The sequence below is a fragment of the Bufo bufo genome, chromosome 4, assembly GCF_905171765.1.
Source record: "Bufo bufo chromosome 4, aBufBuf1.1, whole genome shotgun sequence".
In the NCBI taxonomy this organism is placed as follows: domain Eukaryota; kingdom Metazoa; phylum Chordata; class Amphibia; order Anura; family Bufonidae; genus Bufo; species Bufo bufo.
Window position 1 is genome coordinate 394832873 of NC_053392.1, and position 288358 is coordinate 395121230.

The 288358-nt window shown below is 42.7% G+C and overlaps 1 protein-coding gene across 6 annotated transcripts; it reads left to right on the top strand.

Annotated features, from left to right (window-relative positions):
- The first annotated feature begins 25023 nt into the window (after window positions 1-25023).
- Window positions 25024-241254, top strand: HIVEP2 (HIVEP zinc finger 2). Of its 6 annotated transcripts, none has more exons than XM_040429257.1 (11): window positions 25024-25710; window positions 26888-26965; window positions 88301-88427; window positions 148910-148995; window positions 203885-203928; window positions 209536-214905; window positions 219093-219244; window positions 220860-221035; window positions 230838-230939; window positions 233918-234801; window positions 239302-241254. In XM_040429257.1, exons 6-11 carry the CDS (start codon window positions 209842-209844, stop codon window positions 240103-240105), a joined length of 7182 nt encoding a protein of 2393 aa, XP_040285191.1. In that variant the 5' UTR covers window positions 25024-25710; window positions 26888-26965; window positions 88301-88427; window positions 148910-148995; window positions 203885-203928; window positions 209536-209841; the 3' UTR covers window positions 240106-241254. The 6 variants fall into 6 exon arrangements, with proteins under 6 accessions (XP_040285191.1, XP_040285186.1, XP_040285187.1 ...); XM_040429254.1 differs by lacking the exon at window positions 25024-25710 and adding an exon at window positions 25778-25826 and having other exon boundaries at window positions 239302-240105; XM_040429252.1 differs by lacking the exon at window positions 26888-26965 and having other exon boundaries at window positions 239302-240105.
- The last annotated feature ends 47104 nt before the right edge of the window (window positions 241255-288358 follow it).

Sequence of the window (288358 nt, forward strand, 5' to 3'; positions counted from 1 at the left end):
TAGTAAGCAGACCCATTAGAAACACAGCTCTAAGTTGAAATCGCAATTCGATTATTATAACTTGAAGTAATCGCATTGCGATTTCAACTTAGTCCTGGTTTACTATGGTTGGCTTGGTAGAATTATCGAAGATGACAAATATGACGAATGTATTCGTCATATTCCTCAAAACGAAGATAACAAAGTATTCTCCATCTTCGTTTTAGCTCTATATTCGTCAACTTTGCTAATTCTAGCAATCAAATAGGAAAGTTGACTATAGAGACAGCTGTGTTTAATTCGCTATGCGATTATATTACTTAGCTTTTTTAAAAAAATAAATAAAATAATTATAATAATTATCAAGTATTATAATTATTTTATTTATTTTTAAAAAAAGCAAAGTAATATTATCGCATAGCGAATTAAAAACTTAGCTGTCTCTAGTCAACTTTCCTATTTGATTGATATAATTAGCGAAGTTGACGAATATGGAGCTAAAACGAAGATGTAGAATACTTCGTTATCTTCGTTTTGAGGAATATGACGAATACATTCGTCATATTCGTCATCTTCGCTAATTCTAGATATCAAACCAATAGGAAAGTTACCCTAAGTTAAAATCGCAATACGCGATTTTTAAATCGCATATTAATCGCGATAACTAGAATAATGACGAATATTTGATTTCGACGAATATGAGACGAATATTTAAGCGAATATTCACGAATTTCGTCAAAATCGAATATTGCACCTCCCGCTCATCACTATGTCCAATAAGTGTAGGTATGGAACCCACACCTATATGTATAATAGGGCACTGTCTCGCATCTACAGTGAATGGAGAGATGGCCATGCTTTCTCTATTCACTTTTATAGGAGTTATATAGTAACCACACTCGAGCCATAAATATCCAGACATGAATACTCCTTTAAAAGGGTTATCCACTTTTTACTATTGATGACCTATCCTCAGAATAGGTCATCAATATCAGATCTTCGGGGGTCTGTATGAGCGCTGCCTTCTCTTCAAACAGCTGACTCCCGGAACCCCCTGTTGATCTGATATTGATGATCTATCATGACGATATGTCATCATTAGTAAAAAGCGGACAACCCTTTTAAGTTAACCTTTGCAATACCCTTTGTTCCTTGCATTTGCTTATTTAGGGGATATATCCAAGTTCTTCCTAATTATAAAAAAAAAAAAACTAATTGGTAGAGGCTGTTTCTGGTAAGACTTATGGCTAGAAAGCGGAAATCCTCTGAATACCTTGTCCGGCATGGCGTAAGTTGAAGAAACAAACGTATAATTTTAAATGTACATTCATTTCATCTAGACTCCACATGCCTCAGAAGAGTTATTGATGTTATTTTTTACATAAAGTCTATACACTAATAAGCATTACTTTCTGTACTTTTTCATTTTTATTTCCTCTCTGTTTCCCCCTCTTGACTCTTGGGTGGGTTAGGGATACTGAAGGTTATAAATCTGGTGATTGAATGTATATGTATAAATGTGTTATTTATACACTGATTACAATTGATGCCATCAAATCTGAGAATGAGGGTGGGAATAATTTAGGTAACAGATTTTACCCTGTTACATAAATTAACTGTTTACTTTCCCTGAAAGGGCCATTTGGGAATAGAACCCCATCCTGAAACATTAGCCCCATTACTATGACTTGGTGGAGACAAGCAGATCCGTTTGACAATTGAAACTGTAGTAATTTGATCATTGGTTTTACACTAACAGCTTTTTATGTCAGTTTTTTGATCATGGTATATTAAAAAGTTGACCTGGTATGTACTGAAATATTGGGATGTATCCTAGCATTTACATTACATACAGTGTACAGTCTAAATTATTCCCTCATAGAGCAAAAGAAAATATTTTATCATTTTATGGACTATCTCAAGATATAGGAATCATAGTAATATAGTTAAGTTGTGACATAGGGACATCTCCTGAGTGTGTTTCCTTCTTGAAGATCATTAACTAGTGTTAATCGAGCACCAAAGTGCTCGGGTGTTCGGGTGCTCGGGTCGAACACCTCGGGATGCTCGGGTGCTCTACCAAGCACCCGAGCACAATGGAAGTCAATGGAAGAACCAGAGCATTAAACCAGGCACCCCCTGCTCTGAAGAGGGGAGGGTGTCTGGTTCACAGGAAAAGGTCAGAAATTAATGGAAACACCACTGAAATGGTTCGGGAACAGCATGGGGAGGATGTCTGGATGCATCTTGGACTCCCAGGTTGCTGCTGGGATCGATGTTGTCCGAGTAGTAGGCCACTTTTACAGACTGACAATAATACGCACAAAACAGAAGATAAAATCTTTAGGAATCATTCTTTCCTATATATTTACTTGTATATAATATGCAAGTGCTGCCAAAAATTACAAGAAAGAGGCACTCCGATACAACCTGTATATCACATAAAGGAGGTCCTCATTCACATTGTGGTACAATTGTTCATGTAGTGGGACTCCTACACTCATAAAGCCTATGCACTAGTTGAAAGGGCTGCCAAAAATTACAAGGAAGAGGCCCTCCGATACAACCTGTACAGTTGTGTTCAAAATAATAGCAGTGTGTTTAAAAAAATGAATAAAGCTCAAAATCCTTCTAATAGCTTTTATTTCCATACACACAAATGTATTGGGAACCCTACACATTCTATTCCAAATCAAAACAGGAAGAAAAATATATCAAATTTGTGTTGTTCCTCTAAAACAATTGAAGAAAAGTGAAAAATTTAAGAAAAGTGGGATAATGGACTGATACCTGAGCCTGCAGCCTGTTAATTTACATGCTGGGTATGATGGCACTGCTCAAAAAAATAGCAGTGTTTGTATTCTTTACAAACTCAAACATTCACTATATAAACTGAAAAATGTTTGAAGATTTTGCTTTCTTCTTTGAATCGCTTAACTAATTTTTGGTTGTATAACCACTGTTTCTGAGAACTGCTGTACATCTGTGTTACATGGAGTCAACCAACTTTTGGCACCTGTGAACAGGTATTCCAGCCCAGGATGATTGGACTACATTCCACAGTTCTTTTCTATTTCTTGGTTTTGCCTCAGAAACTGCATTTTTTATGTCACCCCACACGTTTTCTATTGGATTAAAATGCCCACTCCATAACGTCAATCTTGTTGGTCTGGAACCAAGATGTTGCACGTTTACTGGTGTGTTTGGGGTCGTTGTGTTGTTGGAACACCCATTTCAAGGGCATTTCCTCTTCAGCTTAAGGCAGCATGACCTCTTTAAGTATTGATATATTCAAATTGATCCCTGATATGCGATAAATAGGCCCAACACCTTAGTATGAGAAACATTCCCATATCATGATGCTTGAACCACCATGCTTCACTGTCTTCACAGTGTACTGTGGCTTGAATTCAGTGTTTGGGGGTCATCTGACAAACTGTCTCCAGCCACTAGACCCAAAAAGAACATTCTTACTTTCATCAGTTTCTTTAGGCCAGTCAATGTGCTCCTTGGCAAATTGTAACCTCATCAGCCCATGTCTTTTTTTCAATAGTGGGACTTTGCGGGGACTTCTTGCAGATGGCTTGGCTTCACATAGGTGTCTTCTAATTGTAACAGTACTCACAGGTAACTTTAGACCTTCTTTGATCTTCTTGGAGCTGATTGTTGGCTGAGTCCTTGCCATTTTGACTATTCTTCTATCCATTCCGATGGTAGTTTTTCGCTTTCTTCCACGTCTTTCAGGTTTTGGTTGCCATTTTAAAGCATAGTTAAGTTGTGACATAGGGACATCTCCTGAGTGTGTTTTCTTCTTGAAGATCATTAACTAGTGTTGTTCGAGCACCAAAGTGCTCGGGTGTTCAGGTCAAACATTTTAGCTGAGCAGCCTATCATTTTCTGCACTTCTTTATATGTTTTCCCCTCTCCAATCAACTTTTCAATCAAGGTACACTGTTATTCTGAACAATGTCTGGAACAACCCATTTTCCTCAGAATTTCAGAGAGAAATACACTGTAACCAGCATGCACAACAATTGCTGCCTTCCTTCCTTAAATAAGGGCAATAATTGCAACCTGTTTTTCAAAGAATGAATGACCTCACTCATTGAACTCCACACTGCTATTATTTTGAACATGACCCTTTCAATAAGTGATTAAATTACAGAGAATCAGCAGCATGCATGTCATGACTGTTGGGTCTATTGGGTTTCTATTACTCTACTACTCCTGCTTGTAAATTATTTGCCATGTAGAAATATAATTTCTACCAAAAACAGTGATTGATCAGGTTAGTGATGTCTGACTGCTATTATTTTGAACACAACTGTATGTCACATAATGGAGGGTCTTATTCACATTGTGGTAAAATTGTTCAGGTAGTGGGACTCCTACACTCATAAAGCCTATGTACTAGGTGAAAGGGTTTCCAAAAATTAAAAGGAACCGGCACCCCAATACACCCTTTATTACACATAAAGGAGGGCATCATACACCCTTGAAAAATTATGATTAATGGCCTGCTGGTGACCCTCTAAAACATTAGGAGCAAGGGCCTGCTGGTGACCCTCTAAAACATTACGGGCAAAGGCCTGCTGGTGAGCTGACCATCTAAAACATTAGGGGTGAGGGTCTGCTGCAGAGCTGACTCTCTAAAATATTAGGGGCCTGCTGGGGAGGTGACCATCTAAAACGTTATGGGCGAGTTCCTGCTGCTGAGCTGACCATTGAAAAAAGGATGGGCGAGTGCCTGCTGCTTAGCTAACCATTAATAAAATTATGGGTGAGGGCCTGCTTGTGAGCTGACCCTGTAAAAGATTATGGTTGAGGACCTGCTGGTGAGCTGAACCTCAAAAAAATTATGTGCGAGGTCCTGCTGGTGAGATGACTCTCTAAAAGATTGTAGGTGAGGGCCTGCTGGTGAGCTGACCCTGTAAAACATTATGGTTGAGGGCCTACTGGCGAGCTGACCCTCAAAAACATTATATGCGAGGGCCTGCAGGAGAGCTGACCCCCTAAAATATTGTAAGTGAGGGCCTGCTGGTGAGCTGACCCTCTAAAACTTTACATGCGAGGGCCTGCAGATGAGCTGACCCTCTAAAAGATTTAAGGTGAAGGCCTGCTGGTGAGCTGACCCTCTAAAACATTATATGCGACAGCCTGCAGGAGAGCTAACCCTCTAAAAGATTGTAGGTGAGGGCCTGCTGGTGAGCTGATCCTCTAAAACATTACATGCGAGGGCCTGCAGGTGAGCTGACCCTCTAAAACATTAGGAGCGAGGGCAGACTAATAAGCATGTTGATATGATGGAAGAGGAGGAGGAGGACAAGAAATGGAAGATTGAACCATATACCCTTTTTTATGGTGGAAGGTGTGCATGGGAATACAGTGTATTCAGTACATTACAAAAAACACATTTAAAGTGCCTTGATGTTCATTCGCTTTCCTCTGGTGGAGTAGAGAAGTCAGGGGCAATCCAGGCCTTGTTCATTTTTATAAGATTCAACCTGTCAGCTTATCAGTTATTATGCCCCCAGCAGCACTAAATACCCGCTCTGACAAAATGCTGGTGGCAGGGTAGGCCAGCACCTCCAAGGCGTAAGTTCGTGACACGTGTCCAGCTTGAAAACCCAGTAGTTGTAAGGCACAGAGGGATCATTGAGGACACTGACACGGTCTGTTATGTACTCCTTCACCATCTTCCAAAATATTTCCCTCCTTGTGACACTAGGCCGTGCATCAGGGTGAGGGTGCTGGCGGGGTGTCAGGAAACTGTCCCAGGCTTTGAAGAGTGTTGCCCTGCCTCTGTTGGAACTGCTGTGTGTTCCCCTCCTCTCCCCTCCTCGGTTCCCCAAGAAATTACGTACTCTCCCGCCAGCGTTGTCAGCTGGTAATGTTTGGAGCAATTTTTCCACAAGGACCTTTTGGTATTGCACCATTTGCTCGTCCTTTCCACCACAGGGATGAGAAGTTCTCTTTGTAGCGGGGGTCGAGAAGGGTGAACAACCAGTAATCAGTGTTGTCCAAAATGCGTAAAACGCGTAGGTCTGTCAGTATAAATATATATTGCTGCTGCCACACACAATAATAGTCCTTAGGCCTCTTTCACACGGGCGTTTTTTTTTTTTCGTTTTGCGGGCTGTTTTTTACGGTCCGTATACGGAACCATTGATTTCAATGGTTCCGCAAAAAAAACGGAATGTACTCCGTATGCATTCCGTTTCCGTATTTCCGTTTTTCCGTTCCGTTTTAACATAGAACATGTCCTTTATTTGGCCGCAAATCACGTTCCGTGGCTCCATTAAAGTCTATGGGTCCGCAAAAAAACGGAATGCATACGGAAGTGCATCCGTATGTTTTCCGTATCCGTTCCGTTTTTTGCGGATCCATCTATTGAAAATGTTATGCCCAGCCCAATTTTTTCTATGAAATTACTGTATACTGTATTTGCCATACGGAAAAACGGAACGGAAAAACGGAACGGAAACGGAAACACAACGGAAACAAAAAACGGAACAACGGATCCGTTTAAAACGGACCGCAAAACACTGAAAAAGACATACTGTCGTGTGAAAGAGGCCTTAAAAGGACTTTTCGGTCTCTGACAAGTTTTTCAACGTAAAAAAAAGAAATTCACTCCCTACACTATCTTTCCCTTCTTCAGCACAGCTCTCCCTGACTAACACTGAGCCGAACACGTGTCATCGGGTTCCGACGTGTTCCGGCCATCCAATCACTGTAATGCCAGTAACCAACATGGCTACGGCATTACAATGAGGGCAGCACTTACCTGCACGTTTATTGGCTGCGTAGCAGCCAACAAACGTGCAGGGAGGAGACTCGAGCATTGCGCTCAAGCACATGCTGTATTCGGCTGAATACCGCCATGTGCCGAGCATCGAGATGCTCGTCCGAGCATGCTCGATCAACACTATCATTAACGTAATCAATTTCTATGGACTCAGACAAGGATTCACACGTCTTACCTGTGGACTTTGATGTGGATTTGCTGTGAACTTGCATTATAACATGTGTGAATCCACCTTCACACCAATGTTTCAGCATGCTCTAATAAGACAAATGTTGCACTTTATTGACTGTCTCATGGCAAAAGCTTTGCTTTCCACAGTTTTTGCTGCATTGTTTGATCAATGTAAAAAAAAGCTTTGCGTTAAAAAGGCATGGAGTTATAAAAAAGAACAAACATGTGTGTCTCTTGACAAAAAACGCTTTTCATAATCCTTGTTAGGGCGGATTGATTTCATAGAGGGCCCTGATCAGCTCTTGTTCTGATGAACATGGCCCAGGCATGTATTACTTGGTTAGCCTTTCATAGGAATAGTCATGGTGTTGTCGTGGCTAACACAATGGTCAGTCACGTAGGGGTTCGAACCACGTGTTGCAGGTGAATGAGTCACGATTTAGAATAACGGAGTTCAGCATTAGACATAATTACGCAATATCGCAACACCACGAGGCAAACTCAGCGTCTCCATATTGCAAAGAGACATGCACAGCAAACCATAGCGCAGCTAACTATAGTGTCGACACTTACGCTAAGGAGACTAACTGAATTCATCTAGCGGGACATTACCAACTAAACCCGACCAGCGAGACGTGACATGAAGCTTCAACCCACACGTATGGGTCGGTAAGAGCAGTCATCTGCATCTTTGGATATAAAGTGTTTTAAATCACTACTACTGTCACTTGGTGTAAAAGTGAAATTAATTGCTATATACAAAAACTGTCCACTCACGGAACACTCCAGGGTATGTTAGATCTGTGATTATTCAATATACAAAAATCACACGGAGCAACTTACATTTAAAGGCATACGAGACATTTATTACCCTCACTATCAGTGCGTGAGCTCCGCACCAGTGAGGAATAGAGGGACTGTGTTATATATATTTGCAACATTAATGAGTTGATTTTATGTTTTTTATAATCGTATATGTTGTATTAAATAGTTATTGTATTTTTATATAGCAGCTGGCCGTTGTGTTTTATATATTTCATTGTAATCTATGATGATGTGTACTCCCGTGCGCACGATATATGCCGCTCTGGGACATATGGCCCACTCACGGACCGTATGTCTCTGGGGGCATACGGTCGTGTGCAAGGGCCCTAACACTCATAATGGTTAACCCTGAAGCAATACTTTGCATAATTCATTATGGCTAATTGACCTATTGCTAGCACAAACACAGCTTATCTTATCTTAGCATACGACCACTAACTTTTAATTTTTTTAGCAAATCACTGCAATTTGCAGATGGCCATCTTCTTATTGCGCACTAAGAAATTAAACACAAAATTCTGTCTTGAACCAGAGTCTAAAAAGGCTGCCAGAGGAAAGCTGAAAACATCTTTAGCATTTTAATACTATCTTTACCATAAAACGGCTGCTGTATGGTTTGCTGAAGCTTTCTCCGATCCAAGTTCGTCTGGCAGTTAGTGGTAAATCGTGACTTCCACCAACAGCCTCTGATGCCCGTAAGTTGTAGCACTCTAAGCACAACCACTGGACTTTTGTATGTATAATTAAGAAAAGGAGTATGTTGCAGATTTTATTCTTTTAAATATTTGGTATTGCTGGTTGTTAAATATTATGCAATATTTTATGTACAGTGTATGCCTGTCAATAATTTAGTTTACACATCACTATATATTCAGCAAAATTGTGGCTTATTGAAACAATCCAGATAATAGCCATTTTGACACATCTAGCTCTGAAACAACTGCAGACAATAATTTACAATTAACAAGCCATTTTATTAAAGTTATTGAAAGACCTAAGGTTGTCTCCTGTAGCTTTCCTGCAATGACAGTGAGACTATAAATATCAGCACTTGTAAAGCGGATTCATCAGTCATGATGAGGCACATTTTTTAAGAATAATTAGCCAAAAATCATATTCCTGGGTGCAGTTCCCCTTTATACTAGCAATTTCATAATTCTCTGGAGGGCTCTTTTCCATTTTGCTAACGTTATAACACAATTTGCCCTACATATGGGGCTAGAATTGATATGGTTTAAGTACATTATTGCACATTTCTTTGGCATTAAAGTGAAGTTTATTACACACGCTGGTGCACTATACACGGCCTCTCATTCATTTATCATTACTTAACACTGTTCTGCTGACTTTAATGCAATTCTTTTTATGAATTTAATATTATATGTCCTTGCCCTGCCGAAAGGAAAAATAGTATTGTACCTTTAATGATCTATAGCTATTGTGTTCCCTTTTGATCCCCTTCCCCTCTCCAGTAGTTTGGATTCTCAAGATTATTTTCTTTGCTGAGAATAATGAGGACTACTCTATCAGAAGATGCAAGCTTTCTCCTTTTCCCTAAAACTTGTACAGTTCCCATCTGATCTTGCATCATAATTTCAAACCTTAGACAACGAATACCATCCGTGCCTGATGAACCCTGACATAATAGGGTCCATCCGTTTCAATTGGAATTTCTATTGTTTTGGCTGGAGGAACTGCATTGCATATATCATTATTCCTATTAAGTATGCCAAAATTTGTCAAAGGCTAAAAATAGAGCTACTAATGCAAATGTGAACAGAGCTATAAATATCTTAAGCGGTTTTCCACTTTGAACAACCTTTACTTCTGAGAAAGGTCCCTTGGCCCAAAGTGTCACACTGCTGGAACCACCAGTAATCTCAGCTGTTATCTGTGAACATCAGAGAAATGCTGTTACATTCTGCCTACAGAGAAGAGCTTTGGTTGCCATCTCTATGGCAGACCAAACTGTGAAAACCTTATGACAGCTTCTCGTTAAAGTGACTGCCAAGTCATCACTATAGCTAATGTCTCCTCACTGCTTGTTTGCCTCAGCTCAGCTTCAGTAGGGTACAGTTGTCATCTCTGACTATGGCTTAGCAATAGCATCTGCAGGGAGTCTGATGTTGTTAGGATCTCCTGTTTCATCACTAGTTCAGGCTTCTGCTCTGTCCCTCCACCATCTTTTGCGCAGGGCAAGGGCTTTTTCTGCAGATCTGGTGACGTATCAGGTCTCTGCCAGGCTGAGGCTTCCACCTAGCAGTGTTCCCGGTGACACCGGCACTAATAGGCGGGCTTTAGCGTTGCCTGAGCCTGTAAAACAGGCTAGAGCAGCGCTAAAGCCTTCCCATTTGTGCTTCCCAGAAACAATGCAGCAGCACTGTGATCCCTCATCCTCATACTGCGGAGGAGATCGCTGCATGTAAAAACAGCACTTCACCGCCACTTAATGAGCTGTGAAATGTCACTTTTCCAGCCTTTACACAGACCTATGAAATAAATATATAAATGTTCCTTTAGGTGAATTTTCAGATGTCAGGTGTTTAAATATGACGCTGGCTCTGGAGCTGAGCCGGCGCTATAGCCAGCTGTGTTATGCATGGTGACCAAAAGCCCGCAACCAGATTGTGGGAGCAGTTTGGTTACTCTGGCAGATGGCAGCCTTGAAGAATACCAGGCCTATGACTGTAATGCGCCTATAAAGCCCTGACCCTGCCTTAATATACAGATACTGTTTTTGCCATGGACTGCAATACCATTTTGAAGCAGTCTATGGTATAGGCCAGGGATGGCCAACCTTCAGCCTACAGCAGGGCATGGTGGGAGTTGTAGTTTTACAACAGCTGGAGAGCTGCAGGTTGACCAGCCCTGGTATAGGCGATCCAATTATTGCATGTTCAAGAGATTTTTAAAATTAAAATAACCTCTTTACCCCATTTTACAAATATAAATAAACAAAGCAAGCAAAATAACCACAAGCAAAATTGGTATCACCACATCCAAAAACAAATATTGGAATATGGCGATGAAAAAAATTTTGTTTCAAGTTCGCTGTCATTAAAGCCTTTAGATGCCGTGATCAAGGCTTCTTAGGCTACTTTCACACCTGCGTTTAGGTCGGATCCGTCTGGTATGTGCCCAGACGGATCCGCACCTATAATGCAAACGTTTAGATCCGTTCAGAACGGATCCGTTTGCATTACCATGAACAAAACAAAAAAAAAAAATTATTATTTTTTTTTTTTTTTGTTCATGATAATGCAAACGGATCCGTTTTGACTTTACATTGAAAGTCAATGGGAGACGGATCCGTTTGAAAATTGAGCCATACTGTGTCAACTTCAAACGGATCCGTCCCCATTGACTTACATTGTAAGTCTGGACGGATCCGTTTGCCTCCGCACGGCCAGGCGGACACCTGAACGCTGCAAGCTGCGTTCAGGTGTCCGCCTGCTGAGCGGAGCGGAGGACAAACGGAGCCAGACTGATGCATTCTGAGCGGATCCGCATCCATTCAGAATGCATTAGGGCTGGACGGATCCGTTCGGGGCCGCTTGTGAGCCCCTTCAAACGGAAATCACAAGCGGAGCCCCGAACGCTAGTGTGAAAGTAGCCTTACCGGCATCCTCTGCTGCCAATGAGGATGCCGGTAATTGGTTTCAATACGCTGGGTCTCTCTGAAGAGACCCAGAGTATTGAAGCTGCAGCAGGTGGCAGGTCAACATAAGAAATGAGCAATTCTCCTCTCATCACGGGTCTAAAAGACCCATGAGGGTTCAGAATAATAATAAAAAAAAAGGGTTTTGTAGGCTCAAATATGAGCTTCAAAACCATAAAAAAACGCCCTTACTATTAAAATCTAAAAATATTTTTCCAATACAGTGAATGGCATAACGGGAAAAAAAGGTCAAAATGGCCAATATGCCATTTGTTCATCGCTTCTCTTACACAAGAAAATGTAATAAAATGTGATCAAAAACTTACATACACTCCAAAATGGTATTAATAAACCCAAAGATTGTCGCGCAAAAAATGAGTACCCACACAGCTCAGTAGATATAACTATAAAAAAAAGTTATGGGGTTCAGAATATAGTGATAGTGAATTTTTTTTTTCTCAAGTTTAAATTTATTTTTACACTATTTAAATATGAAAAAAACTAAACATATGTGGTATCGGTGTAATCGTACTGACCCAGAAAATGAAGGGCATGGGTCAGTTTTGCCAACAAAGAGAACACTGTGGAAACAAAACCTGTAAATTGGTGGAGGAATTGCTTTTTTTTTTTTCAATTCCATACTATTTGGAATTTTTCTCCTGCTTCCTACTACATTGTGTGCCATATTAAATTGTGGCATTAGGAAGTACAACTTCTCCCGCAAAAAATAAGCCCTCACACAGCTATGTGAACAGAAAAATAAAATACGTTATCCTAAGGGTTAATACTTTAGTCAGATCTTTGGCACTCCGTAAGCCAGGAACTTAAATCTATGCCGGCTAGGGGCTGGCATACAGTTGAGCTTTAATTTACGCCAGTTTCTGGCATAAACTATAGTAACTCCGGCAGACTGCGGGAGGCTCCAAACTATCCTGCTAAGCCTCACCCTTTTTCTCATCACTTTAGAAAAGTGGCAAGAAGCACAAAAAGTTGCAAATCATGCTGCAAATATGGTATGTGTCATAATTTGTAATTCATAAATGCCCAATATGATATTTTTACCATATACTGAACGATGTAAAAACAAAACCCATAAAACAATGGCATAATTGCATTGTTTTTGTACAATTCCACCCAATTAATATTTTTCCCATTTAACCACCTCAGCCCCCAGTGCTTAAACACCCTGAAAGACCAGGCCACTTTTTACACTTCTGACCTACACTACTTTCACCGTTTATTGCTCGGTCATGCAACTTACCACCCAAATGAAATTTACCTCCTTTTCTTCTCACTAATAGAGCTTTCATTTGGTGGTATTTCATTGCTGCTGACATTTTTACTTTTTTTGTTATTAATCGAAATTTAACGATTTTTTTGCAAAAAAATGACATTTTTCACTTTCAGTAGTAAAATTTTGCAAAAAAAACGACATCCATATAGAAATTTTGCTCTAAATTTATAGTTCTACATGTCTTTGATAAAAAAAAAATGTTTGGGTAAAAAAAAAATGGTTTGGGTAAAAGTTATAGCGTTTACAAACTATGGTACAAAAATGTGAATTTCCGCTTTTTGAAGCAGCTCTGACTTTCTGAGCACCTGTCATGTTTCCTGAGGTTCTACAATGCCCAGACAGTACAAACACCCCACAAATGACCCCATTTCTGAAAGTACACACCCTAAGGTATTCGCTGATGGGCATAGTGAGTTCATAGAACTTTTTATTTTTTGTCACAAGTTAGCGGAAAATTATGATTTTTTTTTTTTTTTTTTTTTCTTACAAAGTCTCATATTCCACTAACTTGTGACAAAAAATAAAAAGTTCTATGAACTCACTATGCCCATCAGCGAATACCTTGGGGTCTCTTCTTTCCAAAATGGGGTCACTTGTGGGGTAGTTATACTGCCCTGGCATTCTAGGGGCCCAAATGTGTGGTAAGGAGTTTGAAATCAAATTCTGTAAAAAATGACCTGTGAAATCCGAAAGGTGCTCTTTGGAATATGGGCCCCTTTGCCCACCTAGGCTGCAAAAAAGTGTCACACATCTGGTATCTCCGTACTCAGGAGAAGGTGGGGAATGTGTTTTGGGGTGTCATTTTATATATACCCATGCTGGGTGAGAGAAATATCTTGGCAAAAGACAACTTTTCCCATTTTTTTATACAAAGTTGTCATTTGACCAAGATATTTATCTCACCCAGCATGGGTATATGTAAAAAGACACCCCAAAACACATTCCTCAACTTCTCCTGAGTACGGGGATACCAGATGTGTGACACTTTTTTGCAGCCTAGGTGGGCAAAGGGGCCCATATTCCAAAGAGCACCTTTCGGATTTCACTCCTCATTTTTTCCTGAATTTGATTTCAAACTCCTTACCACACATTTGGGCCCCTAGAATACCAGGGCAGTATAACTACCCCACAAGTGACCCCATTTTGGAAAGAAGACACCCCAAGGTATTCCGTGAGGGGCATGGCGAGTTCCTAGAATTTTTTATTTTTTGTCACAAGTTAGTGGAAAATGATGATTTTTTTTTTGATTTTTTTTTTCATACAAAGTCTCATATTCCACAAACTTGTGACAAAAAATAAAAACTTCCATGAACTCACTATGCCCATCAGCGAATACCTTGGGGTCTCTTCTTTCCAAAATGGGGTCACTTGTGGGGTAGTTATACTGCCCTGGCATTCTAGGGGCCCAAATGTGTGGTAAGTAGGTAAATGACCTGTGAAATCCGAAAGGTGCTCTTTGGAATGTGGGCCCCTTTGCCCACCTAGGCTGCAAAAAAGTGTCACACATCTGGTATCTCTGTATTCAGGAGAAGTTGAGGAATGTGTTTTGGGGTGTCTTTTTACATATACCAATGCTGGGTGAGATAAATATCTTGGTCAAATGCCAACTTTGTATAAAAAAATGGGAAAAGTTGTCTTTTGCCAAGATATTTCTCTCACCCAGCATGGGTATATGTAAAATGACACCCCAAAACACATTCCCCAACTTCTCCCGATTACGGAGATACCAGATGTGTGACACTTTTTTGCAGCCTAGGTGGGCAAAGGGGCCCATATTCAAAAGAGCACCTTTCGGATTTCACAGGTCATTTTTTACAGAATTTGATTTCAAACTCCTTACCACACATTTGGGCCCCTAGAATGCCAGGGCAGTATAACTACCCCACAAGTGACCCCATTTTGGAAAGAAGAGACCCCAAGGTATTCGCTGATGGGCATAGTGAGTTCATGGAACTTTTTATTTTTTGTCACAAGTTAGTGGAATATGAGACTTTGTATGAAAAAAAAAATAAAAAAAAAAATAAGCATTTTCCACTAACTTGTGACAAAAAATAAAAAATTCTAGGAACTCGCCATGCCCCTCACGGAATACCTTGGGGTGTCTTCTTTCCAAAATGGGGTCACTTGTGGGGTAGTTATACTGCCCTGGCATTTTCCAGGGGCCCTAATGTGTGGTAAGTAGGTAAATGACCTGTGAAATCCTAAAGGTGCTCTTTGGAATATGGGCCCCTTTGCCCACCTAGGCTGCAAAAAAGTGTCACACATGTGGTATCGCCGTATTCAGGAGAAGTTGGGGAATGTGTTTTGGGGTGTCATTTTACATATACCCATGCTGGGTGAGAGAAATATCTTGGCAAAAGACAACTTTTCCCATTTTTTTATACAAAGTTGGCATTTGACCAAGATATTTCTCTCACCCAGCATGGGTATATGTAAAATGACACCCCAAAACACATTCCCCAACTTCTCCTGAGTACGGCGATACCAGATGTGTGACACTTTTTTGCAGCCTAGATGCGCAAAGGTGCCCAAATTCCTTTTAGGAGGGCATTTTTAGACATTTGGATACCAGACTTCTTCTCACGCTTTGGGGCCCCTAGAATGCCAGAGCAGTATAAATACCCCACATGTGACCCCATTTTGGAAAGAAGACACCCCAAGGTATTCAATGAGGGGCATGGCGAGTTCATAGAAATTTTTTTTTTTTGGCACAAGTTAGCGGAAATTGATATTTTTAATTTTTTTCTCACAAAGTCTCCCGTTCCGCTAACTTGGGACAAAAAATTCAATCTTTCATGGACTCAATATGCCCCTCACGGAATACCTGGGGGTGTCTTCTTTCCGAAATGGGGTCACATGTGGGGTATTTATACTGCCCTGGCATTCTAGGGGCCCTAAAGCGTGAGAAGAAGTCTGGAATATAAATGTCTAAAAAATTTTACGCATTTGGATTCCGTGAGGGGTATGGTGAGTTCATGTGAGATTTTATTTTTTGACACAAGTTAGTGGAATATGAGACTTTGTAAGAAAAAAAAAAAAAAATTCTGCTAACTTGGGCCAAAAAAATATCTGAATGGAGCCTTACAGAGGGGGGGGGGGGGGGGGATCAATGACAGGGGGGTGATCAATGACAGGGGGGGTGATCAATGACAGGGGGGTTGATCAATGACAGGGGGGTTGATCAATGACAGGGGGGTGATCAGGGAGTCTATATGGGGTGATCACCACAGTCATTGATCACGCCCCTGTAAGGCTTCATTCAGACGTCCGGATGCGTTTTGCGGATCCGATCCATCTATCAGTGCATCCGTAAAAATCATGCAGACATCTGAATGGAGCTTTACAGGGGGGTAATCAATGACAGGGGGGTGATCAGGGAGTCTATATGGGGTGATCACCACAGTCATTGATCATGCCCCTGTAAGGCTTCATTCAGACGTCCGGATGCGTTTTGCGGATCGGATCCATCTATCAGTGCATCCGTAAAAATCATGCGGACATCTGAATGGAGCTTTACAGGGGGGTGATCAATGACAGGGGGGTGATCAGGGAGTCTATATGGGGTGATCACCACAGTCATTGATCATGCCCCTGTAAGGCTTCATTCAGACGTCCGGATGCGTTTTGCGGATCGGATCCATCTATCAGTGCATCCGTAAAAATCATGCGGACATCTGAATGGAGCTTTACAGGGGGGTGATCAATGACAGGGGGGTGATCAGGGAGTCTATATGGGGTGATCACCACAGTCATTGATCATGCCCCTGTAAGGCTTCATTCAGACGTCCGGATGCGTTTTGCGGATCGGATCCATCTATCAGTGCATCCGTAAAAATCATGCGGACATCTGAATGGAGCTTTACAGGGGGGTGATCAGGGAGTCTATATGGGGTGATCACCACAGTCATTGATCATGCCCCTGTAAGGCTTCATTCAGACGTCCGGATGCGTTTTGAGGATCGGATCCATCTATCAGTGCATCCGTAAAAATCATGCGGACATCTGAATGGAGCTTTACAGGGGGGTGATCAGGGAGTCTATATGGGGTGATCACCACAGTCATTGATCATGCCCCTGTAAGGCTTCATTCAGACGTCCGGATGCGTTTTGCGGATCGGATCCATCTATCAGTGCATCCGTAAAAATCATGAGGACATCTGAATGGAGCTTTACAGGGGGGTGATCAGGGAGTCTATATGGGGTGATCACCACAGTCATTGATCATGCCCCTGTAAGGCTTCATTCAGACGTCCGGATGCGTTTTGAGGATCGGATCCATCTATCAGTGCATCCGTAAAAATCATGAGGACATCTGAATGGAGCTTTACAGGGGGGTGATCAGGGAGTCTATATGGGGTGATCACCACAGTCATTGATCATGCCCCTGTAAGGCTTCATTCAGACGTCCGGATGCGTTTTGAGGATCGGATCCATCTATCAGTGCATCCGTAAAAATCATGCGGACGTCTGAATGGAGCTTTACAGGGGGTTGATCAATGACAGGGGTGTAATCAATGACAGGGGGGGTGATCAGGGAGTCTATATGGGGTGATAACCACAGTCATTGATCACGCCCCTGTAAGGCTTCATTCAGACGTCCGGATGCGTTTTGCGGATCTGATCCATCTATCAGTGGATCCGTAAAAATCATGCGGACATCTGAATGGAGCTTTACAGGGGGGTAATCAATGACAGGGGGGTGATCAATGACAGGGGGGTGATCAGGGAGTCTATATGGGGTGATCAGGGGTGATCAGGGGCTAATAAGGGGTTAATAAGTGACGGGGGGGGGGGTGTAGTGTAGTGTAGTGGTGCTTGGTGGGACTTTACTGAGCTACCTGTGTCCTCTGGTGGTCGATCCAAACAAATGGGACCACCAGAGGACCAGGTAGCAGGTATATTAGACGCTGTTATCAAAACAGCGTCTAATATACCTGTTAGGGGTTAAAAAAAACACATCTCCAGCCTGCCAGCGAACGATCGCCGCTGGCAGGCTGGAGATCAACTCTCTTACCTTCCGTTCCTGTGAGCGCGCGCGCCTGTGTGCGCGCGTTCACAGGAAATCTCGCCCATCGCGAGATGACGCATATATGCGTGACTCTGCGCAGGGCTGCCACCTCCGGAACGCGATCCTGCGTTAGGCGGTCCGGAGGTGGTTAAAATGGTACCATTAGAAAGTAAACTAAAACCTTATACGGTTATGTGAACAGAAAAGGATAAAAAGTTATGGCTTTTGGATATGCACCTGTGACCATGAATGTCTAATCTAAATTCTCTTGTAGTATATATTGAAGGTAGCGCCTCTTTTAGACTGAACACGCCCATCTACCTGGGGCTTCTGAGCAGAGTACGTATGTAGCTGGTTCCTACACTGCCCTGAATATTGTAGGCTTAGGTAAGTCCAAGAGAGGCAGTATATTAGTGTTAGGTAGCTATCTGCGGAAGCCACCTTGACGCCTGGTAGATGTGCCCGACACACGTTTGATCAAAAATGTGCGCAAAGAGCTTCTATTTTTTCATTTATAGTAGGTATAATACCACTTTAATTTAGAATGATCTCCATTTCTAAGTTCTATTGTTTTCATGTGAAATGTTGTGCAGCCATGCTTTCATTAGTTCTCTGTATGCTTGCTTTATGGATATGCACCTGTGACCATGAATGTGCTAGTCTAAATTTTCGTGTAGTAATTTAAAACTGTGGCATTGAGGTAAATATGGTGCTATGTCCTTCAGATATAAAAGTATCAAACATAAAATCCAAAATAACAACAAAAGGAAAATAATATAATAATAAAAGTAAATTACAAATATGTTCAATAATGCAGATATACAAAACCCAATAGCAAAAACACAACAAACTGCACAGCAAAGGAAACTAAGGAATCTTACCTGTGCGATTTATGAACTACTTCCGCTTCACTGCTATGACGCCCTTCTCTGCATTGTTAGAAATTAAGGCTGGGTTCACATCACGTTTTTACCATCCTTTTAACATATACAAAAAACGTATACGCTAAATGGATGCCTCAGACTGATGCCATACAGTGGCATCTATTCACCATAGAGTTCAATAAAATAAAAAAACATATACTTTTTTTTACCGGACTGTGCAGGATACAAGAACGTGGCGTGCTGCGTTTTTGTATCCTTGTCTTTGTAACGTACAGTATTCGTTAAACGGAGGCAAACGTGATGTGAACCCACCTTAACAAATCCAACAGAGCAAGGCCTTAGTGGGATCTTCTACACACTGGCCCATAAAGTGGTCCTACAGCAAGTTGAGTGACATTTTTTTTTTATATAACGTACTTGTTGAATATCGATTAATTCTAATGAAACGCTGAGTTTTTTCATAGCAAAAAAAAAAATATGAAAAAAAAATAAATATATACAGTTGCAAGAAAAAGTATGTGAACCCTTTGGAATGATATGGATTTCTGCACAAATTGGTCATAAAATGTGATCTGATCTATTGTCACAACAATAGACAATCACAGTCTGCTTAAACTAATAACACACATAATTAAATGTTACCATGTTTTTATTGAACACACCATGTAAACATTCACAGTGTAGGTGGAAAAAGTATGTGAACCCCTAGACTAATGACATCTCCAAGAGCTAATTGGAGTGAGGTGTCAGCCAACTGGAGTCCAATCAATGAGATGAGATTGGAGGTGTTGGTTACAGCTGCCCTACCCTATAAAAAACACACACCAGTTCTGGGTTTGCTTTTCACAAGAAGCATTGCCTGATGTGAATGATGCCTCGCACAAAAGAGTTCTCAGAAGACCTACGATTAAGAATTGTTGACTTGCATAAAGCTGGGAAGGGTTATAAAAGTATCTCCAAAAGCCTTGCTGTTCATCAGTCCACGGTAAGACAAATTGTCTATAAATGGAGAAAGTTCAGCACTGCTGCTACTCTCCCTAGGGGTGGCCATCCTGTAAAGATGACTGCAAGAGTACAGCGCAGACTGCTCAATGAGGTGAAGAATCCTAGAGTGTCAGCTAAAGACTTACAAAAGTCTCCGGCATATGCTAACATCCCTGTTAGCGAATGTACAATACGTAAAACACTAAACAAGAATGGATTTCATGGGAGGATACCACAGAGGAAGCCACTGCTGTCCAAAAAAAACATTGCTGCACGTTTCCAGTTTGCACAAGAGCACCTGTATGTTCCACAGCAGTACTGTCAAAATATTCTGTGGACAGATGAAACCAAAGTTGAGTTGTTTGGAAGAAACACACAACACGATGTGTGGAGAAAAAGAGGCACAGCACACCAACATCAAAACCTCATCCCAACTGTGAAGTATGGTGTTGGGGGCATAATGGTTTGGGGCTGCTTTGCTGCGTCAGGGCCTGGACGGATTGCTATCATCGAAGGAAAAATTAATTCCCAAGTTTATTAAGACATTTTGCAGGAGAACTTAAGGCCATCAGTCCACCAGCTGAAGCTCAACAGAAGATGGGTGTTGCAACAGAACAACGACCCAAAGCATAGAAGTAAATCAACAACAGAATGGCATAAACAGGAGAAAATACGCCTTCTGGAGTGGCCCAATCAGAGTCCTGACCTCAACCCGATTGAGATGCTGTGGCATGACCTCAAGAAAGCGATTCACACCAGACATCCCAAGAATATTGCTGAACTGAAACAGTTCTGTAAAGAGGAATGGACAAGAATTACTCCTGACCGTTGTGCACGTCTGATCTGCAACTACAGGAAATGTTTGGTTGAAGTTATTGCTGCCAAAGGAGGTTCAACCAGTTATTAAATCCAAGGGTTCACATACTTTTTCCACCTGCACTGTGAATGCCTACATGGTGTGTTCAATAAAAACATGGTAACATTTAATTCTTTGTGTGTTATTAGTTTAAGCAGACTGTGAATGTCTATTGTTGTGACTTAGATGAAGATCAGATCACATTTTATGACCAATTTGTGCAGCAATCCATATCATTCCAAAGGGTTCACATACTTTTTCTTGCAACTGTATATATATATATTACTGTTGTGAGAAATGCAATAGTTTTCCCCCCGAAAGTTGGTAATTTTTGTGTCACTTATTATGGGATATCTTAAAACACGTGGAAAGGTAAGGACGGACACATCCGTATGTATATATATATACAGTACAGACCAAAAGTTTGGACACACCTTCTCATTCAAAGAGTTTTCTTTATTTTCATGACTATGAAGGCATCAAAACTATGAATTGACACATGTGGAATTTTATACATAACAAACAAGTGTGAAACAACTGAAAATATGTCATATTCTAGGTTCTTCAAAGTAGCCACCTTTTGCTTTGATTACTGCTTTGCACACTCTTGGCATTCTCTTGATGAGCTTCAAGAGGTAGTCCCCTAAAATGGTCTTCCAACAGTCTTGAAGGAGTTCCCAGAGATGCTTAGCACTTGTTGGCCCTTTTGCCTTCACTCTGCGGTCCAGCTCACCCCAAACCATCTCGATTGGGTTCAGGTCCGGTGATTGTGGAGGCCAGGTCATCTGGCGCAGCACCCCATCACTCTCCTTCATGGTCAAATAGCCCTTACTTTCAAAGTTTTCCTAATTTTTCGGCTGACTGACTGACCTTCATTTCTTAAAGTAATGATGGCCACTCGTTTTTCTTTACTTAGCTGCTATTTTCTTGCCATAATACAAATTCTAACAGTCTATTCAGTAGGACTATCAGCTGTGTATCCACCTGACTTCTCCTCAACGCAACTGATGGTCCCAACCCCATTTATAAGGCAAGAAATCCCACTTATTAAACCTGACAGGGCACACCTGTGAAGTGAAAACCATTTCAGGGGACTACCTCTTGAAGCTCATCAAGAGAATGCCAAGAGTGTGCAAAGCAGTAATCAAAGCAAAAGGTGGCTACTTTGAAGAACCTAGAATATGACATATTTTCAGTTGTTTCACACTTGTTTGTTATGTATATAATTCCACATGTGTTAATTCATAGTTTTGATGCCTTCAGTGTGAATCTACAATTTTCATAGTCATGAAAATAAAGAAAACTCTTTGAATGAGAAGGTGTGTCCAAACTTTTGGTCTGTACTGTATATATAAATTATTATGAGAATCCCAGAGTTTATGATGCAATTGTGGAATTCCTGACACTGTTACAATGTGGTTGGACACCTGGAGATTGGTGCTCGCTCACTCGTTTTTTACTTTGTGCTTCAGTCACATTTATTTATCATAAGTATAACTATAACATTTCCTGGAAGACGTATGTGAAACTTGTATGTAAGAAAATGGTACATACTAAGTAGGGATGAGCCAACTTGTGTTTTCAAGTTCGGTGTACAAGGTTTGGGTTTATCTAAGAACTCCATTATGGATTCCACTACCACGGAATATAACTTATGGTCCTTTGTAGAGCAATCGATAACTAAATTCTTAGATAACCCGAACCTTGCACGCCGAACTTGAAAACACAAGTTGGCTCATCACTAATATTAAGGCTTCCTGCACACGACCATGTCGGTATTTGGTCCGCAAACAATGGATCCGGGCACCTTCCATGTACATCAATACAGTAGAGAGGACTATTCTTGTCCGCAATATGAACCTGAATAGGACATGTTCTATCATTTGCAGCCACGTGGATCAGCAAAATGTGTGGGTGTATGCATGGCACCACAGAAATGAATGGGTCAGAAAATGCGGATAGCACATGAGTGAAGAATACGGTTGTGTTAATAAGGCCTTATGTCTATGTATAAGTGAGACCAAGTCAATACAAAGCCAAACATTGGCAAATTTGCTGTAAAATGACAGCATTAGGGCTTGTCCTCACATAACAGAATTACTGTAGATTTCCATCCGGATTTGCAGAATATTACCAGCAAAATGAATGACATTTATTACAAATCTCATCCATGTCGTGGGTAATATTTCATGCAGAAGATGACCCATAATACAGATTTTTAAATCTTCAGCATTTTCATTTCTGATGTGGAATGGTCGCAGGTTTGTTGCAATGAGAAAATCAAGGTCCCAATTGTTGTAGATATTGCTGTGGATTTCCTATCTGAAAAAAAAAAAAAATCACATTCCTCAATTTAAAATAAAAAATCCACTAATCACTTACCTCCCCTGACGCTTCTGTGGCCCCTTGTCTGGTTACCTGCTGGTCTCCGTGCATCTGGCCTCCTGTGACCGCTGTGGCTACAGACTTCATAGCAGTAGGCCAAGGCCAATGATTGGCTGGTCATTTCCAGTGTGTTGATCGCAGACCAGAAAGCGGAGAACGGTGGGGTCCTGGTAAGCGTCAGAAATGCAGCAGAGGATCTGTGAGGGTAAGGGTACTTTCACACTAGCGTTTTTCTTTTCCGGCGCTGAGTTCCGTCCTAGGGGCTCAAATCCGGAAAAGAACTGATCAGTTTTATCCCCATGCATTCTGAATGGAGAGTAATCCGTTCAGGATGCATCAGGATGTCTTCACTTCAGTCTTTTTGACTGATCAGGCTTTTCAGAAAACCGTAGCATGTTGTATTTTTACCTCCGGCCCAAAATCCGGAACACTTTGACTGAACGTCTGTATTTTTCCCATTAATCTGGCATTTTTCCCATTGACTTGCATTAATGCTGGATCCGGCGCCGTGTGTGCCGTCAAACCGGATCCGGCTTTTGCATGTTAAACCCGAAAAATGTGCAAAAAAAGTTAAAGTCCATAAATGGCGAATCCGTTTTTTCCAATGCATTTTTTCATTGTGATCAGAATCCTAATCAGGATTCAAATGTAATCCGTTTTCACACATTTTTCCAGATCCGGCGGGCAGTTCCGTTGACGAAATTGCCCGCCGGATTCAAACAACCCTTAGTATGGATTCTTTTACTTTTTACACCATTCTGAGCATTTAATTAAAAATTAGACAACCCCTTTAATTTGATGCAAGTCATCCCTATCTGTGTGTTGGCAGCGAGGAACCAGTTTCCCGAAGTCATTTAACCCCTTGAGAGCACGTTATTCAGAACAGTGAAAAGTGGTCTTGTGTCCCCTTTACGCCACTATTCCTACCCAAACATCAGTGAGTGAGATCAGTGGTCCAAACTCATTTAACCCCTTAATAACACCACTTATTTATTCAAATTAATAAAAAAACAGTCCATCTGCTTACATGGATGCCAGTATTTCTGCCCAGCAACACTCTTGGGCAGCATAGATGCCAGGCCTTCCTAGAGATCAGTGACTAAAGCCATTTAAAATGGTTGTGCCAAGTTTTTATCCCCTAGCGCTCCCATAGAGAATGAATAGAGTGGCAGCATGCAAGTCGGCTACACGACCGTGCCACATGGGTACACCCTTAGGCCTCATGCACACGACCGTATGTATTTTGCGGTCCGCAAAAAAACTGATCCGCAAAAAATTCGGATGATGTCTGTGTGCATTCCGTATTTTGCGGAACTGAACAGCTGGCCCCTAATAGAACAGTCCTATCCTTGTCCGTAATGTAGACAATAATAGGACATGTTCTATTTTTTTTGCGGAACGGAAATACGGACATACCGAAACGGAATGCACACGGAGTACCTTGTGGGTTTTTTGAGGAGCCATTGAAGTGAATGGTTCCGCATAGGGTCCGCAAAATAAACGGAACGGACACGGAAAGAAAATACGTTTGTGTGCATGAGGCCTTACATTGTGGATTTTTTTTACGCAGTGTGCAAACACCCCTTAGCCATATCCTAAAAGAGGTTTTCCCACCTACCCATAATGGTGGGTCCCAGTGCTTCTGCTCCATTCCATGGGACAGATGGAGTCGACAAGGGCAGACCTCCCAAGTGTCATTCTTTTGGAGGGACAGTCCCTATTTATAACCCAAGTCCTTCTGTCCTCTTTGCTCCTTAAATGTCCCTCTATTTGATCTGAGGTATAGATTTGCATTATTACATTCACAAAGTGTTTGTCTGGTCCGATCTGTATATTAGAGCCAGCCTTGTATATTATTTTATTATTGGGATTTTATACATTTCTATATTCAGATAATTTTTGCACTATTGTGTAAAAAGGAAATGATTGAAGTGCATAGATATGCAGGAAAGGATGAAACCGAAGTCTCCCTCAAACGTCTGGAGTATGCCCTAGAGCACTATGGATATGGACACTGACTGGAGTTGCAGGTGGTACTGGTGGTCCCATTGATGACATTTGGAGGAAATCCCCTTTAAGTCCCACAGTTTGTCACTTTACTGCCATTGTTGTCGCAATGATTTGTTTTTGACATCTTGTGCGTGACCCGTTGTAGAAGCCGCCCGGTGTTGCTTCAGTGTGTGCGCTGCGCTTGGTTCCTCCTCTCCCTGGGACGCGCTGGGGGATCCGATGACGTCACTGGCTGAGCGCTCTCCTCTCCTCTCTTCCTCCTTGTAAGTTGTGTTCTGGGAAGCGGTGCCAGGAATAACCCCGAGTGTCTGCACAGCACAGGAGGCTCACACGCCGGGCACCAGCTCATTGCTAGGCACCAGTCCATCTAGAAGACGCCCCAGCAAAGTGAGGGGACTACCTGCTGCCATCCCAAGGACACCATTATCTCATGCCTGCCTCTGCTTCCTGCACCTGCCCCTTTCTAGCTCGAACAGGTACTGCCGTTGTGTGTGCACAGCTGATGGGATTGGTGTAGACGTAGGCTGCATGTAACTGCGGTACCGCACCTCCTGCACCAGGGATCCCCCTGAAAACACCACCACCTCTCCGCCCCCTTCCCCCCTCCTCCTCCGGTGAACTCTGCCTTACCCTCCGTCTGCCTGCCCCTGATCAGCACACACACATCATGCCCACATAGATCACACTGACAACCGGCGTGCACAGGAAGCAGCCACCCTCTGCCCGGCAGGGGGGCGAGCAGCCACTACTTTCTTCTTCTACCCAGGATTATAGTCTGGTGCCCAGGAACACTGGCATGATTCTTTCTGTCTGCGGGCTGATCGCGGAGGGTGAGCGCCTCAGATCCGGTGAGTCACTGCAGCCGCCTCCATTTGCATGTCAGAAGGTCTGTGTTACACCTACCATCCTGCCTGGCATCCTGCAGGGTCCTGACCCCCCGCTGTTCTGGCAGGAGCCGTGCCAGGTACCTGTCATCGCTCCAGCTGATGTGACGTTGTTGTCATGGGTGGCATCTAGCTGGGCACCATGTCCCTCTGCTGCTGGTTGCCTTGGCAATAATCAGTATGGCACTGTGATAGCTCCTATTATTTCTACAGCCCCTTCTATGCACTGGGTGATCCCCCTGCTGGAGATTTGGGATGGGAGGAAAGCCCCCCTATCATTGTTTACCCAGTGCCAATGGGCAGAGGGCACCAGGGAGAGCAGGTAGGTAGTACTTATCTCCATTATCCTCCTCCTCACCATTAGTATTATGATGGCTTCTGGGTATGGAATAATGATGGCGTTAAGCCATGGTCACCTGATCAGAAAATGAAGACTGGCACCCAGGAGGGCACATGCTGATGATGACCCAGTTTTACATCTGCCTGCTTTATTGAGGCCCTCATTGTAATTAATCCTAGGCTCCTATCCTGGTGGTACTCACCTCAGCACTTATGGGTGGTGTGGGTGATACTGGCATCCCCTCCCCCGCTGTACATTGCAGTCTGGTGACAGTATCGGGGACAAGTCATAAATTGAAGAAAAATAATAATCCTAGCAGAAAGATTGGCGATGTATACAGGGTGAAAGCCCCCCACCCCCGATGAGGGCCCTGTGCCTATAGAGGGGGGCTTCTGATCAGTTGGGAAATGTGGGGAATACCCAGGCTGAGAACGTATGCAGATTAGGAAGAGGTTGGCGTAATATCCACAGGAATTTGTATGGCTCCTAATGACAGCAGCCGGGAGAGAGAGGGGGCAAAGATCAGCAACGGCATGGGCTCAGTCTATTTAAGGATTCCTGCCCATCTCTGGCTACAGGAAGGAAAATGGCACTTTTCTAAACTCGGTGTCATGGTGTGTGCCCTGTATGCCATCTATTTGTATGATCTAGATGATAGCTATAGGCAGAGATCTCTTTGGTCATGTAGATGGCACAATTTGTCAGGACCATATGGTCATGTGTGTGACACGGTGCCCGCTCTTACTACTTTGTATACCGCAGGCTGCTGAAATATTCATGCCCTGCTGTCTCTCTGTCTAGGAAGAAACTTTAACCCCATGTCTACATGGACTCTTAAAGGAGCAGCAGGTCTGAATGAGAAAGGTCTGGGTGTCAGAAGTAAGTGGATGACGGTGGCCTTTTGCCTGCCATGGCTGATAACAGGGGGCAGTAGCTTGCTGTATAGTAGGTGCATGCAGCACATCATCCATTCTCAGGCACAGATCTGTCTGTGTGTTCTCAGGAGTGGGTGGAACGTTGGCCCGTTCCGGGAATGTTCCATGACGTGTAATAGTCACAGGAAGGGGGTTAACAAGGGGCTCTGCCTGCCATCAAACCAGATGTTCTCCCTCTCCTTCCTTCTTTCTCATTGCCCTGCAGGGAGAGGAATAAGCTCGCTTTCTGTCTGGATATTTCTAATGAGAGCTGCATAGTAATAGCAGGGATCCATTGTAGATGGGCGGGCATGCTGGCGTCTCTGGTGGCAGCCTGGGAAACTGTGCATTAATCCAATGTACATTGTCCCATGGGATTTCCTATGTCAAGAGAGCTGTACTATCCCCGCTTGCTTGGGGGATCCTTGAGTGGAAAATCCCAGATTCTTTCCTGCTTTCCCCACCCTTTGTGTGCCTGCTGGAAATCATGGTAGGGTGCTGTTATTGCTTGTAGATGGCGGTACAGCAATGTCTATAGAGCGTTGGCACTTTATAAGCCACATATAGGTCAGTTACAGCGGGGAGGTGACACGTGGTAAGGGGAATGTGTTTGACTAAAAAGTGACAACACGTTTTTTTGATGTACGACTTTGAAATTGAATGTAAATATATGGTTGGGTTGCGTTGAGGTTAGATGTTGACGTGACGTCTGAGGCTGTATTTATTGGTGCAAATCAGCGTGACCGTGGCACAGGGTCCCAATAGGTTGCTGTCGCCTATACCTTGTCATCAATGACTGGAATCTTAAATGTTGCGCCGTCACATTGACGTCTCTTGCGGTTGTGAACTGACAGCAACTACTTGCATTCCCCGCGCAATAAAAATTTCTTTTTATTTTTTTTTCTATTTTTTTGTAAATATAATTCTATGTTGCACGTTCCTGGCTTATTCCTACTAGAAGTTTATTAATGAATGATTGAATAGTGTCAGACAGTGCAGGGACACATGCTACCAACTGGTTGCACCCACTTGGACCTTTATACATAAACATCTAGTAGGAATAATAAAGGAATGACACAACATAGTCATGTAAAAAGATGCTCCAGTATCAATGCAGATGATTAAGTAACAGATATGTCAGGGGTGGTGACGGCTCAGCTTTATCTCATAATTCCCACTGTTTGACCTGCGTGAGGCTGGAATCTGATGGCTCTGACGTGTTATCTGTTCTTATAGTTTCCAGCACAGAGTCCGTCCGCCTACATTAGGATTAACCTCATGATGACATCACTGAGCACTGACTATAAGGTTATCATACAATACCAAGTTTTATTTCATCGTTCCTAGTTCTATTCATCGCCTTTCATTTCCAGTGGTAATAATCAGTTCTACAACTTAAAGGGGTATTTCTAGATTTTAATAATAATGGCCTGTCTTCAGGGTCATCAAAAACCTGATAAGTGGGGTTCAGCACCCTGCACCCCTACTGATCAGCTGCTTCAGAGTACACATGTAGAGGATGGAGCTTGTAACTGCAGTACTGCTCCCATCCACGTCAGTGAGAGTGGCGCTGCAGTAACCAACCACGTCCTCTACACAGTGGATGGAGCTGAGTAATTCCAGTGCCGTCTTCCAGCACTACTCTGAAGCAGCTGGGGTTTAGGGAGTCCTACCCCCTCCGATATGTATAGTCTATCCTGGGGATAGACCAGGAATGGAGTATAGAAGTGGGGATGTGCGCACACACAGTCCTCTACCTGCACATACATTTCAAAGCTTGTGGGCTTTTTCATGGAATACCCACAGGCTGTTCAGGGAACCTTCCACATAATCCGCAGGTTGTTATTTCTCCAAAACCGTAGTGATGATAAGGCATGAATCAGAATGACTCGCTGATCTGGGACAGTGTATGGACATTACGTATGTGTGCGAAGAGAAGGATAAAAGCAGCCCAGCAGGTTTCTGCCATGGAAATCCTGCAGGGACTAATGCACACGAAATACTGCATGTGTATAAATGATAAAAATCCAACACGCTATAAAGAATCCAGGCCTAAAGGCCATTCATTATGGAGAAATTCCATGTACTATGTGAACAAGTGCCTACAATGATTGGGTTATAAAAACGTTATTATGTGGTAATCTACGGGTCAGGCAGGTGTATTTTTACAGTACTGCAGCATGTATAAAATTCACTTGTATGGGAGAGAGCTGCAGGACCTTTCACGGCTACTAATCAATGGACAGAACTGTGCCTCTTCTCGAATAGAGAATAGCACAGCTTCTTCAGCCAGCTCCAGCCTCCTCAGATCTGATGCTGATGACCTATCCTAAGAATACATATTCAGTAGTAAACTCCCAGCAAACCCATTTAAGGGGACTCTGTTTTGACCATGTTAAATTTCTAAGAGCACTAGGTAGGGACTGGACAGAGCAGTACAAACATACTTTTTTTTTTTTTAGACCTTTCATTATCAGGAGTAGTGAGAATATGAAGGTTTTCTTCTGCCAGATTCTGCTTCTGCAAGAGCACTAGAGGTGGAGCTTCACAGTGACGTGCTGTCTGCAGTTATGTTTGTTCTGTTGTTCCAAGCCCATACCTAGCACTGTTAGCAGTTTAGCATTGTCCAAACTGCTGACAGTCCTTTTTTAAAGATGTTGTCCAACTTTTTTTTTAAACTATTTTAAATTAAAACTCCATGCAATTTACGGGAAAAAAACATGGTCACCTGCTCCCCTCTGCTCTGTTATGGCTCTGTGTTTCCCTGGCTTCCTTCACTGGTCTTCTGGTCCCTGTGTGTAAACTTCCAGACTAATGGATTCTCATGCACTGCTGCCGCCAAAGACTGGACACCGAATAAGAACACATAACCTCTGAGACCAGTCATTGGCTGCAGCTCGAAGTTTACAGACTGGGATCGGAGAATCAATAAAGGGAGCCGTGGAGTCCGAAAGCAAATGAGTATGATTCTTTTCACTGGTATAGCAGCATGGGGTTTGACATTTAAAGGGGTTTTCCTATCTCAGACAATGGGGGCATATTGCTAGGATATGCCCCCTTTGTCTGATAGGTGCGGGTCCCACCACTAGCACCCGCACCTACAATGAGAACGGAGCCGGGAAATGAATGGAGGGCACATGCGCAGCCGCCCTCCATTCATTTCTATGGGGCTGCCGAAAATAGCCAAGAGCTGGCTCGGCTATTGCTGTCTGCCCCATAGAAATGAATGGGAGCATGGGCCGCGCATGCACGGTGCGCTCCCATTCACTTCTATGGGAGCAGCGCTTGGTGGCGGACGCACCCCGGGAAATCTGGGGTCCTCCAGCCACAGCGCTCCCCGCTTCGTTCTCGTTGTAGGTGTGGGTAGGTGGGACCCACACCTATCAGACAATGGGGACATATCCTAGCGATATGCCCCCATTGTTTGAGCTGGGAATACCCCTTTAAGTCTACTATTATAGATAATAATATAATTTTCTTTCTACTAAAACCATTGCGATTACATGGGCTATTGTGGGAAATCTTTCAGTGCTTTAACAAATGATTACTCTTTACTTGTGCAAAACGGAAGAAAATGAAAATATGTACATTGACATTTCTTGTACATTATATTGTGGATCTCCAGGACCTTATTGAAATTGCATTCAGATGTAAACCTGTCAGTTATGCATTAAGGCTACTTTCACACTGGCGTTTCCATTTGTGAGATACGTTCACGGCTCTCACAAGCGGTCTAAAACGGATCAGTTTTACACTAATGCATTCTGAAAGGAAAAGGCTCCGCTCAGAATGTATCAGTTTGGCTCTGTTCAGCCGCCATTCTGCTCTGGAGGCAGACACCAAAACTCGGCCTGCAGCGTTTTGGTGTCCGTCTGATGAAACTGAGCCAAACAGATCCGTTGTGACACACAATGCAAGTCAATGGGGACGGATCCGTTTTCTATGACACAATCTGGCACACTGGAAAACGGATCCGTCCTCCATTGACTTTCAATGGTGTTCAAGACGGATCCGTCTTGGCTATGTTAAAAATAATACAATCTGAACGGATGCATGCGGTTGTATTGTCTGAACGGATGCGTTTGTGCAGATCCATGACGCATCCGCACCAAACGCGAGTGTGAAAGTAGCCTTAAAAGGACACTAGTGTGGTGTACTCATCCCTTAGGGACTGATGGGAATGTAATAGTACCTACGTGCATACGTCGATAGAGTTTTTGGCATACAAATGTGTACGTCAGATGCACAGCGCCCAGAGCCTAACGCTGATGGTTCCCACTAGGATGCCAGCTGTTCTCTGATAAAGGTTCACTTTAAATATAACAAGAAATAGAAGAGGAAAAGTGATTGAAAGCAGATTATTCGTTTCCATGCTTATTTCCGTTCACTATTCATAATGAAACACAGCAAAAGACGCCCTATGACATAAGCCGTACTTCGGATATGAGCATAGATCCCCTTATGTATTTTCTTCGTGGTGGCATCATCACTAGGCACAATTTCAGTAGGGTGGCTAAAGATGGCCATTAATGGACCATCAGAGCTATGACTGGTTATCCAGCTACATCTTCTACAAATATGCAAAGACTAAGGCCCCTTTCACACAGGCGAGATTTCCGCGCGGGTGCAATGCGTGAGGTGAACGCATTGCACCCGCACTGAATCCGGAACTATTCATTTCTATGGGGCTGTGCACATGAGCGGTGATTTTCACGCATCACTTGTGCGTTGCGTGAAAATCACAGCATGCTCCTCTTTGTGCATTTTTCACGTAACTCAGGCCCCATAGAAATGAATGGGGTTGCGTGAAAATCGCAAGCATCCGCAAGCAAGTGCGGATGCGGTGCGATTTTCACGCACGGTTGCTAGGAGACGATCGGGATGGGGACCCGATCTTTATTATTTTCCCTTATAACATGGTTATAAGGGAAAATAATAGCATTCTGAATACAGAATGCATAGTAAAATAGGGCTGGAGGGGTTAAAAATTTTTTTTTAATTTAACTCGCCTTAATCTACTTGTTCGCGCAGCCCGGCATCTCTTCTGTCTTCTTTTGTGAGGAATAGGACCTTTGATGACATCACTACGCTCATCACATGGTCCGTCATGGTGATGGATTATGTGACGGACCATGTGATGAGCGTAGTGACGTCATCAAAGGTCCTATTCCTCACAGAACAAGACAGAAGAGATGCCGGCTGCGCGAACAAGTGGATTAAGGTGAGTTAAATTATTTATTTTATTTTTTTAACCCCTCCAGCTCTATTTTACTATGCATTCTGTATTCAGAATGCTATTATTTTCCCTTATAACATGGTTATAAGGGAAAATAATACAATCTACACAACCTTGAACCCAAACCTGAACTTCTGTGAAGTTCGGGTTTGGGTACCACATTCAGTTTTTTATCACGAGCGTGCAAAACGCATTGCACCCGCGCGATAAAAACTGAACAACGGAACGCAATCGCAGTTGCAGTCAAAAACTGACTGCAATTGGGTACCTACTCGCAATGGTTTGCCGCAATGCACCGGGACGCATCCGGACCTAATCCGGACACACTTGTTTGTAAGGGGCCTAAGGGCTCATGCACAGTGTTTTGCGATCTGCAAATTGCTTAACCTCAAAACATGGATACCAGCCGAGTGCATGCAGGCATTTTTATTTTATTTTAATTTTTTTACTCCGGCAGAAATGTTCTATCCTTGTTCGCAAAATGGACAAAATAGGAAATGTTAAATTTTTTTGCAGGGCCGCGGAACAGACATACAGATGCCGACGGCACACGGGTGTGCTGCCCGCATCTTTGGTGGCCCCATTCAGATGAATGGGGTCAGCATCTGATCTGCCCAAAACGCAGATTGGATGCCGACCAAAACTACGGCTGTGTGCGTGAGCCCTAAATAAAATCCTAATGGAGTAGAGATGAAAAGGAAAAAGGTCAAAAAGATAAAAATTGCATCAGATTTTTGGTTATCAGTAGAGATGAGCGAATTTCAGGTTATGAAATTCGTTCACGCTTCGCTTACTGGTAAAAGGTGAATTGCGTTCTGGATTCTGTTACCACGGACCATAACGCAATTCTATGACGGAATGCCTTTATTATTATTATTATTTATTATTAAAGCGCCATTCATTCCATAGCGCTGTACATATGATAAGCGGTGCACATACATAATACAGACAATTGCACTAATCATAAACAAGACAAGTTACAAACTGGTACAGAAGGAGAGAGGGCCCTGCCCGTGAGGGCTTCCAATCTACATGGTATAGGAGAATGACACAGTAGGTGCGAGTTAAGTTGGTCATGGCGGTATAGAGGCAGCAGGGTCACTGGTTGTAGGCTTGTCTGAAGAGGTGGGTTTTTAGGTTTCTTTTGAAGGATTCTACTGTAGGTGAGAGTCTGATATGTTGGGGAAGCGAGTTCCAGAGTGTGGGGGATGCACGGGAGAAATCTTGGAGTCGATTGTGGGAAGAGGTGATAAGAGGACAGAAGAGAAGGAGGTCTTGTGAGGATCGGAGATTGCGAATAGGGATGTATCTAGAAAGTAGCTCAGAGATGTAGGGAGGGGACAGGTTATGCCTTTAGAGGCATTCCGTTATTCATTCCGTCATAATAGAAGTCTATGGGCTGCATAACGGATCCGTCCAGTTTTCGTTATGCTGGAGTCCTCTCTTGCATAAGGCCTCATGTTCATGGCCGTTGTGCGGCCGCTCCGTGCATTGGGGACCGCAATTTGCGGTCCCCAATGCATGGGCAACATCCGTACGGTGGCCTAGACGGATCGAGACCCATGAATGGGTCCGTGATTCGTCCGCAACTCAAAAAAATTGAACCTATCCAATTTTTTTGCGGTGCGGAGGCATGGACAGAAACGCCACGGAAGCATCCGTGATGCGGGGAGCACACGGCCGATGCCCGCATATTGTAGACCCTCAGTTTGTGGGGCGCAAAACGGCCAGGGCGGGCAACGGCCGTGTGCATGAGTCCTTACGGAAACGGAACGGATCCGTTTTGCAGCCCATAGACTTCTATTATGACGGAATGCATAACGGAATGCCTCTTAAAGGCATTCCGTTATGCATTCCGTCACAGAATTGCGTTATGGTGACTATGGTCCGTGGTAACGGAATTCATAACACAATTCACCTTTTACCAGTAAACAAAGCGTGAATGAATTTCAAAATAAAAAATTTGCTCATCTCTAGTTATCAGGTATCTGCACTAAAGAAGATGACTAATTAATGGCAGACCGTGGCCAGCTTAGTTGACCTGTGTGCGAAAGATTGATATAACATGCTATCACTATATGTGCCGGAGTTCAGCTCTGTGATTCATCATTCAGATTGTCAGAGGAACCTACTAAATGATTTGTTTGTAATGCCAAGTGATGAATCATGGTAAGGACTGGCAGGGCTGCCCCTTTAGCCTAGGTGACACATGGTTATTCATCTGAGGTGTGTTTAGTTTTATGTCTACCTGAACATAATAGCCGACTATAATATAGGCTGGAGCAGGTAAGCTAAGCGCCTGAGCAGTGCAGATGTCGACTGTGCATGCGCTTCATACATCTGGGTACTCCTAGAAGTGTAGTGGTGCATGCACAGTCAGCATCTACGCAGTTCAGGTAGCAGCAGTAGAGCCTCTGTGCTTGCGCTACTACTCGGAGCAATGGCACAGGCGTGAGATTGACAGGACCAGGCAAGATGTCTGACCCTTTTCAATCAAGGGGCAGTCTCTTGAGCAGTAGGGTCAGGTCCTGTGACAACAGGATCCACATACAGGGGTTCAGAGAAACAAACCGCAGCAGTAAAGACAACTGTTTCCTCTTAAAGGGGTTGTCCCATCAGGAGAACCCATTTTCATAAGGTCCCTTTACATGGGATGATGTACAAGCACTTTGTCGGGAAAGAAGTCTGCTGATCGCTAGAAGAGGAGACCAGTGCATTTACATGCAGGAGTGATCGCTAATGCCATCGCTCGTCCCCAGACTCGTTGTTTGCCGGCAGCAGATCGTGTTTACACCGCAGCACTTTTGTCTTGCAAAGGACACCCCAAGAAAAATGCACCATTATAGAGATGAGCAAATCGATTGGTGCAAATCGAATCTGTTCAGAATTCAATCTGATTCCCTCACTTCTATGATACTGCATTTCTCTTGTGGTGGCCTCTCAAGAGAAGTGCAGCTCTTGGGCTCATGCACACGAGTGTGTTTTTTGTCTGCCTCCGATCTGCATTTTTCGCAGATCCATTCACTTCAGTGAGGCTCCAAAAAATGTCTGTTTGGCCATTCCGCGGTCCCGCAAAAATAGAATATGTCTGATTTGCGCACAAGGATAGGACATCTCTACAGAGGGCATGATGGTCCGTTCCACAAAATGTAGAACACATATGGCCAGTATCAATTTATGGACCCCAAAAATGGCAATGGACGTGTTCATGAGCTCTTACCCTATATTGACAGTTGATTGCCGGGGATTTCATCACGTAGGAAAGGCGTTTTCCTGGTGGGACAACCCCTTTAAGAGGAAATAGTTCTCCTTACGGCTGCTGTTTGTTCCTTCGAACCTGTTTATGTGGATCCTCAATTTTGTGACTCGTGTCACTTTGTGACAATGTATTTGTTAGTAAATGTAGCACAAACGGCCTCCCTCGTGACCTTGTACAATATGACAGTATGAAGGTGTAACGGCCCAGCCAGGTGTGTACAGATCTCCCTTGTGACCTTGTACAATATGACAGTATGAAGGTGTAACGGCCCAGCCAGGTGTGTACAGATCTCCCTTGTGACCTTGTACAATATGACAGTATGAAGGTGTAACGGCCCAGCCAGGTGTGTACAGATCTCCCTTGTGACCTTGTACAATATGACAGTATGAAGGTGTAACGGCCCAGCCAGGTGTGTACAAATCTCCCTTGTGACCTTGTACAATATGACAGTATGAAGGTGTAACGGCCCAGCCAGGTGTGTACAGATCTCCCTTGTGACCTTGTACAATACGACGGTATGAAGGTGTAACGGCCCAGCCAGGTGTGTACAGATCTCCCTTGTGACCTTGTACAATACGACGGTATGAAGGTGTAACGGCCCAGCCAGGTGTGTACAGATCTCCCTCGTGACCTTGTACAATACGACGGTATGAAGGTGTAACGGCCCAGCCAGGTGTGTACAGATCTCCCTCGTGACCTTGTACAATACGACGGTATGAAGGTGTAACGGCCCAGCCAGGTGTGTACAGATCTCCCTCGTGACCTTGTACAATACGACGGTATGAAGGTGTAACGGCCCAGCCAGGTGTGTACAGATCTCCCTCGTGACCTTGTACAATACGACGGTATGAAGGTGTAACGGCCCAGCCAGGTGTGTACAGATCTCCCTCGTGACCTTGTACAATACGACGGTATGAAGGTGTAACGGCCCAGCCAGGTGTGTACAGATCTCCCTCGTGACCTTGTACAATACGACGGTATGAAGGTGTAACGGCCCAGCCAGGTGTGTACAGATCTCCCTCGTGACCTTGTACAATACGACGGTATGAAGGTGTAACGGCCCAGCCAGGTGTGTACAGATCTCCCTCGTGACCTTGTACAATACGACGGTATGAAGGTGTAACGGCCCAGCCAGGTGTGTACAGATCTCCCTTGTGACCTTGTACAATACGACGGTATGAAGGTGTAACGGCCCAGCCAGGTGTGTACAGATCTCCCTTGTGACCTTGTACAATACGACGGTATGAAGGTGTAACGGCCCAGCCAGGTGTGTACAGATCTCCCTCGTGACCTTGTACAATACGACGGTATGAAGGTGTAACGGCCCAGCCAGGTGTGTACAGATCTCCCTCGTGACCTTGTACAATACGACGGTATGAAGGTGTAACGGCCCAGCCAGGTGTGTACAGATCTCCCTCGTGACCTTGTACAATACGACGGTATGAAGGTGTAACGGCCCAGCCAGGTGTGTACAGATCTCCCTCGTGACCTTGTACAATACGACGGTATGAAGGTGTAACGGCCCAGCCAGGTGTGTACAGATCTCCCTCGTGACCTTGTACAATACGACGGTATGAAGGTGTAACGGCCCAGCCAGGTGTGTACAGATCTCCCTCGTGACCTTGTACAATACGACGGTATGAAGGTGTAACGGCCCAGCCAGGTGTGTACAGATCTCCCTCGTGACCTTGTACAATACGACGGTATGAAGGTGTAACGGCCCAGCCAGGTGTGTACAGATCTCCCTCGTGACCTTGTACAATACGACGGTATGAAGGTGTAACGGCCCAGCCAGGTGTGTACAGATCTCCCTCGTGACCTTGTACAATACGACGGTATGAAGGTGTAACGGCCCAGCCAGGTGTGTACAGATCTCCCTCGTGACCTTGTACAATACGACGGTATGAAGGTGTAACGGCCCAGCCAGGTGTGTACAGATCTCCCTTGTGACCTTGTACAATACGACGGTATGAAGGTGTAACGGCCCAGCCAGGTGTGTACAGATCTCCCTTGTGACCTTGTACAATACGACGGTATGAAGGTGTAACGGCCCAGCCAGGTGTGTACAGATCTCCCTTGTGACCTTGTACAATACGACGGTATGAAGGTGTAACGGCCCAGCCAGGTGTGTACAGATCTCCCTTGCAGTCGCTGTTTGTTTTAAGTAGTGCGCAGGTTCCTGTTCTGTTTTTGATAAACATACGACACAGACTAGTGAAAATGAAAAGAATTTACTGTGTTCTTTCTGTCCCCGAGCTTTGTGAGACAATACATATTTTTTATGAAGTGGAATGTCCTTTTCTGACGCATGTAGTGATGCCTGAGTATCTCCCCTGACTTGCTGAGCAGCCTCAAGGCATTTGCTCAAGTTAGAGCCGCAATACACAAAACAGTTCAAAAGGTGAACTACAAGCAGAGTGGAGATTTCTTTCTAGAGATCAGGGACATTATTTTCAGTCATTGGTGTCCCTTCTTCGAGGTTTGGTGTCCCTTCTTCGAGGTTTGGTGTCCCTTCACTCGAGGTTTGGTGTCCCTTCTTCGAGGTTTGGTGTCCCTTCTTCGAGGTTTGGTGTCCCTTCTTCGAGGTTTGGTGTCCCTTCACTCGAGGTTTGTACAGTAACACAACAAGATAAACCTGTGTTGCTGGCTTTATAGCATGGCTGTTGTGACGTGGTTAATGATAAACGGTGACAATCTCTAAAGGCCCTCGGCCTTCTGCTTTGCTAGGACTTGACTGATTTCCTGGAAAATGGTGACCTCATTGTTTTGCACTCGGGTTTACTTGTGTAACTGTAGTGATCATGCACACATCTTACATTTCTGCTGTCAGCCTCTGAGTTAGTAAAAAAAATCTACCTTCAGTTACCTTATAAGTATGGTTCATACAGAGAAATGAATGATGACATTGTGAGAGAAGGTAGTAATAAATCCGAAGAGCAAGCTGCTGTCTGACATTGTGGAGATTTAGGCTATGGTCACATCTGTGCATTCGGTCATGCTTGATGGCAAGAACAGCACGACATACATGACCATTCGTGATGGTCAGGGGCATAGCTACCATGGAGGCAGGGGAAGCAGCTGCCAGGGATCCAGATTTAGGAAGCTGCCCGGGAGGAGGAGCGGTGAGTATGTCCTCGCGCTGCTATTACTCACTGCTGCCTGTCCTTCTTCTCCGGACACCTGACCTTTACTAAGTTCTGGCAGCGCACAGCATCAGGACAGGACATAATGTACGTAGGAGCACGCTATAACCTGATGCTATGCGACATCAGTCAAGTGTAATGCGTGCCTAGAGGCAGTGCTGCACGAAGAGGGGAAGCGCCTGCTGGAGGTGACGAGAGCTGAGTATTTTTTATTTTTTTGTCTGCATTAAGGGGACCGAGGGATCCAGTTAGCTCTAGTTACGCCACTGACGGTCACTGTTTGGATCCATCATTTAAATAAGTTAAATGCCATCATAATTTTTTTTTACTCCAATGGTGTACAGCATTCCGGCAAGTGTTCCAGAATCTTGGCTGGAGAAAATACCCGCAGCATGTTGCGGTATTTTCTCAGGCCAAATACCGTAAAAGGGACTGAACTGAAGACATCCTGATGCATACTGAACGGATTGCTCTCCATTCAGAATGCATTGGGATAAAAGTGATGCAGTTTTTTTTCCGGTATTGAGCCCCTATGACGGAACTCAATACCGAAAAACTTTAATGCTAGTGTGAAAGTACCCTTATTTTTTCAGTCGACTTAGGCTACTTTCACACTAGCGTCGGGGTTCCGCTTGTGAGCTCCGTTTGAAGGGTCTCACAAGCGGCCCCGAACGCATCCGTACAGCCCTAATGCATTCTGAGTGGATGCGGATCCGCTCAGAATGCATCAGTCTGGCAGCGTTCAGCCTCCGCTCCGCTCAGCAAGCGGACACCCTACCGCAGCTTGCAGCGTTCTGGTGTTCGCCTGGCCGTGCGGAGGCAAACGGATCCGTCCAGACTTACAATGTAAGTCAATGGGGACGGATCCGTTTGAATTTGACACAGTATGGCTCAATTTTCAAATGGATCCGTCCCCCATTGACTTTCAATGTAAAGTCAAAACGGATCCGTTTGCATTATCATGAACAAAAAAAAAATATAATATATATATATATATTTTTTTTTTTTGTTCATGGTAATGCAAACGGATCCGTTCTGAACGGATCTAAGCGTTTGCATTATAGGTGCGGATCCGTCTGTGCAGATACCAGACGGATCCGCACCTAACGCAGGTGTGAAAGTAGCCTTATATAATGGATTTGTCAGGCTTCCGTTATTTTATGGGATACAATAGTGCAGGATTCTTCACTTCATCTCATCCATATGCCATTTCTGTCCTTTATGAGTGACAATAAGGTACAAGAACCTGGCAAACCCTCAGCTTAGAGCTAGCAATGTAGAAAATAAGCATCTGACAGCAACACAAGTGAACAGCTAGCCGGTGTCCTTGCTCAGATTTCATCTTCCTATCTACATTTTGTGACATCAAGGTCTGTTGGGGCCACCATAGTGCTTCCCCTCTTCTCCATAGTGCCCCCCATATTGTGGCAGTATATTGGGCCCCCATAGTGCCCCCCCATATTGTGCCATTATATAGGGCCCTATAGTGCTTCCCCTCTTCTCCATAGTGCCCGCCCCCCATATTGTGCCAGTATATAGGGCCCCCACCCCCCTTCTTGCCACAGTATACTATAAATAATAAAAACAATAAACTCATATACTTAGGCTACTTTCACACTTGCGTTGTTCTTTTCCGGCATAGAGTTCCGTCACAGGGGCTCTATACCGGAAAAGAACTGATCAGGTATGTCCCCATGCATTCTGAATGGAGAGTAATCCGTTCAGTTTGCATCAGGATGTCTTCAGTTCAGTCGTTTTGACTGATCAGGCAAAAGAGAAAACCGTAGCATGCTACGGTTTTATCTCCGGCTAAAAAAACTGAAGACTTGCCTGAATGCCGGATCAGGCATTTTTTCCCATAGGAATGTATTAGTGCCGGATCCGGCATTCAGAATGCCGGATCCGTCCTTCCGGTATGCGCATGCGCAGACTGAAAAAAAGGTGAAAAAATAAATGCCGGATCCGTTTTTGCCGGATGACACCGGAAAGACTGATCCGGCATTTCAATGCATTTTTTCGACTGATCAGGCATTTTTAAGACTGATCAGGATCCTGATCAGTCTTACTAATGCCATCAGTTAGCATACATTTTGCCTGATCCGGCAGGCAGTTCCGGCGACGGAACTGCTTGCCGGATCTCTCTGCCGCAAGTGTGAAAGTAGCCTTACCTTATGCTGCTGTCAGTGATGCGATGCAGGCCTCTTCTGGCCTGTGTCCCGCACTGTACGGCTCTGACGTCATCGCGCCGACTGCATCGGCCTCTGATAGGCTACAGGCCTAGTGCCTGTAGCCTATCAGAGGAACGGGCAAGGGAGACGCCTCTCCCCTGCTCCTCCTCTGCACCGTTCATCTGTATCGCTGTCCTGAGGACGGCGATACAGGTGAATATGGAGATGAGCGCTTCCACAATGGAGGCGCTCATCTCCACTCCTGCTGCCTCCGGACAGAACGGGCCCCCCTCCAGCGAGCCGCACCCGTCGCCCGTGCACCTTCTGAAAACGGTCTGACAAATACCCAAGCGCCAGGACAATATTCCTGATCGCCATGGGATTTGTCGAGTTCTGATTTATCATGTTCAGAAAGTTAATACAAGGCACTTACTAATGTATTGTGATTATCCATATTGCTTCCTTTGCTTGCTAGATTAATTCTTCCATCACATTATACACTGCTCGTTTCCATGGTTACAAGCACCCTGCAATCCATCAGTTGTGGTCCTGCTTGCACATTATAGGAAAAAGTGCTGGACTATGCATACTCCCTCAATCTTGGCCACCAGCGAGACCGGCACTTTTTCCTAGGGTATGCAAGCATGGCCACTGCTGCAGGGTGGTCGTAACCATGGAAATGAACATTGTATAATGTGATGGAAAAATGAAAATAGCCAGCAAAGAAGGCAATATGGCCGATCACAATACATTAGTAAGTGTCTTGTATTAACTTTGTCTACATGATAAATGCCTTTAATGGAAGAGGCAGTATTTAGCACATTAAAGGAAGGGGCAATATTCAGCACCTTAAAGGAAGGAGCGGTATTAGAAGAATTTTGATATCTCTGACTTTTAGTCTAACCAGACTGTCTATTACTCTGTAATTCCTCTAGCGCCGTTCTATGGAAACAGTAGGTTTAAAGAGCACACCAAATGCTTGAAATAACTTCTTTATTAACTTAAACTTTTCTTCTTATATAACACTGCTACCTCCGCAGCAGATAGTCCATGTACAAAATACGTGTTGAAAAGATATCACAAGATGGCGATATGCATAAGATGGTGGTTCAACTGTTCAATCTTGTCATTCAACATAAAATGGTGGATATATTTCTATCTTGAGTATCTGTACTCTCACTTTAAGTTATTTAAGCACTGTATGATCTCTCTGAGAGGTATATCTGAGGTCTAACTAATAGTTCACTTGCTGAATTTGGTCGTAATTTTCAATATCCAGCTAGCAGTAACTATTTGCAGATTGGTTGAGTATGATCTGGTATGGTTGTATGCAATTTGGATTGCAATATGAAATTTGAATGGTTGCAATTTTTGTATGGTATTTGTATTTTTCAATTGGTGGAACTGTAAGTAAACACACATATAACGGTTCAGTATACAGTTCTAATTAGGGATCGACCGATTATCGGAAGTACCGATATTATCGGCCGATATTCAGGATTTTTTACATTATTGGTATCGGCATCTAACCTTGCCAATATACCGATAATGTGTATAAAGCGAATACTATTGAGCGCTTTCATTTTGGAAGCGCGCACTAGTATGCATCGGGTGCTGGGAGCGGGGAAGAAGCGTGACAAGCGCTTCCGGTACTCACCCTCCCTGGTCGTCTTTGATGGGGCCTGCGCTGCACTGTCCTTACCCTGTACAGCGTCAGGACATAGTGCGCGCACTATGACCTGACGCTGCACGCTGTCAGGTGACAGTGCAGCACGGGCCGGAGAACACAGGGAGCGAGACGCTGGACCCGGAGATGAAGAGGAGCCGTGGCGCAGGAGAGGTGAGGAGTTTTTTATTTTATTAATCTGAGGTCTGATAGGGGTTAATAAAGGTCTGATCTGAGGTCTGATAGAGGTTAATAAAGGTCTGATAGGGGTTAATAAAGGTCTGATAGGGGTTAATAAAGGACTGACCTGAGGTCTGATAGGGGTTAATAAAGTCAGTGAGGAGGGGGAGATGGTGTGGAAATTGGCATTTGGCACTAGTATATTATAAATGTAAATTATAAATTGAATACCAACTAAGGGCTTTATTAATTTGTAATTTACATTTATAATATACTAGTGCCAAATGCACATTTCAACCACCTCAGTGACCACCAACTAATATAATATATATAAGATATAAATTATCGGCTATCGGCCTGAAAGTTCAAAGATTATCAGTATCGGCTCTAAAAAAATCTATGATCCCTAATAATCGGTCAATCCCTAGTTCTATTCACTATATTAACAGTAGGAACATTATATAACTGTTTTAAATACCTATTTTGGCCTCTTGCTTCCATAAAACATAGCTCTTAGTGGAGTGAGTGTCTGTTCAGCTCCTCTCCTCTGGTGAATAATGATTCCAGCAGCTCTTGCTAGGGGAATTTTCCACACAAGCTGTGTGTGAGTCTGGCTGTAATTGGTCAAAACTCCTGGGCTGTTTGAGGCTAGCTAGGATTGGTCAAGACTCCTGCTTAGCAACAACAGTTTAACTCTATGCTTTCTGTTGTGTCTGCTGTGTCATTGAGCTTACCTTACATTATATAATGAATCTTAAAGGCACATTATCTTTTTTGCTTCTGTGAACACAAATATAACAGTTATATGACATCCAAACATGAAGTCACTGTAAATAACTCTGCTTCTGTCTTTAACACACAAACATAGGAACTGTATTAAGGTTATTGGCAGGTCTAGCTGTATAAACACACAAGCTATATTAGCAACCTAGGACAGGTCTTAGCTGACCAGCTACAGGGCAGTATTCAGCACAATAAAGGAAGGAGCAGTATTCAGCACAATAAAGGAAGGGTCAGCATTCATCACCTTAAAGGAAGGGACAGTATTCAGCACCTTAAAGGAAGGGGCAGTATTCAGCACCTTAATGGAAGGGGCAGTATTCAGCACCTTAAAGGAAAGGGGCAGTATTCAGCACCTTAATGGAAGGGGCAGTATTCAGCACCTTAATGGAAGGGGCAGTATTCAGCACCTTAATGGAAGGGGCAATATTCAGCACCTTAATGGAAGGGGCAATATTCAGCACCTTAATGGAAGGGGCAATATTCAGCACCTTAAAGGAAAGGGCAGTATTCAGCACCTTAATGGAAGGGGCAGTATTCAGCACCTTAAAGGAAAGGGCAGTATTCAGCACCTTAATGGAAGGGGCAGTATTCAGCACCTTAAAGGAAAGGGGCAGTATTCAGCACCTTAATGGAAGGGGCAGTATTCAGCACCTTAATGGAAGGGGCAGTATTCAGCACCTTAATGGAAGGGGCAATATTCAGCACCTTAATGGAAGGGGCAATATTCAGCACCTTAATGGAAGGGGCAATATTCAGCACCTTAAAGGAAAGGGCAGTATTCAGCACCTTAATGGAAGGGGCAGTATTCAGCACCTTAAAGGAAAGGGCAGTATTCAGCACCTTAATGGAAGGGGGCCTATTTTGATCCCTACTGTGGGATGCCTTTGTGTATAATAATTATGAGTAGGGATGTCCCGATACCGATACCAGTATCGGTATCGGGACCGATACCGGGCATTTGCACGAGTACATGTACTCGTGCAAATGTCCCCGATACCACTGCCGATACCTGTGCGCCGCTTCTATGTGTCTGTGTCAGTCCGCAGCCTGCCCCTGCACCTCGCACAGCTAACAGCTTCAGAGGGCAGCAGCAGGCAGTGTGTAATAGGAGCCGACAGTGGAAGCTATCCCCGCCCCTCCCCGCCCTCCAACCAATCAGAGGCAACCAGCACTGACTCACAGCACAGGGAGCGTAGTGCAGGGACTCAGAGAATCGTCTGACAGTTTATTAGTTAAAAGAATCCAATGAGTCACAGACTGAGTCACCGAGTCCCTGCCAGACTTCCTGCTCTGCGGCTCCCTGTAAGTCCGTCCGGGGGGAAGGGGGGGCATTATTAGCATAGCATGTAGTGGAGCTGGGTGTGTGCAGGGTGCATGTAGCAGAGCAGGAAGCCTGGCAGGGACTCGGTGACACAGTCTATGACTCATTAGATTCTTTTAACTAATTTTAACTCTCAGACGATTCTCTGAGTCCCTGCAATAACTATACATTGTAATTACATCACAGTCTGCTCCACTGCATTCACTGCAGCAGAGCTGTGTTTGCCAGGAGCGAGTCCCTCCAAAGGTGTTGTGTCTGTCTTCTATGGCCCTGGTCCTTCCCTTCCTGCTTGCAAGCTGCACATTGATCTCTAAAAGCAGGCATTAGGGCAAGAAGAAATATACATTACTGTATGATGGCCACAAGACTATTATACTGAGGAGGGGGGGCTTCAAAAATTGTTTTCCTGACTCCTTACAGTAGCGTCTCCTTGTGGCCGTCCCATACAGTATAACGTCTCCTTGTGGCCGTCCCATACAGTATAACGTCTCCTTGTGGCCGCCCCCATACAGTATAACGTCTCCTTGTGGCCGCCCCATGCAGTATAACGTCTCCTTGTGGCCGCCCCCATACAGTGTAACGTCTCCTTGTGGCCCCCATACAGTGTAACGTCTCCTTGTGGCTGCCCCCCATACAGTATAACATCTCCTTGTGGCTGCCCCATACAGTATAACATCTCCTTGTGGCTGCCCCCCATACAGTATAACGTCTCCTTGTGGCTGCCCCATACAGTATAATATCTCCTTGTGGCTGCCCCCATACAGTATAACGTCTCCTTGTGGCTGCCCCATACAGTATAACGTCTCCTTGTGGCTGCCCCATACAGTATAACGTCTCCTTGTGGCTGCCCCCCATACAGTATAACGTCTCCTTGTGGCTGCCCCCCATACAGTATAACATCTCCTTGCGGCTGCCCCCATACAGTATAACGTCTCCTTGTAGCTGCCCCCATACAGTATAATGTCTCCTTGTGGCTGCCCCCATACAGTATAACCTCTCATTGTAGCTGCCCCCATACAGTATAACATCTCCTTGTGGCTGCCCCCATACAGTATAACGTCTCCTTGTGGCTGCCCCATACAGTATAACATCTCTTTGTGGCCCCCATACAGTATAACGTCTCCTTGTGGCTGCCCCCCATACAGTATAACGTCTCCTTGTGGCTGCCCCCCATACAGTATAACGTCTCCTTGTGGCCGCCCCCCATACAGTATAACGTCTCCTTGTGGCCGTCCCCCATACAGTATAACGTCTCCTTGTGGCTCCCATACAGTATAACGTCTCCTTGTGGCTGCCCCCATACAGTATAACGTCTCCTTGTGGCTGCCCCCATACAGTATAACGTCTCTTTGTGGCCCCCATACAGTATAATGTCTCCTTGGAATGTTATAGTTCTGTTTTTGGGCCTTTTGGTTGGTCAGTGGTCAGAAAATACATGTGTGTGTATTTTATTGTTAAAATTAGTATCGGTAATTGGTATCGGTGAGTACTTAAATAAAAGTATCGGTACTCGTACTCAGTCTTAAAAAAATGGTATCGGGACATCCCTAATTATGAGCATAACTGTTGCCAAAACATCATTATTTCCTCCAATGTTTCTCTTTTTTCATCACGTTGTGGCAATGCACATCCACATTCTAGAAGGTCTATTATTCTATTTATCTAGTTTTTTTTTACATTCTGTGTTACTATGCTGATGCCAGCTTTATGTTAGCTGAAGGCTGAGCCAATTTACACCTCGAAATACACTCCGTTGCACATGAGGCTGATAGATGCCTACTGCTGTACCACACCTTGGATGCTTTTACGCACCTTTCTTCGAATTTGTGCCTGCTGACATCAGCGCGTGAAGCTCAGCCTGTCAAAAGAGGGGAAAAAGTGAGAAGGCCTGATAACAAATCTCTTCCAGCTTAGCAAGTTTTACAGGAACTGCAATCTATTACACTCTCCTGTTTAGCACATTAAGTTACTGCGGAACTTTTTCTTTTTAACATTTAAAACTTTGGAAAGTAAAATATACAGAGAGTTAATTACCAGTTTCTGGGTGAGAGAAGAGCAGTGTTGGTAATAGGTTTATCACGATACTAGAATTTCAACTTCGATACCAAGTAAGGAATCCCAATACTTGATACAAAATCGATACCTTGCAAAAAACCCCAACAAAAATATAAAGTCCGTCTCACTCCTGCAGCTTCCTTCATCCCTGCTCTCATCTCCACAGCCTCCTTGATCCCTTCACTCTCACCCTTGCAGCTTCCTTGATCGCTGCTCTCTCCATCTGCCCTCACCTTCACAGCCTCCTTGATCCCTTCACTCTCACCCCTGCAGCTTCCTTGATCGCTGCTCTCTCCATCTGCTCTCATCTCCACAGCCTCCTTGATCCCTTCACTCTCACCTCTGCAGCTTCCTTGATCGCTGCTCTCTCCTTCTGCTCTGACCTTCACAGCCTCCTTGATCCCTTCACTCTCACCCCTGCAGCTTCCTTGATCGCTGCTCTCTCCATCTGCCCTCACCTTCACAGCCTCCTTGATCCCTTCACTCTCACCCCTGCAGCTTCCTTGATCGCTGCTCTCTCCATCTGCCCTCACCTTCACAGCCTCCTTGATCCCTTCACTCTCACCCCTGCAGCTTCCTTGATCGCTGCTCTCTCCATCTGCCCTCACCTTCACAGCCTCCTTGATCCCTTCACTCTCACCCCTGCAGCTTCCTTGATCGCTGCTGTCTCCATCTGCCCTCACCTTCACAGCCTCCTTGATCCCTTCACTCTCACCCCTGCACCTTCCTTGATCGCTGCTCTCTCCTTCTGCTCTCACCTTCATAGCCTCCTTGATCCCTTCACTCTCACCCCTGCAGCTTCCTTGATCGCTGCTCTCTCCTTCTGCTCTCACCTTCACAGCCTCCTTGATCCCTTCACTCTCACCCCTGCAGCTTCCTTGATCCCTGCTCTCTCCATCTGCCCTCACCTTCACAGCCTCCTTGATCCCTTCACTCTCACCCCTGCAGCTTCCTTGATCGCTGCTCTCTCCATCTGCCCTCACCTTCACAGCCTCCTTGATCCCTGCTCTCTCCCATAGCTTTTACCCTCCTTGATCCCTGTAGCTTTCTCAGCTCCTCGATTCCTGTGCTTTCACCCCTGCAGCCTCCTTGATCCCTGTGCTCTCCCCAGCTCTCAGCCCTGCAGCCTCCTTGATCCCTGTTCTCTACCCCGCAGCTTTCATGATCCCTACAGCTTTCTCAGCTCCTGCACGTTCCCTGGCTTCACTGACACAGGCGTGCGGCCACGGCACACCCACCAAAGTGAAGATCCTTGACACACCTGCACACACCATAGTGAAGATCCATTGCACACAGTAGAACTCGCTGATCACAGCAGCTGACAATTGTCAGTGAACTCTGTACATTGGATGTAGCAGCAAGCTGGTCCTCTGCTTCACTCCTGCACTTCCCAGTCGTGGTCCCTCTACAGTTCCATGAGTCTCCGAGGCAGCACATGAACAGCGGTAATTTCTAAATGCCATGCACAGTGAACAGCTCCCTGCAGCAAGCATAAGAAAGGGGGCTCTGCAGACACGTGACAGCTCCGTCCTTCCAGCTCTGTCCCTCATCACCCACCTCTCTGCCCCTCCAGTTGGTACTGTGAGGAGCTTTGGAAAGAGACACTGATTAAAAATGAGTGGTCTCATAAAAATTACTTTGACAGGAGGGTCTGTCCTGCAGATTTAAATTTGTCTGAGCAGTCCTCTCCTAAAAGCAGGGACGGGCTAAGGTCTGGGTAGTGTGTGTGTGTGGGGCGGATTCTAAGGTGACCCTGACTTATTTTATTATTTTACACAGTTCTAGGGCTTTTTAACAAAAATGTAACTCTGCCAATCTCGCCCATTTTAAAACTAGAAAGTCAAATTTTATTTATTCTAAATAGTTTTCATGTATTTTTGCACATCTATATTAAGTGTTGCTTTGTCATAAACAATGCGTATGAAACAGCATGTTTACTGAGTTCTGACTAACAGGGATTCAGGGGTCATTTCTTAATAACCCCTATAGCTGGAGGTGGATCTGCCGGAGTTATATAGAGGCGCTGGCCTTTACGTAACTTCCGCGTATCCACTGCCGCTTTTAAATGTGACACAGCTTCCCTGCTGTCTTACACTTAGACAATTTTCTATGCCTAAACCAGGCATGGTAAATGAGACGGGCCTGCCAGCACCTCCCATTCCATGCACGCCCACTTTTTTTAGACCTGGCATGAGTGGGTAAAAGTCGCAAATTGCGGAGTTTGGTAGAGCACAGGTAAATGACTCCCTTAGTTATCACACTGACAGAGCATGCTCGACCAACTTCGCGCTACCGGAACAACCCATTAAGTGTACTTTCTCACATAGCAGATTTATGGCAAAAATGTGTCCCATGCATCTGAAAGGAGCCTTTCTGCATGTGAATGAGATTCTTATATATATATATATTTTTAAACCAACTGAGATATTTATGGCATAAATTTCTACCTCCAAAAAATCTACGATGGAAATGCACCACAATTAGGGTCCATTCACACGTCCGCAAAATGGGTCCGCATCCGTTCCGCAATTTTGCGGAACAGGTGCGGACCCATTCATTTTCAATGGGGCCGGAATGTGCTGTTGGCATCCGCACTTCCGTTCCGCAAAGAAATAGAATATGTCCTATTCTTGTCTGCAACTGGGGACAAGAAAAGGCATTTTCTATGAGAGTGCCGGCGATGTGCGGTCTGCAAAATGTGGAACGCACATTGCCGGTGTTCGTGTTTTGCGGATCCGCAAAACACATACGGACGTGTGAATGGACCCTTACTGTGATATTCAATAGAGCAATGCCATCCACAACCACCAGAGCGGCTAGGCCCTTTTTGGTAAGATATGGATATATAGTAATTGTTGGATAGATATGGCCCTGTCTCTGTACTGTATTGAAAGTGCCATGGGTTATGTCAGTAAACACAAAATTAGACCAAAAATAGAAATCTGGGTCCATTGCAGAAGTTATAAGCTTAAAATAGGCTTCAAATTATACGGCGAGCAATCCTATTTGTACACTTGCGGTTTTGAAATAATATCTTATTTTAGAATGTTTTTAAGCAAGTCTAAGCATTTGATAGTAAATTTTCTGAGTGCCAAAGGTTAACCAGAATGTCCCACTTACACGCGAACAAAATTTGGTTAAAGTGTATGTTAATAGCATAGAAATATAATTGGAGCTGTTCATACGACACTTCAGCCTCCATGGTATACTCTGGGAAAGGCTCCTGGCGTATACCTTCAGCAGAAGCCACAGTATGTCACCCATGGGCTATTATGATAAAACGTAGACTGTACAGTTTACATTTCCTTTGGGAAGCTTCTGCATAGAAAAGCGTAATCTGCAGTAGAAAAGGTAACAATCATGGCCTCCGAAGAACCATAGTGTGATGTTAACAGTTGCTTACACATATATGTAGAGGTAATATAGCAATAGAGCACCGATTGTTTTGAACATAGTGTTACGGACAGGTTGCAAATATGTGTAGATGATAGTGAATTTAGATGAATTCATCTAGATGAATTTTAAAGTGTGAAAGACTGTTTATCAACTGTACAAGTTAAAAGAAGGTTGTCTCACTTCAGCAAATGACATTTATCTTGTAGAGGAAGTTAATACAAGTCACTGACTAATGTATTGTGATTGTCCATATTGTCTCCTTTCCTGGCTTGATTCACTTTTCCATTTCATTATACACTGATCGTTTCCATGGTTACGACCACCCTGCAATCTATCAGCAGTGGTCGTGCTTGCACACTGTAGGAAGAAGCGCCTGCCTGTGTGTGCTCCCTTGGTCCAGGCCAACAGAGAGGCCTCCGTTTTTCCTATAATGTGCAAGCACGACCACCGATGCTGGATTGAGAGCGGTCTTAAAGGGCTTCTGTCACCTCCCATTTAGCAATTTTCATTATCGGACATTAGCTATTTGCTAATGTCAGATGAGTCCATATATATCACTGTTACCTGTCTCTGTGCTGTAATTTCAGTAAAAATCGTACATTTATAATATGCAAATTACTTCACTACCAGCAAGTTGGGCGGTTACTTGCTGGTAGCCGCCGCATCCTAGGACTATAAACACGCCCCCTCCTCCACTTGATCGACAGGGCCAGCGAGCGCTCTCCTCCTCTCTCTGGCCCTCTCTGTCCATAAAATCCCGCGCCTGCGCCGTACCGGTCCTCATTCAGCGCAGGCGCTCTGAGAAAAGGACGCTCGCTTGACCGCTCCTTCCTCAGTGCGCCTGCGCCGATGACGTCAGCCTACACCCGGAAAAGAAGCGAGAGGAGGAGAGCGCTCGCTGGCCCTGTCGATCAAGTGGAGGAGGGGGCGTGTTTATAGTCCTAGGATGCGGCGGTTACCAGTAACTGCCAAACTTGCTGGTAGTGAAGTAATTTACATATCATAAAAGTACGATTTTCTTTACTGAAATTACAGCACAGAGATATATATGGACTCATCTGACATTAGCAAATAGCTAATGTCCGATAATGAAAATTGCTAAATGGGGGGTGACAGAAGCCCTTTAACCCCTGGAAACGAGCAGTGTATAAAGTGAATGGAAAAATGAATCCAGCCAGCAAAGTAGGCAATATGGACAATCACAATACATTAGTAAGTGCCTTGTATTAACTTGAGACAACCCCTTTAACGATGATAATGGTGGTATGAGTGACACACTAACTAGCACTAACTAACACTCTTAACCTGTTCCGGACACAGGGCGTACCTGTACGTCCTGAGTAGTTCCGATCACCGGCGGGCGGTGATCGGAACTGGGTGCCTGCTCAAATCATTGAGCAGGCACCCTAGGACAATGCGCCGGGGGTTCCTGTGACGCCCCCCCGTGTCGGCGATCGCAGCAAACCGCAGGTCAATTCAGACCTGCGGTTTGCTGCGTTTCCGGGTTATTCGGGGCTCTGGGGACCCGATAACCCGGAACAGGATGGTGATCGGTGGTGTGATAATTAGGGATCGACCGATATTAATTTTTTTTACGGCCGATACCGATAATTTGTGAACTTTCAGACCGATAGCCGATAATTTATACCGATATTCAGTGAAATTTCATTTTTGGAAAAAAAATAAAATCCTACACAAATCTGCTGAAAATAAATATTTTTATTGTTAATGTGTATTTTAATTTTTTTTGGTAAATTTTTCTTTTTTATTTATACTTAATATTTTGGTGTTTTTTTTTTTTACTAACTTTTAGCCACCTTAGGGACTAGAACCCTTGTCCTATTCACCCTGATAGAGCTCTATCAGGGTGAATAGGAGCTCACACTGCCCCTGCTGCTCTGTGCTTTGTGCACACAGCAGCATGGAGCTTACCATGGCAGCCAGGGCTTCAGTAGCGTTCTGGCTGCCATGGTAACTGATCGGAGCCCCAGGATTACACTGCTGGGGCTCCGATCAGAGGAGCAGGGGAGAGGGGATCCTGTGGCCACTGCCACCAATGATTACAACTGGGGGGGCGCACTGCGCCACCAATGTTTTTAATACGGGGGTGGGGGTGGGGGGCGCACTGCGCCACCAATGATTAATACTGGGGGGCTTGGGGGGGCACACTGTGCCACCAATGAACATAAATCTCTCATTTATTCATATACAGGAGGCGGGAGCTGGCTGCAGAATCACATAGCCGGCTCCCGACCTCTATGAGCGGTAGCTGCGATCCGCGGCACCTGAGGGGTTAACTACCGCAGATCGCAGCTACTGCTCATAGAGGCCGGGAGCCGGCTATGTGATTCTGCAGCCAGCTCCCGCCTCCTGTTCAATTTGAATGAATGAGTAAGTTAACATCATTGGTGGCGCAGTGGCCAAAGCCCCTCCCCTCCTCTTCTCATCTGTCACTTCACTGGCGGCAGCGGCAGCAGCATCACAGGGGGAGGGAGACACTGCTTCCTTCTTCCCTGTGCTGCTGAGGGAACACGGAGAGCGCTGTCAACAGCGCGATCTGTGTTCCCCATACGTTATCGGAATATCGGCAAAATAGATGCCGATACCTGTCAAAATCCTGAATATCGGCCGATAATATCGGTAAAACCGATAATCGGTCGATCCCTAGTGATAATACACCACCAATCACCATCCTGCGATCCTGAGAGGTGATGTGACATCACCTCTCAGGATCGCCTCTCATTGGTCGGCTGGGCAGGCGGGCATTTCAAATTAAAGCAGCGCTGCTCTCCTCCTCCTTTTCAGTCCGGGAGCCGAGGAGAGAGGAGCGCTGCACGTCGGATCCTGCAGAGATCATCAGCCAGCACACCCATCTGTGTTTTTTTTTTTTTTGCGTACGCTGACTGTGGCCGGCACTCTTAGCGTCCGGCCACTGTTAGCGCATCGCACACCCCACCGCTGATCAGCTTTGGACGGCTGATCAGCGAGTTTGCATTATTTATTTTTTTCAAATTTTTTGCCCTTTTTTTAATTTCTTTTTAATTTATTTTTTGTCTGTAAGGTTTAGGGTAAGTTCGTGAACACCCGTGCCCCCACACACACGCACACCAAATAAAGTTTACCACACACACGCACACACACACTCCCCTATGGCCCGTCGGATGTTCTCGGCCGAGGAGGCATACGCCCAGCTTGCCTCCGAGTCCGAGAGCCCCAGTGAGGACGAGGATGACCCCACTTTCCTTTTGTCATCCGCGTCCTCCTCATCATCTAATGATGATGATGATGAGCCCTCAAGGCGGCGGAGACGCCGCCAGGCGGAGCAAGGGGACTGCCATGCAGGGGACCCTGGGGCCCACACTAGTACGAGCAGCTCTAGGGCTCGTACTAGTTTTCCGGCCCACCAGTTAAGTTCACCGGAGCCCCCTGCCGGTGAGCTTGTCTGGTGTACCCCAGAGCATTTTGAGTCCGCGATTCCTGATTTTGTAGGCCAACCAGGAATCCAGATTTCCACAGTGGGCTTCACTGAATACGACTATTTTAGTCTTTTTTTCAGTGACCACTTTGTAAACCTGATGGTGGAGCAGACGAACCTGTACTTCGTTGCTCAACACCCGGGCTCCTTTTTGGCTAGGGCCGGTGGCTGGACAGTGCAGCCGAGATGAGGACGTTTTGGGGCATCGTGCTGCACATGGGCCTAGTCAAGAAACCTAGTGTCAGGCATTACTGGAATGGGGATGTCCTCTACCAGACCCCACTTTACAGTACGGCCATGACACGTACCCGGTTTGAGCCCATCCGGAAATGCCTGCATTATGCAGATAATGCAGCATGTCCCCCCCAAGGTGATCCTGCCTATGACCGCCTGTACAAAATCAGGCCGGTCATCGATCACTTTGGGGCCAAATTTGTACAGGCCTATGTACCTGGAAGGGAGGTCGCGGTTGAGTCTCTCATTGCTTTTAAGGGGAGACTCATTTTCCACCAGTATGTTTCCTCAAAGCGGGTGAGATATGGCGTGAAGCTGTATAAACTTTGTGAGAGTACCTCAGGGTACACTTACAAGTTTCGTGTGTATGAGGGGCGATATTCCCGTATTCAACCCCCAGAATGTCCCCCCACTCTGGGTGTTAGCGGGAAACTTGTGTGGGACCTTATGCCCCCACTGCTAGATAAGGGTTACCACCTGTACGTGGATAACTTTAATACTAGTATCCCCTTGTTCCAGTCCCTTGCCGCCAGATCCACCTCCGCTTGTGGGACCGTGCGGAAAAATCAACGCGGCCTCCCTACCCACCCCCTCCAGGTACCTATCCCCAGGGGTGCGACCCATGCCCTTACCAGTGGAAACCTGTTGCTGGTCAGATATAAGGACAAGAGGGATGTCCACAATACACGGTAACGGCATCACCCCTGTCCCTGTGCGAGGTAGCGCGGCAACGGTCCTCAAGCCCGATTGTATTGTCGACTACAATCGGTATATGGGAGGAGTTGATCTCTCTGATCAAGTCCTCAAGCCATATAATGCCATGCGCAAAACCCGGGCATGGTACAAAAAAGTTGCGGTCTACTTGGTAGAGGTTGCCTTGTACAACTCTTTTGTGCTGTCCCGGAGCACTGGCAACACAGGGACATTCCTTCAGTTCTATGAGGCAGTCCTCAAGGCCCTGATCTTTTCTGTCCGGGAAAGAGCAGGCCGGAGTACCTCGGGAACTGGAGGTGCCCGTATCGTCCCTGGCCAACACTTTCCAGGTGTGGTCCCCCATACTGGAAAGAAGGGATGGACCACTACTCAGTGTGACACGTGCCCTGATCATCCGGGCCTCTGCATTGACGGTTGCTTCAGGGAGTACCACACTTCCATGGAGTACTAAATTTATATCCCAATTTAGCCACTGACAATCAGATAAAAACCTATGGTTCTCAGACTTGAGACACTAAAACGAAAAAAAATAAAAAATTCAAAAATATTATTTAGTAAAACTAAAATAAATAAAAAAGTTGACATATTAGGTATCGCCACGTCCGTAAGAATCAGCTCTATAAAAATGCCCCATGACCTAACCCCTCAGATGAACACGGTCAAAAAAAAAAAAAAACTGTGCCAAAACAGCAATTTTTTGGCAAATTTTCCATTTTAATCCGTTTTTTTTTCCAGTAACAAAGCAAGGGTTAACAGCCAAACAAAACTTAATATTTATTGCCCTGATTCTGCAGTTTACAGAAACACCACATATGTGGTTGTAAACTGCTGTATGACCAAACGACAGGGCACAGAAGGAAAGGAACGCCGTATGGTTTCTGGAAGGCAGATTTTGATGGCCTTTTTTTTTGCACCATTTCCCATTTGAAGAACCCCTGATGCACCCCTAGAGTAGAAACTCCATAAAAGCAACCCCATCTAAGAAACTGCACCCCTCAAGGTATTCAAAACTGATTTTACAAACTTTATTAACTCTTTAGGTGTTCCTCAGCAGTTTATGGCAAATGGAGATGAAATTTCAGAATTTCTATTTTTGGCCACTGCCACCTTATCCCGTAGTTTCCAAAATGGGGTCACTTTTATGGAGTTTCTACTCTAGGGGTGCATCAGGGGGGCTTCAAATGGGACATTGTGTAAATAAACCAGTCCAGCAAAATCTGCCTTCCAAAAACCACACGGGGCACCTTTCCCTCTACGCCCTACTGTGTGACCGTACACTAGTTTATGGCCACATATGGGGTATTTCTGCAAACTACAGAATCCGGGCAATAAATATTGAGTTTTGTTTGGCTGTTAACCCTTGCTTTGTTACTGGAAAAAATTGATTAAAATGGAAAATTTGCCAAAAAATCTAAATTCTGAAATCTTATCTTCATTTGCCATCAACTCTTGTGGAACACCTAAAGGGTTAGCGACGTTTGTAAAATCAGTTTTGAATACCTTGAGGGGTTTAGTTTCTAGATTGGGGTCATTTTTGGGTGGTTTCTAAAAATTGGGTTTTTGAAAATTTCTGAAAAATTTTAAGATTTGCTTCTAAACTTCTAAGCCTTGTAATGTCCCAAAAAACTAAAATGTATTTTCCAAAATGATCCAAACATGAAGTAGACATATGGGGAATGTAAAGTAATAACTATTTTTGTAGGTATTACTCTGTGTATTATAGAAGTAGAGAAATTGAAATTTGCAAATGTTTCCAAAATTTTTGAAAATTTTGTATTTTTTTATAAATGAAAATGATTTTTTTTTACTTCATATTACCAGTGTCATGAAGTACAATATGTGACGAAAAAACAATCTCAGAATGGCCTGGATAAGTCAAAGCGTTTTAAAGTTATCACCACATAAAGTGACACTGGTCAGATTTGCAAAAAATGGCCTGGTCCTTAAGGTGAAAATGAGCCCGGTCCCTAAGGGGTTAAAGGGGTTGTCCAGCTTCCAGTATTTATGAACTATCCTCAGGATAGGTCTTCAATATCAGATCGGTGGGGGTGACTTCCAGCACCCCTAGCCAATCAGCAGCACTTGTGTCGAAGTCCATAGCCTGATCTCCTTTGTATGTTTCTTGCAAGACCTGCACTGACAAAAGGAGCTGTGAGAATAATCACATTTAGGCTACTGTAGGAGATCATTAGTAAAAAGAGTTTCGTTCCTGCAAATATCCTCAAATTCAAAACTGGTCTGAAGGCAGATAGCTTTAGTTTGGGCCATATGCATATATTATATCTATGGTTAAGTACCTTGATGGTGCTTATAGCTTGACAGCCTTCAAGGGATTTTCCAGGAATTAAATATTGATGACTTGTCCTCATGATAGGTTATTAATATCTGATCGGTTGGGGTCCAACTCCCAGCACCCTGCTAATCAACTTTTTGAAGGGGCCTCTTTTTATAGCGTTGTGGCCTCTTCATAGCATAACAATTACAGTGCATTACATTGTATAAAGGCCATGCAAGGTATTGCAGCTCACTTGAATAGGACTGAGCTGCGCATGTGGCCCATGGATGTGACATTGCCACAGCACCTGGGGTTCCCACTGATCAGATATCGATGACGTATTGTGAAAGGTCATAAATAACTGAAATTGTGGAAAATCCCTTTAACCCTTTTTATGTAGAAATATATCCAAGTTTGGAAATCTTCACGACAATTGCAACTTATGAGGTCGCACAAGTCCGACAAAAATGGTTAGTTGCTATGTGTGTTGAGCAGTATTTAAGCTTGTAACCCTTGCATTGTCTGCTGCTCCTGTTTTTAGTTCTGTAATGATCTTCTGCAATTTATCTTGTCTCCATAATACATTTAGTCCTTGATTTCCTGCTTGGAAGAGTCAAATATGAGAAATTCTGAACAAGGAGATGATTGGAAAGGAACACTGCAGCCTTGTAGAAAGTTCTATCCTCATTCCCCCTTGTGAGCTCCATTTTCCACCACACCCATACCCCTTTAACATGCTGTCATGTAGAATTTGCTGTTGGATTTCATCCAGAACATTAACAAATGTTTATGTGATCTATAGTGTTGGGGAGTGGGACTGGGGATTCTTCTCCATTGTTAATGAATGGTATGTGTGAAGGTTTCAGGCAATGACTGTAAGTGAAAGGAATCTTGTAATAACGTCAGTGAATGTCATTGTGAAAGGAAATCTTATTACTGGATGTTCTTATGTTTTTGTGCTTTCGCTAGTTGCCATGCAGTGCTGCTATTTCTTGTATTCCGCATTGTCCGAGGCATTGCTGTCCCAATTTTGGCTACATTATAGTTTGCAAAAGTATAACCTATTGAAGGCTTTACGAGCTAGCCAGATCTAGGCGCAAAACAAGTGGCCGGCAAAAAGAACTTTCATAGACTTAAATAGGAAAAAATCAGTGGGGGAGATTTACTCAGCTTTGGTTCATTTTGCGCCAGAAACTGCCATACTGCCTTGTCTAGGAAAAGAAGTGTGGCGCAGAAAAGGGGACAGTGGCTTAAATGTGGCTACACTGCACCACAGTTTGGGTACAAAATATTCCATAACTGTATGTATATCTCATGTTCGTATCTAACCCATAACTGTTTATCTGTCCTCTAACTGGATGTGTCCTCTAGTTACGCTAAGGTCCAAGTGACCATCTAATCCTTCACACTAACTGGATGTATATCTCGCATTCATATCTAGCACAGATAACTGGTCTCACACATAATACAGCAACTAGACCAACTCATTCATGTTAATTTCAATAGGGCAAAGGTGTAGTCCACTGCCAGACACCCCCTAACAGCATGTGTTTATCAGAGAATAACGGATCGGGCATGTTAAAATGTGGCTGCCTACTAAACAGTAGACGGTTGGAGGATCTCTGTATCTTACATCGTCATTACGGTTGCCGTTTTATCTTGTTGCCTTACATGGATTTTTGTGATGTTTGATTTCCCTTTAAAGGCGCCCTCCCACACACCTTAAACTATTGTTGGCCGAACCCACTGTTTTTGGTGGGACCAGGCCGCATATCCACTGTGTATGGGGAGCTCCCGACTCTCTCCTGACAGATGACTTTGGGGGAGAGAAGAATCCGGTGTTTGGAATTTCATCGTCCAATTCTTTTTTCCTCCAAGGAGATAAGCTGGCAGAGCAGCTTTCTTCTCTTCCCATTGACAACACTAACACACTTGGATGAACTGAGCGTGGATGTGGGAGTCGGGAGACATAGCTGTTCGGCCAACGTCTATTGAACAAAGATATATGAGATTTTCCAGAATTATGACTTTTTTTTATTTATTTATAACAAGCCCCTAAAGCAAGGATCAACAACCTCTGGCACTCCAGATGTTCTGAAACTACAACTCCCAGAATGCTCCATTCACTTCTATGGGAGTTGTGAGAACAGCCGAGCATGTTTGCATGCTGGGAGTTGTAGTTTCACAGCAGCTGGAGTGGTTGCTGATCCCTGCCCTAGAGTATGTGGTACTTATTGAAAAAAATCCTACTCAACTGATCCATCCCCAGTTTTCTCGAGAGTGTTTTGATCCTCGGACTGGGTCATGTGAGCTGCTGCATCCAATGACTGAGTTCAGAAAGAACATGTCCCTAAGCAGCATGTAACCCAGCAGTGACATAGCACTTGGGGACACGTTACTACTGAGGCCAGTCATTGGACCTCTATTTGTACTCCAGCCAGAAGTAAACAGTTTCAGGACCAGAACATTGCTGGATGGAGCAACGGGGAGCAGATGAGTATCAATTTTTTTTTCATTAGGTGGAACAGGCTCTGGGGCTCGTTAAAACGGGCCATAAACCTGGAAAACCCCTTGAAGGTGGCTGTAACTACAGCAAGTAAATATGTACATACAGCAGAGATTCAATGATATGGTCATCACTCTGGGAATGTCATAGTTACTGTATCTTTTGCCAGTGTCGGAGCTATGAATTGCAAATGACATCTCTCAGCGTTGCAGTATACTTGCCATTTGAACTCTGGAGTTGCCAAGCATCGGGGAATGCTACTTTAACCGTGCGGTCGGTTTTTCTCCTTATATGGCACAGCTATCTTGTACACGTTTGTTTTGTTGAAGGAAAACCATGTCTTTGGCAGGCCTAGGAAGAAGGAAATTGCAGGACAGGCCCAGCCAACATCCAGTGTACCTTTCACAGTTAAATTCTGTGTGTGGAATGTATTCTTTTGGGATATCACTGCCAATGAGTGATACTTGGACCCAGAACTGAAGCATGACGCATGTCTCAAGATAAAGTACGTTTGTTTCCTTAAGACTTATTGTCCTAATACATTCATATTATATAAGAAGAGTGTATATTTGCTCTGCAAATGATGAGGCAATGAACTAGAAGGTTCTCTGAGTCAATATGAGGGTGAATTCAGATACGGGATATCTACTGCTTTAGGAGATTAATAATAGAATCAGCATTTACTATGTAGGCTTGACCAACTATGCCTGCCGCCACAACCCTCAGAAAACGAATATGACGACAGCATCCTAGTGAATCATTACTTCTTTTGTTGTAGCCAAGACATATAGAACGCAGCCATGTTTTTTCCCATTAAGTGGATGGGTCAAAGGCCCATCCACTTATTGGGGTTGAGACGTGGTTGCTTTCTGTATGTCTTTTTTGTTGCCATTTTCCCAGGAATTGTCTTTGGGATTTGGGATCCTCTCCCTGCACCCAATATACAGGGTGGGCCATTTATATGGATACACCTTAATAAAATGGGAATGGTTGGTGATATTAACTTCCTGTTTGTGACACATTAGTATATGTGAGGGGGAAAACTTTTCAAGATGGATGGTGACCATGGCGGCCATTTTGAAGTCGGCCATTTTGAATCCAACTTTTGTTTTTTCAATAGGAAGAGGGTCATGTGACACATCAAACTTATTGGGAATTTCACACGAAAAACAATGGTGTGCTTGGTTTTAACGTAACTTTATTCTTTCATGAGTTATTTACAAGTTTCTGACCACTTATAAAATGTGCTGCCCATTGTGTTGGATTGTCAATGCAACCCTCTTCTCCCACTCTTCACACATTGATAGCAACACCGCAGGAGAAATGCTAGCACAGGCTTCCAGTATCCGTAGTTTCAGGTGCTGCACATCTCGTATCTTCACAGCATAGACAATTGCATTCAGATGACCCCAAAGATAAAAGTCTAACGGGGTCACTGGATATGTGAAATTGCTACATGATTATGTGTTTCCCTCTTTATGCACTGAAGCTGGCACGTTCCCTGAGTTTTTCCAGCAAGATGGTGCACCACCACATTATGGGTGTCAGGTCCGAGCATTCCTAGATGAACAGTTTCCTGGAAAGTTGATTGGTCATCGTGGGCCAGTTGAATGGCCCCCAAGGTCTCCCGATCTGACCCCCTTAGACTTTTATCTTTGGGGTCATCTGAAGGCAATTGTCTATGCTGTGAAGATACGAGATGTGCAGCACCTAAAACTACGGATACTGGAAGCCTGTGCTAGCATTTCTCCTGCGGTGTTGCTATCAGTGTGTGAAGAGTGGGAGAAGATGGTTGCATTGACAATCCAACACAATGGGCAGCACATTGAACACATTTTATAAGTGGTCAGAAACTTGTAAATAACTCATGAAAGAATAAAGTTACGTTAAAACCAAGCACACCATTGTTTTTCTTGTGAAATTCCCAATAGGTTTAATGTGTCACATGATCCTCTTTCTATTGAAAAAAACAAAAGTTGGATTCAAAATGTCCGACTTCAAAATGGCCACCATGGTCACCACCCATCTTGAAAAGTTTCCCCCATCACATATACTAATGTGCCACAAACAGGAAGTTAATATCACCAACCATTCCCATTTTAGAGGTTGTACATGCAAATGGTCTGGTGCAGTTGTGGTACTATATAATGGATCACTGGCACAACCCTGACACGTAGGCAATGTGAAGCAATCACTCTCGGATAAACTGTGGACATCCATCTACTTTTTAGTGTTCTTCTAGTCAGTACAAATACAATTGGGAGCCATCTTTCTCAATACAGGAAAATTGATAATACAGATATAAGTATCAGATATCTAAACTATTGGATGGAAGCCAAAGGTTGTCATCTGTGTATATTTAGCTACTTTTGAAAGATCTTTCCATCACTGGAACAATGTCTATGTCATTTTTCTCTCATGTTTGGAGCATTAATGTAAAGACATTTTTGCATGATTCCTTATTTACTGAAACGATGTTGGAAAACTAGATTAATTCTATATCATGCAGAATTTTACCCAATATGTAACCAGTAACAATACCGGGATCAGTATGGACCATAGGTGAAATGTTACCATATCAGTGTTTGCAGTAATTTTTCAACAAGGCAAACGGGCTGGACGGCTGAATCGTGTCCAATGTAAGCATCCACATATTTTGCCAAATAATATTAGATTTTTCAACTTTGAGTTTTTAAAACCAACAAGATGTGGAGCAAGGTGGGGTGTCATAATCAAATAGGTGTACCCATATAGATATTGTTATCTAAATGTTATTATATGGACATCTCCAGTTAAAGTGCATTTGTCAGCAGGTTTGTACCTATAGTACTGGCTGACCTGTTACATGTGCGCTTGTAAATATATGTCTCTAGGAGCAATGGGGCGGTGTGTTACACCTAGAGGTTCTGCCCTCTCCACTGATTAACAGGGGCAGACGTTATCATGTTGACACTGCCTGGTCCTGTCTATCAAAGTGCAGAGAGAGCAGAGCCTCTAGGAGTAATGGCAACGTCCACGTTGCTCCTAGAGACTCGTACTTTGCATATATTCAAATTGTATTTTTCTCAGCAATTTGGGCACATATGAACATGGGGCCAACACAGATGCCTTCAGCTGACTAGGTTTATAGGTACAAATCTGCTGACAGATGCCCTTTAAGGGTCTGTTCAAGCTGTGCTCGCAGTGTAGATTGAAGCTATGCATTCTGAAATAACTCTGACATGCGCCTTTCAGGGAACCCCTGATGCGCTACATTGTGTGGCATTCAGTGGCATGCATCACCATTGATTCCCTCTGCAAAAAAAGTTTTTTTCTGGGATGCTTCTATATTAAATAGCATAGTTGACTGTGCTATTCAATTGATTTAAAGAGGTTGTCAAGGATTAGAAACACATGGCTGCTCTTTTCCAAAAATATAGCGCGAAACCTCCCATGTCTTGTGTGGTGTTTTTGAAAGAAAACCATTCATTTGCAATCTTGGCCAACCCCTTTAAATAAAAAGCTATACAGAAGCATACCTCCCATGAGTATGGCAAAAGGATACTCATGGCTCAGTGGGGCTCTATGGATATATTCTGTATATACACCAAACGTGCACTACAATTTTAGAGTAGATATATCCTTAGAACAACACCTGCACGAACTGGGGGAGATTTGTCATTTTCTGGTGGTTAAAAAAAAGTTGAAAACAAAGTGTTTGACTTTTTAAACTCCATTTTGACAAAATGGCGCCCGTACGCCACTTTTCAAAAAGGGAGCTTTGCATAGGTGGAATAGGGGCTGGGCCAGAATATTTATCTTCATTTACTCCAGTTTTCTGACAGTGATGCACTGACTGATGGGGGATCTGCCTATGTCAGTGCTGGGTGTGACAGGTGTCTCTGCTCCTGTATACATCCCAGATACTTCTGCTTTCAGTTTTTGTCTTTATGCATGTAAAATAAGCCTTACCTTGCATGATGGTTTCCCAACCAGGCAATCCTGTTTTTTTTTTATCTGGCATATGCCAGTGTGTTCCTGATGTTTAGTCCAGTTGGTTGGCTTGTGTGATTACAGTCCCTGTATAATGCTGTGGATTATATTACTCTGCTCCCACATAGTCACTGGCAGCTCTCCTTGTATCATTGTGTGTACATAGAAGGCTGTCAATCATCCTGTGTGGGTGTGGCCAGCAGGACTCCCACTGTCTTTAGGAGTCCTGCTCAAATCAAATAAACCATCACATGCATCACAGAGCATTTTTATTATTATCTGGTAATCATTATCATCCTGGCTATGGGAGGTGATTGCATTTTTTTCACCACACTTTTGTTTTTCTTTGTATGAAAAACCTCCATTTGCCTCGTGTTAACCGCCTTTTTACCCATTTAGGAACATAGATTGTCATACCCTGCACATCAGGCTTCATTGATCTTTTAAGACAGCCTGTGTATGCTTTTCCATAGTTAAAATACAGAAAACTGACTACATTCAACCTTTGTCTTGTTCAGGGCAACAGTATTAGAAGTCTATCTATCTATCTATCTATCTATCTATCTATCTATCTATCTATCTATCTATCTATCTATCTATCCGTCCATCCATGCATTCATCCTTCCCTCCTTTGTAATCACACATTTTTGCTCAGTAATCTTGCCATTGCTTCAGTGTCCAAAAAAATGATTTGGCTTAACTTAAGAGTTGTCCATGATCATAAAACATCTAGCCATTTGGGGGTTGGGGGTGGGCACGCTCCCATTACTTACCTGATAAATCCTCTCCTGTCTAATTGCCACCACTCAGGTCCTTTCTGCTGGATATTTCTTGCTTAACTTCAAGACTACAACACTTGACCACTGCAGCCTCCTCCTGGCCTCAGTACAGTAGTGCACAGTAGTGCTCAGGGGTGCACCACTGAGGCCAGGAGGAGGCTGCAGCTGTCACATGTTCTTGTCATGACATAATCTCTGCAGTAAAGTGAGTAAAGCATGGTGGGCAGGACCTAAGGCGAAAACCCCCTTTATGCAAGTGCCACATTGAGGATTACCAAAGGACTTTTTAGTTGTTCAATATCTTGTTCTGGTAAGTACATAGGAGAATTTCACCTGTACATGCGAGTTACATAACAGGAGAGCAGTCACCATGCCGAGACTTGTAGTCTTGTCTGTGAGCAGGTTTTATTATTCTGTAAACAGTTCACTCCAATTTTAGTTATCTTGTCGGCCAAGACTATGTTGGAAGGACATACCTGAGGGTTGGAGCTTATTAGGAAGAAATAATCGTCCTGCAGAATGCCCCATCATCATTTTCCTTATGTTTATTGCATTTAGTGTTACTACTGATCTGCTATAATATAGTCACATCAATAAATACATGGCTGAGCTCTTTGTACCTCCCATTTAGAAAATAAAATTAGCTAGGGCTTCCTTATTTGTTCATTTCCTGGATATATTTGATTAGCAGATTTTGTTTTCTAAAGATATTACATTTGGACCACCTGCACAATGCTGTGTTCAGCAGAGCAGCTCTGTCTGTGTACATGTCCTGGATGGTAAAATCAGAAGTACTGTGCACATTTAACATATGATCCTGTGAGTATTGGCACGCAGGCCAAGCATCGGCTCATCTTTAGCAACAAGAAACCATGGTTCTTTTCATAAAAATAATGCTGGAGCCAAAGATGTGATCTTGGTAAAAGCTGGGTTTGGATTCTGCAAATGTAGGTACAATATCAACTGGCGTTGTTTATCTTGAAGGTAAGTCACCAATTATCTCAAGAGAACATAAAACGTGAAGTTGTGCCAGTTAGGGCTCATGCATATGAATGTATTTAAAAAAAATTCCCCCCCCCCATTATTTTGTGTGGGTCTTTTGCGGACCCATTGGGTGCTGTCTGCAGCCATATGTGCAATCTGTGGTACCGGCAGAATTATCGAACATGTCCTATTCTTGTTTGTTTTACTGTTCTATAGAGGCCTGGGTGTTCAGGTTACGGTCGTGTGCATGAGCTCTTAAATTGGATTAAAGTGTAACCGTCGTTTCAGTTTATTTTTAATATTGTACTTTGGTGCCCTGTCAAATATTGATCATAGAGTACAGTAACATTTGTGTGGTTGGCATTTGAAATGAAAGCTTCATTGCAGCATTCTGAGATACAGTACGTTTTTTGTTAAAGTCTACGTGTTGTTTCAGTTTATTTTTAGTATAGTGTAGGGACCGGGATGTTAACATTAATAAAGTATATTACAAAAATGCCTTTTTTTCCCCTTTTTATTAGAAAACAGGGTGTAACGAGTCTTCTTAGGCTACTTTCACACTACTGTTTTGGCTTTCCATTTGTGAGATCCGCTCAGGGCTCTCACAAGCGGTCCAAAACGGATCAGTTTTGCCCTAATGCATTCTGAATGGAAAAGGATGAAATGCATCAGTTTGCCTCCGTTCCGTCACCATTCCGCCCTGCAGCGTTTTACTGTCCGCCCGACGAAGCAGAGCCAAGCGGATCCGTCCTGACACACAATGTAAGTCAATGGGGACGGATCCATTTTCTTTGACACAATCTGGCACAATAGAAAACGGATGTCTCCCATTCACTTTCAATAGTGTTCAAGACGGATCCGGCATGGCTATACAACCGGATCTGTTCATGATAGATGCATGCGGTTGTATTATTGTCCATGATGGATCCGCAGAAAACGCTAGTGTGAAAGTAGCCTTAGCAAAGCTCTTACTGAGTGTTACTTAGGAGAGTTTGTCTCCAATCTTTGGTGTTCTGCTGAGTGCTGAAGACACCTGTGTGTAACAAGACAGATAGGCAAGTGATGGGCAGTGATGGGGCACATGTACAAGAGGCAGGCTGGAAGCCTCTCTATGTAACCCTTAGGTGTCTTCATGCTGAACATAAACTCTGCTTAGCAACACTCAGTAAGAGCTCAGTTAAAGGGAACCTGTCACTGGGATTTTGTGTATAGAGCTGAGGACATGGGTTGCTAGATGGCCGCTAGCACATCCGCAATACCCAGTCCCCATAGCTCTGTGTGCTTTTATTGTGTAAAAAAACCCGATTTGATACAAATGCAAATTAACCTGAGATGACTCCTGTCCCCGACTCATCTCACATACAGGACTCATCTCAGGTTAATCTGCATTTGTATCAAATCGTTTTTTTACACAATAAAAGCACACAGAGCTATGGGGACTGGGTATTGCGGATGTGCTAGCGGCCATCTAGCAACCCATGTCCTCAGCTCTATACACAAAATCCCGGTGACAGGTTCCCTTTAAGACTACATCTTTCCCCAATACAATATATTACAAAAATGTACAGTACAGACCAAAAGTTTGGACACACCATATTTTCAGTTGTTTCACACTTGTTTGTTATGTATATAATTCCACATGTGTTAATTCATAGTTTTGATGCCTTCATAGTCATGAAAATAAAGAAAACTCTTTGAATGAGAAGGTGTGTCCAAACTTTTGGTCTGTACTGTATATATATTATAAGTCTAGGTATTAGTCTGCATTTTTCGGCCGCTCACTCGTCCTTACAATGTCCTACTGAGTGCTTGTCAGTCGCAACTTTGACCAGTTTGGTTGCGGTTAAACTTTGCAGTTAATTGCGATACCGCTCTACAGATAGTGACTGATCATAACATTGAAAGGGTTAACTGCGCTGCGGCTCTGCAGGCAATAGTTGCAATGACTTAGTCTGTCAGTTTGTAGTGCTGACCGAGCGCTACGGTTTGTATATGTTATCCCTCACCAGTCCGCCGGTCTCCGTGCGCTTGGTCAGACGCTGACTCTGCTGTCTTCACGCATGCGCTCTTTGTTATTTCCCACGCCGGACTTGTTTCAATATAGTAATGCTGTAATCCGATTTAGTGTCAGAAATCTCACGCCAGACACGTTTCGGAAATAACTTTCCTTCCTCAGTGACAAAGCTATACTCTTAGGCCCCTTTCACACAAGCGAATATTCCGCGCGGGTGCAATGCATGATGTGGACGCATTTCTCCCGCACGGAATCCAAACCCATTCATTTCAATGGGGCTGTGTACATGAGCGTTGGTTTTCACGCATCACTTGTGCGTTGCGTGAAAATCGCAGCATGTTCTATATTCTGCGTTTTTTCACGCAACGCAGGCCCCATAGAAATGAATGGGGCTGTGTGAAAATCGCATCCGCAAGCAAGTGCAGATGCGATGCGTTTTTCACGGATGGTTACTAGTAGATGTTGTTTGTATACCTTCAGTTTTTTATCAGGCGTGTGCGAAACGCATTAAATTGCATTGCACTCGCGCGATAAAAACTGAACGCGATCGCAGGCAAAACTGAATGAACTTGCTCGCGAAATGGTGCGAGTTTTCCTAAACGCATCCGGAGCCAATCCGCTCACGCTCGTCTGCAAGGGGCCGTAGAGTAGAGGTACCCACATTATTATTTTTTTAACTTTTAAAATGACAGCTACTGATGAGCCACAAGTAGTATTAAACGTTTTACCTAGCCTATGAAAGAGGAATTGATATTGTTAAGTAATTTGGGAATCCTTTATTAACAGTTGGATTTTTTGCCTCTTGCTTGATGCATATAACTGCATGATCATCATGAACTATAAATTTACATGAATATGTTTGAAAAAGAGCCAGATTACCATTTCTTCATAACTTTCAACTGATTCACTATACAGGATGTGATGACATAGAGTTGAGCTGCAGCATGTTTGCACGGCCACTACACAGTGGATGGAGCCTTCCGCTACTGGCTCTGTCCACTGCTTTTTTTTTCCTGTCACCTGATGAAAACAACTTACCTTTGGGATGTCGGCTCCCGCCAATCCGAAATTATTGACCTATCCTGTGGATAGGTCATCAGTATCTACAGACTGCAAATCCCTTTTCAGGCTTATTTACCCCTGAATATAGTTTTCCTCTTTCTTGATGCATATGATTGCATTACCATGGACTATAAGTTTGCATGAATTTGTTTTAGAGACGAGCTACTCTTCCTCTGTAATTGAAAAGATACATGGCTTTTCTTTATTAGATTGTTATGCACTGCCATTTAATTGTTTCTAACTGGTCAGTGGGTTACTTATTATGGGTCAGTGCACTTTGCGTAAAGGGATTGGGTCACGAAAAGTATTCTACATTTTTCAAACCAGCAGCTGGTTCTGAATACTTATAATAACATTTACTTAAAGGGCCTCTGTCACCCCCAAAACACATTTTTCATTTTTGGGCTTGTTAAAATCCTTATTGAACGACTATTCCCTATATAGGGCCCTTACCTTGGTCTGTGGCTTAGTTTCATTAAAAATCGATCTTTTAAAATATGCAGATGACTTCACTACCAGCAAGTAGGGCGTCTACTTGCTGGTAGCCGCCGCAAAAAACCGCCCCCTCCTCCTGTTGATTGACAGGCCCAGCGAGCGCTCTCCTCCTCCTCCGGCTGGCCCTGTCAGCATTTCAAATCCCGCGCCTGTCTTCATTCGGCGCAGGCGCTCTGAGAGAAGGACGCTGGCCTCCTCAGCACTCCCTCAGTGCGCCTGCGCCGATGACGTCACCGAAAGAGAAGACGTCATCGGCGCAGGCGCACTGAGGGAGTGCTGAGGAGGCGCGGGATTTGAAATGCTGACAGGGCCAGCCGGAGGAGGAGAGCGCTCGCTGGCCCTGTCAATCAACAGGAGGCGGGGGCGGTTTTTTTAAAAGGAGGATGCGGCGGCTACCAGCAAGTAGACGCCCTACTTGCTGGTAGTGAAGTAATTTGCATATTTTAAAACATCGATTTTTAATGAAACGAAGCCACAGACCAAGGTAAGAGCCCTATATAGGGAATAGTCGTCCAATAAGGATTTTAACAAGCCCAAAAATGAAAAATGTGTATTCACTGATCTACTCAATAAAATGTGTCTCTATATCGCCACCTGCTGCTTGTTCTTTTTCTTACGTTTCCATCCACGTCGCTCAGGTGGTCTGTTCTGCTCAGTTTAAAATCTTTATTTGCCGACATCCCTGTCTTCTGTTTGAAGCTTTGGCAGTTACCTGAAATAAATCTGGCAGAACAATTGGAGCAATGAATGGAGAAGTCTGGATCCATGTAAGTTACAGAGCTGGTTCTAACTTTGTTAGAATGAGAATCTCATGCACTATATAATGCCTGACTTTCGTTTTTTACGTCAGCTATAGTATGAGCCCTTTAATGGATGTATTCATGAATTTGCCATATCTTTTTTAATGCATTTTTTTTAAATGGTTAAGACAGATAGTTTTTAATCATTTTATAATTATAATTTTTATACTTGTAATTAATGCAGAAATTGTTTTAATAACTGTAACTCCTGTTTTGTGTGCTTGAAGCTTTTTTTTGTCTGTGTTGATTTCTTGGAAACAGTTGTAAGAGAGATGAACATGAAGAAAGAGTTTAATTTATAGAAATTTATAGGCTTTATTTTTATTGTAGTAGTTTTTTCATTATTTTTTATACTCCAGGAAAATGTAATAGCATAAAGTGCAGCTAAAATATATATTTTTAACTTTTGTCCCCTTTCTTTTTCAGTTGTTTTGATATGGGGTGTATATAGTTTGCAGTGGATGGGGCTTAAAGCTGCAGTGTGGAGTTCTTTATATATTTATAGATTTAGTATATTTTTAAACTTTGTATTCCCCCAGGAGAAGTATACAGAGATGGGGAAGGCAGGGACTGTAAAAAAAAAAGAAAATAAAAAAAGTCTCTGCGTTTTCTTTGGGGAGGCATCTTCACCCCTGCAGCCCCCGGATATGAGCATCTGATCATTTCATGCTTTTTTTTGAGATTCGGTGACTCTCCATAGGGACTGCTAGGTGGAAGCTTTCGCCCAGCAGTGATCCCGGTGAGGTCACCGGCACTAATGGGTGGGCTTTAGCGCTGCCCTATCCTGTAAAACTGCTAAAGCCCGCCCATCCGAGCCGGTGATGTCTCCGGGATCACTGCTGGGTGGAAGCCTCCGCCTAGCAGTGTACCAAAGTAAATGAAAAAAAGCCTTTGTCCTGAGCGATACAGCGCAGGACAAGTGAGAGCATCGGAGAATGTCAGGGGGGCCAGAGGGGTGAAGATAGGATATGTCTGGGTTCAGCTCTGACCTGGACAACCCTTATAATGTGCAGCTGCCATCTCTGCAAGGACGTTCAGGTACATTCTTGGAGAGATGTATGAAGTTTTTGGGCAGTCTGAAACAGGTTAACAATATTCCGTAGAACTAGGTAAATTATTAATTCTGTGTTAGGGTTAAATCTCTTTGAAGCAAGTATTGAGCAGATTCTTTGAGACTTTATGCCACTTAAACCATAAGTAATCATGTACTTAAAGAAGTGCTTAGTCACTGGAGACTTTACAATGGCAGATTTGCAGTATAAAACTGGAATTGCACCAATATACCTTTAATAAGGTGACTGACATACCATTAACCTCTCAAATCACCAAGCTAAGAATATACATTTGGAACATATCTCAGAAAACAGTGAAATTTCATTTAGAACGCTTTAGAGGATGCAGTTGTATGGAATATGTTGACTTTGGCATGGCTGTGCTCTTAGGGGTTGTTTAACTTGATTCCTCTGCAGTAGTTGCGGATCGCAGCAAAGGGAAGGAATTCCAATTGTTAAAATATATCGGGGCACTCCTGTCTAAGCACTTAGGGGGATTTTTATAAAGGCTGGCATTTTTTTCTCGGTCTTTATTCCCCGGCGCAGTGGGAGGATGTGACAAAGTTATGTGGATACGGACGCCTCCTAGCTGCCGTAGATTTCTGTGTGAATAAAAATAAATGTGCCGGGCCTGCTGTCCCGTCCTCGCCATGCCCCTTTTTCTTTTCACTTCAGGAAAGGGTCATGATGGGGAAGGGGGGGGGGGGGAGTTGCAATTTTTGGCGGAATAGAGTGCAACAAAATCTGCAACTTTACTAAATCAGTGATGGCCAGTTCGCATTGTTCGCTCACGATCATATGCGGGCTGCCATCTTTTTTCACAAGTCCGGCGAGGCGCAGGTAGGCCCTTACCTGTGCCTTTGCCGCGAGCCGGTCTGAAAACAAATGCGGTCACCGGGAGCAGGCAGTTCCTAGAACAGCCCGATGAAGGCCCCCGGTGGCTGTTCTCGGAACTGCCTGCTCCCGCTGACCCCACTTGTTTTCAGACCGGCTCGCGCACAGGCACAGGTAAGGGCTTACCTGTGCCTCGCCGGACTTGTGAAAAAAGATGGCAGCCCGCATGTGTTCGCGGGCGAACAATGCGAACTAGCCATCACTGTACTAAATGTCCCCTTTAGTTTTTATATGCTTCAATATAGCTATATGTAAAATGCCGTATGACAATTTCTATAAATTCAATCCTCACTAACTGGCCAAATTCTGGGCATGTGCAAGCATTGAAAAAGTACTTATATACAGTATTACACTTTCATGGAACTCCAGAAATCTGTAACAGTGCTCACTGTCTGAGTAACTGAGAACCATTTACATAGAGGACGGTCATTCTTTTTGTGTAATTGGGTTTACCTTCTAGAATAATTATTTTTACGCGGTTGGTTATAATATGCTTTGGAGTTAAGGCTACTTTCACACTGGCGTTTTGAATTCCGTTTGCGAGATCCGTTTCAGGGCTCTCACAAACGGTTCAAAACGGATCAGTTCAGCCCCAATGCATTCTGAATGGATAAGGATCCGTCCAGAATGCATCAGTTTGGCTCCGTTCCACCTCCATTCCGCTCTGGATGCGGACACCAAAACGCTGCTTGCAACGTTTTGGTGTCCGCCTCGCGAGGCGGAGCCAAACGGATTCGTCCTGACTTACAATGTAAGTCAATGGGAGCAGATCCGTTTTCACTGACACAATATGGTGCAATTGAAAACGGATCCGTCCCCCATTGACTTTCAATATAAGTCAGGACGGATCCGTTTTGACATTGGTCTTCATAATGAAAACTGATCCGTTCTGAACGGATACAATCGTTTGCATTATCGGTGCGGATCCGTCTGTGCACATACCAGACGGATCCGCACCTAACACAGTAGCCTAAGTGTGGAGTGGCTTGTGTTAGAAGTACTGGAATATATAGTTATTTCTATAACCACCGATGCTATGAATATTGTATGATTACTTAAAAAAAAAGTTCTGACTGAACTAATAACTGCAGGTTAGGGTACTTTCACACTAGCATTTAAGTTTTCCATTATTGAGTTCCGTCATAGGGGCTCAATACCGGGAAAAAAATGCTTCGGTTTTGTCCCCATTCATTGTCAATAAGGACAAAACTGAACAGAACGGAATGCTCCTAAATGCATTCCGTTCCATTTAGTTGTGTTCCCATACCGGAGAGCAAACCGCAACATGTTGTATTTTGCTTTCCGTCCTGGGAAATTGATCAAGACTGATCCGTCATGACCCCCAATGCAAGTCAATGGGGACGGATCCGTTTTCTCTGCCACAATCTGCCACAGTGGAAAACGGTTCCGTCCCCAATTGACTTTTTCAGTGGAGTTAATGACGTATCCGTCTTGGCAATGTTAAAGATTCATTCATTCATTCATAACGGATGCAGGCGGTTGTATTATCATTAATGGAAGCGTTTTTGCTGGACCCTGCCGGATCCAGCAAAAACGATAGTGTGAAAGTACCCTTAGGATAGAGCCACTGATCTTTACAATACATATCAAAAAGTGGATTCAAAGAACATACAGTATCTACACTATGAAATGGCCCTGGGTTTCAAGTGTTGCCCAAAAAACAATAAATGAACCATTTCTGTAGGCCACCTAAGTACCACCAGGTCAAGTCCCATAGGATCGTCTTTAGGGAGCCTGTTACCACCAACATGTCATTATACAGCTGATCATACTAAGCATGCCCATATCAAAACTAGACGTTTGACCATACCAGCCTCTTTAGCGTTAGGTGCTATAAAAAAGCGTATAAATTTACCCTGTATAAGTCTGGAGATGAGTCTGGCAGCATCGGGCACACTGTGCAGTGAATTGAGGTCTACGGTCCTCAGCTTCATCTTTTCAATCATCTTGGTTAATTTATACATTTTTACCTAATTCTGGAACAGCTGGTTTTGTATAGAAAGTGAAAATCCAGCTCCATAAAAATATGCTGTTGATTCAGTAGCCGCAAATGGTTCCCTTTAAACAGTCAGACAGAAAAATAAGTATATACAATATTAACTGTTCAAATGTAGTCTCAACTAGGTAAATATGTCAAAATTGCTTACTTACATACATAATGCAAGTTGCATGGCAGAAATTAAAGAATTGGGATGTGCACATCATGCTAGGCGCTCATCATCCACCATTGTAAATAAGCAATGTATAGAAACTCCATTACTTAGTGCACTACCTACCCCTTAACCCTTCATGAGCAGCGATAGGTTTAAAAATAAGAAAAGCAGTAGTCGCCACTCTATACCAACACTGCCTGGTCTCCCACCACTCTCTGCTTCCTGGGGCAGTAATGACATGTCAGCCGGAAAACCAGTAATCGGGAGTACAGATTAGTACATTTTTTTTACAAAATAAATAAAATGAGCATACATTGTATAGTTATAACCACATGTGCTATGATGGCATATAGAAAATAGGATGTATTACAGTACCTTGAAAAAATATTCATACCCCTTGAAATTTCCAAATCTTTTCATGTTGCACCCAAAAACTTAAATGTATTTTACTGCAATTTGCTTGATGGACCAACACAAAGTAGAAAGTATGTGTGAAGTGAAAAGAAAATGATACATGGTTTTCAAAAGTTTTAATATATAAAAATCTGAAAAGGTGTGGGGTGCATTTGTATTCAGCCCCCTGTGCTCTGATACCCAAAAATAAAATCCAGTGTGACCAATTGCCTTCAGAAGTCACCTAATTTGTAAATAGAGTCTACCTGCGTGTAATTTATGATCACTATAACTAGAGCTGTTCTGTGAAGGCCTCAGAGGTTTGTTAGTGGACATTAGTGAACAAACAGCATCATAAAAAACCAAGGAACACACCAGACAGGTCAGAGGTAAAGTTATGGAGAAGTGTAAATTAGAGTTGGGTTATAACTAGGGATGAGCGAATTTCATATTTTGAAATTCGTTTTTGGTTCGGGTTGTGGTATAATGCCTTTAGAGGCATTCCGTTATTCATTCCGTCATAATAGAAGTCTATGGCGTGCATAAAGGATCCGTCTTGCTTCTGTTACGCTGGAGTCCTCTCCTGCATAACGGAAACCGGACGGATCCGTTATGCAGGCCATAGACTTCTATTATGATGGAATGAATAACTGAATGCCTCTAAAGGCATTCCGTTATGCATTCAGTCTTGGAATTGCATTATGGTCCGTGGTAACGGAATCCATAACGCAATTCACATTATGCCACAACCCAAACCGAAAATGAATTTCAAAATATGAAATTCGCTCATCCCTAGTTAGAACAAAATATCCCAAGCTATGATCCTCTCATGGAGCACTGTTCAATCCATCACCCGAAAATGAAAGGATTACAAAGACATGGCTGTCCACCTAACCTGACAGCCCAGGCAAGGAGAGCACTGATTAGACAGGCAGCCAAGAGGCCTGTGGTCACTCTGAAGGAGCTGCAGAGATCCACAGCTTAGGTGGGAGAATCTGCCCACAGGACAACTGTTAGTCTGTACTCCAAAGATCTGGCCTTTATGGAAGAGCGGCAAGAAGCTAAGACAGGGAAGCTGGTCAGCGTTGATGGGAAGATGGATGGACCACCTTAAATAGAGGGCAATCCTGGAGGAAAACCTGTTAGAGGCACAAAAGACTTGATACTAGGGTGGAGGTTCACCTTCCAGCAGGTCAATAACCCTAAACATACAGTCAGAGCTACAATGGAATAGTTTAGATCAAAGCATATTCATGTGTGTCAATGGCCTAGTCAAAGTTCAAACCTAAATTCCATTGAGAATCTATGGCAAGACTTGAAAATTGCTATTCACAGATGTCCTCCATCTAATCTGACTGAGCTTGAGCTGTTTTGCAAAGAAGAATGGACAAACATCTCAGTCTCTACATGTGCAAAGCTGGTTTATAGACATCCCAAAAGACTAGCAGCTGTAATTGCTGTGAAAAGTGGTCCTATAAAGTATTGATTAAGGGAGGATGAATACAAATGCACCCCATATTTATTCAAAAATTTGAAAACCATGTTTTATTTTGTATTCACCTCACATATACTTGCTACTTTGTGTTGATCTATAGAGATGGCCTTGCGGTCGCCCGGCGGTCGTTTAGTGGCGAACTTTGCGTGTTCGCGATTCGCCGAACATGCAAACATATGGAGAAATTCGCTCCCGCCATATTCTTTTACATTATGAAGAACTTTGACCCATGACACATCCATCAGGTGGTACAGGACAGCCAATTGAGACATTTCAGCACATGGACATACCCCCTACCTTATAAATAAATCTGATCTGGCCGCCATTTTACATTCAGTGTTTTGCCAGTGTAGGGAGAGGTTGCTGTGTGGAGCAGGGACAGGCTGTTAGGGACACCAAACACTAGCTAATAGGGCCACAAAAGTCATTTTAAGGACTAGCATACGTGTGCTATCGATAGGGGCTTACTAGGGCCATTTTTATATAGGGTAAGGTTCCGGACGGGGTCGCTCTTATCAGGGCGGGTGGTCTGTGGTTAGGCTATCAGGGCCAGAATAGCCCCCCCTGTAAGACAATATCAGGGACAGTTCTTTGCCCACCCTGTCCTTCAATACCACATCATCATCTAGCCCAGGGATGGATGTTTTTTTGCTTTCCCTCCTGGAATCATCGATGTTCACTGGAACCCCCCGGATTGTGGTAGGACATATGGTTTCTAATTTGGTGCCGCCGAGCACCTGATTTAGTGCCGCCGAGCACTTGTCATTGCCTACCACATCTATGCTTTTTGCTTAACTTTAATAATTTAATTTATTTTCATTTTGAGGGATATCTTTTCCATTTACACGTCCGCAAAATGGGTCCGCATCCTCTCCGCAATTTTGCGGAATGGGTGCAGACCCATTCATTTTCAATGGGGCCGAATGTGCTGTCTACATCCGCATTTGCTGATCATTTGCGGATCTGCACTTCCGCATCTGTGCTTCCGTTTCCGCAAAAAAATAGAACATGTCCTATTCTTGTCTGCAATTGCAGACAAGATTAGGCATTTTCTATTATAGTGGCGGCGATGTGCGTTCCACAAATTGCGGAATGCACATTGCCGGTGTCCGTGTTTTTCGGATCCGCAAAACACTTACGGACGTGTGAATGGACCCTCATAGTAACATTATTAAAAGTTGCGTTTTATCTTTATGTATATTCTAATGGATTGCCGTCCGTGTACAATGTTATAATATACTTTCCATGTTAGGGCTCTTTCACACCTGCTTTCTTTTCTTCCGGCACAGAGTTCCGTCGTCGGGGCTCTATGCCGGAAGAATCCTGATCAGGATTATCCTAATGCATTCTGAATGGAGAGAAATCCGTTCAGGATGCATCAGAATGTCTTCAGTTCCGGAACGGAACGTTTTTTGGCCGGAGAAAATACCGCAGCATGCTGCGCTTTTTGCTCCGGCCAAAAATCCGGAACACTTGCCGCAAGGCCGGATCCGGAATTAATGCCCATTGAAAGGCATTGATCCGGATCCGGCCTTAAGCTAAACGTTGTTTCGGCGCATTGCCGGACCCGACATTTAGCTTTTTCTGAATGGTTATCATGGCTGCCAAGACGCTAAAGTCCTGGCAGCCATGGTAAAGTGTAGCGAGGAGCGGGGGAGCAGTGTACTTACCGTCCGTGCGGCTCCCCGGGCGCTTCAGAGTGACTTCAGGGCGCCCCAAGCGCATGGATCATGTGATCGCATGGATCACGTCATCCATGCGCATGGGGCGCTCTGACGTCATTCTGGAGCGCCCCGGGAGCCGCACGGACTGTAAGTATACCGCTCCCCCGCTCCCCGCTCCTACTATGGCAACCAGGACTTTAATAGCGTCCTGGGTGCCATAGTAACACTGAAAGCATTTGGAAGACGGTTCCGTCTTCAAATGCTTTCAGTACACTTGCGTTTTTCCGGATCCGGAGTGTAATTCCGGCAAGTGGAGTACACGCCGGATCCGGACAACGCAAGTGTGAAAGAGGCCTTAGAAAGTATATTATAGTGCATTTGTATTGTGCGGCAGTTGTGTGCGGTTCTGCTGCGATACTGCAGGTATATAGAGGGACAAGCGTTATTGGAACAAATAATTTCTACTGGTGTGATATACCAGTCCCCCCCCAAAAAACAGATTGAAGCGGGGTTTTATATACCAATATACTTTCTTTATAGTGCATTTGGGTACTGTATAGTGCATTTGCGCATACGCGAAAATTATATTGCCGATATTTCGCATTGAAAAAAAATATGAATGGTGATCGCAAATTCGAATAATACATCTGGTATGTCACTGTCCTTGTTGTGTGACTATTTGTGCACTTCTAGTAATTATTTCTTGGCTGCAAATATGAGCTGAAGGTTTTTCAGGTTCGCCTGCCATTAAAATGAATAGGACCCGCCGCTAACTTGCGGTTCGCGAACATTTGATCGCGTTCGCGAACCGTCCCGGCAGAGGTTCGTCCCTCACTATTGAGCTATCACATAAATCCCAATAAAATATATTTAAGTTTGTGGGTATAACGTTAAGAAAGGCACTGTAAAAGAAGAAGAAAAGATATGTGGAACACTGGCTATTTCCTCGTTTTCACATTTGAGCACCGATTATATTCTCTGACTGTACCAGTCTGGACTGTTTCCCAACCTTTTTTTTCTGTTCAGCCTTCAAAACTCCTTCAAAACCCTGCTGTCAGGTTCCTCTTAGAAATCGTATAGATTTTGATTTTTGGAATTATGCACCAACTTCCTCATTATGTTGGGTCAAACAAGGGTAATCACTTTAGTAAATTGCTGAGGTTTCAGTTCTTGGGAACTCCCTGTCCAGATAAGGTGATAACACAATACGTTTGAGAAGTAGCTTAGATGTTTACTGGGTGAGTTTTGTTTTGACTCATTTAGAAGCCATGTCTGGTTATCACCCTCTCACCCTATTGGATCACGTGTGCCTGATTACTAAGGTTTGAAAGCTTATGTTTCAGTGTCTATATAACATTTCCCAAGCTAAATTATTAAATACTGAATTATTATTTCATTACTACATGTAATAGTAAATTATTTATGTTATTATTAAATTAATAAAATGCAAAATAACTTTTCTACTACATAAACCGCAATCCCACCTAGAAAATATGCATAGTGTGAATAAACATTTGCGTCACTGGGCTTGTCCCACCGTTTCTTTTTTTTTTACTAAACTGAACCTTCAAGGGGCTTTACAGCCTATAGTTATTGCTGATCTATCCTCACAATAGATCATCAATAACATATTGGTGACTGTCTGACACCTGAAACAAAACAGCAGATGTAGTCAGAAGCAGAAGCTTCTATCCAATGTGTAGTGGCCCTGGTGGGGTACTGCAACTCGAATCTTACAGTTTTCCGCTGTCTAGTGGCCAAGCCTGCATAATACAGCTAAGATCCTGAAATGGAAGGCTCCGTCCACCATAGAGTAGCCATGCTGGTGTACTGCAGCTCATCTCCCAATCAGCAGTACGTACCCCGACACAGCCAATACAGTGATGGAGCCTTTGGCTTCTGGTTCCATCCATTGTTTTCTTTCCAGCGCCTGCTGAAAATAGCTGATCAGTGGGGTGTCTGATCCCAACCAATTTAAAATTGATGACCTATCCTAAGGATAGTTTTTCAGTTTCTACAGACTGGAGATCCCCTTTCAGGCTTATTTACCCCTGAATACAGTATTCCTCTTTTTTACCAATTCACAGTTTCTTATCTTAATTATATTATCTAAGCCAGGCATGGCCAACCTGCGGCTCTCCAGCTGTTGTAAAACTACAACTCCCACCATGCCCTGCTGTAGGCTGCTAGCTGTAGGCAGTCTGGGCATGCTGGGAGTTGTAGTTTTGCAACAGCTGGAGAGCCTGAGGTTGGCCATCCCTGATCTAAGCTGTAACTCACAATCCCTTGCACTGGCATCCTGGTGAGCTTGTGTTAATATCCAGCAGTCAATCTGGACAGACAGATCTGCAGAGAGGTGGCATACTGTAGAAGAGCAGTCTAAGTCATTATTTCAAATTAAAGAAAGAAACCTTGGATAAATTACTAATATGGTGCCCCATTTTACATCATGGCCTCAGTAATTATTATAAAAAAATATATCTATGTATTGTATTTACTGGTTTATTCTTTAGTGCTGTGCTTGTTTCCATAACACTGTGGTTTTCCAAGGACACTTCTGTATTTTCAGGTCATCCGCCAGGCCGGTGAAACCACTGTCCTCATCTCCATCTGCTAATATTGATTTTGGTATTTTATAGTTACTATGCTTTGTATTATTGCTTTGGAACAATTATTTCTTTTTCCACAATAACAAACTATAGAATATGAAATTTGTAGTTTAATATTTGAGTGCACTACAGTACCTGTAAAAAGTATTTTGCACATAAGGGGTGAATAGCGACACATTGAACTATTTTGCTTTTAATAATTGAATATATACAGATCATAAAAAGCACTGTAAAGGATATGTACAAAAAGCCTATTAATGTACTTAAAAAATGTTAGACTGTGTTAGCATCCCATTTTTGTCCCACGTTTACTGTAATTTACACTAATGATGTATACGTTGAATGGATGCCTTTTTTGCTGGACTATGCAAGATAGGAAAGTGTAGTGTAATATGCTTTTGCGCCCTTTTTTTTTCCCTCCTAAGTACAGTATATGTTATGAACAACCCCTAAGATGTTTAGCAGTATTTTATGTTTAGACTAATATGATTTAGTTAAGCTGTCTGCACTACGGAGAAATTCTGACAGCATGCCCCTTTTGATTTCATGGTAAACTTGTGTCAATCGAAATAATCTTAGCATTCGGTATGTACAGTACAGACCAAAAGTTTGGACACACCTTCTCATTCAAAGAGTTTTCTTTATTTTCATGACTATGAAGGCATCAAAACTATGAATTAACACATGTGGAATTATATACATAACAAACAAGTGTGAAACAACTGAAAATATGTCATATTCTAGGTTCTTCAAAGTAGCCACCTTTTTCTTTGATTACTGCTTTGCACACTCTTGGCATTCTCTTGATGAGCTTCAAGAGGTAGTCCCCTGAAATGGTCTTCCAACAGTCTTGAAGGAGTTCCCAGAGATGCTTAGCACTTGTTGGCCCTTTTGCCTTCACTCTGCGGTCCAGCTCACCCCAAACCATCTCGATTGGGTTCAGGTCCGGTGACTGTGGAGGCCAGGTCATCTGGCGCAGCACCCCATCACTCTCCTTCATGGTCAAATAGCCCTTACTTTCAAAATTTTCACAAATTTTCGGCTGACTGACTGACCTTCATTTCTTAAAGTAATAATGGCCACTCATTTTTCTTTACTTAGCTGCTTTTTTCTTTCCATAATACAAATTCTAACAGTCTATTCAGTAGGACTATCAGCTGTGTATCCACCTGACTTCTCCTCAACGCCACTGATGGTCCCAACCCCATTTATAAGGCAAGAAATCCCACTTATTAAACCTGACAGGGCACACCTGTGAAGTGAAAACCATTTCAGGGGACTACCTCTTGAAGCTCATCAAGAGAATGCCAAGAGTGTGCAAAGCGGTAATCAAACTTGTTTGTTATGTATATAATTCCACATGTGTTAATTCATAGTTTTGATGCCTTCAGTGTGAATCTACAATTTTCATAGTCATGAAAATAAAGAAAACTCTTTGAATGAGAAGGTGTGTCCAAACTTTTGGTCTGTACTGTATGTGTGGACATTGATGTGAATTTGAATTATCACAAGAAACACTATACTTGACACATTTCATAACAGGATATGTCATCAGGAACTCTCAATAGAGCAGTCTAAAGGTGCCTATACGCCTTTGGTTGCCTGTTAGCCTGACTTACCAGTTCCCCTCTACACATGCATACTTGGTTTGAGAAAACATGCATGTTTCTGTCAATGGAGATTCTCTCTAGACTCTTCTGATAATGGCTTACCTCCTGTGGAAACCCATACACATGAGGTAGTCAACCATAATTAGTAGGGTGGCCACATTTCTCTACAACATTTCTCTAAAGTGTATGCTACTTGTGGAAGAACACAGCCATGTATTTCTAGTCCTGGAGAACTCTTGTAAAGAGTCCATATCTCATATATGACCATATCTCAGTATTGAAGTAAGAAATTTATAGACAATTGTGATGTTGCTTAATAGGGTTGGCCACTTTTTACATAAACTTGTAAAAGTGCCATAAACAGTAATCTTTCCTACATGCTTTAGTACTGTACTGAAGGCCTCCACGGCTGTCTCCGTATTGACGATGTAAGCACAGCAGGCAGGGGCGTAACTAGAAGTGACTGGGCCCCACAGCAAATATTTGTAAGGTCCCCTCCAGCGCGCTTCGCACCTCCCTCCTCCTGTGTAAACCCCACTCCTTTGGCACAGTGTATACTGTATATTGTGGGGCACAGTGGATGCTATATGTGTATAACATAAACATATTTCACATGAAAACTTACAGTTACTTGACCCTTGGGGATCTCGGACGCCACTTCAACACTTTGGCCGGGGGCTCGGCGGAACTGATGTTGTGCTTTATCCTAATGAGAAAGATTTCATAATAAGGATTTGGAGAAGGGGCAGAGGGATAGCAGAGCAGGGAGAGGCTGGTGCTGCTACTAGGGGGTCATACCATGGGGGAGTAATAAAGCCCACCATAATGCCCCCCCCAGTAGTAATAATTCTCCTTATAATGTGACAGTGCAAAAATACCCCCTTGTAATGCCCCCAGTTGAGCTAATGTCCCCATAGTGCCCCCATAATGTCCCAGTATAAAATACCCCTATATAGTCCTCCTCTCCCCCCTTCCTGCTAGTGCCCCCCATAATGTACCAGTATAAAATGCCCCATATATAGTGCCCCAGTAGATGCCCCTCAGTGTCCGGCCTCTGATAGGCTGCCGGCCTAGTGTCCCCCATAATGCCCCCCATCATGTGCCAGTATCAAGTGCCTCTCTCCTCCCCCCCCCCACATGTCCCAGTATCATAGTGCCATCTCCCCCCCCCACAAAAAAAGTGCCAGTATCAAGTGCCTCTCTCCCCCCCCCTCATGTGCCAGTATCAGGTGCCAACCCCCCCCCTCCCCCCCCCCAGGTGCCAGTATCAGGTGCCAACCCCTCTCCTCCCCATGTGCCAGTATCAGGTGCCTCCCCCCCCATGTGCCAGTATCAGGTGCCAACCCCCCCTCCCCCCCCATGTGCCAGTATCAGGTGCCAACCCCTCTCCCCCCCATGTGCCAGTATCAGGTGCCTCCCCCCCCATGTGCCAGTATCAGGTGCCAACCCCCCCTCCCCCCCAGGTGCCAGTATCAGGTGCCTCCCCCCATGTGCCAGTATCAGGTGCCAACCCCCCCTCCCCCCCAGGTGCCAGTATCAGGTGCCAACCCCTCCCCCCCCATGTGCCAGTATCAGGTGCCTCCCCCCCCCCCATGTGCCAGTATTAGGTGCCAACCCCCCCTCCCCCCCCAGGTGCCAGTATCAGATGCCAACCCCTCTCCCCCCCATGTGCCAGTATCAGGTGCCTCTCTCCCCCCCTCCCCCAGGTGCCAGTATCAGGTGCCTCCCCCATGTGCCAGTATCAGGTGCCTCTCCCCCCCCCATGTGCCAGTATCAGGTGCCAACCCCCCCCCACAGGTGCCAGTATCAGGTGCCAACCCCTCTCCCCCCCCCAAGGTACCAGTATCAGGTGCCAACCCCTCTCCCCCCCATGTGCCAGTATCAGGTGCCAACCCCCCCTCCCCCCAGGTGCCAGTATCAGGTGCCAACCCCTCTCCCCCCCCATGTGCCAGTATCAGGTGCCTCTCCCCCCCCCCATGTGCCAGTATCAAGTGCCCCCCGCTCCCCCCATGGCAGTAACAGTCGGGTATTAAAAAAAATAAAATAAACACTTCTACTTACCTCCATGTCAGCCTCTTCCTGTGTCCCGCCCTGTATGTCCATATATGGAGTCAGTGCTTGTATTTCAGAAAAGGTTTCTGCTGGGATTCGAACCCACGACCTTTTGTATCAGAGGCAAAGCACCTAACCTCTAGACCATAAGAGATGCTTTGCTGCTGGTTGAAAAAAAAAATGAGACTTCAACTGTTATAGCTGGCTAAGTGTACATCTATACACATGACAGCTGCTCATTTATAGAGATATAGCAGAGCTGAGTGTGCTGGGACAGCTGTCATATAGAGATATAGCAGTGCTGGGTGTGTTGGGTCAGCTGTCATGTGTATAGATGTACACTTAGCCAGCTATAACAGTAGAAGTCTCATTTTTTTTCACTCAGTTGTAATGCAGCCTTTATGGTTGTGAGGGTAAATGCTTTGCCTCTGATACACTCAGACTTTGGAGGTTGTGGGTTCGAATCCCAGACACATCAGAAGACTTTAGGAAACAGTAAGATTAGATCACATTAGCGAGGGGGCCTGGTCAGCTGCTGTGAAGCTCCTGAACAGTAAGACATCGATATTTAACGAACTTGTAAATAAACTGTCACACACGCTGCCGGGACGCCGAGCCCCCTTGGCAGCCCGGGCCCTGAAGCAGCTGCTTCCCCTTCTTCCCCGGTAGTTACGCCACTGACAGCAGGCATCTATAGGATGCAAGATGGTGACAGTCACGTGACGTTAAATGCTTTACAAGGCCTTTTATATTTTTCTGGTAGGCGTCCTTTAGGCCTACTGTGATACAATAAAACATGAAACAGTTCAAAGAAGTTGGGGATAGGATAGTGTTGATAGGTCTGTATGTCTATGTGTCCCATGTGTCCCATAAAAATGGGTAGTTGACTATAAAAAGCTCAATAAATGTGCTTCTTTAGGGTTTCTCCAGAAGTACAGATTTTATGGGGTTTACATAGGTTTATGTTGCATATCTAAAATGGGCTGCTGGAAAAATGTGACTTTCACATATCGCAATTTTATTATGAGAACTGCCATTTCCTGTTGAATCAGACACTGGCTATAGACCAGTCTTGGTCAATACTGCAAATACTACTTTGACTGTAGATTATTTATAGCTATGGTTCATCTGGGGTATTTATGGAGAAAAAAAAAGGGACTTCGGAGAGTGATGTGCCAGTTATTGAAGTTTTAGAAAAGTTAAACTGGTCATTTTTGTCCAAACGAAGGCATTCTTTCTGCTATTAACTAAACATGCCTACATAATGATCAGCTGATGATCTCCACAAAAATGGGAATTTGATGTAGCTGCTGGAGTAGCTTGTCTTTGTTCACATCTGTGTTGCTAACTCCTTCACTCTGCTCTGTTATAGGAGCAGAACGAACGAAAAAGCAGGAGCACTAGGTCCGTTAAATGACAAACAAAAATGGTGCCCAACAGATTCTATTGGTTTATAATGGGATCATGGGTTCTGGCACTTTATCTGACAAAATAGCGCAGGCTTTTTTAATGGAATCTGATAAAGGGTCTCTGAAGAAGATGTGCTTGAAGCCTAACGGTACTTTCACACTTGCGGCAGAGGATTCCGGCAGGCAGTTCCATCGCCGGCAATCCTGATGCGGATCCATCTGACAAATGCATTGAAATACCGGATCTGTCTCTCAGGTGTTATCCGGAAAAACGGATCCGGTATTTTTTTTTTTTACAGATTTAAAGGAATGCCCATGCGCGGACCTAAAGAACAGATCCCTCAATGCAGCAATTTTAATGCCAGATCCGGCACTGATACATTTCATTGGAAATCGGCATTCTGGCAAGTGTTCAGGATTTTTGGCAGGAGAGAAAAATACAGCATGCTGTGGTATGTTCTCCGGCCAAAAATCACAAGAGGGACTGAACTGATGCATCCTGATGCATCCTGAATGGATAGCTCTCTATTCAGAATGCATTAGGATAAAACTGATCAGTTTTTTTCCGGTATAGAGCCCATAGGACGGAACTCAGTACCGGAAAATAAAAATGCTAGTGTGAAACTCACCATAGAAGGAGTAAGGGTACTTACAAGGCTCCCTGTTGGAACTGATATATTACAATAAAGACTGCTTATAGCCTGCTAATACTTCAAGGTTGGAAGTCACGTAAATGTTTTCCTGCATTCCCTGTGGTAGATTCTGCCTACTATAGCAAGGGAGACTGACTGTAATAATAATCAGTTAGAGAATTGGCTTTTAAACAAGTTCTCTGGGATTTTTATATTGATGGCCTATAGGTCATCAATATCAAATAGCTGGGGGTCAGAAAACCCCTTTTAAGCTATTCATTCGCCAGATATATATTCTGGAAAAGCTCTACATAAAATTATCAACAGACTGTTTCTACTGATACTTGAAGGAGATTTACTGTAGGTCACGTCTCCTAGATATATGAATGTCAAGAACATAATGCTGATTAGTGATCACCTTTATAACTGATGCTGCTGACTTATTATCTGTTGTTATCTAGTGCTTCATTGGATTTTATGGTTTTTTTTTCCGTTGAACTCAACCCTTTCTGTACACCTTGTCCTTGCAGTATATGTTTGAGTTGTGGGATTGAACTGTATGAATACATCACCTCATGTTTGCCTACCTAATAATATAGTTCTGCCAAGTAACCTATTCATTACTAGTTTTCAGTTTTCTTGGAAAATAATCAGCAGTAAATTAAAGTTCTGTTTGTTGACGTCACTAGCAGAGTATACAGTTTGTGTGGGATGTATATATTGAGGACGCATACAGCAGATTTCTCTATAACTTTAAAGCCAGCCATACAAATGTGACTAACATTGGCCAAAATGGCCGATTTCAGACAGTTTGACCAGAGATTCCCCTCCGTACAGTATTAGAATGTATGGGCTCCAATGAGCCGAAGTAAGTTATTCACAAAGTCGCTCAAGACTTTGTTGAATAAGTTCGGTAATTGATTATTACAGTGAAAAACCTTGGAACCGAACTCTGCTTCGGTTCCAAGGCACCACTCGGAACCAAAGCCGAATTCGGTTCCAAGTTTTGAAGTGGGTTTTCACTTCAAAACTTTATTGGGCAGACTGGATGGGCCAAATGGTTCTTATCTGCCGACACATTCTATGTTTCTATATTTCACTGTAATAATCAATTACTGAAGTTATTCAACGAAGTCTCGCGCAACTTCGTGAATAACTTACTTTGGCTCATCGGAGCCCATACATTCTAATACTGTACAGAGACGAATCTCCGTACAGTATTATAACAAATTTTTTTAGAGAAGCGGCTTCGGATGTAGCATCTGAAGCTCGCTTCGCTCATCTCTAGTGCCAATAACCTCACCTCTATAACATTTACACATCATAATAACCATTAAACACCAAATACTGAACACAAAACTACAAAATCATATCAAATATATACACACACTTTAATGTATATTGGGTTTGTACCTGTTTTTCAGGCCATTGGCTCCTGTCATACTCTTATATTGCCACAGGTCTTGTGCAGTAGATAACTGCTCCACATGTTATGGCCATAGGTAAAAGTTTAAAAGTTCCGTAAAAGGAAATGTGAAGCAACGGACTGAAGTGGTGACTTAAGGCTGAAGTACAAAATGCCTTTTTATTGGAGTAGTGTGGTTATTGCGAGAGGAATGTGCTTTCCCTGCTAACAATGGTGTAATTATCTGCAGTATCTTTATTGCTTCATCTAAGGGGCAATGACTGGAAAATCCCTAATCTATTGCATAACCAAAAGTAAACACACGTCTAATGGTAAAAGTTAGCAGCCGGGGCACTCCCCTTGCTTCTCTTGGCTTCTGACTTTTGGACATTTCTCAATTACTTTGAAAAGTTTAAAGTGAAACCACCACATTAACTGTGCTTCTTGGATTATGTATGCTTAGTGTATTTGTGCCATAAATAGGCCAATTTCCATTAACCAAATTAACATGTACATTCTATAATGGGAGCAGCGATAAGTGGTATCTTCTGGTGCCACTCTACACCAAGGGTAAACCGTAGGGTCAGAGGGGTTAAATCAACCTTTTACATTCCTAGTTTGGTTCATGCTCCTCTAATCACTAATAAGAACGTCAGCTGTTTCTGCCAAAGCTGTTGGTATCACCCCAACCAAAATCTTATTGTAGTAGTTTCAAAAATGGACTAAATAGTGCGCTTCTGCTATGACTAGGATCTTACTAGATTGAAATATGTACAAGGTTTTCATGGAGGTGGACGTCAACTTTTGTATTTCTGTAATAATGCATTGAAGATCACTGATTCACATTCAGAGTGCCCAAGATCATGTATTATAAAATGGAGCTTTAAGGGTATTTCTGCCACACAAAAAAATCTGTTCTGTAAATCTGAATGGTGTTGTTTCTGCAGGTAGGCACCTGTAAACTCAGAAATTCTTGCAACCCCTAACAGTTCATTATTTTGCTCATAAGGACCAATAAAAGTTTGCTACAAGGAAGCTGTTGCTTGTTTTACAGTCATCTGTACAAGCTGCGTTATGGACACCAAGTTTATGTATGTACAGTATATACCACATGCTACAAGGATATAAACCCTGTCCTCTCAGTGAATTCATTTCAACATAAATGCATGCCATCTACTTTATGTAACCGACCGTCAATGCTAATGTTACTGCTGCTGTTTTTGGGAGAACATTATGTTAAGCTACACAGTGATGAACAGACCTGCTGGTAAAGAATGAGAATGAACCTTGAGAAATGCCGTGTACACACCTAGGACTGAGATTTGTATTTACTGTATTCGCACTTGTGCCCATGGTTCTTTCAATCTAGTCACAAGTGTATGTTTACTTTCCAGCTGCCTGTACATTTCTTGGAAATATAAAGACGTATTCCCCAGAATTCACGGCTGGCTGTTACTATGACCTGCAAGACTTCTAGGCTGCTTGGATATCTTGAGGCTGAAGAATATTTCACCTAAACCAGTATGTACATTTTATTATAGCTGACCAATATCTTAAAAATAAAGAGAGTTCATAGATAATGTTTAGGAACAGATGGAATGTCAAAAGCAATTGTGTTTAGGACCACGTGGAGCTGGAGTATTTTATAAATGTTGCAGGTTATTTAAAAGGATGTTACGGCTGCCACTGCTCGACTCTCTGGTTCCAGGTTTCTGTGCTCCAATGGTGCAGACCCGTCTCCTTTTCTCGGCAGGCCCCAAAGCCAGGGTTGCTCTGTCCCTCCTAGTAGGCTTGTCTTCCTCTGCCCCTACAGTGCCCAGTCTCTCCGACTCCTAAAGGACTTGTGCGTGCACCCTAATCTGCTCCAGGCTATGACTGGCTACATCTTGGTACTTAAGGCACCTTCCCCTGTGCCTGAGCAATAAGTATCCTAGCTTTTTAGTATCCTGGGAAGGCTTGCTGTTTGTTTTCTACCCATGTACCAACTTTCTGCCTGTTTCCTAGATTGTGACTTTCCACTGCCTGACCTGACCTATGTCAGACCTCCTTATTGACCCTTCACTGCCAACCCTGACATTGGACTGATCACTGTGCTGCATGTACTCTGCCTGTCCCTGGCTACTATTTTGCCTGGCCTCTTGGTGCCATGCATTAGTGTCTCTTGACTCCAGTGGTCAGCTGTCAATCATACAGAGACTACTCCAGGAGCTAGCGGCCTAGTGGTTCCATTAGGAGCAGCTCAAATTCGAATCTGTTTCTTGACACTGTGTTTCCACACCCACTGCCGTAACAACTGCTAAAATAAGAATTAAAAATAAGTAAAGTGTTAGGCTGGGTCCACACCGCGTTTGGACATTACTTTTGTTGGAAATAAGACATTGTATACTTTTTTGCATATAGTTATATTTGAATAGGATGGGTGGATTGGAAACGAGATGAGGGTGGTATATTAAAGAATATGTTTTGTCCATATATTTTTTTTTTTGTTAGTGCTGTGCTAGGAGGAGCGTTTTTGGGTTTCTTTAATATTACTGCAAAGCATGATAATGTGCAATGGCATATGTATGGTATGCCTTTGTTCATTTTAGAAAGTTCTCTTACCAGGAATCTCTTACCAAGTTTAAGGCTACTTTCACACTCGCGTTTTGGGCGGATTCTTCATGGATCTGCAAAGACGGATCCGTTACAATCCGTCATGAATGGATCCGTTTGTATTATCTGTAACATAGCCCAGACGGATCCGTCATGAACTCCATTGAAAGTCAATGGGAGACGGATCAGTTTTCTATTGTGCCAGATTGTGTCCGAGAAAACAGATCAGTCACCATTGACTTACATTGTGTGCCAGGACGGATCTGTTTGGCTCAGTTTCGTCAAGCGGACAGAAAAACGGTGCAGACAGCGTTTTGGTGTCCGCCTCCAGAGCGGAATGGAGACTGATCGGAGGCAAACTGATGCATTCTGAGCGGACCCTTTTACATTCAGAATGCATTAGGGCAAAACTGATCCGTTTTGGACCGCTTGTGAGAGCCCATGACGGATCTCACAAACTGAAAGCCAAAACACGAGTGTGAAAGTAACCTATTGCTTCATGATCTGAGGCCATCATAATGTCATGGCAGGGACCCTGATTCCTCTCTGATTATAACTTAATGGATGTCTTGCTGTATCACATTTTATTTACCACAGCAAGATATAAGTGGTGGGTCCTTGTATACATAAGAGGCAAGCCCTTCTGCCATCTCCTTACTGATTGAAAACGTTCTCCCCATAGATGGGAAGAAAGCAGTCAATCTGCAGTGGGTAAACTGGGGGAGCCTGCTGCTCCTGAATATCAAGGGCTCGGCAGTGTATGAATGGCATAGAGATGACTCCTGCCTTGGTTTTTGCTCAGCCTGATAGAGTGTGAAGACTACAATTCAGCAAGACATCCACGAACTTATACATTGATGGAATCAGGGTCTCTGTCATTACACAACACTGCAAAACCATAATAAAAGGACGCTCACCACAGTTCCTTCTCTTAATGCAATGTGCCCTTGACGCGGCTCAGAAAGTTCCAGCAACCGCAGACCAACGGTCAGAAATCCAATTTCAAAAAGCCAAATCTGGAGCCTTATTTCCCAGTGGAGCAAAGGATGTTTAATTCTAACATGCCCCATTCCTCTCCCAACATCTGTCAGTGGACAGCTGGGCTACCTCCTGATTGTCTCCAGTTGTCAGGTTCCGCTCCCTTTTCTCTTCAGTTCATAGCTAGCTTTAGCTCTAGTCTGCTGATATTGACATAATTGATATATGATATTAAATGTAGCAATTATATAATTTTTGACAAATCAACAACCACTTTATAATGTATAATGACATGTATGCCTATATTTCAGATTGTCTGAGCATCTTTGGGATCATGGTTCTAATCCTGCTTTTTCCTATTTAGCTTTACACAGTGGTCCTGCTGTTATTGCACTGTAAATGAACACACTTGGAGATCTATTCTTAGAATTCACTTCTAGTAAATAAACCTTGAAGCTGCATTGGTCTTAAGTAATCCATGGGGTGGTGCACAAGTTGTAAGGTCTTCTGATGTTACAAGGCTTCTGTACTGGTCATGTACTGTCCATATATACCTTTTCTAGTTCTCCCAAACGATTGTGGGCAGTCTTATGTGGAGTCTCAATTCTCTTAAGCAGACCATGATACGTGACATTAAAGGATCTAGTAACGGGAGCTACATCTGTCCTGTAGTTTTATTTAAATGTTTTAATGCACTTGGTGAATAGTAAGGTTTATGCTTTTCTTTGTAGTAGAGCCAGTTGTATTTTACAGTTGAATCGGCTGTTAGTCATGTTACTGCGATATGACTGTGAAATGTGTAATACTAATACTGTGAGTCATGTATAATTCTGTTATGATATGGAACACAATAAGCTTTCCCAGGTGGAATTGTCATCTGCCGAGATAATAATATAACAGATTATGCATTACAAATGTGCTGCACAGAGACTTTCTTTTTGTTTTTAAATGATTATCTTTTTGGTTTTCATTTATATTGTCAGTAATAACTCAACCAAGTTCTTCTTGGAAGTCACTAGATTCTGTGGGAGAGATTTACTAATGAAAATGTGGCAAAAACTGACATACCTGGTTTGCACCATGTGTTTTAGACACATTTTTAATGACTTCAACAAGAGTGACCTATTTGGAATTGGGTGTTGGGTGAGCAATGCGCCAAAAAATGCACCAACATTTTGGTTCCAAATTCTGGAGTAAAGTAAGCCAACTAATAGGTCATATTGACTTAGACGAGGCAGTCTAAAGGTGCACCAGTTTTGTCATCCAGCATCAGCTACTGTAATAAATCTTGCACATTTTTTGTCTAGTCTAAAGGTGGCCATACACATTAGATAGAAGTTGGTTGATGGTTGAACAAATGTTGAAATATACATATTTTTGTGAATATTGGCAGTTACAATGGTTCGAACTGGTCATACCTCTGATGGAACCGGGCGAATATAAATGAAAATATGAAATGAAAATATTAAACACGGCCTACTTCTTTTCAGATAATATTCCGTCATTGTTCTGTTAAAACGATCTATCGTTTTTAATTTTCAGCCCATGAACATTTGTTTTTTAGTTGAAATCATCTATTTTTTATGTATATGGCCACCTTAAGTTTGTACTGTCTAAAATTAAACATCTGTATGTTTCATGTATTGGTATCAAGAAATATCTTATTGGCCACATATTAGAAAATAATTATGTCGTACAGAACAAATAAGCTCTCTGACCATTCTTTTAATGTCTCATTTGCCAGCTCCACTTCCTCTTGTTGTTGGGGTTCCACAGAGTTAAGTCCTAGGTCCTCTCTTCTTTTCTCTCTACACAGCCCCTATTGGACAGATTATCAGCAAATATGGTATTCAGTACCATCTCCATGCTGGCAACACCCACCTATATGCCTCATCCTATGACATCACTCGTGCGCTACAATAAAACCCCAGTGATTGTGCGCTGTCTCTAACATCTTGAAACATTGAAACACAGAACTATCTGTCTTTTCTTCATCTACAAACCTACCGGAGGACTGTTTCACACTGCTGGCAGAGTTCTCCGGAAGGCCCATCCTGAATAGAATCCCGGCAACCGGCCAGAATAAAAACGCATATGTGCATAGCAGTATTTGTCCGGCCAATTCTCTGCATATTGGCCGGATCTCCAAACGGAACAGCCTCCCAGATCTGTAAAAGCTAGTATGAAACTTTTAAAAACGTTGCAGCAATTTTTATTGATAATTTTGGGGCACAAAGCGTTTTCCTATCAGTTGTTCTTACTTCTGGTCACATAGTTTATGTATACACCTTGTCAGGTTACATTATGGTAACAGAAATGATCATTGCATACGAAGCTCATTCCACGTTTTTCTGGCACCATAGAATATCATATAACAATTGTCTGCTTAATGGGTTTAACCATTAATCCCTTTCACAGAAAACTAAATAACATTGTGAACTTAGAAAAGGTGACTCACTTATTTTAGGGAACAGCTCCCATTGGATAATTATGTGGTGGCAGCTCACCATTCAGCCTTTATCAACAATCCGTAAGCACTGTTGAAGGGAAATTGCTTTCTTTTTCCTCTGGATCGATGGGTCCCAAAAGTTAGACACCCCATAATTGGAATGTTATTGCACAGGTTACAACAGGCTATGTCTGTGCTGCGTTTTCAGAATATAGGCTGCCCCAAACAGCATATGTATTCAGCCGATGGATTTTTTAAATGTGATAACTACATTCATATTCAATTTCACTATGGTTTCAAAAACAGTTTTACGTGCCATTCTGCCATGTTGTTACATCGTCATGATTATTATAAGCTACAGGGAAACTCTTGAGAATCCCCTACAGCTTTAATTATCTCCTCACTTTACGGATGTTAAGGAAATATATAGACATAAGTCACTAGTGACAAAAATCTATTTTAGACCTATGGGTAGTAATTGAGTGTCAATGGCGTGCAAGCATTTGGTGCTTATTGCATTGTTTATTCAGTTTGTCAATGTTTTTGAAAATTGTGCAAATTTCTATTTTCTTTTCAACTTCTCCAAGAATAATTATCCCATGAGTTTATAATCTTAAAATGAATTGTTATTAGAATAATAAAGCTTGAAATATTTAAGTTTAACTAGGAAACCATTCTCCAGAACATCTGCACTATGGAAACAAACCCATTCATGATGCAGTTTAGCACCAGACGGCCTTTCGGAAGTACAAAATTAGCCAAGGAAACATTAAAAGTATTGATGTTTCCACTGATACGTTTACACAATCTTGACTGTAGTTATTGTGGGGACATTTGTTAACAGACTAAATACACAAAACTCACCAGAGCCTTCACAGATCAATTCTTGCATGGCTAAAACACAATGCATATGTGCCATTCAAATAAAACGTGTCTCGGTATTTGCGTAGAGTATGTTGGATAACCTCACTAGTTTGTTTTGTAGTGTTGCCTTTTTTTACTTCCTTCCTCATCTTTAGTGATATAGAACTGGCGCATATGATCCATTTTGTGCTCTGATGTTTTTGATAATGGAATTTATGACAGTACCACGCCTACAGAAAAACAGCAAGAATGCACCATTTCTTTAGTGTGGAGCACCAGACCTGCAGCGATCAGTGTTTAGCTGTATATGTTTCCTATTTAGGTCAGTAAGACCCACACCGGATTTCTCTGTCTGTCTCTGTATTTTGTATTTCATCAAATTCATTACCTATCCTCAGCATAAGTCATTAGATTTGTGGAGGTCCGACTCTCTGCATCCCTGTTGATCAACTGTTTGAAGGGGTTGTGGTGCTAGTGCCCGAGCTGCGTTCTCTTTAATGTTTACCTGCATGACTACACCTGTAGTGGTGGTGCAGTGTAATTTACAGCTGTTTGTCCCATTACAGTGAATGAGAGAGGATGTTGTAATTACCCTCCACCACCACTACAATGTAAACAGCGAAGAGAATGCAGCTCTTGCACTAGCATCACAGCCTCTTCAAACAGCTGATAGAGAGGGCTACTGAGAGTCAGACCCCACCGATCTGATATTGATGACCTATTCTAAGCATAGGTCATCAATATCATGAAACTGGACAGCCCCTTTAAGAGGTTTTAGCACTAAGAACTGTTCCTAGCAAACTATAAAAAATGTATGCTCTTTTCTAAGCTTACGGCTATGTGTTCAGACTACATCCACACAGCTTAAAAAACAAAGTCTCCAGTGCTTTATGATAATTACATCTGAAGTGTCTGCTTAGCCAATGCATGACTCTCAAGTGACTTTTGAACAAGTTGTAACCAGGCCCCATTTTGGTAGATTGAAGTGACAGCCACCTCCTTGGTTATGCAGATACCGCTCCAAATCTAGTTTGGTGCACATGCACCGTTCTGTCTTCATACACGTTCACACAGTGTGCAGTCTGACATTCAGCATAAACCATTCCTGTCTTCCAAGTAAGGGGACTGTTCTTTATAGTGTAACTTGTTTACTGGTAAAACAGGATTGTTTGGTAAAACTACAAGAATACAAATAGCAATTTATAAGTATAAAGTATAGATAGCATATACTATAACATTTGCATTAACACTGAAGCACATAGTAAAATGGCTGCCTGTACATAAGATTACATGTCTAGCTAACAGTAGTAACAACTCCCTGAGTAACAATTACAACTAGCTGAACAGCTCTGCATAACATATGTCCCTGAAAGAAAGGTAGACCTCTCACCAGATATGCTTTTACAAGGATGGTTGAGTTTGAGAAGGAGATATGCAAAAGAACAGCTCTGCTGTTGTGTCCTGGAGACTGGAGGCTTCTCTCTCCCAGGATGCTTTGCACTCCCACAATGCAGTGCACCACCCACAATGCAGTAGTCTTTGTAATAGGAAAAACAAAGTGTAATACAACTTAACACCTCTAGATAGTGCTATAACCACACTAACCACTTGAGAAATACCAAGACTCTGGCAGAATGAACTAGAATGATTTTCTAACCCTGCTGGGTAGAACAGGCACAATGGCCCTTAATTAAGTGAACTGCGTCAAGCGCATTATGACTTCCCTACTGTCGGCAGAGGTTTCATTTTTAAATTACTTATGTACCAAACTGCGTTTGGAGAGGCCTGTGGATGATGTAGGTGGTGTCATTTATGTCAATCAAAGATTTGCCAAGAATGCGATTCAGCGGGCACTTCAGCCCTAATTACCATGCAACACTGGAGTTTTTATAACTTTTCTAAGGTATGCGGCTGTATTCTGGACATACAGCCATACATTTAGGAACGCGGTTACACTTGTTACAGCGTAGTGGCAAGAAACAAAGGATCAGTCATGAAATAGTATACAATTGGTATAACGTTGCATGGTATTTTTTGCAATAAGAAATTAGAGGTTTCTTGTGGGCCTCAAACATGGTGTGAAAAGAACCTAAAAGGGTGTTTTTTAGAAATTAAATTTGTTGTTTCTGCCTAATGAAGACAATTGAACTGCCAGTGCAGATGCTTAAATTGTATATATACAATGATTTTACCACTTGCATATATAGCAATGGTTAGAGCAGGATGCATTCTAAAAAAGATAATGTGGATACAATGTCGAGCTTGGAAGTGAGGGCTTACACATTGTTTTCTTGCTAGCTTACAACATGAGAGGTTTAGCTCCATGGAAACGAGCAGGGATATTGCATTGAAAAATACAAATGAATGGATGCAAACTGATAGTTTGCTGTGCCCTTTCAGTAAAAATATAATGGCTACCAGAAAACTGTTCATGCCTATGCACTTTGCGGTAATATATTTTTGCCTTGGTCTGCATACATGTGTGAATTCACTGTGTGAATCAAATTATGCTGCATTTCTGTTTTCATATTCTAAAACATTGTGCATAAATAATTTAAAGGTGTTGTCCAAGTTATTCTTATTGATGGCCTAGCCTCAGGATAGGTCATCAATATCAGATCGGTGGGGGTCTGACACCCCCGCCTATCAGCTGGTTGAAGAGAAGGCTGCCTGCCGTGCCAGCGCAGCCTTCCCTTCATTGTTTACCTGCTCACCATCGCAACAGTGGCGGTGAGGAGGTGTAATTACAAAAAGCCATCTCATTCACTTGTATGGGGCGGCTCCTTCCTATACACTTATTTAAGAACGAGCCGCCCCATTGAAATGAATGGAATGGCTTCTTGTAATTACACCTACTCAGCGCTGCGATATTGAAGAGAAGAGCCTTCTCTTCAACCAGCTGATCGGCGGGGGTCATCTGATATCGATGACCTATCCTGAGGATAGGTAATCAGCAAAAATAACGTGGACAACCCCTTTAATATGCTGTTGTTTTTATCGTTATTTCTTTTTGATGTGTATTTATGGTCCTCTCGTTAATTCCTGGTTACTATTACATATTTAAATCACATGCGTATAAACCTTAAAGAGGTTGTCCGACCCCTACAGCAATTTTCATTACGATCCACCAAAGAAAAAAAAGGCCACTTAACTGGTTCACCAACACTAAGCTCCAGTGCTGAGGGCCCTGACTCTATTGATTCCAATCCAAGGTGGAGTAGGTAAGTGGCTTTTTTCTTTAGGTTGAGCACTTTTAGGGACATACATAAAATTGCATGGGGATGGGGGAGGGTGTCATAAAACCCCTTTAGGATACCAGCTTAAATCGAGTTACATGTGAGATTATAGCCAAGGTCAGCATTTACAGTAAATCAGTCTTCAATTGCTTGCCCTGGTGTCACAGAAAATCCACAGGGTGTTCCCAAAAATAACGAGAATTCTGAGTATTTGAAAAGCCACAATAGTCTTGTTTTTCCACCTGTACTTGTTAGGGTACTTTCACACTAGCGTTATTCTTTTCCGGCATTGAGTTCCGTCCTAGGGGCTCAATACCGGAAAAGAACTGATCACTTTTATCCTAATGCATTCTGAATGGAGAGCAATCCGTTCAGGATGCATCAGGATGTCTTCAGTTCAGTCTTTTTGCCTTTTCAGGACAGAGATAATACTGCAGCATGCTGCGGTTTTATCTCCGTAAAAAATTCCAGAACACTTGCCGGAATGCCGGATCTGGCATTTTTTCCCCATTGAAATACATTAATGCCGGATCCGGCCCCAAGTGCTCAGACCACCAAAAAATGTGAAAAAGATAAATACTGGATCCGTTTTTCCGGATGACACCGGAGAGACGGATCCGGCATTTCAATGCATTTGTCAGACGGATCAGGATACAAAAAATAGTAAGCACTGTAATATGCCATAAGTATGCCCCACAGAATCCACTAGTTAAATTATAATGTCCGGACCCGTGAAAGGTCCTCTTTAAAGGGTAACTGTCATGTTTTCATCAAAAAATCTATTTTAGCATATGTTACTGCTGCAGCAGCATTGTGCATAAAGCAATCTTTAGTTTCTTCACATACCACTGTTTTCCTTGAGTTTTTCTCTTAGTTACGGCTGTTTAAACATTTACAATATGAGGACCTTCTCAAGATGTCTCCTCTGCCAGTTCTCTGAGGCCGAAACTGCATTCCCTCAGGTCACATACACACTTGTTGTAGCCAGCAGCTCCCTGCCAGCCAATCAGATTAGATTACCGAGAGACACGCCTCCTCACTCTGAAGCCTAATGCAGGCATGCAGTGTGAAGATCCGCCCCTCCGTCTTCCCGTCTTCTTAGCCAGAGACAGATGAGTCATAGCAACTGTCTTTTAAGGGAGCAGTGGTAAGGGACAGAGGATATTAATGAAACCTGGTATTATAAGGTAATTACAGATCCTTTGACCATCATTGACAGACTAAGGGTCCATTCACACATCCGTGTGTGTTTTGCGGATCCACAGATCAGCGGATCCTCAAAACACGGACACCTGCAATGTGCGTTCCGCACATCGCCGGCACTTATTAGAAAATGACTATTCTTGTCCGCTATCTATCGGTTGATGAAAGGAGGAGACATAGGCGGTGCTGGGCTCCTTCACAGGCTGGCGTGGCTGGGCACGGCTGGGCACAAGGAAGGTTAGTCACCTGAGGTAGGCGGATCGAATGAAAGGGAGGGCGGCGATTTCAGCTCAGAAGGCGGCGCTGGGCACCTAAACGAGATGGCTGCAGCCGGGCACCTTTCACCATGAGACGTCCCCTTGGACACATTTTGAAGTGATTGACAGGTGATATAGACCTCTTTTTTATGAATATAGAGCCACAGGGGCATTTGATAAACTCACTTTAGGATTCAGTGTTTTACAAGGGACATCGCCATATGTTTAGCTTATAGGGCTCATTTCTGATGACAGAATCCATTTAACCTCTATATCTGACATTAAGGCCTCTTTCACACTTGCGTTGTCCGGATCCGTCGTGCACTCCATTTGCCGGAGGTGCCCGCCGGATCCGTAACACCGCAAGTGAACTGAAAGCATTTGAAGACGGATCCGTCTTCAAAATGTGTTCAGTGTTACTATGGCACCCAGGATGCTATTAAAGTCCTGGCTGCCATAGTAGTAGTGGGGAGCAGTATACTTACCGTCCGTGCGGCTCCCGGAGCGCTCCAGAATGACGTCAGAGCGCCCCATGCGCATGGATGACGTGATCCATGCGATCACGTCACCCATGCGCGTGGGGCGCCCTGACGTCACTCTGAAGCGCCCCGGGAGCCGCACGGACGGTAAGTATACTGCTCCCCCGCTCCCCACTACACTTTACCATGGCAAAGAGGACTTTAGCTTTTTCTGAATGGTTACCATGGCTGCCGGGACGCTAAATTCCGGATCCGGCATTAATTCCGGATCCAGCCTTGCGGCAAGTGTTCAGGATTTTTGACCGGAGCAAAAAGCGCAGCATGCTGCAGTATTTTCTCCGGCCAAAAAACGTTCCGTTCCGGAACTGAAGACATCCTGATGCATCCTGAACGGATTTCTCTCCATTCAGAATGCATGGGGATAATCCTGATCAGGATTCTTCCGGCATAGAGCCCCGACGACGGAACTCTATGCCGGAACAAAACAACGCAGGTGTGAAAGAGCCCTTTAGTCATTTATCATGTTTTCTGTAATATAAGGCGTACAAAAACTCCAACCTACTCGTTCACCCCCATACTAATTTATTACATGTATTATTTGGTAAGCAATGTTAAAGGGGTTGTACAAGTAGTATATATTGATGACCTATCCTCACGACGACCGGCACCCCCACCGATCAGCTGTTTGAAGAGGAGGTGACGCTCCTTGCCTGCAATCTCGGAAGTGCAGTGTAATTACACGTACCTGCTCCATTCACCTGAATGAAGAGAGTACTTGTAATTACACTGTGTTGCAGCTACAAGGGAGATGACATGCAATGTAATGAAAAGGAAGCAGCGCCGCATAGAGCGCCAACTCCTCTTCAAAGAGCTGAATGACGGGGGTGCAAAGTGTTGGACCCTCGCTGATCAGATATTGATGATGTATCCTGAGGGTAGGTCATCAATATATAATGCTTGCACAGCCCCTTTAACTTACTAATAGCCATGAAGAGTTTTAGGATTTTCCCTTTAGAGCGGTGAATATTTCCTGCATTTATTTCTGAAAGTGATTATTGTATTACATTAGCATTCATTTTTTACATAGTTTGGATTAACAGTTCAGTTGAAATCCAAATATATATTCAGTGATATAAATATATGAACAGCTGTTTTTCAGACAAGTTATCTTTTCCTGACCACATATTTCTGGAAAGAAAAGAGCAGAAAGTAGTGATTAAAACCATGACACAGGGAAAGTGGAGGCCTAGGTGTAAAATCAACCAAAGTCTTCTCTGTTGAAGTCTTACAACTTTATCACCCTGCCACAACTCTCCAGCTACTCGCCATACAGATGAACAGAAGTACCTCTGTAACAGGAGACAAGGGAGCTAGTGTTCCTCAGACAAGGATGCTCTTCCACTGCATGTCACCTGGATCACTTACAAAAACCTCAGCTTGCTAACAACATCAACAGCCCAAAGAGTAAGAAGAAAAAGTCCTGCTAGTTTTGTGGGGTGTGGACTGAGTGAGGAGCATGGGGCCCATATTTTTCTAGCTAAATTTTTCTTTGCTTCGAGATACCTATTTATGATAATCTATATTTAAAAGTACTTAAAATATTTACCAAAATGTAAATGGATCAGTTAGCTTGAAAAAGTCAGTGCCCATTATAGTCCGTCTTATGTTGCTACTCAGAGTTTCTTCTCAGATAAGCAATACAAGTTAATGAGGGTGGAGTATTGTTTGACTTGCCAAATGTGAAGAGTCAAGAAGAAATGAAGGCTGAGAAAATGAGTACATTGTAGTGTCATACCAGCAGGTGAACGATTAGGAAATTTTAATAGACTACTTTTCTTTTTTTACTTTTTAAAGACTAGCATTGTTTCTAGAGCAGTAGAAGCAGTTCTTCTTGCCATCCAGAGTTTCCATCAGTAGGTCTGACTGCTCTTATCCTTACTGCATCAAAGCATCCCACACCCTTTAATAAGTTAATGTGCTCCATTGGTGATGTTTGGATCAGTCAGACCAGTCATGGCTGGGTGAACATGGTCTAATAGGGGTCAACATAAAAATAATGTTTTTGTTTTTTTATTAGACACTTTAGATAAATGAGGCCAATGTCCTTATTATGCAGGAAGCAAGGGTGCAGAAGGTAAGATGTGTTTTCAAGGTTACAGAAGTAACAGCTTGACCTCTGCCCTTTCCTTCCTCACTCAAGCATGGTAAGGACAACTAGGGAGTTTTGGAAGCCATGTTGCCATTTAGAATATACACTCACTCAACTTTTTTTTTGGAACTCCCATAAATGGAGAGCATACTGTGCATGTGTGGTTTACTCTACTTGACTTCGGGAGGCCTTGTTCTGTACATAGGATTGAATGCCAGAGGTGGAACCTGTACCTATTTGACATTGATGGCATATCCTAGCGATACTCCATCAATGTCCTAGATGGGCTAACCCCTTTAAGATTACCAATAAATGAGTATTCAGCATTCTACAAAAACACTCAGGAACACATAAATGAAGGATGACATACTCTTGAGCCTCAATGTTTTCCACTAACAGCAACAAATGTAATTGCTTGAATAAATTAGACAAATATAACTTATTTATATGGATTTATCCTAAATACATGTACTTTACATTACAAGTTAATAAACAGATCCCTAATTGAATTCTTTATTCTCAACTTAAAGGGGCATTCCAGTAGAATAAAAAAGATTTCCCACAGGCTGCAAATTCTGTAATAAAATAATAGAGGTTATGCTTAGTCATTCACCCTCTTCAAGGATGACCCAAGGATCAGCCAGTGTTTGACTGAGCGACGTTCACATCAATTTTCTGCTGTGTTGAGACAGAAGCAGGAATTGAAGTGCACCATTGGAATGGCAGTGGTGGGGGATAGGTCAGGCCAGTATACAGGCATTATCATCACACTGTCCCCAATGGAGCTCACAATCTAATTTACCTATTAGTACAGTATGTCGTTGGAGTGTGGGAGGAAACCAGAGTACCCAGAGGAAACCCACGCAAACATAGGGAGGACATACAATCTCCATGCAGATGCTGTCCTGTCAGATCCGAACCTAGAACCCCAGCGCTGCAAGGCACCAGTGCCAACCAGTGAGCCGCCCATATTTGTTTAAAGCATTTACAGCCCACGGAAAAGCTTATTTGTTTCCTCTGGAATGCCCCTTTAAGGAGATACAAGGGGGAATTCATCGTTCCCTTTGCTCTTAAAAAAAAAAAAACTGGCGCGAAAATGTTCTTTTGATACTAAATATTTGAAACCTTATGTTGTGAAAATTGTGACTTTTTGATTTTACACCACTCTTGCTATTTTAAAAAGTGAATGGGAAAGTGGCCATGGGTTAGTAGCTGTAAGACAAATTTATCAAATGTGTAAAAATTAGCCACAAACTCATTACAGATTTATTAAACAGTGTGCACCGTTTGATAAATAAGGCGCAAACTACAAATTCATTCTCGTGCATACAGTATACCTTTATGAAAGCAGTGACATAATACCATCGTGTTTTACGTCTCTTACATGTTGATGCTTATACATCTTCTTAATCCTAGTAGACACAATATTGGTAGCCGTCTACTGAATTTACCTACAGACACCTTCAATTTCTTATACAACTGATATGGGTAGGGGTGCCTGAGGACAGCTTTGACAAGTGCCGCAGCAGACTGACAGAACATGTGCAAGAAACAGAAATGTGAATGTATTTCTTGGTCCTGGAGCTAAAAATAATTAGCGCTTGTATTTTTAGCTTGACAAGAAAAGCAAAAACACAGTTTGTCTGCGGCCTCATGGGCACAGGCTCCTTCCTGCCTGCATAACTAGCTGGATTTATGGATGTGTTTGTTTTATCTTCAAACCTTGCGCAATCATTATACAGCGGCGATACAGTAGTGCAACATATAAATTTGGTTTATTGATGTAGGACTGAAGTGAAAGATTCTGCTATTCAGCCATTTCTACCTTTTTGGAACGCCATATTCTGCGTTTCAACACTGAAGCAAGAATCCGCAGGACAGAGGAGTAATTCTTAACCTGAAAAAAAAAAAAATCACAGTGTCCTAATCTGTTCATCAATAAAGAGTAGTCCTCCAAATTACCTTATTCTTAGGATGCTGGATAATAAATGGGAAACTCACAGCAGAAATGATGACTCCTAGATACTATGTAATTAGTATGCTATACCGAACCTCATTACTTATATTAAATAATAAAACATTAGCATACAAAATCTCATCTGTTTGTAGGTATCTCAAGACTTTTCATGCAATTGCATAATTACTAACATGCAATAATACATTATTACTGCTATTGCTTGCATATAGGCCACACTCACAGTACTTCTTTTCATTGGAGTAACTATTATTTCTACTGGTTTGATGTCACAGTGTCCTGTGTGGCCATGTGCAGTATGGGGAAAAAGAGAAGGGGCTACAATATATTAGCATCCAGTTTTCACACGACCATGTCCAATTTCCCATCTGCAAAAAAACGGATGACTTTTATGTGCTGTCTATTTCTACCTCCTTCTCGAATGGGGTATTCTGATCCTTAAAGAAGGGAAGTATGGGACGTGCAGCGAGTTTCTCAAACCAGGCACACATATCCGCTAAAAAATAGATATGTTAATAGCCCAGTTGACTTGCAGTTGACAAACGGACGGCACACAAAAAAGAATGGGCATGTGAATAAGCCAAATAATGGGGCCATTATTGTACAATCTTCTTAACCCTATTGGCAGCTAGATCCAGCCCTTGTTGTGGTATAGTTTATCCCCCATTATTGCAACATTGGATACTTGCTATTGTGCTGTTGGTTGTAAAATGTGTATTGCATTGTATCATTATATATAGCAGGGATCAGCAACCTCCGGCACTCTAGCTGCTCTGAAACTACAACTCACTCAATCCTTTCACTTCTATGGGAGTTACAAGAACACCCAAGTAAGTGTGCCTTCTGGGAGTTGTAGTTGCACAGCAGCTGGAGTGACGAAGATTGCTGATCCCTGATCTATAGGTACACTATAGGTATGTTTTAAAGAGATTGTCCGGGTTCAGAGCTGAACCCTTGACATATGCCCTTCTTCCCCCACTTAGCCCCTCTGAAATGAGCATTGGAGCATTTCATGCTGCGATACTCTCCTTTGCCCTGCGCTGAATCGCACTTTTTTGTTTTCATTTTTACACTGCTTGGCGGAGGCTTCTGCCTAGCAGTCTTCCCGGTGACTTCACCGGCACTAATGGGTGGAAGCCTCTGCCTAGATTACCCATTGAGATCCCGGTACGTCACCGGATCTCCAGAAAAAGCCCTTGCCGATTGTGCGATTTAGCATAGGGCAAGGGAGAGCATCGGAGCATGAAATGCTCCAATGCTCGTCTCAGAGAGGCTGAGTGGAGGAAGAAGGGGATATGTCTACTGTAGATTCAGCTCTGAACCTGGACAACCCCTTGGAGCAACCTTTTTGTGTTTCTCCCATATAAATTGATAAGATTAAGTCATTTTGCAATAATTTTTTATTAGATTTAATGTATACAGCTTCTATTTAGACCTATCTATAGCCAAGTAAACAGACAAGAAGTAAAGCCTGCTGGGTCGGATACTGCAGTCATATTTTGTGCCATCTGATCCCCAGTTCTTGCTGACTACAATTTTAGACTTTGTAGACATAAGTCTGTGTAGTAGTTGCAAACACACATTGGCAGGATTTTTTTCTGAAATATTAGAAAAATTGTTAATTTGATTTTATGTAATTATAAATAGATAATAAAATATGTACTGGTTGTAAAGATTCATGTACCTTTTAATGTTACCTACCATTCTGATCATGAGTAATTTTTTTTGTTTTACAATAGATATAATGTACGGTATATGAACTGTACAGATTGTCACATGATCAAGATGGAAAAACGAGTACCGGTAGTAATGTTTATATCTCTGTTATGTTACCTAGGCAAGGTGCTGCTTTGCACAAATCCCATGGGCCAGAAAATTCTTGCTGGCAGCAGGGAAACTAGAATAGCTCGCTGTACCTGTTTTCTTCCCAGCTCATCAATTTTTTTATGTTTTGTATTTTTAAAGTATATTGTTTTAGATTGTCTTAACACTAACTACTACCTGCCATTTCTAGATATTTTGAGTTAATAAATAAATGTGCACGTACAGATAAAGATGGTATTAAGACATGTGTGATGTTGTATATGGCCTGGACCACAAATTGAGACTGTTGTAAAGAGGGTATTCATGGTATTTGTTATTGATGGCCTATTCTTTCTATAGGCCAGAAATAATTGACCAGCTGAGGTCAATACCCCATACTCACCGATCAGCTGTTTCAGTGTAGCCCTGAAGCTGTAAGTTGGCTCCAGAAATACACAGCTCCATCCACTCTATCGGTTTCGATACCATAAAAAAGTATTGCGATACTCGATACCAGGTGAAAAAATAAACCAAAAAAGCCATGTGCATTCCGCATTTTAAAAAATGGCGAATCGAGTTTTTATTTATTTTTTTCTGTTCCGGCGTTCAGCATTATTTAATACAGAATGCTAAGTAAAATGTCCCTTGAAGTAAAAAAATTATAAAAAAGTTACTCACCTCATCCACTTGATTGTGCAGCCGTTATTGTCTTCTTTCTTCTTCTTGCAGGACTTGCAATAGGACCTGCGCTGACGTCATCTTGGTAAGCGCGGTGACGTCAGCGCAGGTCTTGCTGAATGAAGATAGAAGCATCTTCAGAACACCGAACCCAAACTCGAACTTCAGTGAAGAAGTCCGGGTTTGGGTCTTGGTACCACATTCAGTTTTTTATCACGCACGTGCAAAACACATTAAAACGCTTTGCACTCGCGTGGAAAAAAAATGAACAACTCAATCGCAGACAAAACTGACTGAAATGCACCCGCAACACATCCGGACCTCTTCCGCGACACCCGTGTGAAAGGGGCCTTAGTTTTCACTGAGCTATTAAGTGGACACTAGCTAACTTGCCTCCCAGCAGTCCGGGATCCATCGAGACAGTCTTGGGGGTGTCTGTATGTCCTGCTTGCACCACCCTGCCATGGCACTCGGTCACTGGCTGGGACTCTGTGGCGCTTTCTTCCTCTGGCTCACTCACCTCCCTGCTATTGGCCCCTGCAGTGCTGCTATTATGTCTCTCACACTCTGCGCACAGAGAGAAGAAGAGAGCCTGCTCCCTTATCTATGACACACACAGAAGCATTATTGAGGACATTATACGTTAGTACTGAGCACGGTAGCTGTGAATAAAGCACCAGGATGAGGCACAAAACCTAATATTGCTGCAGCCTCTCTGTTTTTGTCTCTGCTTCTCTCACTCTCTACTACTTCCTCTTTCTGTAGACGTCTATGGGGAGCATGTATTGTCTGTCAGTGAGGTGAAAATCTATCTCATCTCTCAAAGTGGAATTCAGCAGTTTAGGAAGGACTGGGGCAGGAGGCTAGGAGCCTGATAAGTGGAGAAAGAGGAATTTTTCTCTATATAAATATATATTACAATGTTTGTTATATTCACTTGTACTATAGATTTATACAGGGGGTTTTCCAAGATTTCCTCTCTATCCTCTGTTATTTTGGTGCCAGATAACACGGCACCTCCAGATGTCTTGTGAAGTCCATGCTTCAACAGGTCAAAGCTGTTTTAGTGGCACAAGATGGACCTACACAGAACAAAAGCAGTTATTCAGCGCTTGTTCAAATTGTTCTTCTTTATCTCAGCTTACATTAAAATTAAACAGTCCATATTGCATTTGGTTAAACAACCTTACTCATGACATGCATGCAGTAGTTCCTGAAAATGCTTTTAGGATTGTAATCACTTAAAGAGGACCTTTCACCGCTCCTGACATGTTTGTTTTAATAGCTCCATGCATTCCCCATGTAATAACAATTCTGGAGCATCTATTCTTATGTCTGTATGTTGGGCCATTCCTTTATTATTTGCACTAGAAGTTATGAATTATTGCTATTAGCCTGCAGTAATGGTACAGAGGGGAGGTAACCAGTTGGGGGTGTGTACCTGCCCAGTCTGACAATGGCAGCACTGATTGGATAGAGGGAGACTGAGCAAGTACACCCCCCCAACTTGTTACCTCCCCTCTGTACCCTTACTGCAGACTGCTAGTAATTATTCATAACTTCTTGTGCAAATAATAGAGGAATGGCACAGCATACAGACATAAGAATAGAGGCTCCAGAATTGTTAGTACGTGGGGAATGCACGAAGATATTAAAACAGACATGTCAGGAGCGGTGAAAGGTCCTCTTTAATAAGGACTCAGGCACACAGTCATTTTGTGGCTCTGTAAAGCCCTAAGATGTACAGAGCTATGATACATCATCCATAGAACTTGACAGGGCCCACGGTACCTCCATGTGCCTCAATTGGTTTTTGGCTTGGCTTTAAAAGGGCCATCTGTGGACGAAACGTTGCCATTTTTAATAAAGACCTAAATAAAATTATTTTATTGGCATCTCCTGTGCCCACTGTACACTAGTATTAATTTCATGGTTGATGGAATGCAGACCCATGTGAAGCATGGAGTAGTTGGGAGTATTGTAGGGAAATTACACTGTGTATTGTTCCTCCAGTTTTATTTGGAAGCATACAAAGATGTTTTTTTTCTGTTGAGATTAGATAGAATAATCATTGTGTGCTCCATTGGATATTGTATTACAGAACAATCATTTCCTATGTGGTTCGGAGCTGTAGGGGATAGTAATAACTGAGCCATATGTATGATGCCTCAGAGGGAATCTGTTAATAGAAGGGCAATGGTAAAATAATCAGATTCCATGCAGTCATATAAACCAAGTTGATTGGCCACAAACTGAGCCAATAGCTTGCATTTTGTTGAACTTACAAGCCTGCGGTGTGGATATTATTCCCACTGCAGTCTCATTCCGTTATTTAAAGTGGATCTATCACTACAATATGCTGCCATGTTTAAATAGTTATTCACATCTCTAAGATAAGCCATCAGTTTGTGACTGGTGAGGTCCATCCGATGAGACCCCCACCAATCCTCAGTATGACGGAGCCATAGCACTGGTTTAGCACTACCACCCACTCAAAGTTTTCCCTGCACCTGTGAAGGGATAAACAGTGGAACCGCCACGCTAAACCCGCACTGTGGTCCTTCCATTCTCAGGCTCTGTGAGGGTCCAAAGGTTGGATGCTCGCTGATCACATAGTGATGGCATATCCTAGTAAACACGAGTTATAGTACTTTATGAGATCATGTATGCCTGTAATGGCAGCATATTCTAATAACAGGTATGCTAGGCTTTTTAACCCTATACAATATATGAAGTAGCTATTCTCCAAATAATTGTGGGTGATATTGGACCTAATTACTCCGTCATAATTTTATTTCCTTTTGTAATCTGATAAAACATTTTACTGTGCTTTGAATGGATGCAATGCCTGTAAAGCACTCATTGGCTTTATTTTCTCTTTTGGAAGATTATAGTGCGCTTTGCCTTATTGTTGTGTGTTTTATGCTTTTTCAATGTGACTTTTGTAATAAATAACCTTTATTTGAATAAAGTAATTTCATTAAGTAGATGGTAGAATGAATAGAGCAGGCTTCGTCTTTAAAATGCAGCAAGGCACATTATATGTTGTGGTATTTCCGTCTAATTCTGTTTATTGCTGTATTTTGGCTGTGTGTAGATTGCAGAAGAGCTGCTATGTTTGTCGAGCTCTAGTCCGCACTGCTCACATACAGCATATCTAAATGTGTCTGTTGAAGAATCCCTGTGGGGGCCCTGCAGCTATTTTTAAGCCTGGATATGCGTCATCAGTGGGTATTTTCTCTAGTGACTGGCTGACATCAGTAGGTCTCCTCCTGCACCCTGTATCAGTGATTGATGGGAGTCTCGGCTGCACTTTACATGGTTTTGTTTTGTTTTTTTCTCCTCTCATGGGAATGAATAACAAGAATTTCAAGTCTGTTGCATTTATTGAATGGCTGGAGACACAAGATTGCAATGCAAGAAAATGCAGATAGTAGTGATTCATTTCTTTCTGGCAGCGGATGTGTGGACTCAGTGGGGAGAGAATAGCAAGACGGACCGCGAGCTCAAATTGTGCCAGTCAAATGTTAAAAGGCTTTGATTTCCCTTCTGTTCGGTGTGTGACGGATATAAAATCAGCATTATATTGAAATTTCCTGTAGCTGAAGTGGGCTGCTGGAAGACTCAGTGTCTCTTTCTATGACCTTGGGTAAGTCTGCCTACTTTCATCCTGGATGTTAACCGTTTCAATGTATGCAGTGCTGCTCAGAATCCTCTACTAGCGTTACATTACATATTAGAAGTGCCAATAAGTTTTATATATATATATTAGATTTGTACTAAATCACTGTGCGGTTCTCCTTGGTATTGTAAAGCCGCGTACGTGAATTGGCCTTGTACGTAATAAATGTACAGCTAACAGGCTGTGATCGGAAATTAGTGGCACAGTATGGCTCTAGCCGGAGCTGTACCACAGAGGCCTGTGCTTCTGTGTAATGCCTTACACATGGCACTGTGCCTGGAAAGCCTGTTTTGATTTGTCCTATGATTCACAAGACCCCTGAGAGATGTCGGCATCAAAAGGACCTACCAGTAGTTATTCCGTTACAAGGGTGAAGCACTTACTTTACCCATATACATCCAATTAAAAGCAATGTGAAAAGCCTTTCCTGGGTGGTTGCACTATAGTGTTAATAGTATAGTATTAACGCTGTGTCGCATAGTAATATAAAACAATATATGTATTCACTGCACATATATACGTGCTGCCATACATATAACAGGAAAGGAATCGTGCTGTGGATTGTGACTTTAGATGTAGCAGAGTTGCACTTGCATCGTGTCTTGTGATAACTCTGCAGTAGTTTTGCCTGCAGCCTAGCAAAGCTCTCGGTCGTCCCACATAGGGGCACATAATGGATTCTCAAGAAGCTTTTAAACTGTCTTTGTGCGGTATATCTGCAGAAAATCAAACAGGGAAAAAATAGAACCGTTCTAAATCGAACCACTCACCCCATAACGGTAATCTTTATCCTAAAAGGAGATTGGAGAGCTGCGCTTGGCACTTTATTTTGTAACTAAATGTTGCAAAATATTAAAAGTAGAAGTGAATCCCTTACTTAATTAGTTTAAAAAAAAATCTCCTAATTGTACAGACGTAGCAGAGCTGAATTTGGCATTTAAAGGGGTTTCAATCTTCGGGGGTCTTTTCCGGCAGACTACCCCACATGGCCGGACCTGTGAGAGAAGCATACTTACCTGCCCCCTGCCGATGGGTTCCAGCTCCTTCACTTCCCCACAGTGCTCCAGTAACTAGCCGCAGTGGCTGATGCATCCCCTTTACGTCTTATCAGTGGTGTAAGAGGAAAGCATCTTCAGTGATTGGCTGCAGCGGCTGTCAAACCGCCACTTAGGGGGCTATATGGCCACTTAGGGGGAGTCGCCCCGGAAATGGAAAACCCCTTTAACATTTTCAGGCTACATTGTTTGCGGTTTGTGATAACCACAGACAATGTAAAGTTTTGCCAAATGAAAAACTCCACTTTGTCACTTCTGTCAAACACACAGTTGCAGCTCTAACCGGATCAATCTGCCGCTGCAGTGTATGTGCTATCATCGCAGGTGATGACGTTAACGCAGAACTGTCTGCATGATTAATAGCGTAAACTGTAGCGTTAATAATCTCGGCAAATTTAAGAGAAAGGATCAGAAAATGTGTGCGGCCTTAGCTTGAGGCAATAATTCCATACACTTAGTTTTATTGCAGTTCTAATTGTTATATTAGGGCATCATTAAAATAATTGTTTAGTTCTAGGATCATTAGGACTGCATGTCTGTTAAATGTATGACATCCATAATCCACTTGTAATTGTGGTGCAGCTTGTGTATTCTTATTCCTTGTGTCACACTGTGTTAGAGCATTTCCTAAAATGCACTTTTCCAGTATTGGAATCTCTTCCTGCTCCATCCTTCCTCTATTCTCACAATGTTCCCACCTGTTCATTGGCAGCTACGTGCTGTTTTAGGACAGCCTGTGTGGGCAGGTCCAATAGACCAGTGCTCCTAAGTAGCTACAGTAATCAGTCATCATGTAAGTATTTAAATATGACAATGGTTTCCTTTGCTCTCTTTTTCTTTTCCAATTTAATTTTATATTATACCGTAATAAGGTTCTGAATGATCTTGTTCCTGTGTAATGCAAGCTATCTGAGACAAAGCTTTGCATCATTACTTTATATTTACATTGGGGTAAATGTGCTCAGAAAAAAATAAATGTTTTAGGGCTCATGTACATGACCGTATTTTTCAATTTTTATAACAGACAGCACACACCCATTAATTTCTTTGGGGCCATACACACTTATCCATTCATTTTTATGGGCCATGCACACTGACCCATTCATTTTAATGGGCCACGCACACTGACCCATTCTTTTTTATGGGCCACGCACACTGACCCATTCATTTCTATGGACCACGCGCACTGACCCACTCATTTTTATGGGCCATGCACACTGACCCATTCATTTTTATGGGCCACGCACACTGACCCATTTATTTCTATGGGTCACGCACACTGACTCATTCATTTTTATGGGCCACGCACACTGACCCATTCATTTTTTGGGCCACGCACACTGACCCATTCATTTCTATGGACCACGCGCACTGACCCACTCATTTCTATGGGCCACACACACTGACCCATTCATTTTAATGGGCCACGCACACTGACCCATTCATTTTAATGGGCCACGCACACTGACCCATTCATTTTTATGGGCCACGCACACTGACCCATTCATTTTTATGGGCCACGCACACTGACCCATTTATTTCTATGGGTCACGCACACTGACTCATTCATTTTTATGGGCCACGCACACTGACCCATTCATTTTTATGGGCCACGCACACTGACCCATTCATTTTTATGGGCCACGCACACTGACCTATTTATTTCTATGGGCCATGCACACTGACCCATTCATTTCTAAGGGCCACGCACACTGACCCATTCATTTCTAAGGGCCACGCACACTGACCCATTCATTTCTATGGGCCATGCTGATTTATGTGCCTGATTTGCAAATCTAAGCGCAGTTACTATGCAAGAGCTACAGTATTTGTCTAGGAGTAATATTAGAATACAGTGCTCTCCACAAGCATGCTATCCAAAAATGCTTTTTATTCTCCATCAGGAGCTTGGCCGTATGATGAAACTGAGTGTGATGCCCTTGGCATAGGAGGGTTTCATACTTTATTTCCATATTTTACCTGGGGGCATGTGAACATACATATTCTTACAGAAAAATCCACCAGAAAATACGCCACATAAAGTCTTCTCCCGTGTTCTTATATTGGGTTGAAAAGTGTCAATCCCTGCCCTGTGTTCTACTGCGGAATAACATTGTATTGGGCAAATAATGATGTGTTGTGGCTTCTCTAAAGCAGAATGTCTCAATTCATTTCAGCAGGGGATGTAATCCGCACAAAAATATGCAAGTAAATATCCACACCTGCGTAATTTCTGGCACATTTTCCGCCACCTGTGAAGACACCCTAAAAATCTCTTCTACTCTAAAAGAGAGTAAGAATATGATTCATCACCGAAAGGCTATTTGCCACAAAATTGCTGTGTGCTTGAAAGTCCGCAGCACTAAATTCCTTTCTGCAATAGAGGGAGTAAAGTTACCTTTTGGGCTCATGCACACGACCGTTGGGTGTGTTGCAATCCACAAATTGCAGATCCACAAAACAGGTATACCGGCCATGTGCATTACGCATTTTGTGGAATGGACAGGCCAGCTCCTAATTGAACATCCTGTCCTTTTCCGTAATGCGGACAATAATAGGACATATTCTATTTATTTTTATTTTTTTTGCGGAATTGTCATGCAATCTTCTCCACAGTATGGGAAGGAGTGACTGCTAATACCATCACTCATCCCCACGTAGAATCTTTGTTTGCCAGCAGCAGAGCGTATTTAGATCAATCCATCAATCTACTGGTCGCAAATTATGATTTTGGTGACCGCACAAAAGATCAGATTACCCGGTGAACGAGCGTTTAGCTCATTCATTGGGTAATCGGCGGCACCTTGTTAGCTATTATCTGGCAATAATCTACAGATCTATAGTGTCAGTGGGATAGGTAACGGGGTTCTCAGGTGAGAATACATTTTTTACATAAAGAGCATAATGGGTTAAAAAAAAGAAGCAAGAGTGCTGCCCATTTTTATGGTGTGCGTTTTTTGTCTAAAAATAAAAAGACATCCAAAAATGCCTGATTTGTGCAGCATTTTTTGAGTAATTTTAAGCAGTTTTGGGACTTTTTTTTAGCCAAATATTGTATTTGAGCACCTGGTGTTTTTTGCATTTTTATATACCGGTATGTGAGTATGTCCCCCTGTAATGTCACTTTCTTTATAGAGCAGTATGCAAAATGTGCATTGGTTAAAAAAAAAAAAAAAAAAATGCAACACACATTGGCACTTGTGTTTCTTCAAGCAGGGCAAAAGAACCAATGGATGCCCATAGGACACAAATGCCAGAAATTTGCAATTAGAAAGACACAAAAAAAAAGACTAAAAAAATCGCATGTTTGTGCTGTGTTTAATAATTTCAATATATACTTCAAAGTAACATCTGGAGCAGGCATTTTTTGCCTTTAAAACAGCAAAAATGGCCATAATAAAAAATTCCTAAAAATTTTTTGGATCTACCATAATAGTGGACAAACGTGTTTGTGGCAGTTTTTTGAGCCAAAGCAAGAAGTAGGTTGAAAGGGAATGAAAAATATTAATTGGGGATTTATATTTCACCTTCCTGCTGGATCCGCTTCTGGCTTTGGCTCAAAAACTGCCACAAAAAACCTATGTGCGAACCCACCCTTACCTCACCAATCCTGCTGCTGTTGCGATGCTTACTGGTCTCTACTGGTCCCCGCTTGCTGGTCTTGACCCACTGAAAATGGAAGCCAGTCACTAGCAACAGCGGTGAAAGAAATGGCGATAAGTGGGGACCTGGTACGGCAGCGGGAAGGATTTGGTGAGTTACAGTAAATAATGCGTTCATGGGTTTCAGATCAGTAAAAGTCTGTTCTCAAAAATATCAGACAAGATAAAAATGATTTCTCATTAGAAATCTCTTCAGGAGAATTTTTAACAAAAATGAACTTGGCATTTGCCATATAATCTGTTGGATGGCGTTAGTGATATTGACTAACCGTAGAATCGTTGTCTTGTAGACAAATCCTTACATGTAACGACAAGTCAGATAACATGTAGTGGCAGATATTACATGGAGGTGTTAATCCATCATTATTTGTTTTACATTGTTAATAATTGAAGACTTATTTCAGATATAGGTCAACTCCAGTAAAGTGCTTCCAACCACTTTAATGCAACATTTGTTTTTATCTTTTACACTTAATGTGCCTTTAATGCAACATTTGAATGTACCGTAACTCGCGAGCCAAAACGTCACTGGTAAGTGCAGAATGCACGCGGGAACAGCTCGGATCTTAGCTTATGTTAATATTTACCAAGTGGTAACAAGTGACCTAATATACCCTTTCTTCTCTTAAACAGGGCTTTTATAATACATCAGAAGATAGACAGTGAAGTAGAAATATCCTGGAGATATCTGACCAGTTATCTTAAAGGGGGTTGGCTTATATCACACATTGGTGGCATATCGCTAGGGTATGGTTCCAATGTCAGATGAGTGTGGGTTCCTGTCTCTAGAACAGGGCGAAGGAGAGCGCACCGCACATGTGTGGCGTGCTCTCCATTCACTTCTGAAAAGAGCAGAGTCGGCTGTTTCTGGAAGTCCCACAGAAATTAATGGAGAGTGCACACCGCAAGCACAGCCACCTCACAATTCACCTCTATGGAGTCCTGGAAATAGTTAAGCCAGCGCTCAACTATTTTTGACACTCCCAAAGAAGTGAATGGAGAGTGGCCCCTCTTGTGTGGTGCACCCTTGTTTACTTTGAGGCCTCATATTAGAGAAAGGTGCACGTCCCATTGATATTTATTTATTTTACGCACTTATGTAGCGATGACATATTGTGCTGCACTTTCCGGACATTTATCATCACTCACTGTCTTCAATGGACTTCACAATCTAAGTTCCCTATCAGCATGTGTTTGGAGTCTGGGAGGAAACTGTATAGTAACTGAAGGAAATCCACGCAAACACGGGGAGAACATTCAAACTCCATGCCCATGTTCTCCTTGAATTAGAACCTAGGATCCCAGTGCTGCAAGGCACCAGTGCTAACCACTGAGGCACCGTGCCACCAAGGGCCCAACCCTTTAACTGTTTTCTTGTAGTCTTCGAGATCATCGACCCATAGATGTTAGATGAATGTTAGACAGTGGGCTATACATGAAAAGAGAAAAATAGAAACACCCACCATTTGATGGAAGTAAAAACTTTATATAAAAACGGCTTCAGATAGCTAGGGGAATCATGGGTGTTATGGGAGGTATTCAGCTGTAAAGCAATTGCTGTTGAAGGATGCGGCTCTGAACGGACTTACCACATGGAGGCACATGGAGTGACACACTGAATGCTTATCCTGTGGAAAAAAAGTAGTGCTGCAGTAGGGCAGTATGTTTGCTACACAAGAAAAGCCCCTTCCATTTTTTTTTAAGTAGATGGTATTGGTAGGGTATGAGCGAGGCTCATGTTTCATGTTTGTAGATAGGCACTTTCTGTGGTCCTTTCAGGTTTCTGGTTTGACAGGTCAGAGCTGTTTTGGAGGCATACACAATATTAGGTAGGTAGTTTTAATGTTATGATCAGGGTGTATTTTTTTCATTTGTTGGTTATTTGGCGATAATGTGGCATGTGGGCTGCTGTGAACATGTGACCGTATCATGAACATGTGCTAGAATGGTGGCTATGTGGGAATACAGTACTCGACTATATGGAGGCAGTTTAGGCACCATGTTAGGCTACATGCACATGACCATATGTGTTTTGCGGTCCGCAAATAGCGCCAAAAAAAAAGGATGATGTTCCGTATGGCATCCGTTTTTTCTGTGGATCCGACTAGAAAAAAATAGGACATGCCCTATTTTTTTTTGCGGGGCAACGGAACGGACATACTGATGTGGACAGCACACGGTGTGCTGTCCGCATTTTTTGTGGACCCATTGAAATGAATGGGTCCACATCCTATCCGCCAAAAAAACGGAACGGACACGGAAACAAAACACGATTATGTGCATGAGGCCTTAAAGTGTAAGTTCCATAGCAAGGGAAGTCAAGACGTTGCATGCTATTACAAAGTCAATTGGTATTCTGTGTCAAGTAACATAGTACATAAGGCCGAAAAAAGACAATTGTTCATCCAGTTCGGCCTGTCATCCTGCAAGTTGATCCAGAGGAAGGCAAAACAAACCTGTGAGGTAGAAGCCAATTTTCCCCACTTTAGGGGAATAAAAAATTCCTTCCCGACTCCAATCAGAATAACTCCCTGGATCAACGACCCCTCTCTAGTAGCTATAGCCTGTAATATTATTACACTCCAGAAATACATCCGGGCCCCTCTTGAATTCCTTTATTGTGCTCACCATCACCACCTCCTCAGGCAGAGAGTTCCATAGTCTCACTGCTCTTACCGTAAAGAATTCTCTTCTATGTTTGTGTACAAACCTTCTTTCCTCCAGACGCAGAGAATCTCCCCTCGTCACAGTCACAGTCCTGGGGATAAATAGCTGATGGGATAGATCTCTGTACTGACCCCTGATATATTTATACATATTAATTAGATCTCCCCTCAGTCATCTTTTTTCTAAAGTGAATAACCCTAATTTTGATAATCTTTCAGGGTACTGTAGTTGCCCCATTCCAGCTATTACTTTAGTTGCCCTCCTCTGTACCCTCTCCAGCTCTGCTATGTCTGCCTTGTTTACAGGAGCCCAGAACTGTACACAGTACTCCATGTGTGGTCTGACTAATGATTTGTAAAGTGGTAGGACTATGTTCTTATCAGGGGCATCTATGCCCCTTTTGATGCAACCCAGTATCTTATTGGCCTTGGCAGCAGCTGCCTGACACTGGTTTTTGCAGCTTAGTTTGCTGTTTATTGAAATTCCTAGATCCTTTTCCATGTCATTGTTACCGAGTGTTTTACCATTTAGTATGTACGGGTGACTTGCATTATTCCTTCCCATGTGCATAACTTTACATTTGTCAGTGTTAAACCTCGTCTGCCACTTATCTGCCCAAGCCTCCAATCTATCCAGATCCCTCTGTAGCAGTATACTGTCCTCTTCAGTGTTAATTACTTTACACAGTTTAGGCTACTTTCACACTAGCGTTCGGGGCTCCGCTTGTGAGCTCCGTTTGAAGGCTTTCACAAGCGGCCCCGAACGGATCCGTCCAGCCCTAATGCATTCTGAGTGGATGCGGATCCGCTCAGAATGCATCAGTCTGGCACCGTTTGTCCTCCACTCCGCTCAGCAGGCGGACATTCGAACGCAGCTTGCAGCGTTCGGGTGTCCACCTGGCCGTGCGGAGGCAAACGGATCCGTCCAGACTTACAATGTAAGTCAATGGGGACGGATCCGTTTGAAGTTGACACAATATGGCTCAATTTTCAAACGGATCCGTCCCCCATTGACTTTCAATGTAAAGTCAAAACGGATCCGTTTGCATTATCATGAACAAAAAAAAAAATATATATATATGTATATATATATATATATATATATTTTTTTTTTCATGGTAATGCAAACGGATCCGTTCTGAACGGATCTAAGCGTTTGCATATAGGTGCGGATCCGTCTGTGCAGATACCAGACGGATCCGCACCTAAACGCAGGTGTGAAAGTAGCCTTAGTGTCATCTGCGAAAATTGATACTTTACTATGCAAGCCTTCTACAAGATTATTAATAAATATATTGAAGAGAATAGGGCCCAATACTGACCCCTGAGGTACCCCACTAGTGACAGTGACCCAATCTGAGTGTGAACCGTTAATAACCACCCTCTGTTTTCTATCACTCAGCCAGTTACTTACCCACATACAGACTTTTTCTCCCAGTCCGAGCATTCTCATTTTATATACTAACCTTTTATGCGGTACAGTGTCAAATGCTTTGGAGAAGTCCAGATATACGACATCCATTGATTCGCCGCTGTCAAGTCTAGAACTTACCTCCTCATAGAAACTGATTAAATTAGTTTGGCATGACCGATCCCTCATAAAGCCATGCTGATATGGCGTTATTTGCTTATTTCCGTTGAGATAGCATCTCTCAGAAAACCTTCAAACCGTTTACCCACAACAGATGTTAAACTTACCGGCCTATAGTTTCCAGGCTCTGTTTTTGAACCCTTTTTGAATATTGGCCCCACATTTGCCATGCGCCAATCCTGTGGGACATTCCCTGTCAGTATAGAGTCCGCAAATATCAGAAATAAGGATCTGGCTATGACATTACTTAATTCCCTTAGGATACAGGGGTGTATGCCATACGGTCCTGGCGATTTGTCTATTTTAATCTTTTTAAGTCGCTGATGTACTTTTTCCTGTGTCAAGTAAAAAATAAAATATGGAAATATGTTGATAAGCATGAAAACTAGAGCTGATATATATATATATATATATATATATATATATATATATATATATATGGAACTTTTTAATGTGCTAAATTCTGATCTATGAAATGTTGTTCTGTTGTAGTTTGGCGACTCCTATGTGCAGCAGACTTGTAGCCAAGAGCACTGATCACATCTGTTCATGCAGAGACGTCCTTCCTTATGTGGCTGGGTAACAGCTTGCAATAAGATTTTACTGCTTTTTGCTAGCTGTAAACCTTGGTGTTCTTGGATGCCGGGATAAGACGAGCATTAACCGAAAACATTTGGAAACATAAAGTTATGTATGTATGATTAATGGGCGTCTATTAACGTGCACTCTGCTCAAAGGACAACTTGTTTGTAAATGTTGTAGTACATCTAGCAGTGTCCCAGACAGCAATCCCAAAACGCGTGAGAATTTTTTTTCCATCTACTTAATACTTGAGCTCTTTAAATTGCACTGAACGCTTCTATTAACGGTAAATGTTTCTAGGAATTTCCTTGTTTTGTAGAAAACTGATAAAAGGATGTGGGCACAGCAGGAGTGGAAAATCCAAGGTGTATTACTTACAAGACTTCTGCATTCCTTCCAAACAGGCTGTGACCCAAACAGCAAATCTTCCACATGTGCTTGAAAGTTAAGACTGCTCAGTGGTGGAGAATGCGGGTGCACCTCTCTTCCCACTAATAGCAGAGTAATGAATATGGATTATTTTTCACTCTTAATTTCATTTATAGGGCTTCTGCTTTACTTGCATGTAATCAGTGGTGTTATTGTAATAAACCCCAAGCAAGCTTTCCTTCAGAACTCGTCAAACTGAGGGAGAGATTTATTGCTTGGCTGGCTGTACAATTTACACTTAGACTTGTGTCTCAGGAGAGTTTGTACCAGTTAGATTCATGCTGAATGAATGTTGCGTTTTAGCTTAACTGAAAGTGGGTTTATTTTTCTGGGAGATGATTTAGCGCTAAAGAATACTATGGTGTCATTCTGAAGTTATTCAAGGTCCACCCGGGACTGCAAGTCCTAAACGATTAAAGCATTTAAAAAAAAAATACATTTTAGTTGCAACTAGGTTCAAAGAAATAAATGGAAAATTGTTTTATTTTCTGTACGGTAAGAGCAGTGAGACTATGGAACTCTCTGCCTGAGGAGGTGGTGATGGTGAGTACAATAAAGGAATTCAAGAGGGGCCTGGATGTATTTCTGGAGTGTAATAATATTACAGGCTATAGCTTCTAGAGATGGGTCGTTGATCCAGGGAGTTATTCTGATTGCCTGAATGGAGTCGGGAAGGAATTTTTTCCCCCTTAAGTGGGGAAAATTGGCTTCTACCTCCGTTTTTTTTTTTTTTTGCCTTCCTCTGGATCAACTTGTAGGATAACAGGCCAAATTAGATGGACAGATGTCTTTTCTCGGCCTTATATACTATGTTACTATGTAAAAGGTTGTTTGAGACTTGGGTGTGAGAGTTTCTACTGATGACCCTATCACTAACAGAAGAAATGTATACAAAGCTCTTTAGTGTAGATAAGTGAAGACTGTATTTTATTTTATTTTTTACGGTCTTACTTCTAATGGTTACATACATGTTAGATGAAGTTAGTGCTCGACCATCTAATGTGTTTGGGGACTTCCTCATGGCAGATGTCAAGGGGAAAAAGGGGGTGGGCATTTTGATTTTCAACAAGCCCAATAGTTGGTTCCTGAAAGAAGGTAAGCTGCCATTAGAGGAGTCTAGAAGTGGCTTGCCCTCCTTTCCCCATTGGGAATACATGCACACTTTGCTGAGTATACATTTGTATGGGAGAAGGAATAGCTAAAGTACCGTTAGCTGAAGCTGTGATATGATCTCCTGAAGTTACAGGTCCAATGCCTGGGACTGAAGCCTGGGATTCTGACTACAACATGCCTATCTTGATGTCAAGTTCTAGTGAATCTAGTGTGGATTGAAATCATCTTTCACATCAACGCCCCCCCACATCATACTATCGCCAGTATTCAATATTAATGTGGATGGTGATTTTGATCTATACATTTTTCAGAGAGTAGGCTAAGCTTCACAGAAACAAGAACACAGTGTTTTGTCCTCAGACTCACTCAGTCGTGCGCTTATAAGGTTGGATACATAATGGTGCAGTAGGAAAAGATATATATTTGCATCCTACCCACATCCTCATAATGGAATGGTGTTCTCAACTGTGCCCATCTGCTCCATTCAGCATTGAGAACCAGGGGAAACCTAACAAACCTCATTATAAATCAATGGGATCTATCAAGAGCAGTTGAGATCCGTTTACAGACAGACAATTCATGCTGGCCATTGCTAGTAAACCTATCTCTGAATTATTATCTGTGTACTAAGTAGCTTGTTTTACAGCTAGTTCCACTTTCTAACAGACATTCAAGTGGAATAGAACATAAGAAAATAGCTTTGGCAGGCACATTATATAGCTGGTACATACACAGTGTTGATTTCTGTATATCCGAACGCCACTCACATAGTTGACTTCGTTATATACACTGCATAATGTACATGATGTGTATGTGGGCCTCCCAACAATCCAGGTGACGATCAGTTATTGGGTACAAACAGTTAGTTGCCTATTAGAGATGAATGAATCGATTCACCTCATCAATAGAACTTCTTCACCTGTGGGTGGCATAAAATTCCTTGACTGAAAATCCGTTCCATTCATGTGAATGGGGCAGCAAGCATATGGATTTCAGCAAGCCCCATTACGGGAAATGGACTTAGATTTTCAGTCGTGGAATTTTTGGACACACAATCTTCCACTTGTGAAGGCACCTTTACACAGGCAGACAAAGCAGATGGTTATCTGGAAGTGGAGGTGATTGAACGGTTAGTTCAATCACCTCCACTTCATAAGGAAAAGCGATCAGTACAGCGATTGTTGTCCCCATTGTTTCTTGGCAGCAGATTCCTATGTACAAAGGATAATCTGCAGCCCAGAAACGATTTTAGGTATCACATCACGGATACTTTCACCCAGTGAACTTGTTTGCTCGTTCATCAGTTGATCGGTGGCACCTTTACCCAGGGCAATCATTGCTGATAATCAGCCCAATACTTGGCCCGTGTAAAGAACCCTTAAAGTGGTTTTCTGGAATTTTAATATTTATCACCTATCCTCATGATAGGTCATCAATATCAGATAGGCATCCCCGCCGATCAGCTGGTCCCTTTTAAGAGCTAGAGAATGCATATAGCATAAGATACATCTTTGATTAGATTTTTATACTGCAGAAGCTCAAACACAAAGTTTCATCACACACAACAACCTAAAGTCATTGGTATATCTTTTTTACTGAATTATATTATTATTATTACAATTCGAGGCAATCATCCATGACCTATGGTTGCTGGGACTGAAACCCCAAACCAGTATTCTCGAATTTGAATAGTAGAGCAAAGAGGTCGTACATATGTTATGCATACATTTAATACTAGTTTACTAATGCAGGTGCAATCTTTATTGGCAGTGTATTGTATACTGTACTAAGTGGTGTTCGAGACACACACAAAGGTGTTGGGCCACATCAAAGTAAGCAAACCCAACATCATCTCAACGTGATCCTTCAAATCTATTCCATCTTCTTGCGGTCCGGTCTGTGTTAATTGACACATTTGGTGCTTTGTATTCAGAGGTCGGCAGTTTTGTGAAACCTACTGTATGCTAGATATTCTCCCCAACCCCCCAAAGATATACAAAGAAAAGGTCTGTTAAGTAGGTAGATGAAAATGTGGTAAATGATTAATCTGTTGGGCAGTTTCCCAAGTTACTTTCTCACTAGGATGCAAATGATTCCCCTGATCTGAGACAAGATTAGTTTCTGCCAGCCTTCACAAAATCTGCATTGTTGCTCTACTTTGTGGACGTCAGCATGTGAGTAAGAGTGTAATGTGGATGTGATAGGATCTCATGCTTGTGCAAGTCTCATCTCGTTCCTCATTTCCAACCACTTCCTGGGGTTTTCTCAGGTAATGGCAATGATTCAGAACTCTGAACTTCAGCATTTTATGTGCTCCAAACTGGGGAAGGGAAATAACTGTCCATTGCTAAATCCATTAGTAAAACCTACTATAACCATATGCATATATTCAGTTACTGATTCAACTGATGAAACGTGTCTCCTATGAATTGGGGGCCACTGCTCACATTGCCTATAGCAACTAGGTTTTAGTTACCCAACACAGTAAAGGGCTCTTAACATCTCACTTTTCTACGTGTGTGAGGTACATGTCTGGAATATTCCATAATATATACCTTTTACGTGTCCACAGTGCATTGGTGCCAACGTATGCTAATGGTATGTTATTTTACCATGCACTGTGGACCATCATGCATATTCCTATAGGTGGCATATCCCGCTTTATACCTATGTAGTCCTATAGGTCAAAGGTATCTACCGGAAGATCCTCCCAACATATACCTCCACCATAGACTCCAATTAAGACCTGAACAAAGCCTTAAAGATAAGGTTTAACCATTAGTAAATATAAATGTGTATCACCGCCTCCTATTTTATCAGCCTAAAGGGAACCTGTCATCAACTTTATGCTGACCTCACTGAGGGCAGCATAAAATAGTGACAGAAATGCTGATTTCAGAGGTGTCACTCATGAGCTAAAAGTAAGTGGTTACTGAGAACCAGCATCATAATCATAGCAGCCCAGTCCTGAGAAGAGTCAAATCTACCTGAGAAGAGTCATGGTTATTCATCATCTCCTGCTCTCACCTATCTGCTGATGATTGGCAGTTCTCTCCTAGAGAGAAAGGGAGAAAACTAGGTAGAAGACAAGGAATTCATGAATAACCATGACTCTTCTCAGGTGGCCGGGACTCTTTTCCAGGCCCGGTCTGCAATGATTGTGATGTTGGTTCTCGGCAACCACTTACTTTTAACTTATAAATGACGGAGCGCAGAAATCAACTCACCTGTCTCTAGTTTATACTGCCATTAGTATGGGCAGCATAAAGTTGATGACAGGTTCCCTTTAATCACATATATGATGGACCTTGTATTTGTGTCTATTTACTAAATTTGCTTCTTGTATCAATGTGGTTTGATTTCTGCTTGATGAAACTCCCCCTGCATTGATTTCAGGGAATGCAGCAGATTTTTAAACCAAAGTCTTGCCCTATTTAATCATAAAGCCGCTATTAGTTGTAACAGCTTCTTTCCATATAATGTCAGTCCTGGCATCCATTGGTATCACGGTAGCGATCGATATGGCTATGACTTTGTACATTAGCAGTACGGAGGAAGTAGTGTGTTGTAATTAGATGTCAGGACAGTTCAAATAGTCTGTAGATAGACTTGTATTAATTGATTCCTACAATAAGGTAGTTTAGCGGTTATTTGTCAGTAAATCTACTAACGTGATTGGAAATGTGATTATGCAGTAATAAATATACAAGACTTTTTATATACTTTGCATACCTTTGGCAGCTAATAACATTTTGCGTGGTATTGGGAGTGAACATCACGTTCACTCCCAATCATATAGGGTGATCACCTCTAGGATCCGTAATATATATTCATATGTACCGCATATCTGTCTGTCTACATATCACAGAAAGAAGAAATATTGCAGCTTGCGCAGTGACCTTCCTCTGCATTGTTAAATTATGCAACATATTATTCTGACTTCTTGGCATTTGGCCACACTAGTTACATTAGGAAGAAGAACACAGGCCCTTGCCATACACTTTTCTGACAAGGCTGTCAGTCCAGTGAAAGAGGCAATCGGATAATATAAAGTAGACAGAGGAAATAGATTCCCTGGATTTGAAACTGATGCTAACATGATACAGAGCATCAGTGACCTGTTTCATCCTTTATGGAGACACTTAGATATATGTCTTGTTCTGTGTGACAGATACAAATCATTGTAGTATTATCTATCTAATACAAGATGACAAACAACTTATGACTTCAGACAACTTAGGCCTCATGCACATGACGGTTTGTATTTTGCGGTCTGCAAATTGCAGATCGTCAAAATACAGACACCGTCCGTTGTAGGCAATGAGTCAATGAAAAAAATGCGGACAGCGCATGGATTGGATCCGCGGTTTGCGGACTGCAAAACGGACAAGGCTGTGTCTACAAAACTGTTTGCTGTACACTTGTACTGAAAGTCATGTCAGTAAACAAGGGTATTGCATCCCAGGCTGTTTTATTAAATAGATTTGATAATGGACATCACAAAATAAAATCTGATATGGTTCAGGAGTCTTTAACAAACCTCCTAAAAGGGATGCTCCTTGTTAGGGGATATACCACATACTATACATGGCATACAAATATTGTGGAATTTTTTTTTATTTCTATGACCTTTTCCTCTCTGGTTGCGCCCCTGCTATTCGTTTCTGGTCCGCGTTCTCCTGCATTCAGTAGTAGACTAGCATGCTTCCTTGCTGCCTTCTTTCCCTCTCAGTGCTGGCGTAGTGATCTTAAAGAAAAGTAGCCGGTGAAATTGTGGAGGCATTGCATATCATATATATCTCTGGGGCTACATGTGAGGGAAAATCAGGAGCTACTGTAGAACAGTAGCCACAGTTTAACAATCATGTCTCATTCGCTTGCAGACATATTGGCATTTTTCTGTTGTCTTGCATCCTCGAATTTTACAAAAAATTACTACATGAAGGGCGGCCATATTGATTCTCAGGTTTGACTTGGGTTCTCTGAAACTGATTATATCACTCTTACTCTCTTAATTACTTAGTTTCGAGGATTGTAAGTCATCCATGACAACCAGTATGGATGGACCTCATTTTGATACCCAGTTGCCAAAATGCCCATCATAAAAAATGGAACAGAAAGGAAAGTGCAACATTACATAAAGTGCACACCTAGAAAATCTAATCTAACCAATAAATACTGTTGAGCATGGTGCATTTGACAACAAATAAAGTTTAAATACAATAAATTCATTTTTATACCTCCCAAAAGGAAACTCCCAAGAAAAATTGTATACCGTATAGAACAACATCTTATAATCCATGACTAGTCAGAACATATCTAAATACTCTAAATAATATATATATATGAATAAAATATACTAAAGAACAAGAATGAAGCGACAGAGAGGTCGAAGTGCAAATAAACATGCTAAATAAAGTAAACCCAGTTGTCCATTTTATCTTATTAGTTGAAAACTCCATTTTAAGGTGTTATCCCACACCAACTTGTTCCCTATCCTTGGTATATGGCAGGGGTACAACCACTGGGACCCCCGTCGATCACTAGAATGGGGACCTATGTTCCCTGTTTAAATGACGCTGGAGACACTTCAGTCAACAGCGTCTTCTGTGCCAGAGATAGCAGAATACAAGCGCTCAGCTGTCTCCAGAAGTCCCCTGTCTGTGGCCACCTTTGGGGGCAATTTTTTATTTTTTTTATTATTATTGCATTATACTGATTTTGGGCTGAAATAATTTTTTCCATTGACCTTTTATCAATAATTTTCAACAGTTTTTTCCTCTACAGGCAATTGCTCTCTGTTTTATACTGAATGTGGTGCAGGTTTAAAATCTGCAACGTCAGTTTACAGTTTGTTGGAGACTTCTGCCTTTGATATGCAGAGGATGAAATTTGTGACAGACCTGCAGCATTTTCTTGAGGACCATTTGCTGCTGCGGGATATCCACTTTTTTCGTCAATGAATCTGGCATTTGTCTGCTTGATTTCCCATATTTCACATATTGCTATTGCTCCTAGCACAGGCTTTGTCCTGTATCTAAAAAAAAAAATGGAAAGCTGTTTTTTCCTCTTAATCGCCACATGCAAGTCACAGTGCAGGTGACAGGAAGCAGCAGAAGGAAGCCTTTACCATTGTTTGTGTAGTATGTGGCTGGCTGCCATTTTTGTTATGGGATTTCAGAGTTGCACACCCAAAGTCTGCTGGCCTGCTGACCTTACACCAGTCATGACCTAGTCAGGTGCAACAGGACATCCACATGAGACCTATTGTTGTGTGGCATGGTTTAGTATCAGATAAAGGAAGCAGTGCTGTGCTGCAGTATGAGGGTAAACTTGGCATCAAATGTCCTACAGCGCCACTGCAGGGTAGAAGAACACTAGTTTCACACTAGCGGTGAGAGATGCGGCTGGCTGTTCCGGCAGGGCAGCGTTTTTTTTTCTCGGCATACAGTATTTGCCAGATCACCGCTGGTCCCCATCATAGTTAATGGGGCTGCGGGCATTCAGGTATCATCTGGCAATGCTGGATCCAGAGAACTCCAGCAGGTTATACCCTAGCCTGTCGGATATTTTATCGCTAGTGTACACTAGGCTTACACAGTGCCTCTGAAAGCAGTGGGTTCTCTGAAGGACAGCCACATTAGGTCCTCCAGAGGAAGAGGCACAATGTGTAGTCACTCTCAGTTAGCTAGTAGATGAGGGTCATGAATCGGGTACTCCACACTATTAAAATTTACGATATTTCTACCGTTGTGGAATCAAACCACCACCAATGACATACCATACTTCCCTCAAAGATGTCTCTATTTTAGCACAGCTGCATTTCAATACCACAGATATTATAGCTTTTTTGCAGATACAGTGATATCACCAACACGTTAATATATATACGATGTTATCTCATTATATGCATCTCTATATCTGCTTATCTCCGTACCAAACCTGTTGTCCCATACATATGGCACATGCCAGTTTTTCTCATTTTGTCAGTATACATTATGATATTCTGCACCAACAGGAGTATGGAATTACCATGGAAACGGTGACATTCTTGCAGGGTATGCTCGGTTGTCTTGGAGAAAATGTTTAGTCGTCTACATCTGTATATCAGATATTTGTGATTTGTCATAGATACTTTACATGAAGCTTTAATTAGCATAGTTTTGAAAATGATCTTGCCCTTCCCATTGCTCTCTTACTTCATGGAAGATGAGATTTCTCCAGCCACAGACTGTCTGGGGTTCAGGATGCAGTGGAGCAGCCATATACTAGACACTCAGATGTATGCAACAGGGTCTTTGAATTGGCTCTGGCTTCTCTACTGTATTATAGGAATGCTCCATTTCAGTAGTTGATTACTAGAGATGGCCTTGCGGTTCGCCCGGCGGTCGTTTCGCGGCGAACTTTGCTTGTTCGTGATTCGCCGAACATTCAAACATATGGAGATATTCGTGCCAGCCTTATTCTTTTACATTGTGAAGAACTTTGACCCATGACACACCCATCAGGTGGTACAGGACAGCCAATTGAGACGTTTCAGCACATGGACATACCCCCTACCTTATAAATAAACCTGATCTGGCCGCCATTTTACATTCTGGGTTTTGCCAGTGTAGGGAGAGGTTGCTGTGTGGAGCAGGGACAGACTGTTAGGGACACCAAACGCTAGCTAAAAGTCATTTTAAGGACTAGTATAGGTGTTCTATCGATAGGTGTGATACACAGAGGGGTGCGACATACTTATAATATACTTTTATAATGAGTCAAAAACACATAGATGTATATAGTGATCACCTGGAAGTCTAGGGGCTAGGGGCTTACTAGGGCCATTTTTATATAGGGTAAGGTTCCGGACGGGGTCGCTCTTATCAGGGCGGGTGGTCTGTGGTTAGGCTATCAGGGCCAGAATAGCCCCCCCTGTAGGGCAATATCAGGGACAGTTCTTTGCCCACCCTGTCCTTCAATACCACATCATCATCTATCCCAGGGATGGATGTTTTTTTGCATACCCCCCGGGATTCATGGATGTGCACTGGAACCCCCCGGATTGTGGTAGGACATATGGTTTCTGATTTGGTGCCGCCGAGCACCTGATTTAGTGCCGCCGAGCACTTGTCATTGCCGACCACATCTATGCTTTTTGCTTAACTTTAATAATTAAATTTATTTTCATTTTGAAGAATATCTTTTCCATTCACACGTCCGCAAAATGGGTCCGCATCCGTTCCGCAATTTTGCGGAACGGGTGCAGACCCATTCATTTTCAATGGGGCCGGAATGTGTTGTCCGCATCCGCACTTGCGGATCCGCACTTCCGCATCTGTGCTTCCGTTTCCGCAAAAAAATAGAACATGTCCTTTTCTTGTCCACAATTGCAGACAAGATTAGGCATTTTCTATTATAATGCCGGTGATGTACGGTCCACAAATTGCGGAATGCACATTGCCGTTGTCCGTGTTTTGCGGATCTGCAAAACTCTTACGGACGAGTGAATGGACCCTCATAGTAACATTATTAAAGGTTACGTTTTATCTTTATGTATATTCTAATGGATTGCCTTCCGTGTATAATATACTTTCCATGTTAGAAAGTATATTATAGTGCATTTGTATTGTGCGGCAGTTGTGTGCGGTTCTGCTGCGATACTGCAGGTATATAGAGGGACAAGCGTTATTGGAACAAATAATTTCTACTGGTGTGATATACCAGTCGCCCCCAAAAAAACTGATTGAAGTGGGGTGTTATATACCAATATACTTTCTTTATAGTGCATTTGGGTACTGTATAGTGCATTTGCGCATAGGCGTACGCGAAAATTATATTGCCGATATATAGCATTGAAAAAAATTATGAATGGAGATCGCAAATTTGAATAATACATCTGGTATGTCACTGTCCATGTTGTGGGACTATTTGTGCACTTCTAGTAATTATTTCTGGGCTGCAAATATGAGCTGAAGGTTTTTCAGGTTCGCCTGCCATTAAAATGAATGAGACCCGCTGCAAACTTGCGGTTCGCGAAAAATTGATGGCGTTCGCAAACCGTCCCGGCAGATGTTCGTCCATCACTATTGATTACCCATGCAATTACCTAATAAAATATAGTCCTCACAAGTAGCCACTGATATTGAAACCCTTAAGGTCCATTTACACGTCCGTAAGTGTTTTGCGTATCCGCAAAACACGGACACCGGCAATGTGCATTCCGCAATTTGTGGACCGCACATCGCCGGCACTATAATAGAAAATGCCTAATCTTGTCCGCAATTGCGGACAAGAATAGGACATGTTTTATTTTTTTGAGGAAAACGGAAGCACGGATGCGGAAGTGCCTATCCACAAATGCAGATGCGGACAGCACATTCCGGCCCCATTGAAAATGAATGGGTCTGCACCCGTTCCGCAAAATTGCGGAACGGATGCGGACCCATTTTGCGGACGTGTGAATGGACCCTTCCACTGACTTGCTGATTCTCACCTTCCCACCATGCCGGCTCCAGCTTCTCCCCAACTAGCCATTGTCATACCAGACTATGAGATCATTTCTCACAAAGCTACGGCTGTACTAGTTTGGTGGCATGCAGGATTTCAGCACCGTCTGGCTCTGGATTTGTAAAACATTTAAGATGTATTCACACACAACAGATTTTCTGCAGAATGACACAACAGCATTCAGGTGTACGGAGTGGATTTTCAGCAGTTAATACTATATTCATGCATTGGATTTGTTTTAATACTAATGGATTTCAATCACTACAAGATGTTAAAAGGAACCCATCATCATGAAAATGTTAGGTAATCTGCAGGCAGCATGTTATAGATTGATATATAGTTTGATGAGAAAAGATTCAGTAGAACTTTTTCCTTTATATCCATGTTCATTCTGGGCTTTGAAGTCACGGAGACGGTCCTATCAGTGATTGACAGCTATACACAGTCCTAAAGGGAAGGCTCTCGAACACTGATAGGACCGTCTCCCTGACTTCAAAGCCCAGAATGAACATAGATATAAATAAGTAAATTACAAGTTTTACTGAATTATTTTCCATAACCATAAAACTATATATCAATCAGCTCTGCTCCTTCTGCTCAGACACCATGTGCAAGTGACAGGTTCTCCATAACCGTAAAATCGACCTGAACCTGCAGAGGACAGTGGCCTGACAGCTAGGGTTCTTCCTAGAACGTGCAGTTTATAAATGGAAGAATAGCTACTTGATTTGTATTGCAGATGTTTCCATTTGGTCCCTGCATATTTATAGTCTATAATTTCACATGTGAAAGATGGATTATTTCATTGGGTGAATACGTATTTTGTATTGCATTAAAATTTGATCCCTCAATGGTCTCTAAAATGGTTTTTGGCAGTTATATAGTGAATAGTGTGGGTATTAATGAGTCAGGCACTTGTTAGCAGAAGAAAAAACGTATTACACTGGAAGGCGATCAGGGGCATGCTGGGAGGATGCTGCGCTGTGAGAAGGCAAAGAAACTCCACTATAACATTTTCAATAATTATATTACATACACTGTACATAGTGGCCATTAATGAAAACTCCCATAGACATGAGTAGAAAAGAGACCAAAATGATCCACATTAACTTTTATTCAGTGTCTGTATCAGGGCTGTGGACTACGAGTCTCTTTTAGGTCAAGCCCGGCCCAGTAAGAGTGTACTGACTTCAGCTTCAAAATAAAAATATTAAAGATTATTAATATTGGCTTCAAAATAAAAATATTAATATTGTACAATTTGCTCATTAAATGCACAGCTCATTGCATATTTACTTTCATGTGAAAATATAGATATTGTAGTCCTAAATAAATGTTATGTCCTGTCAATGTTTATCAGAAAGAACTGTGATAAATATTATCTATGAGCCTTGAAGGAGCTAGAGTCAGAGTGTGGGAAAATGGAGGAGTTAGACGTCTGGCTTACCGCCTTCACGGCGTTATATAATGTATATGTAATATAAGTCATCAGTGCACCGAACCTGAACGGTGGCACACAAATTCCCCAGGGGTCTGTATTATCAACCTGTATGGGGAGCTTACTTCTGTATTTCTGTTGCGGTTATACTATGGATCTGTATAAAACAGATTCATAAAACACTTGGGGTCATTTATCAAACTGGTGTAAAGTAGAACTGGCTTAGTTGCCCATAGCAACCAGTCAGATTCCACCTTTCATTTTTGACAGCTCCTTTGGAAAATGAATGGTGGAATCTGATTGGTTGCTATGGGCAACTAAGCCAGTTCTATTTTACCTAGTTTAATAAATTACTCCAAGTATGTGTTTGCATACAGAGATAGCTGTCAATCACTGATAGGATTACTCTGTGTACAACTGAAGTCAGAAAAAGCAGAAACGTAAATGTATAAATTTATATGTTTTACTGAATCTTTTCCCACACAAACATACATGTTCTATAACAGGGGTCAGCAACCTTTAGCACTTCAGCTGTTGTGAAACTACAATTCCCAGCATGCTCCATTCATTTTTATGAGAGTTCTGAGAAGAGTAGAGAGAGTATGCATGCTGGGCGTTGTAGTTTCATAACAGTGGGAGTGCCGGAGGTTGCCTACTCCTGCTCTATAACTAGTGATGAGTGAATTTCAGGTTTCAGGTGCAATCTACAAGTTGCATGTTATAGATAGAGATGAGCGAATTTCACATTTTAAAATTCGTTCACGCTTCGTTTACTGGTAAAAGGTAAATTGCGTTATGGATTCTGTTACCATGGACGATAACGGAATGCATAACGGAATGCCTTTAGAGGCATTCCGTTATTCATTCCGTCATAATAGAAGTCTATGGCCTGCATAACGGATCCGTCCCATTTCCGTTATGCAGGAGAGGACTCCAGCATAACGAAAACCGGACGGATCCGTTATGCAGGCCATAGACTTCTATTATGACAGAATGAATGACAGAATTCCGTCATAGAATTGCGTTATGGTCCGTGGTAACTGAATCCTTAACGCAATTCACCTTTTACTAGAAAAAAAAAAATTCAGAATATGAAATTTGCTCATCTCTATCTATAACATGCAACTAGATTGCACTGCATTTTGTGGTGACAGGTCCTCTTTAATTAGAATTTTCCAAATATTTCTTTAATGTAATTTTTATTCAGGTTTTGTGTATTATGATACAACGGTGAGGTATATATCGGATGAGAAGTACAATAGGAAATACACTAATATTGGCACTATATAATCGAGTAGCATTTTTTAATGAAGGTTGTGATGTAGAATGGTCTGATCAACTACAAGTCTAGATGGGCCAAATGGTTCTTAACTGCCGACACATTCTATGTTTCTATGCAAGTCTGATAATATTACATTTTTAGAAAGAATGAATAACATATGAACCAAGAAAGGGAATAACTATAGGGTAGTGGAGATCCCTTGATAGATATAAGAATAGAGTGTTAGCCTCATGAGAATACAAGCTACAGAGGTATTGCATGTACAGAGTGGATCCAAAGGTCCCAGTTGGAAACAAATCTTTCAGATTATTTTGGTTTTTCGCTATCATTGCTTTGTACATATAGTTAAAATTTGGTATATCTGGGGTTTTCTTTTTTTGTGCTGTAGCTTGTTTAGCTGATAGCCTGTGGCCCCATTATTAATAGTATATCGCACCAACAAGAAAGAAACTAGAAAATGTGTAGTAGTCCTACAGAAGAATGAGGAGAACCTAGAAATAAACATAACTCACAGCTTCTATAATGTACTGGATGAAAGGTGCATTCTACAGATTTTCACCATGTGATATACTCTATTACAATATTATTATTATATTGTTTAATTCTATTAAGGTTAGAACAAAGTTACATTTTTAGTCTACACAGTGTTCCAAGTAATGTCTATGTGGTAGGAAACAATAAAATGTACTGACCTACAGTTAAAATTAAAATGATGACATTGCCAACATAATGATCTCATCGAAGGCCCGCTATGCTGCCAAGATGTGACTGATAAGCAGAAGTGATGTCTGACCTTGAATTTTGTACCTGGCGTTTCACTTGCTTTGAAGGGGTGAAGATCTAGTCATGAGTTCATTGGGTTGTTCTGCAAAATTCTCATTTTTGCCTGTACCCTTTACATGCATTGTCGTTAATATTTTTTCCTAAGGCCTCTTAGGAAGGGCGAGTTTTCCGTTCAGGTGCGATGCGTGTAGCGGACGCATAGCATCCGGACTGAATCCTGACCCATTCATTTCAATGGGTCTGTGTACATGGTCATTGTTTATCACTGATCATCTCTGCGTTCAGGAATAATCACAGCGTCTTCTATATTGTACGTTCTGGCTCCGTAGAAGTGAATGAGGCATCTGGATGCAATGCGCTTTTCACTGATGGCTTCTAGGAGATGTAGATGTTATTCTTCAGTTTTTCTTCACTGATGCAATCCATAGTTATTGAAGAAGTTTGTACAGATGTGGAGAATAAATACCTCTCCAGCTTCAGTTTGATATAATAGCATGAGGACACTATGGGGAAGATTTATTACACCTGGTCTAAAGGAAAACTGGCTTAGTTGCCCAAAGGAGCTGTGAAAAATGAAAGGAGGAATCTGATTGGTTGCTATGGGCAGCTAAGCCAGTTCTACTTTACACCAGTTTGATAAATCTCCCCCATTAAATGAATTGGCAAATACTGGCAGCTAAAATGATGCGTCAGAAACGCAGTGGTGCATTTCTAAGGTTTTGATGGTCCGTGTTTACCGATCTTTGTCCAAGCATCACAAAGAGCAGAGTGCGAAGAGTTATCTCCCAAGGAACGAGAACCAACACTGCTATACTGTATATTGGCAAACTTTGCTCTATGGAATAGGGCAGCAGACTTCTCTATAGCGTTCAAAAGACATCCAGTAAAAAAAAATATAGAACAGTATGTTTTTTTTTTTTTTTTTTACACAATGGGGCAGCGGATAAGGCCTCTTTCACACTTGCGTTGTCCGGATCCGGCGTGTACTCCACTTGCCGGAATTACACTCCGGATCCGGAAAAACGCAAGTGTACTGAAAGCATTTGAAGACGGAACCGTCTTCCAAATGCTTTCAGTGTTACTATGGCACCCAGGACGCTATTAAAGTCCTGGTTGCCATAGTAGGAGCGGGGAGCGGGGGAGCGGTATACTTACAGTCCGTGCGGCTCCCGGGGCGCTCCAGAATGACGTCAGAGCGCCCCATGCGCATGGATGACGTGATCCATGTGATCACGTGATCCATGCGCTTGGGGCGCCCTGACGTCACTCTGGAGCGCCCGGGGAGCCGCACGGACGGTAAGTACACTGCTCCCCCGCTCCCCGCTACACTTACCATGGCTGTCAGGACTTTAGCGTCCCGGCAGCCATGGTAACCACTCTGAAAAAGCTAAATGTCGGCTCCGGCAATGCGCCGAAACGACGTTTAGCTTAAGGCCGGATCCGGATCAATGCCTTCCAATGGGCATTAATTCCGGATCCGGCCTTGCGGCAAGTGTTCCGGATTTTTGGCCGGAGCAAAAAGAGCAGCATGCTGCGGTATTTTCTCCGGCCAACAAACGTTCCGTACCGGAACTGAAGACATCCTGATGCATCCTGAACGGATTACTCTCCATTCAGAATGCATTAGGATAATCCTGATCAGGATTCTTCCGGCATAGAGCCCCGACGACGGAACTCTATGCCGGAAGACAATAACGCAGGTGTGAAAGAGCCCTAAGCCTATACAGTGACATCTCTTGGGGAATCATCCAACTTCTGACAGAGTGCAAAATGTGTACATGTGTCCTTGACAGCATATATATTACAAAATTGGTGAATATGAATTTTATTTAGGTGCATAATATATAGCTAGTATTTTACTAACAGAGTACCCACCTTATATTACAAATTACAGAACAAATCTTTATTTATTTTCTGTACCCAACGTCCTCATTTTATCTCTTGTTAAAAGGGTTTTCTCGTCTTGCCTTTACTAAGGCAAGATGAGACACAGTCCCAACCGGCTGGGAACAACGTAGCGCCCCAGCGCTGATTATTTAAGTGGTGAATGACAGCTATGGAAACAGCATAGCACAGCAGCCATGCTGTTTCACTGAGGCTGCGTTCCTATCTCTGGTCAGAGATGATCTGTCACAAGTGTCGGCTGTTGGTCGGACAAAAACTGCTGCATGCAGCGCTAATTGTCTCGCTGAGACCCAGCATTTATGCCAGACCTCAGTACTGTCAATGGAAATCTGGGGTTGAAGTAGAGAATTCGGCAGTGCCGGATCCAGTGAACTCAGACGGGCTGTTCTCTGCCGGAAACATTATAGCTTGCTTCTGCACAGGGAATGCTTACTATGGACTACAAGCTTAGTTATCTGTTACACCATTGACCCAGGTCATGTATGGACTACTGGTTATCATTTTCGAGTCTCCAGAGCAATTAACTTTCAGTAAGCAAGCTGTATTTTAAACACCTTTCCAATCTGGCAAAGTGATATCCTTCATCTTCACATTACATTAACACTTTTTGTTCTGTGACAGCAGCTTGTCTTGAATTTAATGTTATTTTAAGTGAAAAGTGATTAACACATTGAAAAACATTTGTAGCACTCCACAATGCCACCAAGGATGAACCGTCTCTGCGAAGACATTACGTAGGTGCAAGAGTAACAACATTCCCAACACCTTTAGAAACAGAGTCAGGAATTGGCATAATAGGGTAAAAACACAACAAAACAAGGTGAATAGACTAAGTTAAAGCCAAACTTCACTGAGAGCCTAAACCTTTGTGGACCAGGTTGTGGATTTCTTGCATTTTTTCTTATGGATTTTTTGCGGAAAAAGTGCAGCATAATACAGTACCAGCAAATTTCCTAAATCTAATGTACACTTTACGTATTTTTTTATGCAGAAATTGACCTGCCATGTGGATCCTGAATTAGGCAGAATGTAAAAAAAAAAATTTGTGCAGATTATTTGTACAAATTTAACCCTTTCCAATGCAAAGAGTGAGATCAGGGAATATCCACAACAAAATTCAAATGTAGAATTGGAGTGGAAATGCAGAAAAAAACACACAGCAATTCTGTTTGGCTTCAAACACTGCATCAAAAAAAAAATCAACATTTAGTAGCACCCTAGGCCTCTTTTACATGGGCGTCAGCATTTCAAATGTCTTCATTCGGCGCAGGCGCACTGAGAGGGGGACGCTCGCCTCCTCAGGACTCCCTCAGTGCGCCTGCGCCGATGACGTCTTCTCTTTCGGTGACGTCATCGGCGCAGGCGCACTGAGGGAGTGCTGAGGAGGCGAGCGTCCTCCTCTCAGTGCGCTTGCGCCGAATGAAGACAGGCGCGGGATTTGAAATGCTGACAGGGCCAGCCGGAGGAGGAGAGCGCTTGCTGGCCCTGTCAATCAACAGGAGGAGAGGGCGTTTTTTTGCGGCGGCTACCAGCAAGTAGACGCCCTACTTGCTGGTAGTGAAGTGATTTGCATATTTTAAAAGATCGATTTTTAAGGAAAAGAAGCCACCGACAAAGGTAAGAGCCCTATATAGGGAATAGTCGTTAAATAAGGATTTTAACAAGCCCAAAAAAAAATAATGTGTTTTGGGGGTGACAGAAGCCCTTTAATGCAGCTTAAAATTAGATTTTTGTGAAAAGGTTCAATATTCTAGGCTCAAAATGTCACAGCCTAGTCAGCTAATTAGTCCATATTCCCTGAGCAAAGGGTACCTGAGATTGTGACTTTGGGGTTTCATAAGCCGTAAGCCATAATCATCCAAATTATAACAAAAGCTTGAAAAATATCTCGCTTTGCATGTAATGAGTCTATCTCATATATTAGTTTCAACTTTTAAGTTGCATTACTGAAATAAATGAACTTTGCATGATATTAAAATTTTTCGAGTTTCACCTGTATATACACTACCTGTCCCAAAAAAAAGTTGCCACCAAAAAAAAGCCTTTAGCTTTGATTATGGCACGCATTCGCTGTGGCATTGTTTCAATAAGCTGCAATGTCACAAGATTTAATTCCATCCAGTGTTGCGTACATTTTTCACCAAGATCTTGCATTGATGATGGTAGAGTCTGACTGCGGTGCAAAGCCTTCTCCAGCACATCCCAAAGATTCTCAATGGGGTTAAGGTCTGGACTCTGTGGTGGCCAATCCATGTGTGAAAATGATGTCTCATGCTCCCTGAACCACTCTTTCACAATTTGAGCCTGATGAATCCTGGCATTGTCATCTTGGAATATGCCCGTGCCATTAGGGAAGAAAAAATCCATTGATGGAATATCCTGGTCATTCAGTATGTTCAGGTAGTCAGCTGACCTCATTTTTGGAGCACATACAGTTGCTGAACCTAGACCTGACCAACTGCAGCAACCCCAGATCATAGCACTGCCCCCACAGGCTTGTACAGTAGGCACTAGGCATGATGGGTGCATCACTTCATCTGCCTCTCTTCTTACCCTGATGCGCCCATCACTCTGGAACAGGGTAAATCTGGACTCATCAGACCACATGACCTTCTTCCATTGCTCCAGAGTCCAATCTTTAAGCTCCCTAGCAAATCGAAGCCTTTTTTTCTGGTTTGCCTCACTGATTAATGGTTTTCTTATGGCTACACAGCTGTTCAGTCCCAATCCCTTGAGTTCCCTTTGCATTGTGTGTGTGTAAATGCTCTTACTTTCACTATTAAACATAGCCCTGAGTTCTACTGTTGTTTTTCTTCGATTTGATTTCACCAGACGTTTAAGTGATCGTCGATCACGATCAATCAGGATTTTTTCCTGCCACATTTCTTCCTCGAATACGATGGGTCCCCACTATCCTTCCAGTTTTTAATAATGCGTTAGACAGTTCTTAACCCAATTTTAGTAGTTTCTGCAATTTCCTTAGATGTTTTCTCTTCTTGATGCATGCCAATGATTTGACCCTTCTCAAACAGACTAACATCTTTTCCACGACCACAAGATGTGTATTTCGACATTGTTGTTTAAGAAATGAGAAGCAACTCATTGCACCAGTTGGGGTTAAATAACTTGTTGCCAGCTGAAAGATAATCGCCCATGCAGTAATTATCCAATAGGAGGCTCATAAATCCAGGTGGCGTCAAAAGTTGTCAACATTATTGTCTGATTGCCTGAATGGAGTCGGGAAGGAATTTTTTATTCCCCTAAAGTGGGGAAAATTGGCTTCTACCTCACAGGGTTTTATTTTGCCTTCCTCTGGATCAACTTGCAGGATAACAGGCCGAACTGGATGGACAAATGTCTTTTTTTGGCCTTATGTACTATGTTACTATGTATTATCTATCAATGGTCTAAAGCAGGCATCCTCAAACTGCGGCCCTCCAGCTGTTGCAAAACTACAATTCCAAGCATGCCCGAACAGCCTAGAGGTATCAGCCTACAGCAGAGCATTGTGGGAGTTGTAGTTTTACAACAGCTGGAGGGCCGCAGGTTGAGGACGCCTGGTCTAATTGGATCCTCAATGAATAATGCCATTGTTACATTTCAGTATACATCTAAACAAAATATGTCTTCACTCTAAGGGCACCTTTAGATGTGGAAGAAAATATGCTCTGAAAGCCGCATGTGCATATTTTTAGGTTCTTGCAGATTTTGGTGCGTTTTTTTGAAGATTTTATTGCATATTTCATTTCAGATTATGATTTCCTATTTAAATCTCTGGATAAATTGGGCTTCACAAAATCCACAGCACATCTTGTTTTCTGTGGCAGAAGACAGATTTTAGAGTAGACATATTTAATCTCCATAGGAATACATGAGGAACTATTTATGGTGTGGATTTTTCCAAAATAGTTTTCTTACAATTCTTCTTCAGAATTGTATGAGGGCTGCCATAGAAGTTGATGAAAATTCAACTGTACCTTCGTATGCCTCTGATTGCAAGAGACCCGCCATGTGCATAAACACTTAGCAAAAATTCCCCTGTCCAAGTTCTTTAGTTCTATGTCTTTATGGAGTATAAAAGTGCTGCGTTGAGCTACATTAGGCCTCCTGCATAAAATTAGGCCTTTTCATCCGCGCACAGGGAGAAGCAGCAATGGCGGTGCAGGGAGCCAGGTAAGTATATTCAATGTGAGGGGCCCGGCATATGGGGGGACATTTTATAGGATTGGATAACATTTTATAGGATTGGATAACCACGAAATGAACAAGAATAGGATATATTCTCTAATTTGCAGAACGGCTGCTCGGATGTGGACAGCAAACCATTGACATATATATTCTGACCACATTTTTAAGGACCCAAAGATATGAATGGGTCCACGTGGGATTCACAGAAAATGCAGGTCAGACACTGACCAAAACTATGGTCGTGTGCATGAGGCCTTAGACTGAGTTCTCACAGGGTTTTTCTCTTCATTTTAAAATGCACATAAAAATACCTGCAGTTTAAGCAGTTTTTTATGACTTTTTTTGTTCAATTGTATTTGTAAAAAAGTTTCTAAAGTTCTACAGAAAGGCCTATTGGAAAATCGCATAGAAAAATCTGCATGATGCACTTTGAAAAGAAAAGTCACTGACCTCTAAAATGCCACTAAGGCCGAAATCACACGACCGTGAGCGATTGAAGTGGATCTACAGCAAAATCCACCCAGATTTTTCTTTTGCATCCCGTGTGGCTGTACCCTAAAGGTCATAGCTTGGATTGTAACACACTAGAGGCAAGTAAATAGGTATATGTCACCCCTGTAAGGCGTACCTGCTACATGTACACTTAGTTTTATTTCTTCCATGAGGAAATTGACCTGCTGTGTGGCTTTTGAAATCCGCAACATATCAGTTGTTTCTGTTCAAGTGCAGATTTCACTCTTTGCAATGCAAAACTGCACCAAAATCCGCAAGTGACACATTTTGGTGCGAAAACCCAGATAAATCTGTGTGAAAGTCTGTGTAGAATTTTTTAAACCAGGGTGCAGGGGTAGCCTAAGGGTGGTCATTTAGTAGCAGGTATGTGTTAAAATGGAGTTGTGCAGTATTTCGCAGGCGATAAAATTAGCCACTAATCAACCTACACAAATGGCACATGGTATATTTAGCTACTTTCAGAATGTTTTTGCATGTAATATGGGAAGTGGTTTCATTTTTTTTTTCCACAGGATACCTCTATTTGTATTTCATGATTTTCAGCCCACACAAGTTGTTCGAGTTTCTGCTACTTGTGCTCAGATGGGCTGTTCTTTGATAACCTCCACTATCACTACTCGTGACTTACCGTATATGTCACATTAGTCAGAACTTTATTTGATTTATTTTTGTGTAGTAAAGCATGGTGGTGTCATTAACTTCTGCTTCTTTGCTTCTTAGAGTATAAGAATGTACGCTGCTTTTTATAGTTAACTAGCAGAAGGACCCTATTTCATTTAATGTTTCTGTGTGTCGTTAAAAGAAATCAACGGTATCCACTATAACATGACATCTACAGTACCCCGTCCCTTCAACAGTGACCTCCACAGCCGTTAACACTGACCCCCCAAAGTTCCCTGCCTCATAAAAATTTGACCTCCACAGCAGCCCACCCCCTTAACTTTGACCTTCACAGCAGCCCACCCCCTTAACTTTGACCTCCACAGCAGCCCACCCCCTTAACTTTGACCTTCACAGCAGCCCGTCCCTTTAACAGTGAAACATCCAAAGTCTATTCGCATAAAACCTTGTTGAGCATGAGCTCCGCACAGTATTAGAATGTATTGGTTTGAATTTTATTTTAAGTGGGATTCATTACAGAGTGGCCCAGATTTACTAATATGTCTGCTCCAAACATCTGTCTAAAAAAGTGACTAAAATTGGTGCATCTAGGGTTCCTACCTTTTTTTTTTTTTACATGCTTGATAAAAGGGTGAAGCTTCGTATGAAAGGAGGCTGGGACAAAGATGCCCCATTTTGCACCACAAATCTGGCATAAAAATATGTTTCAAAGTAAGGCCCCTTGCAGACGAGCGTGTCCGGATAAGGTCCGGATGCGCTGCGGCAAACCCGCCCTAGTAGGTACCCAATTACAGTCAGTTTTGACTGCGATTGCGTTCTGTTGTTCAGTTTTTATTGCGCGGGTGCAATGTTTTTGCACGCGCGTGATAAAAAACTGAATGTGGTACCCAGACCCGAACTTCTTTACAGAAGTTCAGGTTTGGGTTCGGTGTTGTGTAGATTGTATTATTTCCCCTTATAACATGGTTATACGGGAAAATAATAGCATTCTGAATACAGAATGCATAGTACAATAGGGCTTATTTAACTTACCTTAATCCACTTGATCGGGCAGCCGGCATCTCTTCTGTCTTCTTCTTTGAGGAATAGGACCTTTGATGACGTCACTGCCCTCATCACATGGTCCATCACGTGATCTTTTACCATGGTGATGGATCATGTGACGGACCATGTGATGAGCGCAGTGACGTCATCAAAGGTCCTTTTCCTGTGCACAGCAAAGAAGAAGACTGAAGAGAAGCCGGGCTGTGCGATCAAGTGGATTAAGGTGAGTTATATTATTTTTATTTATTTTTTAACCCCTCCAGCCCTATTGTACTATGCATTCTGTATTAAGAATGCAATTATTTTCCCTTATAACCATGTTATAAGGGAAAATAATAATGATCGGGTCCCCATCCCGATCGTCTCCTAGCAACCGTGCGTGAAAATCGCACCGCATCCGCACTTGCTTGCGAATGCTTGCGATTTTCACGCAGCCCCATTCAATTCTATGGGCAGAAAACGCAGAATATAGAACATGCTGCGATTTTCACGCAACGCACAAGTGATGCGTGAAAATCACTGCTCATGTGCACAGCCCCATAGAAATGAATGGTTCCGGATTCAGTGCGGGTGCAATGCGTTCACGTCACGTATTGCACCCGCGCGGAAAACTCGCTCGTGTGAAAGGGGCCTAAGTCAACCAATTAGTATAGGGTCAGAGAAAAGTGTCTATCTCTGCACCAGATTTATCATACAGCCTGAGCCTCTCTGATAAATCTGGGGCACATCTAGACAGCCTGTCTAAGCTGACAACATCTTTAGGATTAGTACATTTGGCCAATGTATGTAAATGTTTGGCATGCAGTTGCATTGGTCAGTGCTATATGTTGTTCACCATACGCATTGTGAGACTTTACGGGGAACATACACTGTAAACATGATGTCAACAGTAAAGGAAGTAAATTTTTGACGTTTTTAGACATTAGTTTATCCTCTGCCAAGAAGTGCTGTTGGACTGTATCTTACCACCATTCTCCTTTTTGTCGGTGATGCCAGAGTCCATCAGCTGTCTGGGAAAATACGGTTCAGAAATACAGAATTTTATCTGTGCCGCCCTGTGTGCTTCTCACAGTGGTATCATAGATGTCGTAGCCACTCTTGAGCCCTCATTCTGTCTACAAATCTGCATGTTTGGTAGGCTAACTCCTATCTAATAATCAACTTTACAATGACAAATTTTCATTTGAGGTAATTGTTTTAGTCTGTTTTAATACAATATTGATGTAAAGGACCTACATTCTTATCGTGCGCCCGCTTTAATGTTGGTTCTTTCCATTAGTAACATGATTACAAGAACACCATCCCTTCCCATGCCTCAGAGAATAATTTCTGTATTTTGCTTCCAATCTTCCACCTCCTGGTAATTCTGGGCAGATCACACATAGCTTGGCTGTGATATCACTTAACAGGTAGCTCATCATAGAAATGTGACAGATGTGCGGTAAAATTGTGTAACACAGTGTTTGTATGTTTGGTTACCATGGTATAAAGCTGTGAGGTTAACACTTCTCATGGGATGAGCCATATATGTGTCATATAGAAGAGATAATGAGGTTCTCGGGGAGGTTGAAAAGCCCTGACCCTCTGTCCATCATTTGGGATTAGAAATGGATATGTCTTCATGATTATAGCATGTTGGGAAGTAAATGTCATTAGAAAATGAAAAAGTTTTATTTCACCAGTTCTCCCAGGCCATATTATGCAGAGCATGTTGTGAGACATACTTGGCTTTATCACTTTGATAAAAGATTAATAACCTGCTAATACTGTGCGTGATATGGCCAATAATGGTGTGTTTAGTAATGATGTAATCAATGTTTTTCTGCTCTTCCAGATATATATATATATATATATATATATATATATACACACACATTTAGGAGATATATGTTTAAAACTGCTCTTTGCAGCAGCTATCTGATTGATATATAGCACTTTAACTCATTTTATGCTATTTTTATTGGTGTTTTTCATAGCTTTTTTTTGTTAAAAAATGCTATGGCCAGAATTTACTTTAAGGTCTATAGCAAGTTATCGAAGCCTTAATACAGTGGTTTTTTTTTGTGTATTTATTTTTCAGCATTTTTTTGTTTGTGTGTATATTTGTTGCATTTTTAGGGCCGTTGGCTTTTTCTTCAAAATGCAGTTAAAATACATGCCTTTTTACAAGCATTTTTACAAGTGTTATTGAATGTCAGTGGTCCCCATGTATGTTTAATTTCTCCACAGTATTTGAAGTACTTACGTGTTCCCAAAATAATTTTTTTTCCTACTGTATCAAAAAGTCTATAGCATGTATGCCACTCGCTGTACACGTGACTTCGATGTCAGTGGAAGGAGTTACTCAACTTTCCACACTCGCTTACAGAAAACTTTCATATAAGACTACAAAGATTTCAAGGGGTTGTCCAGTTTTAGGAGAAAACAAAGCAACCATTTGGATTAGCCTGCAGTAAACAACTGGTGAGTACTTACCTAGTAGATCCCATGCTGCTGCTCTGGTTCTCCTGGCCGGGATATGTTTACTTGGCTGCAGCAGTGGATGTCGCGTCAACAACACCTAACTTTTTGCATTGCACTGCTGGGGACAGTAATTGGCACCAGTGGTGATATGTTGTCAGTGTGACATCACCGCTGCTGCCAGGTAAGTAGAGACTGGCTAGGAGAACCAGACTGGCAACGTAAGATCTGACAGGTAAGCCAGTTCTTTATTGCTGACTGATTCCAAGGGTTGTTTGGTTTTCCGCTGAAACTTGACAACCCCTTTAAGTTATTTGTAGCCTTATATAAAAGTTTTCTGTAAGATTGAGTTTGGAAAGTTGAGTAATCTCTTCTAGTGATATCCAAGTCACGTGTACAGTGAGTGGCATACATGCCATCGACTACAACACTTTTCAGTACAGTAAAAAACAAAGTTTACGGCAACACCTACTTCTCAAATGCTGTGGACAAATTAAGCACATACATGGGGACCATTGACATTCACAAACATTTGTAAAAAATGAAACCCCTTTCAGACAACTAACAAACCAGTCCTCATATCCACACAATACACTGCTACCACTTATTTTTATGGCCTAAAAGATTCTGACATGTTAACGAACATACTTCACTCTGTAGTCTCAAGCCGGTCAACTTCTAGTACACTGGCATTCAAATGGTTACTACAGCTAAGGCTACTTTCACACTAGCGTTCGGGTGTCCGCTCGTGCGCACCGTTTGAAGGGGCTCACGAGCGGCCCCGAACGCATCCGTCTGGCCCCAATGCATTCTCAGTGGAGGCGGATCCACTGAGAATGCATCCGCCTGCCAGAGTTCAGCCTCCGCTCCGCTCAGTGAGCGGACACCTGAACGCTGCTTGCAGCGTTCGGGTGTCCGCCTGGCCGTGCGGAGGCGAGCGGATCCGTCCAGACTTACAATGTAAGTCAATGGGGACGGATCCGCTTGAAGATGACACAATATGGCTCAATCTTCAAGCGGATCCGTTCCCCATTGACTTACATTGTAAAGTCTGAACGGATCCGCTCAGACAACTTTCACACTTAGAAAATTTTCTAAGTTTTAATGCAGACGCATCCGTTCTGAACGGATGCGAACGTCTGCATTATCGGAGCGGATCCGTCTGATGAAACATCAGACGGATCCGCTCCGAACGCTAGTGTGAAAGTAGCCCTAAGCAATACTTTTAATCTTCGAAGTTGTGGATACAGAGAGCAACAGAGACAAACTTAAGATTTAAAGGGAGTCTTTCACCTAAACTGACCATTAACTGGATGGACAAATGTCTTTTTTCGGCCTTATGTACTATGTTACTATTATAGAACGCTAACACCATGATCTACATTATAGTTCCCATATTGGAATGCTCCTTACCGTATAGGCTGTCCATCGCTTATTTTCGCTGAAAAACACTTTTATTCAATATGTTAATTAGGTTCTGAAGGTGCCCAGGCCCCTCGTCGCTTTTCATATAAAACCCCTTCCCTTTCACCCCTCTGGCCCGCCCTAGGTTCTTCAGAAATCCAGCGCCAGCTCCGTTAACAAGATTCGCTGCGCCTGCACACTTCATTCCCCATTATGGGCAGAGGCACAAGAGTGTTTAATGCTCATGTGCCGGCCAGTACATCTAGCCAGCCTTGTGCCTCTGCCCATAATGGGGAATGAAGTGCGCAGGCACGGCGAATCTTGAGAACGGCGCTGGATTTCTGAAGAACCTAGGGCGGGCCAGAGGGGTGAAAGGGGAGGGGTTTCATACAAAAAGCGATGAGAGGCCTGGGCACCGGCCACTTGAACGCCGCCCCTGGGCACCTTCAGAACCTATATAACATAAATAAATAAAAGTGTTTTTTAGCAAAAATAATCGACAGACAGCTATACGGTAAGTAGCATTCCAATATGGGGACTATAATGCAAATCATGGTGTTCGTGTTCTATAATGGTCAGGTTAGGTAATAAACTCCTTTTAATATACAATAGTACAGTGCCAAAGAAAATTTACAAAAATGATAACGTAACAATATGTAGCACTGTGCAAAAGTTTAAGGCACATGTGGAACAAATGCTGCAAAGTAAGAATGCTTTCAAAACTAGAAGTGTTAATAGTTTATTTTATCAATTAACAATCAAAGTGACTGAACTGTAGTTAAAGGTGTCCTCAGTGCTAGAGAATACAGAGCTACTTATCCATCATGCAAAATGAGTGGATTCGGCCAACAGTTATGCGTATGGCCAGCTTAAGTTTTTTTATAGAGATGAATATGTAAATAAAAAATCCATTTTGCGATAATGCATCATTGATCTTTTGGAACTTCCTTAAATATGGAGCATATTTTTTTGGCAACATGAAGAGAAAATAACATTTTGCTATTAAGAAAAGAAAACAATTACCAGAAAAAACAAGCTGTGTTCTAGCTTTCTGGCCAGCTGCTAAGGATGGATTACAACACTGGGCTCCTCTGCTGCAATTTGCTAAAAATCTGCACATTCTCTAGATAAGATTGGAAAAGACTGAGTTCAGGACATTTGGAATGTGTAGCGATTTTCCTTTTTCACCGAGCTCTTCAGACCGCCTGGGGAGAGCTAAAATGCAGATAGATGGAGGAATCTCCCCGCATTTTGGGATTGTAAAGATAAAAACAAATCCCTCGTAATAATTCCAAACTTCTGAAATGTCCTGCAAAGACTGAATCCAGATGAGTTTCCTGGAAAGTCTTGTGATGTTTCAAAGGCAGTATGGGTCTGCAGCCAAAGCATATGTTTTCTTATATGTTAAAATGCCGATTTGGAGCACTGTTTACATGTACTGGTTAGCAAAACATTATCAATAGCTGCTTGTTTTCATTTTCGATAACACAACATATGTTAAGCATTATAGGTTGGGACCAACCCTTACAACATTGTCCTTCTTCCAGCTTGGCATTTTTGAGCAGGCATTCAGATAGCTGGAATTACAATTCCAGTGGCAGGATATTATTGTTAAGGGTATTGAAGCAGAAAAATGGCCGACAAATGGTGTCTGTAAAGTGCCAGGATCCTTAAAGGGTACATTCCTCCTGCTTTTGCTTGTCTTTAAAGGTGTTATGTTCAAGGTCTTCTGTAGGTCATGTATAACATTCCCTCGTTCCTGGAATTAGTTCTTTTAATAATGGCAGGGTGCTAGCTCTCCTTAAAGAGACCAGCTATGTATGGAGACTTTTTAGCAGTGCTCCATGGTATGGAGACTTATTGGCAGTGCTCTATGGGAAAAAATATGCAAAGAGGTATCCCCCAGGTAAAGAGAACCATCTCACTAGCGCCACCTTATGGAAGTGGCTCCCTGTGAGTCAGTCTTTTTAATGAGCCTTGGAACATGTCAAGGGAAAACGGTCAGGACAAATATAAATGGATATTTGGTTTAGCTATTTTCCATTGTCATTATTACTTATTTGAACGTGCCATTAATTCCATGTCGTTTTACATCTCTGAGGGGGTATACTTACATAATATAAATTTACACAAGTACAATGTGCATTAACTTAGTAACAGACTGGTACAGATAGCGAGATGATTCTCTTTCCCTTAGAGATACTCTTTGCATATTCCTTTACTAAAAGTAGCAGTCTGTAGTCACAGTACACATGGCCTTTTTACTTTTATTACTACTTGTATTTTTTTTTATGGTAAAGATCATTGAGCATTGGAGACTGGTGATTACCACACCTTCATGTCTAACATTAACATTTTGAAATAAATCCGACAAACTTGGAATAAAAAGCCTGACATTTCTGCTGTATCTTATTATATGAAGCATCGGCACATTGGAAGTCAACATCTTAATCTATACCAGTCCTGCAGTGTTTTGTTTAGTTCCATGGAGAAAGGGGGAAAGGAATTATTTTCTGATCATTTCCAGAAATTATATTGTTGAACTTTGACACCTATTCTCGTCTGGAATTAAAAGTACTGTACAGGAGTAGAGATTACTGAAAATGTACTGCTTGTTTGAAAAAGGCTGTTTAGCCGAAACGCCAACGCATAGCATCTGCCTCTATTCTGTTTATGGCAATAAACTGAAGATTTATTAGCATCAAAAAGTGATTGACGATTCACTTCTACTTGGATGTATGGGCTTGCAACCCAAGATACAAGCACCACCTTATTCACACTGATTATTTGTACAGAGATTACTGTAATAACTTGTTTTTAAATAGGATTTCCTTTCATATTTTAACTCATTGGGATTTAATCTCCTTAACATTTAAATGCTATGTACACCTTCAAGGGCATTTTTTATGATTTTGTATTTTACTCATTTTGGGCTAAAAATCATTTTTTCAATTGTTCTTTATTAAAAATGTTCAGCCGTTTCTGAGCTACAAGGGTTAAACATCAGTATGTCTGCAAGCTGTCACAGTCTGTTTGCTTTGAATCCCATCATCCAAGGTCTCATGTATTTCTTATCTTTGATCTTCTGACCTCATAAACCTATGTAAGCCATATTCTTATCATTTTGACAAGAATTTGAGCTATAATGAGTGTTTACGAAGTCAGGAGATCAGAGGTAAGAGCTTCACATGAGCCGTCTTCTGACCGTATTTAAAGAAAACAGACTGAGACAGGCTTCAAACAGGCTTATTTTTAACACTTGTATCTCAGAGATGGATGAACAATTTTAATAAAGGCTGAAAAATGATTTTTAGCCCAAAATGAGAAAAATGCAATCATAAACAAATTTCCCCGAAGGTGTCCATTAAGGTTGTTCCTATCTAGCACAGAGATTCCTTGTTATTTAACATTTTTCTTTTTGTCTCCGTAGATTACAACTTGCCTTTGTGAACGGAAAACCAAGAGGGTACTGTTTTGTGTACTCAAGAAATAGCCATTCTCTTGCAAGAATATAAGGTACTTTTTTGCTCTGCCCATATCTATTGGTACATAGGTGATCATTGCTGGAGACTATGCGGAAAATGTGTCAATACTGGTGCAAATAAAAAGTAAAGTAGTTGGCAATAGGAACCAATCAGATTCCTTCTTTCATTTTCCAGGGTCCATGGAAAATGAAAACTGCAACCATTCCGCTTTTCCATTGCACCAGTTTTCATACTTCTCCCCCTATGATTCCCTTCATGATGTGTCGGAAAATGTGTGTATACAGTAACTAATGACCATTTAAGTATATAGTACAAGTTAAAAAATGAAAGTAAAAACTTGATGTATATGATACTGAGATGTTTTTGCCGATATATACTTATTCATATAGTACCAATTCTGTAAGGTATGTGTGTTCGTATTTATGTGTGTGTGTATACACATATAATTTCTGAATGTAGTGTGAGTTGAGTTTTTATCATTTTCACTTAGGTGTATATCCTCTTTAAGGGTTGTTTCACTTAATCAAGTAACATTTATCGTGTACAGAAAATTACTAATGTATTGTGATTATCCATTTTGCTTTCTTTGCTGGCTTGATTCATTTTTCCATCCCATTATACACTGCTCGTTTCCATGGTTACGACCACCCTGCAATCCATCAGTAGTGGACTTGCTTGCACACTGTGGGAAAAAGCACCAGCCTCTCTGGTGGCCGGGACTGTGGGAGCGCACATAGGCACACAGTTTTTCCTATAGTGTGCAAGCACGGCCACCACTGCTGAATTGCAGGGTGGTCATAACCATGGAAGCGGGCAGTGTAAAATGTGATGGAAAAATAAATCATGCCTGAAAAGGAGGCAATCACAATACATTAGCAAGTTTCTTGTATTAAGTTTCTCTACATTATAAATGCCATTTTCTGAAGTTTGACAACCCCTTTAAGGCTGTATTATGGCTGTAATTCTTGGCGTGACCTCTAGTCTAATGACCTAACTTAGCAGAATTAGAGGGATGTTTGCTTGAAGGGGCTGTGGTGCTCATATGAGTGCAGCAGCTTCTTCATTGTTTACTTGGGGCTATCTACTTGCATGATGTCTACTTAGTAGCGATGGTGCAGGATACTGTAGCTTTGTCATATTCATTTGAATAGAATGAAGCTGCAGTACTCTCCCACCACCAACGGAAGTTAGATAGTCGCTTGTAAACAATGAAGAGGCCTCAGTGATGGCACAACATTCTGATATTGACGGTCTGTCTTCAGGATAGGCCATTAGTATGCTGAGCCCAGAAAACCCCTTTAATAAACAAAGTAGACCTCTCAGTAGTAGCGTCCAACCAGAAGATCACTGCAGCTGTCACTCAGAGCAGGAAGTGGTGGCTGAGAAACTTCTCAATGTAGAGCACTTCATGGTAAAGCTCTACCTAGTGTGCACTTGCAAGAGCAGAACCTGGCAAAATAATACTTCATTATTTATTGAAAATTCTCTAAAAATATCTGATTAAAAAAGCATAGCACCTTCTCATGCAATGCTTGTATTGTGGTTTTGTGATAAACTGTTTTATGCAGGCAGTATTCATATATGTATCCCTTTGGTAAATACTGTATTACTGGCACTGTGGCTGGATTGCAGTTATCCATTAGTAACAGATACTTGTCTCCACCTTCTCTAGGTAGGGAACAGGAAATAGGAGGATGTGACATGAATTTTAAACTTAGTACCACCAGCATAGCAATCCTACAGAAAATGAAAACAGGAGATTCTAACACCTCAGAAGTTTATCTTCAGGTTGCCAAAATGGCACAAAGTAATAGAAATAAGAGCCAGGAAGGGATTTATTTTGTACCTGAGTCCTGGGCTCTGCTCTAGCTGAACACTCTGTCTCCTCACCTAGGGTCCTGTACTTTACCTAATAAAACAGCCAGGAAAGACAATTTTGCTGAGACCCATAATGACCATCATTCTTTAGCTGTGGAATTGCCCAGCATGACTGGCATTCACTGCTTGTTTTGGGATTTCGGACCAGGTGACTTCCAGTAGGAATATGTTGAGGTTGGAATTTGAAGTTGATCCGCCTCTTATAGACTTTGATTTGTGGTGGAAGTTACAAGGTAGACATGTTGAACATTCAACTCTTCTCCTTGGAACCTTTTCATCATTTTTGAACTTGACTCCAAAAGAAAAGCATGGCCATTCATACTGCTCTTCAATCCCTGGCTTTGATTTGTTCTTATTAAAACAAGCAAGGTTACAGTACTTGTACCTTTCCTTGGAGTTTACGATGTGCCAGCTGCTGACAGGAACAGGCTTCCTCTTACCTTTGTGGTTTATTTTGACATTCATAATTTAAACAAATTACAGTAATACACAACATTTTAAAAATATTCTGTTTACGACCTTCCCTAACGATATCCTGATGGTCACCTAAGAGCTGTGGCTTGGCATCAAAACTACCATTGAATACCACAGACAGGCTGCTTTATAGATATTTTCATGCTTTGAACATTGCTTGAACTACTTTATAGGGTCCATGTGTATGACGAGGATGGTATTACCTGAAATAACTGATGGGTGCTTAAACATTCTTCTATATTGTTCTGTTTACATATTATTTAAAAAAAAATGGTTTGCTTGTACGAATTCCTCTATTTTGTAAAAACATTAAAAACATAAATCTATAAGTCCATGTGATGACACCATGATATAGTTCCCAATATGGCAGCCCCAGATATAGGGGGAATGTAGTGTTGAAGGCTATAGAAACCTACTCTAATTTATTATTATATTTTTATTCATTTGCTAATTTCAAACTTATTCAGTGTTTTAAAGTCTTCATTATCGTTTCCTGTGATTTTTCTTCTGCAATGTGTATAAGTAGTTCACCTTCCTGCTTTTGACGGCTCTCTCTGCTCTCCCACTCCATACTCTTAGTGTTAGAGATGGCAGCAGATGTGTGTGGATAAGGCCGTTCATTCTGTGGACACGGGGGAAAGCACACACAAGACAGTGTACACGGTGAAGACAGCAGATTCAGCATAATTTAAACTGAAGAGACACCCCTACATGAGAAAAGTTTGAAACTAGGACCAGATTGTAAATTGAATATTAGGGGTTCTGAAAATTAGTGAAGTAATGAAGATGGCTAAAACTTTGCAGTGCAACTTTTTTTTAACTCAAGTTAACCACTAATGTAAAAATAATTTTCCATGTCAAAGGTGACTATGGCTTCTAAAAGTAATTACATCCAACCATTTTTTGTGACATTTTGAGGGACAAATAAATGTAAAAATAAATGTAAAAGTATAACAAACTAAAACAATAATACTAAACTTATAGGCTGTGGACAAGTTTGGGGCAGCTTTTTAAGATTTTTGCATTCTACTTATTTTGGGTTAAATTTTTTTCGGTTGGTCTCTGTTAAAAACTTTCAACATTTTTTCCTCTATAGCCCTGAGTTTCACTGCATCTGCAGACTGTTCTTTCTGCTCCTCAGTAAATCCATCAGCAAGCTGCTCTAACGACTCAGTCTGTAGCCTTATCTCCAGTTCACTGTAGCTCATGAACACTCAATTTAAGATAAATTCTTATCAATTTGATTGTAATGGTCCCTTTACACTGGACGACGATCTAGCAGATTGTTGGGAAGGAACACTATCGACTTGTACAAATGAATAGCAAAATAAAAAAATCCTACTAGCCCCCCATACCTATATATTTTCTGCAAGTATACGCCGGGCACGTTGTCAAAATGCTACTTTATTCAGCGCTTTATGCACAGATAGTAAGACCATTTTGTATCAATATGGCATAAAAATGGATATTAGTGGGTAAGTGTGGCCCGAGCAGAACGTTATGTGCACCACATTTCATAAAAATAAAAAGTTAAACATGTGCAGACTTCACACATACCACCTAGGCCTATATTTACATGCACAGATCTTTGTAAAATCACCAGAACTGGAAAGACCAAAGATCTGTTTTTTAAGGCTAGTTTCACACTAACATTGTAAGATCTGGCCGGGAACAGCCTGCCAGGTTTCTCTATATCCGGCATTGCCGGACAGGAGCACACAATGCTAGTGTGAAAATTCTACAAAAAAAAATCTATAAAATATGGGAATTACAGACCTTGAAAAGCAAGTGCATCCCTAAAGCCTATGTACAGGTGAAACTCGAAAAATTAGAATATCATGCAAAAGTTAATTTATTTCATTAATGCAGCTTAAAATTAGAATATTGTGAAAAGGTCCAATATTCTAGGCTCAAAGTATAACACTCTAGTCTGCTAATTAATCCATACACCCTGAGCAAAGGGTACCTGAGATTGTGATTTTAGGGTTTTCAGAAGGCTACTTTTTACACTCGCGTTTGGTGCCGATCCGTCATGGATCTGCACAGACGAATCCGTTCAGATAATACAAACGTCTGCATCCGTTCAGGACGGATCAGTTTGTATTATCTTTAACATAGCCAAGACGGATCCGTCTTGAACACCATTGAAAGTCAATGGGGACGAATCAGTTTTCTATTGTGTCAGTGAAAACGGATCCATCCGCATTGACTTACATTGTGTGTCAAGACGGATCCGTTTGGCTCAGTTTCGTCAGACGGACACCAAAACGCTGCAAGCAGCATCTTATTGTCCTGCTCCAGAGCGGAACTGATGCAAACTGATGCATTCTGAGCGGATCCTTTTCCATTCAGAATGCATTAAGGTCAAAACTGATCCGTTTTGGACCGCTTGTGAGAGCCCTGAGCGGATCTCACAAACTGAAACCAAAACACCAGTGTGAAAATAGCCTAAGCTGTAAGCCATAATCATCCAAATTATAACAAATAAAGGCTTGAAATATCTTGCTTTGCATGTAATGAGTCTATCTCATATGTTAGTTTCACCTTTTAAGTTGCATTATTGAAATAAATGAACTTTGCACGATATTCAAATTTTTCGAGTTTCACCTGTATTTCCTGAAAGCAGACAATCTCATGATTGGAGTTGTCTACAGTCATGTCCACCTTCAGGTAACCTTGTGACAAACAGGAATTATTTGAAAAGAAGATCATGAAAACAAACTTTTCTACCTAAAACTCACATCCAAGCAGATGTTTACACATAAAAACTATGTGAAATTAACATATTGAGCTGTGAAAACCTCATATATGCCACAGGTGTATCTATTAACAACAGCGTGGACAATATTTGGCCGTCAAGTAGGTTGAAAACAGCCAGTAAATAGCTGCCATAAAAAAAAGGACGTGTTCTATTTTTGGCCTTTTTCACAGCCAGACCGCATTGACACTTATGAGGCACTTTTAATACATATCTAATAAAGGTTTTGTCTTGAAAAGTGAGCACCCATAGTTAAGTACCGTAGTTAGTAACAGGGATCCTCATGATCCATTTTACATGGTCCATCACCATGGTAAAAGATCATGTGATGGACCATGTGATGACCGGAGTGACGTCACCACAGGTCCCTTTCCTGTACACAGCAAAGAAGAAGACAGAAGAGAAGCCGGGCTGCGCGAGCAAGTGGATTAAGGTGAGTTAAAAAATTTTTTTATTTTTTTTTAACCCCTCCAGCCCTATTGTACTATGCATTCTGTATTAAGAATGCTATTATTTTCCCTTATATCCATGTTATAAGGGAAAATAATACAATCTACAGAACACCGATCCCAAGCCCGAACTTCTGTGAAGAAGTTCGGGTTTGGGTACCAAACATGCCGATTTTTCTCACGCGAGTGCAAAACGCATTACAATGTTTTGCACTCGCGCAGAAAACGCACCCTCACCTTTTCCCGCAACGCCCGTGTGAAACCAACCTTAGCCAGGGAGAAGTGCATCCAATCAGTGCGCACCGCTCTTAGCCAGGGAGGAGCTTATTCTCCCTGGCTAAGAGCGGTGCGCTCTGATTGGATGCGCGCACAGCCAGGGAGAAGAGAACCGCCCCCAGCGAAACTGCAAGTCTCCTAGTATAACAGAGTCGGCTCATTATAATATAAGGCGCTGAAATCAATGGTGCCAACAGCGCACGAATGGTGTGGTCTTTGGAAAAAAGTGCCATGGCATCAGTGGGGGCCGCTCTATAAGGTAAGACCGTAATTAGACTAGGGCTAAACTGATGAAAGGTCCTCTTTAAGTACAGTGGTCCCTCAAGGTACAATATTAATTGGTTCCAAGGTGACCATTGTTATTTGAGTCCATAACATTATGGAAAACTAGTGATTAGTTCCGAAGTAAAATAAGGCAGATAAAGCAAGTCCTTACATACAACAGTCAATAATAGATGAAAGAGCATTGAAGTTGAAAATATTGAGACCATTGTATTTTGAGGGACCACTGTGTTTACAAATGTTTGCAATTTCATAATTTCTTATTTATCCATGTCCACATTTGCGGACAAGAATAGTCATTTCTATCATAGAGCCAGCCGTGTGCAGTCCACAAAATGTGGAACGCACATGGCCAGTATCTGTGTTTTGTGAAACTGCAAAAGAGTACGGCCATCTGAATGAGCCCTTATGCGCACTTATACACACAATGCAATTAGAAATGAGTGAATTTCATGTTATGAAATTCGTTCACGCTTCGTTTGGTGGTAAAAGCAGAATTGCGTTATGGATTCCGTTACCATGGACGATAACGCAATTCTATGACGGATTGCTTTTAGAGGCATTCCGTTATTCATTCCGTCATAATAGAAGTCTATGGTCTGCATAACGGATTCTTCCCATTTCCATTATGCAGGAGAGGACTCCCCTGCATAATGGAAACGGGATGGATCCGTTTCGCAGCCCATAGACTTCTATTATGACGGAATGAATAACGGAATGCCTCTAAAAGCATTCCGTTATGCATTCCGTCATAGAATTGCGTTATCGTCCATGGTAACGGAATCCATAACGCAATTCTGCTATACCACCAAACGAACCGTGAACGAATTTCAAAATATGAAATTCACTTATCTCTAATCGCAATCACTGACAACACCTCCTCCTGTTCACAGGAGGAGGACAAAGTAAAGTTATAAATGTATAAATTACAGGTTTTACTGAATCTTTTGCCATACAACTATATAGCAATCTGTTCAGCTCCTCCTTCTCTATAACAAGGGGTTTACAGATTGCATTCCATTTTGTGGTGACAGGCCCTCGTTAAGTAATTAAAATGCAATCACACCTTCCTTTGTAATGTTTCCTTATTGTTAAAAATTTATTGTTTATGGCCTTTGCATAATAGAACACCCTATTAAGAGCTCTCAGGAGCAAGATTTTAAACCAATTAAATAGTGAAGGTAGACTTTGTAATTGAAAGATAGTAATGTAACCAGTGAGGGCTGTTAGGTTAAAGGAAGTCTGTCATCAGCATTTCACTTTTTTAACCCTTCCCATAGCTCCCTAGCATGCTTACATTTAATAAAAACGTTACCTCTGGCATCAATCCTGGACTTATAGAACCATCAAAAACGATCTTTATAACTTATGCAAATGAGGGCTCGCAAGTGCCCAGGGGCGGCGTTACACTCGTCGGTGCCCTGCTTGCTCAGCCTTTTCATTGCATTCCCCCGCCCCTTCCATCCCGATAGTCTCCTAGCAACCGTGCGTGAAAATCGCACCGCATCCGCACTTGCTTGCGGATGCTTGCGATTTTCACGCAACCCCATTCATTTCTATGGGGCCTGCGTTACGTGAAAAACGCACAAAGAGGAGCATGCTGCGATTTTCACACAACGCACAAGTGATCAGTGAAAATCACCGCTCGTGTGCACAGCCCCATAGAAATGAATGGGTCAGGATTCTGTGCGGGTGCAATGCGTTCAACTCACGCATCGCATCCGCGGTGAATACTCGCCCGTGTGAAAGGGGCCTCTATAAGGCTACCTTCACATCGGCTTTGGAGGCTACGTTCGGGGGCCTCTGTCAGAGTCAAAAATAGCGAAGAGAAAAGCCTTGCATGCAGGAAACTTTTTTTTCAGTTTTTTTCAGTTTTCCAGAACAGAAACCTGACGGATTTATCATAATCAATGAGATCTGTTAGGCTGCGTTCCTGTCGGTATTGTGCTGAATCTGTTATTTTCGTTCTGCTCCTATAACGGAGCAGAAGTAAGGACATCAATAGCGCTGGTGTGAAAACGCCCTTACATGGTTTATTTCCTAAACACGGAACTGCCATAGCGATGTCATTTGCTCAATACCTGGCGCTGGTATTTTGAAGAGTTAAAAGACAAAAATATAGAAGTTTCCAGAGAAGACTGAAACGCTGGGCAGGTGTCGGGGCTGAGTGATGACATTCTACTTTTGACTTCTATGGGAGAGACTCTAGTTAAGTGATGCCACAATATTGTCATGTGTCCCAAACCTTCTTTTGTTCTCACTCTGCAGCCAAAGGATTTATGTGCAGGCAACCAACGTGGAAGGTGCCGATATGAGCAGAATAAAACAGTAATAATAGCACTAGGTGACAGTGTCACATGTTGCGACAAAAACAGACTGCTTGTATTGGCAAGCAGTTAAAAGGAAAGCATCAAGCTGTGACCATAATTTACCTACCCTACCAGACTGCTATAGTTTGTTTGTTTTGTGGATAAATAGCTCCTTTTTACATCACCTATGACATTATTTATAAAGCACAGGCGGGAGATGTATTGCCCATAGTGACCAATCACAGCACGCCTTTCGTTTTTTATAGTGCTATTGGAAAGTTAGAGCTGAGCTGTCGACCATTCCTTATATTCAGCGACCCATTGCTGCATCCGCGAGAAATAACTTTGACTGTACATGATACCACTTCATCCTCTTTTGTAACTAAAAATGCAATGTCCTATTCTGTACAATCCTGATCTCCTTTCCTTGACCATTTACAGGAATTAGTCCAATGTAAATTTACCAAACTCCCTACTTACATGTGTAAAGCGACCAGATGCGTAAACTTCAGTAAAATACAGGGGTTGGAGGAGTCAGGTAAATTCTATAATCTGGTAATCTGTCAAGTGGATAAGGGAGGGGCAGTTGTGATTGAGGAGGTGTATACAATGCAAATTGAAAAAATGCTGTTAGATAAAAGGGGAAACTTATCTTACCACCATGCCTAATTTTTGGTGTAAAAACAAGTCTCAAACCCCAGGTTTGTGATTTTTTTTTTAACCACTACTTCGAAAAGAGGGCATGGTATGGCCAGGGCCATTGTTCCCACCACATTTGAGATACTTCGGTCTTCAGCATTCAAGGTATTGAATAAGTGATCGACCCTTTAAAAGGACATGACTATCGACGCAAACTATTAAACAGGGAAACACATTATATTTTCCTCTTAAAGGGCCTCTGTCACCCCCAAAACAAATTTTTCATTTTTTGGCATATTAAAATCCTTATTGAACGACTATTCCCTATATAGGGCTCTTACCTTGTTCTGTGGGTTCGTTTCATTAAAAATCGAGCTTTTAAAATATGGAAATGACTTCACTACCAACAAGTAGGGCGTTTACTTCCTGGTAGCCGCCGCATCCTCCTTTTAAAAAACCGCCCCCTCCTCCTGTTGATTGAGAGGGCCAGCGAGTGCTCTCCTCCTCCGGCTGGTCCTGTCAGCATTTCAAATCCCGCGCCTGCGCCTTACGTGTTTTCATTCGGCGCAGGCGCTCTGAGAGAAGGACGCTCGCTTCCTCAGAACTCCCTCAGTGCGCCTGCGCCGATGACTTCACCTCTAAACCCGAAAGAGAAGACGTCATCGGCGCAGGCGCACTGAGGGAGTTCTGAGGAAGCGAGCGTCCTTCTCTCAGAGCGCCTGCGCCGAATGAAAACACGTAAGGCGCAGGCGCGGGATTTGAAATGCTGACAGGACCAGCCGGAGGAGGAGAGCACTCGCTGGCCCTGTCAATCAACAGGAGGAGGGGGCGGTTTTTTAAAAGGAGGATGCGGCGGCTACCAGCAAGTAGACGCCCTACTTGTTGGTAGTGAAGTCATTTCCATATTTTAAAAGCTCGATTTTTAATGAAACGAAGCCACAGAACAAGGTAAGAGCCCTATATAGGGAATAGTCGTCCAATAAGGATTTTAATATGCCAAAAAATGAAAAATGAGTTTTGGGGGTGACAGAGGCCCTTTAAACACATGAATTCCAAATGGTCTTAATAGAAAGATCTTATTCTGCTCTATTAATATGTATTTGGCAGTGTGTGCATGTTTATGTGGTTTTAATTGCTATATGCCATATGACTTAATTGCTGCCTTCTATTGGTTTCTTCTGGTTTCAGTGTTTCTTGTCTTTATGATTTTATGGCGTTTCTGAAATAAAGCCTATGGTTTCTCTTATTTGTGGATGCTTGACTACTTCATGTCTTTACAGCCATTGTGGTGCCCATCATATTCATTCATCCGCTGCTTTTGTTATCCTCAAAAGTAAATGATTTGTTAAAAGCACCAAAGCTCTGCTGCTTTCCTCCAGCAGCCCCTGCCTCTCTTTGTTGACTGACAGGGCCAGAGTCGACTTAGGGTACTTTCATACTTGCGGCAGAGGATTCCGGCAGGCAGTTCCGTCGCCGGAACTGCCTGCCGGATCCGTCTGTCCGGTGTCATTTGGATCCGGCATTTTTTTCCCCCCACATCTTTGCAGTCTGAGCATGCGCAGACCGCAATGCCGGATCCGTTTTGCCGGAACACTCGGGGCTGGATCCGGCATTAATGCATTTCAATGGGAAAAAATGTTCTGGAAATGTTCTGCATTCCGGAAAGTGTTCTGGAGTTTTGGGACGGAGATAAAACCGCAGCACTCTTTCCCCCTCTATCTCAGCAAAGCTAGGCATGATGGGAAGTGTAGGATTTATTAGAAAAACCATATCTTCAGTGAAAGAAGGAATCAAGATGGCAGACAACTCACAAACTGCACATCAAATAAAACAGATATACACAAGGCATACACAAAAGCCTCTGTCTAAGATTTTATAGGCAAATAAAAACCTGGAGTGCTTCAGAAGCCTGGCCCTTTAAATCAAGAAGAAGGATTGGGGCAGTGCTGCTGTAATTAACCCCTGTCACTACATAGTGGACAGAGTGGGTAGTTCTGGATTTACAGCTTAATAGCTGATTGGTGTGCTGGAAGTTAGACCCCTGCTGATCTGATGCTGATGACGTAGCTTAAGGATGGGCCATCATTACAAAAGTCCTGAAGAACCCCTTTAACACAGTAATAAATCTGTACCACAACATAACATCACATTTGTACAGCCATGAGTTGTCACAAAGTGTAATTGTTTTGTTTTAAAATGTTTTATCTGGTCATTGTGCTATGCAAAGGGTATTTATAACTTCTATTTGTGTACAAGTCATGTAACAGCAAAAGACATTAAGAATTGTGAATTTGTGCACAGATATACTTAAAATAGGACAATGATGGGTGACAAGAAAACATTCAGATGTGTGTAGGACTTGTAAGTATACACTTAGAGTGAAGAAACGGGAACTCTGATAATATATGAGATTTATGGCGCAAAGGTTATTTGCGACGCAATCTGCAACTTTTCTCAGGTCACGGCAGGCCCATCTCATTCAGCATTTTCTACGCCTATTTTAAAGGCAGGTGGCTTACATTTAGACCAGCACTGGATACGGATCCACTGCCAGCGCAGGGGCTTATTAAGAGCGGCGTCTTTAACGACCCCCTATGTATCTATAAATGTACTATTAAAGTCTCCACTTTTAACTGAAAAACATTTTTGTTCAGATTATTCTGAGGTGCCTAGTTTGTAATGAATTTCTGTCTTGTTTTGTGACTGCTCAGGGACTATGGCTGCATGGATATGCTATGGTAGATTACACATCACAGAATAGAAGACCCTGGATGAGTTACAGTCAGGTCCATAAATATTGGGACATCGACACAATTCTAACATTTTTGTCTCTATACACCACCACAATGGATTTGAAATGAAACGAACAAGATGTGCTTTAACTGCAGACTGTCAGCTTTAATTTGAGGGTATTTACATCCAAATCAGGTGAACGGTGTAGGAATTACAACAGTTTGCATATGTGCCTCCCACTTGTTAAGGGACCAAAAGTAATAGGACAGAATAATAATTATAAATCAAACTTTCACTTTTTAATATTTGGTTGCAAATCCTTTGCAGTCAATTACAGCCTGAAGTCTGGAACGCATAGACATCACCAGACGCTGGGTTTCATCCCTGGTGATGCTCTGCCAGGCCTCTACTGCAACTGTCTTCAGATCCTGCTTGTTCTTGGGGCAATTTCCCTTCAGTTTTGTCTTCAGCAAGTGAAATGCATGCTCAATCGGATTCAGGTCAGGTGATTGACTTGGCCATTGCATAACATTCCACTTCTTTCCCTTAAAAAACTCTTTGGTTGCTTTTGCAGTATGCTTTCAGTCATTGCCCATCTGCACTGTGAAGCGCCGTCCAATGAGTTCTGAAGCATTTGGCTGAATATGAGCAGATAATATTGCCTGAAACACTTTAGAATTCATCCTGCTGCTTTTGTCAGCAGTCACATCATCAATAAATACAAGAGAACCAGTTCCATTGGCCGCCATACATGCCCACGCCATGACACTACCACCACCATGCTTCACTGATGAGGTGGTATGCTTAGGATCATGAGCAGTTCCTTTCCTTCTCCATACTATTCTCTTCCCATCACTCTGGTACAAGTTGATCTTGGTCGTATCTGTCCATAGGATGTTGTTCCAGAACTGTGAAGGCTTTTTTAGATGTTGTTTGGCAAACTCTAATCTGGCCTTCCTGTTTTTGAGGCTCACCAATGGTTTACATCTTGTGGTGAACCCTCTGTATTCACTCTGGTGAAGTCTTCTCTTAATTGTCTTAGGTGTACTTTGACACACATACACCTACCTTCTGGAGAGTGTTCCTGATCTGGCCAAATGTCGTGAAGGGTGTTTTCTTCACCAGGGAAAGAATTCTTTGGTCATCCACCACAGTTGTTTTCCGTGGTTTTCCGGGTCTTTTGGTGTCGCTCAGACCACCGGTGCATTCCTTTTTTTTAAGAATGTTTCAAACAGTTGTTTTGGCCACGCCTAATGGTTTTGCTATCTCTCTGATGGGTTTGTTGTGTTTTTTTTTTCAGCCTAATGATGGCTTGCTTCACTGATAGTGACAGCTCTTTGGATCTCATCTTGAGAGTTGACAGCAACAGATTCCAAATGCAAATAGCACACTTGAAATTAACTCTGGACCTTTTATCTGCTCATTGTAATTGGGATAATGAGGGAATAACACACACCTGGCCATGGAACAGCTGAGAAGCCAATCATCCCATTACTTTCGGTCCCTTAACAAGTGGGAGTGACATATGCAAACTGTTGTAATTCCTACACCGTTCACCTGATTTGGATGTAAATACCCTCAAATTAAAGCTGACAGTCTGCAGTTAAAGTTGATGTCCCAATATTTATGGACCTGACTGCACACAGCATAGCCAAGTTGTATGAATAAGTGTGTACAAACAGATACAAGATTCTTAAAATCCTAATTTCTATGTGGTATGGATTTTCTTATGGCTAACAATTTAGAGGATATAGACTCAATGGGAGTCACCACGATTCTGGACTATTATCTGCAACATTAATACATTAGTAGTACTGCAGATAAGGAGCCCACATCTCTATTTTAGTTTCCAACACTTTTATGCAGTCCCCATTACCACAGCCCCACATTACCACAGTCTGTCCTCACTGTACTTCATGTCTCCTCATGAGCTCCGTTCCCACAGAGATTCAGCTGAAGATCATATTGAACTGTATTCAGGATCATACTCTGACAAGTAGAGCAGAAAGAAGGATGAGGCAGCTCTTTAGCTCAGTGTTGTGAAGCAACATGTCCTGCTGTGTGATTAGGACGGGTTTTGTGTGTACTAATAGGACATCGGACATTTTACTTTTCCTAATGATTGCTCCCTAGACAAAATGATCCAGTGAAACTAATGAAAGGTGTTTGTGAATATGTTTATAATAAAGTAATATTTACGTATTTTCATTTTCTTACTTCCCGGAAAACCCCTTTTAAGTTGTAGATTTTGTCTAGTAGCACAGAGAATTTTGTATTGTCAGGCCCTCCCAAGGAAGTTGTAAAGTGTTTAAGGAGTATTCCAAAAACAAAGATTTATGACCTATCCACTCGATAGATGTTAGTGTGCAGTGTGCTTTTCTTCACTTTGGGGACCTCTTTCTCTAGAAGCTGGTGCTAGAGTTGGGACCCACTTATATCTGACATTGATGGCATATCCTTTCAATATGCCATCAATATATGAGATGAGCCAACAGTTGCTAACAGAAAAGAGGTCTATCAAGTGAAAGTAAACTCCAGATTTGCACTGTATGCATTAAGAACGTTACACATTTTTGTGAACTGTGTAGGAATTTAACTCCAGCAGTAATGCACTGTCACCATCATTTTCAAGTTCATTCAGCCTGCCAGCAACCTGAGGACCTTTGAAGTCTTTACCAGATGGCAGGTCTTAGTCTGGAAGTAAAGCCTTATTGAGTTTCAGCGGTTGAATAGCTTGAATGATGAAGTATACTGTTCCACTATTTTTGCCAGAAAATATGCACAATGTGTGGTTTGATGAGTCTTAGACTGCAGTGTGAGGATCAGAAAAATGAAGACTGTATCATTTCATGTAGCGGAGCCTGAAGAGATCAATGAACAGGAGAGAAACGCAGCGCTTTTTAAACAAGATTATGTTTTCCTCTTTTACTATAGCTGTGGTTCTGGTGAATTTTACGCCTTTGCAATGCTTGAACTTTATTGAATATGGTCCAAGAAAGACAGCTGAGTAATTTGCAGGAAGCAGTCTTTTCCTAGAAGTATGCAGTTCCAAATCTGTACAAATTCTCCGACCACTAAGACACCAGAGCTGGGCAAGCAGATCTTGTCTAAAAAGGCTTGAGTAACTGTATAAAACAAGCCTGTTGAACTCGGCAGAAAGGATCTGCGCGGCCTGGAGAATCACCGCTACAGAGCTAAGCCCAGTCCATCAGTCAGTTCAGAGGCAGCTGTTTCCTGACATTTCTGTAAAATGTTGTGGAAAAACTAATGAAGGTGGTACAGTAATGGTTTCAAGCTTGGTTTGTGGAAAATATGACACTGTTTCCATCAGCAATTAAGAATGAACAGGGCTGCTTTTTTCCTCAGTGGGAGCAGCATGTAGTTGATGCACACAGGAAGGAGAAGAGACAGCAGAGACGTGGGGTTGCGTTAGGTCAGCAGTACAGTTATGTGTAAGGCGTAATGTACACTGTGGACACATGGAGACAATGAGCCCATGTTTCCATGAAAGGGACAGGCTACCACTTCCTTCCAAGTTAAACAGGAGAAGCCCCTTTTTGGCATCTCTACCCACAAGATATTATCGTAGAGCTTCCCCTGCTATTTCCTGCTAGCACAAAATGACACACACCAGCAGCTGTGGAGGAGGACAAAACAGCTTTATCGGCCATATTTTATTATATTCAACGCAAGAGACCGTAGCGCAAAGTCCACACATCTCTTTTTGTGTCTTCTATTGAAGAGCAGAAATAAAGAACAAAGAAATCATCTTTCACTTTCAGTTTAGGTCGCTTTTTTTCTGTTTTATTTCTCAGCATAGAGACACATGAAGTAAAACCTGATGCAATAATAATAATTCCCTGTTATCCTCCTTCCAGTAAAAGAGGAAATAGATAGATTTTGACTTGATATGTTAGATAGATACACATAGAGATCAATATATACAAAGATCATTGCTATTAACATTATTATTAATGTAGTTATTATTTTATGTCATACAATAGGGAGTCTATGTACAACAATAACAGTTACCGGTACTCTTATATATTTAGGGTATATGGGAGAGTTAACCCCACCTCTGCCATATATATGTATTTACATATGTGTCCGTCCTTACCGTAGCTCCCAGATGGATAACCCTCTTTTTAAAAACAACATAGTATTGTGATATTGTGTCACAAGGTATCTAGCCTAAATGTGTCTTTGCGTGGCCCCCCAGTGGTTTTGCTGTTAACGCCATCCTGTCAAGCATTTTTGTATTGAATTGGTTTCATTAGAAATTGTCTTTAACCAAATAGAGCTAAGGTAGCGGTGGGCACATCGGTATGTGTATGTCTGCACTTATATTGTATGGCAATTAAATATTAAAAGGTCACTAAAAGCTCTTGATACGTCATAGCAACTTATCAAAGGTTTTGATTGTGGGGATTTGAGTGCTGAGAACCCCCACTGATTGCTAGAACGGAGAGTAAGAAGTGCTGGTGTATCTGAATTGAGAGAGACATAGACTCCTGACCTCGCCTTCTGCAGCGAGGAGGTAGAGTACACTATGCGAGCACTTCTCTCTCCACGTTCTAGCGATTGGTGGGCGGTCTCAGCAATCAGACCCCACCAATAAAAACCATTCATATGTCGCTATGACATATCAAAAGTTTTTTTAAATGTTCAGTGACCCTTTAGTTTATAGGGGGTAACTTGATACGAAACACCAGCTTACATCAGGACTTTAGGACCACAGAACATTTTTGTTTTGCACCCAGACAATCCAGTAAAATTGCAGTAGTTCATCCATATTTTTAGAGATATTTATAGAGCGGGGAGACTGCTTTCTTAATGTAGCTTAAACCAAGCTGAACATACTTTCCTAATTTTCTTCTTGTGCTAGTGGTATAAACAGTGGTGACAGATGTATCGCCAGCAGTCATTTGGACACCAGAGTCTCATCTCACATTGTCCTCATTTACAGAAACTTTATATGTATTTATAATTTTTATTTTATTTTGAAAAGTGGATGATTATTTATCTAAAGTGACGACACACTGATATATAACCCTTTAAGGGATCTTCCAGGACCTAGGTAGTGGTGTATATTATAGAAGTTTAACTCTCTAATATCCATTGCTTTCAGCAATTCTTGTGATGGTGTGATGGTGCTCCTTAGCGGCTTATTCTAATAATCAGACAGATTGGTACAGTTGCAAGAAAAAGTATGTGAACCCTTTGGAATGATATGGATTTCTGCACAAATTGGTCATAAAATGTGATCTGATCTTCATCCAAGTCACAACAATAGACAATCACAGTCTGCTTAAACTAATAACACACAAAGAATTAAATGTTACCATGTTTTTATTGAACACACCATGTAAACATTCACAGTGCAGGTGGAAAAAGTATGTGAACCCTTGGATTTAATAACTGGTTGAACCTCCTTTGGCAGCAATAACTTCAACCAAACGTTTCCTGTAGTTGCAGATCAGACGTGCACAACGGTCAGGAGTAATTCTTGACCATTCCTCTTTACAGAACTGTTTCAGTTCAGCAATATTCTTGGGATGTCTGGTGTGAATCGCTATCTTGAGGTCATGGCACAGCATCTCAATTGGGTTGAGGTCAGGACTCTGACTGGGCCACTCCAAAAGGCGTATTTTCTTCTTTTTAAGCCATTCTGTTGTTGATTTACCTATATGCTTTGGGTCGTTGTCCTGTTGCAACACCCATCTTCTGTTGAGCTTCAGCTGGTGGACAGGTGGCCTTAAGTTCTCCTGCAAAATGTCTTGATAAACTTGGGAATTCATTTTTCCTTCGATGATAGCAATCCGTCCAGGCCCTGACGCAGAAAAGCAGCCCCAAACCATGATGCCCCCACCACCATACTTCACAGTTGGGATGAGGTTTTGATGTTGGTGTGCTGTGCCTCTTTTTCTCCACACATAGTGTTATGTGTTTCTTCCAAACAACTCAACTTTGGTTTCATCTGTCCACAGAATATTTTGCCAGTACTGCTGTGGAACATCCAGGTGCTCTTAAGCAAACTGTAAACGTGCAGCAATGTTTTTTTTGGACAGCAGTGACTTCCTCTGTAGTATCCTCCCATGAAATCCATTCTTGTTTAGTGTTTTATGTATTGTAGATTCGCTAACAGGGATGTTAGCATATGCCAGAGACTTTTGTAAGTCTTTAGCTGACACTCTAGGATTCTTCTTCACCTTATTGAGCAGTCTGCGCTGTGCTCTTGCAGTCATCTTTACAGGACGGCCACTCCTAGGGAGAGCAGCAGCAGTGCTGAACTTTCTCCATTTATAGACAATTTGTCTTACCGTGGACTGATGAACAGCAAGGCTTTTGGAGATACCTTTATAACCCTTTCCAGCTTTATGCAAGTCAACAATTGTTAATCGTAGGTCTTATGAGAGCTCTTTTGTGCGAGGCATCATTCACATCAGGCATTGCTTCTTGTGAAAAGCAAACCCAGAACTGGTGTGTGTTTTTTATAGGGCAGGGCAGCTGTAACCAACACCTCCAATCTCATCTCATTGATTGGACCCCAGTTGGCTGACACCTCACTCCAATTAGCTCTTGGAGATGTCATTAGTCTAGGGGTTCACATACTTTTTCCACCTGCACTGTGAATGTTTACATGGTGTGTTCAATAAAAACATGGCAACAATTAATTCTTTGTGTGTTATTAGTTTAAGCAGACTGTGATTGTCTATTGTTGTGACTTAGATGAAGATCAGATCACATTTTATGACCAATTTGTGCAGAAATCCATATCATTCCAAAGGTTTCACATACTTTTTCTTGCAACTGTATTTAATTGTCTCATCGTATTGTTCTTAAGTTAAATGGGTTGTATAAAATTAGAAAACAAGGGTCTGCTTTTTATCCCCATAAACCACAGCACTCATCAGTGAATTTTGCAGCTTGTACCCTTCCTTTCAATTGGAATGAGCTACAATTCACTTTTTTGCTAGTTTTAACCATTTAAAGTTGTGTACTTTGAACAATATCTTTTTGTTAGAAGGGCTGTCTAATAATCTGATCACATGGTTTTGGCTACTGGATGGGGAATTGTGGAGAAACCCAACCCTGCAGCACCACTGCAGGTGAAATGCCCATTGCAATCACAAGCGAAAGACGCTTTTCTACTTCTATTCTTGAGGGTGCTGATGATGATAATGAATAGGGGGAACCCCTAATAGTGTATTTGAAAAACACTGACAGTACCTGTACCTGTTACATTGCTAATATTACATTAAAAGGGAACCTGTCATGTTAAAGGTATAGTTTGAGCTGCACACAGTATGTTATAGAGCAGGAGGAGCTGAGCAGATTAAGGCCTCAGGCACACGACTGTGTGCTGGACAGGCCCATGCTATGGACCGCAATGCACGGGCACCACCGTGGACCGATTCACTTGACTATCCGCACCGTGAAAAGCTAGTCCGTGCACTACTGCTCCTCCTGCTCTAAAACATGCTTGCCTGTAGCTTACATTGGATTTTCATGGCAACAGGTTCTCTTTAATAGTAGGCTGGCAAAACCTAAAGTGAAACATTCCGTAATTTAAAGGGGTTACTCTGCAACATACTAATGTACTTGCACTACTTTTTCTGTCTCAAAACGGAGATTGGGAGAGTGGTCTTATATACTGCGCCCTCTGTGGAGACTGTATTTCCTCTGACATCATGACCAGGTCTCTTGTGATCCCCTCTGTCAGAATCTCCACCTAAATGGTCGTGATGTCAGACCTATGTGATAGTGGAATGGGCTGGTTGACACTCTCTCAATACACAAGGAGGCGGAGTCCACTGCTTGTCCTACCGAGGCTTTGTGGGTGGAATCATTAAGGGGTGATGGAGGGTGTAGTGAGTGGAGTTTTTGGCCCAGGGAAGCATTAGTAGGCATTTACATTTCTAGCTCAGCGCACAGCAGTATGGGAAGTGTTATGGCTGTAGCTCATCTAAGCCTGCAACCTGGAAGTTCAGATTGTAAACAGTGGAGCGCAGCGGGAGCATGGGGGCTGAAGTTAGGACTCAAAGTTGACAGGTACACTATTATGCTCTGTAGGAGACTTAACGAGGTTTATACAATTAAATGAAATTTTTTTAGCATCCCACACAAGCCCTTTAACTCTACTGCTGATCAGAAATGTATTATCTATCCCATGGATGGGGGATAAGTCTTTGTAATAGGAAAACACCCTTTCAGTAACTTTTGTACATACCTGTTTTATTTAGTACTTTATGCATCTTTACCAATTTAGACATGATTTTTTTCTCCACTTATGTCCAAAGCTATACTCTTTTGTTATCCTGTCACGAAAGGGCGTCCCCATTTTCAATTTTAAAAACAACAAAAACAAATGATGTGCATCCGTGCACACTATCAGATCAGTTGAAAACCACATATCTGTTTTCGTGCCAGAAAAGACACAGTGGGAATCACTCAAAGACCACGTGAGTCACAGAAGAATCAGATCTCGGGAGTTATTGGAAATCAGTTTTCAAGTGGAAGTTAATGTGACTTTAATGCAGAGGTGTGGTTTGAACAACAGCACTCTACACATTTGTCAAGGGGGTAAGAACTTAATAATGTCATTAAGCACACATGGTCCCAGACAAATATCTCCTGATAAGCATTGATTTTCCTCCCCACCACTGCAGTCATGGCACTTAAGAGAAAAAAACATCCCTATTCTATTCCCTAGGGGAGGTACAATAGCTTCATGATAATGGAACATACACTTCATCATGCTTTTATAAAAAGTTTGTGTGGAGTAGTCAACTACTAGCTCTGGGCTTTATATCGTTATTAAGATACTATCAGTGAAATTGATTTTTCATTTTAACTTGTAAAATGCAAGAAATAAAAATGAGATATGTGTTCGATAAAGAACTGTTGTGTAATATTGTCTTACTGCGGTGATGCATAGCAATAATAGCTTAGGAAGCCATGTTAATATTATGACTGCTGCTTTATGCAGAAGATAAATAAGAAGACTAAGGGTACTTTCACACTAGCGTTAAAGTTTTCCGGTATTGAGTTCCGTCACAGAGGCTCAATACCGGAAAAAAAAGCGCTTCAGTTTTATCCTAATGCATTCTGAATGGAGAGCATTCCGTTCAGTATGCATGAGTTCAGTCCCTCTCTCGGTATTTGGCCGGAGAAAATACTGCAGCATTCTGCGGTATTTTCTCAGGCCAAAATTCCGGAACACTTGCCGGAATGCCGGATCTGGTATTAATTTCCATTGAAATGTATTAATGCCGGATCCGGTACCAAGTGTTCCGGAAAAACTTATTCGGTTTCCCGGTCTGCGCATGCGCAGACCTTTAAAAATGCGAAAAAAATAAATACCGGATCCGTTTTTCCAGATGACTCCGGAGAGACAAATCCGGTATTTCAATGCACTTAGCAGACTGATCCGCATCTGGATCCAGAAACAAATGCTATCTGTTTGCATACGGATCCTCTAATCCTCTAACGCAAGTGTGAAAGTACCCTAAGGGGGAGGTTTATCACTTTTGGTGCAGTTTGCGCCATAACTAACTTTTAGAACTGAGGATGAAAGTGGTAAAAGTTTAGACTAAATTTATCAAATAAATAAATAAGCTGATGTGTTATATTCTGGCGGCAGTTGCGACATTTTCAGCAATCATGACATTTTTACACCAGTTTGTAGGGGAAGAGCCGAAAGTACTGAATATGGCCATCTCTGCGGGAACGTTTTTTGTTCAAAAGTCTTGATTTCACTGACGGCATGCTACCTTTGTTGAGTTTACTCTTGTCTGGGGTATGCTTACAACGTCATCTATATTTGTTCCTAACACCACTTTATTAACCACATCCACTTTTGTTGTCTGATTTCTACTTTGGCCTGAATCCTTCTTTTTGGAGTGAATAGTAATGTAGGCATGTGATAAATTTGACGTGTAATTTTTGGGCAGATTGATTGATAACACTCCCCCTAAGGCGCCTTTCACACGGGCGAGTATTCCGCGCGGATGCGATGCGTGAGGTGAACGCATTGCACCCGCACTGAATACCAACCCATTCATTTCTATGGGGCTGTTCAGATGAGCGGTGATTTTCACGCATCACTTATGCGTTGCGTGAAAATCGCAGCATGCTCTATATTCTGCGTTTTTCACGCAACGCAGGCCCCATAGAAGTGAATGGGGTTGCGTGATTTTCACGCATGGTTGCTAGGTGACAGTCTATTCACTATATTATTTTCCCTTATAACATGGTTATAAGGGAAAATAATAGCATTCTGAATACAGAATGCTTAGTAGGTGATCAATTAAGGGGTTAAAAAAAATACAAAAAATTAACTCACCTTCTCCTCTTGTTCGCGTAGTTCCCGGTCTCTTCTTTACTTCTTAAAAGATGAAAATACCGGCTAGGACCTGGGTGACGTCGGATCACATGCTTCAATCACATGGTCCATCACCACGGTGATGGACCATGTGATTGGAGCATGTGATCTGACGTCACCAAAGGTCCTTTAGCCCACAGCTCATCATTAAAGAAGTAAAGAAGAGACCGGGAACTACGCGAACAAGAGGAGAAGGTGAGTTAATTTTTTTATTTATTTTTTTAACCCTCAATTGATCACCTACTAAGCATTCTGTATTCAGAATGCTATTATTTTCCCTTATAACCATGTTATAAAGGAAAATTATAACATCTACACAACACCGAACCCAAGCCCGAACTTCTGTGAAGAAGTTCGGGTTTGGGTACCAAACATGCGTGATTTTTCTCACGCGAGTGCAAAACGCATTACAATGTTTTGCACTTGCGCGGAAAAATCACGGGTGTTCCCGCAACACACCCGCACATTTTCCCGCAACGCCCGTCTGAAAGAGGCCTAAGAGTACACGTATAACGTTAGCTGCATTTATTAGAGGTTGCGCCCATTTTCTTCAGTCACTTACTTGACCATTCTTCTTTTCGAGAAATGTTGTCTTTTTCACTCCCCCGATTACCCAGCAAACTTTCATGCATCACCAAAAATCCTCTCTTTCTCAGCAGCACATCGCCTGTGTAAACAGGGATGTGCCACTGATAAACAATGTCATCAGATTGCTGCGTGTTCCTCTTCCTTATCATTGCCCACTGTATTGGCCTGTGTAAAAGGGCCCTAACTCATCCTTGTGTTTCATTTTTATAATCTCTTTATCTTCCGGCCTCAACGAGTTACCGTTTCTCTTACCATTCCTCTTCTTGCCATTTTTTTCCCACCCTCTGCACCCCCCTTATTTTGCACAAAAAATAACCCAATTTATATTATGTAAAAATCATGAGTTATAGAAACATTTTTATGCCTTTTCAAAAGCTTCCAGGGGAAGGGGTGTGAGTGTAAAACGTGCCAGATTTATTCATTCTTGTGTTAATTATGGTATTTGGTGCTATATTGGTGTAAAGTAAGCCAGCCAAAACGTTGGGTAAGGAAGAGAAGAATGTTTTAACGTGTAGTAAGACATGGCAGACTTATCATACAAGTGTGCATCATTGTGGTAAATTTGCTGCACCTTCCTCTTGTCTGGACTGGTTTTAGCCTTATAAAATTTAGGACAGCAATGATAAATCTGTAGATGTCCAGCTCTCAGTTTTCTGAAGCCTTTGGGTTAATACATCATCCAATGGAATTCGGTCATGTGCCCGAGCCCTTAGCCCAAGCTCTAGTAAGCTATAGTAATGTCGGTCATCGTTATTATTGCTGTACTCACGTAATCAGGCAGGACTGGCCCACAGGGGTGCAGGTGAATCCCCCGGTGGGCCCCTGAGCAAGGTGGGCCCCTAGTCTCCCACCCCCTGCACAAGTGGCACATAACACAATTCACTTACTGCACTACATACATACAGTGCCTTGCAAAAGTATTCACCCCCCCCCTTGACTTTTTTTGTATTTTGGTGCCTCACAACCTGGAATTAACATGGATTGTTTGAGGATTTGCATCATTTAATTTACAGAACATGTCCACAACTTTTGAAGATGTTTTTCTTTTTTTATTGTGAAGCAACAACAAATAGGACAAAATAACAGAAAAAGTCAATGTGCATAAGTGTTCACCCCCCTAAAGTCACTACTTTTTAGAGCTACCTTTTGCGGCAATCGTAGCTCCAAATCGCTTTGGATAAATCTCTATGAGCTTGCCACATCTTACCGCTGGGATTTTTGCCCAATCCTCCTTGCAAAACTGCTTCAGCTCCTTCAAGTTGGATGGTTTGCGCTTGTGAACAGCAATCTTTGTCTTACCACAGATTTTCTATTGGATTGAGATCTGGGCTTTGACTAGGCCTTTCCAACACATTTACATGTTTCCCCTTAAACCACTCAAGTGTTGCTTTAGCCGTGTGTTTGGGGTCATTGTCCTGCTGGAAGGTGAACCTCTGTCCTAGCCTCAAATAAAGCACAGAGTGGTACAGGTTTTGCTCAAGAATATCCCTGTATTTAGCACCATCCATCTTCCCCTCAACTCTGACCAGTTTCCCAGTCCCGGCTGCTGAAAAACATCCCCACAGCATGATGCTGCCACCACCATGTTTCATTGTGGGGATGGTGTTCTTTAGGTGATGTGATGTGTTGGGTTTGCGCCAGACATAGCGTTTTATTTGATGGGTGACAAATTCTATTTTAGTCTCATCAGACCAGAGCACCTTCCTCCATACATTTTGGGAGTCTCCCACATTCCTTTTCACAAACTCACAACTTGTCTTTTTGTTTTTAGTTGAAAGTAATGGCTTTCTTCTGGCCACTCTGCCATAAAGACCAACTCTATGGAGCGTACGGCTTATTGTCATCCTATGTACAGATACTCCAGTCTCTGCTGTGGAACTCTGCAGCTCCTCCAGGGTTACCTTATGTCTCCATGCTGCCTCTCTGATTAATGCCCTCCTTGCCCGGTCCGTGAGTTTTGGTGGGCGGCCGTCTCTTGGCAGGTTTGCTGTTGTGCCATGTTCTTTCCATTTGATTATGATAGATTTGATGGTGCTCCTGGGGATCATCAAAGATTTGGATATTTTTGTATAACCTAACCCTGACTTGTACTTCTCAACAACATTGTCCCTTACTTGTTTGGAGAGTTCCTTGGTCTTCAAGGCAGTGTTTGGTTAGTGATGCCTCTTGCTTAGGTGTTGCAGCCTCTAGGGCCTTTTAAAAAAAGGTGTGTATATGTAATGACAGATCATGTGACACTTAGATTGCACACAGGTGGACATCATTTCACTAATTATGTGACTTCTGAAGGTAATTGGTTGCATCAGAGCTTTTTATGGTCTTCCTAACAAAGGGGGTGAATACATATGCACATAGTACATAAGGCCGAAAAAAAGCATTTGTCCATCCAATTCAGCCTGTTATCCTGCAAGTTGATCCAGAGGAAGGCAAAAAAAAAACAAAAAACCCTGTGAGGTAGAAGCCAATTTTCCCCACTTTAGGGGAATAAAAAATTCCTTCCCGACTCCAATCAGGCAATCAGAATAACTCCCTGGATCAACGACCCCTCTAGTAGCTATAGCCTGTAATATTATTACACTCCAGAAATACATCCAGGCCCCTCTTGAATTCCTTTATTGTACTCACCATCACCACCTCCTCAGGCAGAGAGTTCCATAGTCTCACTGCTCTTACCGTAAAGAATCCTCTTCTATGTTTGTGTACAAACCTTCTTTTCTCCAGACGCAGAGGATGTCCCCTCGTCACAGTCACAGTCCTGGGGATAAATCATGCCAATTTTCTGTTTTCTATTTCTAAACAATAGTTTTATTTATATATTTTTCTCATTTCACTTCACCGACTTAGACTATTGTGTCCTGATCTATTACATAAAATTCATATTAACAAAACATTGAACTTAAAGGGGTTCTGCACTTTCATTTAACTGATGATCTATCCTCTGGATAGATCATCAGCTCCTGATCGGCCGGGGTCTGACACCCAGGACCCCCGCCAATCAGCTGTTTGAGAAGGCAGCGGCGCTCCAGCAGCGCCGCGGCCTTCTCACTGTTTACCGCCGGGCCGCCGGCCCACTGACGTCACGACTAGTATCAACTAGCGTGAGCGGGGCTAAGCTCTGTTCACTTGAATGGAGCTTAGCCGCGCCCACGCTAGTTGATACTAGTCGTGATGTCTGTGGACCGGCGGTGAACAGTGAGAAGGCCGCGGCGCTGCTAGAGCGCCGCTGCCTTCTCAAACAGCTGATCGGCAGGGGTCCTGGGTGTCGGACCCCGGCCGATCAGAAGCTGATGATCTATCCAGAGGATAGATCATCAGTTAAATGAAAGTGCAGAACCCCTTTAAGGCTGTAATGTAACAAAATAGGAAAAAAGTCAAGGGGGGTGAATACTTTTGCAAGGCACTGTATGTTCAATGTACAGCACCTCAACCGGCCGATGTGCATAAATTATGATAAATTATTAAAGAGACTTCCCAGTGTATTATTATAGACACTATCAGAGCTGAGATGTCTTCTAGGTGTAGAGGAAAGCTGCCGGTGTCCTCTTCTCCCCAGGACCTACCTTCTCAAAGTTGCTGCAGGAACCCCCATATTCAATCATCTGGTAGCATCTTGCTGCTGTGTGTGCAGGTAATATTTGAATGTATCGGTACGGTGGGCCCCTAAAATACAATTTACTGGTGGGCCCTAGGCACCCCAGTCGGACACTGCACGTCATAGATACACATATACCAGGCCTATTAAATGAATAGTCAATTGGAAGACCTAAACAGTGGTGGCGCCCTGTTTGTGATACCTCAAAATGTTTCATTGATACTGCTCTTCACAGAAAAAGCAAATATAAAATCATCCAGGGACAGCTGTTTGTGTGTTCATGTGAACAGGACTTGTTGTCGATTTGAATGGGAATGTAGAGCGAACAAGACAAGCCTTATATGAGAAGGGAAGCAAAGACTTTTTAGTGCCCTCATTTGTTTAGAGCTGTGACATGTAAATTTTGCATGCAAATATTTATGGTAACAGCTTGCTTTGTGTCACTGTTTAAGATCATACAATTTCTTGGAATCCCTTTTTCCCTTAGAAGTATCTATAAACGGGACAGCACAAATATATATATAGTAAAATTCCCAGGTGGCGCATGACAGGTGCCAGAATATCAGACGGCCATAGTAAATTTACTGTCAAGGATGAAATAAAAATATTTAACTGTTTTTTAAATGTTATTTTTAAACAGATATTTGGCAATCTTTTGCTTCTGGTCTTATAAAAGGTCCTATTGCCTTGAGGCTCTCGAGCTGGTACCAATGGCAAACTATATCCATCTGTAGACTAGTAGATACTGGTTTGGAGAAACGTGAATGTTTGATGCGACATAAATACTATGGTATTGCAAAAATCAAGTATGATCAGCTTATAGTCATAGTGAAAATACAGGTGATTGGAGCTTTTGGTTCACCAGTTTGGATACAGCTGTGCTATAAACAGGGATATTGGGGATAGCTCTCAGATGTGGAACCAGAGTTTTAATATAAATTGCCCGGCTGAGCCTTTAAAGTTAGTCAGCATTTCTGATGATTAGAAGTTTGATGTTACGTCCAGAGACTCTCAAACATATTGTAAAAGAATCAATGGTGCCGATCATGTGATGTCCAATAACAGGATTTTGTGTACTGAGAAATATGCTTGTCTGTGGGTTCCTTAATTGATGGCACTATGCATTTGAGGTTCAATAGTAACTCCCTGGCAAACATGCAGGGGGGAGATTTATCAAACTGGTGTAAAGTAGAACTGGCTTAGTTGCCCATAGCAACCAATCAGATTCCACCTTTCATTTTTCACAGCTCCTTTAGAAAATGAAAGGTTGAATCTGATTGGTTGCTATGGGCAACTAAGCCAGTTCTACTTTACACCAGTTTGATAAATCTCCCCCTATGTGTTCCAAAGAGATCTAAGGGTCCATTCACACATCCGAAATTTCGTTCCCGGAATTGCGGACCCATTCATTTCTATGGGACAGCACGATGTGCTGCCCGGACACGGAATTGCGGACCCGCACTTCCGGGTCCGCAATTCCGTTCCCGAAAAAAATTGAACAAGTTCTATTCTTGTCCGCAATTGCGGACAAGAACAGGCATATTCTATTAGTGCTGGAATATTCTATTAGTGCTGGAACGCACATTGCCGCTGTTCGTGTTTTGCGGATCCGTGGATCCTCAAAACATGTTGCGGACGTGTGAATGGACCCTTAGGGCCTGCTGAACGAGGCGTGTATTAGTTCCATGCACAGACAGGGGCAGTGACTAGTCAAGATATGTTCCATGCCTAGATTAAGTTATTAAAAATGATTGCAGTGACTGTACACAGTCATATATTGTATACTAGTAGTTGCCCCACGATCACTTCAAGAATAAGACCCCACAGCATGGTCAGACCTTCGGTGGTGATTATACTTACCTGATCCCCGCCGCTGGGTTCCAGCTCCATTGCTGCCCCGCTGGATCTGCAGATCCTGGGTCTCACCATGTCAACAGTGGTTTGACGTGGGTCATGTGACCGCTGCAGCCAATGGCTGGCTACAGTAGTTATGTTTTCAGTGGATCACGTACAGCATGGGTGACACATCACCGCTGCATCGGTCACATGACCCACATCAAACCAGATGTGGATGTGGTGAGATCTAGTACCTACAGAGCCAGCTGGGCAGCAATGGAACCGGAACCCAGCAGCGGGGATCAGGTGAGTGTAATTACCAACATAGAAAAGATGAACAACCCCTTTAAGTGAGATATCTTACTGTGTTTTATGACGAAAGAATACAACAGCACTTGACACTTTCTGTAGCTTCATTTTAAAGAAGATGAACCCTCAGCTGCTTAGACAGCGAATGTCTCCCCTATTGATTTCTATTTTGTGACATATTCTATTATCATGCCCTGCTCTATAACACAATACCTGCAGATTACACTGCATTTTCCTGGTGGCAGGTTCCCTTTAAGATACCCCTGTTATAATTATTTTGCATGTCCTGAAGACATCACAGTTCAGATAAAAGCCGTAATATTGTTACTATTTCCATATAATACTTTTAATATGGCCCCAGGCTACCCAATGTTCACTGCAATAGAATAACACTTTATGACCGTACAGTGATCCTGGGATAACCTGCCCTGCTTTGCACCTCCCAACGTGAGGTTGGGAATCACGGATTTCTGCTGATGCAGAGTTTCCTGAAGTAAATATACCGTAACACACAAAATGCCTTTAATGTTTACCTGGGTGACTGATTTCCGGCCTCGGCATTTTCATGCTGTGCAGTTCTTCTGTTCTTCTGACGTACATAGGCTTTGGCTGCATTCTTGATAACATGATGCCTGTGAAGCAAGGAAATTAGAGCTATTATAGTTATTATTAATTTTCTGAAGGATATATAGTTTATAATGAACGCCTTCTGTACAAAACACTAAAACAACATTTCCTTCATAAAACAATGTCAAATGCTTGCTGTACTCTGCAAAGACGAGCATTATGAACGCCAGGCATACTCATGGGATGTTCCTGCTGGACCACTGTCTGAACACACCACAGGGATTACCACTCAAGCATTTCCAACCACCCACTGCTGTTCTTGTGGGCACCAGAAGCATTCAACCATGGGAAGCAATGATTACCAGGTCCTGCCTAATACTAGAGGTGTACACAGTCTTATCTCCCATGAACATGTTTCCTTGAGGTAGACACAATGCTTCAGTTGTGCTGAAGGACTCGGGATGAGTTGTGGTATGTTTCCCACTGAGTGGAGGATCTATTAGCAACTTGATCCACGGGGAAGCAATTTGTCAGCCACCAAAGAAACCAGATTGATGGAGATGCCATATTAGTAAGTTGTCCAACTTCTTTTATTTTTAAACCCCTTCCTGCTGTACCTGTGGGAAAAAAAAAAACATACTCATCTGCTCTCCATGGCTCCATTCCAACTCTATGGCTTGCTTCACTGGTCTTCTGGTCCCCATCCTGTAAACGACCAGATGGAGGGGTTACATACACTGCTGCAGCCAATGACTGGCCTCAGAAGTAATGTACTGTTTGGAGACACATCACTGCTGAGGCCAGAGGTTGGTTGTAGAGGCACATGTCATGACTGGAAGTTTACAGGATGGGGACAGGAAGAGCAACAAAAGTTGCCAGGGATCTGGAACAGAGGGGCAGGGAGCAGGTGAGTATGTTTTATAGAACAGGTACAGCAAGCTGGGGTTGACATAAAAAAAAAAATCCCTTTATAGTTGGAGTCCCATGTTTAAGGCTACTTTCACACCAGCGTTTTTGCTGGATCCATCATGGATCTGCAAAAACGCATCTGTCACGATAATTCAACCATCTGCATCCTTTATGAACGGATCCGATTGTATTCTGTCTTATATAGCCATGACAGATCCTTCATGAACACCTTTGAAAGTCAATGGGGGACGGATCCGTTTTCTATTGTGTCAGAGAAAACTGATCCGCCACCATTGACTTACATTGTGTGCCAGGACGGATCAGTCTTGCTCCGCACGACATCACGGACAGAAAAACGCTGCTTGCAAAGTTATTCTGTCCGCGATGAGGATGCAACCAAATGGAACGGAATGCATTCTGGTGCACTCAGTTTCGTTCAGTTCAGTTTTGTCGACATTGACAATGAATGGGGACACAACAGAAGCGTTTCCCCCCGCTATTGAGATCCTATGATAGATCTGAAAGACTGATGCTTTCTTTAAAGGGGTTCTGCAGTTTGTTTAAACTGATGATCTATCCTCTGGATAGATCATCAGCATCTGATCTGGGGGGGTCCAACACCTGGGACCCCCGTCGATCAGCTGTTTGAGAAGGCAGCGGCGCCGTTGCCTTCTCACTGTTTACCGCAGGCCCAGTGACATCACGACTAGTATCAACTGGCCTGGGCGGGGCTAAGCTCTGTTCACTTGAATGGAGCTTAGCCCCACCCAGGCCAGTGATACTAGTCGTGACGTCACTGGGCCTGCAGTAAACAGTGAGAAGGCCGCGGCGCTCCTGGTGCACCGCTGCCTTCTCAAACAGCTGATCGGCAGGGGTCCCGGGTGTCCAGAGGTTAGATCATCAGTTTAAACAAACTGCAGAACCCCTTTAAGCCAGAGTAGACACCTGCTGTGGACAACCCACTGATTACACTGGGATGCTGGGAAGTGCTGCAGTAAGGAGTATTTTACCTCCAGAGTAGCACAATTTTTTTTGTATTAATTTAATAAAATGTTGAAAAAATGTTAGTATAATAATGTTTCTACAGAATTGACAGTCATACATGCTGCTCATTTCCTATTCCACCACACCCTAAATGTGCTCTAACGAATTGAGATCTAGTTATTGTGCTGGCCATAAGAATACAAGGAGAGTCATTTACTAGCACGTTTACACCAGTGTTTGGCGTAAAAAAGTCACAATACCCCATTTTGCCACCTTTTTAAGTAAAATAAAATATTGTTGCATGGGCGTTTTTTTTGTCGTCCTAGTCATTTGGGCATGGTCGGGGCATGACGGGGGCCGGGACATTGATCCTCACAAATTTAATAACATTTGCGCCAGTACACAGGCGTAAATGTTGATTAAAAACTACTCCAGTCAGGGGCTAAAATTGTTTTTACACCAGACGCACAGACTGTCAAAGATGCACCTAATTTATAACTAAGTGCATTCCTCGTCATAAATTAAGTGCATCCTTTATCAGCGCAGGGGGAATCAAAGAAGGGTGTAATACGTCAGACTTTCTAAATGATCCCCACTGAACTTTTTTTTTCCAGTTCACAGTACCAGCTTGAGAACCATGAATAGGTTGCTGGGGCGCAAAATGATAGATGGTCCTCAATATTACTGTTGGGACATTTAAAGTGTACCTGAGTAGTCAAAAAAAAAAGTTTGCATAATGGCTGTGCTGTACAATAATAACTGTGAAGGAACAGGGGGTTTTGGGCTCATGTAAAGTCTTCCAGCCATATTATTCCCGGTTTCAGCTGCACAGCTAGATACATTTCACTTACAAGCTGGGGTTGTATCCCTTTAGTGAATTCTGCTAGCACTGTACTGCTGTGAAGTCCTTTCCCTTACTTCCCACTATGTTTGTTTTCAGCTCTGGAGCTCACAGAATAGATAAGGAGGGAGAGATCACCCTTACAAAAAAGCAGGACACTCCTATAATTGTGGTTTTGTTGTAAGGGTGTTTTAATAGTCATCCCGTGATGGGATGGACTGGGATGTACAGTTAATATCTAGTGGAGTCTGAGTTTTAGACTAGGCTCATGTTGTAAGTTTAAAGTTGTTATTTTGTTTAATAAACAGGCCGTGGCCATTTACCTCCACTCTCTGGGTGTGTGTTTTTTATTATTAGAATGTGTTTCTGCTGTAGATAATATGATGTATTTGGCACATAGATGGCATGTATTGCCATGTGTAGAATCAGTTGTTTTATCAGGCTCAGGGACTCAGCTAGCTGTGACAGACCCCACTTCCTCTCAACCTTCTCTTGAGTCTCTGTGGCCACTAAAAATGTGGCCACTAAACATGTGGCCACTAAAAATGTGTTCACATTTTCACTTGTGATGTTGTTTGGATCTTTCATTGCAGATTAAAAAAAATGAAAAGTGGACTAAAACAGCACAGCATGATTTTGTCAGGTGAAATGACATACACCATGATGAAAACCCAACAGACCCTATTATATTCAGTGTAATCTGTTGGGTACTGATGCTGTCCACCATTTCCGGGATCTGACACATCATTTGATGGAACAGAAAAGCCATAATGGTTACCAGAGGTGTATAGGTGATGTCCACAAGCCCTAAGCAGCATGTTTTCTCTCAATTCTGGTGATGTGTGCTGTTATGTACTTTAATGCTTCAGTATGACTGACCAAGTAGATGCTAGCTTCAGGCGACACAGCGTATTTGCAATTTGTATTTGGCCCGGATATTTTATGTACTGAGAATGATAATAAATAGGGTCATTCAAATGGGCGTATCATTTCCACAGCATGTCCGAGTTTTGTGCGTATTCGCTTCCAAATACGCACATTACAGTTTATGAGTGCAAAAACCATGCAGGAGGGAAGAATACGCATGCAAATCCTGAAGACACTGATGACACTACTGATGGTAAATATTCCAGAGCCAGAATACTGGCAGATTTCAATACGCTCCTGTGAAAGCGGCCTTTGGGTGCGTTCACACATAGGTTTTTCGGAAAAGTTTTTCCTTTATATATTTATTCCCTTCCAACCCACTTGCTTTGACTGCCAGAGAAATTGCCCCAAAAACCTATGAGTGAACCCACTCTTAACTGGAAAGTCTGAAGGTGGCGGCGGAGTGCATCGGAGAAAACATCACATTTGTGGCCTTGAGCAAAAACGATAATCACACCTTAGTGCAGTAGATTGTTTGAAATTTGTTTCAAAGGAGCAATGGGAATTATACATTATTTTGTCAATTGGATTTGGAAACCCTAACCAGGGAGCAATACTGAGCGTCTATCATCCTCATGACTTATTTGCAGTATAACCTTGGGGAATCTGCTGAAGAATGTTATGGAGTCTTGGAAAAAAAAGAAAGAATTCTTTTCTGGAAGCGGCAGCAGCGTTCTTGTGTCAAATCTCGGCGAGCCGGCTGTGTAACAATATACAAGGCATTGTTCTAGGTGAATGAGTAGAACAGCAGCAGTGGAAAGATTTGACTTTGATTTTTCCGTCTAGGTGTCCTCCCCCTCAACTCAGGTCATGCCGTCTCCTGATATAAATAGAAACAGGAAGCTGTTGGGCATCAGATGGTTAAGCCAGATAACCGATTTTCACAAAGAAAAAAAAAAAGTTCACAAGCTAAATATAAACCCAGCTGGACCTATTTATAACCCGCTTCTCTGACACCAGATCTGCCTCAAGTTTCGAGCTTGCCACGATTTCCTTGGCCCTTATGAAGCTGCAATTACAGCGTGGGAGGAGGAAGGCTGTCAGGTGTCACTTATGTTATCATGTGCTGTGATGGCTGAGCTCAGGCAGGAAGAACAAAGCTAAAAAAAACACAAGTCTTCTCTTAATAATTTGCCCTTTGCAGCAACTGAGTCTTATGTGGCCTCCCACGTTCATCTGGCTGCTGACGTGGTGCTCACTTCATTTGCACAAGATATTTTTGTATCTTTTGTCTTCTTTTGAGGAACTGACAGAGCAGGCTGTCTTGTAACGATGTATATCTCACTCCTCATAGGCTGCTCTGAAATCCTGTTTCGGTGTGCTTGGAAAGGGGAAATGCAGCACTAGGTCTTATTCCATGCCCCTGACATCATACCAGTAACTGCAGCATCGGTGGACACCTACATCAGCCAGATATCCTCCTCCTTAGGCCTAGTTCACACATCAGTCATTTCTATCACTGATGGTCACACATTGGTGACATGTCCCCAATGTCAGATAGCTGTGGGTCCCACCTATGCGACCCTCACCTAGGCGCACCACACATGCACAGCATGCCCTCCATTATGTTCAGAAAAAAGCAGAGGGACTGTGCTCGGCTATTTGTGAAACTTTCATAGGAGTGGATGGAGAGTGCATTGCGCAACCGCGCCCACCTCTCCGTTCACCTCTCTGGCAGGCGGCTTTACACCCTCATTCACTTTGATCTAGAGATTAGGGTGGGACCCGCTTCTATTTGACATTGGTGACATACTCTACCAATGTGTGAGATGGGCCAACCCCTTTCAGTTTTTATTAAAGCTTTAAGGGTACTTTGACACTTGCGGCAGAGGATTCCAGCAATCTGGACGCAAACGGATGGTATTTGTCAGACGGATCCGGATCCGTCTAATAAATGTATTGAAATACCGGATCCATCTCTCCGGGGGTCATCCGGAAATCGGATCCGGTATTTATTTTTTTCACAGATTTAAAGTTCTGCGCATGCGCGGACCGGAAGAAAGGATCTGTCAATGCGGCAATTTTAATACATTCCAATGGAAAAAAATGATGGATGTGGCATTTCGGCAAGTGTTCGGGATTTTTGGCCGGAGAGAAAAATACAGCATGCTGCGGTATTTTCTCCGTCCAAAAAACGTAAGAGGGACTGAACTGATGCATCCTGATGCATACTGAACGGATTGCTCTCCATTCAGAATGCATTAGGATAAAACTGATGAGTTTTTTTCCGGTATTGAGCCCTTGTGACGGAACTCAATACCAGAAAAGAAAAACGCTAGTGTGAAAGTACCCTAAGGCCCCTAAGGTGAGTTGAACGCATTGCACCCGCACTGAATCCTGACCCATTCATTTCTATGGGGCCGTGCACACAAGCGGTGATTTTCACGCATCACTTGTGCGTTGCGTGAAAATCGCAGCATGCTTATCTTTGTGCGTTTTTCTCGTAACGCAGGCCCCATAAAAATGAATGGGGACCCGATCATTATTATTTCCCCTTATAACATGGTTATAAGGGAAAATAATAGCATTCTGAATACAGAATGCATAGTAAAATAGGGCTGGAGGGGTTAAAAAAAAAAATATATATTTTAACTCACCTTAATCCACTTGTTTGCGCAGCCGGCATCTCTTCTGTCTTCATCTGTGAGCAATAGGACCTTTGATGACGTCATTACGGTGATGGATCACCATGGTGATGGATCATGTGATGGACCATGTGATGAACGCAGTGACGTCATCAAAGGTCCTATTGCTCACAGATGAAGACAGAAGAGATGCCAGCTGCGCGAACAAGTGGATTAAGGTGAGTTAAAAAATATTATAATTTTTTTTAACCCCTCCAGCCTTATTGTACTATGTATTCTGTATTCAGAATGCTATTATTTTCCCTTATAACCATGTTATAAGGGGAAATAATACAATCTACACTACAACTAACCCAAACCTGAACTTCTGTAAAGAAGTTCGGGTCTGGGTACCACAGTCGGTTTTTTATCACGCGCGTGCAAAACACATTGCACCCACGCGATAAAAATTGAACATCGGAACGCAATCGCAGTCAAAACTGACTGCAATTGCGTTCCTACTCGCGCGGGTTTGCCGCAATGCACCGAGACACATCCGGACACGCCCGTGTGAAAGAGGCCTAACAGTAGTAAGAGGACTGCCACATAGTCAGGTTTCTGCATGCAGTTTTAGAAGCCAAAACCAGTAGTAAATTGAAGAGAATGTCATATCTGTCTTTTATACTTTCTCTCCTTTTCTGATCCACTCCTGCTTTTGGCTTTCAAACCTGCACGCAGAAACCAGACCATGTGGCCGTACCTTTAAAGGGATTATCTGATCCCTATAATGATCCCCAGAATGCCTGGGCCCCTCCTCTAGAACATACTTGCCTGCTTCCAGGCACCTGCTTCCCTCCAGATTCCTGCACGGCCACCTCTGCATCTCTCCATAGCGGGGATCAAATCGTCTGTCAACAGGGGGAGCAGCCAATAGTGGGCTGCGACGGTGACCAGCCTCCCTAGTATCGCAGATTACAGTAGGGAGGCTGGTCACTGCAGCAGCCGGCCTAAAAAAACTCCCCAAAAAACCTTCGTATGACACCAGCCTAAGGCCGCATGCACACGACCGCAAAACACTGATAGTGTCCGTGCGCGTTCCGCAATTTGCAGAACGGCACGGACAGCCTTCTATATAAATGCCTATTCTTGTCCGCAAAGCGCGGACAAGAATAGGACATGCTATATTTTTTTGGCATGTTTTTTTGCGGCCCCATTGAAGTGAATGGGTCCGCACCCGAGCCGCAAAAACTGCAGCTCGGATGCGGACCCGAAAAACGGTCGTGTGCATAAGGCCTAAGAAGTATAATTTAGTAAACAAAAAATCATGTCTAGTGTTGTGTTCCAGTGACTGTAGAGGAAAATCCTCAGTCCCAAATGCAGAGAATTGTCTCAGGTAGAACAATATTGGTGTTGGTCAGATACAGTACATGGATGTGGAAAGATGATGGACAATATTAAAATCCACGCGGTGCACAAAATGTCTGTATGATTTAAGGACCATTTCACTTCTTAATTTTTTGTTTTAAATAAAACACACTTCCATACAGTTTCATCTATGGAAAGAAAGAATAGAGTGGACATCCGTGCCATGTTCTCTTCAGCTTCTTCACTGAGACTTGTGACAGGAAGTGCACTTAGAAACCTGTTCAGATGGAAAATGTGAGGTTTGCAGAGTGAAAGCAGTCATCTAACATCCTCTGTGCTGAATTTCAGGCAGGTTTCATATGTGATTCGCATTCTGAAATAATGAGCCCTTAGCAAGCTGTAATGTACCATAAGTACAAACCACATTGCTGTAAAAGTCTATAATGAAAGACTGTGAGAACCTATGTGAGATTCTGAAGGAGGTTCTTTGTGGTGATATTTAACATGTATTGAGCTGTCACCTTTAAGGGAAGAACTTGATGCAGGACCCACAGTGCAATAATTACCAGTTATTGTACCAGTAACCGTCATGTGGTTTAGGCCTGACAGAAGGCAAATATATCTCTCAGTTTTGAGGACGTTTGTAAAAGTTGGTACACTGTTAGAGACCATGCCTGAAGATATTTTAGATACCCTTTCATACCTTAGGGTACTTTCACACTTGCGGCAGAGTGATCCGGCAAGCAGTTCCGTCACCGGAACTGCCTGCCGGATCCAGCAATCTGGCCAACTGTTGTGAAGGGTGTTTTCTTCACCAGGGAAAGAATTCTTTCGTCATCCACCACAGTTGTTTTCAGTGGTCTTCCGGGTCTTTTGGTGTTGCTGAGCTCACCGGTGCTTTCCTTCTTTTTAAGAATGTTCCAAACAGTTGTTTTGGCCACGCCTAATGTTTTAGCTATCTCTCTGATGGTTTGTTTTTTCAGCCTAACGATGCCTTGCTTCACTGATAGTGACAGCTCTTTGGATCTCATATTGAAAGTTGACAGCAACAGATTCCAAATGCAAATAGCACACTTGAAATGAACTTATCACGGATGATGTTGCAGATAGCTGGAACTTATGAATAAACGTCCGACTGGCTTGATCCCAAACTAAGGAGAATATAGGTGAGCCCTATAAAACCCTAAGAGCTCTCCCTGACTGCTATGCCCATGCAAGGGTCTCAATGGTAGACGATTTCATGCCCCACGTACCTAAGACTGTGTGACACCTGAAAACCCAATAATAGTGAGGGGACACGACCACCGGCTCCCTGCACTTAATACGGACGGAGTCAGGGTCACCTAGAATCAAGCCAGCAAGGAAACAAAATACATGAAAAGACTTATCTGAGTAAACAGCAGCAGCAGCCTCCAGCAGTGAACACTTCATCCAGGAAGTAGTATAAACCGCAAAGTGAGGCAGTATGGGAGGGAATATAAAGGGAGACGATTAGTCTAAATAGGTGACACCTGGGAGAAGGAAAGGAGATGACAAAGTGAAACCAAAACAAAGAACATCATGCAAGAGGTAGAGAAGGACGTCTGCCAGACCTTCTCACAGAACTGGCGGTGACAGAACTCTGGACCTTTTATCTGCTCATTGTGTTTGGGATAATGAGGGAATAACACACACCTGGCCATGGAACAGCTGAGAAGCCAATTGTCCCATTACTTTTGGTCCCTTAACAAGTGGGAGGCACATATGCAAACTGTTGTAATTCCTACACCGTTCACCTAATTTGGATGTAAATACCCTCAAATTAAAGCTGACAGTCTGCAGTTAAAGCACATCTTGTTCATTTCATTTCAAATCCATTGTGGTGGTGTATAGAGGCAAAAATGTTAGAATTGTGTTGATGTCCCAATATTTATGGACCTGACTGTACGTACATCAAAAAGGTGAAAACCATTTTTGTAAGTTTTACGTTTTTGCTGAGATATAATCTGCTGATGACAACCATTGTTGCAGAGTTGTCATGGAAACCTTGTCACTAAATACTTATCTTGTCCTCATATTACTGCTGCTGTTAAGTCCTGGTAGGATCGAGATATTGAACCAATATGACCCATACTTCCTGTTCCTGTCATTAAAATTAGTATTTTTTTTTACCAGTGTAACTGGATGAAGCTTGAGACTAAGGATGGTGGTGTTGGCTTAGTTTATGCTTTTTATATTTGTCTTTAAGGCCACAGAAAGTGACAATTTATAGAATTGAATTATGTTCTTTCTGCTTTTTGTGGTATGTGGTAAGGCTGCAGCAATACATTTGCCACAGAGTCATCCAGCAGCTTTTTTCCGCTTCAATCAGAACAATTAGTGGTCACGAATGTAGCATTTTCTCCAGTCTGGTAGAAGTCATGTCAATAAAAGGCCCAAGAAGAATAATGATGGCATTTAATGAAGCTCAGCTCCTGATTGCTAGTGTTTCTGTGAGCGTTTGATTGCTGTATTCAGATAAAATTATTGGGTCCTGGCATTATACTTGCAACATGAAGATGTATGAGGTAAAAATAAATCCCTGTTGTTTTCCAGTAAGTAGACACAAGAAATCTTATGTAGCTTTTATGTCTGCTTTGCAGCGAACAGGTCATAAGCATCATTTCACACTTCATATTGCCTGGAAAAACAGCAAATCCACACACAGCAGCCATGGCCCTAGTCCTAGTGTGCGTAACCCCCTGTGGCAGTCTTTGGCCCCCTCGTTGTTCATTAGCATTTTCAGCTATTGCTGTTTTCTTCTTGCTGCCTGTATTCCAATGCAATATTCCTTGTCAAAGCGTTCTTGAATTGCCACACATAAGAAAAAGAACCCAGAGGTCAGTGCAGGAATTAGCGGCTGATTATGTGTATATCAGCTGTAAACTCAAGTAAGTTGGTGCTACATTTGGTTAGATGTGATAAGGCTCATTCCGTCGAGTGGTGTTCACTTCCATGTGCTGTCAGTGTAGAACGTCCAGCATCCAGACTGAATACTGACCCGTTATAGTCAATGGGCCAACTCACAAGTGCAATGACCTGCCCGGACCATTGGTCCGTTCAGAGAAGATCACAGCAAAACAGATTTTTGTGCAAGACTCGCCGATTTTAAGTGAACGAGTATGCGTTAAAAATGGTTAGCACCCAGATTAGCCATCAGTGTGTGGTGTATTTAAAAAATAGTGCACGCACGCCAGTGCACGCACGATTTTCAGGTAGTTTGTCTAAAAGAGCCTTTAGCCTTCTGTTGTATAGATAGCCGGGATCTATGAGCAACAGCAATATTCTTAGCATTTCTGCACTTTTTTGAATATTAGCTAGTAAATCTGCTGGCTCCTGGATCAGTGCTCTCAATCCCTGTAAGACATAATGGCCATTGTGTAGGACACAACATCTGGGGTTTTCCTGGAGTACATTATGGATGGCCTATCCTTAGGATAAGCTAGTAATATCTGATTGGTGGGGGTCTGACTCCTGACACCCCTGTCGATCAGCTGTTTGAAGAGGCCATGGTGCACCAGTGAGTGCTGCGTCGTCCTACTAGACCAGTGGTGTCATGTTCATCGGTCACATGGCCTAGGCATAGGTCAGTCTCATTCAAGTGAATGGGCCTGTTCTACAGTAGGAATGGCTCTGTGCTTGGTTAGCTGTGAGGAGGCCACAGCGCTCACTGGTGTGCTGAGGCCTCTTCAAACAGCTGATCAGTGGCAGTACCAGTTGTCAGAACCCCACTAATCAGATACTGATGATCTATCCTGAGGATAGGCCATCAATATTCTAGTCTCAGAAAGCCCATTTAATACCTACAGAGTACGACAAGCTTTGATGAGGTTTGGGTTTCTTCATGTTAATTGGATTCTTATTAAACTGGCCCTTGTGTTAGACTCTAACATAGAAGAAATGATTGTTGGCCCCTCTGGGAATAAATCTGATGAGATTCAAAATTTACCTCATATTAGGGCAGAGCCCCACCTTTGCAACCATTGGTTATCATGTAGATTGTAAGCAGGGCCCTCAGGGCCCTCTCTCCTTCTGTACCAGTTTGTAAATTGTCTTGTTTATGCTTAGTGCAATTGTCTGTATTATGTATGTATACCCCATTTCATATGTACAGCACCATGGAATGAATGGCGCTTTAATAATAAATAAAAATATTAATATTGTATAAATCTGGACATTGACATGGCTCAGTATTTCCTAACGGCATACACTATTGCCATGTTCCCTAGGAAATACATAAATTATTGCGATTCAACTTTGTAGTTCTCTAATAGTTTATGTAGAGTACCTGAAAAGCAGAAGTACTCCTTCAAACTGTGTGCATAGTAATAGCAGCAAATCAAAGAAGTTTTCCAGGGAAACACGTTGAGTGGTTCATGAAGGTCAAAGTCCTAGGTGATAGTTTTGGCCAGTTTGTCCTACTGCTTTCCAGTGGTACATGGAAATTCGCAGCATAAAAGGTGAACTTTTTGTGTGCAGTGTCATACATGCTGCCCTCCAACTTTGGATGTATAACCAGTAGAGTTTAATATAATAGAAATATGTGTCTAGTCCACGTGAACACAATGGGAGCATTAGGCAGTTCAATATGCTTTGTATCTTGGCGTTGTACACATACAATTAACGTATTCAATAGGAGACTAGCCAGGGCCAGGCCAATAGCACTTGCCAGCAAAGAAGGTGTCTAAAGAAATGAAGTTGGCACCACCTAAGAGTTTTATAGCCATCCTGTGGAAATAAGTCTGTGTTTAGTTTGACTCTGGGAGTGCGCCATGCTTTTCGGAAAACATTTTCCATCCACTCTAGTTTGTTATGTGTGGTATTGAAGCATGAAATCTGGACATCACTTGACGGTTCAAATTTGCCATTGGCAGATTTATTGAATTACATTTTCAATGTAAATATTTGTATAAATGATAAAGCATCTCAAATTCTAATTTTGGTCACACGAGTCTTTGTTACCATAATATAAGGTGTCAGATTCTGCTACAATGTACTGTAAATGGTTTCAGTGTAATTTAAAGGAACCAAGCTATGCCAAACATGTTGTAACAGTTCTCTTAGATTCCATTGACAACCAGATCTTTTTTTCTGTGAGTTTGTTCTTAAAAGTCACATTCTAAATGTTCTTCGATTAACAATATTAGTGGATGGGAATTGATATGCATTGAAATAGATCTAAACTTAGAGGGCATCTGTCAGCAGATTTGTACCTATGAAACTGACTGACCTGTTACTTGTGCACTTGGCAGCTGAAGGCATCTGTCTTGGTTCCATGTTCATATGTGGCTGCATTGCTGAGAAAAATGAAGTTTTAATTGAGCCTCTAGGACCAACTGGAGCGTTGTTATTACACCTAGAGGCTTAGCTCTCTCTGTAACTGCCTCTCCACTTTAATTTAATTGACAAGACCAGGTGAAGTTTTCCATGTCTAACCCTGTCAATCAAAGTGCAGAGGATGCGGCAGTTGCAGAGAGAGTTGCAGATAGGTTGTCATGGAAGGCCAGATCCTTGTAAAGGCTTTTAGGCTTGCCATTGTAACAGTTCTATTACAATGTCGACTCAGGAGCTGGTGGGTGACGTCTGTGTTACACAACTGAAACCCACATAAAGTGTCTGTGATTGGTGATAACTCCGATCACGGACATTTATCTACTCCGATGGCGTGGTAAATAGCAAATGTGGCATCTAAGTGGTTAGTCAGAGGAAAGGGGCTCCCTCTGACCCCTGTTCAAACCACCCACGTTAAAATCATGGAGGGTAGGATTGGATTGTCATAGCAGGCTAGGTCCATGTAAAGGTTCACTGGTCTGCCATTGTAATCATCCTATTAAACCACAAGATGTCACAATCACCATAAACTACAGTGCTGTGTGTAATTAATATTGCATGTTCAAGTTCCCTAAGGGTACTTTCACACGTGCGTCAAAGTCCGGAATGCCGGACCTGGCGTTTTTTCCTTTGGAATGTATTAGTGCCACATTGATGGATCCAGTCTTCCAGTATGCACATGCACAGACCTTTAAAAATGTAAAAAAATATAAATACCGGATCCTTTTTTTCCGGAAGACATCAGAGTTTCCGTTTGCGACGGAACTGCCTGCCGGAATCCAGCAACGCATGTGTGAAAGTACCCTAAAAGGAAAAAAAATAAAAGTTTTCAAATATCTAAAAGAAATCCCATAAAGTATTACTATTTTAAATCATGCCCTTTCTCATTCATTTTACAGATAAAAATAAACAATAGAAAACAGAAAAATAAATATAATTGTTATCCTGCACAATGGGGAAGAAAAAATGGAAATAAATAAGTAAAGGGCTGCTGTACAAATGGGGAAAATCAAGAGAGGAGTGCCACAACATTTCATATACATACCAGGGATTAATCTGGTACCTTAAAGAGGTTGTGCCAAATTTTCAAGTTATCCCCTGTCCACAGGATAACCAACTAATCGTTAGGGTTTGTTCTCCTGTCCTGGTGGAGTGGCAGGGACTACCAAAAATAATTTAGCACTGTTTCCGCAGTACAGCAGAGAATGAATGAAGCAGCAGGGTGCATGCTCAGCCTGCTATTCCATCAGGACGGGAATGGGACTCTCATTCTCAGGATCAGTGGGGGTCCCAGTGGTTGGACACCCATAGATCAGTTAGTTAACTTGAAAACTTGAGCTGCTAGCTTGATATAAATCTATCAGAGCAAAGTGAGGTTCAGGGCTGGTTCTAGCTTTGTTGAAAAGAGATGGTCATGTACTATATGATCTCTGATTTTTATTTTTACATTAATCATGAGATAACCACTTTAACTCAAGCTGTATTCTCTGTGATGAAAGTTCTGGCTGACATCAAAGCTGATGTTAAACAAATCAGCCACAGAGTTGAATCTCTGGATATGTCTCACTCTTTTATGATACAACATATCAAAGGTCTTCAGGCTAAGTTGCCTGCACACCAGGATCACCTGAACCAAGCTTTCCTTCTGTTGGAAGATCAGGATAACCGAAGCAGACTGCTCAGGAAATTTTCCTCTCTATTGGGTAAAGACAGGGTGAGCAAGTTATTGAGCCGTTGCCCAGCTGTGGTCGTATTGCAGCCCGCAAACAGTGGGTCCGCAATATACGAGCACTGGCCATGTTTGCACCGTATCACAATGTTCTCTTGTATACAGTGCAGTGTGGATTGGAGGCACGGATCGGAAGTCCACGGAAGCACTACAGAGTGCTTCCGGCGATCTACTGTCCATGCCTTTGCACCGCAAAGAAGTAGTGCATGCAGACCCTATTCAAGTTAAATTGCGGCCCGGCCAGCATGTGTTTGTGTGCATGAGCCCTTCAACTGACCCTCCTAGGGATGTCATTTTTGGCCTGCTCAGCTTTGTGGACACTGCCACTATTTTACAAAAAGCCAGAGAAACCCCTGACGTCTCCCACGCAGAAGGTGCAACTGTTTCAGCATATTGCTGAAAGCAACCTGGTGAAGCACTAAATATTAAAACTTCTTATAGACACTCTGTGCGCCAAAAAGCTTCCTGTACTCTGGCTCTATCCTTTTAGCCTAACTACATCTAAAGAAGGTCGCCAATCCACTGTGAGAACCCTGACCGATCTGCAAAAACTCTGGGCTATTCTGGATATTGCTCCTCTGAACATCCCATCCTGGCTTCCCGTCTAACTCAACACAGCTGTGCCTGACTTACACAAGCGTGAACGCTGGCAACTCAATAGCAAGACTCCACTAGTAACTTGGGCAACTTGAGCTCTTGCTTAGGGGTTGCTTTTGGCTTCTTTATATTTTTCTCTGTGTTTACTTGTATATGGGGCCCTTTTGATACCTAAGCTATGACTCCCTGTATGTTTCTTAAATCTTGAGTATACCTTATACCTTAAGTATGTAACTATTCATGTCCTTGTTTCCTGACATGGGTCGATTCTTCTGGCTCTCTCAGTCCCCGTGACGCAACTAAGAATTATTCCTTTCCAATTTAAGTAAGTGATAAGATTTAAGGAATTTTTACATGTAGTTTATGGGGAACTTATTACATATACAAGAGTCTTTCTTTTCAGTTACACTACTGTTATCAACCCTCATACCTGACAGCATGTTACCTGCTGTCACTTGTGATCTAGCAGGCTTACTATAGGCCTCCTGCTCCATTCCCCTCTCCATAAAGAAAAGAGAAGTGTGTTATGGCCAGTATGCACTGTTGGGCTGCTCCTCACGCCCCGTGTATGCATGCTTTCCTCTTTTGCTTCTTCGCCATCTCTGGTGGCACTTTATGTGAATAGTTGTATTTTGTTCCCTAATGGTACATTCTTGGCACAGATTTTTTGCTGGCACTTGAAGTGTATACACCGTCCCCCTTAATGAACTCATGGAATCCATTAAACCCACCTCTTTAATATTAAACATCTTAATATTAATGACATGAATCCCCCCCCCCCAAAAAAAGACGTCTTCAATACCTTACGTAAACTTAACTTAGACATAGCTTTTCTACAAGCGACTCACTTTAAACATACCATGTTCCTAAATTGCCTGCTTACGAATATAGTTGGTTCCATAGCACTTAATTACATTACTAGAAATTAATTTGCCTTCTTTGGTGACGCTGTTTTTCTCAAATCTCTTCCACTCACTCGAGGCCATAGCCGCTAAATGATAGCTTCATAGATTATTTTAAAAAATGTGGATCTGCTTTCTCATATATTGTCTGAATGCATTAATCTCAGTAATTCTCCTAAAATAGCTACGCCCATTCTGTGGTAGTCTCATAAGGATTTCATTAGGGGTGAACTAATTTCCCTTGGTTCCAGGTTTAAAAAAACAACAGTAAAAACAGATTAATTCCCTCCTTACCAAGATTTGTTCCCTCAAAAAGCTACATAAGCACTCCCCCACCTCTCAAACCGAAGACGAACTCAAGTCCTTGAAGAGTCAACTTAAAGATGTGCTCAATGCTTGGTCAGCTAAAGCTTATTTATTGTCTAAATATTAAATATATGCTCATGGGGATAGAGGTTCTAAAATCATGTCTAGACTGATCAAAAAGCACAAGGAAAAATCCTTCATCTCCTCAATGAAAACTAGATCTGGCGGCTCTGTACTTTCTTCCTCAGAGATAGCAACAGAATTTCATTCATTTTACAAAACGCTCTATAATCTGGAAACTGAAGATTCATCACTCACCCCCACCTTGAACTCGCTCATTGAATCCTTCTTGCACTCCTCCCTACACTTTCAGACACTGACAAAGCCACCCTGTCCTAGTCCCATCCTTTCACTTTGCAGGAAATACTGGAGGTTCTTTCTTTGATCCCTATCAGGAAAATCCCTGGCCCTGATGGCCTCCCTATTTACTGTTCTAAGAAATTCTCTCTCATCCATGTCCCGGAGTTCCTGACCTTAGCCAACGCTCTCATGGAGTGCTCGTTACTTCTTCGACAGTCTTTACACGTTCACGTTAAAGACAGCAAAGACCCCTCTCTATGTAATAGTTATCACTTCTTAATTTGGATCCTAAGTGGTGGCCGAATTTGTTAGCATCACACTTTAGTCCTTTCCTACCTAAACTTAAGAGGGCTTTCGACCCTACATTAGAGTGATCTGACCCTACATTAGTTCAGGTTGGATAACATTTGGATTTCCTGACATTTTTATATCCGCTAACCATTCTTTATATACCTGCACCTCGGTTTGTGTCCAACTGAATGCTAGCCTTGTTATGTTAGCCACTATCAGAGTAAAAAAGGCCTATCATGGAACTGAGCTCTGACCCAGATGTCCTTAATATCCTCCATGTTGGCTCAAAAAGCCCTGACTTCTGCTCGTTTTGGAGGAAATTACCTGTACTGCCACTCATTATTTTTTTTTTTAAACATCGCTCCTACGCCCCGCTGCGCCCGCCTGAAGTTCTCGCGTTCAGTATGCAAATACTGAGCATTGGAACAGGGAGGAGGAGACGCCAGGGTTTCTCAATGGGCGGCTATTTCTCCCTTGCTGTGCTGCAATGCAATCACATCGGAGAGCGTCACAACCAGGGAGAAAAAACATCAGGAGGGAGCTGCGGGGCGTAGGAGCGATGTTTAAACTAAAAAATTGGGTGGCAGCATCAGCGGGGGTACCCCGCAAGTACAGGTATTTAGCTCCTATAAGTAAAACAGATGAAAGGTCCTCTTTAAAGGCGTTAAAGAAAACACTGATAATTTAACAGATTATTCCACATACAACAGCAAGGAAGCTCTGGGGGATATTAAGACCGGCATTTGTACACCCATTTTCTTTTTCTTCCTCCACTTCAGCTCAGTGGTGAGTTTAAATTGTCACCATTCACCAGTGTTGTAGTTCACCACTGCAGCATCAGATCCCATTACACTGGCCAAACATTAGCCAGATAATCACTGATAAGTGTTCACACGATGGCTCGTGGCAATTATCTGCCAGTGTAGAGGTGCTGCCGATTACCTGACGAACTAGTGAAATGCTCATTCATCGGTTAATATGATAGTTTGTGCAGTCTCCAAAATCATTGTTTGCCAGCAGCAGATGATGGCGTCTAATCGCTCTCTGCTGCTGGCAAACAATAATTCTGTATGGGGCCAAGCAATGGCATTAGCGATCCCTCCTCCCCATACTGTGGAGGAGATCACTGCATGTAAATGCAGCTGTCTCCTGCACTGAGGAGCAGGCACTTACTGATGGTATGCAGTCGGACACCAGCTGTTTTCTGCTGTCAGTCCTGTTGTTACAACAGAACTAGAAGAACTGATATAAGGACTGAGAAACTAAGATGAAGGCATTTTATTAATTATGTATTAGAAAATATGCAATAGTAATGTCACTGTATTATGTTTTATCTTTTCCCAATAGAATTTATCAGTAGAAAAACTCAATACATTTTTTAATTTTGAGGCATATTATTTTCTGTACCAATTGTAAAACAGCATCTCTTCCATCAGCGTTGACGTTATTATCACATTTTCCAGATTTCAGTTAGGAAGTGAAGTCATTTGAGCGCGTCTTGTAATGGGTACAACTTGACCAATAAAACTTATGTTCCTCTTTGTTAGCCAATATAAATATGAACACAAAGTACCTACAATAATATTTGGGTTTTATTAGTTAGCTCGTTCCATTTAATACATAGACCTTATAAAATAAAGAGAAATGTCACCAGAGTTTATTTTCACAAATATTAAAGTATCTGGTACATTAGGTTTTCAAATCCAAGGTATCCTTGCTTGTATTCAGTAGATACTAATTGAAACGTAATTCTTGGAATTAAAGGGGTTTCTCAGGATTTTTATATTGAGGACCTATCCACTGGAACTACACAGCTTTGTCCATTGTGTAGCGAATTCAACTGGCTACTGCAGTGCTGCTCCCATTCACTTTAGTGGGGAGCAGTGCTGCTGCAGCCAGTTCCGTCCACAGCACAGTGTACAGAGCTGTATAGTTCTAGTGCTGGAAGGCAGGGGTGTAGGTTGTCAGACCACCACCGATCAGATATTGATGGCATAGTTAGAGGACAGACCATCAATATAAAAATCCTGGACAATCCCTTTAACTATGGGGAGATTCACTAATCAAACTTTGGCCGTATTCTGGTGCAATTTGTGGCAAAAATAAATGGTAGACATGCCTTGCACCACATTTATGTAATGTTTTAAACATTTTTTTCACCTTACCCAACAAAAGGCCGTGACATAGATAAAAACATTTGTGTTTGCCGAAAGGGCATGTTTCTGTGGCCAAAATTATGCCCAAAAATTATATTGCAAAGTAAGTAATGGGTGGTATAAACTTAGACTAGACAGTGTAAACATGCATGATATTTATCATCCAGCGTGGTACATTCTTAGACTGTCTAGTCTAAGATTGTAAGTCTAAATATTAGACATACTTAGTAAATCTACCCCAGTATTTTTTAACATTCCTCTAAATATACATTGCCTTGTTTTACTGTAGAATCCCTTTAAACTTGTATTTTGTGTAACTTTGTAAAACAAAGTCATGGGCTTGACCTAATGTTTTCATCCCATCACCCATGAGAATTGTGAACCCCAGGGTGCACAGGGATGGCATCCTACTACTGCATATACAACACTGTTGCTGCTATATATAATGGTTGGAAATAAAGAGAGCGTTACTTAAAGGGGTTCTCTAGGGAACGATTTAAAATGGTGACCTGCAATCTGTCCTAGAATATGAGGAGGACTGGTTGACACCACTTCCAGAGCTGCCTTGGAGGGGTGAGGTAGTGAGGCCTCACTACACTGCTCTACAATAGGTGGTAATGATGCGATCCTGCCTATGATATGTCATCATTTCTAAGCAAGCTGACTCATTGTAGTGTGTAGTGAGGCCCACTCACCCCCCACCCCATCCCTCTCCAGGCAGCTCTTCAAGTGGAGGCAACGTGTCCAGGGTGCTGCTGGCCATTTGAAATCATTTTCAGAGAACCCCTTTAAAAGCCTCAAGATGGCACTTAAAATGGCCCTTCCTGGTACACTGCCAGTCTTTACTGTATGGTCCCTTTTGACACACGAAATGTGACCACTTAGGCTACTTTCACATTACAGTTTTGGCATTATGGTTTTGAGGTCCGGCAGAGGATCTCAAAACCGAGCCAAAACAGTTCCGTTTAGGGCCAATGTATTGTAAATGGAGTATGTTCCATTTAGGATAGATCAGTATGCATTCCGTTCTGTTTGCATTCCGTTTTGTGGCCGGTTTTTTTCTGGTCCTAAAAAAAAACAGATCTGTCACCCATTGACTGACATTGTTTTTAGTGACAGATCCAGTTTGTTCCATTTTGATTTAACACAACTGCATCCTAATAGAACGGATGCATCTTCATTGGTTAAATCAAACTGAACCGTTCTGGCCTGGGTTTGAAATCCTCTGTCGGATCTCAAAATCGGAAACCAAAGCGCAGATGCGAAAGTAGCCCAAGGGCTCATGCACACTAATTAATTTTGTTTCTGTGTCCGTTCAGTTTTTTTTTTTTTTTTTTTATTAAGGCCCATATGCGGAAACATTCACTTCAGTGGGGTCCCAAAAGAAACGGAAATGACTCAGTGTGCATCCCTTTTCCATATGTCCGTTCAGCAAAGAAATAGAACATGTCCTATTATTTTCTGCATTACGGACAAGGATAGGACTGTTCTATTAGGGGCCAGCTGTTGAATTCCGCAAAATACGTCATCTGTATTTTTTGTGGATCCGTGTTTTGCGAACCACAAAATACATACGGTCGTGTGCATGAACCCTTAGCCAGATGTAAGGCCTCTTTCACACTTGCGTTGTCCGGATCCGTCGTGCACTCCATTTGCCGGAGGTGCCCGCCGGATCCGTAACACCGCAAGTGAACTGAAAGCATTTGAAGACGGATCCGTCTTCAAAATGCGTTCAGTGTTACTATAGCACCCAGGACGCTATTAAAGTCCTGGCTGCCATAGTAGTAGTGGGGAGCGGGGGAGCAGTATACTTACAGTCCGTGCGGCTCCCGGGGAGCTCCAGAATGACGTCAGAGGGCCCCATGCGCATGGATGACGTGATCCATGCGATGACGTCATCCATGCGCGTGGGGCGCCCTGACGTCCCTCTGAAGCGCCCAGGGAGCCGCACGGACGGTAAGTATACTGCTCTCCACTACACTTTACCATGGCAAACAGGACTTTAGCGTCCTGGCAGCCATGGTAACCATTCAGAAAAAGCTAAACGTCGGATCCGGTAATGCGCCGAAACGACATTTAGCTTAAGGCCGGATCCGGATTAATGCCTTTCAATGGGCATTAATTCCGGATCCGGCCTTGCGGCAAGTGTTCAGGATTTTTGACCGGAGCAAAAAGCGCAGCATGCTGCAGTATTTTCTCCGGCCAAAAAACGTTCCGTTCCGGAACTGAAGACATCCTGATGCATCCTGAACGGATTTCTCTCCATTCAGAATGCATTGGGGATAATCCTGATCAGGATTCTTCCAGCATAGAGCCCCGACGACGGAACTCTATGCCGGAACAGAACAACGCAAGTGTGAAAGGGCCCTAAGCCAGCCAGTGGCTGGTTGAGCGGTCACATTTCCATATCAAGAGGACCCAAGAAATAGAGCCGGGTGATCCCGGGACAGGAGGATCTGTGAATCATTACTTGTTTTAAGTAATTCTGTCCCTTTAATAAAAACTAAAATTGTATGGAGCTAAGCTCAGACATATCCGCTTCTTCCCCAACTCAGCCCCTTTGACATGAGCAGCCGGACAACCCCTTTAAAGGGATTCTGTCATGAGATTTTACCTCTTTAACCTAAACATATGCTCATGTCCGGAGTAATAATAAGAATCCTAAGCTGGCATTATTAAACTTCACTGTGGCTCTATTTGCACAAAAAAATTGTTTTTATAACCTGTCAATCACTCACTTAAGGTGCCCAAGGGGAGGTCTGTTAATACAGGGTGCCCAGCCACACCCCTCGCCGTCCGGTGCCCAGCGCTGCCTTCCTAGCTCAGCGCCGCCTCCGCAATCCTACCCGTCCCTCTGCCAGATACAGCGCCTGCACACTAGGCTCAGCCTGATGTGCCGCGGACTCCTGGCAGCGGCTTCGTTGAGCGAAGTCACTGCCAGGAGTCCACGGCGCATCAGGCTGAGCCTAGTGCACGGGAATGCTTATAGCCTTCTAGATGCATAACTACAGTCTCATTATAACAAGATTTTGTATCTTTTTATTCTTTTTTTAAGGCTTAAAGTTGTTGTCTGAGCTCAATAAAAACTGGGGCAGCTCCTGTAAGTGGTGTACAATAAAAGAATCTACGCGGACCCCTCTTCTCCCTGCTTTGTCATCCCTGCAGCTGATGCCATCTTCCTGACTGCAGAAGTGATGTTCCAAGTACACAGGTCACCGTGCAGCTAATCGCCAGCCTCAGCAATACACTGGATATCACTGCTAAGGTCAGTGACTGGCTGGAGCGCTGACCTGTATATACTGAGCATCACCACTGCAGACAGGAAGATAAACAGCAGGGGAGGACTGAAGTGCAGAGCTGGAAGGACTCACTATTGATTCTTTGAATATTTTAGACCAATTACAAGGGCTGCCTTAGTTTTTATTTAACTCTGACCAACTCTTTAATGATTACTGGAAATATTATTTTTCTCATTGGTGATGCAGCTTTGTTGTAATGGAAATCAGCACCCACTGACTGACTTCCTTCTTGGTCTTCTCCTTTCTGAATCTGGATTGTGTCTCTTAAGTGATAAAGAGTTTCACAACGTGACTTTTCCTGTGGCTTCGGAAGTGTTCAAAACACTCATCTGAACATCATAGTTACTGGTTTGGCTAATAACTTGCATGATGGTCTTAAAGTATTCTTCATTTTTTTTGACTGTATTACAAAATCAACATTTCAGCGCTAGATCTTCTAAAATCAGGTTGTATATCACTGTGAATATTTTACATCCCGAGGAGATAAATATGCATGAACAGCTTTCTCAACAACTGCTCTGCTAAGAAAGGTGTTGATATGGGTTTCAAGTAAATTCAGTTCTGGAGTTATTACATTTTCCTAGTGCGTTTTAGGTCAGTTACAATATACTGCTTAGGCTTCGTTCACATCACCTTTGAGCTTTTCTGAGCCTGCATGCACAACTTTTGTCTCCGCTCCAAAATCTTCTTCTGAGCGGAAACCTAATGGACCCCATTATACAGGATGGGCCATTTATATGGATACACCTTAATAAAATGGGAATGGTTGGTGATATTAACTTCCTGTTTGTGGCACATTAGTATATGTGAGGGGGGAAACTTTTCAAGATGGGTGGTGACCATGGCGGCCATTTTGAAGTTGGCCATTTTGAATCCAACTTTTGTTTTTTCAATAGGAAGAGGGTCATGTGACACATCAAACTTATTGGGAATTTCACAAGAAAAACAATGGTGTGCTTGGTTTTAACGTAACTTTATTCTTTCATGAGTTATTTGCAAGTTTCTGACCACTTATAAAATGTGTTCAATGTACTGCCCATTGTGTTGGATTGTCAATGCAACCCTCTTCTCCCACTCTTCACACACTGATAGCAACACCGCAGGAGAAATGCTAGCACAGGCTTCCAGTATCCGTAGTTTCAGGTGCTGCACATCTCGTATCATCTGAAGGCAATCGTCTATGCTGTGAAGATACGAGATGTGAAGCACCTGAAACTATGGATACTGGAAGCCTGTGCTAGCATTTCACCTGCGGTGTTGCTATCAATGTGTGAAGAGTGGGAGAAGAGGGTTGCATTGACAATCCAACACAATGGGCAGCACATTGAACACATTTTATAAGTGGTCAGAAACTTGTAAATAACTCATGAAAGAATAAAGTTACGTTAAAACCAAGGACACCATTGTTTTTCTTGTGAAATTCCCAATAAGTTTGATGTGTCACATAACCCTCTTCCTATTGAAAAAACAAAAGTTGGATTCAAAATGGCAGACTTCATAATGGCCGTCATGGTCACCACCCATCTTGAAAAGTTTCCCTCCTCACATATACTAATGTGCCACAAACAGGAAGTTAATATCACCAACCATTCCCATTTTATTAAGGTGTATCCATATAAATGGCCCACCCTGTAGTCTATGGGGTCCGTGGGCTCCGTTCAGCTCAGTTATGTGCCGAATCTGTCCTTTCCGTTTTCCTGCCCCTAAACAGGGCAGGAGGACGGAAAGGCTGAACGGTGATGTGAACGAAGCCTTAACCCCTATTGTGATAAAGAATTAAAAATCCTGTGAAAAATATGTATAGAAACAATTTGTTTATGTGATTATTTGTGATTGTCACATTTTAGTGTCATTATTTCAAAATGAGGAAAATTGAAAATTATACTGCCAAAACATTTATTTTCTGGCTTCTTATGTGATGGTCGGGTTACTGGATCTTCTGCTGTCTGTTAATTATAGGGTTATAGCTGAAATATTAGCAAATTTACAGTCCCTGTGGCTTCCCAGTGTGCCTGCCTTTAGGCTACAGTCTTTTTTCACAACATCCTGTTCTCTGTATACCATTTACAGACTATAGCCTTTGATGGTCTTGATATCATGACAGGTTCTCCCACCAACTGTGCAAAATTTAAATTTTGTGTAACTTTGTGTCGAATGTAAAATTGGCAGCATATTAGTAAATCAGAAGTTAGAGCAGTAGCCAAATTTTAGTGGTAAAGTTTAATTTACTTACAGGGATATTGTCATCTCACTTTGTTTTGCCGAAGTGGTAATTTTTTTGGGCACAAATTACAACAGAAATTGCAGTAATATTGTGAAAATATTCAGCAAAATCAAAGTGGCAGTTGTGATAACAAATATGGCCAAGTTTCCTGTTGTCATGTTCTCCAAAATTTCCACCACATCAACATTTTACGGTATCTCTGTAAGTATGCACTACATAATTACTAGACTATAATTATTACCTTTCATTTTACTTGTATAAAGCTATTTTGATGCTTTACGATACTTTGTGGCTAACATCTTCTATAATCAGAACTTCTCACTCAGCGTGATACCAAGCACAGCTGCTGTACAATGTAAGCACGGAGAAGGCCATGGCACTCGCTGGAGCGCCTATGCCTTCTCAAACAGCTGATCGTCAGGGGTCCCAGGTGTCAGACCCCCCACAGATCAGATAGTGATGACCTATCCTGAAAATAGGTTATCAGTATTAAAATCTCGGAAAACCCCTTTAGTTCACCAACTCACCGTTTTCAGTGCTCCCTAAAAACCACTGCTTTTTAGGGTGGCCTATCACATCCCCTAATCTGACTCTTCTACATTGACTCCATCTAACAGTGTCCACTATACTATATGCACTCAAAAGGACTACAAATGTGGTGACTGGCTCAGGCAGCTTTCTATGTACTCCCATACAATGGCTGGACACTTTTTTCTACCTTTTGTGCCACAGATGGAGTGCACTGTAGGAAGCTCCTCTCTGTTTAAGAAGGCTGAATTGATGCAAAGGTGTAAAAAAATAAAATGTCAGGTGAAGAGCAACGTAATAACTCAGTCTTGTAGAGAGCAAATAGCTTTCACTGCTCATTTCCTGTTCTTGTTATTCTTGGCAGCTGGGTGCAATGATTTTCATTATGCAAACATGAGGTCTGCCCAAAAACTTACATGTAAGGGAATTCAAAAGTTGAATATATTGTCCCTTTTCTGGGCTTCTTTTCTGTGTCAAGTGCTATAACTCTGATCACCTTTTCTTTTCTTTTGCAGACATCACAGCGCAACCATGTGTATGATATTTCTGAAAGGAACAGGTACTTACAGAAAGACTTTTTTTATCTTACTCTTGATGACTGCAGATATAATGTAGAGTCTGTTTCGCACAGGATGTAGTAGTAGTGAAACTGTGTATTTCACATCTTGTATGTGAGTGTATTTTTAAGTGTATTTCATATCTTGTATGCATGTGCACCTTCTGATTAATAGTAGATCAATGGAAATTGCTAAAATAAACAGATTGAGATATCCAGCAGTACATCTTCATCCAGTGACTACGGCTAAGGAAATAACTGGAATAATTTAAATTTGTAGCAGTCTAAAATAACCTGTGGTATTGAGGCGAAGTGCTAGTATGCCAAAAATCAACAAAAATCTAACATACAGAATATTTGAGTTAACACATGGACAACAGGGGTGCAACTCAATGCCAAGAACAGGGCTTGTAGCATTTTGAAGAAAACATACTTTGTTGTAATTCACCTGATAACTTTTAAAATCTGATTCCCCTCCACATTTGCATGCTAAGGTTTTATTAGGCTACTTTCACACCTGTGGCCAGGTGTTCAAGTCAGTAGGTCCAACAGTGGTTTTTGTCTGTCCGTTTCTCAGCATATTTTGCCAGAGAGTGGCCGGATCTCTGTTAGACCCCGTTATAGTCAATGAGGTCCAACGTGAAGGTGGCCGTATCAGTCTCTAACTGAACAGCTTGCTGGACGCTCTGCTGCATATGTGAAACTAGCCCTAGTTCTATAATATAATACATATGTAATATCATTTATATGTCTTGTTACACAAATAATGTCATCTGTTGCTAAGGAGCATTTGACATGTCTCAATGAAGAGTATAATTGTATTTGAACTCCATGTTACCTTTTACACAAAAACTTGAATAACAGTAAATACAGTATGCTGCATTACTTACGTATGTTGTACTAAGGGTACTTTCACAGTAGCGTTTTTGTTTTCCGGTATTGGGTTCCGTCACAGGAGCTCAATACCGGAAAAAAAATGATCAGTTTTATCCTAATGCATTCTGAATGGAGAGCATTCTGTTCAGGATGTATCAGTTCAGTCCCAATTACGATTTTTGGACGTAGAAAATACCGCAGCATGCTGCAGTTTTCTCTTCGGCCAAAAATACTGAACACTTGCCGGATTCGGCATTAATTTACATTAAAGTGTATTAGTGCCGAATCCAGCATTAAGGGTTTCGGCAAAACGGATCCTCAGACCTTTAAAAATGCAAAAAAAATGAATCTGTTTTTTCAGATGACACCTGAGAGACGGATCCAGTATTTCAATGCATTTGCCAGTTGGATCCGCATCCGGATCCGTCTGACAAATTCCATCAGTTTGCGTCCAGATTGCCGAATCCTGCAGGCAGTTCCGGCGATGGAACTGCCTGCCGGAATCCTCTGCCGCAAGTGTGAAAGTACCCTAAAGTAAAGTAGCCTTTACAGTTCTGATGGTTTCAGAGGAGTCATTGCCCAGAATGCCTTTCTAGCATTGTAGGAATTATCATCTTCATACTCATACCAAACACTGTACATTAATCTGAAATGGGAAAAAAACTGGGCCACTGCAATATAGGAGCTTAGCTCAAATCTTAGACACGTGACTGTAGACGAGCTGTAATACAGACTTTTAACACAAGAGTTACACAATTACTCAACTTCTTATATCTATATTTAGACTAGAAAATGGTGTTCAAATGAACGTACTCTGACCCAAATTTACTAATGTGTCTGCACAAAGAATCTAAAAGGTAGTGGAAATTGGAAGTTGGCTCAGAGAGGGTTTAAAAAAAAAATTCTGACTTGCTCGAAATGCAGCGGAGATTAGTGGGAAGTAAAGAACTTCACTTGAAAGGGGTATGCCCTAAGAAGCACCATTGCACCAAATTCTGTCTCAAAGTAAACCAACTAATAGTTGGTACAAAGTTAGACAAAATTATCTTTACCTGCCGCACATTTATCATCCAGTCTGAGCCACTGTGATAAATCTGTTGCAGGTCTAAACAACCAGTCTAAGTTTATCTATAGGATTACTTAATCTGTGCCACTCTACGTAAAATGATTCCCACTAAACTACACATGTATGTAGAAAAGCTCCACACTTTTAAAGGGGTCAGCTCTGAACCCGGACATACCCATAATTTCACCCAGGCAGCCCCCCTGATGTTAGCTCCAAAGCTTTCCTTTGCCGAAGATTTCACCCAGGCAGCCCCCCTGAGCATTTCATGCTCCGAAGCTTTCCTTTGCCCTGCGCTGGATCGCAAGGGCTCTTTTATTTACAATAGCACACTGTCGGGCGGAGGCTTCCCACCAGCAGTGTGTTCAGTGACGTCACTGACTCTGATGGGCAGGCTTTAGCGCTGCCCTAGCCGTTTTACAGCTAGGGCAGCGCTTAAGCCCACCTATCAGTGCTGGTGACGTTACCGGGATCACTGCTGAGCAGAAGCCTCCAACCAGCAGCCCGATGGAGAGCCCGGTTCATCACCAGAACTCCAGAAATCGCGCAGGGCAAAGGAGAGCATTGGAGCATGAACTGCTCCGATGCTCAAGTCAAGGGGGCTGCCGGGGTGAAAATGGGGATATGTCCACAAAATGGACAAGAATAGGAAAGGTTATATTTTTTTTGCGGACCACGGAATGGAGCAACGGATGCGGACAGTACACGGAGTGAATGGGTCCGCATTCCAAGCTGCAAAAAACGCGGCTCGGATGCGGACCAAAACAACGTTCATGGTCATTTTTTCAGATTTTTCATATACTGTGATGTTTTATTGCCTTTCCTTGAGTGAAAGAACAAATATTAACTCTCACAATCTTCCAAAATGTCCTGTAATATCAGAAATAGTAGTGGAGGATTGAGGTAGACGCTAGCTATTGTACATTTAGCGCTTATCCTAAAGGGTAGTGGCAAACTACGCTTTTATTTTATTTTTTCAAAGACACTCTTACTTTCTGAGGTGTTTTTTGTTGTGTTTGTTTTTTGAAGTGATAAACACTGTATTAACATGTTACATGTTTGGCAATAGTAAAATATTAAATGCCCTACAAACCTAGCGTCTTTTTTTTTACAATTGTTTTTATAGATTTTTTTTTGAAGAAAACAGAGAATTCATGTACACAGATATTAGTACTAGTAAGCATTGTCCATTATATATTTGCTATATTGAAGCATACTTCCAAATTAGAAAAGTGTGCTACAGTTATCAAGGTCATAGCTTCCACAAGACTAGTCAGCCAACGTTAATGAGTTAGGCTAATAACCGTAGAATTGGGATAAGAAAGAGGTGAAGGGTAAACATGGAGGGTACAGGTAGGCTGGGGGGAGCGAGGAAGCAGTTTAAGGGAGCTCATGAACCAACCCTTAAAGAGGACCTGTCACCAAAAAATGCAATGCAATCTGACAGTGCCATATTTTAGGAGCAGCAGTAGGAAATGAGAAGATTTATATATATTTTTGTGGGAAAACATTCAATAAAACCTGCAATGTATACATTTATACCTGCAGCTCTATGAATACCCATTGGTACAGGAGGGAGGTGTTATCAGTGATTGATAGCATTGTGTGTATAAGTGTGCATACAGATATAGCTGCCAGTCACTGATAACACCTCCCTCCTGTACCGATAGCACTTCATAGGGCTGCAGATGTAAGTGTATAAATTATATGCAGGTTTACTAACTCCTGGCATACCCTGTACTCATGTACTATGCCAGGATTAGCTCCTGCTTCGTTGATCTACGACAACTGCATGTCAGCTCTTAGCTTAGCGGAGCAGGCAGAAGCAGGAGCCCACTCCACTCAGCTAATCCTGGCATGAGTACAGGGTTCCCATGTGCTATGCCAAGAGTTGGTAATCCTCTGGGGGGTATGGGCAGGAGCAGCAATATGCGCTCCTGCCCAGCGCTGTTGCGGCCCCATTCATAAAATGTACTCCGTACACCGCTGAGCTGTCAGTGGTGTACAGAGAACAGAGTTTTCAGCGCACAGAGAATGATTGCGCTCCAGGAAAAATTGTAGTAAAGATAGAAAATTGATTAATAAAGTATATTAGAGATAGTTTTATTAGGGAGAACATATTAAAAGTTTGTATAAAGGTTTAGTTACTCTTTAATAATAGGATATTTTCCAGGAATTATATGACCAAACACTAATGTAGCATGTTCTACTTTGCTGACAATGATGTCATTGTATCAATTTTCTTTTATTTATTCTTTTTTTATTATTATTATTGTTGGTTTGTTAAATTTGCACAGGAACTGAACCTAATCAGCCAATTACAAGGATGTTTCAGTAGCTATGTGACTATGCTATTCCTGGAAAATTCACACTTGTGCTGCTAATTTTTAAAATGATGTGAATCAAGGTGCATGGAAAGTGTTATTTTCCAAGATTTTTTTCTTTTAAACTCAAGCTGACATATTACAACTTAAAGTGAGCTTTCACTAGTTTAGGGTACTTTCACACTAGCGTTATTCTTTTCCGGTATTGAAATCTGGTAAAGGGTCTCAATACCGGGGAAAAAAAACATCAGTTTTGTCCTAATGCATTCTGAATGGAAAGCAATCCGTTCAGTATGCATCAGGATGTCTTCCGTTCTGTCCCTTGTACAGCATTTGCTGTGGTATTTTTTCCAGACAAAATCCCGAAACACTACCGCACTTTCTGGATCCGGCATTAATTTCCATAGAGATGTATTAATGCCGGATCCGGTACCAAGTGTTCTGGAAATTGCTGCGTTGCCGGATCACGTTTTCCGCTCTGCGCATGCGTTGGGACATAGGAGGAGCTATTTTTGCTTTTGATCTTTGAAAAAACATAAATACCGGATCCGTTATTCCGGATGATACCGGATGAAACGGATTCTGTATATCACCGGATCCATCTAACGGATACGGAAAAAACTTATTTCCGTTTACATACGGTTTGCCAGATCCGGCAGGCAGTTCCGTTGCCGAAACTGCCTGCCGGATCCAAACAATGCTAGTGTGAAAGTACCCTTAGACACCCGCCCACCAAAGAGGTAAAAACACTAGATAGGGAATGAGAATAACAGTGTAAAGATACCTATTTTGCCTATTATACTGCTGACATAAGTGAAAAATTTGAATTGCTCATGCACCTAGATGCAAGTGTACGATGGGCAGGAGAGTGTCAAGGCTAAACCACTCCCTTTCGCTCTTGAGTGCTGGCACCAGTGGTCTCTTGCATCATAACGTGCTACCTGTGGAGCCTTTGAGCTCTATCAACTACAGTGAATTAGTAAATACTAAATCATTTGCCATTATTACCGGGCAAAAACATTACAAAGTGAATGGCAAAAAATACTTTTTGTAAACCAATTTTATCTGTTAAAATTTGCATCTCTTTTTTTCCAGAAAGCAAAATAACTTTGTCTGCTCTTGTATACCAGTTATTTCTTTAGGGTATCTGATCTGTAAGTGTATGACAATAACTAGACATTTGTGTTATGGTTTCTCATTGATTAGCTAATATTTTATTTAAATGCCTTTTTTTTTTACTTTAGAATTTTTACTTAACATGCTATGTTAAAGTTAGAGTACTGTTGCCTGAAAATATTTGGAAAAATCTGGTACTGGGATTCTGATTTTTTATTAAATGTTTTTCAGGTTGTGCATCTATGCTGTCATTGACAAGAACTGCATGTTAGTCGCACAGATCTCCCTGGATTATCCTTATCTTGCTGGACATCAAATCATTTCAGGCCACATTTATGAAGGTTTTAGTCATGCATGAATCTTTGGATTAATACATATACACTGCTTCATGGGAATACTTGGTGACTTGAGACACACATTGGTGACTTGGTGAAAAGAAAAATGGAAGTGACTCTGATTTAAAAAGTAAAGTAAGTCACACTCCATGTGTCTGTATAGCATTAAAGTGAGCTAGCACTGAAGACCAGCTTAATAAAAATGGACTCTGGAGACACCATATTAGATCAAGAATCTACCTCAAGGTGTGGAGAATCCGAAAAAGTATCAAGCAGATGGAGACAAGAACATCCAGCTGTTGTTACAATGAGCACTTATGACAGTCACGCAGGAGAAAGACAGGCTAACCCTGAACTGATTGCAAACCCAACATCAGGACGACATTACAGTTCATTAAAAGTTGGATCACAAAATGAGAGTAGCCAGCAGATGCCAGGAAAGCAATATGGACAGAAGCGTTCTGGCTCCTATACTCACCGGCATTCACTTTCTTTTCCCCAGCATACTCTGCACCAGCACAGGTTAGTACACAGTGGGAAGCCTCATCAGAGCCTTGAAGGACATGCTTATCCATATCACAGTCACCTGCCTGTTGCTTCAGAAGACTTATTCCTTCGTATTCAAGGACAAGGTGTAGACTTCTCCAGAAAGAAATTTTCACTTGCTTCGTCATATAGCCAGTATTCACAGAAGTCTATTGATCAGCCAGAAGACACCCACAAAAAGGAGCAAAAGCCCAAAAAACCCGGCAAATATATTTGTCCGTATTGTACACGGGCTTGTGCCAAACCAAGTGTGCTGAAAAAACATATAAGATCTCACACAGGAGAGCGTCCTTATCCATGTGTACCCTGTGGTTTTTCATTCAAAACAAAAAGCAACTTGTATAAGCACAGGAAGTCACATGCACATGCCATTAAAGCTGGATTAGTTCCTTTTACAGACTCTGCTGTGTCCAAATTAGACCTTGAGGCTTCTTGCATTGATGTAGAAAATGAAATACATTCTGATGGGGAACAAAGTACAGACACTGATGAAGAGACATTGTTGCTAGTTGAAGATTCAGAAAAATTAAGCCCCATTTCACAAATTCCATTGGATGTGAGTGTTAGAGGCGGCGAACTTATAGATCCAGGTTTCCATACTTCAGACGATTCATTAGGAGGCCCAATGAAAGTGCCAATACTGATAATCCCCAGAAGTGGCATCCACTTACCTAGTGAGAGCTCACATTTTGTGACATCTGAGTTAATGCACAACCCCTCATTAAGTGGTAAAAATGATGAACTACATACTGCTAGGCAAAAACTTGCACTAAAGCTTACAGAAAAGAAAGGGCATGACTCTGAGAAGTCCTTAAATCTCCTGAGCCCACATAGTAAAGGAAGCACAGACTCTGGTTATTTTTCACGTTCAGAAAGTGCAGAGCAGAATATAAGTCCTCCAAATACAAATGCAACCTCTTATGAAGAAATAATCTTTGGTAAATACTGTAGACTGAGCCCTAGATCTTCACTTCAAAGTCAAGAAGCCAGTGTATCGATTGTTAACCCCAGCCTGATTGAGGAGCATATCTCACAGTTTATGAAAAAAAGGGAAGGGTTTCTAGACCACAGCAAATTAAGTCTGACATCAAGATTATCTGGAATTCCTACTTCTGAATTGCAAAAAACACACCTCATTGGAGAATCTCCTGAAAGTGAACCAAAGATATACTCAGAAATTCCGCAGGGCCAAACAGCAGTATTTTTAGAGCCTTCAGGAGAAACATCAACACTTATAAGAAGCAATTCAATGCCAACATCTTCTGGTACAAATTTAAGTATACCTACTTCTATTAGAGGAAGTCACTCATTTGATGAACGTATGACAGGATCTGATGATGTGTTTTATCCAGGTACTACAGGTATTCCTCATCAAAGACTCCTTAGGAGGCAAGGTGCTTTTGAGTTACCATTAGTCTTGGAGGGTCATTCTGAGTGTGATGCATATAACAGAATGTCAAAAAATGTGGCTGTTGCCTACTGCAGGAAAACAATGCATGAAAAACCTGTCTCATCAAAAGAAAAGATAATGGCTTCAGTATATGAATATGTCTCAGGGATTCAACCTAAAAGGTGGGATGATTATGAAGTTCAAAAATACAGAGATGTACAGTATATAGGTGGAATGAAACCAGGGGAGTATTTTGTAGATGTTACTGCACCTTCTCCTCCTCGGTTTGGAACAACAATTGAAAACAGAAAGCGTAGAAAAGAAAAGAGTGTTGGAGATGAGGAAGATATTGCTATGCCTAGCAGTTCAGCAAGCAGCCCTGTGATTTTGGATTTTGATACTAAATCCTCAAGTCAAGAACCAGCCAGGACTGGATATTCCATTTCAGGGCAAGAATATGTTTACAGTGGGTCACAAGACCGTTTTGACATTTGTCGACAACATCAGCAAATTGCAAGTCCTGTACCTGTATTAGATGAATCATCTTCAGACACAGATAAGGTAACAGATATAATCAATAGAAAACCTCCTGGTAATGTAATATCAGTAATACAACACACTAACTCTTTGAGTAGGCCTAACTCTTTTGAAAGATCTGAATCAACAGAACTTCTTGCTAACCAGCCAGATAAAGCATGCTCTCCCTCTGAGATTTGTGACAGTGGAAACACAATGTCTTCTATGAGTCCAGACTGGACTCAGACACCAGACCTTTGTGAATCTACAGGAAGGCCATCACCATCTCAACAGCAGCAACAATCTACATATCACATGCCTCCTAAACTGGTGCGTCAACACAATATTACAGTACCCGAGATTCGAGTTACTGAGGAACCAGACAAACCTGAGAAGGAACCAGAAATTCCTGTCAAAGAGCCGGAAAAAACACAAGAAGAATTTCAGTGGCCCCAAAGAAGTGAAACACTGTCTCAACTACCTGCAGAGAAATTGCCTCCAAAGAAGAAACGACTTCGCTTGGCTGACATGGAAAATTCATCAGGGGAATCCAGCTTTGAGTCAACAGGAACAAGTTTGTCACGCAGTCCAAGTCAGGAGAGTAACCTATCTCACAGTTCTAGCTTTTCAATGTCTTTTGACAGAGAGGAAATAATAAAATCTACAGTTCCAGCCAAACAGGATGAAATTGGTAGGCCACCTGAATTTTTAACAGTTCCTCCAGGAGCTTACTCACTTTCTGTACCCAGCCACCACCATCAAAAAGAAATGAGACGGTCCTCTTCTGAACAGATACCATGTCTCAGTTTAAGTGAGATTCCTGAAATAAGGAGCAAATCTTTTGATTATGGAAACCTAACACATGCATCTGTCCCTGGTGCTATCACTACAACTTTGTCTCCAGCCCGTGAACGGAAAAAGTGCTTTCTTATCCGTCAAGTTTCTTTCAGTGGGTTCCCTGAAAATTCGCAGTCAGAGCAAGAACAACTTGGGAACCAAGAACAGCCTGATCCAGCATATGCAAGTCGCAGGTCTTCACAGGTTTCCTGGCAGCGTTCATCATCATCTTCTTTATCAGGTTCCATAAATCTTCCTGATGAATCTTTAAATCTAGCCATTGGTACATCTGCCCAACCTACCAGTACCTCATCACATTATTCACAGCAGTCCATTACAAGCCATGATGTGTTAAGAAATCCCCTAGGGCCACCATCTTCTTATATCGCCAAAAGACATTTGCCAGAACAACAGCATTTATTTCCACTTCCTGAAAAAATGTTATATCCGCCAGTTCACAATACATTTCAGTTACCTTACACTTCTGTTTGCATGGCTCAAATGCCAACTCATCCTCCTCTTTTGTGGCCACCCTGTATAGATCCTTTGCAAAGACATTTCCAGCATCATTTACAAACTTTACAAAACACATATTTCAAGCCTCCTCCACAGTCAGAGCTGCCATCCTCCTATTACCTTGATACTGCTCAAGATCCTATAGTATGCAAGTCTCTTAATTATTTGCATAGCATGGAAAAAGGCTACCAACCATATTTAGAGTCATCATTGTCATCCTCTAAGAAATCTAAACACCTTTCAAAACTACAGAGAGATCACAGTGGAGGTTCAAGTGATTCTTCTACTGATCAGCAGCTTTCTGTGTCTCCAAGTGTTGGCTCACTTCAGCCTATATCTGGGCCTATTGTTCCAGTTAGAATTCAAACACATGTGCCATCATATGGTAGTGTCATGTACACAAGCATTTCACAAATTCTTGTAACTCACTCTCAAACAAATAGTCCATCCATAGTAATCTGCTGCAAAGTGGATGGAAGTACCTCACAAAGGGTAATGGCAACAAGCGCATCCATGAAAGGTTTGGGATTCAACATAGCCCAAATGCTAGCACCTTGTGGAGAACTGGAACAGTATCCTTTATGGAAAGTGCCACAGACATTGCCATTAGGCTTAGAATCTGAAATCCCATTATGTTTGGTGTCTAGTTCTGACAGTGCATCTTCATTTGGAGGTGGCAAACGCATGCTTTCTCCTGCAAGTAGTCTAGAACTCTTCATGGAAACTAAACAGCAAAAAAGAGTGAAAGACGAAAAGATGTACGGACAAATTGTTAAAGAACTTAGTGCAGTAGAATTGACTAATTCTGACATTAAAAAAAATTTATCACGAACCTCGAAACCTCAGTTAGTAAGACAAGGACGCACGTTAGAGCAAAAAGAGAGTCTTTCTTCAACCACCCAGACATCTTCATCCTCACTATCAAATTCACCACTAAGTACATCATCTTATGTTGAGAAAACATTACCTGAATCAAAGTCCTTTGATGTTCCAGAAGGTCGCATGTCACCTGATGAAATTTTTGATGAAGACACTTCTTCTGATATGAGTTTAAGTCCAGAGAGGACATCAAGTGAAATTCTTGAGGATGAACCACTCAAAAGCAAAAAACGTTCTGTAGGAATATTGATGCAGATGTCTCAAAGTTCTTGCTCAACAGAGGAAGTGCAGCAAGTCCTTCAATTTCCAAGCCTGAGGACTACTACTACTGTCAGCTGGTGTTTCCTTAACTATGCCAAACCCAGTCATGCAGAACAGGATTCACTAAAGTCATCCGTTTATGCTGCCTGGTGTATTAGCTCTTGCAATCCTAACCCTTCAGGCCTTAGTACAAGAACATCATTAGCACTTCTGAGGTCTAAGCAGAAGAATACGGGTGAAATTTACACCATGGCTGCTATGCACAGATCTGGAGCTGGAAAACTAACTTCTTCAAATGTATGGAAACTGCAGTTTGCACAGGTGAGTAAGGAGTTGTAATACAGTATATAGGTAAATTACCTATGAACATATAATTTAGAATATGACATACCATTGACAAACAATTTCAATAATAAAATGCATTTTAGGCTCATGTTCACATTACTCCTGATGGAGAAAAATGCTGTCCTATTGGCATACGTTCAGGCAATATAACACAGCATACCTAACTTTACTGTATTGAAAACCAAATGCATTCCCATATGCCTCAGGAAACCTTTCTGAGATATAGTATATGCAGAACATGTATAACAAACAGAGCCTTATTTTGACGATTATGCTCCATAAGCAAGTAGTATATTATTTTAGTAATATTTATCTCTGTTCTGATTCACTGATAATGGATGCAAATGCCCAGTCCAAAAACAATTAACTAGCAGATGCTTTAGACCTCGTTCACACAGCAGTATTATGGTCAGTATTTTACAGAAGTATTTATATGTGGAACAAACTGGAAAATCTTAAATGGAAAGATTAGCATCTACTGTATACCAGTGATGGCTAACCTCAGACACTCCAGTTGTGGTGAAACTACGACTCCCAGTATGGTCCATTAATTTCTGTGGAGTTCTGAAAACAGCCAAGCAAGTGCACAACTTGGGAGTCGTAGTTTTACCACAGCTGGAGGGCCAGAGGTTAGCCATCACAGATCTATACAGTGTTTTACTCTTAGTTTTGGATTGCAAATGCAAAATATTACCGTGTGAATGAGGCTGTGTGAAAGATTATACCACAGGAAACACTTTTAACCCCTTCGCTACTAGCGCCGTACATGTACAGCGTTAGAGCAATAGGCAAACATGGCGTCGCTCACACGTGAGCACCTGCGGATAATTACCGCAACTGACCATAATGCCGATCGCGGTAATTAAAGGCTTTAGATGCCGTGATCATGGCATCTAAATGCGCAAAAACCGGAAGCACTTACTTCCGGAAGCGTTACCGGCGTCCCCTGCGGCCAATGGGGTCGCCGGTAATTGATTTGAATGTGCAATTCTTATTTTGGCCACGAGATGGCAGGCCAACATAAGAAATTAGCAATTCTCAATAATAAGTGCAGTTTAAAAATACATGATTGTTCAAAATGAGAAATTAAAACAGATTTTGTAGGCTCATATATGAGCTTCAAAATCATCACAAAAAAATTAAAAAACAGTAAAAAAAAATAACACAAAATATAAACATCATAGGTATCACTGCAACCGAAAACACCTGTACTATTAAAATATAAAAATATTTTTCCAATATGGCAAATGGCGTAACAGAAAAAAGGGTCAAAATGGCCAATTTGCCATTTTTTTTTGCTTCTCTTACCCAAAAAAATGTAATAAAATATGATCAAAAAGTCACACACTCCAAAATGGTATAAAAACTACAGATTGTCCTGCAAAAAAATAGCTGCCACACAGCTCAGTAGATATAACTATAAAAAAGTTATGATGGTCAGAATATGGTGATTGAAAAAAAATATATAAAAATTGTAATGTTTACATTTATTTTTACACTATTTAGACATAAAAAAAAACTATATATATATGGGGTATCATTGTAATCTAACTGACCCAAAGAATGAAGGGCTTGGGTCAGTTTTGCCGCAAACGGAATGCCGTGCGAGCAAAACCCATAAAACGGTGGAGGAATTGCGTTTATTCTGCAATTCCACCCCATTTGGAATTTTTTTACCTACGACATTGTATGCCATAATTAATGGTAGCATTAGAAAGTAAAATTGTCCTGCAAAAAATAAGCCTTACAGCTATGAGAACGGAAATATAAAAAAGCTATGGAAGAAAAATGAAAACGCAAAAACGAAAAGATCCTCCGGTATCCTAAGGGTTAAAGCTGGCTTTTCACATAGGATTTAGGTTAGGTTTTTGTCATAACCCAAATTCGGATTTTAAACCAGTCATGCTCCACAGCTTACCTTGAATCGGCTGTGCTGTTCTATATTGTAATCCGTCCAGTAGTTTTGCAGAAAAACGACTTTTATAATTATGCAAATTAACCCTGAAGGTGCCCAGAGGGGCGTTATGTTCCCCTTTGTGTGCCCAGTAACACCCCTCTTACAGTGCCCAAAACGCCTTCCTCCAGAATCCCTAACCGCCCACAGCGTCTCATCCCTCTCCTCCCCCTCCATGACGGCCAAGCGAAGTCTCGCGCAGACGCAGTACCCACTGAGGGCTGCGCCAGTGCGATTTGCTGGAAACTGAGGGAAGAGCGAGCATCGGACGTCACTGGGCTCGGCGCTGCTGTATAGAAATACTTACTACATGACAAACTACTATGAAAAAATACTATGACAAACTACTGACGGTTGTGAGTTCAAATCCCGGCAGAAACTTTTCAGAAATAGTGGCTAAATTGGATTTAAATACACTGACTCGAGCATGCTCGCTCAAAACAAACTATAATTTATAGAGTAACTAAACTTTTGTTCAACTATTTTTTGGAAAATGTCCCAAATGCCCTAAAATAATTCTTTTAATATAATCTATTCATTGATTTAGACGTTTACTAAAGAAATTTCCACCACGCTTTAAATTCACTAATCTCGCACATAGCTGAGTTGTCTCTGCATTGTATTAATGGGGCTGCAGTGAACGCTGTACGGACAGGAGCACACGTTGCTGCACCTGACTGTGCCAAATGAGGTTGGCTAAATGTTGGCATAGCGCATCAGTATCCTGTAACCATGTGCTATGCCAGGATTAGCTGAGCGGAGCGGTCTCCTGCCTGTGCCCACTTCACTAAACTAAAAGCTTACATGTAGGACTTATACACTCACCTAAAAAATTATTAGGAACACCATACTAATACGGTGTTGAACCCCCTTTTGCCTTCAGAACTGCCTTAATTCTACGTGGCATTGATTCAACAAGGTGCTGATAGCATTCTTTAGAAATGTTGGCCCATATTGATAGGATAGCATCTTGCAGTTTATGGAGATTTGAGGGATGCACATCCAGGGCACGAAGCTCCCGTTCCACCACATCCCAAAGATGCTCTATTGGGTTGAGATCTGGTGACTGTGGGGGCCATTTTAGTACAGTGAACTCATTGTCATGTTCAAGAAACCAATTTGAAATGATTCGAGCTTTGTGACATGGTGCATTATCCTGCTGGAAGTAGCCATCAGAGGATGGATACATGTTCTCATTCTGTTTACGCCAAATTCGGACTCTACCATTTGAATGTCTCAACAGAAATCGAGACTCATCAGACCAGGCAACATTTTTCCAGTCTTCAACAGTCCAATTTTGGTGAGCTCGTGCAAATCGTAGCCTCTTTTTCCTATTTGTAGTGGAGATGAGTGGTACCCGGTGGGGTCTTCTGCTGTTGTAGCCCATCTGCCTCAAGGTTGTGCGTGTTGTGGCTTCACAAATGCTTTGCTGCATACCTCGGTTGTAGCGAGTGGTTATTTCAGTCAACGTTGCTTTTCTATCAGCTTGAATCAATCGGCCCATTCTCCTCTGACCTCTAGCATCCACAAGGCATTTTTGCCCACAGGACTGCCGCATACTGGATGTTTTTCCCTTTTCACATCATTCTTTGTAAACCCTAGAAATGGTTGTGCATGAAAATCCCAGTAACTGAGAAGATTGTGAAATACTCAGACCGGCCCGTCTGGCACCAACAACCATGCCACGCTCAAAATTGCTTAAATCACCTTTCTTTCCCATTCTGACATTCAGTTTGGAGTTCAGGAGATTGTCTTGACCAGGACCACACCCCTAAATGCATTGAAGAAACTGCCATGTGATTGGTTGACTAGATAATTGCATTAATGAGATATAGAACAGGTGTTCCTAATAATTCTTTAGGTGAGTGTATATCAGACCACTTTCTGGTACAGGTAGAGCTACCTAAGGTTAGCTAAAGTAGAGCCAACACCAGAAATGGAGCCTACACAGAGAAGGTATACTGGAAAGAACTGCTCCTATTCTGTGTTTTTGATCCACACCTGGTTTTGGCTCACAATCTGACCAAATCAATGAAGTGTGAACTAGGCCTAAGGCAGCAAGTGCCCCTGTATTGTCAATCATCTCAGTGAATATAGCTTATGAGACATTACAGGCATTTCACTGAATATTGAGAGAGTTAAAGGAGATGCATATGTTTAGTTTAAAGCAAATACAGCAACTTTCCTGTTATTTATTTTTATGACTTAGATGAAACCTGAGCCATCCCTACTGGTTACCAGTAAACTTGAAAAGAAGACCGCTGGAAACAGCAAAGAAAGGACAAAGGGAGAAAGTCATGGAGAGAAAGATATTTCAGCTAAACAAACAGAACCTATGAGGATTAAAATATTTGAAGGAGGGTAAGATAACAAACATTCATTTACTTACAAATAAAAGCAAAATTTTTGTGATGTAAAAAAAATGAAAGGTCACTGGCATCTTCACAAGCTTTAAATGGGTTGTGTCGCTTCAGGAAGTGGCATTTATCATGTAGAGAAAGTTAATACAAGCAACTTACTAGTGTATTGTTATTACCCATATTGCTTCCTTTGCTGGCTGGATTCATTTTTCCATCATATACACTGCTCGTTTCCATGGTTATGACTACCCTGTAGTCCATCAGCGGTGGCTGTGCTTGCACACTGTAGGAAAAAGTGCCGCCTCTCTGGTGGCCAGGACTGTGGGAGCCTGCATAGGCTGGTGCTTTTTTCTATAGTGTGTAAAGTCTATAGCACGGCCACCCGCTAATGGATTGCAGGGTGGTCGTAACCATGGAAACAAGCAGTGTATCATGTGATGGGAAAATGAATCAATCCAGCAAAGGAAGCAATATGGACACAATACATTAGAAAGTGCCTTGTATTAACTTTCTGTACTTGAAAAATTTGCGAAAGTGGCACGACCCCTTTAATTTTTGTAGACATCTAAACTGTGTAGGGCTGCAGCTATCGACTATTTTTTTAATAAAGTATTCTATCGATTAATCCAACAATTGATTGAATACTCTAATAACAGAAAACTAATGAAAATAACTTTTTTCTTTATAAAAACTCATCAGTCTCCTCAGTGCCATCAGCTGCCCCCTCAATGCCATCAGCTTCCCCCTCAGTGCCACCAGCTGCCTCCTCAGTGCCACCAGCTGCCTCCTCAGTGCCATCAGCTGCCCCCCAGTGCCATCAGCTGCCCCCCAGTGCCACTAGCTTCCCTCCAGTGCAACCAGCTGCCCCCCAAGTGCCATCAGCTTCCAGCCAGTGCCACCAGTCCCCCCCCCCATTGCCACCAGCTTCACCCCCAGTGCAGCCAGCTGCCCCTCAGTGCCAACAGCTTCCAGCCAGTGCCATCAGGCTCCCCCCTAGTGCCATCAGCTGCCCTCTCAGTACCTTCAGCTTCCCCCAACTGCCACCAGATTCCCCCCCCGTGCCATCAGCTTCCAGCCTGTGCCATCAAGCTCCCCCCTAGTGCGATCAGCTGCCTCCCAGTGCCATCAGCACCATCAGCTCTCCCCTAGTGCCACCAGCTTCCCCGCAGTGCCACCAGCTTCCCCCCCCCCCCCCCCCCAGTGCCACCAGCTGCCCCTCCTAGCAATGTCCCCAGTGCCATTAAAATAAAATACTTACCTCTCCTGTAGGGGTGCCGCTCCACAGCTCGTCCATCTTCTTCTCCGTGCGCTGCACTGTCGTCCTGCACTATGTCCTGATGATGTGTCAGGAGGAAAGTGCAGCGTGATGCGGGCCAGCGGGTGACCACGGAGAGGTGAGTAATAGCAAGTCCTTTGCTCCCACTCAGTGGTCACATGACACAAACGAATCCTCGATGCAAAAAATTAGCATCGAAGATTTTTGGTGTCGAATTACTCGATTCAATCAAGCAATCGTTTCAGCCCTAATTGTGGATAAAGACCTGTATTCCCATTACCATGAGGACTTGTATAACCTCTGTTGAGTGAATCATTGTTTGCTGTTTTGCGACCAACAGTTTTAAATCCAATGAAGACTATGTATATGTGCGAGGAAGAGGTCGTGGGAAGTACATATGTGAAGAATGTGGTATACGCTGTAAGAAACCAAGCATGCTGAAGAAGCATATCCGCACCCACACGGATGTACGTCCTTATGTTTGCAAATTGTGCAACTTTGCCTTTAAAACTAAAGGTAAATATAAGTCTTTTGTGTGAGCATTGTCTGATGCTGGTAGAGGTTACTGAATCAGCAAACTGTATGATTTAATAGAACAGACGCATATTCCTCGTACCTATCACGCATTCTCAATGTGTATGTGCTTTCATACACCATGACATCATGTACTGTTGCTGGTTATATGTTTTATGCTGGTTTAAAGGGGTTTTACCATTAAGACAACTTTTCATTTATCACAAGAACAGAGGACCCTGCTCCCCTATTTCCATGGAGCAGCGTAACGCATTAACACCACCACTCCATTCAGCTCTATGGGACTGCCAGAGATAGCTGAGCGCTTGTACTTCTATCTCCAGCAGTCCCATAGAGTTGAATGGAGTAGTGGACATGCATGCATGTCTGCCTCTCTTGTTAAATGGGGAGCCCTAGTGGACAGACCCCCTGCTGATCAGACACTTGTCCCGTATACTGTGGTTAGGGGATAAGTCTTAATGGGGAAAACCCCTTCAAGCTGTATGCCTTTTGAAGACTTTGTTGTGATTTGTAGGAGAAATGTAATGACATACATTTGAATAGTCTTCACACCCTTTCACTTATTTCATGCTTTATGTTGTGGCCTTGTGCTAAAAAAAAATTTTAAAAAATAAAACACGTTTTCCACCATCATTCTGCAGTCAATCAACCATTATGAGAAAGCCAAAACAGAATTTTAGAAGTGTTTGCAAATTTATTAAAAAGGAAAAACAAAAATTTGGCATGGACATAAGTATTCAGACCCTTTGTCATGACACTTGAAATTTAGCTCTGGGGCCTCCCATCTCTTCTTCTTTAAGATGTTATTACACCTTGATTGGAGTCCACTTATGGTAAATTCAGTTGATTGGACATGATTTGGAAAGATACACACCTGTCTATATAAGGTCTCATAAATGACAATGTATAATAGAGCAAAAATCGGGCTATAAGGAAGAAATATCTGTCTGTAGAGCCCAGATACATGATTTTGTGGTGGCACAGATCTGGAGAAAGTTACAAAAAAAGTCTGCTGCATTGAAAGCTCCCTAGTGCACAGTGGCCTCCATAATTCTAGAATGGCAAAAGTTTGGAAAAGCCAGGACCCTTCCTAGAGCTGACTACCCCATCAGTAATTGGGGGAAAATTGCCTTGGTAAGAGAGGTGACCAAGAACCCAAAGGTCACTCGGTTTGAGCTCCAAAGATCCTGTGTGCAGATGGAAAAAAACATCCAGAAGGGCAACCATCACTGCAGCATTCCACCTATCTGGGTTTTATGGCAGAATCCCCAGAAAGAAGCCCCTCTCAGTAAAAGACACATGAAAGCCAACTTGGGGTTGGCAAAAGAGCCCCTAAAGGACTTTAAACCAATATTTAAGCCCCTAAACCAATATTTAACTTTTGGCCTCAATTCTAAGTGTCATGTTTGGAGAAAACTAGACACTGACCAATGCCATCCCTACAATGAAGCATGGTGGTGGCAGCATCATGCTGTTGGGGTGTTTTTTAGTGACTGGGATAGGGATACTGGTCAGAGTTGAAGGAAAGCTGAATGGAACAAATCAATTCTTAATGAAAATCTGATCCAGAGTGCTGTGGACCTCACACTGGGCTGAAGGTTTAAAGGGGTTATCCAGGAAAAGATATTTATGACTTATCCTCAGGATAGGTCATCAGTATCAGATCTGCGGAGTTGCGACACCTGAGACTGCCACCGATCAGCTGTTAGAAGAGGCTTTGAGCGTCGCAGCCTAACTGTGCATTGGTCACATGGCCTGGTCACAAGTCAATTGGGCTGAGCTGTTCAATAATTGACCCCCAATGACTCTAAGCACACAGTCAAGACAACACAGGAGTGGCTTATGGACAACTGTGTGAATGGCCTTGAGTGGCCCAGCCAGAACCCTGACTTGAACCCAATCGAACATCTCTGGAGAGACCTGAAAATGGCTGTCCAATGACTGTTCCCATTCATCTGGACAGAGCTTGAGAGGACCCGCAGAGAATCCTGTGTATGGTGCACTGCTTGGTAAGCAATGAGAAGGGCACAGTGCTTACCGGAGCGCCGGTGGCTTCTGGAACGGCTGATCGCAGGGGTCCTGGGTGTTGGACCCCACCGATCAGATACTGATGACCTATCCTGAGGATAGGTCATCAGTTATAAAGTCCTGGAAAATCATTTTAAATGTAAATGCTGCTTGTGGTGACATCTACATTTTACCCAGGTCTAGGTGTGCAGTTCACAGCTCTCTCACAAACTGCTGCTGGCAGAAAACTATTGCGTACCATTGAACATACATCACTTTTATCAGTACATCTATGGTAAAGGTTTTCAAACCACCAATTGATTACAAAAATACCTCTAGACTTAACATATTTTTACTACTTATGGTCAGGGCTAGGACAACGTCGGCGTACGCAGAGAAACCTGCCCTGAACATACATAGTGGCTGAATTGTGCCGGAAGCCACGGGCGCGGGTACACCAGTGAGGGAAAAAGGGGGCATACCTGATGGAACCCTGAGAAAAAGGGTCGGGAGGGAGGGGCGTGAGACTCGGGCGCCCGGCTGAACGGAGGGGAGGTGACTAAATAGTCAGACGCCCCTCCCACAAATGCAGGCTGGTAACAGCCTTACAACTTATGGTCAGGGCTAGGACAACGTCGGCGTACGCAGAGAAACCTGCCCTGAACATAGTGGCTGAATTGTGCCGGAAGCCACGGGCGCGGGTACACCAGTGAGGGAAAAAGGGGACAAAAAACAACCGGTAGGTACAACACTTTTATTTACAAATTACAAAGCCAGAGAACGAAAGGCATGGGATATCTCCGTTTGGGGATTGGGTATGTACCTGGTAAAGCAGGAGGATCGCCACCGCCCCATAGACCGGATGACGTGGGCCGGCACCCGATGACGGGAAGCAGCGGAGGCTGCCCCTATACGGAATGAGTGCCCTGAGATTACCTTGGGGTCATAGCCTAAACCCTGGGCGAGAGCACGGATATAAGCGATGAATTGCGAGGTGCTGAGAGGCTTGCCTGCATGCGGCAAGAGTGGACTGTCGGGCAATGAACCTTGGATGAGTGCTGTCAGTTGATGCAGCACTTGAACTGGGCACCAATTGTTCAAGGTCGGGTAGAACTTGATTTCAGAGGGAGGACCCGTCTGATTGGTTTTGGTGGAGGGTAGAAGCAGAGTGTAATGGTCCTGGCCCCAGGACAGATGTTGCTTCAGAGGATGGTTTTTCCGATTTGGACCAGCCAGAACCTCTCCGGGCCGGAGGAACCCATAAAAAGCGAGATACATAGCCGCTTTCAGAATCAGGCTAGTGGAGGGCCCAAAAGGATTACCATCCAATGACGAGGAGAGATCCCTGAACAACTGGCCGGAGACTGGCTGCCTATGGCTCACGGATCCCTTCCCTTCCTTTTGAATGCCCCGAAGGGTGACTTTAATAGCTTGGATGGAAAAATAGGACCTGTGGCGAGGATTGGCCAGCATAGCGTGATGTTGAAGTCTGGCCAAATAAAGTCTGATGGTACCATACGACAGGGAGAGATGCGAATGACAATAGGCCAGGAAGGCCATGATGTAGGAGATCTCGGAGTGTTGACCCCTCGGATGATTCCTAGAGAATTTATCAAACGCCCTTAGACCAGCCTGATAGTTCCTCGCCGTATTACGTGACAAGGATTTGGCGACCAGGCCCTTGGCCTCCTCTAAGAGCGAACCTAACCCAGAGTGAGGGTGCTGAATTGAGGCACCGGCGTGCCTGACCGATCCGCGTCGGGCATTTCCTGAAAGAAAATTGCAAAGTTAGCACGGGAAAGCGCGTCCGCAGCCCTATTCTGCTCGCCTGAGATGTGTACGCAGCGCATGTGAAAATTATGGTGGAGGGATAACCACACTAATTTGCGTAATAACGCCATGATCCTGAGGGACTGGGCTCTGCCCTTGTTGACGATGTCCACCAAGGTCTGGCTATCCGTAACGAAAGTCACAGAAGAGTTAGACCAGAGGTGACCCCAGGCCTGAGCAGCCGCCACTATGGGATATAGTTCCAAAAGGGGGGAAGATTTTAGAGCTGCAGAGTCCGAGGCTAATTCTGGCGGCCATCCGGCAGCCAGCCAATGAGATCTCCAGTTAGCGAGAAAACTGCTCCACATGTCGAGATTTGCAATGGCCTGGCTGTCCAAATGGACGACAGAATCTTGTTCCGGGGCCGAGGGCAGGAGACATAGCAACCTGGAAAGGAAGGCCCTACCTTGAGGCATGATTCTGGTGGCGAAATTAAGCATCCCCAGCAAGGATTGGAGCTCCGTCCTGGTCAGCGAGTGAGACTGGACTGCCCGGGAGATGGCTGAGCGAATCCTGAGCAACTTCTCGCTGGGGAGGCTAGCTTCCATTCTAACGGTATCAAGAATGATGCCCAGGAAGGTGACTGTAGTGGCCGGACCCTCAGTCTTGGCCGTGGCCACGGGAACCTGGAGTCGGGAAAAAATGTCCAGAAGTGAATGGGGAATGGAAGGGACCTGACTGGGCCTTTCAATGAGGAGAAAATCGTCCAGATAGTGAACGACCATGGATAAGCCACCGTGATGGTTGAGAATCCAATGAAAGGCTTTAGCAAGCTGTTCAAAAAGCCAGGGGCTGCTCTTGGAGCCAAAAGTAAGCCGGTTGGCAAAATAAAATTTACCTGCCCACTGGATGCCGTAGTACTTCCAAAGCTGCGGGTGTATTGGAAGCAGCTTAAAGGCATCGGCAATATCTACCTTGGCCAACCAAGCCCCGACACCTGCTTGAAGAATGTACTGGATGGCCTCGTCAACTGAGGAATATTGCATGGAATATTCCTCAGACGGAATGAGTGAATTAAGACTGGAGATGGAGGACATATGAGGCGCGGAGAGATCATAAATGAGACGTTTTTATTTGAAGATGACTTCGTGACCAGACCGATAGGGTTGATGCGCCACGACCGGAATGGAATCTGAAGGAAAGGACCAATGACGAACCCTTTGTCGACCTCTGCCTGAATGAGAGTGGACACCGCCTCAGGGTCACTGGAGGCGGATAGCAGATTGGGGCCCAACCAGCAGCCCTGAGGGGGCGTGATAATGCCGGTGTGAAACCCGTCTCTGCACCCATCCAATAAGAAGGCGACAAAGGAACGATCAGGGTGGTCCTGCAGGAGTGCAGCCAGTAACTCCAAGTTGAGGTCGGCTAGTCAGGAGTCCCTGGCTGACTTCCTGGGACAGGAGGAACGAGGGTGGGCCCGAAAACAAAGGGAGCAGATGTGCAGTGCCCGGCACGCATTGAAAGCACAGCCCTTAGCATTAAAATTATTGCACACCTGGCTACTGCCAAGGTACACAATGGGCCTACCCAGTTTATCTAAAGATGAGGAAGACCTGGAGGACCCGGACGGACCTGGAGTGGGCGCCGACTGAGGATCTTGCACCGGATTAGGGCACCATTCCGTGGAATGAAAGATGGACTGGCAGATGGCACACAGGGGAGCCTTCAGACCTGCGAAGTGCCGGCAGAATAACTCCATGTCCAAGTCTGCCCAGTTGGACATGAACTGGAATTGATTTAGGGCTGCGGCGGCTTTGGCAGAAAACGAACGATGATAATCGTAAAATGCTGAGCCGCCGTACTTGTGCCCCAAATCCGCAATCCGGTACAAGTAAGTGTCTAATTCCTCCCTACGATTGGGATGGGCGGAGCATATTACATCCCTGTAGAGACTGAAGGCCAGGACAAACTCGGAAACCGACAGCTTCCTATTTAACCGAGCATCCTTGGCCTTCAAGACCACGGAAACCTCTCCGCAATTAATCACCCGGTTTTCGGAGATATCCTGGGAGGCAATCAAAATGGATGCTAAATTAACGTCCTTGCCTGCCAGGATATCCTTCTTAATATGCTCCGGAACGAAGTGGGAAGGAGCAATTTGGGGGGTGGCAGAAGGCCTACCTGCAACGTCCGGAGGAATGGCAGAAATGACTGCCGAACCTGGAGATTGCGGTGAGGCTGCTGGCCTGGATTCTAAAACCGCGACCCTGTTCTGAATGTCCGTGACTGAGCTAACAAGTCCGGTGATGGATGACTGGATCTGGGCTAGAGCCAGCCGGATGGAGTCGCTGTTGGACTGCTCAGCTGACGGACCCGGAGTGGTCATCAGGAGCCGGTATAATTCGGCCTTGCGGGCCGTCGTGGGATGCCGAATCCCCCTGCGATTGAGTTCGGCGATTAACTTCGGCACGGTCCAACTCCTCAGAGATGTGTTGCTAAGATGCCCCGAGACGGATGATCCTGGCATGGAGAGATTGTCCTCCATATCGGACATGTGAGACATGACGACCTGGGAAAAAAGGGAACTTATGTCTACCGGAAAACGAAAAAAGAAGCACAGACGGAAGCGGTGGTAGCGGCCGAAAGAAGGTGAGAGACTGAATCGTGTGAAAAGTGACCAACGAAAAACCTACCTGACGGGAATGTGAACGGTTTAGAATGATGATTTCCAAAAACCCCAAACGACTAAGTGGAAACTAATAAAAAGAACGGACTTGAGTATCAAACTGAGAGTTAACCCTACCCCAGTGACCGTCTCTGAGCCGACTTACCTGGAATTGCCTCGAGATTCCTAGATGAAACGAAGGAGAGGAAGGAAAAATAACAACTGCCCAATCTAAAGGAAGGAACAATCGACATAGATGTAAAAACCTAAGAAAATGCAGCCGAAAACCTGGGCGAACCAGGAACATTGACAACCTGGGCGATCCAGGAACATTGACAACCTGGGTGATCCAGGAACACTGACAACCTGGGCGATCCAGGAACACTGACAACCTGGGCGATCCAGGAACATTGACAACCTGGGCGATCCAGGAACATTGACAACCTGGGCGATCCAGGAACATTGACAACCTGGGCGATCCAGGAACACTGACAACCTGGGCGATCCAGGAACATTGACAACCTGGGCGATCCAGGAACATTGACAACCTGGGCGATCCAGGAACATTGACAACCTGGGCGATCCAGGAACATTGACAACCTGGGTGATCCAGGAACACTGACAACCTGGGCGATCCAGGAACACTGACAACCTGGGCGATCCAGGAACACTGACAACCTGGGCGATCCAGGAACACTGACAACCTGGGTGATCCAGGAACATTGACAACCTGGGTGATCCAGGAACACTGACAACCTGGGCGATCCAGGAACACTGACAACCTGGGCGATCCAGGAACACTGACAACCTGGGCGATCCAGGAACACTGACAACCTGGGCGATCCAGGAACACTGACAACCTGGGCGATCCAGGAACACTGACAACCTGGAACCGGAAGAAGGTCACGAAGCAGAGAGGAAGGAGCGCGATACCACGGGATGCGTGAGACTCGGGCGCCCGGCTGAACGGAGGGGAGGTGACTAAATAGTCAGACGCCCCTCCCACAAATGCAGTCTGGTAACAGCCTTACAACTAACCATTAAAGTGGTTATAGTAAAAAAATATGTATGTATATAAAAATGCTACAGAAGATATAAAATTGAAATAATTCTCAGTTGTATAGTGGGCAGATTAGTCTTTCCTCAGTATAGGTCATCAGTATCAGATTGTTTGGGGTCGGACTCCAGGCACCCCCGCCGATCAGCTTTATGTAGAGAACACTACATTTTGTCTGCACAAATTCAGTGAATGGGACGGAAGAGCTGTGTTTACAACTGCTGACTGCTGTAATGTAGACGGCAAGCAAGTAAACAATGAAGAGAACGCAATGCTCGCACGGTCGCTGTATTCTCGTCAGACAGTTGATCTGTCGGTGTGCCAGGAGTCAGTCCTCCGGTGATCTGATATTGGGATAGCTCATCACTATGGGAAAGCAGAAAACCCTCTTAATACATGAGGCTCATAGACTACTCGATACATTTATGTGATATGTACATTAGAAATGATGCCGGCCTGTCTGCAACGAGAGCGTATCACAGTCAGAAGTCTCAGTGACAGACTGTTATTGCACTGGTAACGTCTGCAATGTTTGTGCTGATGTGGCCAGCCTTACAGACAAAGATGACACAAGCTGCATAATAGAAAGGTATTAAAAAAAAGTATGCTTTTACGGTCCTTTCACTGGGTCAGTTTCAAGTTTATCAATAATGTAAAGGCCCACAGTCTCCCTGGTGGCCCTCTCCATCCGTATCTACATTAATTATTGATGAAGTCCTGATAGCTAGTGTTCACATACATTCATTTGCAGAGAAAATGACTTCCATTTGATGCCACTGGTCTAAGGATGCTTTTATTAATTGAAGCTGGGATTTGCATTGAAGTCCTTGAAATCGATATGAGCTGTAATAGAAATCTTATATGATGTTGAGTCGACTTTGCTTTTCATGTTATCTTTCAATTGTTAGGTAAAACATGCAGGGTTTTTATTTTAGGCTGCAGGAGCACCAAAAACTTTGTCCATACTATGACTAGGGCAGAATTTTTCTGCCTCTCTCTAGAAGATGTGTCCATGTGTCCTGTAATGACACGTTAGGGCATACTTTAAGAAATGCATGTACATCTTATTATCCACAGTCATATGGTACATTGTAAAAATCACATAAAGGAGAAAACTTCCTGAACACAGTACAATAAAGACTAAAATAAAAAATACTAATTAATGGGGACATGTCTCAAAACTGGCATTTTACACACCAGTCTTAATCTCTCCCATACTTACTTTAGATGCATCACAATTATTAAAAGGTGCAAGATTATAATAACTGTGACCGACATCCTACTCCAGCCCCTCGCCACTTTACACAACAGCATTGTGTGCCAAAGGAATGATAACCCAACTTTGTTTAACACTTACAGGTAGCCCCTTTCCAAATGCAGTCTTTGGTCTGGCTGCTGAGACCCAGAAGATACTGGCAACCCCTCCTTTGCCTCAGATCACCACTGTGTCTGATGTAGGGGGGTCTTACAGCAAAGGGGCAGCTATCAATGATATCCCCTAAATGGGTTAAACGATTCTCTGGTTACCCAACTCTGATTGGCCAAAAATGCTGATACTGAATAGTAGGGCTCTAATCACAACTGTGTTAGGCTTTGGAGCCTCCATTGCAGATTATGTCAGCAGCACAATTTTTTCCAGAAATATGATGGACACATTAGTGGAATCTGATGGACCCCATAATGAATCTCTGGGTCCGTGGGGCGCTGCTGCAGGTCTGTCACATCTTGAATTCTGTTTTTTGCTCCTATGACAGAACATTAAAATGGATTTCCAAATGCAGATGCGAACAAAGCCTTAAAGGGGTTGTGCAAGAATGGGTAATCTTACTTACTTGCTTCCTGGAGCTAGAGCCTGCTCCTTCCTTCCTTCCAGGACTGTGATGCTCCTTCACTGTAAACAGTCGGTTTGACATTGCCGCAGCCAATCACTGGCCATGGCGACAACCTGATCTCTATGTGTCATGTGACCATTTGTCATGACATAAGGGGAGACGGTCTCCACCGTGGCCAGTGGAACATAGTGAGGGAGCCCAGCGGAACATTGGAACCGGCCTGGAAGAGAAGGAGCGGGGAGCTAGTACGAAAGCAGGTTAGTAAGCTTCCCTTTACAAGTGTGCCCCCCCCCCTCCCTTTAAAGTGCATAATTTTGCATATTGTTGTTTCCTAAAATATCTCTATTGCCTATCTGCACAGAAATATAAGAATGATGACGTAACTTAAAAACCTAACTAGGCTTATTGCTTATTCGCTTGGCTAACTAAACCTGATGGGCTGTCTCTTTATAGGAAACCTGACAAAACATATGAAGTCGAAAGCCCACATGAAAAAGTGCCTGGAGCTTGGAGTAGCAATGACATCTGTAGATGATGCGGAAATAGAAGAGTCAGGTACGTCATACTTTAATTTTGGTTTCTGAGTGTCTGTGTGAGAAGATGAATCGCCCACACAGCTGCCTAACCAGGGAAAATGCATTTAAACTTCAAGTCTGTGTATATACAGTATATCTATTTGCAAGCAGTGAAAATGCTCTGATAATAGCAATAAAACCATGTTTCATTGCAATGTTTTAAAAAATGTACATGTGAGGTTTAGCTTATCAGATGAGTGGAATCATTTTATGCATTGGGTTTTATTTGCATTTATTCAGAACAGTTTTCACATGGTTTCCAGATTAATTTGAGATTGAAAAATATGTTTCTTAAAGTGTTAAGAATATACCACAAACTCAAAATTACACAGTACAGTTGGCACAATAAAATTTTCATACCATATCAATGTGGAAGTGGGATGAGTGTGTATAAGGAATGAGGTCATATCTCCCAATCTCTCAATAAGGTGTGTAAAAGGTTTTACTAAAATAGAGTCTATTGCTCTGTGATAAAACCTAGGATGCCCAGCTAGGTATAAAGTAGAAGGCTAAATCATACCACTGGCCTACTGCATCATGGTGTACACAAGGAAGATGTAAAACAGTAGACATAGAAGAACCATTAAAGTGGCATGGGGTGTGACCACTGAGTCCCCCACTGATCATGAGAACAGGGGTCCCGTGTCCCCTGTTTGACTGCCACCTTATTCAAACGCTATGGCAGAGATAGCTGAACACTGTACTCTGCCATCTTTGTATACCATAGAAATGATTGGAAGCGTGCATGCTTGCCTGACATATCATTCGGAGGGAGCAGGATCCCCATTCTCTTCCCAGCAGTCACACCTCGTCAGTTACCCCCTATCCAGTAAATGGTGGATAACTTGTTGTTACTACTAGAGTAACATCTTTTAAGGGGTTGCCTAGGTTTTTGACAATGATGGCTTCAGGATAGGTCATCAATATCAGATCGGCGGGTCCGACACCTTGCACACCTGCCAATCAGCTGTCACCTTGTAGCTCCAGTGGCAGAAATCACTACCTGAACAACACAGCTTTTTCTCTTATGTAGTGCACTAAAATGGTAACTGCAGAAACCCTGCTGAACTGACATTGAAGGCCTATCCGGAGGATATCTATACCAATAAGCAAAGGCACAATACCGCCAAAGAAATAACTACCATATATAATCGATCACACACATGCCTATGGTCCAAAATCAAATACAAACGCCTATAAAAGAACTACCAGACCGCATGATATTAATATTATATTTTATTTAACATATTAGGATAATATGTTAAATAAAATATAATATTCATATCATGCGGTCTGGTAGTTCTTTTATAGGTGTTTCTATCCTGAGGATAGGCCATAAATATCAAAATCTTGGACAGCCTCTTTAATGAAAAGACCCATCTGTTAGACAGCAAAGTTAAGCCTAAAAACTAAACCATTACAAGTCAGAGTCCAGGTTCTGGGATCAGAAACATTGTTTCTGCAGCATGAGCATGTGGTTCCTATTCAGGTCTATGGACCTTCAAGTTAATGTTCACTTATTAACACCCAGTACACATAGTTGTTATCACCACCCTAGACATGGTACTTTCCCCTTTACACCATCAAAACCAAAATTGGGAAGACATATGCAAGCTGTTCGGTTTAGGATCATGTACCATCTCAACAGTCCTTATCTTGTACAGATGTAGCAGGGGTAACACACACACTCTTAACTCAAATTTTTTAACTCATCGCTCTGTAGAGCGGCATGAGCACCTCCCTCTTTCTACGGGTGTATAGGGAGAGGAATTACCAGTAGAAAGAGGGAGGTGCTCATGCCGCTCTACAGAGCACTAGTGAGATCTCATCTGGAGTATTGTACGCAGTACTGGAGACCATATCTCCAGAAGGATATTGATACTTTGGAGAGAGTTCAGAGAAGAGCTACTAAACTGGTACATGGATTGCAGGATAAAACTTACCAGGAAAGATTAAAGGACCTTAACATGTATAGCTTGGAAGAAAGACGAGACAGAGGGGATATGATAGAAACTTTTAAATACATAAAGGGAATCAACAAGGTAAAAGAGGAGAGAATATTTAAAAGAAGAAAAACTGCTACAAGAGGACATAGTTTTAAATTAGAGGGGCAAAAGTTTAAAAGTAATATCAGGAAGTATTACTTTACTGAGAGAGTAGTGGATGCATGGAATAGCCTTCCTGCAGAAGTGGTAGCTGCAAATACAGTGAAGGAGTTTAAGCAGGCATGGGATAGGCATAAGGCCATCCTTCATATAACATAGGGCCAGGGGCTATCCATAGTACTCGGTATATTGGGCAGACTAGATGGGCCAAATGGTTCTTATCTGCCGACACATTCTATGTTTCTATCGCTTTACCTTGAAACAAAAGCCATTGAAAAGCAATTGCTTAACGCATTTAGTTGCTTTTAGTTTAGATAACATGTCTCAAAGCATGTGTGTTAACCCTGCTACATCTGTATATAGAAGACTAGGAAACCTAGTAATATTGATCTGGTTTTGTCCATCATAGCCACACAAAAAATCTGCACAGAATGAAGCAACTTTATCCATTATAAACAGAGAAATATAGAATAAAATGAATGTATAACAAGAGTGCCATGAGGTATTTATTGGTGGCAGGGTAAAATGCCAAAAAGATAAGTAATGTTCAGGCTTTTGTTTTGATGTCACCTAACTTGATTAAGAGTACAATTTATGTTGTATTTGGACTTTGGTGAGTCAAGGAAATGTATTACATCACTGAGACATGATGTATGCTTCAATTTTTTATAGAAATACATTCGAATTAAAAAATTTTAAATTTTTTCTTCGTATTACTGTATTCATGATTAGTCTTATTTGGCTGTATGTTTTTTTTAATAGGAAATTGAAATCAGCAAACTTTGAAATGTTCTGAAATTATTTTTATCTTCTTTACTCTACTATTCTTATGTCTGTTATATTGTCATTATAGGAAACATTGAAGAGATACAAAAAGAATCAGAAAAAAGCTCCATATCTATTGATCACCAGTTTTCAGATGCAGAGGAATCAGATGGTGATGATGGAGATGATAATGATGACGATGATGATGAGGAAGACGATTTTGATGATAACCAAGGTGACTCAACACCAAAAACTAGATCAAGGAGTACAAGTCCTCAACCCCCTCGATTTTCAACATTGTCTGTTACTGCTGCTTCAGCATCACAAAGAGCATCTCCAGAGGTCTCCATAAGTCACTCTTCTTTGATGAGCTATTTATCCAACATGCCTAGTATTCACGTTACACATCTCATGACCCCAAGCGCTATGAGTGGAGACTCCCAAATGGTAAACTATCAAAAGCTTGTCCTTGCTAATTTGGAACACGACAGAGAAAAAATGGATGTACCTGGCAGCATGGATGAGGACTATATGCTTACTTCTGAAGCTAGTTCATCTCCTAGGGACTTCTCATCTTGTAGTCGCCATTCCTCTCCAGGATATGACTCTTCACCATGCAGAGATAATTCACCAAAGAGGTACCTATCACTTAGGGGAGATTTGTCCCCCAGAAGGCACTTATCACCACGAAGGGATGCTTCACCAATGAGGCACCTGTCACCAAGAAAAGAGGCTGCATTAAGGAGGGAACTTTCACCACGAAGAGATGTATCACCAAGACGCCATCTTTCACCATTAAGGCCAGTGTCACCTGGAAAAGAGATGTCTACTGGGCGAGATCTGTCTCCTAGAAGAGAGAGGAGATACATGGCCAGCTTTAGAGCACTTTCTCCTAGAAGACGTTTACACCACAACCCAAGTTTGCCAATGAGTCACTATTTGCACTTAGACTCAGGATTACTTGGCCCTGGAGTAAGTTGCCTTTGATTTTTACATGTTTATATTTGTTATCCATATTTTCTGTGTTAATGAGATTCTTACAGCTGTAGCTTACAGCCGTGTTGTAGTATTAGGCAAATGGCACATCATCTTCATCATTTGCCAGGCACATGTTAGTTTTAGCTAGCTAAATATTACCGTATTTTTCGCTTTATAAGACACACCCCAGATTTTAAAGTAGGAAAATAAGAAAAAATGTTTTTCATCAGACCTCATATCAGCCCACTCAGAGCCTTATAAGACCTCAGATTAGCCCTTCAGACCCTTATCAGACCTCAGATTAGCCCATCAGACCCCCATCAGGCCTCAAATTAGCCCATCAGACCTCAGATTAGCCCATCAGACCCCAGATTAGCCCATCAGTACCCCCAATCATACCTCAGATTAGCCCATCAGTACCCCCAGACCTCAGATTAGCCCATAAGTACCCCCCAGACTTCAGATCAGCGCATCAGTACCCCCCAGACCTCAGATCAGCCCATCAGTACCCCCAGACCTCAGAATAGCCCATCAGTACCCCCAGACCTCTGAATAGCCCATCAGACCTCAGATCAGACTAAAATAAAAAATCATCTTACCTGTCCTGCGCAGCGGCTCTTCTTCAGCTGTCGCGCTCCCATCTTCCCGGCCTGCGCTGCACTGTCACATGACTGCGTGCAGCATCAGGTCATAGTGCGCGCACTGCGTCCTGACGCTGTACGGGGTCAGGACAGTGCTGCGCAGGCTGGGAAGATGGGAGTGCGACAGCTGAAGAGGAGCCGTGGCGCAGACCAGGAAGGGTAAGTATTACCTGCGCTTCGCTCCCCGCTCCTAATACATACTAGTGAGCGCTTCCATAATGGAAACGCTCACTAGCAGTGATGGCCAGTTCGCTATGTTCGCCCGCGAACACATGCGAGCTGCCATCTTAACTGACAAGTCCGGCGATGCACAGGTGAGTCCTTACCTTTGCCTGTGTGCGAGCCGGTCTGAAATGAAATGCGGTCTCCGGGTGCAGGCAGTTCCGAGAACAGCCCGATGAAGGCCCCCGGCAGCTGTACTCGGAACTGCCTGCTCCCGGTGACCGCATTTAATTTCATACCGCCTCGCGCACAGGCACAGGCATCGCCGGACTTGGCAGTTAAGATGACAGCTCGCATGTGTTCGCGGGCGAACACGGCAAACTGGCCATCACTGCTCACTAGTATTTGTTTTATAAGACGCACTGACATTTTCCCCCCACTTTTTGGGGGGGGGGGAAGTGCATCTTATAAAGCGAAAAATACGGTACCTAAATCTGTGTATAAACGTGAACGCCAAATTTTTGCTCTTTATATCCACCATTGATGACATCATAGGTATCATAGCATGATCATGTTTCAAGTACTTCATGGCTCTTTTTATCCAAAAACTGGATAATATTATATTCATTCTGAAAGGAGTTGTATATTTCTCTCTTACATAGTCAAAAAATAATGGAGAACAGCAAGAACAGTGCTGTTTTTCCAGCATGGGTGTCTAGAGAGTTTTATTTATTTCTGTTCCCCTCTAAACAATACAGAGATCACAATATATTGTTGTCTACTTTCTGCTGCTTTTGTGATAGTGTACCCTTAATCGATTGTGGGATACATTCTTGTGTGTTGTGAAACATATTGTTCTGATGTGGTTTAACAGACTTACAGTACAGACCAAAAGTTTGGACACACCTTCTCATTCAAAGAGTTTTCTTTATTTTCATGACTATGAAGGCATCAAAACTATGAATTAACACATGTGGAATTATATACATAACAAACAAGTGTGAAACAACTGAAAATATGTCATATTCTAGGTTCTTCAAAGTAGCCACCTTTTGCTTTGATTACTGCTTTGCACACTCTTGGCATTCTCTTGATGAGCTTCAAGAGGTAGTCCCCTGAAATGGTCTTCCAACAGTCTTGAAGGAGTTCCCAGAGATGCTTAGCACTTGTTGGCCCTTTTGCCTTCACACTGCGGTCCAGCTCACCCCAAACCATCTCGATTGGGTTCAGGTCCGGTGACTGTGGAGGCCAGGTCATCTGGCGCAGCACCCCATCACTCTCCTTCATGGTCAAATAGCCCTTTCTTTCAAAGTTCTCCCAATTTTTCGGCTGACTGACTGACCTTCATTTCTTAAAGTAATGATGGCCACTCGTTTTTCTTTACTTAGCTGCTTTTTTCTTTCCATAATACAAATTCTAACAGTCTATTCAGTAGGACTATCAGCTGTGTATCCACCTGACTTCTCCTCAACGCCACTGATGGTCCCAACCCCATTTATAAGGCAAGAAATCCCACTTATTAAACCTGATAGGGCACACCTGTGAAGTGAAAACCATTTCAGGGGACTACCTCTTGAAGCTCATCAAGACTATGCCAAGAGTGTGCAAAGCAGTAATCAAAGCAAAAGGTGGCTATTTTGAAGAACCTAGAATATGACATATATTTTCAGTTGTTTCACACTTGTTTGTTATGTATATAATTCCACATGTGTTAATTCATAGTTTTGATGCCTTCAGTGTGAATCTACAATTTTCATAGTCATGAAAATAAAGAAAACTCTTTGAAGTAGAAGGTGTGTCCAAACTTTTGGTCTGTACTGTATATTATTATCTAGAGTATTACATTTCTTAACTTTCACTAACTTTCACTACTATTAACGTTCACAGTCATAAATTTGGCTAGAGCCAAACAATTTGAGTTGAAGCTTATTTTGCCCAATAGGACTATTATATATAAAAAATATAAATCAGGCCACACAAGTTAGAGGGACTCAACACCAAGATCATGAAAAATGTATGTGCCTTTTAGCTGATATTTAAAGTGATGAAGGGAAACATGTCTGGCTTGTTGGACAAATGTAGAAGAACTTTGGACTTTTCAGTTATGTGAAAGAGCGTTAGCAATTGCACCACCTAATGTACCAGCCATATCTCCCACCACTACTTCAAGCTGGAGGCATATAAAATAATAGTGATCCTTAAAACAGCAATATCAGATTTGAGAATGCATAAACAGGGAATGACTAATATATAGTCACTCACTCATGTTGCCAGTGGAGATGATCTGAAAAGTGATCACATTGTTTTTGGTGCAAGAGTATTTTGACAATTTCTTTCAGACAATTGTAAGATTAAAACTAGATGAGATATATTTTATATTAAAGAGAACCTGCCACTATTACAGACCACTTTAAATTAGAACATTAGTGTGATGCTATACTGTATAATGCACTGGCTGATAAATGTACAGTATTTAAAAGTGTTTTTCTAGATTTTAAAACTGATGACCTATGCACTGGATAGGTCATCAGTATCTGATCCGTGGGGTTCTGACACCCGGGACCACCGCCAATCAGCTGTTTGGGCAGGCATTGGCGCTCATGTTAGTATCCCCGCCTTCTCCATGCTCACAAAGCACAGCGCCGTAGATTGTATAGAGGCTGTGCTTGATATCCCTCTCAGCCCCATTAACTTCAATGGAGTTGAGCTGCGCCTAGGCCACGTGACCGATAACTGTGTCGTCACTTGGCCTAGGAAAAGCTGTGAGAAGGCTGCCGCACTCACAGGAGCTCCGGTGCCTTCTCAAACAGCTGGTTGGTGGGGGTCCCGGGTGTCGGACCCCACTGATCAGATACTGATGACTTATCCTATTTAAACTAATATATGGAAAGTAGTTAAAAACACTAATACTATTAAGAAAATATCATTTTAATTAGAGGAGTCTCCTAATTTATTAATTTCTCTTAATCGCTTCCTTCTGGTTTGTAAAATAAAAGGATTGTTTTACAGTTTTTGTTAGAAGTACTGTATTATTGGTTGTCAGGTTAAAGTAATTTTTCTGTAAATGTGGTTCTGTACTTACAGCGTTCCATGCAGGAAAGAGTACAATGTGAAAAAGTGGTTTGAGAAATCCATATTACAAAATATATATACAATTATAACAGTTATTTATCAATGAAGCACAAGGGGTAATTTAGTAAATCATATAAAGGGTGGAAATTCTTTTTTTCATTGCTTTCTTTTTTTCTATTTTTAAATAGAAATATGTTCACTTTTCAACTTCTAAAAAAAAAATAGGAGGGCAGGTATTTAGCACTCCATGCACTCTAGAAACTGCCTTCAAAAATTCACATAATAGGGACTTTGCGACTTTTTTAGGTCATTTGCGCAAAAACTTTTTTTTACACCACTCAATCCAGTTTTGAAAAATGGGTGGAAATGGGTGTGTTAGCTATGTTAATGAGCTTCATTCCAGACTTATCAATGAGACCTTTTTAAAGTCTCAAAGAAAAGTCACAAACTCACTGTAGTAGGGGGAGGGTGTAGAAAAATTGGAGTAGCTTTTCTAGTCAGAAATGTTAGGTTTAAAGATGCACCAGAATTAACAAACAACGTGTGACTTCAAATAGTACTCTCATGATAAATTCCTCCCTATGTATATAACAACTGTTTTTCTTTATTTCTACTGCAGAGTTTACGAAAGAACTGGCCACAGTTGCCATACGTAGGTCCTTATCCAGAAGATACGCTTGGACACCAAAGCCATGGCCCTGCCCCTGTTGGCCACAAAGACTATGTTTTCAGCCACTTGCCATTGCACTCACAGCAGCAAATACGAGCACCTTTACCTATGATCCCCATTGGTGGGATTCAGATTATTAATTCAAATTCTGCAGTCCAGTCCAGTCCTCACTCCTCATCAACCACAACTTTGCACCTAAGTAGCTCAGATGAGAAGACAATCCCATCTTCAGAGTCATGTATCCTATTGCACCTTGAAAAACATTCTTCTTCTGATTTTCCTCTTGGAGATCCTATCCATGGAGCTGCCCCAACGCTCTTACCTTCACCAGGGCAAAGCCCTTCAGATGAAATCTTCAAGCCTGCTGAGAGGGAGCAAGAAGAAAATATACGTACTTGCACAAAAGCCATTGCTTGCCTGAGGATTGCTACAGAGGAAGGTCTATCGCTGAAGCGAGACCAACTGTCTCATCCTCCTGAGCCCAATCAAAAAACATTAGAAAGTGCACAGTTTGGCATTAGGCACTTTAGTGGACATGAGGCAGGCATGTCACTTGCATGCGCCTCACCCACCCATGTTGACTTGCACGGTGAAAAAGACAGTTTTGGTACATCACAGTCTACATTAGCTCATTCCAAATTCTATAGTAAGAGCATGGACATAACAAAGTTAGGATTTCATGGCAGGAATGAAGAGCCATCGAGCACACAGGAAGGGAAGGACTCCACAGGCGAGTCTAGTAACTTGCATTGATTTGAATGGGCATGTAGATGATAAACTCTTTTCTTGTAGAAAACACATTCATAGCATGTCTGATGTACTTAACAATGATTTGTTTTTGAAATTACTTTTATTATAAGAAAACAGATAACTATAAATATATAGACATGTATATATATCTATACAAATAAGTCATCATGAGCCTGACCAAAATGAAACTTTAAACTCTTGTAATGGGTCTGGTACTTTTAATTGTACAGATGTTTGTGCCTTTTCCTTTACTTTGCTTATATTCTTATAAGCATTTTTAGCAGTACCCTGTATATATTTTAGAATTTGTGTATCTGCTTTGTAATAATTGTAATTTCATTCTTTTTGGACACTTGGGCCTACATGTAAAAAGTAAAAAAATAGCATCAATATATATGTGAGGTTGCACTAAAACATATTTTTATATGATTGAAATTCGACAGCTTTTATGTACAGCTCCAATCCTGTAATACTAATATTTATTTACTTTGTTTCATAAATTGTACATTTTTTCTTAATGTCGTGAATTGCGTTTTTCTATGTGAAGCATGGGGATTACTGTTGCGTAAATAGAACAAAAAAATGTATAGTGTAAGCAAGATATTTAACTGAAATATCATCTTATCATGCACTTATGCATTGGTTAAACAAGAAAAATTACGGATATATCAGTCAGTTCTTTACTCTTGTAATTTTTTTCGTCCCTTGTTTGCTGAATTGACTATAACTTAAGTGCGGATTGTGATTTTAAAATTATAGTAATGTAAAGCATTAAAAGTAAAAACACGTGCTTATTGTGAGGTTTTATTTCTCCGAAAGCTGTATGACACAGTTATGAATATATCACAAAGTATATATGGTCTTATGTGAACATTTTGCTTGGTATACTCCAATAATACATATGGGAAACATTCCACCCCATGTATATGTACAAGTGCATCACTGGTACAGTTATATGTAACTCTCAGTTGGACACGTCACCAAATAAATTTACTGGAGTGTCTTTAAAAAAAAAGGTGACAAAGCACATCTGACTATGTGGAAATGGGTTATTGTGCTATTTAGTGGATTATAATTCTGTGAAACCGAGTTTGTAATACAGATCATTAAGGAGTGTTCTTTAAAAAAGAAATAAATATACAGTTACATGCAGAAACTGTGTTGAATGTTTATCATGCATTGTGTTTAGACTGGAAAAGTCTATGTCTATGGAGTGTGTTTAGGTTGTGACTTAGTAAGGGTTCATTCACACATCCGTGTGTTTTTTGCGGATCCGTAGGACATGTTCTATTTTTTTCATGATCGGAAGTGCGGGTCCGCAATTCCGGATCGGGGCCGCACGTCGTACGGCCCCATAGAAATGTATGGGTCCGCAATTCCGTTCCGCGAAATGCAGAATGGAATTGCGGATGTGTGAATGGAGCCATAATGTGAGCACAGAGATTGAATCCCTCCTTATCTCTCACATTGTGGGAACACTTCATACATGGCCACTGGCATAACTAAAGGCATGCAGAGATAGCAGTCAAACACTGTGTCTTCTAAGGTGGCCTAACTGCTCCTCTGGCCCTTGACCCTTACATGACTGCCGCCATACAACTGTTTCAAACAACAGAAGCCCAAGGCTAATGTCTGCAATCGGTGGTATCGCCACTCTTAGACAACTAATCCTTCCACCACATCTGAAGCCTAAAATGGCTCCACCCAAGCAACAATCGAGGGAGCCGTTCATTCACTACAGCAGCCCTGGTCCTCTTGAATGATCCAAAGCTGCCACTTCTATGCTCCTATGGAGACTTTGCCTGTGGCAGGGCTCCACAAGAACATAGTGAAATTCTCATAGACTCCAATGCAAATGTGCAAGTTGCCTAGGGGAACTTTTAAAACGTGTATGTATGGAAATATAAACATAATAGAAGAACGGTTTCAGTAAATTTGACAAGGTAATGATTATTGGTGGTTTGACTGTTATTGTTGATAACAGTGACGATGCTGGTTCAAGCTGAGAGGAAGATGACGGATAGGCCTAGTTCATCGTTCAGTAATTTTGTCTGTGTTTGGTGAGTGATTTTCATCAGTGATTGTGAGCCAAAACCTGGAGTGGAGGCTACGCAGAGATGAGGTATAATGGAAAGATTTCCTCCTGTTCTGTGTTTTTGACCTGTGGTTAGGGGTGGGCGATATAAACGATATACGATATGAACGATATAAATTCGGGCAACGATATAGATGACCACGGAGAGGTAGTGAATTAAAGAAACTTCTCACTGACCGGGCTGCTCTGGCCAGGGCCTTGCGTGCACACAGTCAGCGCACTGGCTGATGCTGTGTGTGACGTCAGGTTCCTTCCAGTGCATGCTGGGAAGAAGACGTGGCCCGTCTGCTGCGGGCACCATCAGACAGCCGGGCACCCTGCAGGAAAGGTAAGTATATTAGCAGGGGCCCGGGGAGGCGCTCGATGGCTATGGCATGGGGCTGGCTGGAGGACATGGATGATTGCAAATAGCAATGGCATGGGGCTGATGGCGTTAGATAGGGGACATGGATGATGATGGTGGCAATGGCATGGGGTTGATGGCGCTGGCTGGTGACATGGATAATGGCAATGGCATGGGGCTGTGGCGCTGGATGGGGGACACTTCATCTTTACATTGTTTGGAAAAAGATCTGTTACACAATACACATCTTAAAAATTTCTTGAAAAGTTTTGTAATTTGTATACATACAGAAGAAAATAATATATCGCAATATATCGTTATATCGCACATGATTCAAATTATATTGCAATATAGATTTTAGGCCATATCGCCCAGCCCTACCTGTGGTTCTGGCTCACAGTCACTGATAGAAATCACTGACCAAACAATGACCAAATCACAGACGTGTGAACTAGGCCTTACTCAAAGTACCATGTACTGAGCTGCAGCAGTAGTGTATAGAAAAGCATGTCTGAATGCACAGCACATGACCTACATATCCACTGTTCTTGCAGTGAATGAGCTGCCGAAGACCATGCTAGGTCACAGATCTGTTGGCTAAGAACAGAAACTGGGTTACAGTGGGTACAGTCTCAATAAAGCTGGACAATTGAAGATTGGAAAATGTCAACTAGTCTCACAATACATTAATGTATGTGGAACTGTCTATTTATCCACCCTGCCATATGTCATTGTTCTGGATACTGGATTGAAAATCTACCACTGTGCACAGAAACCGCCAATGTTTTTCACTATAATATTACTGAAATATAAATAAGGATTTAAACAACTCAGTTATGTCCTTGGATTCAGATCTCACAAATGGCGTACACCTCCAATTATCAACTACTATGTCAAAGAAAACAATAAGAAATAAACAACAAAGTGTTTTCCAGTAATTAATATACTATTACAGAATTAACCCTTTCAGCCAGGAGCGATTTTCTGTCGTTGCGTTTTTGTTTTTCACTGCCTGCCTTCCCAGAGCCATACGTTTTCTATGTTTCCGTTCACATAGCAATATGAGAGATTGTTTTTGCGGGATAAGTTGTATGTTCTAATTGTATAATTTAATATTGCATACTATGTAGTTGTAAGAAAATTGTAAATGGGATGGAATTGGGAAAAAATGCAATTCTGCTATAGTTTTATGTTTTTTTATGTTTTATGATGTTCCCTTTGCGGTAAAACTGACCTGTGCTCTTCATTCTCTGGGTCAGTACGAATACATCAATACCCCGTTTGTATCGTTATTTCTTGTGTTTAATACGTTAAAAAAAATTGGAAAACTTTTTTTTTCATTTCATTGCTATATTCTGACCCCCATAACTTTTTTATATTATATCTCCGGAGCTGTGTGAGGGCTAATTTTTTGTGGAACCATCTGTAGCTTTCAGTGATAACATTTTGGGGTGAGTATGACTTTTTGATAACTTTTTAAAAAATTTGGGGGAAGAGGTGAAGCGTTGAAAAAACAGCAAGTTGGTCATCTTGATTTTCTTTTCCGCTACGGCATTCACCAAATGGGATGAATACATTTATATTTTAATAGTATGAACGTCTTGGGACACGATGCATATAATGTTTAATCCCTTCCCGACCAGCGCAGTAATAGTACGGTGCAGTGGGACGTTACTTACCGCCCAGCGCTGTACTATTAAAGCGTGACTAACCCCCGCCCCCCGGGCATAATCGCTCGGGAACCAGGGTGCAATGGCTGCTCTGCCGAGCAGGCAGCCATGTTAGCTAAGGGCTGCGGGAGGTATTTCAGCCCCGATCGCTGCTATTGGCCGGACTCCACAGGCATGTGCATCGCGCATCCGGCTATGATACGGAGCTGCAGGGGGGGCGGGGGGTTTTATCTGGAGGTGACCAGTGCTGAACAAGTTAGCACCTGTCTCCTCCTAGGTCAGGCAGGGGACACCAGTGTATTCGCTATAGCTGCACAGGAAGAGGCAGAACTTCCCTGCATGCAGCCATTCTAGCTGGTGACTGCGTGCACAGAGGTTCTGTGTCTTTCTGTGCTGCCGTTGGCTTGCTGGCACTTGTGGTGCACCACCACTGCGATTTAACTCTTTCCTGCTGAAAGAAGAAGAAAAGAACAACATCTGGAATAGCTGCACAGATTTTCCATTTCATCCACCATGACGGCCCACAATGAGATTGACCCTTGACCTCTGTAGGGGCAGGAACACATGAAGAGAGTTTAAATTCCCCCCACCCCTCCACCTCCTCAGTGTTTTCCTGCCCCTACAGGGGCCAACATGTGGAGAGAGCCCTCCTATCAGGAGGGTAGTAACATCGTTTTTTCACAGGAATCTCCTGCTGTCCTCCCGGGGCAGGGGCTAAGGCTGGACAGCATGTAGCAACAAGGACCCTAGTCCCGGCTTATGCTGGGGCCTGCGGTCCTCTCTTACCTCTAGACCCCCTTCCTTACATCGGTAAGCAGTCTGGGGTGCCGGCTTCACATGGAGGTTCGCGCGCTGTGTTCGGTGTCCTCCTTGCTAGAACACGTGACCGGCCAGGGGAGTAGGTGCGGCGCATGGAGCGCGAACACTAGTAGGCGGGCCGCGCTGACGCATGTACCTATACAGCGCTGGTGCGGCGCAGGCACACGCCGCCTGCCCGGGGCGCAACTGGAAGACGTCAGACGCCGGGGGATGTTTAAAAAATCGCGGTTCCAGCCAGCATTTGCCTGCAAGCACCACGATGTCAGAGACACCTACTCCCCGCCAGGAAGGTCCTGATCCCTCTGCCACCAGTACTGTGAGTCCCCTCCGGGGGGGTTGTATTACTAAGTCAGCACTTATATTTTAGTTGCTAATTGCGGAATATCTGGTTGTTCCCTCACTTCCAGGGCACTAAAGAGTCTAAAGCAAAAGTGAGACTTCTAAAATGCAATGCGTGCTCCAAATGCCTCCCCGAGAATTATAAGAAAAGGCTGTGCAGATCCTGCACAGCAGAGATCTGGAAGAAAGAACAACCAGATATTCTTACAGAAATGAAATCGTTTATTCTGCACGAGATTAAGTCTTCTTTAGCCACTATGTCAACTCCCGGCAGTACTCCTAACCCTCCCAAGAAGCGCAAGCTCTCCATTATTTCCTCCTCAGATGCCGAGGATGCGGAAGAAGCCTCCGTCTCATCTAGACAGATACATAATGAGGAGCCCCTATCAGAGGGGGAGATCATGGAGGAAGATAAAAAATATTTCTTCTCCTCAGATGAAATGGAGGAACTACTTAGGGCTGTCAGGTCCACAATGAGGATTGAGGACACCCCTAAGCCCCGTACTGTCCAGGATGAGATGTTTGGAGGTCTTAGATCAAAAACTTCCATTGTTTTCCCAATAAACAAAAACATAGGGAAATGATTATGGAGGAGTGGTCGGATCCAGAGAAGAGGCTAGGGGTCCCCAAGGAGTTCAGAAATAGACTCTGCTTTGACCCGATGGAATGCAAGATATTTAATTAAACCCCTAAGGTTGACATACAGGTAGCCAAGGTGGTAAAGAGAACAGCGTTACCCTTTGAGGATTCCTCTCAGCTTGGCGATCCGATGGATCGAAAAGCGGACGGGCTCCTGAAAAGGTCCTGGGAGTCGGCGATGTTTGGAATCAAAACAAATATAGCAGCAACATCCGTGGCCAGGGCTATGTATATCTGGCTAGGAGAACTTGATTCGTGATTCTATCCCGCTCCTCAGATCCGCCACAGCATTCCTAGCAGATGCCTCCGCGGAATCTATCAGTTTTTCGGCAAAAGAAGCAGCTTTTTCCAATGCCGCCTGGCGGGCGCTATGGATGAAAGCCTGGTCAGGGGACAAAGCCTCCAAAGCCAAGCTCTGCTTTATCCCATTTTCAGGAGAATTTGTATTTGGACCCACTCTAGACAAAATTCTAGAAAGAGCTGCTGATAAGAAAAAGGGTTTTCCGGAGGATAAAGAAACTAAAAGAAAGCCCTTTCGTCAATTTCAACCTCAACAAAGATCTTACAGGGGTAAAAGAAAATCCGGAAGATGGAGCTACCCTAAAGGGGGAAGGGGGAGAGGCTTCATCCTCAATCCCCAAAACAGACAGACCAAACAATGACGCCAGAGTAGGGGGCAGACCGATGAGCTTTCTATCCTCATGGGAACAGATCACCTCAAATCCCTGGGCACTAAGCATAATCTCCCAGGGTTACAAGATAGAATTCACAGCAGTCCCCCCAAGAAGATTCTGTATCTCGGCCCAGAACAGAGCAGAATTACCAAAGATATGGCAGGGTGTCTGAGATCTTCTAAGTCTAGGTGTAATTCAAAGAGTCCTAGTACTAGAAGAGAGAAAAGGATTCTACTCCAACCTCTTTCTAGTAAAAAAAAAACAGACCAGTCCTTTCGAACCATAATAAACCTAAAGCCATTAAACAGATCCATTCTGTACAGGAAATTCAGGATTGAAACAATCTCATCCACAATTCCTCTCATCCAAAAAGGGTCATTTATGTCAATAGACCTCAAAGATGCATATTACCATATCCCTATTCACCATCTATCTCAAAAACATTTACGATTCGCACTAAAGGGGGTGGACGGTTCGATCCACCACTTTCAGTATGTCGCCCTTCCATTTGGCATCTCCTCTGCACCCAGAATTTTTTGAAAACTCATGGTAGAAATGGTGGCTTATCTTCGCCAAGAGGGTATAACGATCATCCCATACCTCGACGACTTCCTAATTCTGGGCAGAACAGAAGAAGAAAACCTATTGGCAACTCAAAGGTTTTCAGAGACTCTAACGCTTCTCGGTTGGATTATAAACATAAAAAAATCCACACTCACTCCATCCAGAAGAATAAGGTTCCTAGGGGTAGAACTGGACTCGACCTTACTAAAGACCTTTCTTCCTCAGGACAAAACAGAGGTGCTGATAAAAAAGATTGTGACGTTTCAGAGTTCTCACAGATGCTCCATCAGGGAAGCCATGAGCTTGCTAGGAAGCCTAACCGTCTGCCTACCTTCAGTCCCTTGGTGCCAGAGCCACACGAGAATAACCCAGAGCTGGATCCTGAGGGAATGGAATGGAAGACAGGGAGATCTAGACAGAAGAATACGGATACCACAGTCTGTGAAAGCAGATCTCAACTGGTGGAAGCAAAAGAAAAGACTACTCGGAGGTCTAGGTTGGCGGAACCATCCAGTGGTTCAGGTAATAACAGATGCAAGTCTCGAGGGCTGGGGAGCCAAAATTGGAGACCATTTTTTTCAGGATACCTAGCCAGAGGACATAAAAAGGTCATCCAACTACAGAGAACTGTACGCAGTCCTCGAGGCTATAACAAAAGGAGAAGGTCTGTTAAAGGGTCAACATTTAAAGATCCTATCTGACAACACCACAACGGTGGCATATTTGAGGCACCAAGGAGGGACAAAGTCCAGCCTGCTAGGGGGAGTGGCAAAAATAATCTTCTCTTGGGCAGAAAGAAACACCTTATCGCTCTCTGCCGTCCACTTGAAAGGATGCGAAAATACAGTGGCAGACTACCTGAGCAGAGAAAGAATAGATCCGGGAGAATGGTCCCTGAACAGAAATTTTTTTCTGAAGATATCCGAAAGATGGGGTCATCCCGAAATAGATTTATTCGCTTCCAGAAGAAACACTCAGGTAGAGCTCTTTTGCTCCCTAAATCCAGAGGACGGACCTTGGGCGATAGACGCCCTGTCAATACGCTGGAGATGGAGACTAACATACGCATTCCCTCCAATACCTCTAATCCCTCGAGTCATCCAGAAGTTCCTAGGAGAACCAACCACTCTGATCCTGATAGCTCCTCTATGGCCCAAGAGGAGCTGGTTTTCCACTCTGAAACAACTATCGTTGGAGGATCCTTGGGAGATTCCCTTTCAGAGAGACATGCTAGTCCAGGGCCCTCTGCTACATCCCGACCCAAGAATATTTAGACTAGCCGTTTGGATCCTGAGAGTGAGACCTTAAGAAGTAGAGGCCTTTCAGACAGAGTAATCCTCACACTTAAGGCCAGTAGGAAGAAGGTTACATCTTCCATCTACCTTAAAATCTGGAAAAGATACTGCTCTTGGTTAGGGGTGGATCACCTGGACACCACCTCTCCTCCCATCAATAAAATTTTAGATTTCCTTCAGAATGGCTTGGAATTAGGATTAAGACCTAGTACCCTGAAAGTACAAATATCGGCTCTTAGCACCTTCTACGACTGCAGCCTAGCCAATCACAGATCGGTCAGGAGATTCATCAGAGCAGCAATCAGATTAAGACCCACTCTAAGATCTAGGGCTCCAACTTGGGACCTAAACACCGTCCTAGAGGGTTTAACAAAACCTCCCTTCGTGCCACTGTCAGATATTTCTTTAAAGCACCTTTCCCTAAAAACCGCTTTCCTGATAGCAATAACCTCAGCCAGACGTATTGGAGAACTTCAGGCCCTTTCCTGCAAGGAACCGTATCTCCAAATCAACAAAGATCACATTCGTCTAACGCTCGATCCTGGGTTCCTCCCTAAAGTGGTCTCCTCCTTCCACCGGGACCAGGAGATATTCCTACCCTCCATTACCGGGTTCGAAGATATAGGGTCAGATGATAAAATGCGCCTATTAGATGTTAGAAATACAGTCTACCCAAGAATTTAGGAAGTATAATAATCTCCTAATACTGTTCTCAGGAAGAAATAGGGGAAGGAAGCTCTCTAAATCCTCCATAGCTAGGTGGATTAAATCCACCATTGAGTGTTGCTATGTGATACAGGGCAAATCCAGCCCTGGAGTCATTAAAGCCCATTCCACTAGGGCCACTGCCTCCTCTTGGGCTGAGAAAGGAGGTGTCTCACTTGACCAGATCTGTAGGGCTGCAACCTGGTCAAGTGTAAATACCTTTGTACGACACTATCGTCTTAGTCTTCCGGACTCTTTTTGGCCGGAAGGTTTTACAGGCGATATCCCTACCCACTTAGTCATTTGGTACCTCTCATTGTGGGCCGTCATGGTGGATGAAATGGAAAAACCGCAATTAGACTTACCGATAATTCTGTTTCCTTGAATCCACCATGACGGCCCATACTATTCCCATGCCAAAAAAAAATAAAAAAATAAAAAATATATATACAGTACAGACCAAAAGTTTGGACACACCTTCTCATTCAAAGAGTTTTCAAAGAGTTTTCTTTATTTTCATGACTATGAAGGCATCAAAACTATGAATTAACACATGTGGAATTATATACATAACAAACAAGTGTGAAACAACTGAAAATATGTCATATTCTAGGTTCTTCAAAGTAGCCACCTTTTGCTTTGATTACTGCTTTGCACACTCTTGTCATTCTCTTGATGAGCTTCAAGAGGTAGTCCCCTGAAATGGTCTTCCAACAGTCTTGAAGGAGTTCCCAGAGATGCTTAGCACTTGTTGGACCTTTTGCCTTTACTCTGCGGTCCAGCTCACCCCAAACCATCTTGATTGGGTTCAGGTCCGGTGACTGTGGAGGCCAGGTCATCTGGCGCAGCACCCCATCACTCTCCTTCATGGTCAAATAGCCCTTACTTTCAATGTTTTCCCAATTTTTCGGCTGACCGACTGACCTTCATTTCTTAAAGTAATGATGGCCACTCGTTTTTCTTTACTTAGCTGCTTTTTTCTTGCCATAATACAAATTCTAACAGTCTATTCAGTAGGACTATCAGCTGTGTATCCACCTGACTTCTCCTCAACGCAACTGATGGTCCCAACCCCATTTATAAGGCAAGAAATCCCACTTATTAAACCTGACAGGGCACACCTGTGAAGTGAAAACCATTTCAGGGGTCTACCTCTTGAAGCTCATCAAGAGAATGCCAAGAGTGTGCAAAGCAGTAATCAAAGCAAAAGGTGGCTACTTTGAAGAACCTAGAATATGACATATTTTCAGTTGTTTCACACTTGTTTGTTATGTATATAATTCCACATGTGTTAATTCATAGTTTTGATGCCTTCAGTGTGAATCTACAATTTTCATAGTCATGAAAATAAAGAAAACTCTTTGAATGAGAAGGTGTGTCCAAACTTTTATTCTGTACTGTATGTGTATATAATATTATTACACGGGGAAGATATAGAGGATGATATATTAGGGGGTATGAATCAATATCCTTTATTATTTCGTTCCACCTTTCGGGTAATTTGTAAAGCACTGAGGAGGTGGAGGGGTGGGGGGAATTTAAACTCTCTTCATGTGTTCCTGCCCCTACAGAGGTCAAGGGTCAATCTCATTGTGGGCCGTCATGGTGGATTCAAGGAAACTGAATTACCGGTAAGTCTAATTGCGTTTTTGTTTTTTTCATTTGCAGCTGTTCAAGATCCCTAATACCACCCTCCGGTCCCTGTCGATCTGTGTGCATGCGTGCGTGCTGCAGAGCACCGATCAGTAGTGTGCTCAGTAGCATCTGCACATTTTTGAGTTTTGTTATTTTTAAAAAAAATTTGGGTGTGAAAAAAGAGCTTCAGTTAGAGGTAGTTTTATATATATAAAATAAAAATTTCAGTTAGTGGCAGTTTAGGTTTTTGCACAAATGCACCATCTGAGTGTGTGCATTTTGCAGAGCACTGAGCACCGATCTGTAGTGCCTGTTACTGATCGCGTCTGCTCAGTTTGCACTGCAAGTTTTTTATTTTTTTGCAGAAAATACTTTTTTTACAACTTTTCTTCTAAATTTAAATTACAATTACAAGCCCCTTCACGTGTGAAAACACTACATACACACCTCACACTAAATAAAGTTTTACACATTTCACACATCACACCCCAATAAAATAAAAATGGACCGTCCATCCCATCGAGTGTACTCAGCTGAAGAAGCATACGCCATTCTTGCCTCCGATACTGAGACTGCTAGCGAGGGAGAAGAGGATGCCACTTTCCTCTACTCCTCTAGCCCCTCATTATCATCATCCGCTGATGAGGGACCCTCTAGAATGCGCCCCAGGGTAGCAGCAGAGCAAGCCCCCCAGAGTGACCACATATGGACCCCACCCCCTGATGATTATCAGCCCCAAATTCCAGAGTTTGTGGGAAACTCTGGAATCCAAATTGCACAGGCTTCACAGAAATAGATTTTTTCTAAATCTTTTTCAGTGAAGATTTAGTAACTTTTATCGTGGCCCAAACAAATTTATATGCCCATCAGTTTATTACCCAGAACCCCACATCGCCATTCGCAAGACCCCTTGGTTAGACCCCAGTTACAGCAGCAGAAATGAAAATCTTCTGGGGGCTTCTGCTGCATATGGGGCTTGTTAAAAAAACAACTGAAATTAGACAGTATTGGAGTGCGGATGTCTTGTACCACACTCCAATATTCAGTAATTTCATGGCCCATACTAGATTCGAATTGATTCTGAACGATAATGCACAGTGTCCCCCCGCCCTAAAATGACCCAACATTTGATTGGCTTTTTAAAATTAGGCCCGTCCTTGACCACTTCAGCACCAAGTTTGCTGAAGTGTACACCCCAAAACAAAATATCTGTATAGATGAGTCCCTGGTACATTTCAAGGGGAGGGTAAGATTCCGCCAGTACCTGCCCAGCAAGTGAGCAAGGTATGGCATAAAAATGTATAAACTCTGTGAGAGTAGCTCCGGGTACGCTAGGTTTCGGGTTCATGAAGGGAAAGATTCCCGGATAGAACCCGAGAATGTCCCCCCCCTTCTAGGAGTTAGTGGGAAGATTGTGTGAGACTTACTGCACCCACTGCTGGATAAGGGTTACCACCTCTATGTGGATAACTATTATACCAGCAAACCCCTATTCATGTCCCTAACTTTCAGAGGTACTGTGGCTTGCGGCTCAGTACGCAAAAATCCCTGGTAGGGCAACCACTTAGAAAGGGTGAAAGCAGGGCTCTCCTCTATGTGAACATGCTGGTGGTTAAGTACAAGGACAAGAGGGATGTCCTTGTACTGACCACCATTCACAGTAACGCCAGCTCCCCTGCCACTGTACGTGGTACCACTACCACTGTCCTCAAACCAGACTGCATTCTGGACTACAACAGGCACATGGGCGGGGTTGATCTTTCAGATCAAGTTCTGAAGCCCTACAGTGTCACACGAAAAACAAAAGTGTGTTGCAAAAAGCTGGCCATACAAATTGTACAGACGGCAATGTACAATGGGTAAATGCTATTTAAGTCTAGCGGACACAGAGGAACATTTCTTCACTTTCAAGAAGTAGTGATCAAGGCCATAATTCTTCCAAACCAAGCAGAAAAAGGGGCCCCAGTACTTCTGTAGGTCACAGTGGCCGTGTTGTACCAGGACAACATTTCCCAGCTGAAGTCCCCCAGACAGCAAGAAAGGGAAGGACCCCAAAAAGATGCCGAGTATGTTCAAAAAGGGGTATTAGGAAGGACACCATTTACCACTGCGAAACCTGCCCTGAAAAACCTGGTCTGTGCATGAAGGAGTGTTTTAAAATATACCACACATCTATGGAGTATTAATTTAATTTCATCCTTCATGCTCCCTGTAATATTTTCACTTTATATCTCTGATTTAGGTCCACAAATTGCGGATCCACAAAAAACGGAAGCCGCCCGTGTGCCTTCCGCAATTTGCGGAACATTGTAGAAATGCCTATTCTTGTCCGCAAAACAGAGTCCATCTCGCTTGCATATCCACTTTCCAACAACCACAAAAAAATTTTTTGGTGAGACAACCGTGCCCTTTTTACCCGTTAAAATGTTCGTACGGGGGTGCACGTTCCAAAAAGCGGTCACTTTGTGTTTTTATTTTATTTCTGGAGACCTTTTTTAAAATGCGACATGGCAGCTAAAATCCATGTCTGTTTATTCAGGCCTGCAAAATCCAGTTTTTGCACTTTGCCTCTAGAGCCCTACTGTGCACCAATACAGTAGGCTACAAGCACATATGGGGTTTTTGCAAAAAGGGGAGAAAATAGTGAACATATACTGGGGTGCATTTTCTCCTTTAACCCCCTGTGAAAGTGAAAAATTGGGGTCTGCTAGTAATTTTTCATTTTTACAAATGTGTGCTTTGAAATCCTTTCTGTACTATTTCTGCCTTATGTGAGACACCTGTTTGCTGAAAAGTACCCTTTTCACCATTTAAAATGTTCTTACAGGGGTGCTATTTCCAAAATGGGGTCACTTTTTGGGGTTTTTCATTTCTGGGGACCTCAGGAAATTTATTTAATGCGACTTGGCACCTAAAATCCATGTCTGCCAATTCAGACCTGTCAGCAAAATTAACATTTTGCCGTTTGCCTGCTGTGCGCCCATACAGCAGGCTACAAGCACATATGGGGTGTTTCCTCAATGGGGAGAAAATGGGGAACACAACCTATGGTACATTTTCTCCTTTAGCCCCTTGTGAAAAAAAATTGGGGTCTGCTAGTAATTTTTTTTTCACAAATCTGTGCTGAAATGCTTTCTCAGGTATTTCTGTGTTCTGTGAGACACCTGTTTGCTGAAAAGTTCCTTTTCTACCACTTAAAATGTTCGTACGGGGGTGCTTTTTCCAAAATGGGGTCACTTGTTGGGGTTTTTCATTTCTGGGGACCTCAGGAATTTATTTAATGCGACATGGCACCTAAAATCCATGTCTGCCAATTCAGGTCAGTAAAATCCATATTTACCTGTTTGACTCTAGAGCCCTGCGGTGCGCCTATACATCAATGGGGAACAAAATGTGGGTTGCATTTTGTTCTGTTACCCCTTGTGAAAGTGAAAAATGTGGGTGTAAAGCAACCTTTTCTGGAAAAAAATAAAATTTTTCATTTTCACAGCCAATCGTTTCCTAATTCTGTGAAACGCCCGATGGGTCAAAGTGCTCACTACACACGTTGAAATATTCCTTGAGGGGTGTAGTTTCCAGAATGGGGTAACTTTTTGGGGGTTTCCACTGTAGGGGCCAACTCAGGGTGTCTTCACATGCGACATAGCTCCCAATTACCATTCCAGCTAAATCCATTCTCCTAACGCCATATGGTGCTCCTTCCACTCTGAAGCCTGCCGTGCGCCCATACATCATTTTTTTAGCACATATAAGGGTGTTGGCGTATTCGGGGGGAAATGGGGAACAAAATGTGTGGTGCATTTTGTCCCGTTACCCCTTGTGAAAGTGAAAAATTTAATTTTTCATTTTCACAGCCAAGCGTTTCCTAATTCTGTGAAACATCTGATGGGTCAAAGTGCTCACTAAAGACCTTGAAAGATTCCTTGAGGGGTGTGGTTTCCAGAATGGGGTCCCTTTTTGGGGAGAAAATGGGGAACACAATCTAGGGTACATTTTCTCCTTTAACCCCTTGTGAAAATAAAATTGGGGTCTGCTAGTAATTATTTTTTTTCATAAATCTGTGCTTTGAAATGCTTTCTCGGGTATTTCTGTGTTCTGTGAGACACCTGTTTGCTGAACAGTACTCTTCCTACCACTTACAATGTTCGTACAGGGGTGCATTTTCCAAAATGGGGTCACTTGTTGGGGTTTTTCATTTCTGGGGACCTCAGGAATTTATTTAATGCGACATGGCACCTAAAATCCATGTCTGCCAATTCAGGTGAGCAAAATCCATATTTACCTGTTTGACTCTAGAGCCCTGCCATGCGCCCATACATCATTTTTTAAGCACATATGTGGTGTTGGCGTATTTGGGGGGAAATGGGGAACAAAATGTGGGTTGCATTTTGTCCTGTTACCCCTTGTGAAAGTGAAAAATGTGGGTGTAAAGCAACCTTTTCTGGAAAAAAATTAAATTTTTCATTTTCACAGCCAATCGTTTTCTAATTCTGTGAAACACCCGATGGGTCAAAGTGCTCACTACACACCTTTAAATATTTCTTGAGGGGTGTCGTTTCCAGAATGGGGTAACTTTTTGGGGGTTTCCACTGTAGGGTCACCTCAGGGTGTCAGTCTTCACATGCGACATAGCTCCCAATTACCATTCCAGCTAAATCGGTTCTCCTAACGCCATATGGTGCTCCTTCCACTCTGAAGCCTGCCGTGCGCCCATTCATCAGTTTTTGAGCACACATGGGGTGTTTCCGTATACTTCAGATTCAGGGTAATAGATTTTGAGCTTTGTTTGGCTGTTAACCCTTGATGTGTTGCAGAAAAATATAGTAGATTAAAATTTAAAATCTGCTAAAAAAAAGTTTCATTTCATTTCCATTTTCCTTTAATTCTTGTGGGGCACCTTAAGGGTTAACAAAGTTTGTAAAATCAGTTTTCAATAGCTTGAGTGGTGTAGTTTCTAAAATTGAGTGATTTATGGTTGGTTTCTAATATGTAAGCTCCAGAAAGTGACTTCATAACTGAACTGGTCCTGAAAAAATTGGGTTTTTGGAAATGTTCTTAAAAATTTTAAGATTTGCTTCTAAACTTCTAGTGTCCCCAAAAAATAAAATGTCATTTTCAAAATTATCCAAACATGAAGTAGACATATGGGGAATGTAAAGTAATTACTATTTTTGGAGGTATTACTATCTATTATGAAAGTAGAGAAATTAAAAATTTGGAAATTTGCTAATTTTTCCCAATTTTTGGTAAATTTTGTATTTTTTTTATAGATAAAAATGAATTTTTTTACCACTATCATGAAGTACAATATGTGACAAGAAAACATTCGCAGAATGGACTGTATAAGTAAAAGCGTTTTAAAGTTATTACCACATAAAGTGACACATGTCAGATTTGCTAAATATGGCCTGGGCAGGAAGGTGAAAACTGGCCCAGGGTTGAAAGGGTTAATTTTTTTATTGTTTCTTTTTATTATGAGAAAATGGGAGTGATTTGAATATTTATATTTTAAAAACATTTTTCCATTTTTTATTTTATTTTTTACCTTTTTTAAGTCTTCTTAGGGTACTTTAACACTAGCGTTAGAGGAAATCCGTGTGCAAACGGATAGTATTTGTTTCCAGATCCGTTTGACAAGTGCATTGAAATACCGGATCCGTCTCTCCGGTGTCAACCAGAAAAATGGATCCGGTATTTTTTTTTCTTCACATTTTTAAAGGTCTGCTCATGCGCAGACCGGAAAACCGCTGCAGTATTTTCTCCGGCCAAGTACAGGACTGAACTGAAGACATCCTGATGCATAATGAACGGAATGCTTTCCATTCAGAATGCATTAGTTTTTTTCTGGAAATGAGCCCCTATGACAGAACTCAATACCGAAAAACTATAACGCTAGTGTAAAAGTACCCTTAGGGGACTTGAATATACGACCTTCAGATCGCTTCTCCCTTACACTGCAATAAATTACTATTGAAATGTAAGGGAAATTTGCTATGTTTCCTTCAGAGACACTCAGGCTTACCCGATCTCCGCACTTCACTATTGATTGCAGCATCTGAGGGGTTATTGTTTGTAATCCGCACTATCGCCGATCGCAGACATTTTCCCTGAGTGTCTGCTGTGTGAAACAGCAGAAACCTGGTGGCTATGGCGCCCGCTCCACACTGGAGCGGGCACAATCTTTAAAGTTCTGACATCCACGATTAATATAATGTATAAATAAATATACTTAATCTGTAAAGCTCAAGTGAAATATCACAGTTCATAAGGGAGTTATACTATAAAACAAATCCGTTAAGGACAGTTTATAAATAACGAAAGCCCAAAGGGTGCGTCCACACTGAGGATTTGCAACAGATTTCACCCTTTGCATTGCAAAGCATGAAATCCACTGTGGAAATCTACTGCATAAATTTACATGCTGCTGATGCTCTACACTGCAGGTCAGTGTGCTCTGTGTGTTTTCTTTTCTCAGTGTATGGATCAGATCTCTTAAAATCTCATTAACTTTAATAATATTGTACAATGCTGTGAAAAGTTCTGCAACAAATCTTTCATTTGTGAACATACCCTAAGTGCGGATGTGATGCGTTTTTCACTGATGGTTGCTAAGAGATGTTGTTTGTAAACATTCAGTTTTCTGAATGTGAAAAACGCATCAATGCGCATTTCACCCTCGCGATAAAAACTGAACAACTGAATGCAATCGCAGACATAACTGACTCAACTTGCTTGTGAAATGCTGCGAGTTTTCCTGAACGCATCCGGACCTAATCCGTCACGCTTGTGTGCAAGAGGCCTTATGGTTTCTTCTACCTGCTTTACTTAGGTAGGTAAAGTCCTTCAAAGAGGACCTTTTAGCACAAAATGCAGGCTGCAAGTTGTTGAGCAAGAGAAGCTGAGCAGATTGAGATGCACAGTTTAGTCTCATTATTATGACCACTTCCTATATTTGTTGTAAGCTGGCTTGGTGGGTGTATAAAGTGTTCTATAGACTGTCTGCACACATATACCTCATTGCTGTCATGGGTGAAAGGGGACCTTATTGAGTCACTACCAGCATGTCTAGTGCTGTCCATGCTGCACATGGTGGTTACTCTGAATATTAGCTGGTAGTCATAATAATGTGACTCGACTGTGTATGTATGTTTCCTTCTCTTTGCCAGGGTTGTGGGAGAAAGATCCTGGTAGATGTGTACTAGGGAAGAGCTCAGCCGTATCTCTCTCTTTTCCCGTGCTTGACGCAGGACTGCAGATGTGTCCGCAAAATTAAGCAGTTTGCAAATGACATCCCTCGGGGGGTCAGACGCACCTGGTTTAGGGCGCAAAGCTCTGTGAATGCGATCAATCGTGATGGATGCGGCCCTGTCCTGGCCCAGTACGTCCGTGAAAATGGATGCGGACACTTGAGGAAGATCATCCGCACCATGCTTTTTGGGAATGCCCTTGAATCGCAGATTGTTCCTGTGGTTGCAGTTTTCCAAATCCTCTATTTGGTTAAAGGCTTCATTCAGTTGCCGTTGTTGTTCCAAGAAATTGGATCTCACCGCGCCACCAAAGGTAAGTAGCGCCCCAGACTTCCAAAGCGTCCACTCGGCCCCCAAGATGGCGGAGGTCCGTCCCAATATCTTTAAAGGGACACTGACAGGCCTTCTGAGCATAGTTAGCTCTTTATATGCCCCCCTAGGTCTTATAATAAGTTCCCAATTCATATAAGCATTATCCCTGTGCGCATTATAAAACGTTAAAAATAATCTTCATAATCACCTCTCCTTTCTGCCCAAGGGGCGTTCTTTGCGGCGCATTTGTGCCCAGCCGCGTCCCAACTGCCGGGTCCTTAGACACGCCCATCTCATTAGTATTCACTTGGCGCAATGTGATCCCGGCGAGCGAGGGTGCCGGGCGCATGCGCATGATCTCCGAATGTCGGGGACTGAGAAATACCGCCCAGCGAAGTGAATACTAATGAGATGGGCGTGTCTAAGGACCTGGCAGTTGGGATGCGGCTGGGCACAAATGCGCCGCAAAGAACGCCCCTTGGGCAGAAAGGAGAGGTGATTATAAAGATTATTTTTAACGTTTTATAATGCGCACAGGGATAATACTTATATGAATTGGGAACTTATTATAAGACCTAAGGGGGCATATAAAGAGCTAACTATGCTCAGAAGGCCTGTCAGTGTCCCTTTAAGCTCCTTCATAAGGGGCTTCATAGCAAGTGTAATGGTTTTGTAACGGATCTCCTGGCACCCCGACCAGGTACCTCCAGTGCCTCCCGAGGACTCCAAGCACTCCGCTCGACACCTATACCACCACAGGAACCAGGAACAGGAACAGCTCTTACAAGAGCTAGGAGTAATAGCCAGGGGAGTATACACGTATAGCAATCCCCACACACATGAGACGAGGCTCTATGTTGAGTGTAAAACAGGAACACTTTATTGAGGGCTACCCGCCCGTATTTATGCAGGTCCCCATCTGGTGTACACGCCCCTAGGGGACCAGAAGGAAGACTGTGACACAGGACAGATACGTAGCACTCAGGATACACAGACACAACACATCCCCACAATGCATCATGGTTTCCTCCTCTCTGCCCTGGAGACACCCGAGGAGCAATTCAATAATCTCTCAGGACAAAGGGAAATCACTAGGGGTGCACCGAAATGAAAATTCTGGTCCGAAACCGAAAATTCAGGATGCCCTTGACCGAAAACTGAAACCGAAACGGCCTTTTTGCCCAAATACTTTTAAAATACTTTTTTTTTTAATGATTTTATTAATAATTCTTTTTCATGAATGAAATTCATCTGGGGGTGGCGCTGTTATGGAGAGGGGGATCTGTGGGTGGCGCTGTTATGGAGAGGGGATCTGTGGGTGGCGCTGTTATGGGAGAGGGGGATCTGTGGGTGGCGCTGTTATGGAGAGGGGGATCTGTGGGTGGCGCTGTTATGGAGAGGGGGATCTGTGGGTGGCGCTGTTATGGAGAGGGGGATCTGTGGGTGGCGCTGTTTATGGAGAGGGGGATCTGTGGGTGGCGCTGTTATGGAGAGGGGGATCTGTGGGTGGCTCTGTTATGGAGAGGGGGATCTGTGCACTGTTATGGAAAGGGGATATGTGCACTGTTATGGGCATAACAGTGCACAGATCCCTTTCCCCATAACAGTGCACAGATCCATTTCCCCATAACAGTGCACAGATCCCCCCTCCCCATAGCAGTGCCATAGACCGATCCCCCTACCCATAACAGCCCCGGCCCTGCTGCTCACAGCATCACTCACTGCATCTTTATTTTACCTTACAATCGTGACGCTCCAGTAACAACTCTGCAGGCAGAGCGGAGGGCGGCGTAACGTCACTTACTCACGTGACGCACCTGCTCCGCCCACTTTATGAATGAAGGAGGCGGAGCAGGCGCGTCACGTGAGTAAGTGACGTTACGCCGCCCTCCGCTCTGCCTGCAGAGTTGTTAGTTACTGGAGCCTCACGATTGTAAGGTAAAATTAAGATGCAGTGACAAAGTAAACCGCCCGCCCGCAGATGGTGGGTGACAAATCCCACACCCCATATTTTCGGCCGATATGTAACAATATCGGCCGAAGTGGATTAGGTGCATTTTCGGCCGATATTTTCGGCTGCCGGAATTTCGGTGCACCCCTAGAAATCACCAATACACATTTGGGAACAACAGGACAGGAATCGCCACCCAAACACACAATCTCACACCCTCACAGCAAACACAGACATTTAACATATTCCCAGATAGCTCAAGTCTGAGTGCATATTATTAGGTGAATGGCACTCAGACAAGATGAATACAATAAAATGAGCTATCTGGGTACCCTCACATAACATACAATACAATTACACAGACAGATGGTTCTGTCACACACCTCAAAACCCCACATGTCCCCATATGGCTTGGATCTGAGCGCTCAGATGCCACAAACACAGTCAAATCGCCATGGGGTTTAAGTTTTGCATGGGCTGATGAGAGGGCCCATAATCCTGGGGCAAGAGGCTGGCAACCAGGCCCCTCCAAAACCCAGTGGCGATGTTATTTTCGCCACAGGTTTGCTTTAAGAAACCTCAGGTGATGGGTTCAGTATCGCTCACCCCTCCAGCAGCGCTGTCTGCATCAGAGTCCTCTGCAGCTTTCGAATCTATTGTGTGGGCATCCGGTGCCATCTTGGACAGAAGTGAGCCAGAGCTGAAGTCCTTCCTTTTCAGGTATTTCTCCATCTTCGCTTGTTGTTTTAAGGGTCTGTGTGGACCAGGGGTCTCTTTACTCTTATCCCTGCCGACTTTCCCCATGGTGAAGGACTGAGAAGTTGTTTAAAAGCTGGTTAAGGTGCCGTATGAGAGAGGAGCTCCGGACTAAGCTTCCTTCTCCATGCGTGCTCAGGCTCCGCCCCCATTAGGAAGAGTATTTAACAAGACTTGAATGACAGAAAACGCCTATTGCAGTTACAGCTTTGTTAGCTGATGCTGCAAGTCTTCTTCTTTCACCACAGGTTGAAGGTGGATGAATGACGTTGGACAGAAACAGAGATATAGTGAACTGACCCGGCAAATAGCCCAACCTCAATTCTGACAATGGAGGACCCCAAATCCCAGGATACTCTGATACAACAGACAAGAATAAGATACTGAATTTGGAAACAAATGCATAAAGCAGATTCTATGCCCAGAAACCAGAGGAGAAAAAAAGGTGGAAATATAACTCCTAAGCAATCAACGTCTGTACCCTAAATTATCCAGGCCAAGCTAGGTGATAACTAAACCCAGATGCAAGGCAGGAGGCACAGAAACTGCCCTAACAGTGCAAGTAAATAGATAAACATAAAGCAAGCGAGAAATCCCTGTTGTTCGTAGCAGCCATGTCTATTCTATCCTCCATTCATTTTTATTGTAGGTCTGAGGCCTGCTGTCCTGATTGTTGGTTTCTCCTGTAAATTTTGAGCTGAAGATAGGACATCTGATGCAGCTGACATCTATTGGCATGTTTTTGTGGTTCTGCTGCTTTAGGTTTTACCCAAAGTGGTTGAAATTAGCAGAGAAAACATGGTTCCAGTTATCCACCTTGATGGGAATGATTTGTATTGTGATCCAGTATGGACTGGTTCTTTGTTTATTTTCAATTTATTTTTACTGGTAAATGGTTTTAGTGTGGTTTGAAATAGCGCTTATTGAATGAGGAATGGAGTTGCTGTTGAGTTGTCTATACACCTTTTAAAAACCAGATAGTCTTATTTTTCGGTCCAGGGTGCTAGTACAGTCAATTAGAATAGATAGTAGGAGTTTATGTTACCAGCTAGTGTCCATGTGTCCATCCATATGGCAGTGTCATTCTTTTCAGTTGGTTTGGTGGGTATTTTACTCATTGGGATCATGTTTTGACTTATATAAGTAAGGGCTCATGCACACGACCATAGTTCGTGTCCATATCCGATCCGCATTCACTTCAGTGGGGCAGCAAAAGATGCAGACAGCACTCTGTGTGCTGTCCGCATCCGCACGTCCATTCCATTCCATTCCACATTACAGACAAGGATAGGACTGTTCTATTAGGGACCAGACTTTCTGTTCTGCAAAATGCAGAATGCATGCAACATCCGTGTTTTGTGGATTCGCTACCCCCTGTATATCGAATGAACCAATTAGTAGCTCCCAGTACTAATAATGACCCCTTTAGTACCCTCCAGCTCTGCTTGTGTTAAAAACATTACTCATCTCATCTACTTGCACGCACAAGGACAGTCGCTCATCACTTGATGCAGAAGGACCTGCGCTCTGCATCAAGTGAGGAACGACAGTCCCTGCAGGTAAAAGTGGATGAGGTGCGTGCCCATTTTTCCACTAGTGTAGCCGTTTCTAACGACCATTAGACGGGTACACTCCTGTCTAAATGGCTATTAAAAACAGTCCCATTGATTTCCATGGGGTATGTCTGGCCATGATAATGGACATCCTATGTTTTTGATGGCTGCTGTTTACTGGCCGTTAAAAAAATGGCTATGTGAATAGCCTCATTGACTTCATTTGGTTCTGAAATTGTCCTTTTTTCACTGTCATGTGAATGTAGCCTAAGCTATATGTCATTTGTGTAAGGTAAGTATTCTCCTGGGTCTGCTAATAGTTTATTTTAATTTATGATTTGAACAGAAAAATGTTTTAAGAAATGTACAATTCTATTTATCAAATGTAGTCAGTTTGATTGCAACTGTATAGAAGCTAGAGAGTATGCTATTACCATGGCAGAGGCAAATTGTCTTTTACAATGTGAATTGGGAATGATGTGATACGTAATACTCTCAATGAGAACACATCCTTGTTTGTGAGATTTAAAAATTGCAGTGTGATCTTTGATGTCTACAAGTATAAAATAAGTGTTGTATGTGTTTGGGGATGGGGTAGTGAGCATGATTACCTATGTGTGGTGGAGGTGGTGTTGACACTTTAGAGTGTGAAAGCAGAAAGGAGTATGAACAGGTTACAAAGAGCTTATGTTAGCCTATCACTTGTTAATAGCCCCACATAATAAAACTACAATGCATATAAATCACACCTTTAGCAGAGCCAAATTTGTAACCTGGCACAATGCAACACAAGACAGGAAATTGGTGAATCTCTGTATGGTACTGCTATGTAGTATAATTGCAGGGTATGCTGTTGATTCTTTTAAATACAGATATGGTAGAAAATTTGAGTCTCGGTACTGAGAAAACATAACACAAATTTATTAACATGAAAAGACACTAACATATGTGAGGTCTGTTGGTGACATGGCAGCTGTCTAGGTGGTAGTCCAGTCCTGTCCAGAAGTGTGCCAGCATATCCAGCATATGAAGTACACTTTTTCAGGGCTTTGTTGTCTCAGGTTGTTCAGATCCTGTCGTTGGAGAGGCAGGGTTCTTCATGTGGCTTAACAGAAAGGAGCTGGAGGATGTTAGATCTGGTGATTGTGGAGGCTAGCGGAACATTCAGGAATCGTGTATTCCGGCACTGTTGATCCAACATTCTGATAGAGTTTCAATCAAGTATCGGCGAACATTCAACTGGAAATGAGGAGAAGCACCATGCTGCTGATAGACTACATTTGGCAAATCTTCCTATATCTGTGGTATAAGCCTTTCCTTTAGCATTTTCAGGTAGGAGTGGCCAAAGACACTACCCTCAGCAAGATTCTTCACTTTGTGTGAGTCCCTCATGTGCTCAATAAGGTTTTCTGAGTCCCAAATGTTGTGGCTAGGGATGAGCGAATCTACTTCTGATGCTTCATCCAAAGTCGATTCACATAAAACGTAGTTGTAATACTGTACGGTGAGGGAGTTCCGTCCAGTATTAGAATGTATTGGCTCCGATAAGCCGAAGTTATTACTTTGCAGAGTCTCGTAGTGGTACCTTGGAACCGAACCCGAGTTTGGTATCAAGGTTTTTTACAGTAATAATTAATTCATGCAGTTATTACATGATGTCTCGCGAGACTTCGCAAAGTAATAACTTTGGCTCATCGGAGCTAATACATTCTAATACTGTATGGAGCACGTCGCTCTGTACAGTATTACAACAAAGTTTTTATGCAAATCGACTTCGGATGAAGCATCCCAAGTCGATTTGCTCATCCCTAGTTGTGGCAATTGACCATCCCACTGAGGTGAAAATTCTCTTTGTCCTCTTGCAACCGGCCCTGCAAGTCAATTCAAAAATCACAATGTTTTGTTTTGTTGTCCGGTTTCAGCTCCTAAAGAATTTGTAATCTGTATGGCTTACAACACCTTTTTGTAAGATATGCCATACTAGTCAGCCTAGTCGACTCTCCAGGACTATGCTCATACATGGCTCGAATCCTATCATTGTCTCTTCCGAAGTCTTTGGGTAGCCCCAACTTTAACCATGACAACGTTTCGAATTTATTCGACCATTGCGAAATGCAGTTCTATGCAGAGAAGATTTACCTAATTTATTCACAACAGGACCCCATTCTTGCAGATTCCAACACACAAAATGATTTTTCTGGGGGCAATGTTGCCATCTGAAACCTGCCTCTTATGTACAGGTTTAAACTAACTCAGCTTTCATTTTTCAAGATCTGAATTTGTTTAACTACAGGCCTTCACTTTTTTTCACCATCCATTTTACAATCACTGTGTACAGTTAGGGCTACAGACAACATATTTATGACTTATGCTTGGCAATTAAGGTCTGGGGGCGTGTCAACATATACTGCAGGAGAGTTTTTCCTATAAATACACCAGAAGTGGTATGAATTGAGCCTTAGCTCTGCTTATAAGGTCTCATGCACACGACCGTTGTTTTATTCCGTGTCCGTTGTTCCGTTTTTCATGATTTTCTGCGGACCCATTGACTTTCAATGGGTTCGTTGAAAACTCGCTAATGCACCGTTTGTCATCCGCGTCCGTGATCCGTGGTTCCAGTCCGTCCAAAAAATATAACCTGTCCTATTTTTTTCACGAAAACGGTTCGCGGACCCATTCAAGTCAATGAGACCGTGAAAAAACACGAAGGCACACAAGATTGTCGTCCGCGTTCCGTTTTTTTCCTATCATTTGCATGGCAAACTTGACTTAGTCTTTTTTTTACTTTCCTTCATGTCTGGTGATCCTCCAAAAATAAAGGAAGACACATAGAAACGGAAACGGAACAACGGAACCCCATTTTGCGGAACGGAACACAACAACGGTCATGTGCATGAGGCCTTACTTGCATAGGAATAGTTAAACAAAGCAACCTTTGGAAAAACATACTGGGAGATTTACTAATCAAAATGAGCCTGAATTCTGGCATACTTTGCTCATATAACCTGGCATCCATGCTTCACATTACATTTATTGTTTTAGACATTTTTTTTTTTTCAAGGGTGTGTCTTAGTATGAAAAGAGTGTAGCCTATTGGAAAAGGGTGAGTCTTATGATGCACCAATGTGCACCAAAAATTGTGCCACAATTTTGCAGCATGATTCCAGCCTAAACTCATAGCTAGTGTAAACTTAGACTAGACAGTCCCATGGTGCACCAGTTTAATCGCCCATCTTCAGAATGTCTAGTTATACATTTACACTGTCTAAAAATTACATTGTTAGTAAATCTGCCCCAATGACTTTTTCCTTCCAGGTCTAAATTTTCAACCCAAAATGTTAATACAGCTTTAATGCAATTGATATATTTTTTTTTTGCATTGACTTGGCTGTCATTGGCATACGTAAAGCAATGACTTGTGTATCAACATATGGGAAGTCTGAGTCATAAGTGGAACCAGATGCAAGAGGAGAAGAAATTAATGACTGTCCCATAAATGTCTTTTTGTGAGTGTTTTATTGCTGCACTTTCCACTGTGAGTAGGAAAAAACTATATCTCCCCATTTTCATCAAAAATGATAAATATTCAAAATCACTATCATTTTAATTTAGTACATTGCTTATGACAAATTTCCAAATAAGGTGGTAAATAAAAGACATAGCGAAACCCCTATAGAATACCAGTGATGATTAGACTGGAAAATGTAGAATGGAAATGTATAAAATAAATCTCTTACGTACATTTGTATTATATCGTGTAAGGATTCTACTTGCCCATTTGTAAAGGAAATTTCTGCTTTGGAAAATCCCTACTTGTTACACGGGTCCCTTGACAATAGTTTTATCATACAGCATCCACATGCTGGGATCCCAGTCATCAGGTGTACTCTGTGGGGAAGCCTAGCAGTATGTGTTGTATTTCCCTGCAGCGCCAACACAGGGGAAATTAAGTGTCCGTTTAAATTAATTGGTTTCCTGAGTAATGCAGGACAGGTCAAGATCAGTGAGAGACGCTCTCCGTAATTGCTCTCTGACCAAGAGACGAGACTCCTGAACAGAGGACCTCCTTCCTATTATACTCAGGATTCACTAATAGGGTAAATGGAAAAGACTTTCTACTCTAGAAAACCCTTTTACAGTAAGTACCTGGGATTAGTCTAGCTGGAACAGGATAGAGGGCACCTGACAATTGATGCCCATGAACGGCAAAGATAATGAACATACAGCTAAGGCTACATGCACGCGACCGTATGTGTTTTGCGGTCCGCAAAAAAAAAAACGGATGACATCCGTATGCCATCCTTTTTTTTTTTTTTTTGCGGATCCATTGTAACAATGCCTAAAACGACAAGAATAGGACATGTTATACTTTTTTTGCGGGGCTACGGAACAGACATATGGATGCGGATCGCACATGGTGTGCTGTCCTCATTTTTTGCAGACCCATTGAAATGAATGGGTCTGCATCCTATCCGCGAAAAAAAGGAACAGACACGGAAACAAAATATGTTCGTGTGCATGAGGCCTAATACAGTTGACATTTCAAAGTGTGGAAAATACCAAGCATTAGGTGATGTCACAGAATGGGGGGATTTATCAAAGACTGGCCTTTTACAGTGGTGTTTATTACCCCTTGCACTGCTGGAGAAGGCACTTAATTTATGTCATGGCGCAAGTTAGGGTGCATTCACATCACCGTTTAGCTTATCGTTCTTCTGATCTGTCAGAAGAAGAGAGAGAGAGAAAAAAAATTAACTGGATCCAGTAAAAAAAATGGATCCTGTTGCATCAGTTGTCATCCCTTTGAGCCATTTCCATCTGAGATTGTAAAAAAAAAAACAACGGATCCTATGCAATCCTATGTATAGCTGATGCAACATGATCCTTTTTTATTGGATCCTGTTTTTTTTCTCTATTTCTTCTTCTGACGGATCAGAAGAACGGAAAGCTAAGGGTACTTTAACACTAGCGTCTTTCTTTTCCAGCATAGAGTTCCGTCATAGGGGCTCAATACTGGAAAATGGAACTGATCAGTTTCATCCCCATGCATTCTGAATGGAGAGAAATCCGGATCAGTTGCCGGAATGCCGGATCCGGCATTAATTTACACTAAAATTTATTAGTGCCGGATCCGGCATAAAAAATACCGCAATGCCGGATCTGTCCTTCTGGTCTGCGCATGCGCAGACCTTTAAAAATGTGGAAAAAAAATTGAAACGGGTCCGTATGACAAACGGAGAGATGGATCCGTTCTTGCGAATCCATTTGTGAGACGGATCCGTCTACAAATGCTGTCCGTTTGCATGCAGATTGCCTGATCCGGCAGGTGCTTGCCGGATCACTCTGCTGCAAGTGTGAAAGTAGCCTAAACGGTGATGGTGAATGCACCCTTAGGTGCTTCCTCCACCAGTCAATGCACCTAGATTGAAATCTACCCCAGCACCTGACTTTAGGGGGGCTAAACAACATTTGTACAGGAAAGCCGCACAACATTTTTACAATGATAGTCAATGGTGTTGCACTGTGACTTGCAAAATGCTGCGCATCTTGGATACATTTTTTGCCACTGTCGTGTTGCAGCCGCAGCATGTCGCAATGGGATACCATATACTATCATTATAAAAATTGTCGCACAACATGAATGTTGTGCGATACATGTCACAGTGTAGTCGCACCCTTTTTGTCATGCTGCACATGTCACCGTGTAGCCCTAGACTTACTCCAGTTTTTGGCATAAATGTAAGTGAATTTGCCGGGGCTGTTGGCCACACCCCTGCCACTGCAACACACTGCCCTCGCCTGTGTGTACCTAAATTTAGGTGCACAGGCATTTAAAAAGTTGCCTTTATGACTTTTTGATGCCAAAAAATGGCATAGGGAGTCTTAATAAATGACCCCCATGTCTTTTTTTTTTTTTTAACGCCACACGTAGTCATAATACGTAGTCACACCATAACTAAGGCCGCTTCACACAGTTTTTTCGTCCGGTAATTTCCATCAGTGTTTGTGAGCCAAAACCACATATGGAGGCTACACATGAGTGAATCATGGACAGCACACATACCCATTGACTTTAATGTCAGTGGTTTTCCAAGGACTGTGGGTCCGTGGTGACACCACGCAAACATGCTTTATTTTTTATTTTTTTTCAATAAACTTTATTGAGGGAGAAAAATGCATGTACAAATCGCATAGATCAGAAAGTCTCTTACAAAGTGCTTGTTACAAACATTTGTCAGGTGTTACTTCACTTGGTCTCACAAAAGATGTTTATAGTTTTTTGTACAATCCATTCTCAATAAGATAGATATAGCATATCATTGTTCCCCATTTTATTATTATTCCCCCCCCAACTTCCCTCCCTGTCCCAAACAATAGTAATCTGAAAGTATAACAATACATACTCCATAAATACTCATCCCCATTTGTGTACAATTGGAATGATACCATTCAGTGTGGATCGGTGTTAACTTCTAGCCAACGGACAGTTTCCCTAAAGTGCCTTTAGCCTGCTCCCCCAAATACTATAATGTGTTCTGAAATGGAAGCATCAATTCTCTCAATTCTTCTTGAGGTAGTGCACGGATTGCAAATTTTCTCCACTTATGAAAAAAGGCTGTTGTAGTTCTTCCTTTATGTTTCTCTGCCTCTAATCGATCCATGTATAGAATATGCTTCATAGTACCGATTACCTCATCTAAAGTAGGAATGGTGGGATATAGCCAGTGCCTTAATAAGCATTTTTTTCACAGCCAATAAAAACAGATGTACTCCTTTAACTCCAATCGCTTGAGTTTGATCACCCTCCTGATTTCTCGGAATGCATTGAAATATGCATTGTTGTGGAGAAGGACTTACTTCCACTTCCCAGACTTCTTTAATATAATCCATCACCTGCCTCCAAAGCTGTGAAATATTAGGGCATTCCCATAGGCCATGTAATAAATTAGCCTTTGGCAGTTGACACTTCGGACAGCTCCTTAGGTAGTGCGCAGGGCATCCCTGTACGAGAGATCAAAAGCGTATGTTGCTTTATGAATAATACGAAATTGCTGATTGCCTGTCTCACTCTCTTCCATACCTGCGCTAATCTTCGTGGTCAAGGAGTCATCTTGTAGCTCTCTTTTTCCATTTTTTAAAAACTGTCTTCCCCATTTGCTATGGCTTTGGTGCTTTGGATTCGATTTTATAAGTCCGATAGCAAGCTAGCTTCTCCCACCCTGCCTATTAGCCCCTCGAACCAAGTCAATCTGTCACTGTCACCCAAATTTGTTGCTCATTGCGCACAAAACTATTTAATCTGTTTATATGGCAGAACATGAGAATTTGGAAATAGGAATTTGTGCTGAACTTCTTCCCAGGACAGAATCTCCAGTCCTGAAGGAGTCAAAAAGTCTCTTAACTTGACCAGCCCCTTTTCCTTCCATTTATGGAACATTTTAGACTCCCGTCCTGAAGGGAAAGCCGGGAGCGACCAAAGAGGCATGTGGGGAGTAATATACATTGGCAATCTGTATATTTTCCTGATGGCTCTCCATGCAGCTATAGTTTCTTTTATCAGGGTAGAGGATTTCACCCCTGAAGGCAAATTTCTTACTCTAGAATATAGAAGTGCCACCAAATCCCAGGGGGCAACTAAAGCACTCTCCAACTCTTTATTTGAGAAAAAAGAGGTGTTCCAGATCCAATCTCTAATATGTCTAGCTAGGGCTGCCAGGTTGTAGCTTCTTATATTTGGGAGGTGAATTCCCCCTTCCATTTTGTCAGTCTTAGTTTTTCATAGTTAATTCTCAGGCGTTTCTATTCCATAGAAATCGGGGTGAAACTTTTATTTAATCTGCTCACGTCTATGTGTTTAATTAGCAGGGGAATTGTCTGCATTGGGTATAATAATCTCGCAAAGCTAATCATTTTTATCAGATGGGCCCTCCCAAAGAGGCATAATGGGAGGCTAGACCATCTGTCTAATTCCTTTTCGATCTTCTGTATGAGAGGTGTGTAATTCAATGAGTATAAAGAAGCTGGCAATTTTCCTATTTTAATACCTAGGTATGTCAAACAATGTGGGACCACTTTCACCCCCTCGTATTTATTAGATTTGGGCGCCCTTACTGACATTAATCTTGTAACCTGTCTCAGAGCCATAGTAAAGTATAATCTCCACTATTCTCAAATGTTTCTTGGGATCAGACATGAATATCAGGACATCATCCGCAAAACATATCAGTTTCACTTCCCTTCTACCCACCCTAATTCCCTCAAAAGTGTCCGATTGGATCAAATATGCTACCAATGGTTCTAAGGCTAAATTAAAAGGAAGTGGTGAGAAGGGACACCCTTGCCTGGTTCCCCTCGTGAGTACGAATGGGTCAGAAAGGAATCCCGGAAGACTGACCCTTGCCTGTGGCCTGCTATACATACCATCCAGTGCCATTCAGAACGGACCCCTGAGTCCAAAGGCATCCAGAGCCCATCCCAACCACCGCCAGTTAACATTATCAAAAGCCTTTTCGGCGTCCAGCGATAAAAAGGCTGGTTGGTTATTACTCGATCTGTTATGGGCTAGATGATCCTGCACAACAAGCACAGTTCTAATATTAGTCACCGCCGCTCTCCTTCTAGTAAAGCCCACCTGGTGCGGACCTAAGAGGTCTGGCATGTAATTTGCCAATGTATTAGCTAGAATCTTAGAGAAGATTTTCAAGTCTTGATTGATTAGCGATATTGGCCTATATGAACTAGTTAAGCTCGGGTCCTTGCTAGAGATGTCGCGAACATAAAATTTTCCGTTAGCGAACGGCGAACTCGAATTTTCGCAAATGTTTGCGAACTGGCGAACTGCCATAGACTTCAATAGGCAGGCGAATTTTAAAACCCACAGGGACTCTTTCTGGCCACAATAGTGATGGAAAAGTTGTTTCAAGGGGACTAACACCTGGACTGTGGCATGCCAGAGGGGGATCCATGGCAAAACTCCCATTGGAAATTTACGTAGTTGACGCAGAGTCGGGTTTTAATCCATAAGGGCATAAATCACCTAACATTCCTAAATTGTTTGGAATAACGTGCTTTAAAACATCAGGTATGATGTTGTATCGATCAGGTAGTGTAAGGGTTACCCCCGCTTCACAGTGACAGACCAAACTCCCCGTTTAACTCACCGCAAACAGTCCATTTGCTCAACCGCAAACTCCCCATTTGCACAAGGTTGGATACCAAGCTAGCCATGTCCCGTTCCTTTTCCTCACTGATGTCATTGAAGGTCTCTTCCTCCACCCAGCCACATACAACACCAAGGGTCACTGAAAGGTGACAACAAGCCCCTGGGACGCCTGCTGTGGTTGGTCTTCCACCTCCTCAAACCCACCTTACCTCCTCTGACTCCCTCTTCTTCAGACTCCTCTCTCTGCGATATTATAAGGTGTGTTAAGGTAGTACTATTCCTATCTGTTTAATCCCTGTTACGTCCCCTATCAGGGGACGTGTAAATGGCATTGATTTTAGGGAACGGAGATGGAAAAATATGCTTGGTCGGTCCTCCTACTTCAAATATGGGGGCACTTGCGCGTGCAATCTAATGTGCCGCCAGATAGTTGTGGTGTGTTATGTTGTTCTATTGCTTATCAGTTTAACCCCTGTTACGTCCCCTAACAGGGGACGTGTATGGAATAGATTTTAGTACAACCGCAAAGAGTTGTCAATAGTTGACACACTCATGACATAAATTTTTATACCTATATGCTGTCAATCTTGGTGTAGTTAAGACTGTGCTCGTGCGCACGTTGGGGAGATTTGCAGGGCGATGGGGGGTTTTTACAAAGCCTATGGTCATGCTGAGGTAGTTCAGTGACCCAGAAAACAATGATTCTGCAGTGTGTGGCCCATTGTTTGGGCCTAGTAGGCTTTAATGATCACCTTAGATGATCACAAAGAAAATTAATGTTTTTTCTATGCAAAATTATCGCTGCCGATCGCTTTTGGTCTGTTCACTATGAAGCAACGACTTTATCATCTGGGGTGTGCCAACATTGCCATTGCCAACACAGCTCATAGAGGGGTGGTCGCTTCACTGTGATACGCAAGCCCCTTCACCACGACAAGGTAACGACACGAAGGGGAATTGACACATGTATGGTCCTTTTTTTTGTTTTGTTTTTGCAGCCACAGTTCAGCACCAGAGGCCAGAAAAATTAGGCATGTACACATGCCTGAAAAATCAGGTATTGTTGCAGCCGCTGCTGTAGCAGCGGCCAGAAAAATTGAGTTTGTTTCCTAGGGGCAGAAAGTGCCCTAAAACATTGCGGCTTGAACCCTAGTTGTGCGGATAAGTCATGCAAGTCATCCGGCATTCGGAGATAAAATACAGCAGCGTGTGGACCATTTTTAGCCCAAGGCAGCTCATCTCATCAGGCCTTTTTTAGTCTAATGTATCGCCCACTGTCAGTCCCTTCGGGATCCATCCCTCATTCATCTTAATAAAGGTGAGGTAATCTAGACTTTTTTGACCTAGGCGACTTCTCTTCTCAGTGACAATACCTCCTGCTGCACTGAAGGTCCTTGCTGACAGGACACTTGAAGCGGGGCAGGCCAGAAGTTCTATCGCAAATTGGGATAGCTCAGGCCACAGGTCAAGCCTGCACACCCAGTAGTCAAGGGGTTCATCGCTCCTCAGAGTGTCGATATCTGCAGTTAAGGCGAGGTAGTCTGCTACCTGTCGGTCGAGTCGTTCTCTGAGGGTGGACCCCGAAGGGCTGTGGCGATGTGTAGGACTTAAAAAGCTCTGCATGTCCTCCATCAACAACACGTCTGTAAAGCGTCCTGTCCTTGCCGGCGTGGTCATGGGAGGAGGAGGATTACTTTCACCTCTTCCCCTGTTAGATTCCCGTTGTACTGTGACATCACCCTTATAGGCTGTGTAAAGCATACTTTTTCATTTATTTTGGAACTGCTGCATCCTTTCCGACTTGCGGTAATTCAGTAACATTTCAGGAACTTTCTGCTCATACCGGGGGTCTAGTAGCGTGGCCACCCAGTAGAGGTCGTTCTCCTTCAGCCTTTTTATACGAGGGTCCCTCAACAGGCACGACAGCATGAAAGACCCCATTTGCACAAGGTTGGATGCCGAGCTACTCATGTCCCGTTCCTCGTCTTCAGTGATCTCACTGAAGGTATGTTCTTCCCCCCAGCCACGTACAACACCACGGGTACCAGATAGGTGACAATGAGCACCCTGGGATGCCTGTTGTGGTTGGTCTTCCTCCTCCTCCTCAAAGCCACATTCCTCCTCTGACTCCTCTTCCTCACACTCCTCTTCCAGCGTTGCCGCAGGTCCAGCAAGCGATGCTGATAAGGCTGTTTCTGGTGGTGATGGTGACCACAACTCTTCCTCTTCACGCTCATCTACGGCCTGATCCAGCACTCTTCGCAGGGCACGCTCCAGGAAGAAAGCAAATGGTATGATGTCGCTGATGGTGCCTTCGGTGCGACTGACTAGGTTTGTCACCTCCTCAAAAGGACGCATGAGCCTACAGGCAGTGCGCATGAGCGTCCAGTAACGTGGCAAAAAAATTCCCAGCTCCGCAGAGGCTGTCCTAGCACCCTGGTCATACAAATACTCGTTGACGGCTTATTCTTGTTGGAGCAGGCGGTCGAACATTAGGAGTGTTGAATTCCAACGTGTCGGGCTGTCGCAAATGAAGCGCCTCACTGGCATGTTGTTTCGCCCCTGGATATCTGAAAAGTGCGCCATGGCCGTGTAGGAACACCTGAAATGGCCACACACCTTCCTGGACTGCTTCAGGACGTCCTGTAAGCCTGGGTACTTATGCACAAAGCGTTATACGATCAGATTACACACATGTGCCATGCATGGCACATGTGTCAACTTGCCCAAATTCAATGCCGCCAACAAATTGCTTCCGTTGTCACACACCACTTTGCCGATCTCCAGTTGGTGCAGAGTCAGCCACTGATCCACCTGTGCGTTCAGGGCGGACAGGAGTGCTGGTCCGGTGTGACTCTCTGCTTTCAGGCAAGTCAACCCCAAGACGGCTTGACACTGCCGTATCCGGGATGTGGAATAGCCCCTGGGGAGCTGGGGGGGTGCGGTTGATGTGGAGCAAGACGCAGCAGCAGAAGAGGACTCAGCCGAGGAGGTTATGGAAGAGGATGGAGTAGGAGGAGTAGAGGAGGTGGCAGCAGGCCTGCCTGCAAGTCGTGGCGGTGTCACCAACTCCTCTGCAGAGCCACGCATTCCATGCTTGGCAGCCGTCAGCAGGTTTACCCAATGCGCAGTGTAGGTGATATACCTGCCCTGACCGTGCTTTGCAGACCAGGTATCAGTGGTCAGATGGACCCTTTCCCCAACACTGTGTGCCAGACATGCCATTACTTCCTTTTGCACAATCGAGTACAGGTTGGGGATTGCCTTTTGTGCAAAGAAATTTCGGCCGGGTACCTTCCACTGCGGTGTCCCAATAGCTACAAATTTTTGGAACGCCTCAGACTCCACCAGCTTGTATGGTAAAAGCTGGCTGGCTAAGAGTTCAGACAAGCCAGCTGTCAGACGCCGGGCAAGGGGGTGACTTTGTGACATTGGCTTCTTACGCTCAAACATGTCCTTGACAGATACCTGACTGTGGGCAGATGAGTAGGAACTGCTCAAGGCGAGAGACGGAGTGGCAGATGGTTGAGAGGGGGCAAGGAGGACAGCAGTGGTTGACGTGGCTGAAGATGCTGGACCAGGAGGAGGATGGCGGCTTTGAGTTTGTGTGCTGCTTGTACTCATGTGTTGATCCCATAGGTGTTTGTGATGTGCGATCATGTGCCTTCGCAAAGCAGTTGTACCTAGGTGGGTGTTGGACTTCCCACAACTCAGTTTCTTTTGGCACAGGTTGCAAATGGCATCGCTGTTGTCAGAGGCAGACACACAAAAAAAATGCCACACTGCTGAGCTCTGCAATGACGGCATTCTGGTGGTGGCAACAGCATGCGTTGATTGGCGTGCTGTCTAGCTGACTCCGGGTGCCGATGCATGCTGTCTGACTGTGCCACTAGCTCCTTGCGACGACCTTCCCCTGCTTCCAACTCGTCTCCTCCTCCTCTCTGTCTCCCCATCTGAACTTTCCCCCTGTTCTTCTTCTCTTCTAGCGGGCACCCACGTGACATCCACGGACACATCGTCATCATCAACCGCTTCACTTGTATCTGACAACTCAGCAAAGGAAGCAGCAGCAGGTACAACATCATCATCATCACACCGTACGTCCATTGGTGTAATGCTGCCTTACTGAGACATATCCCTGTTATCTACATCCTCTGGCAATAATGGTTGCGCATCACTCATTTCTTCCAACTGATGTGTAAATAACTCCTCTGACAGATCAAGTGAAGCGGCTGTGGTGCTAGTGTTGGTGGTGCTTTTGCAGGCCCTGAAACGCACACTTGTGAAGGAAAATGACTGCTATTATGTCAGTCCAAAAAGTGTTGTTTTTTTTAAATGTGCACCACTGTTACACCAGATATGAGTTGCACTGGTGTGACACTGTGCCCTTGCAGGCCCTGAAACGCACACTTGTGAAGGAAAATGACTGATATTATTTCAGTCCAAAAAGTGTTTTGTTTTTTTAAATGTGCACCACTGTTACACCAGATATGAGTTGCACTGGTGTGACACTGTGCCCTTGCAGGCCCTGAAACACACACGTGTGAAGGAAAATGACTGCTATTATTTCAGCGCAAAAAGTGTTTTTTTTTTTAAATGTGCACCACTGTTACACCAGATAGGAGTTGCACTGGTGTGACACTGTGCCCTGGCAGGCCCTGAAACGCACACGTGTGAAGGAAAATGACTGATATTATTTCACAGTCAAAAAAGTTTTTTTGTTTTTTTTAATGCAAGCTATTGTGACACCAGATATGAGTGGTGGCACTGGGCAAGTGGGCACAGTATACGCTGTGAGCCTGATACACACGCTGGCAGGCAGGCAACTGCAATTAAATTACACAGGAAAAAAAAGAAAAGCAGACTGATGTTCTAGCCCTTAAATGCAAGCTATTGTGACACCAGGTATGAGTGGGTTGGCACTGGGCAAGTGGGCACAGTATACGCTGTGAGCCTGACACACACGCTGGCAGGCAGGCAACTGCAATTCGATTACACCAACAACAAAAAAAGCAGACTGATGTTCTAGCCCTAAAAAGGGCTTTTTGGGGTGCTGTCCTTACAGCAGAGATCAGATGAGTCCTTCAGGACTGTAGTGGACACTGAATACACTAGCCTAGCTATCGATTTCCCTATTAAATCAGCAGCAGCTACACTGTCCCTCCTCTCACTAAGAATGCAGCTTCCGAATGAATCTAAAATGGATGCTGTCCAGGAGGTGGGAGGGTCTGCTGCTGATTGGCTGGAATGTGTCTGCTGACTGTGAAGTACATAGAAACATAGAATGTGTCGGCAGATAAGAACCATTTGGCCCATCTAGTCTGCCCAATATACAGTACAGGGTCAAAGTTTACTCAATGATGACGAATAGGGGGCAGACCGAACATCGCATATGTTCGCCCGCCGCGGCGAACGCGAACAAGCTATGTTCGCCGGGAACTATTCGCCGGCGAACTATTCGGGACATCTCTAGTCCTTGCCTGGTTTCAAGATAACTTTGATGTAGGCCATGTTCCCTGTAGGCATCATGGCCCCGCCTTCCATGAAAAAATTTAACAATCTCGTCAAAGTTGGCGTGATTTCTGGAGTCAGTAATTTAAAAAATTCCCCTGTATACCCATCAGGGCCGGGAGCCTTACCGTTTTTTAGGTTGTTTATAATTAGTTTCACCTCTCCTTCCGTAATAGGAGTATTTAAATGTGATAATGCTTCCTCTGTCAGTCGGGGCAACCGGACCTTCCCCAAAAGCTCCTTACCGCGAGATCCCTCACAGGGTTCCTGAGAGTACAGTTTATTATAAAATTTCCCAAAACATTGCGTGATAGTTTTTAAGTCTCTTATTTCCCCTCCATCTTCCTCTATAATTTTATTAGGTCCCCCACTCCCTCTCTGAGCTTTAACTAGATTAGCTAGCATTTTACCCGCCTTATTTGCGAACTTAAAGAATTCCGCCGACTTTTGATCTAAAAACATTCTCGTGAATGCTTTGCTGTGACCCAATTGATCCTATTTAGGGGCGAGTGGTCCGCCAGGAAGGAGGTATACGCTTGTTGTATCTTTTCAGTAGCCTGTCTATACTGATCTTGTACTGTTTTCCTTTTTGCTGATGCATATGAAATTATATTTCCCCTGAGAACAGACTTGGCTGTTTCCCAAAACAGGACATTATCTTCCGTATGTGATTTGTTATTTTCTGTAAACTCCCACCACCAGCCCTTCAACCTATCGTGAAAGTCCTCGTCAGAGAGCAAGTGATTGGGAATCCGCCAAGTATAATCGGTGCCTCTAGGCGCTATCTCTCTTATATGAACAACTACTGGGGCGTGATCTGAAATAATTAGATCTGTAATCTCCGCCATATCTACCCTCTGCATAAGCAATTGTGAGGACAAAATATAGTGAATCCTTGACCATGAATGCTGAGCATGGGAGTAGTGAGTAAATTCCCTTTCCATCGGGTTGAAAAATCTCCACACATCATTCATACCTGTGGCTTCCAAAAAGGGTTCTAAGGTAAAGTTTCCCTGAGCTTTAGGTAATACATCAGTGCAGGAGTATTTACGATCTTCTTCCATCTTCCTTACCACATTAAGATCCCCTGCCATCAGTATCTGCCCCCTGCCCTCCTTCAAAATAACTGGAACCAATGCCTTGTAAAAGATTGACTGTCGCACGTTAGGACCATATATATTAAACACGGTCAGTTCACCTGCAGCTGTCTCCATTTTGGTCATCAACACCCTTCCCTCATCATCACTATGGCTTGCTATTAGTTTATGACGTAAACGTCTGTGTATTAAGGTACTCCTGCCTTCCTCCCCTGTGCCGGTGAACCATATACTTGACCCACCCATAGGCGCTTCATTCGCCAAAAATCTGCCTCCCAGGTGCGTCTCCTGTAGTAAAGCAATGTCCGCATCAAGTTTCTTTAAATGTCGTAAAATCAACATTCTCTCATGTGGGGCCTTTAGGCCTTTTACATTCCAAGTCACAATTTTCATGACCTAGTAATATCTTTGATCATGTCAAAAGACCCACCCGGAGGACGCCGATCCCTTCTGAGTAACACACTTTGAGGCATATCTTTACATTCATGGATAAAACTAGACAAAGAAAACCCTCTCCCCCTTTTCCCAACATCCCAACAACAACTCTCCTTTCAGGAGGTAAAATGAACCAACAATATAGTAATTTAGACTTCACTTTTTTTGCCCCATTCTAGCTAGGTTTGTTGGCATACTGTACACATAACCAGAATACATATTCATCTAAGTCATACCCTGACTTCAGTGCCCGTCAATGAAAAGGTAATAGTCTGTCTCTCTGTGGACCGATAGAACTGTCTCAGTTTAATCAAACTCCTGCAGAGGAATGTTCAACAATTTGCCTTTATTTATGAATGTCTCAGTCCCATTCCGGGCTTGACGCTTGACTTTGCTCTCTTCGTTGAGTAGTTGGAGAGGAACCAGGACGGTTTCTGCGAGGAAGTCCTTGATGGTGATTCCCCCTTTGGGAGGTGCAGACTGAAGTAGATTCAGGCTGGTCATCCAAGTGTTTTCTGGCTTCCGCCGGAGTGTGGTACGTTTCAATGGTGCCCTCCTTTCTAAAGATCCTGAGGGTAGCCGGGTAGATTAGCGCAAAGTTCACTTTATCCTGACCAAGCTGTGTGCAGATAGCGGAGAATGCTCTCCGTTTCCTAGCGACTTTGGCCGAGTAATCCCCAAACAGTAAGATCTTATGCACACAAATTTGTATCGGGCGAGTTGCCTTTCTGTATTTGTTTAGGAGGACTTCTTTCTCTGCGTAATTAAGGTATTTTACTATCGTGGCTTTGGGTCTTTGACCTAATCCCTCTTTAGGAGCCTCTCTCACAGGACCGATGCGGTGTGCTCTTTCAACGGTCATCTGCTGTTGCAGCCCTAAGGCCTGCGGTAGTTCCACCACGCAAATTTGAACTAACTGGTTAGGGTGGATCGATTCAGGAAGTCCCACAATTCTCAAATTATTTCGTCGTGAACGGTTCTCCAGATCGTCGATTTTATTTCTGAGAATCCGGTTTTCCTTGAGAGGGTTTTCCGCCAAGTTCTGCATTTTTTTTAAGCTTGTCTTCCATATCTCCTACCCTCTGTTCTAGCTCCTGCAATTGGAGCGTATGTTGTGCGATCTCCCCCTGTATTTGCTGAAGACATGTGGCCACCGTAGCTTCAAGGGACGCTTTAATGTCAATCGCCAGCAAGTTCGCCACTTCTATGGCCAGCTCTTTACATGGGAGCTCCAGCCCCTGCCCCTGAGAAAGGGCCTGAATCTTCGTAAGATGTACCTCGCTTTCTGCTGGCTGTACTGGAGGCTGAGAAGAAGAGCGAGTGGGTCTTTGGCGCCGGTCCTCCATCTTGCTCTGTAACTTGCAGGGAGATGCGTCTCGTTGTGAGAGCGGAGTTACTGATGTCTGGGTGCCGCCGCGCACAATGTATTTTTCCATCTGCATTATCCCCACTACTGAAGGTGTTTTATGGGAGCTTTCGTCCCGTTTTGCGGCTGTTACCCCGACTAGTTGTATGCGGGCACTCGGAGCTGTCTTTCACTACCTCCTCATGGGTGCGCGACGGAATCAGAAGTCAACATGCTTTATTTTTGTCTGTGATTATGAATCTTTCATGCACATTATAGTTACAGGGTATGTGCCAATAAAAACCACAGACAGAACATGGATGCCATCTGCATTTGATCCATGATTTTCATGGATTGTTGCTAGGAGATGCTCTGGAAACCTATTTTCAGCCTAGCAGTTTCCGTGGAATAAGGATAACACAGAGGGCAAAAAACGCAGGAAGGAGGCATAACGGAAAGATTCATACAACAGTTACCCTAGGGTTATTTGTTCACACTTAGATTTAAAACATTCCAGGCTAAACACCTACCCCTAAGTAAAGATACTAATTATTTTTAACTGAAAAACTGATTGCGGTATGTACAGTAGGCTATGGACTGACCGCAGCATTTACATTAGACTATGGACTGACCAGCAGCAGCATTTACACTAGAAAATTGACTGACTGCCAAGTTGGACATAAAGCAACTGTGGCAGGTGGACATTAGAAGAGTATGGCAGCAACTTTAAAAACTTAAATTATCGGAGGCCCCCACCATATTTTTTGTCCATGGTCCCCCCACAAAGCATAATGCAGCCTTAACAGCCAACTCTCCATACCCGGGGATGCAAGATGTGGGCCCCATTCTCAAGATGGTGGGTCTCACACCTACCTGCACCTTTTGACCATTTCTGATATATCCTGAGGATATGCCATAATATTCCAGAAGGGAATATCCCTTTAATTCTAAAGGAGTTTATGGAGACGGCTATGCCATTGACTCTCTTCTACTTAACTCCAAAATGCTGACCCCCCACTGCAAACTTTTGAATGTGCACCCATCCTAAGTAAATTTTTTGACAGAACTTACTTTCTAACTCTCTGGGGTTCCTAGGCCATACATACTTGAAGAGTCACTGAATTTACTAGACATAAAATGGGCCTGGGCACGAAGTGTTGAGGCCCCATTTTGTCCCCATATAATCTGGCCCTATCCTGAGAATGTCTGACATTTCAGAAAGTTAGGCATATGCTAAAAAGTACCTGTCAAGGTTAATATCGCATTCCACGCTCAAAACTAATTAATTATATATACTTCAAAATAGTCAGCATAGAAACTACAACTCATCCTGCAAAAAAAGTATACATTTATCCTACTCTAAAAATAAAAAGTATAGTATTATAACCACTAGATTGCAGGTGAGCAAAAAGCAAAAATGACTTCCAGACCTTTTTTTTTTTTAATCTGTTCTGACTTCCTGCCTCTCTTAACTGGTCTTCCGGTCGTGTCAACTTCCTAATGGATGGGGTTACATATACTCATGTTGCTCTTGACCCAGCAGCCAGTCATTGGCTGCAGCAGCACATGTGACCCCATCCTTTAGGCAGTTAACAGAACAGGGCCCGGAAGAGAACCAGGGAGCTGGAATTGAGTGGCAGATAAGTTTGGATTTTTTCCCAAGTAATGCAGGCTGTAGTGGAAATTTAAAACAAAAAAAGCTGGGTAACTTTAAGGGATCAATCGCGTAAATTTCTGATGTCAAAAATCTCATCTTCTGTTCTGAACATTAGCAGACCAAGGCTAAGTTCAGGTGATTTCAAATAAGTGTCCATAACTTTCTTCAGAGTTTGTACTGAAATGTATAATAAGGATAAATAGAAACAGTATATAAATAAAATGAGAATCCTCCAACCCAACTGAGCAGATACATTATTCATTTGATGAAGGCATAAATACCCTATGAAGCGTACCTAGATGTGTTTTGAAAGTGACTATTAAAAGCTGAATTCCTAGTATATATAATTGTCATCCTTTAAAAATAAACATGTTGCAGAGAATACTTAAAGTACAAAGCAATATACTAAATGTTTAATGGAGGTTCACTTACAGCTCAGTCTAAAAGCATTTCCAGGTTCATCCAAGCCAAAAGTGAACTCTTATGCAGAATATAGAAAATGAATGCTCTTCACCACTGCATAGAATGGATTACGATATTTTTCCATTCAAACAATTTTTTTTATATTAAAATGTAAACATCAAAATCAAAGAAACAAAATTGAAACCAGTCCTCTTAGGGGCCATGATCATGCAACCACTCAATCACTTGTATTATACACTGCAATACTTATACTATATGTATATACTTATATACAGTACTATATTGCAGTAAATGGTGATTTTACCAGAGACTAGGTGTAAAAGTAGTTAGCATAGCAGGCCTTGGGGCTTTCAAAAGGCTCCCGGGCACCATGATAGCTATTGGAACCCTGCAATTGCATCATGGGTAGTGATGTCGCGAATATAAAATTTTCGCGAACGGACTTCAATAGACAGGTGAATTTTAAAACCCACAGGGACTCTTTCTGGCCACAATAGTGATGGAAAAGTTGTTTCAAGGGGACTAACACCTGGACTGTGGCATGCCGGAGGGGGATCCATGGCAAAACTCCCATGGAAAATTACGTAGTTGACGCAGAGTGTGGTAAGTTGAATTCGCAATGCGATTAATATAACCTGCATTAATCGCATTGCGATTACAACTTAGAGCTAAGTTCCTAATGGTTGTATTGCTAGAATTGATGAATATAACGAATATAGCACTATATTCTCAATCTTCGTTATATTCTAGCAATACAACCATTAGGAACCCAGCTCTAAGTTGAATTCGCAATGCGATTAATATAACCTGTATTAATCGCATTGCGATTACAACTTAGATCTGAGTTCCTAATGGTTGTATTGCTAGAATCGACGAATATAACTAATATAGTGCTATATTCTCAATCTTCGTTATAGTCTAGCAATACAACCATTAGGAACCCAGCTCTAAGTTGAATTCACAATGCGATTAATATAACCTGTATTAATCGCATTGCGATTACAACTTAGTAAAATTTGTGACACTGCAGCTTCAGAATGAATCTAAGATGGATGCTGTCCTTGCTTTTTGATAGGAGGTGGGAGGGTCTGGGAGGGAGGGTATGCTGATTGGCTGGAATGTGTCTGCTGACTGTGAGGTACAGGGTCAAAGTTTGCTCAATGATGATGTATAGGGGGCGGACCGAACATCGCATAGGTTTGCCCGCCATGGCGAACGCGAACAAGCTATGTTCGCCGGGAACTGTTCGCCGGCGGATAGTTCGGGACATCTCTAATCATACCTCTATCCCTGGTGATCCAGGGATAGAGGTAGCCCCCACCCTAGGTCTAATGGTTTAGATGCCATGGCTGCAACAATGTCAGGCCTTTCTTCTTGATGTTACTTGAAGCTTCTCCCCTCTTTTAGGCTACCTTCACATCTGTGGCCAGCTGTTTTCTGTCTGGCAGTTCCATCAGAGAATGCCAGAAATTGGCAGGACAAAAACCACTGTGTGCAGCAGTCATATTTGCTGGATAGTGGCTGGATCTCTGCTGAACCTAATTATGGTCAAAGGGGTCTGGAGGACAGGTCTGGCAATGCTGGATCTGGAGAACTCTGGCAGGCCATCAAAGGCTCTGCCACATATGTGAAACTAACCTTACACATACAAAGAACCAAACACTCATTCACCCAAGTCATGGTACTGTATATCAGTATTAATAAGTCTAAGCAACTGGACTTGTATTTTCTCTTGAAGACGTTATGCTAGTCATCTGACTGGCTTTTTTATATTAGAATTAGGCACACGACCGTATTTTGTTTCCTTGTCCGTTCCGTTTTTTTTCGGATAGGATACGGACCCATTCATTTCAATGGGTCCGCAAAAAACGCGGACAGCACACCGTGTGCTGTCCGCATCAGTATGTTCGTTCCGTTGCTCCGCAAAAAAAATTGTGCATGTCCTATTTTTTTCTAGGTTAGGCATTATTACAATGGATCCGCAAAAAAAACGGATGCCATACGGAAAGTCATCCTTTTTTTCACGGATCCGCAATTTGCGGACCGCAAAACACATGCGGTCGTGTACATGTAGCCTTAGGGTACTTTCACACTAGCGTTTTTCTTTTCCAGCATAGAGTTCCGTCACAGGGGCTATATATCGGAAAATAACTGATCAGATATATCCCCATGCATTCTGAATGGAGAGTAATCCGTTCAGGTTGCATCAGGATGTCTTCCGTTCAGTCATTTTGGCTGATCAGGCAAAAGAGAAAACCGTAGCACTGTTTTATCTCAGGCGAAAAAAACTTAAGACTTGCCTGAATGCAGGATCCCGCATTTTTTCCATAGGAATGTATTAGTGCCGGATCCGGCATTCAGACCGAAAAAAATTTGAAAAGAGTAAATGCCGGATCCGATTTGCCGGATGATACCGGAAAGACAGATGCTGCATTTCAATGCATTTTTTTGACTGATCAGGCATTTTTAAGACTGATCATGATCCTGATCAGTCTTATTAATGCCATCAGTTGGCATACGTTTTGCCGGATCCGGCAGGCAGTTCCGGCGACGGAACTGCTTGCCGGATCTCTCTGCCGCAAGTGTCAAAGTAGCCTTACTTACAAGAAATCTCCAGCATTAAATACTGCTGACTCATGTTTTAGCCGACATAATCTGTTTATTAAAATCAACGCAAACTGGAGGACCTCATGGAGGTAAGATGTTGGATGCAATTTGACTGAAGCTATTTGGTGTGATTAAACCGCCTTGGGAGAGGTGATAGAACAGCATTGTAAGTGGAAGACAATGTCGCAACAATCCACCTTTATTCAAGTTCAGTTTTTAAAATTTGACAGAAATCACTTCTTTCACATGTCTTTTGAATGATTCCTCTGCTGCGCCTAAGTCTACTTACACACTCGCGTTTTGGCTTTCCGTTTGTGATATCCGTTCAGGGTTCTCACAAGCGGTCCAAAACGGATCAGTTTGCATTCTAATGCATTCTGAATGGTAAAGCGGATCGCTCAGAATGCATCAGTTCAGTCTCCATTCCGCTTTGGAGACGGACACCAAAACACTGCTTGCAGCGTTTTGGTGTCCGTCTGATGAACCTGAGCCAAACGGATCCGTCCTAGTACACAATGTAAGTCAATGGGGACGGGTCCGTTATCATTGACACAATCTGGCACAATAGAAAACGGATCCGTCCTCCATTGACTTTCAATGGTGTTCAAGACGGATCAGTCTTGGCTATGTTAAAGATAATACAAACGGATCCGTTCAGAACGGATGCAGACGGTTGTAATATCTGAATGAATCCATCTGTGCAGATCCATGATGGATCCGCACAATATGCGAGTGTGAAAGTAGCCTAAGATGTGAACTTCGCTGTCATCAAACAAATATCCTTTGTCCTTAAGATGTAGGTACACAGCTGAGTTGTTTCTGCAGGTGTTGGCTCTTCTATGCTGGGCTGATGTAGCTGATGTAGCATCTATGCATACGCTGATGTAGCTGTTGTTTAAGACTCCCCACATGACACCTAAGCATTGAAAAAGCAGGGATTTATTTGTATAAATTGTGAGTTATACTGAATGTTTTTCAGCAAAAGTACATATCAATCTACCCAGCTCCTCCTGCTCAATAACATGCTGCTTGCAATTACACTTTATGATCAGTGTGTGAGGTTCCTTTGAAGGAGATAGGATTCAATGGCAGTGTATAATTTGCCCCATACATCAATAGAAACAATACTGTTGCAATAAACAAAATATATGATATGTGAATCTGATTCCACAATGTATTTGCCTATATACAGTCCTGATCTAAAGTTTAAGACCACTTGAAAAATGGTAAAAAATCATATTTAGCACGGCTGGATCTTAACAAGGTTCAACATGCAACAAGAAGAAATGAGAGTGAGACAAAACATTTTTTGAGCATTCAATTTAATGAAAACAATGAATAAACTGAAACAGGCTTTTTTCAGCTGATCCAAATTTTAGGACCACGTGCCTTTAAAAGACCAAATCTGTGCAAAGATGTGGATTCATTGTCATTTTCTGTCAGGTAGTCACATGTTGTGATGGCAAAGGCAAAAAAAACTCTCCCTTTTTGAACGTGGTCGGGTTGTTGAACTGCATAAGCAGGGTCTCTCACAGCGCGCTATCGCTGCTGAGGTGGGACGCAGTAAGACAGTCATTTGAAATTTCTTAAATGATCCTGAGGGTTATGGAACAAAAAAGTCAAGTGGAAGACCCAAAAAAATTTCATCAGCACTGAGTTGGAGGATCCAATTGGCTGTCCGTCAAGACACTGGATGATCCTCGACCCAAATGTAGGCCCTTACTGCTGCTGACTGCAGCCCCATAACCATCAGACGTCATCTGAGACTGAAGGGCTTCAAAAACAAAAAACGTCTTCAAAGACCTCGTCTCCTTGAACGCCACAGAACTGCTCGTTTGGACTTTGCAAGAGAGCACCAAACATTCAAAGGTGGAAGAAAGTTGTATTCTCTGATGAGAAAAAATTTAACCTTCTGATGGTTTCCAACGTTACAGCATGACAAGCAGATCCCACCTGAAATGTTTTCTACGCGCCACAATGGAGGGGGCGCCATAATGGTCAGGGGTGCTTTTTCCTTCAGTGGAACAATGGAGCTTCAGGAAGTGCAGGGGCGTCAAACGGCCGCTGGCTATGTCCAAATGTTGCAGAGAGCATTCCTCATGACTGAGGGCCCTCGTCTGTGTGGTAACGACTGGGTTTTTCAACAGGACAACGCTACAGTACACAATGCCTGCAGGACAAGGGACTTCTTCCAGGAGAATAACATCACTCTTTTGGCCCATCCTGCGTGTTCCCCTGATCTAAATCCAATTGAGAACCTTTGGGGATGGATGGCAAGGGAAGTTTACAAAAATGGACAACAGTTCCAGACAGTAGATGGCCTTCGTGCGGCCGTCTTCACCACTTGAAGAAATGTTCCCACTCACCTCATGGAAACGCTTGCATCAAGCATGCCGAAACAAATTTTTGAAGTGATCAACAATAACGGCGGAGCTACTCATTACTGAGTTCATGTTTGGAAGTTGGATTTCTGTTTTGGGGGGGGGTTTAGTTTTTTTTTGGAGGTGTGGTCCTAAACTTTTGATCAGCTGAAAAACAGCCTGTTTCAGTTTATTCGTTGTTTTCATTAAATTGAATGCTCAAAAAATGTTTTGTCTCACTCCCATTTCTTCTTGTTGAATGTTGAAGCTCTACTTGGAACCTTGTTAAGATCCAGCCATGCTAAATATGATTTTTTGCCATTTTTCAAGTGGTCTTAAACTTTTGATCAGGACTGTATAAGCAGTATGCCTATTGAACACTCAAAATTACCAGCACTCTCATTCACCTTAGATTCATAATTTCCATGTGTCTTTGACTAACTTAAATGGGTTATCCTTGATCCCTCCTGTTTGAAATTGCCACTCGCCTGACGGAAGGGAAGCATATTTACCTGTTCTCCTCTGTTAGATACCAGCTCCCTGGGTCTATTACTGACTTCACTGTACATCAGTACCATATGTAAACATCCATAATGGACAGGATCACATGTGTTATTGCACCACACTTGTCATCTTCTTAGGGAATACATCACCGCTGTGGCCAGTCGCTGGCTGCAGCAGTACACATGAGCCCCTCAAGTCTCTAAGTTTACATGTGGGGACCAAAGCACAAAGACAGAGGTGGACCCAGGAAGATGGAACCTAGCGGTACAGAGCAGGTAGTCCCTTCTCTTCACAGGTCCAGCGGATGGGGTGGGGGGGAATCCTGGACAACCTCTTGAAAACATGAGGACAAATGGAAAAGTAAGGTAATTTGGCCTGTCCTAATATTAATATTTGTGGGCGTGGCTATCAGGAAGGTGAGAACACCTGGGGACAAGACCCTCAACCTACCTAACTAGAACTAAGCGGCTTGATTTGTGCCATAACCGCTGTGTAGTAGGGATACCTGAAAAGAGGGCAAACCCTGTAGAATGAACCTGAATGAGGGTGGGTTGGGA

What these genes read in the sequence shown, in the direction of transcription:
- HIVEP2 (XM_040429257.1), top strand. Translation starts at nt 209,842, where the DNA reads ATGGACTCTGGAGACACCATATTAGATCAAGAATCTACCTCAAGGTGT. An exon ending in ATTAAAATATTTGAAGGAGG is followed by an intron (nt 219,245 to 220,859) that starts GTAAGATAACAA and finishes TGCGACCAACAG; the next exon opens with TTTTAAATCCAATGAAGACT. An exon ending in TGCGGAAATAGAAGAGTCAG is followed by an intron (nt 230,940 to 233,917) that starts GTACGTCATACT and finishes TTGTCATTATAG; the next exon opens with GAAACATTGAAGAGATACAA.